Source organism: Zootoca vivipara, chromosome 4 (assembly GCF_963506605.1).
Source record: "Zootoca vivipara chromosome 4, rZooViv1.1, whole genome shotgun sequence".
NCBI lineage: Eukaryota > Metazoa > Chordata > Lepidosauria > Squamata > Lacertidae > Zootoca > Zootoca vivipara.
Window position 1 is genome coordinate 80,278,317 of NC_083279.1, and position 288,358 is coordinate 80,566,674.

The 288,358-nt window shown below is 42.8% G+C and overlaps 6 protein-coding genes and 1 long non-coding RNA gene across 11 annotated transcripts; 4 read left to right on the forward strand and 3 right to left on the reverse strand.

Moving 5' to 3' along the window:
* The first annotated feature begins 30,519 nt into the window (after positions 1-30,519).
* Positions 30,520-79,252, forward strand: LATS2 (large tumor suppressor kinase 2). Of its 3 annotated transcripts, none has more exons than XM_035115055.2 (8): positions 30,642-30,778; positions 40,564-41,223; positions 66,647-66,779; positions 67,817-69,321; positions 71,175-71,757; positions 73,078-73,260; positions 73,879-73,985; positions 76,218-79,252. In XM_035115055.2, exons 2-8 carry the CDS (start codon positions 40,882-40,884, stop codon positions 76,710-76,712), a joined length of 3,348 nt encoding a protein of 1,115 aa, XP_034970946.1. In that variant the 5' UTR covers positions 30,642-30,778; positions 40,564-40,881; the 3' UTR covers positions 76,713-79,252. The 3 variants fall into 3 exon arrangements, with proteins under 3 accessions (XP_034970948.1, XP_034970946.1, XP_034970947.1); XM_035115056.2 differs by lacking the exon at positions 30,642-30,778 and adding an exon at positions 30,820-31,721; XM_035115057.2 differs by lacking the exon at positions 40,564-41,223 and having other exon boundaries at positions 30,520-30,778.
* Positions 79,253-84,297: 5,045 nt separating this feature from the next.
* LOC118085222 (uncharacterized) lies at positions 84,298-92,744 on the reverse strand. Its single transcript, XR_004692611.2, has 3 exons — positions 92,467-92,744; positions 91,144-91,237; positions 84,298-84,440 (listed from the first exon to the last, which is right to left on the reverse strand). It is a non-coding gene; the product is annotated as an uncharacterized LOC118085222 (long non-coding RNA).
* Positions 92,745-92,967: 223 nt separating this feature from the next.
* XPO4 (exportin 4) lies at positions 92,968-163,968 on the forward strand. The gene is made up of 23 exons (XM_035115093.2): positions 92,968-93,063; positions 109,352-109,457; positions 110,694-110,835; positions 112,120-112,258; positions 126,060-126,176; positions 127,086-127,239; positions 129,413-129,525; positions 131,901-132,058; positions 132,241-132,415; positions 136,934-137,110; positions 138,556-138,698; positions 138,811-138,953; positions 141,987-142,164; positions 144,063-144,222; positions 145,454-145,623; positions 147,030-147,204; positions 148,367-148,660; positions 150,332-150,512; positions 152,618-152,736; positions 153,734-153,864; positions 154,330-154,447; positions 155,419-155,511; positions 157,449-163,968. Exons 1-23 carry the CDS (start codon positions 92,986-92,988, stop codon positions 157,644-157,646), a joined length of 3,462 nt encoding a protein of 1,153 aa, XP_034970984.1. The 5' UTR covers positions 92,968-92,985; the 3' UTR covers positions 157,647-163,968.
* A 6,276-nt stretch (positions 163,969-170,244) lies between these two features.
* On the forward strand, positions 170,245-177,380 carry EEF1AKMT1 (EEF1A lysine methyltransferase 1). Of its 2 annotated transcripts, none has more exons than XM_035116166.2 (5): positions 170,245-170,383; positions 173,277-173,429; positions 175,179-175,261; positions 176,144-176,424; positions 176,817-177,380. In XM_035116166.2, the coding sequence occupies exons 2-5, from the start codon at positions 173,280-173,282 to the stop codon at positions 176,957-176,959; spliced, it is 657 nt and encodes a 218-aa protein (XP_034972057.1). In that variant the 5' UTR covers positions 170,245-170,383; positions 173,277-173,279; the 3' UTR covers positions 176,960-177,380. The 2 variants fall into 2 exon arrangements, with proteins under 2 accessions (XP_034972057.1, XP_060129813.1); XM_060273830.1 differs by lacking the exon at positions 170,245-170,383 and adding an exon at positions 170,555-172,475.
* Positions 177,381-177,423: 43 nt separating this feature from the next.
* Positions 177,424-191,008, reverse strand: IL17D (interleukin 17D). The gene is made up of 3 exons (XM_035116165.2): positions 190,837-191,008; positions 188,838-189,133; positions 177,424-182,169 (listed from the first exon to the last, which is right to left on the reverse strand). The coding sequence occupies exons 1-3, from the start codon at positions 190,849-190,851 to the stop codon at positions 181,827-181,829; spliced, it is 654 nt and encodes a 217-aa protein (XP_034972056.1). The 5' UTR covers positions 190,852-191,008; the 3' UTR covers positions 177,424-181,826.
* Positions 191,009-195,038: 4,030 nt separating this feature from the next.
* On the reverse strand, positions 195,039-227,780 carry IFT88 (intraflagellar transport 88). 2 transcript variants are annotated; one of them, XM_035115677.2, is made up of 27 exons: positions 227,634-227,780; positions 227,336-227,402; positions 226,122-226,217; positions 225,626-225,688; positions 224,489-224,545; positions 223,862-223,915; positions 222,241-222,304; positions 222,077-222,146; positions 219,318-219,408; positions 218,489-218,593; positions 217,760-217,862; positions 216,815-216,929; positions 215,513-215,744; positions 215,009-215,079; positions 214,409-214,495; positions 213,447-213,546; positions 208,128-208,214; positions 206,246-206,432; positions 205,329-205,437; positions 204,964-205,114; positions 203,357-203,472; positions 202,195-202,247; positions 201,677-201,742; positions 200,725-200,831; positions 196,102-196,162; positions 195,449-195,550; positions 195,039-195,311 (listed from the first exon to the last, which is right to left on the reverse strand). In XM_035115677.2, the coding sequence occupies exons 3-27, from the start codon at positions 226,209-226,211 to the stop codon at positions 195,190-195,192; spliced, it is 2,463 nt and encodes an 820-aa protein (XP_034971568.1). In that variant the 5' UTR covers positions 226,212-226,217; positions 227,336-227,402; positions 227,634-227,780; the 3' UTR covers positions 195,039-195,189. The 2 variants fall into 2 exon arrangements, with proteins under 2 accessions (XP_034971568.1, XP_034971569.1); XM_035115678.2 differs by having other exon boundaries at positions 227,553-227,780.
* A 3,306-nt stretch (positions 227,781-231,086) lies between these two features.
* Positions 231,087-277,924, forward strand: CRYL1 (crystallin lambda 1). Its single transcript, XM_035115458.2, has 8 exons — positions 231,087-231,262; positions 240,880-240,987; positions 245,565-245,691; positions 260,616-260,777; positions 262,780-262,974; positions 270,291-270,396; positions 272,592-272,698; positions 274,493-277,924. The coding sequence occupies exons 1-8, from the start codon at positions 231,222-231,224 to the stop codon at positions 274,619-274,621; spliced, it is 975 nt and encodes a 324-aa protein (XP_034971349.1). The 5' UTR covers positions 231,087-231,221; the 3' UTR covers positions 274,622-277,924.
* The last annotated feature ends 10,434 nt before the right edge of the window (positions 277,925-288,358 follow it).

Genomic DNA, 288,358 nt, shown 5'->3' on the forward strand with positions numbered 1-288,358 from the left:
GCTATGGTCCATGGGGTCACGAAGAGTCGGACACGACTAAACGACTAAACAACAACAACATGAGCATATAAAGTTGCAAGCGTCAAAATACTAGCTTTGATCGTACTTCAATGCCCTCACAATATCTCCCTAACCCCTTCCATTTACAAGTATTTTTACTACAGGTAAAACTGTTCCAATAAAAAAATTCATATACATGTAGGAAGAAAGCAACTCCCAAGCAAAGCAAAACGATTCAGCAAGCAAAACGATCTCTGGGACTTGTTTTCTTTTTGCATAATAGAATCTCAATGAAATATTTACTAAAAGAAAAAATACAGGAGAATATGCGGGCTCGATAAATCTGCCTTGAGTTCCCAGCATGAGGAAAACACACTCTATATTGTACAGCATGGGTGGGATGACTTTAGTTTTGTGTGACATACTTTTCAACAATCAAACTTATAAAATACTTAATCTGGGTAGGCACGCACCTTTTGTTAATGGATAGTGGGCCTGTGCCTTTAAATGGCTAACTTGGCAGTCAGATATTCAGCTGTACATCTTTTATGAGCAATTCAATTTGATATGGTTAGCTAAGTTTCACAGGAGCTACAAGGTAACCTTGTATGTAAATCATTTTACAGAGAATTTTCTTTTACGTGATACTAGCAATTGTTGGCTCCTTCAGAGTGAAGGAGGAGAGCGCAAAATATGGTCTGAAACTCAACATCAAAAAAACTAAGATCATGGCCATGAGACCTTATTAATATTTTGCTTTCTTCTAATGACTGCTCTACATGGTCATACAGATTACAAACAGATCATGGCCACTGGTCCCATCACCTCCTGGCAAATAGAAGGGGAAGAAATGGAGGCAGTGAGAGATTTTGCTTTCTTGGGTTCCATGATCACTGCAGATGGTGACAGCAGTCATGAAATTAAAATACACCTGCTTCTTGGGAGAAAAACAATGACAAACCGAGACCATCTTAAAAAGCAAAGACATCACCTTGCCAACAAAGGTCCGTATAGTTAAAGCTATGGTTTTGCCAGTAGTGATGTATGGAAGTGAGAGCTGGACCATAAAGAAGGCTGATCGCCGAAGAATTGATGCTTTTGAATTATGGTGCTGGAGGAGACTCTTGAGAGTCCTATGGACTGCAAGAAGATCAAACTTATCCATTCTTAAGGAAATCAGCCCTGAGTGCTCACTGGAAGGACAGAACCTGAAGCTAAGGCTCCAATACTTTGGCCACCTCATGAGAAGAGAAGACTCTGCCTGGAAAAGACCCTGATGTTGGAAAGATTGAGGGCACAAGGAGAAGGGGATGACAAGAGGAGTCAGATACGACTAAACGACTAAACAACAACAACAATAACAGGAATTGTTGGTGATCTGGAGTTCTTTGTGGATAAACTAGAGGGCACTCAAGTATATTTCCATGCTTAGCTGCATAAGGAAGTTGCAGTCTCAGAAGGCACTGCATTAAACAACCTATTTTATTGCTGTTTCTTTCCTAATTGAAAAGTGTGTGTTTGCGTGTGAACATGTTTACACCTGAAAAGTGTTCTTCATATTCTTGAAAGGTAGTAGAAGTCTCCATATTGCTTTGGCAAAAGCTGTTGGGACTTCTATGTCTCTGCCTGCTGTTTCTCCCAATCCTTTCCTCTGAAGCTCTGTGGCACCTTAAAAGACTAAATAGGTTTGTTATGTAGGGCAGTTCTCTTTCCTCTGGCAGGTAACCCTCCCAGAGAAATTTAATCAAGAGACACCAGTTTGTTCTTTCACAACGTTCTTGTAATATACCATATACTGTACATTATATGCTCATTAATGCCGAGGCCTTTAGTGACAATATTTCTTTCCTCTAATAATAGCTCACCGGAAGTATTTTAGGAATCTGTTTGTCATGCAATTAAGGATGTGCTTTGTTCAAAATAAAAAAAGAGGGGGTTGATTGTTTATAGTAGTAAATGTGTGTTTTAAAAGAGGGGAGGGGAGTAGGGACACAGGAAATTGATTCCTCATACGGCATGAATCACTTACATTCTTGGCAGCCAAGCTCAAGTTTTCAAGAATGCTCAGTTTGATCAACTTCTTTCGAAATATTGTAAGCTGAGAGCACAAAAGCGGTTGGGCAGAACAGATCAGGAGAAAAAAATATACATGCATGGGTCTGTGTAGAAGGCTTAACTAATGACAAGGAAGCAGTTAATGTAGTAAATTAATGTTCTTTCTCAAAATATGTTGCAAATTTACTATTGAACTAGTGGTCAGGTGAGATAAGAGGGGGGGAAAGCTTTTTTTTGCATTGCAGAAATGGGAGAAGTAGTGAGAGCAAAAAGTGAGTTCACATTTTGAATGTTGATTCTGCTTAAATGCATTATTTTGCCCATTACTAAGAGGCAAAAGAGGGAACATGTGTGGCACTGTGGGTTAAACCACAGTGTGGGTTAAACCACAGAGCCTAGGGCTTGTCGATCAGGTCAGCAGCTTGTCAATCAGGTCAGCGGTAATCCCCACGATGGGGTGAGCTCCCCTTGCTCAGTCCCTGCTTCTGCCAACGTAGCAGTTCGAAAGCACATCAAAGTGCAAGTAGATAAATAGGTACTGCTCCAACGGGAAGATAAACCATTTTTCTGTGCACTGCTCTTGTTCGCCAGAAGCAGCTTAGTCATGCTGGCCACATGACCCGAAAGCTGTACGCCGGCTCCCTCGACCAATAACGCGAGATGAGCGTCGCAACCCCAGAGTCGTCCGCGACTGGACCTAATGGTCAGGGGTCCCTTTACCCTTTACCTTAAGAGGCAAAACAGGAGTCAGTTCCAGCTGAGCCAATTCCAGACGAGAGTACACACACACACACACACACACACACACATATTTTTTGTTGTTGTTTAGTCGTGTCCGACTCTTCGTGACCCCATGGACCAGAGCAGGCCAGGCACTCCTGTCTTCCGCTGCCTCCCACAGTTTGGTCATATATATATATATATATATATATATATATATATATATATATATGCGCACGCATCATTTTTAAGTATACACTTAGTGTGTTTTATGTATATATCTAAAAGGGTAAATTATGAAGCGGTTCTAAATTGTTTAGGCTACCTAGTCAAGACCAGCACAGGGACTGTAGCAGCCCCTGTCTTGGTGAACAGTCAGTAATGCAACAAGAAACTGGGTAAATGAGCAAGAAATAAAGCACAACGGAGCTAAAATACCTACTTCCCATAAACACTGGTGGGATCTGAAAACTGCACATGACTAACTCAGAAAGAGCTCATTGGGTTGCATTGTACAGCTCATTGAAAATACCAGCTCAGTGTGTGGTGACGGGGTGTGGGGAGGGGGAGCAAATTCCATACCACAGATGATTTTTAAAGGTTTTGAAAACAAAACCGCTAGTAATGCTCTGGTGGTGGGAACATCCCATGCCTGGAGTTCTGCTAATGAGACATTCCTGTTGAAAGAAAAAGCTATTGCACGGTGGTAGGAGATCTGCCTTGTGGGCAGGAGGTCCTAAATTCAATCTACAGGTAAAGCTGGAAGAGGCTGAAACTCTGGAGAGCTGCTGCCAGTCACTGCAAGCAGTGCTGAGCTTGAGGGACAAATAGGCTGATTCAGTAATAAGGCAGCTTACTATGTTACCACAACAACAAGGAAATCAGCCCTGAGTGCTCACTGGAAGGACAGATTGTGAAGCTGAGGCTCCAATACTTTGGCCACCTCATGAGAAGAGAAAACTCCCTGGAAAAGACCCTGATGTTGGGAAAGATGGAGGGCACTAGGAGAAGGGGACGACAGAGGACGAGATGGTTGGACAGTGTTCTCGAAGCTACGAGCACGAGTTTGACCAAACTGCAGGAGGCAGTGGAAGACAGGAGTGCCTGGCGTGCTATGGTCCATAGGGTCACGAAGAGTCGGACACGACTAAACGACTAAACAACAACAACTATGTTACTGTGTTTCTTGTTCCAGAACGGAGGGATTGCATGTTCTGGTTTCCCCCCAGCTCCTTTGCTCCTTGAAAATCTGCTCTGGAAGGTTTGGGGACCCTCCAGAGAAGCATGAGAGCCCCGGGGGGCGGGGGGAGATTGGCCACAAAAAATCAGTTTCCTCTGCTGGATCCAAATTCCATCCTTGAATGGCAGCACACAGAGGACTAGTTGGGATCCGAGGCATATTTTTATAGATTTGGTGTCACTCCATGTACTGTTCCATTTCCCACGTTTTTTTTTAAAAAGGATATAATAAAAAGCTCTGCATCTGCATCTCCTTTACATCTGCAGGTGTGGCAGTGGATGTGCTGGACCGTTTTCTTTCCCTGGTAATGGACTGGATGAGGGCCAACAAACTGAAGCTCAGACAGGATAAGACTGGAGCACTCTTTGTGGGTGGTCATGAACTAGAATGGATGGGAGGTGACCTGCTCTTGATGAGGTTACACTCCCGCAGCAAGGAGCAGGTATGTTAGCTTGGGGGTACTTCTGGATTCATTGCTGTCCTTTGATGCTCAAGTGGCCTCGGTGGCTGGAGTGCCTTGCCTAAGTGGCCCAGGGATAGCCTAACTTCTGTTGTCTATACTCTGGTCATCTCGAAGTTAGATCACTGAAATGTGTTCTATCTGGGGCTGCCTTGCGGAATTCAGCAGCATTGGATGTATTTAAATGAGGAATTATAAAAATTCTAGAATAGAATAACACAGTAATTCTTTTCCGTGTAACTAGGTTGGGAAGAGGTAGAGGATAAGAGCTTTGCCAGAGCTCTTTGTCCACCATGGAGACCCCCCACTATGCTTGTGTGAAATCCTTTGGGCATACCGGTAGATCTACTGCTGGCATTAGCTAGTGTTAAGCCCTGAAACTGGCCATTCCAGGGGTGGGACAGAATCAGTCCTAGATCTGTTTGATCCATGGAGGCTGGTTCATTAGGACAAATGGGGCACTGCCCCACCAGTGCCAAGCTTTTTATCTCTTGCTGTCTTGCTGCCATCAGAGTGAAGTCCTATGGCCATTCTGAGCTAACTGAGTGACCTGCTTTCTTTTAGACAGCCAAAATGGACTCGTAATCATCCAGAAGGGCTGCTGTTATGTGAGGTTAAAGCATTTACTGTTGTTTTAATGCTTGTCTTTCTGCCAGCAAATGCCTTAAGTCACTGATAGCAATGCTTTCTTATGTATGTTTACCCATCAACAAGACCCACTGTATTCAGTGAGGCATATGCCCAGGTAAATGTGCCGAGCATTGCAGCCTGAATGAAGCAACTCTCATCTTAAGCTTCCATATAAATCACTCCGAGCACAATTTATTGATACACACAAAAACATTTTAATATTTTTAACTGTTAATTTTAATTGTTCTCAATGTTTTTACTGATAATTTTAATATTTATTGTAAACCACTTTGGGGCTTTATTACAATCAACAGTATGTAAATTTTGATAATTAATTAAAAGGAGAACCAAGGTAGTAGTTCTGGCTCTTGTCAAGAGGGCCCCCCACAACTAACAAACCAAGCTAAACTCTGGCACCAGCCATAGCTTTGAGCTTAGAAATCTGTCTAATGCAGTAGTTTGCAAACTCCCACACATACGCCAGTCCTATTGAAAACTGCTGATGGTCTTGGTGGACCAATTAGGGCAGTGGTCCTCAACCGGTACCGGTCTGTGGATCAATTGGTACCGGGCCACCCAAGGAACATTAAATACAATTAAATTAAAATCATTAAATCAAAACAATATAAATAAAATATAAACAATAAACGTTCCCCCCCCTTAGCGGGCTGCAGTAAAATTATCAAATGTTGACTGGTCCACGGCGATAAAAAGGTTGGGGAGCACTGACAGGGTATTTCTGTGCATTGCAGTGATTGTGATACACTGTGCCATATGCTGTGTGACTTTAAAATCTATTTTTTGACTTTTATTTTTTTTCTATACTATATCTTGTAAAGAAATAGAATTCAAATACAGTATAAGAAATAAAAGAAGCCATACAGATACTATTAAAAAGGAGTAGAATGATGCTTGTGTCATCTCCTGTTTTCAACCACAAATCCACAAGTGTGCCCTGGACCACCTGAATGAACCTTGTGGACCACAATTTGGGAACCCCTGGTCTAATGCTTTCACGAACCTCTGCATGGCAGAATAAAGATGCACTCATTAAATCCTTCCACTGAAATTTATATATCGTCTTTCCACCGCTGTGGTTTTATTTGATCACAAGAGGCGCACGTGCATAGAACATAGAAGAACTGTGGGAGTTCCTTGCCTTATGGTGGCATTTCCGTGGGGAAAGGAAGAACACAATAATAAGATTCACTGACTATGTGTGCTGCATATATTAATTCCTGCAAAATAGCAATTGGAAGTCATGCTTCCATTTCTCCTGCAACTCAGGAGAAAAATAATAATTATTCTGTTGTAAATATTTGGCTAGAGGGTTTTTGTAACAAACATTAATGTGTTCATAGAAATCAGTGAGTGAGTGACTAATGCTTGGGAGCTGACTGAATTCATTCCAAGGCCAAGAGTTATGAAACTGTGCTTTGAGCTAGCTTCCTTTCACATTACCACTCTGTCAAGTAGAGTCCTGACCTTTCAGGACCACCCTCTTCAGGAATGGAGGTCATTCTGCCTGCATCCTGTCTCACGAAGGCACACCCCTCCCCCTCTCAAGTGCAGGAGAGTTTCTGCTGCGGACGGACGGTGACGTTTTGCTTCCCTGTACAGTTTCTGCTACGGATTCTTGTTTGCCAGTGAAAGACAACAGCGGTGAAGCGCCGAACATGAATAAAAACCACACACACCGCAAAAAGAAACACAGTAACAGCCTTTCACTTGGAAATGCATCATAAGCTACTGAAATAGGCGGCAGAGGAGCTGGAAGTGTACCATTAATAGACAAGCTGCATCTTCCTTACTTTAGATACTGTGTGGTACGATACTAAACTGAGCACTATTTCTGGGGTTCTCTTCATCTCTATCAGTATTTCTCTACTAACTTGTGATGCTTTTATTGGAGCCAGTTTCCTGTGTTATCCTCTGTTCGGAGGCTAGGCCAGTGGTGCAAAACCTCAGGCCCAAGGGGTTGAAATGTGACCTCTCAAAACCAAGTCGCACCTCTCACTGGCACTATTTTTCCAGCCTCCTTGAGTGTTTTTTTTTGCCCACCTGGATTGTGTTCTTGAACTCTCAATGATGCTTCTTGCCTGAATGGAGGATAGACAGAGGCACCTGAGTGTTTGCAAAACCAGCCTATTGTATAAAGATGAAATTTATATTAGTTGCGCCATCCATTTTGTTTCTGGCCCCACCCATGTGCCCCCCTCGACCCCCACAGAAGGTTGTCCAGAAGGGAAGGTCATCCACTGTCTCCAAACAGTTCCCCACCCCTGCTAGGTACATCTGTCAGGTTCCATTTTTAACTCTGTACAGTACTCCAGTTTAGGAGGCCTTCTGCCTGCCTTGTAAATGCTGTGTAACCAATGACCCTTCTCCAATTTGGTTTAAACTACCGTACTCAGAATCACTATCTGCTCTGAAAATGTCCCTTGCCAGCAGGAAGCCATCAAAGCATCTCAACTTGCGATGCTACCTTTGGCACTTCCTTGAACACGCTTATCTATCCCCCTGCAATTCAATTCCTTCTCAGACTTACTTCTACAGGAGTAACAAACAGGTTTGAACATGTTGCAGGTGGCAGATTTTGGTGGTACCGTTAAAAAACAGGAACAGCCATATTTATTATAATTATTAACTTCTTTTTACCTCTAGGAAAGGCGGCCACTTGGATTTCCCCCTTCAGGCACAATAATATCTTGTGCCATCTCGTCTTGCAACAACCACACTCACCAGGGTCAATCAGTAACCATGAGTCAGACAAAGGTAAAACAAGGCTTTGTTTTCTGTATGCAGATGTGCCTTGCTTGGGGTGCCTTTCTGTTACACAAGGGCTGCTGCCATGGCTAGAATGCCCTGCCTTGCCAGAGCATAGATAATAAACTGATGCGGCTCCTGTTTCCCAGAAGTACTGCCCCAAGCGTGTGATAGCTGGGTCTCAAGGGCACACAGCCATTTTAAAGGGAAAAGCGTTACCACAACTATGAGATAACTTTTTCCACCTAGTTTTTCAGGTCTTATGATTTTCATAGAATCATAGAGTTGGAAGAGACCACAAGGGCCATCCAGTCCAACCCCCTGCCAAGCAGGAAACACCATCAAAGCATTCCTGGGAGATGGCTGTCAAGCCTCCGCTTAAAGACCTCCAAAGAAGGAGACTCCACCACACTCCTTGGCAACAAATTCCACTGTCGAACAGCTCTTACTGTCAGGAAGTTCTTCCTAATGTTTAGGTGGAATCTTCTTTCTTCTAGCTTGAATCCATTGCTCCGTGTCCGCTTCTCTGGAGCAGCAGAAAACAACCTTTCACCCTCTTCTATATGACATCCTTTGATATATTTGAACATGGCTATCATATCACCCCTTAACCTTCTCTTCTCCAGGCTAAACATACCCAGCTCCCTAAGTCATTCCTCATAAGACATTGTTTCCAGGCCTTTGACCATTTTGGTTGCCCTCCTTTGGACACGTTCCAGCTTGTCAGTATCCTTCTTGAACTGTGGTGCCCAGAACTGGACACAGTATTCCGGGTGAGGCTAAAACCAGTAAATAAAAAATGATGTTACTGTGCTGAAAAATGTCTACATATCACCCACCTGCCCACTTACCAACCTGTAATCCCTGTTATTGCCTGATTTATCTTTCCTGGAATAGATTGCAAACCTCTGTAGCAAGGACTATGCCACTTCTGTACAGGATCTGGGACACAATGCTATAAAGCCAGTGATGTTTTCTAGAGGGTTGCATTTGCGTTGGATCTGAGCATGAATTCCCTTGCTCTGTTTATCTCACCTACTTCACATGGCTGCTACCAGGACAAACATCATCGCTCCCATGTAGCCTACCCTTCTTGGTGAAAAGCAGGCGAGCAAATGTTAGCATAGTAAATAGCTTCATGTTGCATGACAAGATCACACCCATACTTATTTTATCCTTCATTTTCAAACCTTTTTTCTTCTCCATTTGGTAATGAATGGGGAGGGAGTAAATTTTTCTTCAGTTCTCCCTTCCCTCCAAGCACTGGGCAACTGGGAACAGCAGAGAAATACTTGGCCTATAACTGAGAGACAGCTGTGTGCTTTGTCCTTCATTTTTACTAGGTGAGGGGTGTGAAAGGCCAGGCAGGGTTTGTTGTTGTTGTTGTTGTTGTTGTTGTTGTTGTTGTTGTTGTTGTTGTTGTTGTTGTTGTTGTTTTCCTTAAAAATTGGAGGGGGGGGCTGCCTTCCCTCATTGTCCTAGTTTATTCTGGCCTTTCACATCTCTACCTACAGCACTCTCTCTATATTTTTATAGTCTAGCAACAGATTTTCCATAAAATCTTTATTGAGCTGCTTTTAAGACAGGGATTCAAGACAGGGATGTTGTGGTGCTTCCCACCTTCTCCCTTTCACACTCTACAAGATGAAGCCATTCAAGAGTTTTAATTAGAGAGCAAACACAGGCTGTCGCTTTCCACTGTGTGACGCACATAAAAACCAATTTGCTTGTTCCAGCTACACGTGTGCAGAGCAGAACAGCTTTATGAGAGCTGTTACTGCCTTTCTTAAGGCACTTAGGATATAAATGGTCACAACAGCATCAATAAGCGTGTATGTTAAAATTGGGCCCTTCACCCAAATGAACAAGAGAGGGAGAAGCAAGCTCAATGCACTGGGGGGGAAATAGATATTGAAGGTTTAAGACAGGGATGGGGAACCTCAGGCCTGGAGGGGGGATGTCACCCCCAGACCTCTGTCTGGCCCTTGGCATTCTTCCCAGGCCATGCCCACTCACTGCCATGCCCACTGACCTTGCATCTCACCCATCTTGCGTGTTTTTGCTTGGCTGGAATATCCTTGAACACTGATAATGACTCTTGCTTCAAGGGAGGATAGAGGTGTGTGTAGAAATTTGCCCACAAGTTAAAGATAAAATGTGCATTCATTGTTCCACACACTTTTGTGTATGGCTCCATCCATTTTGTGTCCCCCCCCCATCGCCCCAAGGTTGAGGAATGAGGTGCTCCACCCCCTGGTTTAAGGGATGAATTTATCAGAGGAGGTAAAAAGAAATAGTTGTTCTTGTTTAACAGAAGTTCTCATTCTAAGGATAGGAACTAAACATTAAAAGAAAAACAGGGATGCTGTTGGAAAAGGGCAGTTTTCCTCCTCTGTAAAGTGTGGTTCAATTTACTTGATGCTCTGATGTCATTACTAAGTGTGTTTCTACCTGCCCTGCATCACTGATTGCCACTGGCAGAATGCTCAGTGTGATGAGGACACAAATTGTATTCCACCTTGCAGTAATACAGAAGGGAATTTGACACGGGCCTTCTGTTTTGTTTTGTTTTTTGCAAAGTATAGCTCTGCCCAAGGTTGCAGAAACAGCCCCTTTTCCATCACACCATTAAAGCATTCTAACGCCCTCTAAATGCTACACAACTGGCAAATATGTCTGTAGATTTGGGAGGCCCTCCCCTGTGTCCCTCTAAATATGCTGCTGTAATAAAACAGCTCCCCCCTGTTGATTGATACTTGTCATTTGGGCCACATCTACTTTTGGTGGTTTTGTTTTTGTAAAACTCTTGCCCACGCTAGTGGGCAGAGAAAATGGCAACTGGAAAACTCCAGGTCTGTGTTCTCCAACCTGGATTTCGTGAGTCATAAGATCCCACTCAGCATCAAATTATAGCTCACACAGCAGAGACTGAAAAAGGAAAGGGCTAAAAATGTAAAATAAAGCCAAGACTGCTGCAGAGCTTTTCAAAGCAAGTAAATATCCTTGAGAGAAGCTAAAAACTGACTGGTGTGGGAAGGAAGTTCCTTGAGCTTCAGAAGACTATAAGCAGCAAACAATAGTAAGATGACACAAAAAAATCCATACACATCGGAAGCACTTTAAAATGAAAGCATATGCTGCTAATTCTATATCTCTAAGGTAAAGGTAAAGGTACCCCTGACCATTAGGTCCAGTCGCGGACGACTCTGGGGTTGCGGCGCTCATCTGGCTTTACTGGCCGAGGGAGCCAGCATACAGCTTCCGGGTCATGTGGCCAGCATGACTCTGGCGAACCAGAGCAGCGCACGGAAACACCATTTACCTTCCCGCCCGAGCAGTACCTATTTATCTACTTGCACTGCATGCTTTCGAACTGCTAGGTTGGCAAGAGCAGGGACCGAGCAACGGGAGCTCACCCCGTCGCGGGGGTTCGAACCGCCGACCTTCTGATTGGCAAACCCTAGGCTCTGTGCCACCCGTGTCCCGTGTATAACTCTAGAAGCCACTTAATTAGTAGGTATTGTACAAGGGACCAGTCACACCTACACATACCATGTGCAGTGAATACCTTTACCACAGCCCCACATTTACTCCCCGGTGCAGTGTGGATAAGATTACAGTTCACACTCCTATACACACCTGGGAATCTATTAATCCTCACCTGAGAGTAGCACATAAAGCCGCCATCAGCACGAACAATGATCAGGGATGGAATAAACTGTAGTCCAGCAACACCAGGAGGGCTACAGGTTCTCCAGCTCTATTTAAGGGACCTCTCAAAGGAGAACTGAATGTGCAGGGTGTTGTGACGTGGGGTTTGTGATTTCAGCTCTCTTGACAAAACATGCTGGAGACAGTTCTCTAGTAACAGCTCTTTATTACAGTGAACAAGACTGAAGACTGAGGAGAGGAAAGCTACATTTATAGGGACAGGGGACTAGCTAGGAAGGGATACATTTTGGAGGGAACAATATCAAGCAATCACAGTGCTGCCTTTTGGAGGAAACCAATAAGACAGAGGATCCAAATACAGCAGCTTAAATGAACCAATAGTAGCTGTACCCTCTGGAACCAAAAGGCAGTTACTTTATCCTAATGCAATACAGACAATAATAATACAGATATAAAATCCTTTGACTCAATACACAACACCCCTCCCCCCCTAGTGAGCACAGCAGACGTAATCCCTCAGGTACTGTGGGGTCCTACAACTTCTACCTGATCTCCTGACAACAGGTGTTGCAGGTTCTGGATTGGGTGTTACCTGTGGTGGAGGGGCTGCTATAGGGGTTTCATCAGGAACAGATGGAGTCCCAGACATCTCAGGGTCCCCGACCTGTACCTCGTCATCATTAGGACTAGCAGACCCTGGTTCATTTGCTGAAGCCCCTGGTGACTGTACCTCTGGACCATTTTCACTCTGGTCTTGCAGCTGTGCGTCATTAGCCAGGGATGAATTATCTGACTCCTCCCTGCTGAGCGCCCGGCGCCTCAGCTGATCTATATGTCTCTTCCAAACTTGCCCATTTTCCAAGGTCACATAATAGGACACAGGTCCACTAGCCCGGGTGATCACACCGGCCACCCACCGCGGACCTCGTGAATAGTTCCTCACCCAGACCAGATCTTCAGGGGCGAGATACCTTGTTGTGTCAGTCTCAGCCTGGGGGGTTGCTCTTGAATTACGGTTTGGCATTTTATCTGGGTGGACATAATCCAGCACCGTTACCAGTCTTCTACCTAAGAGCAGCTCGGCTGGCGACTTGCCCGTCGCAGTACACGGCGTCGCATGCTGCAAAAATAACATTCGCGCAATGCGAGCCGACCAGTTACCCTCCATTAAGCGCGCAATGGATTCTTTGGCTGTTCTTACCATGCGCTCAGCCTGCCCATTGGAGGATGGGTGAAAGGGCGCGGATGTGACCCCTCTTATAAAGTTATCAGCCAAGAATGCCCTGAATTCTTGGGATACAAAAGCTGCCCCATTATCTGATACAATGGTCTCAGGTAACCCGTGGGTAGCAAACAGCTGCCTCAACACCTTGATTACGGCAGCTGATGCCATGCTAGGGACCATCGCCACTTCTAACCATTTGGAATATGCATCAACGATAACCAAAAAGACCTTCCCTTGGAATGGCCCAGCAAAATCTATGTGCAGCCGGCTCCAGGGAGTCCTGGACTGCTCCCACCAGTGGACTGGTGCTCTGGCCACTTCTGGCCGCACCTCTTGGCATGCCTTGCATGTTCGTACCCATTGTTCTATGTTCTGGTCCATTCCAGGCCACCACACATAACATCGGGCTAGCGACTTCATCCTGACCATTCCCGGGTGTCCCATGTGAAGCGTCTCAAGAACCCTGTTTCTCAGTGGTGCTGGGATTATCACCCTATCTCCCCATAGGAGACAACCCTTATGCATGGACAATTCGTGCTGCCTTGTCGCATAAGGCCTGAATTTTTCTTCATGCGGACCACCTGGCCACCCCCTCCCCACCCAAGTGAGCACACGGGAGAGAACAGCATCTTTCCTAGTTTTCTCAGCTATATCCGTAGCTGTTACAGGAGCCCCCGGAAGTGTTTCTAGCATCATAATGTGCTCCGCCGGAGCAGGATCCTCATTGCTCCCGCCAGGAAGGGGCAATCGACTCAGCGCATCAGCATGGCACAACTGTTTCCCCGGCACATGGGTCAAGGTGTACTGGAACCCATTCAGGAATATTGACCAACGCAACATTCTGGGGGAGAGAATTTGTGGCGTTTGTTTGTTTGGGTTGAACAACCCTAACAGTGGTTTGTGGTCCGTTTCAATGGAGAAATGGCGACCGTACAAATAATCATAGAACCTTTTGATTCCGGACACAATAGCCAGTGCCTCTTTATCAATTTGAGCATAGTTGCGCTCTGTGGGCGACAACGTACGGGAATAGAAAGAGATGGGCTTTTCCGACCCATCCGGTTCCCTATGACTCAGCACAGCCCCCAGACCGTATTGAGAGGCATCACATGCCAGGACCAGCGGCTTTGACTCATCATAATGAGCAAGGACGCTCCTGCTACTCAGCATTCCTCGCAAGGAGTCAAAAGCCTTCTGCTGCTCCCGCCCCCATCGCCACACATTCTTTTTCTGCAATAGTCTATGTAATGGTTCAGCTACCGAAGCTTTCTGGGGTAAGAACGAATGATAAAAGTTAATAAGTCCCAGGAATGACTGCAACTCCGTCTTGTTCTGTGGTCGTGGTGCCTCGATGATGGCCTTAATCTTAGCATCTGTGGGGTGGATGCCTGATGCATCAATTTTAAACCCCAAGAAATCCACAGTTGGCACCCCAAAACTGCATTTTTCTTTTTTCAGTTGCAACCCCACCTCCTTGAACTTGAGCAACACTGCACGGACACGCGCAACCAGTTCCTGTGGGTCTTTTCCAGCAATCAAAACATCATCAAAAAATGGCAAGACCCCCGGCAGACCTCTTAACAGGCGTTCCATGAGCCCTTGAAAAATCCCTGGGGCCACACAAACTCCGAACTGTAATCTGTTAACTCTGAACGCCCCTTTATGTGTGACAATAGTCTGTGCTTCCGCTGATTGTGGGGTTACTGGCAGCTGTTGGTAAGCTTGTGCCAGGTCAATTTTGGCGAACACCTTGCCCCCAGCCAGTTTAGCCAACAGATGTGATACGACTGGAATGGGGTATGAGTTTCCCCTGAGTGCCTTATTGATAGTACATTTGTAATCTGCACATATCCTGACTTCCCCATTTGCTTTAAGGGGTGTGACGATTGGAGTCTCCCACTTAGCAGAGTCCACGGGTGAGAGAACTCCCTGCTTGACCAATTTATCCAGCTCTGCCTCGATCTTGGGTTGCAGTGCAAATGGCACTCGCCTTGGTTTGAGTCGGATTGGAGCCACCCCGGGGTCCAACTCGAAGTCAACTGGGGGCCCTTTATAACAACCCAGTTTTCCATTAAAGAGACCAGCAAATTCCTTGCATAATACCTCACTCATCTCAGGGCAGGTTTGGATTGAATTAAGCCCTGAGATACTCAGTCCCAGGGCAGGGAACCAGTCAGTGCCCAGGAGACTGGGGCGACTGCCCTTCACAATCACCAGTTTGAGTACAGCCTGTTTGTCCCGGAACTGTACTCTCACGGCACACATTCCCATAACATGGATGCGGCCTGCTGAGTACGACTGCAAGGTTGCCGGAAAGGGCTCCAGAGGGGGCAACTTACCCCTGGGGAAGAATGTCTTCGCGGTCTGGTCCGACACGATGGTGAATGCGGATCCGGAGTCCACCTCCATGTCGCACTGCTGACCCTCAATCTTCACCTTGACGTGTGCCTTGCCTTGCGCTGGAAACTGCACGGCCCTCCCGTTGATCTCCGTTACGTAGTGGCAGTCCTTTAGAAAACGAGTTGCTGTGGGCGGTCTGTGATGCTCCAGTCTAGGTGCTCCTGTCGCTCCCGACGCCGCCGATCTACAGACCCTGGCGATGTGACCCGTCTTTCCGCACGTCCGGCAGATAGCATCCCTGAAACGACAACTCTTCCTTTCATGGTTTCCGCCACAACCTGGGCAACTGCCTCGGCGATCTCTGTGCACTGTGCAGGCCTGACGCACCGACTCAACCCCACGGACTGGGCTCTGGCTCGGAGTAGCCTCTAGCTCGTCCATGGCATGCGCAACTTCTATCTGTGGCTTAGTGGCCTTGCGACTGGCATCAAGCTCCTCTCTTTCATAATTCTCCGTGGCGGTGGCCTCTTTCAAGGCTGAAGCAAGGGTAACCTCTTCTTTAGCCACGATGCGTCTTCTGGCTTTCTTGCTGCTCAGACCACCAATAAACCGATCCAGGAGAGTCTCTTCCAGATTTTGGAAGCCGCAGTGCTGAGCGAGCTTCCGGAGTTCAGCCAGAAATGTGGATACAGACTCCCCAGCATGCTGCTGCCTCTTATGGAACTCCATCCGCCGGGCCATCTTGGTCTCAGTAGGCGCCAAGTGGCTTGTTAGGCAGGCAAGAATATCTTTGAGAGATGTCTCACTCAGCTTCGCTGGAGCAAGTAATGCCTTGGCCAGCTTGAAGGTCTCGGGCCCACAGTAGCTCAGGAATGTGGCCCTTCTTTTGCTGGCATCGGTGATCCCTTGAGCCACTGCAAAGAACTCGAAGCGTTCGACGTAGTCTTCCCAGGTGTGGGGCTCTGATGGCTGGAAGGGCTCCAATACCCTTGGACTCTCCATTGTCCTAGCGGGCAGGGTCGTCTTCTCAGCTGGCCAGTGAGTCTTGTTCTCAGCTGCAATCCGGACTCTGAGGCAGGGTTGTGTTTAACCGCTCCTCAGCATTCCGGATCCCATCCTCGTCGCCAGTTGTTGTGACGTGGGGTTTGTGATTTCAGCTCTCTTGACAAAACATGCTGGAGACAGTTCTCTAGTAACAGCTCTTTATTACAGTGAACAAGACTGAAGACTGAGGAGAGGAAAGCTACATTTATAGGGACAGGGGACTAGCTAGGAAGGGATACATTTTGGAGGGAACAATATCAAGCAATCACAGTGCTGCCTTTTGGAGGAAACCAATAAGACAGAGGATCCAAATACAGCAGCTTAAATGAACCAATAGTAGCTGTACCCTCTGGAACCAAAAGGCAGTTACTTTATCCTAATGCAATACAGACAATAATAATACAGATATAAAATCCTTTGACTCAATACACAACACAGGGGGACAGATTTTTTTAAAAATGATTTTTATTGCAATTTAAAATTAACAGGTAAACATCATCTTTTCCTTTTACATTTACATACATAATCTACTTATTCTTCCATACATATTCATCTACTCTATATTATAATTGACTTCCCCTCTTAACAGCTTCATCTTCTCTCTTAATTTCATTTTCTTTTGTACTGTGTTCTCATATAGTTCAACCTTTTCAGATATCTCCTCTGATTGTCCTTTATTTTGTGAAATCTATTCTAGGCACATCTGTTTGGATTTGGGAACCATGTTTAGACATATAACTTTTAAAACAATCCCATTCTTTTTTCACCTTTAAACTTGAGTGATTTCTTATTGCTTCTGTCATTTTGGCTAATTCAGCGTATTCACACTATTTCTTTTCCCATTCTTCCTTAGTTGGTATCACATCCCCTTTCCAATACTTGGCAATTAATACTCTAGCCGTAGTTGTTGCATAAAGAAGCACTCTTTTACTTACTCTAGGAATGTTTATTGGGGGGACAGATTAATTTGTTCCAACAAAGTCTGATCTCCAAGTGAAGCCTTCTTAGCTGAGGAGCTCATACTCAAGCACTGCCTCTTTCCTGGATAATGTTGAGCTTCAAGGGCTATTCTCCTGGTCTGGAACCTTACGATTTCCTCTTCTTCATTATGTCCCTCTTGTCTCATTACCTGTGCTGAAATGGGGCCCCAGGAAAGGAGGCAGTTGGCTGCTTGGGGACCCCATACTCAAGAGCAGAGGCCTCTCTAGATCCCTATTTGGGTCACTTGGTAGACGAGTTCTGGCTTTTGACTTGGGTCTAGCTTTTCTATGGCCCTCCTTGCTGCTCATTTTGAACAGGCCACAGTGGGGGTCATCATCACAACCACTTTGTGTGACTGAGTGGAGATCACCATCCTAACTACTTCCTGCAGGCTCATAGAGTTACAGCGTACACTCCATGGGGTCTCTGCTGGTGGAGGCCAAGTGGGCAGGATTTGCTCCCATTGCAACACTTTGCTGTCCTCTACCCCCTGGAATAGATGTCAGCCTCCTTGCAGCGCAGGGGGCTGGACTAGATCGACCTTCCAACTCTTCAATTCTAATATCTCAGCTATATGTGCTAAACTTAGAGACAGCACCTGAGTGGGGAGACTAATGCTGACCCCAGTCTCTGGTGGCGCGCTAGTCTTTGGAGCGAAAAGTCTGCCTTTCCCACTTGCATCCTCCTGCTTACTTTGCCCCACAGAATCCAGTTGCAGCCATCAGCTCCTATCTACATAGCACCACCCTGGGTCCAGAGCAGTAGTGGGGAACCTCAGGTCAAAGGCAGTCCTCCAGGCCTCTCTTCCTGCCCCTCTGCACTCTCCCAGGTCAGTCAACTCTGCAAGCCACAACCCTCACTGGTCCTCCTGCCCCACGCCTTGAGCGCTTTTGCTTTGCTGAAATGTGCCCTTGTGTTGTGCTAATGCCTTTTGCATGCCTGGATGGAGGACGACGAGCAGTGTGTGGCTGCAGAAACATCCCGTTTGCATGCCTGGGTTGTACAAAGGTAAGGACCACAACCACTGCTCCAGCCATTTTTGCCTCTGGCAATGGCCCATGGAAGGTTGCCTTTGAGGGAATGCAGGTTGAAAATAGTTTCCCCCACCCTTGACTGGAGCATGCATGCCAGGACGCCGGGAGCACAGCGAGGTAACATTTTTGCAGCCTTCCTCACGGTACATTTCCGAAGCGGCCTTTGCTAGTAAACAAATGCCAATCCTCGATCTATTCAGAGGTCATTCTGAAAATCTCACATTCTTTCCCCGAACAACAGGATTAGACAACAATGGCGAAATACCTGTGAGCTGATTTATAGTTAGCATTCCCAGAATTCTTGTTGTGCCTGGAGGAGTGCCTGTGCACCTTCTCATTCGTTTTATAGTTAGCATTTTTGGTCTCTCTCTCACACACAGCCCAGTCCTGGGCCTTTGTTTTCTGCAAAGGTTTTCATGATGGGTGAACCTTAGGGGCTGAAGTCCAGGACCTTGCAGCCCAAGGGACCCACCCCACCCCACAAAATGACCACCTGGAGAGCGGCATGTGTTGGAGGCAGCAGCAAACAAGCTTGATATCAGCGCCTAGAGGCTGAAATAATTTTAACCCCTCTGGTCATGATGGAGCTATGGTTCAAGTTAGCGTTCAAAACTGCACATATTCTGAGTTTTGTAGTATAGTGGTGCTGTCCTGTGCTGTTGGTGAATCTGATGAGCAAAGCAGCGATACCTCAGAGATGCACATGCAAGTACTAAAGGCACCACTGGTCTCTGGGGACAGCCTCCACAGGTGGGTATTTTGGCCTCTTTCATTATTTGCAGTGCAATCCTATCTACGCCTACCGTATTCAGAAGACACAATAAGTTCAATGGAGCTTACTCTCAGGTTAAGTGTGTATTGACTGCAGCCTTAATGAATGTGCTTGTCCCATGGCATTGCCACAGTTAGGAATTACTGCTCTCTAACCTCTTGCACTATAACATGTCTGCTGTTTTATTTTGGGGAAGGAGTGTCTGGAGTCTGAAAAACACTGGTGTAAATCAACTGGAGTACAAAATTAATCACTGTATGGTGTTAAAAATAAATTCTACATGATACTTAACTGCACTGTGTGGTGCACGTCTACTCAAATGTTAAGCTCCACTGTGTGCATCCTAACAGTATTTACTCAAAAGTAAGCCTCACTGAGTTTTATTTAACTCTTACAATAATCCTGTGTGGTAGGTTAGGTTAAGAGGAGGAACTCTGCATGGCAGATGGAGATCTGAACCCGAGTCTCCCTGGTCCTAGTCCAGGACAGTACAGCACACAAGCTTACATCAGAAATATATTTTGTTGGGCGAGGCAAGATGGCTGCGGGCACGCTGGCGCGGAGCTCCTAGGGACGACCAACGTGCCAGCGCCACCGGTGCAGCCCCCGGACAGCGAAGGGTCACCAGGACCGCAGCAGCTGCTGCACAGGAACCCGGCGGTCCCGGTGGACCGTCTGGAGGGCCGCCGACGCCCCCCCCCCCAGCGACCGCGCCGGATCGGCACCAAGGGCACCCGGCCGCTAGCGGAGCAAAGCTCCGTGGCTCGGGGGCTTAGAGAAAGCTACACCGCGGAGCGCCGACGCTCCGGCGGAAAAGGAGAGCCCCCAAGCGCGCTGAAGCCTACATCCCGGAGCGCCGACGCTCCGGAGAAGAAGGAAAACCCCTGAGCGCGCTGCCGCTACCGCCGCCACTCTCTCCCCCCCGGGACACAGGGAGGAGGGAGAGAAAGAACATACCGGAGGGGAAGGAGAGTCCCCACGTGCACCGCCGCGGCCGCGGCTGCGGCCGCCCTCTCCCCCACCGGGACGAAGGGAGAAGAAGGAGAAAGGACCCGCTGAGGCGAGGTGCCTCGGTCCTGCCGTTCACACCGTCGCAACCTGGACTAGCAGCCCTGCCAAAGAGCCACCGCCACTAACAAGGGAGAAGAGGCGAGGTAGGAGGACAAAGGCCGTGGGGGAGACACGAGGCAAAAACTAGGCCCAAGCCCAGCTCTCACCCCACCAACGAGGCCTGTCGGAAAAGACATCGCTTTTGCAACTTCTTGAATTTTTTTTTTCTCTACCCATTTTTTCATTTTTTCATTTTTTCCCTTTTCTTTCTTTCTTTTTTTTAAAAATATTTTTCTTCCAATTTTTTTACTATTATTACTATTATTTCCCCCTAGTTTTCTTTAAATAAATAAAAAAAAAATTCCTTTTTTTTTTAACCTTATTTTTGTTGTTGTAGCTGTTTCACATATATACATATATTAATTGCTGCTCTTAACGGGCGAGACCCAGAGAGAGGCAGCGTGAGATAGGACTCCTAAGGAGATCTCTGCTCATTGTTTGTCCTTGTTTTTGTTTTGTATTGCCTCTCCCATTCTTACCAACTACCTTTTTTATCTTTTCAATTTTTATATTACCCTCATTTCTCAATCTCTATTGTTATCATTAGCCCCCCCCCCAGCACTCTCCAGTCCTTCTAATTTGGGAAACAAAATAAAAACAGAAAAGGCCTCCCCCCATTTCCCCCCTTCCTTTTCTCTTCCTTCCCCCCCCTTTTTTTTTTTGAACATTCCCTTTTTAAGGGAGGCGCTGCCATTGCAGCCACCTCCTCCAAATAATTTTGCTTTTTATACCTCCTTTTTGGATCTGTCTTGTGTGTGTGTGTGTGTGTGTGTGTGTGTGTGTGTGTGTGTATATCACTTATATTTTTATCTCCATTTTACTTTTTAAACCCACCTTACTCTCCTCCCCCCCCACACCAGCATCTTTACACCACCTATAACATCCCACTCCCACCCTCTACATACAGAACCCCCCTTAGTTACTAATACCCAATCCCCCCTTTTTACGCATCTCCCTTTACGCATCTCCCCCTCATCACCCTACCCACCCCACTTCCTGCTCCCCCCACGCCTGCTTGACCACTTCATTTTATTTTATTTCTTAAATCCACCCCATACCTAACCCCAACACCTCTCAGTTTAGAAGGGGACCTCTGCTACTGCAGTCATCCCAACTTTGATTTATTGCTAATACCCCCATCCCTCACACTTTCAAATACACTGCTCTCCACCCCGGCCCCAGCCCCCACTTTATACCTCAATCTAAGTGTGCCTGTTCCCCGCTCCCTCCCCACTGATCCCCAACAACTACATACCTATACCCCCCACCCACTTTCACCAACAATCTCCCAGCAAACCCTTACCCCACACTGAACCTAAAAGCACCAATACAATATACCATCACTGCTACTACTTTCCTTCCTTCCTTCCTTCCTTCCTCCCCTTCTCCCCCTCTCTCTACCGTCCTTTCACTCCTTCCTTCCCCCCACTCCCCCACTTCCCTCCAACCCCCATTTACTTTCCAATCTCCTATCCCTCCCCCTCTCCCCCCTTCTTTTCCCCTCCTCCTAAACCCCCTCTCCATCCTCTTTCCCTCCCTCTGACACTATACAGTTCTGCCTAAATCTACCTGAAAACAACCCTGCCAAGCTCAAACCCTTTAATTACCTGTTGTGGCTCCACAACCCCACTTTCCACCCCCAACTGGACCCCAACACCCCCCCCCCCGAACACACGAGGGTGCACCACTGAGGAGAACGCGAGAACTCCAGAGAAGCCTGCAAAACACAACCCAGGTGACACACAAATGACCGCCTAATTCAAACGCTCTGAATAGCCACCAATCAACGCCTGATCAATCCAACAATCTAACACCACGACTCCCAATCACAACAAACCCTACTCCAAGAAGTCACCAAGCAGACCGCAAACCGAAAACCCCAGGGAAACCAGGATAACACCAGCCAGGAAAATGGCAAACAGAGCTGAGAACGCAACGCCTCTCCAAGAAGACGACCACCCGATGACAAAAAAAGATCAGAGGGATATGGAAACAAGACTAATAGAGAGAATAACGAAAGAATTAACAAAACAGTTCACAAAACAACTGGAGGACACAGTGGCCCCCCTACAGGCACAAATCAATGAACTAACATCCAAACTGGTAGCTCTGGAGAACGAGAACCAAACACAAAAAAGGACAATAGAGCAACACCAGGAGGAAAACACACATATAAAAAAGAAACTGAACGAACTGGAAACAGAAAACGAAGAACTGAAAATCAAACAAGCGGACCTTGAAGATCGGAATAGACGCTGCAACATCCGCTTTCGCAACTTTCCGGAAAAAGCGGAAGAGAAAAGCCCAGCGAACCTAATAGTAAACTGGCTAAAAGACACAGTGCCAAACCTGAAAATTGAGATAGATGACCTGGAGAGGGCACACAGAGCTCTAAGACCCATGCCAAAATCCGACGACCCCCCAAGGGACATCATCGTGTGCTTCGCACGCTACAAAAAGAAAGAAGAAATTTGGAACTACCTTAGAAATTCGACCAACCTTCAATACAAAAACAACCACATACTGGCCTTACAAGATCTGTCCCAAGATACCCTAAACCGGAGGAAAATCTTACGCCCATGCACCCGACGTCTCCAAGAAACAGGGATCAACTACCGATGGGGCTTCCCCTTCCGCCTCATTGCAACAAAAAACGCAAAACAATACACAGCTACCAACAAAACGGAAGCCAAGCAATTACTGAAGGACCTCGGACTCAGCATCCCACCGGAATGGCTTCAAGATGACCCACCAAGCGACAGCCAAGACCAAGACAACGAAACAACAGCAAATGGCTGGACGAAAGTCCAGAACAACAAGAAGAAAAAGGCAAAGAATCAAGAGAAACACAAAGCACGCCAATACAACCAGACAACACCCTCACACACGAAACCTTCCGGCCGACCATACGACACAAGAAGCCTGACCAAGACCGACGAAACCAACACAGCACAGAGGAACGACCTTACTGCAACAACAACCACAGCAAAATGAAGCAGCCGGAAAACATCGCAAGCTGAAGGACTGGTGACTCCCCCTCCCTCCCCCCTCCCCCCCTAGGCTATGAACAAAACTAACACCAGCAACATTCCCCCCCCGCCCCACATCCCCACAGAAACCGCCACTCCAACACCAGTCCAAACAACCACATCCCACATCCCCCTTAATCCGACAACTCACAACACACACCCTCAACACCCCCCCCCCGAATCCACTCTAAGGAAAAATAACAAATGCAACCCACACACCCCAACCTACGATCAGGCTAAAAGATATTACCTAATTAGCACAATGGTGGCACCAGAGAGCGCACCAACACTCACACCTACACCCCAACACAAAAATGATGTTGCTATTAATACTGGCAACATTGTTCCCAAACCTTAAACCCGACATCCATATCGCAAGGACGCTTTACATTGTCTCGCTGAACACCCCCCATTGTAAACGACAAGGGGGAAGGCCTGTCTCTGAACACGGCCCTCCACATCAGCTGAGACCCAGGGCCAACCGGCCAAGGGCCAGACGGCCCAAAATACCCCAAATGAACACCTATAAGACTACACATAGGAAACTCTATACAACTTACTCCCTACTCTCTAACCCAAATCTAACTCTAACCCCACTAGCCCCCTACCCACCACACCCTAGGTCAGCGGAACCCCAATGGTTCAGTAAACAACACATAGTGAGAGACACAGGACAACCTGGACGGGTTGGCAAGGAATCGCCTTACACAACAAATAGACGTGATGGCTAGCTTAAAAGCGATTACACTAAATGTGAGGGGGTTGGGAAACCCCATTAAAAGAAAACGCATTACCTCACACATAAACACCATGAAACCACACATCACCTTCCTACAAGAAGTACACAACCCCCCCAAAGGGAACAAACTTCTGAGCGACCCCCGCTTCAGTCAACAATGGGTGGCACAAGGCTCAGGAAAGGCCCGCGGAGTAGCTGTAATACTCAATAAAGACCTAAACTTCAAAGCCACAACAGTCCTGAAGGACAAAAAGGGCAGATTCATTTTCATCAAAGGAACACTAGATGGCAAAATTAAACTGACAATCGGATCTATATATGCCCCAAATTCAAAACAACTAGAATTCTTCCAGAAGACACTGAACAAACTTCTCTCCTTCATGGAAGGGGAAGCAATCCTAGGAGGCGACCTCAACCTAAATATGAAAGGCATATCCCTAAAAAACATCCAATCTACAACCCCATGGGCAACTTTCCTTCGTGGAAAACCCCCAATAACTAGGGACTCTTACAAGTTAATAAAACTGCTAAAAGACAGGGGTCTCTACGACATTTGGAGTGAACAAAACCCGGGAGACACTACCCACACATTCCAATCTGGACGGCATGGCACAACGTCCAGATTGGACAGCATTCTGCTCACACAGAGTCTAATCCCTTGGGTAGAATCATCAAACATAGGCAACATTAAAATCACAGATCATGCCCCAGTAGAAGTTACTATTAAAATAGGAGAGAGAACACTTAATACCCCATCATGGTCCTTTAACCCCATCCTAACCACAAACAAACAAATTAGAGAAAGTCTCACAAAAACCCTCCAAAATTACTTCAAAGAAAATGATGTAGACAACATAACAACCCCCCTCCTATGGGACGCAATGAAAGCAGTCACCAGAGGAGCTTGCATAAAAGAGAAAACACTCCTTAAAAAACAAACCACCACAAAGATTAGTAAACTGGAACAAGAAATTACAACCCTCTCATCACGCTACAAACAAACAGGATCCAAAAAACTTCTTAAACTTATAGAACAAAAGAGAAGAGAAATAGATTCCCTAGAAATTAATAAAACAATGATCAACATTCTATATTCTAAACAACGCTTCTATGAATATGGGGGGAAGAACTCCAGACTATTAGCGAATAGATGTAGGAAAAGAACACTCAAAACAAGAATACACTGCATCACCAAAAAAGACGGCAACACAACATTCTCCCCCAAAGAAATAACTTCAGAATTTGCAGAATTTTACTCTAGTCTATACACATCCCACAACCCACCTGAGAAGGGAATAAAAGAATTTATAGGAGGACTGACCATGCCTACCTTAACAGATGAAGAACAGGAATACATGGACAGGCCCATCACCCCAGAGGAAATAGACATGGTCCTAAAAAACCTGAAACCACACAAAGCCCCAGGCCCAGACGGCTTCACAGCAGAATTCTATAAGAAATTCAAAGAACCCCTAATGCCACACATGACTCGCCTATTTAACGACATCATGAAAGGGGGGCCCATCCCCCAAACCTGGACCCACTCCAAAATAGTCTCCATCCCAAAACCCCTGAAGGACAATCTCAAAGTCGAATCATATCGCCCAATCTCATTAATAAACCAAGACTACAAGATATTCACATCAATCCTGGCCAACCGCTTAAAAAACTTCTTATGCAATTTAGTAGCCCCAGATCAGACTGGCTTCGTCCCTGGTCGCAATATCACAGACCCCATCAGGAAACTGCTGAACCTAATCGAACACAGCAAGGCAACCAAAACCCCACTGACAATTATGTCTCTAGACATCCTCAAGGCCTTTGATTGCCTAGAATGGAAATACCTGTTAGCAGTATTAACTAGCATGAAATTTGGCCCAAACTTTCTACAAGTCCTCAAACAAATATACTCCCAAGCCTCAGCAAAATGCAGAATCAACAACATAGACTCCAACAGCATAAAAATCCAAAGGGGCACAAAACAAGGATGCCCACTATCCCCCTTCCTATTTATACTGGCCCTAGAACCGCTAGCAATCCGAATCCGTGCAACCACAGACATCAAAGGAGTTGAAATAAAAGGCAGAACATATAAAATAGGGCTCTTTGCAGATGACCTAATGGTCACAACATCAGACCCCTTAAACACAGCAATCTCCCTAACCAGAGAACTCAACACATTTGCAACGGTGTCAGGCCTGCGAGTAAACTTTGCAAAATCAGAAGCCATGTGCTTCAACACTCCTCCCCACACCCAGAAAGAACTCACTAATATCACCAAAATAAAACTCTGCCACACCAAGTTCAGATACCTAGGGGTACAAATAACCAAAAATCTCAACAAATTATACCTACACAACTATAAACCCTTGTGGCGACAAATAAACAAAGACCTGAAGAGATGGGACAACATGAATTTCACCCTCTCAGATAAAATGGCAATGATCAAAATGATCACTCTCCCAAAATTAACCTACTTATTCCAAACCCTCCCAGTCTGGATCCCCCCAATTCAACTCCGCAGATGGCAGAGAAAACTGCACTCCTTCATCTTCTCACATAAAAAACCAAGAATAAGCACCAAATACCTGCACCTCCCCACCTCACAAGGAGGATGGGGAATCCCTAACATAGAAACATATTACAGGGCCAATCAAATACGACATATAATCCCGTATATACTGGAAGATGAGACAAAACAATGGATACACTTAGAGAGAGACACAATTGAAAATATCAGCACCACAGCATACCCATTCCTCCCAAACAAACTAAGAAGGATCCCCACAACACTTAATAGGTACACACAAACCATGTTCAAAGCATGGAAAACAGAAACGGACAAACTAACCCCAACCACATCCCCACTACTCCCCCTGGTCTACCATCCATTATTCCACCAGGCAGCACAAAACATCCAAACTAAAACTTGGCAAACCAAAGGCCTATATCGCCTAACAGACTTCTATAAAAATAACATACCTCTGACAACACGAGAAATACAGGATAAACTAGAAGACACCCAAATACCCTGGCTAGCACAACACCAATTACATGCCCTCTTAAACAAGCCAGCAATAAAATTAGCAGCAACAAGACCCCTGACACCTTTTGAAAACCTCCTTCTAACGACAAAGGGTCACGGCAAAGGGATGGTATCTGCAATATATAAAATACTCCTCCAAAATTCCACAAACTCCCCAGACGCAATAAAAAAACAATGGGAAGAAGATATAGGCTATGAAATCAACCCCACTCAATGGACCAGGATGTGGTCTAAACCCCCATTTAAATCCATATCAGCAAAAAGGAAAGAACTCACTCTGAAAACCATCTACAGGTGGCACCTAACACCACGAAAACTAGCACTAATACGCCCAGGAACCTCATCAAAATGCTGGAGAGGATGCACATCAACAGGCACATATTTCCACATGTGGTGGGAATGCCCCAAAGCCCAACAATTCTGGAGAACAACCGTAAGAGAAATAGGTAAAATAACCCAACAAACATTAGAACTTACCCCAGAACTGGCCTTGCTAAACATCTTCCAGGACAACAATGCCCACCTACATCACAAAGAACTCATAACCCACTTACTCTCAGCTACCAGAAACACCATAACCAGACACTGGAAAGACCTGGCAGGAGTAAACATGGACCAATGGTACCAGACGGTATGGGAAACAGCCCTATTAGAAAAATTAACCAATAAGTTGAAATTGACACGGGGTCAAATAGAAGAAGACGGCTTCACCCCAGTATGGTTCCCCTTTATCACATACACAGCGCAACAAGACAACGACAGAAATCCACCAACAGCATACAAATCAATATGGCTAACCTGACCCGCCCACCCTACTCACATAAAACAGACCACCACAGCCAACCACAAAAGAAAACTATATCCTAGGCCAACCCCAACAACTCTCACCATCAAAGGAAAACAAATGCACAACAAAGAACCTGCACAACCGATGCTGACAACCCCCCCAACACACTTTAAGTAAACTAGAAACATTGTCACACTACCCCCACCCCCTCCCCTTATCTACCGCTCTCCCCCTTTTCCTCCCCAATGTCTCAACAATTGAAACTGATCTGTAAAAATGCTATGAGAGACACTGCCCATGTCTTTGTAAACTGAGAAAACCTTAAATAAAAATAAATTAAAAAAAAAAAAAAAGAAATATATTTTGTTATCAGAGATATTTTCAGTTCACGTATGTACTACTATTTTTAGGTGCCCTTTGTAAGCCAAAGAAAACACCACTGAGCAATATTCATATTTAAGCAAGCACATTGCCATGCTTCGTGGATTAATTGCTGCAATAATTTGAAAAATGAAGATGTGCAGCATTGCTTAAATTGCAGGTATTTGATCATTACAAAATGAACTGCTTCACCCCACTACATTCTTTCAGCCCTGGAATTTTCTGAGAACCTAATGGTTTTCTTGCTCTCTTCCTAGATGGGGTTTCCTTTCAACTCCTCAATAAATTATTTTCATTGACACCACTTGAAGTTTAAAATTAATACTTATGTAACTGGCAGCACAGTTGAAATACCAAACGTATTCTGTTTGTGGAGTCACTTTTTTATAGAACATGGCAGTTTGGAATATTTAGGCAGTTTGGAATATTTATCTTATAAATATTAGGGTTATAGGGTTGTATCCAACAATGTGAAACCCAGAATAGGCCCACTGAAATCAACAGACTTAAGCTCTACTCTGGGTATGACACAGAGAGGGACTATAATACAATCCGGCAGTCTATGGGCAAGCTCCACCTGATGTATGTCTTAGTTCAGTGATGGGGAATCTGTGTCCCTCCAGCTGTTGGATTCCAGCTCCCATCAGCTCCAGCCAGCAAAGCCAATGATAAAGGATGATGGCGGTTGTAGTCCAGCAACATCAGGAAAGTCACAAGTTTTCTACCTGTTCAAAGTAAATACAAATCAATCAATCATTTTATTTGCATGCCACCTTTCCAAAGTTAGAACCATGCCCAAGGTGGTTTACAACATGAAAAAAGTATGATGTAGCTGCAAACATAACAAAAGTAGTATTAAACAATAAACAAAATATCAAAGTAAACAACCATATTGAGCAATTTCCACATAAATCATAATTTTCCAAAATAAAAATACAAAAAATAACAGCAGCAGCAACAACAGCAACCCCGCCCCCAGTAATAACCCCCCCCCCAAAGCAGTAGTCCAAGAGTCTGTTCAGCAGCCTCAGTTTTTGTAGTTGGAGTAAGTCAGGGCCCCACCCTCCCAAACCAAGTGGTAAAAGGCCTGCAAGGCAAGAAACGGGTCCTTCCAGACTCAGCCAAGATGGTCATGAACAGGTGATTGGGCTGGAAACTCTGATGTTACTCCTGGCTTTGTACTGGGTTCAGCCACTGATCCATCTAGGCATGCCCACCAGCCAAGTCTACCAGCAGGATGCAAAAGTCCCCAGGCTCAACCAGAAGCTCCAAGTATTTCTTTATTGCATGTATATAACACTGTTCTCTCCAAGGAGCTCAATGTGACACACATGGTTCTCCACCTACTCATTTAATCCCAACAACACCGTGAGGTAGGGTAGGCTGGGAGGCAGTGACTGGCCCAAGGTCACCTAGTCAGCATCACTGAGTGAGGATTCAAACCCTGGTCTCCCAGGTGCTAGTGCAACACTCTTAACTACTATGCCACACTGGATCTCTTGGGGAAGAGCCCTTTCTGAACCCCTTGAAAGCCACTGCTAAAAATGATACTGAGCTGTACTATGACCTCCTTTCCTGTAATTCCAACCTTAATCATTTTACTGGTAAGCAAAATTACTGGTAATGTTTCTTAATATTTTTGATGATACCAGTGTAACTATATACTGTTCTGTCAAAAGACTGTACTGTCAAAAGAATCTTAAATATGAATAGTAATTGCAAGTCAATGGAAAACAGTCCCAAATCTTACACTGGATGCTTGGTACTGCTCACTCTCTGGAATATAGCTATAATGGAGAAAATAATTTGAGATTTTGGCAAGGACCAGAACCTCCAGCCACTTTTTATACGATTTGGCATTCCTTCGGGGATATATGCAGCGGAACAATTATTTTCAAGAAAACTCTCCACACAAGCCTGGCAAATCTGGAACAATAGTAGATGATCTGATAAGGTTGATGGCCTTTACTTGGACTTTGAAAGTTTAACTCATGTGCAACTACCGATTCTATGCACCTATTCTACAGTGTTGTTTTTATCTTTTAATTTTCATGTTGTTATAACTATCCTCTCTGTTTCTTTCCGTTGGGCAAACGAGTCCTGCATTGCAGCGGGATCGCGGTCCCTTCCAGCTCTACAATTCTATATTCATCATTATAAAATGGAGTAGGCTATTTTTTAAAAAAACAAAAAACTCTGCAAAATAATAACAGTTATCATTACCATTATTATCCCAGTAACAAACATGGCTTAATAACTACTCGTGGCCCAAGCAGAACTGCAACAGGTCCCAAGCCGCTTCTTTAACGCGCTATTTATCAGCGGAGCCGGCGTCGTGCGGACAAGAGCGCGGCAGCCGAAGCGCGGCACGTCCATCGGGGCCCCGCCCATCCCGCGCTTGACGAGCAGGGCTCCGCGGCTCTGCCCCGCCCCTTTTCTTTCCCCGCTGGAATGCTGAAGGGGAGGGAGGCGGAATGACGCTGGAGCCCGGGTCACGTGGCACGAGTGGAATGCTAACAATGTAGCGAATGTCCCAACTGTGCTCGGCCGCCGCCGCATTCGGAGCCCGAAAGGGGGAAAGGGAAGAATGGAGACGGAGCGGGGCGCTGGGGGCGGCGGCAGCAGTCGAGGCAGCGGCAGGAGGCAGCGAAGAGGAGTTACGGCGGCGGCCCCCTGATTCTCCCGCGGGCACCGAGAGAGGGAGGGGGCTGCGTGCGGGGAACCCCCTTCCCCGCTCGACCAAGACGGTAAGGGGGTTGTTGGAGGGGTGGGGCAAGGGGGCTTCCCCCTGGTGGAGCAGGCTGAGCCCTTCCACCTGCCCCTCCCTCCCCACTCGTCGTTACTTCGCAGCTTTCTGGCTCCTTTTCTTCTTTCTTTACAGGGGATTTTTGCAGAACAGTTGCGCAGGGATTTTAGAGGGGGCAACTTTCCCCGGGGAATCCTGAAGTTGCGCTTTAAAAGAAAGAAAAAAGACATACACGCGACGCGATTTCTTATTCCGGGAAGGGAAAGAGTCCGGGAGGGAGCTGGGCAATCGGCGGAGGAGAGCGGCTCTTCCTGGAAGGAGAGCGGGGGAGTTCCTCAGAGGGAGCGACGGAGGGCAGCTGCTTTTGCCAAGAAGCGGAAAGTGGCTGCCTACTCGACGGCGTGTGCTAAGGACACGGGCCGTGCGGGGGGGGGGGGGTTGGCAAGCCAGCAAAGGCAGGGCTGGGCGAAGATGCGGTTGTAGGGAGGGAGCCCTGTGGGTCCAGACCCCCGGGGACTTGAAGGAGAAAGGCGGCACGCGAAAGCATCTTCGCGTTCTCAAGACTGGTCGGGACCAAATCCCCGCCCTGGATGGTGGGTGCCGGCAGCCCCAGAGGCGGCTGGGGTGGAGAAAGTGGTATCTGTGGCAACAGGATTTGCTGGCAAGCCGAGGGAGGGTTGGGATTCTGGCCCGCCGCTTCCCTTTTGCTTTGCTAAGTGGAGCGCTAGTTGCTGACCAGGGGGCCTCGTCGGCTAAAACTTGCGTTTTTAGAGGGCGCTGCGCAGCATGCAGAAGAGGAAGAGCGAGCCTGTTCTGGATTATTTGACGTGCTGTTGGATCTGGATTTAGGGGCTGAACTGGCCATGGTGTCAACCGCTGGTGGCAGTTGCCCCGTAAGCGTTTCCACACGTCACGGGCCCCTTTGAGACCGTTTACACGCCCAGGTAAGCCCAGTCGCGTGTGTAGCGTTAGCTCGTCCAGGGAGAGGTAGCTCGGGCAGTGAGTTGAGCCGACGGCGGCGTGTTAATTTCTACACGCGAATGGGGCTTCTTCCGTGGTAAAGGGACGGTCGGGAGAGATGCGGAATAAGATGGGCAATATTTTAACCCGTGGCACGTCTTAAGGTCCAAGTCAGCCTGCCCCGCGGAGAGGGGCGTGTGCGCGTCCGCGCCTTAAAAAATCAAAATCAAATGTGGGATTTTGTTCTGTCCTTTCGGTGCAGAACAGGGCAATTTCTAATTCGCCCCGCGAGTCCGGGTTTCATTATAATTATTATTTCGGATTAAGCCATGCGGCGCGCAAGAGCGTGGTTATTTTATTTTTTTTGAGGATGTGGCATGGAAGGGACAAGAGACGGGGCTTTCCTGCCCGGTCCTGTGCGCGATTCCTGCGAAGTTTCGCGGCGCTTGGCGCTCTAGAACCAGATGGCGCGCTCGGGATTGCAACCTCTCCCGGCTTTTGGAGGCAGGAGCGGCCGAGCGACCTTCGCCTCTTCCTCTTGCCCAGCGCCACACCTCCCGTGGGCTGTGGAAGAGGGCGGGGGGGGAGAGAGATTGCGCTTCCACTGTCTTAAAGCCTTTCCAGAGAGGCCTTTGAACGGGAGTCTCCGTGCGCCCGGCCGCTGTCGCGCTCGCCCTCTGCCAAAGCGCGGCGCTCCCTCTCTTTTCGCTCGAGGCCTCTCGCGGCTCCCTGGCCGGAAGAATCGAGCAAACTTTCTTCCCAGCCCTTGGAAGTCGGACGGCGCTGCGCGGAGGGGAGTGGCGCCTTGGCCGCTTGCTCGAGCCCGCTTTGTGCAGCTCCGTTCTGGGCCGGGGGAAATCTTGGAGCGGTTGCCTCCGCCGCCCATCCCTTATGCCCGGGCTTCGCCTTCCCGGCTTCTCCTCACCCGCTTTGGAGTAGATAGTGGTGGCCGTGTGACAGCTGAGCCCAGCCGCAGGACCTTCTTTGCTTTCCCAACCCCGGCCCCTCTGTCTTGGAGAAGCGCCCTGCAACCTCCCCTCAGTGTGGGCTTGAGGGGTGAAGTTTGAAGCGGGAAAAGGTTGGGGCTTGCTTTCAGCGCCAAAGCAGATCTCCAGTGTTTTTATTCCTCCTGGGCCTTCACAGGAGAATCTTGTGCATGGTTTGGGGGAAAGTGGATAGAGAGGTTTTTCTTTGGGGCCGACCCACCAGGTGAGGCAGTTGCCTCAGGTGGCATGGTCTACAGGAGAAGCACATCACAATGTCACATCTATCCCCTCCTGTTGCTGATGTAGATCTTCCCTCACCCCTTCCTGGGTGGGGAGGGGGGGCCCTTTGTCATTTGTGGGGTCTGCCATGTGCCAAAGTATCTTCTTTTTTCTACCTCATAATATTAGAACTCCCCACCCCCGTCATCCAGTGAAGCTGAAGGGTGGGAGGGAAATTCAGAATAGCCCCAAAGGAAGCTGTTCCTCACACAGCATGTAACTGAGCCGTAGAAAATTCTGTAACCAGATGTATTGATGGCCACCAATTCGGATGAGGGGATGAGGCATATTCATGTTCTATAAGGGGATGAGGCATATTCATGTTCTATAAGGCTCTCGGTGGCTACTACCATAGTGACTGGATGCTTCCAAATACCAATCGCTAGAGGCCACAAGCAAGAGTGCTGGTGTGCTTATATCCTGATTGTGGGCTCCTATGGGCAACTGGGTTGAGTACTGGGAGAGCAAAATATGGGGCTAGATGGGCCTTTGAGTGCTCTTCTTGCATTCTTAAGACATTTTCACAAATCACATTTCATTGCTGCAATTTCTACCACAGTAATCTAGATGTGAATCCAATATTGCTGTGAGAAATTTGGCTTTAAAATTGAAAGCTTTTTACTTTCCATCCCACATTAATTAGCAGGGGAGAGGACCAGAGAAGAGGTTTCTTTGCAGATTTTTGAGAGCGAGGCATCAGTGTGTGCTGGAAGTTGAAGGGGGACTACGGTACCTAGCTTCATCAGGTCAGGTGACTAACCATGGAGACATGGGTGATAGGAAGCAGTTGATGGCTTGGGTCTATTTCCTTTTGGCAGATGCATTTTCAGACAATCATTTTCTTACCTTATATCTTTCACCACCACTTTTTCTCCCAAGTTATAATAATGTTAGTAGTTCAGAGGACTCTTATAATTATTATAGAGCACTCTGGGAGTTCTCACTTGAAACAGACAAGCAAAACGCTGCTGATAACATTTTCATCTCTTGTGAAGGCTCTCTAGGAAAGCTCAATCCATGATAACTATCAGAGGCAGAATGCATAAAGAAAGCTAATTTTTCTGCAGTTTCAGTTGTTCTTTATGCATATTTCTCTGTAACTTTAAAGTTACACAATTAGCAGTTTGTCCAGCAAAAATAATAATGCTGTTTTGCAGAATTGTAGCAATTGTTATTATGTGGGATATTAAACAGTGTTGAATTGTTCTTTTAAAAAGAGAGATTCATTATGCTCTGTGAAGTTCTGTAATAAATGAACTTTTGACAGCTGCAATTTGCATAGGCATTCCTATACTGCAGGTTTATTTGTGTGTTTGCAGTCTTGTGTTGCATAGCTTGGGGTGCATATATGGCTGATATTTCCAGGGTTTCCATGTTAAGAGCATATGCTGCATCTGTGGGCAGATTATCCTGGGCTAAATAGGATGTCTTGTGGGAATTGCTCTCAGCCCATGATTTTGCATTTGTTTGTACATATTGAGGGTCACGCTGGGACAACTGGGCTCTTGCTTTTCTCTTTTTCATCTGAGCTCTCACGAGAATTGTGTAATCTTCTTATTCCACATGTCTAGCATACTACTAGTGACTGTAGCGTAGGAGGCAATTGGTGTCATGCGTAACTTGTCTGGCAAAACATTGCCGTGTTGCACAATTGAACGGCATATTGATGGAGATGGGGATTGAGGGTGTTGAAAAAGGCCAACTATGTGGAAATGAAGTCACCGGGGTATGTACTGTATGTGCCTCACCTTTTTAAACCAGGGAAGTGGATCAGACAGGTAACAAAGACCAGAAGGCTCTTCCTATTCTGCGTAACCCGAACAATGGGATCTGTCTGTGCTGTGTCCTAGTCATCATCTGTACATTCACCACAGACAAGCAAATCTCCCTTTACACACAGCATGTTTCAGTTTTGCATTGGACTGGAAACTGTAGAATTCCCTGTCGAGAACCCTTTATCCTTTCTGGGGATGGGCTGCAATTGCTCACCAACCCATGCTTCATTCCCAAGCATGGTAGACTGAATTCCCCACCTATCACTGCCTATCTCCTCTATAGCAGTATTTGGTTGGCTTTCTGTTTGCTGTACACTGATAGTGTAATAATAATAGTAATAATAATAATACTGTAGCACCAGGCAGTACTTCTCTTGCCCCTTTTATCACCTCTGCTGTTCTTGGGCAGAAGATGCTAGTACAAAAAAAAGTGGTAGCACTTTTCTATGGTTCACCAGAGGACCATCGCTGTTGCGTGTGTGTGATAGAACCATATAGACAGAATTCTTTGATAAGTGCTTTTGATAACTCCACATCACAGAAATCTAGCGACAACTTTACAGTACGTCCACTGAGTTGTAAGAAGCAGAACAGTGCTAGTCTTTTTTATGGCCATTGTAAAACATTATCCACAGTGTTTAATTCCACACCCCAAGTGAGAAGGTCATGTGCCTGGATTTACCTCTTTGTTCCCCAATATTAATCTGCTGCAAATAAGTTATTAAAGCCTGGAGACAGCCAAATGATATTGGAGTCCAATTGTGTGTCAAGGACAGTGCATGCAATTTGATGTGCAATTTGAGGGAGAGTCACTGCCCTGAAGAGCTTAATGTCTAGAGTCTAGACTAATAAGATTAACAGCTCACCTATGCTCAAGTAAAAGTGCATAGAGCACCAGAATAATCTGTTCATATTCTCCGGTGCTTGAAATCCCTGCAGCTATTGGCAGAGGAAGGGGGACTTTCCCCTTTGTCTCATCTCACTGCTGGGGAATCTGGAATCATAGTTGGACAAAATATGCCTCCTCTCCCAAGCACAGCCATATTTTACTCCCACTCTCAGAGGTCTTGGAGGGAAGAAAAATTACTTAATCCTGTTTTGCACACTCCTTTTAGAAACTTGGGTTATGGTATTTCTGAGGTGCCTGAGAAATTTGGCTGCAGGAAAATCTGACTTTGGAAACTGCTATGACCTGATTTACGCAAGCAGCAAGGTGGCATCTCTTTGGAAATGCACATCCGTTTGCCATGCTGTTGCAACCCCACTTTCAGGCATTTTGTTGTGGGATGGCAGAAGTCTATAGAATTGCATGGTGAGCCTCCTTACACAGAACATGGAGCAGCCTCCACTCAGTTGCCGTTCAAGAAACAACCATGCTGTCGCTTGTGTCAGTTCTGAGAAGTGTTCCAGTGTTTTGCCAACTCTGCACATCTCCGCACATGCTTTTAAAAAAAGTGAGGGGCAGGTGAGCTGTATTCTGGACAAAGGCCTTGTTTTAAGGAATGTGACCCTTTTGTTGTTAGCCATAAAGTGCATGAGTGCAGTTAGTAGTGTTTCACTGATACTTGTTCATTGCCTCTTTGCACTGAAAATGTAGGAGATCATGGTGCCAACGTGTGCTGAAGGAAGCACAACAGATGCAGATGGAGTGTTGGTGTCTAGGTTTTGCTTTGTTCCCTTATTCCTAGTTATGTGAGAACTCAAGTTTATGATTCAGTTTTAATGCTGCGGTCTGAAGCACAAGTGTGGGAAACAGCCTGTGGAAATGCACATTGAAGCTAGGATGCAAGGAATATGTATGTGTTGTAGATAACTCTGCATGCTCTGCAACTTCAGGCTCTTCTCACTGTCAAACGCAACCGTTCTGCTCTTTAAACAGAAGCTAAAACAGTGGCTGCAGTGACAGATTAAAGTTTCATCCACATGCTGCAAGGTTCTTCCTTCTGTTTCTTCTTTAGATTATCTGCAGAGTTTACTGTTCCCTCACTTGCTCATCTCAACCTTTTGGGATCCTGGACCTAGCCCAAGTACAAACCTTTGTAGGAGAATTTCCCTGTTCCTTGAAGGTTATTGCACCCCTATCTGTTATGTTGTGGGCCAGGAAAAAGATAACAGGAGTGTGATAACGGCATTTTTCAGTAACTGCATCAGTATTCCTTTGTGAAGCCTGCACATTTCCTGGGTGTTCCATGCAGGGACAGGAGAAAGAACAGCCTATATCCCAACAAACCTGTGCCGATGAGCCTTAAAAGAAATATTAAAAAACAAACAAATAGGAGAAACAGTTTGAAAAATAAGAAATCAAATATTTGAGGGGCCCCAGGGGGATCAAAATCGCATGTTAATAACACCCACACTTTGATGTAAGCAGCGATACTTTTCTTGATTTGTTTTTTCAAAGGAAGAATGGATGAAGTTGCCACCTTCTTGTAAATGTAAAAAACTGATGGGGAGACACTTTGCCCTTGGGTGGTGGGCTTTACCTTTGGTCTATAGCAAAGCCCCAGTGGAATCTGGTTTGGATTTTGAATCTGGGTTAAGTTTCTAGTTGCTGCGCAGCTATTTTCATTCACCGCAGGTATTTGATTCATTTATTTCTGCACCACTTTCCATTCAGATGAATCCCAAAGCGGCTTAAAGTAATAAACAACAGCAACATAGTGAAATTGTAACACAACATCGCAAATGCAGCATATAAGTCATATGAAATAATTAACAAATCATCAGTAAAACCTGATATTTCAGTCTATTCAGGTTTATTCAGACCCTTTTAAAAATGATCTTGTTTTCCCTTTCACCTTGTTTCTTTTTCCATATCCTCCCCAAGTATTTTGAGAATTTTTTTGGGGGGGGGAGGGGGAATCCTAAGCTGTTCACGAAGTATAAATAAATAAATAAATAAATAAATAAATAAATAAATTCATTGAAGCTAAAATGCTAACAAAACGAAAATACATTGCTGCCGGTAAAAATCCTGATGCAAAATACCAAGCCATGGGGGAATAGACAATCGCCCTCTGTATAGAGGCACGTCCCTGCCTCTGTTGGCATCGTCTCGAAGACTGTCTGTTTGCATGTGGCTCTGGAGATTGAAGAAACCCATGAACAGTTTTATCACGCCTACCCTGCTGATCATGCCGTTTTGGGCTCTCCTCCAGAGGAATGTGGACTGTTTGCACCAGCTGTGTGTGCTATAGCCAGTTTTGCCTCTGTGTTGATGGAAGGCTTGTCCTCGGCACAAGTTTTCATGTACACTATATACTTCTGTTTCTCCCCCCTCTTCCCTGCTCCCCCACCTTTTCTGAAGATCGCTTTTTCTTATTTTATAAAGAAAGTAGTTCGGTAGTAAGGAATGTGATGAACATCTAAATCCTAAGCACAATTGCTCGAAAGCAGTAGAAATTCTATGCACATTTGTTTAGGATTTAGGGGAGAGGAACCTCAGGATCAAATGAGGCCACACTGTCTGGTCCTCAGAACTCTCCCCAGGACCTTGCAGAGCCTGCTGTGAGACACCAAGTTCTTCTTCTTCTTTTTTTAACTTATCCTCTGGCTCCACTTACCACTGGCATATGGCCCTTGGAAGGGTATCCAGAAGGGAATGAGACCCTCCAGTGGAAAAAAGGTTCCCCACTGTAAATAATGCACACGATATTTAGAAAATTCTCATATGTGCATGCTGTTGAAATGAATGGGAATTGTACGAGAGCTCAGAAACAGCAGAATCATAGAATTGCAGAGTTGGAAGGGACCCTGAGGGCCACCTGGCCCAAAGCCTTTGCAATGCAGGAATATTTTGCCCAGCGTGGGGCTCAAACCCACAACCATGAGATTAAGACCTACTGATTGAGCTAGAAATATATTGTTTGTAGCTAATTTGTCCCCAGAAGAGCAAAGACACTCGGGCTAGGTGCAAACCATACATTTAAAGCACATGCACATACCTGAATAATCCTGGTAACTGTAGTTTATTCCCTCACAGAGCTAGGAACTGCTTTTTAATGAGCTAATATATTTGTGTTGAAATGTGCACCAGTCTGTTATGTGTAAGAAGGGTCAAGGACAAAGCCCATAAGAACGCAGGAGCCTGCTGGATCAAGCCAATGTCCCATCTTGTTCAGCAGCCCTCTCAGTGGCCACCCAGATTATTATAAATTAATTTAGCATTGCCATTACCCCAGGCACATCTCTTCTGCCGTTTCCCCCTTGTGCCTTCCTTCACCTGCTTTTGACTCAAGCAGCAAGAGTTTGGCTGGTGCAGTTTGGCTGGCATAGTTGCGCCACCCCAAGTTACTGCATCAGTGAAAAATCTCTTGAATGTTTACTGGAATTCTTAATGGCAAGATTACAATTTAATAATATAGGCTGCCTTTTCCAGTTAAGACTCTGCCAGAGTGGCTTGCGATACCGTACCAACAAATCAATGTGAACATTAAGCCTGGCACAATAATGAAATGCTCATTGTTAAAACAATCCATGGTATGCTTTAAGATCCACACAAACACACCAGTAATGCATACACATTCCTGCAAAAGTAAATGAAGCTGCCTTTTCAGGTAAATATATCAGTTTCTATTTACCAATAAAAATTCTTGGCCATAATGGACAGAGACTGTTCCAAGTTTCCTCATAAACGGCACAAGTCATCATTCTTAGATTTATGTGCTTGTTATTTAGATATTTATAAACCTCACTTTCCTAAGAAATGTAACAAGGCACCGTACAACAGAAAATGACAGGGTCTCTATGGATTGTGGCTAATGTCGTTGGTACAGTATCTGGCTTCAGAAACTGGTCGTGGGAGGACACTGAATGTGGAATAACTGGTAATGTCTCCACAGCCTCAGTGGTTGAGGGTGGAGTGTAAGGAATCAGGGGGCCTGTGGGGTAATTGGGGGCCCAAGTTGTTCAGGGCGTCATAAATTGGATGCTACCAAGTGCACATGTGTTCCTGATAACACACTACAGACAACATGTAAATATGTGTCATCACAGAGGCACAGTTTTTCCAGTGCAGTTGTACAGCAGTCCTCTTGCTTTTTTTGTTGCTCTGCAGACCTTAGAGATGGGCTCTGAAGTTTCTCAGTAAAACTTGTAAATTGTGGCATATTCCCTCAGTTAATCCGTGTGTGTGTGTGTGTGTGTGTGTGTGTGTGCATGCGCATTTGTAAACTCCGTGATTCCATTCAGGAAGTTCTGTCATTGCCAAATGCTGACAATTATTATTTGTTACTCCAAAAAGCTCAGACCAGCATACATGAGATAAATCCAAATTTTATATTCCCACCCAGTCTGCTAAATTCTAATAAGAGTAACTTGCATGGCACAGCCTTGCATGGGTATTTTGACTCCTTGATTCAGAACTAGCAGTCTGTTCACTGAGTACTGTTGTGTGTTTTTTAACCTCATTTCTCTATTATTATTTTGTTATGTATTAAGTTTGTTAGTGGCTCTATCTTGCCCAGGGCAACCCAAAGTGACTCACAGTTGAATCTCTAGAACGAATCTCTAGTCGAATCCTCTCTGAAACTCCCAGACACCCAATGCTATTTAGGAAAAAGTTTAAGAGCTTCTGGGGAAAGCCTTTTGTTGGATTGACAGTTTTAACTGTGACATATTTCCATATTCTGCATGGTCTTAATCTTTTCTTTGTTCACCATTTTGGATTTTACAAACAAAGCAGCAATATGGAATATAATAACATACCAGACTGACTCTTGGGAAGAATTCTTTTGATAAAGAAGAAGAGAACTGCATGACTATATCTGTGTTCTGCTTTCTTCCAGATACTGAATAGCAGCGAGATGGAAGTTTTGGGGTTCCCCTCTGTGTACAGAAATTCTGAAAACTCTGAACTGAAGAAGCTTGAAAGTGGCACCTGCTCCTTGAGACTTATGTAGTGTCATAGACATACCAGGGGACTTTGGAGAATACAGAAGTGTGGCACAGTCTCCGCTCCAGAGTTTTACCATTTATGTTGGAACTACTATCAAGGGATTATGTTTTGCAGCAAACTGATACCTTCAGGAAGAACCGCGTTGAATGTCCCTTTGGTTTTATGCAAAAGAAGTTGGAATTTATGCTGAAACAAACCTGGATTAACCATGAGGCCAAAGACATTTCCTGCTACCACTTACTCTGGGAACAGCAGACAAAGATTGCAGGAGATCCGGGAAGGTTTGAAGCAACCTACCAAATCTTCCAGCCAGGGATTGCCCATTGGACCAGGAGGCGAAACTTCTCTGGACCCTAAAATTGCAGTAGGGAAAGATGCAGCCAGGCAGCAGCAAATGAGACCAGTTGCCAAGTTTGGGCCATACCAGAAAGCACTGCGAGAAATCAGATATTCTTTGCTGCCCTTTGCTAATGAGTTGGGCACCACTTCTGCAACAGTTGAAGTTAATAGGCAGATGCTCCAGGAACTGGTGAATGCAGGGTGTGATCAGGTAAGCATTATATTAGAGCAGGCTGGCTCTGCTACAAGGCTGTATTAATCTGATAGTGATATTGGTGGAAATACAGGCATACAAGAACCAAGCTAAAAGCTCCCCCTCATTATGGTCCATGGGGTTGAGCATTGTGGTTCTGTTTACCACATGCTGGTGTGCTTTGCTACAGCAATCACTCTGCCACGTTGAGTTGGGATTGAAAGAGAATGGTTGACAGAATGAGATGAAATACTTTGCATTCTTGTTCCATAGGCTGCCCATAATTTTGCTTTTAAAAAATGCAACGTGCTTAAGGGACAATGTGATTTATTTATTTTTATGTAACAGAAGAATCTCCAGTGGGGTTTGCCACTGTAGATACAAAACATTGCCCTGCTCTTGGAAGAGAAAATGAAGAAGTCCTCCTGTGTTTAGAGTGTCCGTGGTCACCACTGAGTCTCGCTCGTTGGCTTGATTGGCACTTCATGCTAAGCTAAAACATTGCTTAGTACAAACATGCACACTTCCAAAGAGGAGATTGCAGCCTCTTGATTCTCCCCTGTTGTAATACCGCTTGCACTGCATTGAGCTAAGCCTTAGTTTGACTTCACATGCCGTCCAAACCTGAGCTCCTGGTTTAGCTTTCCTGGTCAAACCATGAGCCTTTAACCAAAGGACAAACCATGCCTATAGCTTGTAGTTTGAAAAATAGTTGCTTATTGCCTTGACATCTGCCTGGAGGGCGTTCCACAGGGCAGGCACCACTACCGAGAAGGCCCTTTGCCTGGTTCCCTGTAACCTCACTTCTCACAGCGAGGGAACTGCCAGAAGGCCCTCAGTGCTGGACCTCAATGTCCGGGCTGGACGATGGGGGTGGAGACGCTCCTTCAGATATACAGGACCGAGGTCGTTTAGGGCTTTAAAGGTCCGCACCAACACTTTGAAGTGTGCTTGGAAACGCACTGGGAGCCAATGAACACAAGGTGTGCTCGCACATCTCTCTGCCCACATGCCCTGCTGGTACTTAATCGGCATAACAGAATCAACAAATTAGAAGGCGGGGCAAACACAAAAGGGAACTCCTACTCGTATGAATGGGGAAAGATCAAAGCGGCTCCTCATACACATCCAATTATGTGTGGGTGTGGACTGCTACGGTCTAATTTGAATGGGGGAGGCGAGTGGATTGACAGCTCAATAATACTCCAATATGGACAAGCCCCAGGACGTGGCCCCTGGGCATATTTTAATGGCACGTTTCCTCTGCGGAACATATAAAGTAAAAAGTATAGAGTGCCTTTCTCTTTCCTTAAGTAATGGTGTCCAACCCATATTCAGCTGGTACTAAGCGCCCTTTCTGTGCCAGGGGTGTAACTTCTAGAGAGTCCCAAGCCCTGACATCTCTGGTTTCGGAATTTAAGCATCGGTTAAAAGGAATTTCTTACTCTGTTTTTCTTCTGTTCTGAGCTGCACTGCCTGTAAGGCAAAAATGGTGCTGCTGAGTATCAAGACTGAAGAAAATATAGAGCGGCCTGTGGCTGGATGCCCCTGGCAGCTCATTCTATTTCTAGACATTCCCCTACTTCCTGCTTCTTGTGTCCAAGAAAGCCAAAGGCTGTAAGGCGTCACAGAGCGGCTGTGTAAATTGAACCCACGATTTTTCTAGAGCCATTGGAGCTAGAAATGAGCTTTAAAATAGAATAATGTTCACATCAAATGTGAAACATCATCAGCTTGGTTTTTAAATGGCGTTTTATATTCTGACGTTGTGCACCGCCCTGTTATTTTGTGATATGCTGGTATAGAAATAGTTTTAGAGATAAAAATCCAGTGAGGCATGGATTTGTCCTTTGGTACTAGACCAGCAGGGGGCACCGTCTATCACCAAGAGAGTCTAGGTCAGGGGTAAGCAACCTAAGGCCTGGGGGCTGGATGCGGCCCAATCACCTTCTCAATCCGGCCTGCGGATGGTCTGGGAATCAGCGTGTTTTTACATGAGTAGAATGCGTCCTTTTATTTAAAGTGCATCTCTGGGTTATTTGTGGGGCCTACCTGGTGTTTTTCCATGAGTAGAATGTGTTCTTTTATTTAAAATGCATCTCTGGGTTATTTGTGGGGCATAGGAATTTGTTCATCCCCCCCCCAAAAAAATTATAGTCCGGCCCGCCACATGGTCTGAGGGACGGTGGACCGGCCCACGGCTGAAAAAGGTTGCTGACCCCTGGTCTAGGTTCTGCTTTAAATGCTCCAAAGAAGCTGCGAACAGGCACAGGCACAGGCTTCCCATAAATGTGCCTATAAATGTGTTTATAAAGAGAACTAAATGTTCTCTGGCTTTAAAAGATGAAATAAAACTTTCTTAGCTTTGTCCTTTTTGCTGAAGACACATCTCTTTACTGTGACCTTTGACACATGAGATACATATTTTAAGTTCCACCGTAGTATTATATTGGCTGTAATTTGCTTTAACTGGCTTTAATAATTGTATTTTTAAATGGTTGTGATCTGCCCTTGGGACCTACGGTAATGGTGAAGGGCAAGTAAGAAAAGTAATAATATTAGTAGTTTTGTAAAGGACTGTTAACGTGGCTGCGTGCTGCATCTATAAGGAGGAAGTTTTCACATAACCTAACCTGTTGAGGGAGTTTGAACTGGGGGGAGGACTCTGATTTGTTTAAACTATGGCTAGGGCTTTAACGAACCTCAGTTTACGATTCTGGCTTGTTCACTGGCTAATCAACAACTAACACAACACACCACTTTTGGTTTAAAAGCAGAAGTGGGTGCTTTTGATATACATCTGCTGAGGGCATTTAGAGGTCTCAAATATTGCAAATCATTGGTGTCCAGAGGTGGCCTTAAGAACAACAGCAACAAAAATATGGGCTTTACCTTTCCCCAACAGCTGGATGTATAGCTTCTTATTCATTCAGCGATGACTAAACCAACTAGCATGTGATATTATGAATTTTTTTTAAAAAAAGCTCAGACAGTTTCAGGAGTTGTAGAACTAGACAGCAAAAAGACACAGCCTTACTCAGCATGAAAACATGAAGCCAGAAACGCTTCTACCGTAGTTGCCCATCGGCTGGTAAACAAAACTTGCAGGGCCTGAAAGTGCACCTTTCAAACTTCAAGAAATCCTGGTGGCAGGGCTGTAGCTGTCCTCCTTGCTGATCATTAATCCACTTGGAAGCACCCCAGGCAATTAGATGTGGAATGTTGCATGAAGTTGTAGATAGTAGCTTTTTAAATATTTTAATTGCCCTGAATGGATGCAATTGAGCATATGATTGGATTTGTTCATCAGCTTGGAGAAGTTTTGGGTTCCAGCTTGCTCTCTCTTTTTCATTCTTTCTCGGAGCGGAAATGTTGACAGGGTTGTTGCTTCTGCTACAAAATGATATGCTGATGTGAATTGTGGAACAGCTGCAGTGCGGGAAACTTATTTTTCAGCAATATGGATCGGATTGTGCCTTAATACATTTAGCAAAGTTTGGCGTGAAGCAGCAAAATATTTGTGATCAGACGTCTTTCAGCTCAGGGGCTTCCCAAATTTCCTCGGGGTGGGGGGGGGAGAGGAGGAGAAGAACCACGTGCACACACATTGCTATTTATACTAATACCAGGAACTGTGTGAGCTTAAAATCTGAATTTTCATAAGTTATGCAAATTAGGCAAAATATACTTGGCTAGTCATGGGGAGGGTTGTGTCATAGGACTGTCTAGATGCAGAGGAATGGTGGAATGAACCAGCTGGGGAACCTTCACCGGAAGAAGGCTCAGAGAATGAGTGGCTAGAGGGAGATGACTGGGAAGAGGTGTCGGAAGCTGAAGAGGTAACAGGACTTAGTTGAGCTAAGAGATCTCTGGTAGACAGCCCCATGAGGATTACGGGGTTGGGTGGTGTGCTGTGTCAGGTTCTATAAACTGAGATATGGTCAGTCTGAGCGTTGTTTTATGTTTTTGTTTTAAAACCTGTTTTAACTTACACTATTTCGCACCTAGCCCACCTAGGGACCGTTTATTCAAGGGGAGGGCGAAAGTAAAATTCATGCATGTCCCATCTGTGTCCATGAAGTTTGAGCCCAGATAAGGTCCCACTGGAAGGCAAGCCAGTTCCCCTCCACCTTAAATTGTTGCTATTTGCTTTTATCAGCCACACCATAACATTTTGGCAATGTGCAAATTAAAAACAAATACCCCTTCTCTAGCATCTAGGACTTTAACAGCTGCAGTTGTCCGACTGATGGATTCTGGACATGCTGCTAGATTCTGTGCTCAGGCCCAACTAAGGAGAGTAGCACCTCTGCTAATACCCGAGACTATTTATGATGCCTTTCCATGACCTGGGAAGTTAAGAGTTATTTGTGAATATTGTAATGTGCCAGAGAACATCTACCTGTCCCCTGTGTTGAAGTCAAAGGCTTGGAATCTTGTCTGTTGAGGCAGCAGTCTTGATTGCATTCCAACATCCTTTCATCTTGCTGGGATGGAAAACACATTGAGAAACTAAAGACCGATAGTGAGATGAAAAGAGCAAATACAACAAAAAGTGTATTGTGGTCTCTTAAAGAATAAACAAATGTATTGTGGCTTCAGCTTTCATGGGCCAAGGGCATCTGACAAATTCGACTCTAGTCCAAAAAATATGGTGCCACAATAAATTCCTTAGTCTTTAAGGGGCTGGGGTGTTGTTTGGGGTTATTGAGGGGTTGCTGATGGTTTTTTTGTATCTTTATTTTAGATTTAGTGGTCATCCATGTGGAATTGGTTCAGTTTGGTTTTGTATTTTTTTAAACTGTTGTTGCTATGTTGCAGTTGTGTCCCCCCCCCCTTGTTATAAGCCATGAGTGTGGTTTGACCTGTGGAAAGGCAGCATACAAATAAAATTGTGTGTGTGTGTGTGTGTGTGTGTGTGTGTGTGTGTGTGTGTGTACCGTATGGGCTGTAAGCCTGCTTTTACATCTGAAGCATCAGGCGAACATACCAGCAAATCACATTGTCGTTCAAGCTTGCCAGCCATACTTCTGTTTGCTTTCTTGCTTGCCTGTTTCCTTGGAATGGAATTGGGATTTTTGTGTCTCTGCAAAACAAACAACAACAAAAACCCACTTGACAATGGATTTTTGTCATCTGGTTTTGGCTGCATAAAGGGAGCAGTAAAAGTCACAAAGGAATGTGTAGTATTGTGAGAACAGAGTCTTGCTAGGGAAAGAGGAAACGATGGCTTCAGCAGGTCATTGAAAACGTTGAGCATTTGTTCATTCCTGTGCTCAAAGTCACTTCTGAGTCCGAAAGGGTTGAGAGAACTACTAATGCAGCAGGAAGTGGTATCACAATAGAATCAGGGTGTAATAGTTCCTCTTGGAAGGTTTTTATGCTTAGTCAAAACCACACTTCTTGATAGTTTAGACTTGACAGCCCCCCAAGTGGCTCGGGTTAGGGCAGAAAAGTCCCCCCCGCACCAGTGGATTGAGACTTCCTTTAAAAATATATCTTTATTACAGCCAGTTTCTGTATATAATAAATTTCCAGTGATCTTCCATCCAAGGGGCTTGACTAGATCCATTCCTGCTTAACTTATTAACTATTCACGTGCACCCAGTTTGACTGCTGGCCATGTGAGCTGAGATTTGTAACCAACATGGGATGATAGTGATCTCCTCTTCTTCCCATATCATCTCACTGACATGGAAATTTAACTTTATAATTCATTTCACCAGGGATGACAACTATCATTTTATAATAAAGACTACCCTCTATAAACGTTTCTCAGGAGGCTTCTCCCCCACCCCCAAATATATTTGGCACATGTTGCTGTTCATGTGTAAAACCGAAGTGCCGTATTAGAATCTTTGAGAGAGAGCCTTTGCCTGAATCCCTGTCCAGCGCTAGCGTCAAGGGTAGGCCCACCCCACCCCCCAGCAAAGGGTCCACTAATGGGGGGGGTCCCCTGGGCCTGCTGCAGTGGGGAGGCAGTTTTACTGGGCAACCACCTCTCTTGCAAGGAAAGCAAACTAGAACCACATTAAAAAATTCCTTCCAAGTATCTGAAGAAGTGTGCATGCACACGAAAGCTCATACCAATGACAAACTAGTTGGTCTCTAAGGTGCTACTGGAAGGAATTTTTTTATTTTGTTTTGACTACGTCAGACCAACACGGCTACCTACCTATAACTAGAACCACATACTTAAAGCTGCTAGTTGTGAAGGCGGTACCCTCCCTGAGCAATGGCCATGAGAGGAGAGGACACACCCCTCTCGCTCAACCGAAAGCTCACTGGCCTGCTTCAAACCCCAGCTCATTCGCCCCCCCGCCCCCCTTTCTCGCCCCTCTCTACCACCCCTCTTGTTTATACAAATTCCCATAATATTTCATAAAACATTTGTGTATATTTTCTCTCTTAACCCATTTTTTCCCATCCATTTTAATATTTGTGATTATTCTTTCATTCTGTTTCTTTTTTAATTGCCATGCCAGTAATTTGCCTACTTTCCCTCCCAATTCGAAAGTTCTTTGTTGACTCTGTCACTGCCAGCCCAGCTCACTCACCTGCTGCCCGGCTTGCTTGCCCTGCTGCCTGCCTGTCTCCAGTGGTTCCCTCACACTGGAGCCTATGCAGTCTTTTGACAGCTTGACGATGGACTAGTACAAATATTCTGTGTATGTGTGTGTGTAAAGAGTTGCACAGCGCAGGAAACAAATGCAGTCGCCGAAGAGATAAGCTAGCTTTAACCAATCTTTAAAAACTACTTTGTTTTCAGTGTTGCAAAAGACATTCTGCGCCAGAGGACTTCTAATGCCAGTAATTTTCGGCATGTTGTAGGTCAGAGAAGCATGACACGGTGCTCTGGAATGTGCAGGCTACGTGCCAGTTTGTAGTGGAGTATCGCTTCAAAGCAGCGTATGTAGGATGTTTCTTGCAGAAAGTTGTGCATGTTCCCATAGTTTTCTAGTTCATTGCCTAGCAGGCGGATAGTTATGAACCTAATCTTTGCTCTAGCTGCTTGAGGCTAAGCACAAAGGAATTTGGGCAGAGTCCGGGTGTCATGGGTAAGGTAGAGTAAATCCTCCTTCAAACAGACATTGGGTTTTATTTACATTCTGGAAGTTTCCCTTTAAAGGCCTTCCCTCACATTCTACTGGGAGTGGCCGAGACCACGTAACACTAGTCCTGAAAGACCTACATTGGCTCCCAGTACATTTCCGAGCACAGTTCAAAGTGTTGGTGCTGACCTTTAAAGCCCCAAACAGCCTTGGCCCAGTATACCTGAAGGAGCGTCTCCACCCCCAGCATTCAGCTCTGAGGGCCTTCTGGCAGTTCCCTCACTCCAAGAAGAGAGGTTACAGGGAACCAGGCAAAGGGCCTTCTCGGTAGTGACGCCCATCCTGCGGCATGCCCTCCCATCAGATGTCAAGGAAATAAACAACTATCAGACTTTTTAAGAAGACCTCTGAAGGCAGCCCTGTTCAGGGAAGTTTTTAATGTTTTCTGTTTTTAGTGTTCTGTTGGGAGCCGCCCAGAGTAGCTGCGGAAGCCCAGCCAGATGGGCGGGGTATAAATATATATTATTATTATTATTATTATAAATTACTGTGTATGTCCATGGACTCTGAAGGATACAGAGCTTCGATGTGGCAGTTCCGAATGTGGGTGCCTTGCCTCTCAATTTTGCGGCTGCTTTCAAAGTTTCTTATAGTTTAATTCTTCTGTCTGTATACTGGGGAAAATAATACTCAGTTAACTCAGTGTTGTGAAGCTCACAGGGTGACCTTGAGCACTATTCACCATCTCTCACACTAACCTTTACAGGGTAGTTGCAAGGAAGAAAAGGTGGGGTAGGTTATCATAGAATTGTGGAGTTGGAAGGAACCCTAAGGGCCACCCTGTCCAACTCCCCGCAATGCAGGAATCTCAACTATAACAGCCAAGACAGGTGGCCATCCAACCTCTGCTTAAAAATCTACAAGGAAGGAGAGTCCACAACCCCTAGGGCATGGGTTGGCAAACTAAGACCCACAGGCTGGATCAGGCCGAACTGCCTTCTAGATGCGGTCTGGGAATCGCCACGTGGATCGCCAACGTGCGCATTCTTTCCCTCTCCCTCACACAGTGGCACTTTTCTCCTCCTCAGGGATGGAGCAATCTTGTCCCACGCCAGACACCATCAATGGCAGGAGTAGGCTCTCCCACCTGCCCGCCTCAAACAGTGCGGCGCTGTGAAGGGGGCATGTGGCGCCGGCTGCTGCTGCATTTTCCTCCTGCTCCCTCTCCCTCAATTCGCCCTTTTTCCGTGCCGCTTCCTTGCGCGCTTTCTTCATCACTGCCTGCCTGCCTCCCTCCTTCATTCCTCCCATGGTGTTCAGGCGGTTGTTGCAGTGGCCATGGCCACCACTTGTGGTTTGGCGGGCGGCTCTGTCTTCTCCGCGATGCCTCTCAGGAAGCAGCAGCATCAGGTGGTGGGTAAAAGCTCTGGCGACGCCCCGGTTCTCCTACCTCCATCCGTGGGTCTTCCGCCAGGGCTGCTGCTTCTGTCTTCACCGGCCAACACAGCCTCCTACCCCGCCATGGCGCTTGGCTGGCTGGAGAAGCCCAACTGCGGCTATTGGGACGACAACTGGGACAGGTAAAGTGAAGCATCTTCATGCCTCTTTGCAGGCGAGTGAAAATCGTTCATTTTTTTTTCTTTCCAAAATATAGTCTGGCCCCACACAAGGTCTGAGAGACAATGGACCGGCCCCCTGCTGAAAAAGTTTGCTGACCCCTGCCCTAGGGAGTCCTTTCCACTGTCAAGCAGCTCTTCCTGTCAGACTATAGATACTTCCAAGCATGCCTTCAAGGAGGATAGGACATAACAGTACTTCTCATTTTCATTTATTTAATAGCAGCCCTAGAGACTTAAAGCAGTGTTCAACCAAATAATTACGCAAGTGGAAGGGCATCCATTTGACTCTTCTCTTCCTGCATACGGCTTGAGCCATCCCCAGATCTTCTCCAGAACTATGGGTTCTTTGGGGGTTAAAGTGTGACTAGGAAGGTCAATAAAGAAGGTGTTATCTCCTGAGGGAGAAGGACTTGACTGCTAGTGTTTTAATCATATAGCAGTGCTAGAACAGATCTCGGGGGACGGGTGGAAAGGGAGAAGCCCCATTGCACAAGGGCAAGTCATTCCCCTCGCACAAGGAGTGATTTAGTGCTTTGTTGAATGCCACCCTTCACGTTCACTACAAACATCTAGCACAAGAAATACCTAAATTAAGGTGGCTCGATTGGGCAAAAGGCTTGAGTTTAAGGATGCGACAAAGATTTTAATTAAAAAGTACAAAGTGCAATGGAATTCAAAAGCCGGAAAGTGCAGATGGCAGAGGAACATGCATGTTTTCATGGATAGCTTCCCTTCCTTCACACCATCTTTTCCTCCTCTTCCAGCTTGTACCAGTGAAATGCTTTCATTGTCCATCTTTAAAAGTGCAGGGGAAGAGTTTCGAGCTGGCAAAAAAAAAAAGTTTTATTTTCATTTTTTAGTTTAAGTGCAAGTTTTCTGTTTGGAACTGACCATTTGGAATGGTGTTTAAGAACCTCCTGTTCCCATGTGGAATATGTTTGGCGTGGAACACTGCTAAATATATATTTGTGGCATTTTGACAATGAGAAAGCCATTGTTGGTGGTTTAGGTTTTTACATCTTTTAACGTTTCCGCTGGTAATGTACTGTGCAAGACCTCGTTCCTGTCTGTTCTGCACCTTGAGGACGAGGAAGCAAATGTATGCTTCAGCCTCTGAAATCACGAGCAAACAGTGTCCTTGGATGGTCAAAGGTATAAAAGAAGAAAAGAAAAGACAAGGTATAGATAGGCACTGTGTTTTATATTTATGTGGTTGCATTCAACTAAACTTTACTCAGGAGTTGACCTGTTGAGACTAATGGGCCTAAGTTAGTCATGGTCATTAATTTCAGTTGGTCTACTCTGAGCAATGGTTAGCAGAATTTCACCCATGGTCTTTGCAGCCCAGGTACCTTGGGCAGCTCTCACTCTCAGCTCTCACTTCCATACTGAGAGTGAGAGCTGCCCAAGCTACCTGGCTGCAAAGACCATGGGTGAAATTCTGCTAACCATTGCTCAGAGTAAACCAACTGAAATTAATGACCATGACTTTAGGGTCCAGTGGGAGCTGGACCATAAAGAAGGCTGATCGCCGAAGAATTGATGCTTTTGAATTATGGTGCTGGAGGAGACTCTTGAGAGTCCCATGGACTGCAAGAAGATCAAACCTATCCATTCTTAAGGAAATCAGCCCTGAGTGCTCACTGGAAGGACAGAGCCTGAAGCTGAGGCTACAATACTTTGGCCATCTCATGAGAAGAGAAGACTCCCTGGAAAAGACCCTGATGCTGGGAAAGATTGAGGGCACTAGGAGAAGGGGACGACAGAGGGCGAGATAGTTGTTGAACAGTGTTCTCAAAGCTACCAACATGAGTCTGACCAAACTGCGGGAGGCAGTGGAAGACAAGAGTGCCTGGCGTGCTCTGGTCCATGGGGTCACGAAGAGTCGGACACGACTAAACGACTAAACAACAGCTTGGGCAGACTATTGGGAGCATCTAATGCAGGCACCCCCAAACTGCAGCCCTCCAGATGTTTTGGCCTACAACTCCCAGTGGTCAGGGATGATGGGAATCAGGGCCGGCTCTAAGGCAAGGCTGGGTGGCGCAATGCGGCAGGGCACTAGGAAATGGGGCGGGGGGGCACCAGAGGGATCTTTGCTCCGCGACGCCAGGGTGCCAGGTATGCTTAAGATGGCCCTGATGGGAATTGTAGGCCAAAACATCTGGAGGGCCGAAGTTTGGGGATGCCTGATCTAGTGGGTGCTCAAGAAGCCAGTTGTGGCTGGTGTTGTTTCTTTACAGCCATCACTTTTTCAGTTGTGGATCCCTGCATTGTTAAAACCAATAATTTTTAAAGGAGATTCCTTGATCTTTTCCTGGCAGACAGGATATCAAAGGATTGCTCAGCTTGTGCACCTACTTGAAGTCGCTTGCGTGTTCAGACAGAAGAGGGGAAATGGAGAAGTTCTGTTTAAAAAGAGAGATATCCCTGGCAGAACAAATCTGCGTCACGATTACTTTTTAGCTGTAATTTATATGCATGTTTCATCAGGTGCACGCCTTAAATCACCCACAGTAATTTTTAAACTTCACCATAAGGCAGACAGCTGTTCTATGTAGACCACAATGTTTTCTAGCATCACAACTACTGTACATGAGGCCCTTGAAACCCTTTAAAATTTAATGCTCTTATACAAGGTGTGTGCTGTCAGGTGAAGCAGATGCTACATGGAAGCCTTTGATTCAGTCTCTCTGGCAGCTGCGGCCTCCTAATCACTCATGTTTTGACTGACACGCATCTCATTTAAACCTAGCATTTTTATTTTTTAAATGCACTTTTTTAAAAAAGGAAAAAGTTTATATCCCTCTCCAACATGACAGCGCCCAAAGCAGTTTATATTGAAAACAAACAGCCAATTATCTGCAAAGGAGAGCGGTAAGAATTTGAAAACTAAACAAGGACTGAACTGAAAGGGAAAGCCTATGCAGCAGCCTCATTTCTCTTCATGCTAGTCATTTTTTTCTTTCACTATTTTCTTCTATTACGTTTGCTGTAGTCTTTCAGTCCTCCTGAAAGCATGCAGCATACCAGCAGAAGCCTACAGAGCTGAGCTATTAGTGCAGTGCTCTAAAAACCTCTCAAAGAGGGCAACAGGGACGCTGGATGTGTCAGTAGTTCTATTGCATAGTTTAGTCATTAGGTGGCGCTGGACTTAATTGTGTCTGGGTGAAATGCAGGGTTTCCCCTTCTTGCTCTGCTTGTTAGAAAGAGACAGTAAAGTTCTTCTCTAGCTTCTGGGCTGGTGTGTCCTCCAAGCCTTCCACATAATTTATGATGCAGTTTGTTTATGTACCACTTTGGGGCCCAAAGACCTGCCCCCCACCCCAAGCAGTGAACAGCATATTCATGCCAAAGAACAATAGCAACAGAAGTACAACCAGAACAGTATAAAATAGCAATGACACTTAACCACGATTACACACATAAACCACGTTGGGTTGACCTGCCTTCGTTCAGTCTTCCAGGAACAATTCGTGTAAAGGAGCATGTTAGACACCTGTGGAAGATGTTGATTGTCATTATGAGGCATACTTCTCAAGAGTCCTTGCAGGGATCAAGTTAGTGCCTGAGGGCAGGAAAATAAAAATACCCTGTTTTATAATAATAATAATAATAATAATAATAATAATAATAATAATAATAATAATAATAATAATAATATAGTTATACCCCGCCCATCTGGCTGGGTTTCCCCAGCCACTCTGGGCAGCTTCCAGAAGGATATTACAATACAATAATATATTAAACATTAAAAGCTTCCCTAAACAGGGCTGCCTTCAGATGTCTTCTAAAAGTCTGGTAGCTGTTACAAAATAAAAAAAATCCTTCAGTAGCACCTTAAAGACCAACTAAGTTTATATTTTGGTATGAGCTTTCGTGTGCATGCAAAAGCTCATACCAAAAGCTCATACCAAAAGCTCATACCAAAAGCTCATACCAAAATATAAACTTAGTTGGTCTTTAAGGTGCTACTGAAGGAATTTTTTTATTTTGCTTCGACTCAGACCAACACGGCTACCTACCTGTATCTGGTAGCTGTTGTTCTCTTTGGCATCTGGTGGGAGGGCGTTCCACAGGGCTGGCGCCACTACCGAGAAGGCTCTCTGCCTGGTTCCCTGTAACTTGACTTCTCGCAGCGAGGGAACTGCCAGAAGGCCCTCAGCACTGGACCTCAGTGTCCGGGCAGAACGATGGGGGTGGAGACGCTCCTTCAGGTATACTGGACCAAGGCCGTTTAGGGCCATAAAGGTCAGCACCAACACTTTGAATTGTGCTCAGAAACGTACTGGGAGCCAACAAATAATGCAATGCACTGGGAAGTTCTCCTACACATGATGGAAATTAATAGGTGCTGCCCAAACAGGAACTTCCTAGTAGATTGGGATGGTCTTTTCTATGTGATGTAGAAATCAAGCCTTGAGTATTGCAGCACCTACATTTGGGAAGTTCTTTCTGTTATGCATCCTGTTACTTTTCTGGTGCTGATTGAAGACCTTCCTTTTCCAACAAGCCTTTTAAGTGGAGACTTTTTTAATTTATTTTATCCCAGTCTGTTCTGGACTGGATTGGAAATTGTTGCTATTGCCATAAAATTACTTCAAAATGTTTCATAGGGAGCAAATTGTCAATTGAATGAAATACGGTAAACAGAACGTAAAATCTGCCACCCTTCAGACCCCAAATCCACAATCTGAGGCAAGACCTTGCCTTTTATAGCACATCGGACTCCATGCCCAGAAGAGTTGGATCACTTAATGGTGGTTTTCTGTTGCAAGGAAAACATACAAATATCAGCATTTATCTGGTCATGGAAAAGCCTTGTAGCTATCATCAGGCTGTTGGATCTATGAGGAGCGAGAAGTATTCATGGGTTTGTGCTAGTTCTGCCTGTGAAGAAAAAAGCATGGAATATAGAATGGAAACCACCTCAGAGAGTGGTTCCTGCTTAAAGAATACAGTGACTTAGAGCTGTGTTTTTGCATCCGCCAACCACACCTAGGCCAGGATTGGATGTTGTCATGCAGAGCAGTGTTTTCTCAGACTGGGGGCCAACACCAAACAGTGGTCTTGGGGGCCTCAGTGCCTCCTCACCTGCATGCCCTGCCATAGCTGTCTGGACCAGCACCATCAACTTACTGGGTAAGCTGAGTAAAGAGTGGCCAGGAGACAGAGAAGTTCATGAGAGGAGGAGTAGATGTTAGGGGAAATTAGCAAGTTAAAGCAGTAGTTTTTATCGCCATTGTTATCTATTATCAATACGTAAACTAGGAATAGAAAGGAAGGGGATGGGGAGAGGGAAGCTGCCGTGGAAGGTAGAAGAGAAGGTAAAGGGAGAGGAGGGATGAAAGAAACCATGATTTGTAGCATCTAGTTTGGTCACAGAAGAACAAAGTACAGTGGTACCTTGGGTTACAAACGCTTCAGGTTACAGATTCCGCTAACCCAGAAATAGTACCTCAGGTTAAGAACTTTGATTCAGGATGAGAACAGAAATCGTGCTCCGGTGGCCCGGCGGCAGCAGGAGGCCCCATTAGTGGTGCTTCAGGATAAGAACAGACCTCCGGAACGAATTAAGTTCTTAACCAGAGGTACCACTGTAGATCAAGCTTGAAAGTCATGCAATATGAATGTATTATTCCTCCCCCCCCACCCCGCTTTCTGAGATGAAGGACCTGCAGCTGTTCTCTTGAGGTGCTAGCCTTCTCGTGCAACCTTATTCTTGGTCAGCTGTAGACACACAAGAACTTCAGTAATATTGCTGCAGCTGCTTTATGCGAAAACGCCTGACCTCTTGGACATTTTATTCTGCTGATGGTTTTGCCTCCAGCAGTCGCCGGGCTATTCAAAAATTGTACCCTATGGTTTTGGAAAGCAGAGCAAATTGACAGTGTATTAATTAACAATCCTCCTTTGTAATGGACTTCCATGCTGATATGAGAGTCTGAATTCCAAGTGGAGCTTGCAGCTGTTCCGACTGCACGATGAGAACAAAATCAATAAAAGAATTAGCTCTTGCCACCCTTTTTTGTGCTAGAGTGCCCTCCATATTGCATCTTGCCTTCTGCAGTCTAGCCCCCCCCCCTTGCAACTCACTGTAGCATCTCATGGCGGTTTCATCAGAAGACTGATCAGGATCAAGTGTGATCTTTTGGAGGACAGAGTTTGTTTCTGAAGTGGCTGCAGAGTGGAGTTACTCGATTCAAACAAGGTTCCCACAGGCACATCGGCAAAATATATAATAGTATGTGTTTGTCTTGCACCAGTGTTTCATGTTGTCTGTTGGTTCCATTTCCATTTGTCTCTTGTTCTGGTTTCAAATTCCTTATCGCATTTGTAGCTCTCCTTGCTCCGAAGAAGGATTTGAACCCACACCTCCGCATCAAGTTCCACTTCTGAAAAAGCTACCTTTTTTCTTTTTGTGTTTCTTATACAGTGGTACCTCGCAAGACGAATGCCCTGCAAGACGAATTTTTCGCAAGATGAATGCATCTTGCGGTCTGATGGTGACTCGCAAGACGAATTCGTTTTGCGAAAAATTCGTCTTGTGAATTGCGGTTTCCCATAGGAATGCATTGAAATTTAATTAATGCGTTCCTATGGGGAAAAAAAAGAAACTTCATAGCATTCCTATGGGAAACTGCAATTCGCAAGACGAATTTTTCACGGAACGAATTAAATTCGTCTTGCAAGGCATCACTGTGTATTGTAATCTCACTGGCTCTTACACTTCATTTCTATTCAGCACTTGCTTTAGGTATGCACTGCTGCTTTTCAGCATTCCGGGCTTGCTCTCTTCCCTTTTTTTGCTCTCTTTCTATGTTTTGCATTTTGTGTTTTTATCTTGTATTTTTATGCTGTGAACAGCTCTGAGATCTTCGGATGAAGGGCGGTAGGCAGATTTAATAAATAAAATAAACCTTCAGGTGCTTTAAACCTGCTTTTTGATCTAAAAGAAAATGCCCAAAGTGCATAGCTGCCAAGTTATCCCTTTTTTACAGGGATTTTCCCTTATGCTGAATAGGCTTCCTCGCGAGAAAAGCGAAAACTTGGCAGCTATGAAAGTGGCATACCAAAATTAAAAACACAACACAGCAAATTAATTACCCAAAATTGTGAGTATTGACTGCAGTAACTGTGTTGAAAACAAATCTTTTTGATTGTGAAGCAAGCCCAGGTGGAGGAGATACAGATCCCTCCCCCAGTTCAAAAAAGATAAATGAAATAAATTTGCAAAGTAGCTGTGGTGAATGAGTCACTGCATGCAAAATTGGTTCAAAAACTCTTGAGAAACAACGAGAAAGGCAGGATAGAACAATATTGGGAAGGGGCACCACCGTGTGAGAAATGTGGGAGGAGATCACCAAACTACACATGAAGGTTTTAAAAAAGCTGAATCTGTTGTTTTGAAGAAAGAGAAGCCAGTGGGGCTCAGATTTCCTGCTGAAAACATTCACTCTGGCTGCTATTTGCCGCTAAGGTTGCTGAGATTAATGTAGATTGGTCCTTGTGTTTCCAATGACTGATCGTGCAAAATGACCTGGAGCAGACATAAAACGTGTGTATCGGGAAACACACCAAGAAGAGCAAATGGAGTTACCACTTGGGAATGTACTCAGCAAACCTATTCCTTAGTTGTTTTTTCAAAGTGTTTTTCATAGAATCGTAGAGTTGGAGGGGACCCCAAGGGTCTTCTTGTCCCACCCCCTGCAATGCAAGAATCTCTGCTAAAGCATCCATGGCAGGTGGCCTTCCAACCTCTGTTTAAAAACCTCCAAGGAAGGAGAGTCTACTACACGGGTTGGCAAACTATGGCCCGGGGGCCGGATGCAGCCAACCGGGCTTTTAAATCCGGCCCATGGATCCTGCCACCTGCTCAGACAGTCCCCGCGCTAAACCGGCACAGCAGCTGACTTCCGTGACACTGGCATGGCTTTGGATTGGCTGCAGGAAGCTCCTGCAGCCAATCTAAAGCTGCGGACGCCTCTGGGCGACGCCCCTTCCTAGCTGCTGAGGCAGCCGCGTATGGCCAAGAGCTGAGTGGGAGGAAGCAGCGCAGGGAGGCTGCCTCCGCTGCCCAGGCCAGTGACATGGGCTCTGTGCCCCACGGACTCCTGGCCGAGGCAGAGGATGACGACACTGCCAAAGATGAGGCTTTGGCGACTGCATGAGTGGCGGCGGGTGTGTGTGTCCTTTCGGGAGAGGGGGGTCCGCCCCCCCACACAAGGTCTGAGGGACAGTGGACCGGTCCCCTCCTGAAAGTTTGCTGCCCCCTGGTCTACTACCTCTCGTGAGAGTCTGTTCCACTGTTGAACATCTCTTACTGTCAGAAAGTTTTTCTGAATGTTTAGTCGGAATCTCCTTTCCTGTAACTTGAAGCCATTGGTTCAAGTCCTACCCTCCAGAGCAGGGGAAAACAAGCATGCTCCCTCCTCCATGTGACAGCCCTTAAGATATTTGAAGATGGCTATCATTATCTCCTCTCAGTCTTTTCCAGGCTAAACATATTCAGCTCCTTCAACCGTTCTTCATAAGGCTTGGCTTCCAGACCCCTGACCATCTTGGTTGCCCTTCTCTACACACGTTCCAGCTTGTCAACATCCATCTTAAATTGCAGCGCCCAGAACTGGACGCAGTGTTCCAGCTGTGGTCTGACCAAGGCAGGATAGAGTAGTACTATTATTTCCCTACTTCTGCTGATGCAGCCTAGAATAGTATTAGCTTTTTTTGCTGCTGCATCACACTGTTTGTGAAGCTTCTGGTCCACCAAGACCCCTAGATCCTTTTCACATGTACTGCTAGTAAGCCATCCTATATTTGTGCATCTGATTCTTCCTGCCTAAGTGCAGAACCTTACATTTGTCCCTATTGAAATTCCTTTTTTTAGCTTGCACCCAGTTGTCCAATCTGTTATGGTCATTTTGAATTCTGATTCAAAATGCAGCATTTTACATGTAGTAAGTGCAACTAGACTTGAGTAGCATGCAAATATAAATGGAATGTTAAGTTTTATAGTAAGCTGATCATGCCATTCCTGGCTATTATCATTTCTTTGGCATACTTCTTTCCTGGGTTAAAAATTGCAAAGAGAAATGCATAATATTGGGGTAAATATGAAGGCAGCCACTTTTTGTTGTTGCAGGGGTTGTGTTTCAAACAAGGGTACCATATGGTTCGTTGCAGGGGATTTGTTCAGGAGCCACTCGTTCTTGGGCACAGATAATTTGCTGTTGAAGATCTGCTTTTAGTTCTTCTGTATTGCTTAGCTTAAGGAATTACGGGCGAAGATTTGGTAGCAGTAATGGGCTGTCTTACTGACCCTGGCTCATATGAATTGAACTGTGACTCAACAAGTCGTCAATAGGTTTACCATACCCATTGAGGCAATCACCCATCTCCTACTACCCTGCTGAGAAAAACCCCACCTCACCCTTCCTCTATATATAAGGGTCTGGTGACTTCTGTTTCAGTGTATCTGAAGAAGTGTGCATGCAGACAAAAGCTTATACCCAGAACAAACTTAGTTCTCTAAGGTGCTACTGGACAATTTTTTATGTATTGTGACTGCATCAGACCAACATGGCTACCTACCTGAATCAACAACTCCGAGTTTGTGCAACAGGCTCCTAAGGATGTCTCCACGGAGATTTTTTCCATGTCTGCAGCCTATTTCCTTGGCTGCATGCTCCTGCCTAGATTCTGCTAATCGTCTTAGTCCTGTGTGCACTCTTCTCGTTATCTCCCCACTCCAGTCTCTTGCTCTTGCCTGGATATATCCTTTACATCACCTCCCACACTTTGCTGTTCCATCCACCATCTGCTGTCTTCATTTGCCCATGTACAGTTTCCGGAATTCATTTGTTGGCTGCAAACCTTTCATTCCCCTAGTCAATTTTGCTTTCAGTCTTTATCGAGGCAAGACTTGTTGACGATAACAGCTATGAAACATCCTCAGCCGCTGGTCCTCTTGCTCCCACTGATTTAAGAGATTATGTGGTTCAAGCGTGAGTAACCTTTGGCTCTCTGGATGTTGCTGAACTGCAACTCCCATCAGCCCTAGCAAGCATGGCCAATGACCAAGGATGATGGGACTTGTAGCTCAGCAACATCTGGAGGGACAAAAGCTGGCCACACCTGGTGTAGGGTAATGATTAAGGGTGTGAGCTGTGAGCAGCCTCAGCCACAAACTCACTAGGGACCTGGAGGCTAGAAACTGGAAGCACTCGCACGTAATCCTAACCCATGATTTAGGACTACGTAGGTGACCCTCCGTTAGTCCAAGCAACGCATTAGACTTGTATGGTCTCCCATCCCCTCTCATTTTCTTGCATGGCCAGGCAGAGGACTTCTGCTGAATTTGGTATTGAAGAAGTCTCAGCTTATCCTTGCATGCCAACTGGGCAATTTGGTTAACAATAAGCAATGGGTAATTGCTAAACAAGCCAACTTCAAACCATGAAACTAGCATTGTAAACGGCAATACTGTTTAGGTAGGGTGGCGCTGTGGTTAAACCACTGAGCCTAGGGCTTGCTGATCAGAAGGTCGGCGGTTCGAATCCCTGTGGCGGGGTGAGCTCCCGTTGCTTGGTCCCAGCTCCTGCCAACCTAGCAGTTCGAAAGCACGTCAAAATGCAAGTAGATAAATAGGAACCGCTACAGCGGGAAGGTAAACGGTGTTTCCATGTGCTGCTCTGGTTTGCCAGAAGCGGCTTTGTCATGCTGGCCACATGACCTGGAAGCTGTACGCCGGCTCCCTAGGCCAATAATGCGAGATGAGCGCGCAACCCCAGAGTTGGTCACGACTGGACCTAATGGTCAGGGGTCCCTTTACCGTTACCTTTAAACTGTGAGACCCTTGGTAAAGGTAAAGGGACCCCTGACCATTAGGTCCAGTCATGACCGACTGGGGTTGCGGCACTCATCTCACGTTATTGGCCGAGGGAGCCGGCATACAGCTTCCAGGTCATGTGGCCAGCATGACAAAGCCACTTCTGGCGAACCAGAGCAGCACACAGAAATGCTGTTTACCTTCCCATTTGGAGAGGTACCTATTTATCTACTTGCACTTTGACGTGCTTTCGAACTGCTAGGTTGGCAGGAGCTGGGACCGAGCAACGGGAGCTCACCCTGTCGCAGGGATTCGAACCGCCAACCTTCTGATCAGCAAGCCCTGGGCTCTGTGGTTTAACCCACAGCGCCACCTGCATCCCTTGGTAGGTGGAAGTAAATTCAACCTAAGTCCTGGCCACATGGGGAAAAGGAAGGAGGGAATGTGTGAACTCTGTTTTTCACTGTGGATTGTGGAGTCTTGTTCTCATAGGTTCCTGAACCATGGTTTAACATTCAATGGAAATGGGGCCTGTCTTACTTGTTTTCCTCTGCAAAGTGGCAATAATAATAGAGACCACGATTAGTATAAATATTACTGAGATAATGTATGTAGAACATTTTGGTGTGCTCATTATTACTAAGTATACATGTGTAAATATATGTATTAGTATATTCTACTACAGAATATTATTTGAACAATGAAAGGAACAGTTTCTGCTGGTTTTTAAAAATATGGGAATAGTTAGGCAGATATTCAAAAAAAAAATTACCCCCCCCCAAATTGCTCCCCTCTTTTTATCCTCTCAACAATTATGTGAGGTAGGATAGACTATTTATTATAGAAAATTATAAATAATTATCACTATGTGCAGGGTTTTCTTTTTGTTTTTATTATTATGGTTTTTATTTTTGTGTTTTCTATACAGTATTGTAAAGCACCCTGTGATCTTCGGATGAAGGGCATAATAATAATAATAATAATAATAATAATAATAATAATAATAGGACCGTGACTGGGCCAAGGTCACCCCAGTGTGCTTCATGGCTGAGCAGTGATTTGAACCCTTATCTCCCATGTCGTAGACCAGGCATCCCCAAACTTCGGCCCTCCAGATGTTTTGGACTACAATTCCCATCATCCCTGACCACTGGTCCTGTTAGCTAGGGATGATGGGAGTTGTAGGCCAAAACATCTGGAGGGCCGCAGTTTGGGGATGCCTGTCGTAGACTAACCACTACACCACACTGCCACTGTAGTACAAAATTACTTTCTAAAACCCAGAACTCCAAATGGTTGTATCTGTTACTTGCCCCATTGCAGTTCTGTCTTTAAAGCTAGCACACATTACTGTAATTACAATGTGACCTGGGTAAGCAGCTCACAGTGATAGGAATATCTTAAGCAGAACATGGATCAATTATAATGCATCCAGGTCAGCTATCCTAAAGGGTGTACAGCCCTGTTTAAAATATTCCTAGAGGAAATATTAAAGATAGAATTTTCCTATTTAAGGTGCTTATTATTGCTTTGCCCAAAGGTGCTATTATACACAATGGTGAGATGAACTGGAAAACTTCACTGCTTTGTAACTTGAAATCGTTTGAAGGTACCAGGTGCGTTTCCATTCCTTTTCTGAAGCAAAGCCCAATTTGGGCTTGGCCCAGACACGGATGGGAAACTTGCCTCAGAATCCCCATAAATTTCTCTGGCCGCCTTGGAAGGGTGGTTGGATGCAAGCATATATGAATCAGTAGAACACTGTTCCCTTTTGTGCGTAAAATGTAGCTGCATTATTAATATAAAGTATGTCACAAGTGTGGGGAGTTATTTGCCATACTATATTTGTATAAGGGCTGTAACTGACGCCAGAAGGCAGGCCTGCAATTCTTAAATGTGCTTGTTTTTCTGAGGGCAGTTAGTCCAGTGACTTGTAGCTTTTGATCTGTACTCACAGCTGAGGGATTTCTTTACACCCAGCTTGACAGAATTATTCTCCTTGAATCCTGGGAGGATTTGTAAACAGCACAGGGGTTTTTTGTTTTTGTGCTTTTTTCTGCACATACCCCAGATTTTTCTTGGAAGCAACAGGAAGGGAATGACTAGAACCTAGTCACTTCTAAATTAGTGCCTGCGGTACTGAAATAGTTGGCATATTGGGTGGTACTTTTTATAAATGTAATGTCAGCCAAATGAATGTTTGGCTAACGCGTGCATGTGGTAAAATTAGCAAAATGCATCACTGATGCTAATGAAGGGAATAACCTCATTGCTGCAGTTCATTGAAAGTGCCATCCGGACAGATTACTTGCCCTGAACACTGAGGTCAAGGAGTTGCTATTGAAAGCATGTGAGAGACTCTCTCTCTCTCTCTCTCTCTGTGTGTGTGTGTGTGTGTGAGAGAGAGAGAGAGAGAGAGAGAGAGAGAGAGAGAGACAGAGAGACAGAGAGACAGAGAGACAGAGACAGAGACGGGTCTGGCAGGGCCTTCCCATCAGCTCTACTTGAAAGGCCAGCAACATTTCCTTAAAATGTTGTGATTCTAGCTGATCATTATAAGGATTCTGTAGAATGGTGCCTTTTTCGTTCTCCTCCCTCCTAATCCCATTTCCTTTTGTGCTGTATCCTTGAAACCTTAGCGTATGACCGCCTCGTCACTGACATTTGTAAGCTACTCTGAGAATCTTTTTTTTAGTTGAAGAACGGGATAACAATGCTTTTAATTAATAAATGGCTTCTTTTGTGATACGGTACTATTACAGTCTTCACAGCTGAGAACAGATGAGAACAAGTAGGACATCGGTAAGACCTATATATAAAAAAGACTGCTTTTAATAGTATATCATTATATCTGAGACTTCAAAAAAAAAAAAAAAGTATCAGAAATTGCTGTTTTATTTCAAAAGCTCTCACACACAAAATACCTTAGGTGCTCCTTGCTTGAGCTTCATTTTATGCATATCTTCCTTAACTGGAAAAACTACCGTAAATCCGGCATTGTTGTCTTACATCCACTTATAGGACTTATCAACAAAACTTGCTTTTCAACTTGCGTGTAGTGAAATAGTCTTATGAAAATGTCTCCTTCCCTCCCCCACTCTGGTAAATTTGAAAATTTGCTCTGATGCCTACCTGGTTTTTTAAAAAAATATGTTTTGACCTGTGGTTACAAGATCGTTCACACTAAAACATTTAAACACCTCTCAGTAACTAGCAAGATTTTTATCGCCGCATTTCTCTATTGTGGCAAATATTTTCAATTACGTGCAAGTGGAAACATTTAGTATTTTCCCTGGAAAAGACGCTGATGCTGGGAAAGATTGAGGGCACAAGGAGAAGGGGACGACAGAGGACGAGATGGTTGGACAGTGTTCTCGAAGCTACGAACATGAGTTTGACCAAACTGCGGGAGGCAGTGGAAGACAGGAGTGCCTGGCGTGCTCTGGTCCATGGGGTCATGAGTCGGACACGGACTAAACGACTAAACAACAACAACAACAAAGGGCTTCTAACTTGAGGCAACTAGATTCCTTTGGCTCATAACTCCCTTACAGAATAAGCACTAATGTTGGACCAGTTCACAGCAAATAGCATTTTTTGTGCTAGTTCAGCTTTATTGCTGTGTCTGAATTCACCTTGTGTTTACACTAGAGCCATGAAGTTCAGAGTACGAAAGAAGGCTCTCCGTAATGGAGTGGAGGTTATTTTTAGGGTGGGGGAGTCATGTTTTGTGTGTTCGGCGGGTTGGTTAGCCAGGAAGCAAACTGCTGACACATATTCCCTCCATCCCAAGCTGCCACAGCCCAAATAGAAGAGGTCAACTGGCATCAAAGACGGCTGTTGGATTATGTAATGTTTGCTTTCCCATATGGAATGATCAAACATGTTTTTGAGGTGTACGTACTGCTTAGAACACTATGATAGAAAGGGAGGATAGGAATTAAATGTTGAGGGCAGAGTGGCACATTTGCAGTTTCTCATTTGCCTTCGTTTTGCAGCTCAACATAGTGAAGCAGATTCAGCCACAAGGTTGGGAGAGGGGAAAATTTGGGCATATGTAAGCCCGAACCTCCTGACTGCTGAATATACATTCAACACCAGGGGTCCCCAGACTACGGCCCGCGGGCCAGATGCGGCCAAATTGGCCTCCCAATCGGGCCCGCAACGACCCCCGCTGCGCGCCGCCGCCATTCCAGATCTGAAAAAATTCGCTGAAAATCGTTTCTGCATGCGTATGGGCCTCTCCCGACCCAGAAGAGGTCATTTCCGGTGCACTTCCGGGTCGGGGGAGGTGCACTTCTGGGTCGGGGAGGCCCATACGCATGCGCACAAACAATTTTCGGCGATTTTTTTCGGCCTGGAAGCGTGCCACCGCGCCAGTAAATGGGTGTGCGCATGCGCACTGGCGCACACTCCCCCACCCTCCAGCCCACTGCGCGCACACTCCCCCGCCCTCCGGCCCGCCGCGAGATTGGCACGGCGGGCACCGGCCCAAAGGCGGGTAAGTCTGGGGACCCCTGTTCAACACTGTCCATTCAATATGCATCTTCAAAACATGAGGGGATTACTAAAGACTAGGCCCAATTTATACTAGGCTTGCCACAAGGAATACTGGAAGGAACGGTTTCTCTGGCTGTGTTGGGACCAAGTCAATAATATAAAATATATATACTTTTGTTTAAACAGTTTTCCAGGCTCACGGGAACTTTCTAAGTGATTTTCATCCAGGGAACTACAGGACGAAGTTTCGTTTAATTATTTTGATTTATTTATAAGAGTATGAACCACCAACTCATTTTTAAAAAAAATGGCAGGGTCCATAAAGGAAACCATAATTTCACAGTGGTGAAAAACATTTCACACTAGTAGAACATCCAAGAACATAGGAAGAGCCTGTTGGATCAGGTCAATGGCCCATCTAGTCCAGCATCCTGTGTTTTCATGGTGGACGACCAGATGCCTCTGGGAAACCAGGGAGCAGGACATGAGGACAATATCACTCTTCCCCTCCTGTGGTTTTCAGCAACTAGTGTTCAGCGGCATTGCTGGCCTCCAACTGTGGCGGCAGAGCACAGCTTTCATGGCTAGCAGCCATTGATAGTCCTTCTCTCCTCCATGAATTTGTCTAATCCTATTCCCAAGCTTGTCCAAGTTGGTCACTGCCTCCTGGGGAGAAGCGAGCTCCATAGTTTGATCCTGTGCTGCATGAAGCAGTGCTTTCTTTTATCAGTCCTAAATCTCACAACATTCAGCTTCAATCGGATTTCCACAAGTGCTAGAGTTAGGAAAGAAGAACTTTTCTCTGTCCACCTGCTCCGTGCCGTGTATGTCATGTGCTGATCGTTTCTGGAGTGCTGAAACGTTTTATTCTTTCTAAGGTGCCTGATATTGCTAATCTAGAACTGTAGAGTTGGAAGGGACCCCGGGGTTCATTTAATCCAACCCCCCGATAGCAAAAACTTCATTGCTTTGGGGCCGAATACTCAGCCCAGTTTTGGTTAATGCACTTCAAACCTTTAGGTCAATTGTGGGTTATGCAGCAGGATTTTTAAAAAATGTTTGTTTTTCATGCAAGTACTTATAGAAAGGTGACGCCCTCTTAGAAAAGGTCACCCTGCAATGTCTGTTGCAACATGTTAATGCTTCTGAAACTGGGGAAAGCCCACAGCTTAGCAGTAGAGCATCAGATTTGCCAGCAGAAGCTCTAAGGTTTGGTCCCTGGTGTCTCTAGACCTATGAAAAACTCCTGCCTGAAACCCTGGAGACAATACTGACCTAAATGTTCCTAAAGTAGGGTGTTGGTTTTTTCCCAAACCCATAGTTCTGTAGTTACATCAATGATTTAATCAGTAAATTGACTGAAATTCATACGGCTGTTTAGCTTCAACGGTGTTATGCCATCAGATTGTTCATTTGTGTTTCTGTATATCTGTTTTGTCTAGGAGATGGCTGTGAGAGCCCTAAAACAAACTGGCAGTAGAAGCATTGAAGCAGCTTTGGAATACATTAGCAAGATGGGATACTTGGATCCCAGAAATGAACAAATAGTCCGGGTCATTAAACAGACATCTTCGGGTAAGTGTGGGTGCTCTTTCCATCTCATTCCTAAGCTTTCGCCTGGTTTGATGCTGTGTGGAATATGAAAGCAACTTGGTAGCTGTCTAGACGCTGCTAAGTGTGGTTTCTCAAGGGATAAAATATCATTGACCTGTGGACTGTGTGGCAATATATACTTCAAGTTTCATTCCTAATGTGCTAAAGTTCGATGCAACCAGATAGAAGCCTTGCAACAATTTGATTGCATTTTGCTGTTGAAGGGTTTGAAATGGGAGTTTGCAAGGAAATATTAAATGTGAAAATTTTGCCTTGTTGTCACTACAAAAAGAAAAGAAATTGTATTTCAAGTTACAGGGAACCAGGCAGAGGGCCTTCTCGGTAGTGGCACCTGCCCTGTGGAACGCCTTCCCACCAGATGTCAAAGAGAAAAACAACTACCAGACTTTTAGAAGACATCTGAAGGCAGCCCTGTTTAGGGAAGCTTTTAATGTTTAATAGATTATTGCATTTTAATGTTCTGTTCTGTTGGAAGCCACCCAGAGTGGCTGGGGAAACTCAGCCAGATGGGCAGGGTATAAATAAATAAATAAATAAATAAATAAATAAATAAATAAATAAATAAATAAATAAATAAATAAATATTCCTTAAGTGTGAATCCATGTGTATCCTCATCCTGAAGATTCATGTAGCATTTCACTCTTACTCCTCCTTCCATTTCCTTATTTCTGGTTCAGTGCAAATGCAAAGGTAAACTTAGCCAAGAAACACACTTGAATTTGCTAGGAAGAACAGTTCGAACCTTTTAGTTTCAAAACTGTTTTATCATTTGCATTGCAGTTTTGCACGGAGCCGATTTTAACAGTGTTGTTTTAACTGATGACAGTGGGGGTTTTTTTGTCCTTGCTCACAAATCTGAAACCTTTCTGTGAGAAGTAGTCTTAGAAATTCTATGAAATAATGAATTCAGTGTTACATGCATGCGCAGGAATAAGTCTATTCACATGAATGGTTTCCTAACACTACCTCACCCATTATCTTTCTCTCCCCACTACAGGAAAGGGTATTATGCCAAATAACATAAGCCGCAGGCCAAGTTTTGAAGGGTCCAGCGAATCTTTCCCACCCTACCACCAGGTTAGCAACCCGGGCTATGAAGGTGCAGGCTTTGGGGCAGAAGCTGCTAACATGCTGGGTGATGTTCCCAGGCCATATATGGACTACTTGCTCTCTGCTTCTCAGGCTGCAAACATGAACTCTCCAGTACAAAGGCCTGCCAGCTTAGGCTCCCACAACACGCCTGGCAGTCACCAGCAGAAAGCCTATTCTGCAAACATGGATGCCCCAGTGATCAACTATCCGGGCCACAGCAGCCCTCATTATGGCAGGCAACCCGTGATGGTGCAAGGGGAAGCTCAGGCTCTCGGCTATGGGATTCAGAGGAGCCATTCTTTCCAGAACAAGTTGCAGCAGGAGGGAGGGTATCCCAGCCTTCCGAACAAAGGAACGGTTGTTCAGAATAACTCCGGCCACGGGTTCCAGCAAGCGCCAGGCGGTCTGTATATGCCGCACTCCCATCACAAGCAACCGATCCCCTCCTCCCACCCAATGCACGTGATCACCAGAGGAGGCCCAGCATATACAAACGAATTTTCAGACAGCCCACCACAGGGCCTGCTGACGCCATCCAGAAACAGTCTGAACATGGACCTGTATGATATGAACAACCCTCAAGTTCAGCAGTGGCAGACGACCTCTTCATCGTCGTCCTCGTCACGCCGCGACTCGTTACAGAACCCAGCCCTGGAAGCGTCGGTCCGGCAGCATGTGCCCTTCAGGCCTGAGGGCTGCGTCCCAAGCAGAACCAATTCTTTCAACAGCCACCAGCAACAGATGCCGATATCCATGAGGCAGACTTCTCCAGGCAAAGCTGAGGCGTCCATTACTTCTCCAAACACCATCACGGCAGTCACATCTGCTCATATTCTACAGCCAGTGAAGAGCACAAGGGTGATGAGGCCTGAGCCTCAGACTGCAGTAGGCCCTGCTCATCCTGGCTGGCTGGCTGCACAGTCTTCGGCTGTGGATGGCTTAGGAATGGCCGAACAGCACCCCCTTCCTGTTGGAGGAGCTAATGCCTATCAGCTAGATGTGGACTATAGCAATCAGGAGCTGAGGTGCCCTCCGCCTCCTTATCCGAAGCATTTGCTGCTGCCCAGTAGTTCTGAGCAGTTTGATATGAACTGCTTACGCACAGGGATCGAGCAGACCCTTCGGCGAGTCCCCAGCTCATCAGGAAACAAAGCTGAGGAAAACGGGGAAAGGAACGACAAAATCAAGTCGGCCAAAGCGGAAAAGCCAGGCAAGGATAAGAAACAGATCCAGACGTCCCCAGTGCCGGTGCGGAAGAACGGCAAAGATGAAGAGAAAAGAGAGTCACGTATTAAAAGCTACTCGCCGTTTGCCTTTAAATTCTACATGGAGCAGCATGTGGAGAACGTCATAAAGACCTACCAGCAGAAAATTAATCGCCGGCTGCAGTTGGAGCAAGAAATGGCCAAGGTAATTTGTGTGTTTGTGCTTTTGTTTTTCTTGAAAGGTAATGAGACTGGGATAATGTAGCAGACCTCTGTATTCAATACAGCATAGATACGCAAGTCTCTCACACTTCCTGATACCACATCCCAACTTCATCCAACCCCCCACAGAAATAGAGATATTTTCTGACATCCAGGACCATTGCTGGGTGTCATTTGTGCTTCTTCCCCCCCCCCAGTCCCCCCCCCAATACAGAGGAAGGAACAGAAAGCCAAGCCACACTGCCCCTGATATAAAGGGGAATGGACAAACAACACATGGAAGATAAGGCTGTCAATGACTCATAGAATTGGTAGACTCCTCTTCATGTTGGCTCTATGGAAGCTGTGTTATCAAAGGCAGCAGACCTCTAAATTCCTGTGGTTGGAGTATAGCAGTGGGAGAGGGCTGCTGCAATATTCTGCTTGTAGGGTTCCCATGGGCATCTGGTTGGCCAGTGTTGAAACGAGGATGCTAGAATTCTTATGCCTTTGGCTTGATTCCTCTTATGGGCAGTGGTGGAGGAAGGGGGTATGGGGGATGTGGGTGTCATCACTGAAGGGGGGGTGACAAAATAAGTTTTTTTATAAAAAAAATTGGGCTCACAAAACTTTTTAGGAGTGACATGGTGGCTTAGGTGCTTGCAGGTTCCGTGCTGCCTGAAACGGCAGCGTGGGACTTGCGTCTGCCTACTGCCTCTCCCTCAGCTGCCCTACAGCTGAGGGGGAGGCAACGGAGAGTCTTCAAGCGTCAAAGAGGGTCACTCCGCCTCCATGGGCAGATCGCCCCGCTCCTGGTTGCAGAACACACACACACCCCGCACCAGGCACCTGAGCGGCTAGCTACACCACTGCTTATGGGTCCTCTTATGGTTTAATGACCAAGTGGGATCTCTTTGATTTATGAACTTTTATCAGGAATTTCCCTCAGATTTTTCAAGGTTACCTTCCTTGCCATGTGGGCTAGTGAAATGCAATGAGGAATTAAGATAGTTGCGGTGATGAGTTTTGAGCCAGATTTTATGCTTAGAAGCATGAAATGGAAATGGCTCTAACAAATTAAAGTAATAGAATGAATGCAACCTGCGTGTACTGCTTTTAAATACAGTGGAACCTCGGTTTATGAACACCTCGGTTTATGAATTTTCGGTTTATGAACGCCGCGGACCCATCTGGAACGGATTAATTCATTTTCCATTACTTTCAATGGGAAAGTTCGCTTCAGTTTATGAACGCTTCAGTTTATGAACAGACTTCCGGAACCAATTACACAGATGCTTCAGTTTATGAACGCTTCAGTTTAAGTACTCCGCGGACCCGTCTGGAACGGATTAATCCACTTTCCATTACTTTCAATGGGAAAGTTCGCTTCAGTTTATGAACGCTTCAGTTTATGAACAGACTTCCGGAACCAATTACACAGATGCTTCAGTTTATGAACGCTTCAGTTTAAGTACTCCGCGGACCCGTCTGGAACGGATTAATCCACTTTCCATTACTTTCAATGGGAAAGTTCGCTTCAGTTTATGAACGCTTCAGTTTAAGTACTCCGCGGACTGTCTGGAACAGATTAATCCACTTTCCATTACTTTCAATGGGAAAGTTCGCTTCAGTTTATGAACGCTTCAGTTTATGAACAGACTTCCGGAACCAATTGTGTTCATAAACCGAGGTACCACTGTATTTAGAGGGTGAGATGGAACAAAAACAGACTGAGCTTTTGTTGCACGTTCTTCGTAACTGATGTGATTGTGCATCTTTTCCGGCAATTTTTGTGTCTGTATGTGATTATCCTGACTCCCTTGCTTTTTCTCTCCCCACCTCATAATCCCCACCCAGGCTGGCCTTTGTGAAACAGAACAAGAGCAGATGAGGAAAATTCTCTACCAGAAGGAGTCAAACTACAACAGGCTCAAGAGAGCCAAAATGGACAAATCCATGTTTGTAAAAATCAAGACTCTGGGTATCGGTGCTTTTGGGGAAGTCTGCCTTGCATGCAAAGTGGACACCCACGCCCTGTACGCCATGAAAACCCTGAGGAAGAAGGACGTGCTCAACCGTAACCAAGTTGCCCATGTCAAGGCCGAAAGGGACATCCTTGCAGAGGCAGACAATGAATGGGTGGTTAAGCTCTACTACTCCTTCCAGGACAAGGAGAACCTGTATTTTGTGATGGACTACATCCCCGGCGGAGACATGATGAGCCTGCTCATCCGGATGGAAGTCTTTCCAGAAAAGCTAGCTCGGTTTTACATTGCTGAACTCACACTGGCCATAGAGAGCGTGCACAAAATGGGGTTTATCCATAGAGACATCAAGCCTGATAACATTCTGATTGATCTTGATGGACACATCAAACTGACCGACTTTGGCCTCTGCACTGGATTCAGGTGGACGCACAACTCGAAATATTACCAGAAAGGTAATGGGCTTGGGGGCAAGGAGGTAGCTTCGAAATGTGCCATAGTTGTTGTTACTATGACTTCAGCATATGTATATATCCTCCCCTTCAGAAAAAATTCCCAGAGTGGCTTATAGCACAAACTCAAAAATACAATAAATACATTAAAAAAAAAACATGAGAAAGGTGGGGGTTGAGGAGGTGTTTGAAGAACGTGAGAGAGGTGATCTCACCCATTTGTCCTAAGAGGCAGCTCCAAAGATAAGGGGCAATAAGGGAGATGGAGCAAAGGCTGGAGGAGTGACAGTCATGGGGATATAAGAGCAGAGATAAAGGCAGGCAAGGCTAAGGAAAGCTTTAAAGGGGAGGACAAGGAATTTGTACTGGACCAGGAGCAGAAAGAGAAAAAAGTGAATGACTTTGGTGGCAGATCTTTGGATAGAGATGAGGGGGCCAAAGTGTGACTGTGTAAAATCAGAGAGATGGTAGCAGTAGCCAACACCAGCCTATCTATAGACATATGATCCACATAACATATAGGGCTCCTCCAGCCAACCTGGGCATTCATCTTAGAATACAGGTGGCATTCAGCTAAGTATTCCTATCCGTGCAAATATTACTGCTAGCACAATGGGATTTTCCTACCCGCCTCCTCCTTCCCTCGCACTTGCCCTACCCTGCAAAACCTGCTCTGAAAAGTTGAGCCAGCAGAACAGAATTGTGGGGCACATGGGGGGAGGAGAGGAGCGGAAAGGTTCCGTTGCACAAGGAGAAAATCCTGCACTGCACTGACAGAACCAGTGACTTAGTGCTACATGGAATGCAACACTGTTCAGTCTCTATGGAGCATACATTCCAGTTTGTTTGTGAGGATGTTAAACAACAATGAGTATTCACCCTGATTTACTTGGATAGCAGTTATATGTCTTCCTGTTTTTCAGATGTTCATCCCACACTTTTCACTACATTTCCATTTTACTTTTTAAATTGCAAAGAGTCTAGTTTGTTGTATTTCATGGGATTTGTTGCGTCAGGGCAACAGAGCACTTATAGTCTGCTTTAATTGAAGAAAAATCCTGACAATCCAGAGGTGAATGTAGTCACCGTTTGTGGCTGCTTCTGAGTTTTGTCTCCTGAACCTTTTTTAAACACTCTTATTCATTTTTAAGATGTTACATGTTAGGGGAAGGGGTGAAATGCAAACAAAAAACGCAGTCAAAATTAAATTGCAAAGCTTGCAGTTCAGAGGAAAACAGTGAATCATGCTTATTTTGTTTCTAGGGAGAGCTTTTTTTGATCTTTCCATGTAATTTCCTATTTTCTTTTCCCATCTTTTGAAAGGGAGCCACATCAGGCAGGACAGCATGGAGCCAAGCGACCTTTGGGATGATGTGTCTAACTGTAGATGTGGAGACAGGTTGAAGACCTTGGAGCAGAGAGCTAAAAGGCAACATCAGAGATGTTTAGCCCATTCATTAGTTGGAACACCCAATTATATTGCACCTGAAGTTCTCCTTCGTAAAGGTAGGTGGTTTATTTGTTTAAAATGTTTCTAGCTCACCCTTCATCACAAGCGCTCAGTATTCTATACTGCAGTACAGTCAACCCTCGTTTCCCGAACGCCTCTGTTTTGGAACATTTTGGCTCCCGAACAACGAAAACCCAGAAGTAAATGCTCCAGTTTTCAAACGTTCTTCGGAAGCTGAATGTCCGACACGGCTTCCGCTTGAGTGCACGAGTTCCTGCAGCCAGTTGGAAGCCATGCCTTGGTTGTTGAACGGATTACGTTCGACAACCAAGGTTTGACTGTGTATACGTTTTACTGGTATACAAAAAATTTGGGCATCTCATTAAAGAATTCAATATTCTCTAAGGCTTGCTATAGTCTTCATAGTGCAGTGAATAAAATACTCTGAGCGCTTTTGAATATCAACTTTGCTTTCAGAGGCAGGATCAAGGTCAGCCATCACAAGGCACGTAAAGCAGATTTTTCAATAATTTAGGTTTTTGGCCATAGTTCATTCTTCTGAGATGAAGTTATGAAGCTATAAGGGGCAAGGTTATTGAACAAAATTAAAATAAAATCTGACTTGCGTCTTTGAAAACACAGCAGGTAACACTTTTTTCCTGATTGTCTTTCAGGATACACTCAGCTTTGTGACTGGTGGAGTGTTGGTGTGATTCTCTTTGAGATGTTGGTTGGGCAGCCTCCGTTTCTGGCTGCCTCTCCCACAGAAACCCAGCTGAAGGTAAATTCACTCCCAATTAATATTGTTAAAAATTAATGGTGCAGCTCTATGGGGTTTCCTCCCTCTTTTTTTCCAATTTTCTTCAAATAATAAATCAATCCTGGATTTTTTTTGTTAGGCAACAATCCAATTTGGGTAAGGCATGGTTGTTATTATTTATTTATTTATTTGTGAATATTCTACATATATATATATATATATATATATATATATATATATATATATACACATACACATTTAAGGCAGTTTACACACGTATCCTCAAAATCACCTAAAACTAATTATAAAAATAATATAACAACCAAGAATAGGTTTAAAAACAACACGGAATGAACACCTAAGGCAGGCAACCCCAAACTCGGCCCTCCAGATGTTTTGGGACTACAACTCCCATAATCCCTAGCTAACAGGACCAGGGGTCAGGACCAGGGATGATGAGAACTGTAGTCCCAAAACACCTGGAGGGCAGAGTTTGGGGATGCCTGACCTAATCAAAGGCCTTTATATAGAATAATAGAATCTCCCACTCAGGTATAGCTTTACTGACTTACTCTATACCGGTTCAGTTTGGTATTAAGCAGTCTTGAAACACACAAAAGCACAGTGTCAGTAGCCACCCAATAATAGATCACTTACTTTACCCAAATAAATTCCCACTCGTGGATTTCCCATCACCAGCTGCTTGCTGCACTTAAGCCAGTCTCTTACCGTACCTAATCCGTGGGTTGGGAGACAAGTGTATTACCCAAGTATGCTTCCACTCTCCTCTTCCTCTGGAATTAGGAAACATGTCCTGGCTAGCAGGGCAACCAGGAACAGGGTGGGCAGATAGGTGGAGGAAGTTATACAAAGAGCTTACATGGCAATGAACATTCAACCTGAGTTACTTGCATAGCAGTTATCTCGTCCACTCATTTCACCACCCTTTCCTAATTGCAAAAAGTCTGGGGTGTGGTGTTTTTTTTAGTGGATTTGTTGTGCCAGGCAACAGGGCACTTTAACCCACTTTAATTACACAAAACTAAACTTCTAGTATGCTCTAGAATGCCGCCTGCAAAATACTGACAGTCTGAAGAGGCAAGAGGCCCTTTATCTGTCATACAATCAAATCTATAGGACAATAGTAATACTATAATAAAAAAGGCCAGAGATTTACAAAATTCCTAACAGAGCGAGTACTAAAAATCATTATTAGAAGGAAGTCAGACTTTGTATTTTTAATATAGAGTTCATTTTAGGGTTCTCTGTAAATAACATTGATCACATATCCTTCTAAATTAAATGAATTTGTTAACTAATTTCATACTTCATATTGCCACTCCTTAGCATCTAACCAAGTGATATCCATATGTAGATACAGTGGTGCCTCGACTTATGAAGGCGATCTGTTCCGCGGCGCTCTCCGTAAGTCGAAGTCTTCAGTTGTCAAAGCGCCTGTTCTGCGCATGTGTGAAGAGCGATTTTGTGCTTCTGCGCATGCCGCTTCTGCGCAAGCGCAGAACGCACGCACGGCGAAAATACTTCTGGGGTTGTCAACTTCGTAAGTCGAAACCTTCGGAAGTCGAGGCATTCGTATGTCGAGGTACCATTGTAATAATAATAATAATAATAATTTATTATTTATAACCCGCCCATCTGGCTGGGTTTCCCCAGCCACTCTGGGTGGCTTCCAACAGAAATATTAAAATACAATAATTTATTAAACATTAAAAGCTTCCCTAAACAGGGCTGCCTTCAGATGTTCTCTAAAAGTCTGGTAGTTGTTTTTCTCTTTGACATCTGGTGGGAGGGTGTTCCACAGGGCGGGTGCCACTACCGAGAAGGCCCTCTGCCTGGTTCCCTGTAACTTGACTTCTCGCAGTGAGGGAACCGCCAGAAGGCCCTCGGCACTGGACCTCAGTGTCCGGGCAGAACGATGGAGGTGGAGACGCTCCTTCAGGTATACTGAACCGATATCAGTGATTTAAGAGTTCTTGAGGGGGTGGGTGGAATCTTTGGGGAAAAAGTATTTTTTTTACCTCAGAACACGTTTTGTAGCTTGAGGATACTTCTGGATTGAGGCTCAGGTGCCTCAGTGGCATGGAGTGCCTTCCATCAGCTTCAACTGGTGGCCCAGTTGCGCCTCTATCTGGCCCAGGATAGCCTAACCTCTGTCCTGTTTTAAGTCTAGAAGGCTTGCCTTTCAGGAGGAATGCTACTGGATGCTAACCATATATATTAACTACTCTTCAGGTGATAAATTGGGAGAACACACTGCACATCCCCTCCCAGATCAAGCTGAGCCCCGAAGCAAGTGACCTTATCACAAAACTGTGCTGTGCTGCCGAAGAGAGGCTTGGAAGAAATGGAGCAGATGACCTCAAGGTCCACCCTTTCTTTGACTCCATGGACTTCTCCACCGATATCCGCAGGCAGGCAGCTCCCTACGTCCCAAAGATCAGCCATCCAATGGACACCTCGAATTTTGATCCCGTTGAGGAAGAAGGCCCTTGGGATGACGCTAGTGAGGACAGCACCAGGGCATGGGACCCGCAAACCTCCTCCAGCGGCAAACACACGGAACATGCCTTCTATGAGTTCACTTTCCGAAGGTTCTTTGATGACAATGGATACCCGTTCAGATACCCAAAGCCTTCTGGAATAGAAGTGAGCCAGTCGGAGAATTCTGATGCAGAAAGCAAAGATGGGCTGGATCAGGCAGGAGCCTGTCAACCCGTATATGTGTAAATTATTGTACAGAGTTCTACAAAATTAACCCATTTATCCGTATCTTCCACCTGAGCCTGCAGATAGAAGGACTTGCAGACCAGGTCCTAAATGCAAGCTGGTTTTGAGTTTAGGCTGTTTAGGACTGTAAATAGCTATGTTTACGAGTGCACTTGAAATCCAGATTTTCAGCATCGATTTCCAAGGACAGGCGTGTTCTTAAGCCAAGTTTTCCTTCTGGGTCAGCGTTGCCCACTCTGAGCATTTACAAGCTTCCACAGTGTTGTGCTGTTTTATTTTATTTTCAAGTGAGCAGAGAGCACTTATTTTTGTTTATAGCAGGGTTCTGTTTATCCTACTAAATTATAGGGATTAATTCAGACAAATCATGCTGCTGTTCTTCTTTTCTACATTTTTTAAAAAATGTCCATCGCACTTATGTCACATTTTTAGGAAAAATAAGTAAGACTGAAGAACGTGTGATTAAAGGTCTCTGTGCAATAATGTTTTAATAAGAGAAGAAAAAGTCTGCTGTCGTCCTAAATTTACCAGTGCCATTTTTATTCACACCATAATAATCTATATGTACTTTCAATATCCTGACATCATTTTTGAAGCTGCTTTATTTCCCTTTTCTGATTTTTTTATTTTAATTTAGTGTAATCAACGTGTGAGCAAGTGGCAATCGAAGAGTGGTTTCAGTGACTGGATTTGTGTAGAATGTTGCATGGAGCTGTGATTATGTTGTTTTCTTCTGTTTTGAAATGACCTATTTCTTGCCATTCACAGGCAGGTCCTGTGCTTGTACTTGTACTGAGGATCTCAGCGACCCTCAGGACTTGTGTGCTGATAATGTATTGTGTGGATGGTTTTGACTCTTTATTATGGCTGTGTGTTCTGTAAAAACAAATTACAAAGCTCTAATTCAGGTTAGGGGTTGGTGGTGTGTACAGGGGAAGAGAGAGGTTCGTAGAAGTTGATTATCTTGTTTCTTAAAATTTATCCCAAAGATGGGTAACTAGCAAAACAATTGCTTTGGAAATAAATTTGTGGCCAAAATCTAACTGTTTGATGCCCCACTCACCTACCACATGGTATGCAGTGTTCATTTGTTTGGAACTTGCCATATAGTATTCATTAATCTTATCATTTAGTGTCTATATGGGGGAAAATATATAGAAGATAATTCTTTGTGCCTTAAATTTGATTTGTGGGCCTTACTTCCTTATCCTTAAAACTGATAGGACTCTTCAGAGCAGTAATGTTAAAGGTAATTCAGTGACAACGCCTTTCTTTCTGGGATGTGTTGAATCTATGGAGCTGCCTTTATACCAAGTTGTTTCCTCGACACCCTAGCCAGTATTGTCTCCTCTGGCAGACAGTCTCTCAGGCCGAATTCTTCCAAGCCCAGTTAACCTGAGACAGTTTCACTGGGAGGCGCTGGGGATTTAACGTAGAGCTATATACATGCAAAACATTTTGCCATTGAGATGTAGACCCTCCCCAGGTGCATCTTTTCTTTGTTGCGGCTATATCTTACAGTGGAAAACCAATCTACAGTATATATAGCAATCCCCGAAACCATAGATACACATTGGCCTCTCTAGCTGATTCTCTGTGATCACTTGGGAGGACCAGAAATGGCTTACATGATGAAAGCGTGCAGTTCTTTATCAACATCGCATTGAGGCAACAATGGCTGGCACTTCCAGAGCTGCCAGGAATTGTGAACTCTTCTTTCCTATTTAAATAGGCCTATTCTAACCATGTATACACAGAAATGAATATATTTGGGGTAGCAGCCTTAGCTGTCTTAAGTGACGTTCCCAAATGCTGGCCCCGATTATACCTGGTCTGTTATATTGTTATATATCTATGATGGACTATACTAATCCTGCATCTCTATCAAAATGCAAGCGTACATTAAAATATTTTCTAAAAATTGTTTAAAATAATGCATTTTATTAGTTATGTTAACATAAGGATTATTCAGAATAATGGAATACTAAAAATAATTAAGCCATAAATATCTTCATTTATATTATATATATACCTAAATCAGATTAGTTTAACAGTCCTATTTTAAAATAATTCATTGCAATAACTTTTGAGGGCAATATTCCACTGTGTTCTTGCTTTTTATGTTAAGCTTTTGAATCTGAAGCTGCATCCCCCCCAATGTTATTCCAAATATTCTTCCTTAACATTTTAGCCTATCATATCCTACCCATTGTCTAGACATCTAAAGCAACAGCACCTGTAAATCCATCAGGCTAAACTAAACAAAATGATTGTGTATTTGTTTACATTTGTATGAAAGGAGTGTTCTGAGGTATGCAGTGCTTGTGTTGTGGCAGTTTATGAAAGATTTCAGTATTACTACTTTTTATATAATAATGCCATGTTTTTTTATATATATTTACAACTATCTGACATTCTTTCATGTGGTAGGTTCTTCCTCAGGAACTCAGTTTAACTGTTATTTATTTATCATTTGCCTTTCGAAAGCTTCCGCTGGCACAATTTATTATTATTATTATTAAAAAAATACCGAATCAAAATCCCAGGATGTAACTTGTGTGTGTTCTTATGGCTTATTGTAGTGGTTCTTAATGGGTGAAGTACTGCAAACACCCTTTTTCTGAAAGCCAAACCATGGACCCACTACTTTTGCAACACGGTAATTCAGTTTTACTAGCAAACCAGAGGTAAACTAACTGTTTCCAGCCCCGGGAGGAGCTCAGACAGTGTTCATGCAACACACCTACACACTGCAGCCGACACACTAATGTGTTACAACACAGAGTTTGGAAAGCTCTGCCATACATGTCGATTAGCTCGCAACAATTTTGCTTCACTACATATCGCTACGCCTGTCCCTTGTAGGCCCTAGAGATTATTCTTCACACAGAAACTCAAGTAAGTGGGTGTTTGCAAACCTAGCATGAGAATTGCATAAAACACAACAACACATCACCTAAAGTGAAGTTCAAAGCTGAGTTTGGTAGTTTCTTCTCAGGTAAATGGCCTTTAAGGAATTTCATAGGAAGTCAAAAGTGTTTTGAACAGATTCATGAATTTTGAATAAGATAGGGGATCTGTATACTCCCTTGTGGTCACCATATATGGACTCATAGAACTGCAGAGTTGGAAGGGATCCTGGGGGTCATCTAGTCCAACCCCCTGCAATGCAGGAATATTTAATTGCCTAAAATATAAATATGAAGCAAATATGGAGGTTCCTCTTCAGGTGAAGCAACTGACAAAAATGTGAAGGAAGTCAGCAGGACTTTCAATAAGACTATTGTAGTTGTTGTGGGAGCGGGGAAGGGTGTTTTACTGGATTTTGCAAAAACCCAATCTGGTGTTGAAGTCTATAACTAAATAATAATAATATAATAATAATTTATTATTTATACCCCGCCCATCTGGCTCGGTTTCCCCAGCCACTCTGGGCGGCTTCCAACAAAATATTAAAATACAATGGTCTGTTAAACATTAAAAGCTTCCCTAAACAGGGCTGCCTTCAGGTGTCTTCTAAAAGTTTGGTAGATGCTTTCCTCTTTGACATCTGGTGGGAGGGCGTTCCACAGGGCAGGTGCCACTTCCGAGAAGACTCTCTGCTTGGTCCCCTGTAACTTGGCTTCTTGCAGAGAGGGAACCGCCAGAAGGCCCTCAGCGCTGGACCTCTGTCCGGGCAGAATGATGGGGGTGGAGACGCTCCTTCAGGTATACTGGACCGAGGCCGTTTAGGGCTTTAAAGGTCAGCACCATCACTTTGAATTGTGCTTGGAAACGTACCAGGAGCCAATGTAGATCTTTCAAGACCGACCAATTGAATTTAACAAGTAGTAATTGCAGTATCACAGCACTTGCCAAAGTGGAAGGAGTTCTGAAAACAGCTCTGAAAGACGATACTGGAACACTACTAATCATTTCCCAATTACGTGCACAGAAAACAGCAGAACTCACCGATAGGCAACACATGAAGATTGTTGCAAAGCACCCCAAATTATTACTATTGTATAATTATAAGGTTATTGTATAATCTTAGAAGGGGCACGGCTGTCAATGCACTACTACCTGTGAGCCATTTTAGGTCCATCCCCAGATGTTCAGGAAGGCTCCCTAAACATCTGGAGAGCCTTTTGTGGGTGGTGGAGTTAGGGGCTGGGTGGCTGCAGGAGAGAGGAAGGAACAGAAAGTTTTCCTTCCACAAATCTGCTTATCCACACAGTGCTATACATGTCTCCTCAGAAGCAAGTCCCATTGAGTTCTACGAGTCTGGCTCCCAGCTCGATTGCAGCCTTACGGTGCAATTTTAACCCTGTCTACTCAGCAGCAAGTCCTATCAAATTTACTTGGGGCTTACTTCCAGGTAAGTGGCACTAGGGTTGTGGCCTAAGTTAATTCATCTTGCGATCCAAGCCATTGTTTTCGTACAAAGCAAAAAACAGACCTGTAAGCTTAAAATAGAAAAATGCAATGTTATTGACAGATCATCAAACATGTAATTCCAAACATACTTTTACTGAATTTCTCCTTGCAGGCAGTAATAGATTTAGACTTAAAGGTAAAGGGAGCCCTGACCATTGGGTCCAGTTGCGGACGACTCGGGTTGTGGTGCTCATTTTGCTTTACTGACCGAGGGAGCCGGTGTACAGCTTCCAGGTCATGTGGCCAGCATGACTAAGCCGCTTCTGGCGAACCAGAGCAGCACACAGAAATGCCATTTACTTTCCCGCCAGAGCGCTACCTATTTATCTACTTGCACTTCGTGCTTTCAAACTGCTAGGTTGGCAGGAGCAGGGACCGAGCAATGGGAGCTCACCCTGTCGCAGGGATTCGAACCGCTGACCTTTTGATCGGCAAGCCCTAGGTTCTGTGGTTTAACCCGCAGCGCATATGACATAAATAGCAAATGCTAAATTTTATTGGGGGGGGGGAGGGGACAGACAGACTTGGAATGTTTTTTCTGGCAGAGAAATGTGTGAAAGCAGTGAATGGTGGCATGTGGCGGAAAGGATTCTGGGTTTGTTCCCTGGTAAGACTTCCGCCATCTGCCTTATACACCCTTTCCTAATTAAGAGTGAGCAGAAGAAAATGTTACATACTCGGAATTAGCCTGTTAAAATATATTCAGAGTTTGAGGGTTTGCAAATGAGGCAAACAAAAGTATTATTTTAACAATACGTGTGCTGCTTCTTTAACATATGCATAAACTCAAAAAAGCAGCCTATGAAGCTGCTTTCTACTGAGTCAGACCACTGGTCTGCCTAGCACTGTCAACACTGGCCAACAGCAGCTCTCTAGATCACTCGCTCCCTTACCGAGAGATACTGGGGATTGGAGCTGGGGTCACCTGCATGCAACATCCCTGGCATCTCCAGATAAGCACTAGGAAAGATGCTTTCTGAAACCACTACCCGTCACTGTTGACAGTACACAGCCTGGTGAACCAATGGTCTGACCGTACAATGCAGCTCAAAGTAGCTTACTTCCATCAGGCACAGGCAAACTCGGCCCTCCAGATGTTTTGGGACTACAACTCCCATAATCCCTATCTAACAGGACCAGTGGTCAGGGATGATGGGAGTTGTAGTCCCAAAACATCTGGAGGGCCGAGTTTGCCTATGCCTGGTTTACATCATAAAAAAGCAGCAAAATATCATACAATGAATGAAAAGCACATTGTCTAAAAATACTGGAGAAAGCTTTTCACAAAAGTGAAGGGAAGGTAAGCCTACAAAGTGGCTATCAGTCATGACAAAATGTTGCATTATGATGTGCAGGGCCTAGGGCGCCAAAATGGAGGGGGCGCTGGCACGACAGGGAGCACTGCTGGCTTCGCAGGACTCGCTATGCCGCGCGGCCGCTGCACCCCAACGCCACCTACCCGCAACCAGGGCGGGCAGCAGCAGTGGCGCCGGGGCAGCCCAGGCGTGCCCTGAACACCGAGGGTAGCAGCGTGTGGAGGACACATGGGGCAAGAGCAGCCCCTTCTCGCGGCGCACGCACGCCAGAGCCAGGCCTTCGGCTCTAGGTGCTGTCGCCGCGCTCTACTTCTCAGGCAGGTGGGAGCAGCTGCTGTTGCGCCCAGGGGTCCGTGGCTGAAGCCCGAGGGTGGCCAGAGCAACCCAGCCGTCGACATCGCAGGTAAGCAGGAGTGGCGCTGGGAAGGGAAGGGGGTGAAGGCTGGGCCAGGCCAAAACCGTCAAAGCACATTCATGCACGCTCTCTGGTACCTGCTTGTAAATTCTGTTTTCCAAGACTTGAAATAGCATGGCAATTCCCTTCATGCCACCCTTGCCCCACCCCCTGAACAGACTGGATGCTGCTGGCAATTATTCTATCTCTGGTTGGCACAGATCAGACTCTTTAATTAAAAAAACTGAGAAGACACTGTTCTTCAGAACAGCAGCAGAATTGACACATCCGACACTCCTGCTGCGGTACTGAGCATTTGCAGTGCATTTTGTGGGTGCCAAATAATGGATTGATTTTCTATAGCAGGGAATTCTGTCGTTGCCACGTAATCTGTGCTAATCCTCTATTATTATTCCATTTTTCTCTTTTACCATACTTAGTCTTAAATATCACACAGTCTGAACTTACGGTCAAGCTAAAATGCCTGCCACGAGAGCTCCTGCTGGCTCATGCAAAACACACAAAAGCCTCTCAAGAATCATACTAAATAATTCCCGTAGCAATCACAAAACTAAAGCAACAATCAGGATGCCAGAATATGACTCCCACTTTGTGGGCAACCTTTAATCTAGGCTCGTGACTCATTGAGCAAAATGAAGTTCACCAGCTAGCTTGTCGAACCTAGTGCACAAATTGTGGGGAATGGGGAGGTAATAAAGCTTATTGTGAAACCTACAAGCCTCATCCCCTGACACATCGACTGTCAAAGGATAAGGGGATGGGTCCCCTTTGACTTCTACCTCCCTGTTCTTTGATCACAGTAATAGGGTTTTCATTTATCTTCTATGGAGTTCCTAGTGGCTCTTTGAGTTTGTCCTCCTAGCTAACTCTCTTCGTCATTCACTTGCTGGAGTTCTTGCCTTGAGGCCTTGATCCTTTTGGAGGTGCTTTAAATACATAGTTAGGATGTGTCATAATTCTAATAGGAAGCACAATGCCTTCTTTTACCAATAGATGGAATGCATGACCAAACCAAGATAAAGGCAGGGAGGCTACCGGTACAGAGGGCCGCAAACGCAGGTAGCAAGCCAAATCATGTTCTTCAGGGGCCATCACAAAAGCAAGTACGACTGCCTTGTGATTCAAACAAAGGTCAAGCCTTGGGCGTGCTTGATAATCCCCGTTTTTGTGGAATTGGAAAATAGATCTGACCCAGAGAATTAGCTGAGCACCTAGATTTAAAACATGGGGCTTAGCACACTCTCCAAATGGAGAGAGCCCAGCAGAGTTGAAAACACTTTCAGAGTTAACCTGCAGCATAGCCTGGAATATAGGTTGTTCAACCTTTTTTGCATACCCTGTTTACTCTGTCTTAAAGCACTTGCCCCACCCTCTCCCTCTCTAGCAATGAACAGACCACACACTGTTAAGTAAGTTTAAAATATTTACTCACTAAATTCAAAGGTGTGATTCATGTGTTGTCCCACGCAGCAGCAAGAAGCCAGGTAGATTACTCTTGGGTGCAAAATTCACAATATAGTTTCAAACATGCAGTCTGAACTTTGAGCAAGTTCAGACCCGTCTGTTCTGGTCAGTTACATGCTGAGAAGACAGACAAAAGAAAATAAACAGCTTCACATCCTCCCTCACAGAGGTAAGAGGGCATGATCACCTGAGTCTAGGAACAAACCTCTCTGGTCTTAACCCCTTCATGCACTTACGCTTAGTTATGTTCGACTGCAATTTCCCAGTGTTCTTAAAATCCCAGGCAGACCACAAAAACAGAACACTGAGTGGACCAGCTTATATATGGCCGATGAACTGCATTCTGCTTTATGGCAAACAAGCTTTGTAGACCTTACATAAGCCATTACTAGCTTCCTCCAGCCCCTAGGCTCTGAAGGTTAAAACTCCATGGTGCTATTGGCTGTTGTACAAAATCCTGCAGAATGAATAAGGTGTTCTAGGTGGATAATTGTCAGTATTTGGAATGATTAATGAAGCCGTGTTGATTGTGTGAGGTGCGGTACTATGGGCTGAGTACCATGAATTATATGTGTATAATGATGAATATAAATGTATTTCAATATACAATTTAAAGTTATGGTTGGAAAGCGCCATCTAGTGGTACAGGAAGGGCATGTGCTACATGTACGTAGCATGAAGCCCTATGGTACCACTTCAGCAATCATGGCTTCCCCTTAATAATTCTGGGAACTATAGCTTGTCCACAATTGATTTTAACAATCAATTCTTCATCCCAATAACTGTAGCTCTGTGAGGGAGAACAGGGAGCTCCTAACAACTTCCCAAGACCTTATATAATCATCACATTTATTTTTTGGCCACTAACTAGTAAATATTTTTAAATGAAAAATTGGATTTGTAAAACTTATAATAATGTTTCCTGCTTTAAAAATAAAAGCAAAGTCCATTAAATTAATACTGCATGTGTTTCCTGAAGGCTGGTTTTATTAGCTATCAGAATGAACAGGACGGCTTGTTGGGCACTGATAGGATGAAGTGAGACTGTTTGACTGCAAAATAATAATAATAATAATAATAATAATAATAATAATAATAATAATAATAATAATATGTAACTAGTTACATCAGACCGTTATCTTTCTATGCTCCAACACTGGGGTTGGTAACTTCCTGTTTTTCTAGGGCTGCATTCATGCCCTCCAACATCTTGAGCCCCCAAACCAGGAAGTGTTTCTTCCTGCCAGTGCTCCCTCACGAGTCACACGTCCTGCATGAGACAGACCACGGAGCCCAAAAGATGCCTTTTTCATAGCCTTGTTCACACAGCAACCGAAAATGCCCTTTTGGGGTGCCACCCAGAAAAAAATGTGCTGGGGGGGGGAAGTGTTGTTCCCCCCCCCGGACGAGATCTTGGTGTGAGATCATGTGAGATCTCATGGCACACAAAATGGCTGCCGTGCTCTCCCACGAGAAAACGAGATGCCTATTTTTTTTCCTGTGACACTTACAGAGTATGTGCATTTCCTGGCAGGGCAGGGGGAGATACGTTGGGAGTCGTGTGCAGATAGTAGGCAGGGTCAGAGCCAAAAAGTGTGTAGGGTCACACACTTTATGGCACTCCCGTCCAGGGGCGTACCCAGGATCAAATTTAGGGGGGGGCAAGGGGAGGGGCCACAGTGGGAATGTGGGCGGGGCTACGTGGCCTGCACCTTTAAGCTGTTCAGAGGAAGCTGCCCCAGGCAAAGCTCCGGAGGCGCACAGGGAGCGTAAGCCTGGGGCCCCCACGCTGCGCCCCTCAGCCTTTTGCTTCTAGGGGGGGCAACTGCCCCCGCCCATGCTCCCGTCTATCTGTATCTTTTTCTTTTTTCCACCCCCTGCAAGCTATATGGAGAGGGACAGATTGCTCTTGTCAAAGATCTGAATGAGGGCCACGTAAAATTCCACCACCAAGGTCTCCACATTAACTTATAGGGCCACAGGTTGCCCACTCCATTCATAAGACAACAGACGTTAGCTCTGACCTTTCTGTTAGTTCACCTTGGGCTACTCCTCCTCATAGGCTAAAAATTAATCTTGCTATGCATCCTTTACAGCAATCAGAAGATTATCTGTGCATCAACACGGATAATATTCTGGTTGCTCTAGTATGCATGGCCGGATTAATTGTTCGTCTATTAGGAGTATGAACATAAATTCAATTTTGGATTGAAAACACATGGAATATAAATCATATGGCCATGCAGCAAATGATTAATACGGATTTTCATTTGCAACCATGCAAATTTTGAGAAATGGCTTGGTATGTTGCTCTGCAACCAGCCTGAAAACTGCTACATAGATTTCTTTCTTTGTTTAAAATATTTATATTTCACCCTTCATTAAAATTTGTTCCAGAGTGGTTAACATAATGAAAAGAGTATGCTGTAGCCTAGTCAGCAAATAGATTTTAGTGATAAGCTCCCATAGCAGGCACCATTCAGGTCGCTGTGTTATGATAGTTCTATATCATAAGCCCATTATAAAGCTAAATAATACTATGCAGATTGTGCATCCCTTTACATATTTATTTATTTATAAACTGCATTTTCATCTAGAATATAATGAGGTGGTATACAGACTGAAAACACACTATTACAGTAAAAAACATCAAGCACACCAATAGGAGCTGTTTGGCAAAGAATTCCAGATATGAAAGGCTTGTCTGAATTAGTTTTTTAGAAGGCATCTGAAAACAAGCAGGGATGACTCCTGCTGAAGTACTATTTGCAAAGAGTTCCACAGGGCAGGGCCAGCAACCTTAAGGGCTCAGACCCTGGTAAAGTTCAGCTGAATCTCAGGGGCAAGTGCTAACATCAACAGTGTCCCATGAGAAGACCTCAGCAATTGAATCCTGACACACATACAGTACTAGATATTATTGTTCTTCGGTTGTTTCCAATTCCCTCCTGTGCAGAATGTCAGTTTAGTTGAGAAACATCATAGTAATGTGTACTTTTTGCCCATCCCTTTGTTGTTATTGCATATATGTGTAAGGGATAGAAATTATTATTTAATTTGAATGAAGAATTCAAATGCTATATGACTGTGAAGATAGGGACGCAGGTGGTGCTGTGGGTTAAACCACAGAGTCTAGGGCTTGCTGATCATAAGGTTGGCGGTTCAAATCCCTGCAACAGGGTGAGCTCCCGTTGCTCGGTCCCAGCTCCTGCCAACCTAGCAGTTCAAAAGCACGTCAAAGTGCAAGTAGATAAATATGTACCGCTCCAAGCGGGAAGGTAAACGTTTCCGTGTGCTGCTCTGGTTCACCAGAAGCGGCTTTGTCAAGCTGGCCACATGACCTGGGAGCAGTACGCCGGCTCCCTCGGCCAATAACGTGAAAGTTATTGGACCTAATGGTCAGGGGTCCCTTTACCTTTACCTTATGACTGTGAAGGAAAGTTCTTACTTATGATTTTAGAAGTGTCTGTCAGTTTGCATTTTTTTGGTGAAGAAAGTATTGATCTGATGTTTAGAGAGATCTTTCCTATTCTAATTAATTCAAGAGGGTTCTGGAAGCTTCTCTGTGTGAACAAGCTAGTGCAAGATGGAGGTTTATAACTGACGAGGAATTCTCTATTTTGCCTAAAAAAAACAGGCACATGGTTCCTGATGTTTGGGTTATGCCTTCGGAGAAGCTGAACAGCTGGTTTGGACTGCTTCTATTATATCTTTCACTCAAGGTCATGCTGACTATAATAATAGGCCAGAAGGGGCCTGAGTTTCTGTGTTCTTCTGTACATAGTACACTTAGTGTTAAGGTTTTAGTTTTATTGTTAAGTTATTGTAAGTTTAGGTTAATTCTGCTGCAAATTGTTTTCTTATGTACAGTGCCAATCCTGAATGTATTGGATTTGTGACCATTATGCTCATTTACCTTCAGTAGCAATAGTAAATTCTGGTGGAAGAAATATAGTTGCCTCTGATCTATTTTGGGGAGGGGGGGATCTTGCAACATGTTTCAGGTTTTTACTCTGCTAACTATACATTGGAGTTCTGCCCTGGATCAATGAGTGGAATTTATAACATCATCATTCCCACCGAGTCCAGTGGGACTTACTCCCAGGTAAGTGTTATAGGATTAGAATCTAAAAGGATCATTTTTAACGATCTTCTAGCAATTAAAGTACCACTGAGCTGTAGTATTTTATCTAGTGCTTGAGATGGAAGAAAATAATCCTGCCTATGCGCAACTAAATGGATATTAGTGACTCAATCATATCCATATACAGTAATAAATTTAAAGCACTTCAACAGTCCTGACTTCTCCTAAAGAATTATGGGAACTGTAGTTTATTATAACTGTGCTGGGAACTGTAGCTCTGTGAGGGGGGACGGGGTCCTCCTAATAACTTCCAGCGCCCTTACCAAACCATAGTTCCCATAATTCTTTGGTGAAAGCCATGACTGTTAAGCAATACAGGAGTGGTTTTACCGTAATATATGGTGTGGCAGGCTGGTTTTCTCTGAAGTGTTAGGACCTGATCTGTCAGGAAGATTAAATTAATGATGTACATTCAACATGAACACTTTGTCCAATACTATTAAAAAGATCCTTAAAAGGACTGTCTCAAAAGAACATAAACACACACTGTGTTCCTGAGGAACAAAGTGAAGACAGTATGTGAAATATACAAATGCATCCAACTCATCTTTTAAAGCAGTATCGATAATCATGCCACTTTAAACAGTGTGGGCTTCCTCCAAGGAATTGTGGGAGTTGTAGTTTGTTGGTGCTGAGAGTTGTCAGGAGACCCTATTCCCCTCCCAGAACTATAACAACCAGGACAAGACGGTTTGAACATATTACACCGATCCTGACACAACTGCACTGGCTTCCAGGTAGTTTCCGGGCCCAATTCAAAGTGCTGGTTTTGACCTTTAAAGGCTTAAATGGCTCAGGACCTCAATACCTCAAAGGTCCACTTCTCTCCCTACCCGGACCTTGAGCTCATTGAGATCCTTCTTCATGAGCCTCCACCATGAGAGATATGGAAAGTGTTAATGTTGTGAGCCTCCCCATCTTAGGTTCACATTGTATAGATGTGTAAATAAACCATATATCATCAAGACAACACAGTCTCCACTGTCTCCTTCATTCCAAGGAAACTGAACTCTGGGTAAGAGATTGGGGTGGCGTGCAGCAATATACACTTCTGCCTGAGTCTTAGCATGATTGTAAACATCCATCCTGGAATGACTGACTGAATGAATAAACAACAGTTATGGTGTGGGGATAAATGGTTATGCAGGAGTTGGGGCACTATGGCTGGGTGTTATTGGACCACAACTTGCATAATTCCTGACCTTTGGCCATGCTTGATGAGGCTGATGAGAGTTGGAGTTGAGCAGCATTCTTCATATCTGAAGAAGTGTGCATGCTTAGTTGGCAAACTTAGTTGGTCTCTAAGGTGCTGCTGGAAGGATTTTTTTTATTTTGTTTCAGCATTTGGAAGGTCACAGGAATCCCACACCAGGGTTAAAAAGCTATTGCCTTGTAGCATGGCCCTGATCCTGGGTTTTGTTGTTGTTGTTGGGGGATTTATACAGAGATAGTTCTACAAAGATAAAATTAATGTTATGTTGCTGCAGCCAGTAAAATAACATATTGACTCGTTTTAATAAGCACATTTCGTGAACAATGACTTTGTTAGAACTGAAGGAAGCCCCGAAACCATGCATCCATACAAGCAGTCATTAATTAACTAAGGGTTTGTCTGCTAGCAAAGACAAGGGTGCCCTTTATATATATTATAACACTGTTTTTCAGAGAGCCTCTCTGCTGCAGCTGGCATTCAGCCAACTGCAAAGCATGAAGGACACTTCTCATTTGAGAATAAAGGATGCAGTATGCGGGTGACATTCTACATTATTTGGCATATCCATACAATTAATCATCGCACAATTAAAAGATTTCATTCTAGCCGTTGGCCAATGGTTTGTAGAGCAAGTGTTTTATTTAATAATAGCCTCTACTCCAATACTAGTATGTTTTACATGCAGAAAGCCCCAGGTTAAAAGTCCTGCCATCTCCAGGTAGGGCTGGGAAAGGTGATGCTCAGAAGCTGGAACTGGAACTCTACACATGCCCCAAGACTGTGTTTAGATTGGCTTTTCTTTAGCAATGAGTGTTGTGTCCCTACAATGGAACTGGAGAAAACTTGGTAGTTCAAGCTAAGTTTTGTTCCATCAGGGAAGCTCCAGGACTTCCTATCCAATCTCCAGGTATGGTCTGACCAAGGCAAAACAGAGTGGTACTATTACTTCCATTGATCGGGACACTATACTTGTTGCTGCAGGCTGAAACAGCATTACCTTATTTGCTGCTGCATCACACTGTTGACTCATGTTAAGCTTGCAATCAGTAGACCCCTAGATTCTTTTCACATCCTTTTCACGGCAAGGCAGGTATCCCCCGTAATATATTGGTGCAGCTGGTTCTTCTTGCCTAAGTGTAGAACCTTACATTTATCCTTAATGAATTTCATTCTGTTTCACTTTGGGCCCAGTTCTCCAATCCAATAAGGTCATTTTGAATCTCGATTCTGTCTTCTGTCGCATTGGCTACCCCTTCCAATTTGGTGTCATCTGAAAATTTGATGAGCATCCCTTCAATACCTAAATCCTAGTGTATTTGTAAAGATGCTGAACAGGCCCAGGACACCTCACTTGTCACTTTTTTCCAGGACGACAAGGAATCATTAACAAGCACTCTTTGGGTTCGGTCAGTCAACCAGCTACAAATCCAACTTTCAGTTACCTCATCCAGCCCACATCTTACCAGTTTCCTTGCATGTGGGGTTTTGTCAAAAGCCTTACTGAAATCAAGATACACCAGGTCCGCAGTATTCCGCTGATCCACCAGGCTTGTAGCTCTATCAAAAAATAATAATGAGATTCGTCTTGTTTTTGAAAAATTCATACTGGGTCTTAGTAATCACTGCATTCTTTTCTAACTGTCCACAGACTGACTGTTTACAGTAATTATCTGTTCTAGGACCTTTCCTGGTATCCACACCTGTCCTATATCATTCCTATGGTGGAACAACTGATATAATAAAGGTCAAAGTATTATTCCCTATGAGTGCAATGAATCTATAAGATTTAAGTATATGTTGCAAATTCAACAGATGCATAGCTGCCAAGTTATCCCTTTTTTTAAGGGAAATTCCCTTATGCTGAATAGGCTTCCTCGCGAGAAAAGGGAAAACTTGGCAGCTATGCAGATGGGTGGGGTATTATTTATTATTATTATTATTATTATTATTATTATTCTTCAGTTTTTGGTATGGACCTATGTGAAATTTGCAGCATCCATTTAAAAAACACACCATGGGTGAACATTTTTTGGCTAGGTGGGCCAGATCTTTATTCCCACTTGCAGCTCTGGCTCTGCTCAGCACTGGCATATAGTCCCTGATTGTTCTATTGTTCAGGTTGAAAACAAGTGTAGTGCATACAAGCACACATTTGGGAAGCTGCATGTTTTGTATCAGCAATTTTTTTAGGTGTAGCATGGGGTCTCATTTCTGTATGAGTGGCCATGTATGCATGGGAAGATTAGCCTATTATTGTGTGAAGTACAAGAGAGACAGCTGCATTTGGTACAGACATAAGAGGCCAGTTCGAACTATTTGTCCATCTGTATTGTCTTGTATGATAGGCAGTGGGTTCGCATGGTCTCAAGCATACGTTTCCCACATTATCAGATTATTTTTAAAACTGTAATTCTACGGGACTGAACCTGGGGCAAAGCACCAGCTCTATCGCTACAGTCCTTCCCCCCCCCCTTTTTAAATGAACTTTGCACGGAAGAACAGGGTATCTCCAATTCTGTCAGGGCCACAGTGCCTTTGATAGTGAATGACATGTACAAGTTCAGCAAGCCCACCTACTGAATTGCTGTCTGTTACAAAAGCAAGGAAAAACAGTTCAAAATCTGGGCTCAATGAAACTGCTTTACTAATCAATAAATAATTGCTCCCGGGGCTAAATAAGAGCTGCTATTATACTAGCCCAACTTTATTCTCCATGCGCGCTTGCAAGGACGCCCATTCCTTATTTTACTTTTCCTGTTAAGCCCTGAGGCGCGATATTAAAATACCAAAATAGTCCAGGATTGTCTCCGCCGCTTTTGAGCCTACTTGGAAACCGCGTGCACTACCCTTTGACGTAGAAGCCCTTCGCCAGGTACCTCCCGGGCTGCGCTTACTCCGCGCGGAGAGTGACGAACACTCTGCACGTGTTCAAATGCGCTTCCCCCGTGTTCACACACAAGCACACGTTTCGTCCGCATGCATGCTTTTGCTGAGCTCCCGCGGGGCAAACTCGAGCCAGTGCCGGAGCCTCGTTTTCGGGGTCTGCGGTCCTGTTTTACCTCATGGCCGTTTTGGCGCGGGAGACTCCCCCTTTCCCCCTCCCCACGCGCGCGCGCGCGCGCCTCCGCAACCCGCCCGGCCGGGGCGGGAAGCGCCGCCCGACTGAGGCGCTGCTTCGCGAGGCTCTCCCGGCACTGCCCGCTCGCCCCTCCCTCCCATCTCTCCTTCCGCGTCCGCGCCGGGGATTGGCTGGGCGGCCGCCTCGTCCCAGAATGCAGTGCATGGCGCGTCATTGAAGAGAGACCATGATGGCGGCGGCCGCGGCGGCGGGGGGAGCCCCCGAGGTGATCGCCCAGCTGGAGAACGCGGCCAAAGTGCTGATGGTGAGGGCGGCGGCGGCAGCAAGCGGCGCGGGCAGGCTGGGCGGCCGGGGGCGCGGCGGGGAGCCTCAAGTTTATCCGTCTGGGCGGCGAGTGGGAGAGACGCCGCGAGTACCCCTTCTTCTTCTTCTTCCCTGGGGGAAGGCTCCCTTGCAGGCTGCTTCCTCGGGGAGGGACTCCGCGGGGCTGCGCCTCCTTCCGCACGGTGCCGCGGAAATCTCGTCGCTGCCCTCTTTTCCCCTCCGAAGCTGCAGCCCCGTGCGCTCTGGCTATGGGAGCAAGTCCCATGGACCCCACTCCCCGAGGGGGGACTAGCTTCCGAGCAAACGGGCGTAGGATGGGGCTGCTAGTGCCTCTCGGCTTTGGGGCCCCTTCTCCCTCCACAACCCTTTCGCTTCCTTTATGATTGCTTCGGGTTCCTGCTCCTTTCTGCACCATCATAGCCTCTGCTTCCCAAATCCTCTCCATTTCACTCCTGTACCCACGTGCTCAGATCCTTAATCTCGGCTGCTCCACCACTCTTTGCTCTGCTCCTTTTTCATTTTAGAAACATTTTTTCCCCGCTGCGCATCTGCTACAATCAGTATAAAATGACATTTCCCTTCCTTTTTTTTTGCCAACTAGTGAATGTTCCCATTCCCCCCCCCCCCCCCGCGCGCCTCTGTCTCTGCAAGCCCAACCTTCATGTGTCTGGGTTACATAAATCTTAAGATGCTTGTTTCATTTGCTTGTTCTCAACAGTCAAGGCACCTGGAAAATCTGGGCTTGAATAGCAAAACCTTTCCACCTATTAGTATTGTCGATGCAAAGAGAAAACTGTTATTTCAATCAGTGTTTAAAAGCTTTGTGTGAAACAAGGCAGTCAAAGTCACTTTGTCAGTCGGTTCTTAGCATTGAAGCTATCAATGCCCCCATCTCCACCCAAGTACACTTGTTTACTCCTGTAGAATTTTGATGGTTTGGCCTTTGTGGGATTGTGACCATTAATTTTTTTAAAAAATAAATTGTGTGGAAAGTGCTTTGCAGTGTAACTTGTTGCATTTCTGCACATACACGCAAAACACTTGCAACCAGCTTGTATTTCATAGGTTCCTGGTAGCCATAGGTGTCCAGGAATGCCATAGGTGCGTGTGAGTTGACTGAATAACCCACTTGGTTTCTGTGTCTGACTCTGAAGAAGCCAGAGCTGCATAGAAATGCAAAGGGCTAGCAGAAAAGTGCCGGTTCTCTCCTTCCAGGAGCATAGTTAGATCCTTAAAAGGACTTATACCCATGACACATTGGTGTATGCTAATTTATTTGTTTAGATGAAATCTTAGGCAAACTTTGAGGGGGGGGGGAGAGAAACTACTTTGTCAGAATTTTCTTAAAGTTGATGTTTAAAAACAGGAGGAAGGAACAGGAGGTATGGGGTCCAATGCAAATGGTCCACACAACCTGTGCTTTAACATCTCCGCCACGTCTGTGCCAGTCTGCTTTATATAAGTTTTTTTAAAAAACCCCAACAACAACAACAGTCAGGCCTTTAAGTAGGTTTCCATGTAGGCCTTTAAGGATGAGGCTTGTCCTCATGAGCAGCCATGAAAATGCAGGCCTTATAGCAGGCTGCTAAAATTTGTTTTGCGGGCTAGTAACTTTTCTGTGGTTTTTGACAGAGCAATAAAATACTAGAGCAGGGGTGTCAAACTCAAATTCATCGGGGGCCGCATCAGCAGTTTGGTCACCCTCAAAGGGCCGGTTGTGACTGTAGGACTATGTGTCCACTCTTTATTATCATAAATTATTGTCACTGCATTCTATTATTACTGTTTTTTGTAATAATGTAAGCTCATTCCCGCCCCCACGCGGATCACATTCCTGCGTCATGGCGCGTGTGTGGGAGGGGATGTAAACGAGGGAAATTTGAACAAAAGGTGGGGATCCACGGCTTCCGGGGGGGGGGGCTCAACTAAACCTTCGGCAGGAAGGAGAAAGCCACTGCTGGGATTAAAAACCTGCAGATGGAAAGAGGGCTTCCCTCTCCCGCCCTGCGCACACCCAAACCCCGCTAGGCAGGATGCCACACGCTGCAACCCACCCCATGCTTTGGAGAGGGGCAGGAACATGCGGTGCAACGCCAACTCCCTGCTTTGCTTTTGCATCCTCCTTCCTCAGTGCCAGAGTCCCTTCCCCTCGCGCTGAAGGAGGGCAGCGGATTTCCTGAGGAGGAAGGCGGCGGCAGCCCCAACGGACGTGCATCTTCGCCTCAGAGCTGCTCTCCCCCCCCCACGCTGTTGTCATCTTCGCCGCCGCCTCTCCCTACCGGGACTGCAGGCAGAGAAGGCTTGAAAACCTCCCCCCCCAAAAAAAAATTCCCCTCCAGCCTACTCAAACCGCGAGGCAACTCCATCTGGAGCCCTACATCACGAGGGGCTGAGAGGAGGCAGCGGCAGAGCGGGAAGAGCAGGAACCCGTGCCGTCGTCGCCACCTCCCTCCCGGCTGCCCCCCGGGGAGCAGCTCCGCCGGAACTGAGAAGCCAAAGGGCGGCTCGGGGGTGGGGGGCAGAGCAAAAGCCAGGCACCCTCCCGAGTGTCTATGAGGAGAAAACGGGGGAAGAGGGAAGAGAAACCCGGCTCCATCAAGAGAGCGGCTGTTGCGTTTCACCTACTTCCCCCTCAGGCTCACTCCGCGTCCCTTTCGCCCGCTCGCTCGCCCACCTCCCGGATGCAGCCGAGGAGAGGAAGGGAAGCGGCAGGCGGCGGCTCCCCAGTGCCGCCTCACTCGCTCTCGGAGACAACAGCAAAGCCCACCCAAAAAAAATCCAGCGCTGCTCCGTCCCGGCACCAACTTTGCCGGCGGCGCCAGTAGGGCTTTCCTACCTCCTCGGTGGGCTTCCTCCTCCTCCTCCTGCATCTCACTTCCCCGTCTGGCCGCTGTGCCACCGCCTCCCTCAGCCTCATTCGAAATTGAAATTCCCTGGCCAAGGCCGTCAGCGCGGCTCCAGCGCCCCGGCCTCCGCCTGCAGCCCCGCCCCCAGTTTTGACCCTCGGCCAATCGCAGGCTCCAGAACTACTGTCAGCGGCTAATGGCGGCGTCTACGCGGGCCACATGACGAGGTCTGGCGGGCCGGATTAGGCCCCCGGGCCTTGTGTTTGACACCCGTGTACTAGAGAAATAGATAAATCTGTCAGCTAAAAGTATCCTCCAACCAAAGAACTATACCATAAATAATATTGCCAAAATGTCAAAAAGTTATTGCTTATTGTCCCAAAATACAAGAAGGTGAGTCATTGGTATTCCACTATACAAGTGGGAAACTGATGCTCTGAATTGCCAATTAATATTTGCTCATACTCTTCTACATGATGTAAGCATAAGTTTAACATGCAAGCATCACACAATCTGCCGTAGCAAGCAGTAGATATGGATATACATTAATGTGGCGCTGTGGTTAAACCACTGAGCCTAGGGCTTGCTGATCAGAAGGTTGGCGGTTCGAATCCCTGTGACGGGGTGAGCTCCCGTTGCTTGGTCCCAGCTCCTGCCAACCTAGCAGTTCGAAAGCACGTACAAGTGCAAGTAGATAAATAGGAACCGCTACAGCGGGAAGGTAAACGGCGTTTCCATGTGCTGCTCTGGTTCCAGAAGCGGCTTTGTCATGCTGGCCACATGACCTGGAAGCTATACGCCGGCTCCCTCGGCCAATAATGCGAGATGAGCGCGCAACCCCAGAGTCGGTCACGACTGGACCTAATGGTCAGGGGTCCCTTTACCTTTACCTTTATAGCATGGATGAAAACCTTACCTAGTACAAAATAAGACACCGTCTTATATTTATTTTTCCTCAAAATAACACACTATGGCTTATTTTCAGGGGATGTCTTATTTTTTCCCCCTCCTCCTCCTCCTGCCGCGGCCGGCATTACTGCTGCGCCTATCACTATGTCTTATTTTTGGGGTATGGCTTATATTCCTTGAATGCTTAAAAATCCTGCTATGGCTTATTTTATGACTACGTCTTAAAATAGGGGAAACAGGGTGTGTGTGTGTTTTGTGTCCTGTTCTTTCTTTAAACAGGCTGGTATGTCTGTGGTTATCTTTCCTGCTCCTCATTACAACCCTTTGAGGTAGATTAGCTTCCCATTGGATCTAAGGCAGGCATCCCCAAACTGCAGCCCTCCAGATGTTTTGGCCTACAACTCCCATGATCCTTAGCTAACAAGACCAGTGGTCGGGGAAGATGGGAATTGTAGTCCAAAACATCTGGAGGGCCGGAGTTTGGGGGTGCCTGGTCTAAGGTGTAGAATGTGGATATATGCTTTAATTTGATTTTAGTTTATAGTTGACTTTATATTTTGAACGATTTAAAGAGTTTTATGGTTTTTACTGATAGTTTTATTGTTTTATTCTTTTTGTTAAAAAACCTCAAAGCAGTTTGCAAACAAGCAGCATGTAAATTTTATGAAATGTTTTAAAGCAAAAAAATAAGATCACCTAGCAAGCTTGTTGTACAAGAGGAAATTTCAACCCAGGTGTCTCTGGTTTAACCCACTGCACTGGTGAACATGTGGTGATATGTAGAAAATCTGTGCTTGAAGAAAGTATTGGATTGCTTTATTGTTAATATTTCAGCTTCATTTGTTGTAGACTTGCTAATGGTAATTTTTTTCTTTGAACTATTTAAATATCTGATAGTACCCGTGATTTTTAATGGGTGGGTTAGCAATTATTGGAAGAGAGAAGGCAGCTTGTGGAGGGCGACTTCTGTATAGTTGGAAACAATGAAGCACTAGAGGCAAACTGGGTTTCACTTCCAATTGAGGCATGTCTCAAATGTAAACACAATTCTCTTGGTGCATATCTTTCACTTAAAAGGTCGGTAGTTTGTGTACTTTCTTGTCATAGAGAACAGTCTTTATGGCTAGGCTGTTTCTACTCTGCAGGTTTAAAATCTGTGGATACCTTTCCTGGGATTTACTATAGATAAGGAAATCTGAGTGAAAAGTCTGGGTTATTATCTTTTGCCAAGAGTTAATAGTACACAGGATAAATTATTTAGCACAGACTTTGGTTTAGGAGTGATTTATGCCTGCTTATATGGGAATGCACTCTATATTTCACTACTGAGCACACATTTATTTCTCTGTGCAAGACATGCATTTGAACAATATACTGTATTGGTTCATTTTTTTTTCTTCCAGCAGCACATTAGAGAGCAACTAAGTTTGTCATTGGTATGAGCAACTTAGTTGGTCTCTAAGGTGCTGCTGGAAGAAATTCTTTTATTTTGTTTCGACTATGTCAGACCAACACGGCTACCTACCTGTATTGGTTCATGTTTTACTGGAAATGTGCATAGATATTAAAAGCATTATGATATTGTAAAGACTTCCCAAACTCTAAACTGAAATAGAACATCAGATTTGAATGTCTTGAACAAAGCAGGAAAATGGAGGAACTTTTGCACTAAATAAGCTACGCTCTGAATCCCTCTGAGGAGCTGTGGAAGAAATCTGCTTAATAATTGAGACTCAGAGATATCTGCAGAGGACTGTAGATTCTGTGTTGGGTGAATGAGTATAAAGTGAGCTATGAATTAATTTGTACCCCTTTGCCAGTGCCATTAAGAGTGTGACCCAACAAGCCCAGAGTACTTCAAGAGGAGGCAAGACAGAAATTTTCATTGTGTGCATCTATTCATATCAGCAGAACACACCAGGTGTGCTCTGTTTATGCACATGCTCCCAATCTCTTACAAATGCAGATCACAACAAAGTTGTACAGACAAAAGCCTTGCCTGATGGGAAAGTACTATTTTTAAAGCAAACAGTCTCCTTGATTGTGGGATGTGTATGTGGGAGGTTACTTTTATGATAGCTATGCCTAGTTTTCTAATTCAGACTACAACATTACAGAATTGAAGGCTAAAATAATTTACAAAACTTTGGTAGCAAAACATTAGAAAAGGAGTGTTTTAATATATACCTTGGCATTCTTCCCATGCCTTTTATTTGAGTTAATAGTAACTTTCTTTGATGCCAAAGTGCATCCCTTGCTTGCAGTTCAGAAGTTCACGAGTTTCCCATTGCTTGCTCTTGATGAGCAAATTTCCCTGATTTTGTGGTACCTTCTCCATAGCTGACAAAAGGAAAGTTGTACATATGGGTCCATTCTTCTTTATGCTTCATTTCTACATTTGTTAACAAGGGAACAGGTTTTTAATGAAACAACAAAGTACAGTTTTGCATTTCGGGGGGTTGGACTAGGTGACACTTAGAGTCCTGCAAACATTACAATTCTATTATTTTAAAAGTGTTCTTTCTTTCTTTCTTTCTTTCTTTCTTTCTTTCTTTCTTTCTTTCTTTCTTTCTTTCTTTCTTTTTATGGTAATATCATTCCAGAAAGTCTGCGTGATTTATTGTATTTTTAATATTTTGGTGGAAGCAGCCCAGAGTGGCTGGGGAAACCCAGCCAGATGGGCGGGGTATAAATATATTATTTATTGATTTATTGATTTAATATGATTGAAAATGACTACAGTATTTTACATGTATCAAAAAATTTCCATAATTGCTTCTGTAAAAGTATTTGTTGTTAAGGGTTGGATATGTGTCTTACACTTCAGTTATTTGCAAGTCAGTTTGGAAGCAAAGCTAACCAATAATGGTGGAATTTACTTGCAATTAACCCCTTCTTCGGGACACGGGTGGCGCTGTGGGTTAAACCACAGAGCCTAGGGCTTGCCAATCAGAAGGTTGGCGGTTCGAATCCCCGCGACGGGGTAAGCTCCCGTTGCTCGGTTCTAGCTCCTGCCAACCTAGCTGTTCGAAAGCACGTCAAAGTGCAAGCCGATAAATAGGTACCGCTACAGCGGGAAGGTAAACAGCGTTTCCGTGTGCTGCTCTGGTTTGCCAGAAGCAGCTTTGTCATGCTGGCCACATGACCTGGAAGCTATACGCCGGCTCCCTCGGCCAATAACGCGAGATGAGCGCCGCAACCCCAGAGTCGGTCACGACTGGACCTAATGGTCAGGGGTCCCTTTACCTTTACCTAACCTTCTTCCCCATATAGACATTTTATGTGGTCAAATATGGGAAGGAGCTTAATCTCGCAGGACCAGTGAGAGCACATGAGATTTTCCAGTTCAGTTGTTTGCTTTTTCCTGCTGTGATAGTGTTGAAAGAGATGGGAGGGGCACAATAGCCTGAGGCCCATTCTTGATTTCTCTGTGGACACAATTCTTAGGGGGCATATTGCCCAACCTGGGGAATAAATGTCTTTAGAATTTCAACCTTTGCCAGTAGTTCCTTGAGGTTGTGAAAATCACACACCAGAGATTTTTTTTTTTTGAGTTTTGAAAAATCTCCCTCTCTTTCAATATGCAGAAACACAGCATTCAGAGTACAACAGTAAAAGTGCGCTGCAAAAGCTGCTGAAAGCTTCTTAACGAAACATGTCTGTCTCTTGAAGGCCTCAAAACAAATAATAATAATAATAATAATAATAATAAATTCCTTCCAGTAGCACCTTAGAGACCAACTAAGTTTGTCATTGGTATGAGCTTTCGTGTGCTTGCACACTTCTTCAGATACATTGAAACAGACATCACCAGACTCTAAGCTCATACCAATGACAAACTTAGTTGGTCTCTAAGGTGCTACTGGAAGGAATTTATTATTATTATTATTTGTTTCGACTACATCAGACCAACACGACTACCTACCTGTAACTCTTAAAGACCTAACAGTTTAACTACTAAAGTTTCCTAGTATTTGCTTGGGCAGATTTTTTTTGCCAAGTTATTAGGCCCTCCCTGCTATGGTGAATGAAGGCTTTTAAGTTTTTCTGTTGTCTATGATGATCAGCTCAAATTGAAAAGGTGTGAAGATAGAGGAAGCCAGGCACTCTGTAGACAGGAGAATTCTTGTTCAGTTACCTATGCTAATTGATGCCCGATATTTCAGCTTAAAAACAAGGCTAGGAGAGTATAGGGTGGAGCTTGTACCTTTTCTCTTTGATGAGGTTTATATAAGCAGAATGGTAAAAGTTCTGTATAAGGTTATCTGCATTTCTATGAAATCTAAATTTCATCTGGCTGAAGAAGAGCCTTTGTTAAACAAATGCCCATTATGTTTCTCAAAGTTGAACCTATGCATGTTTACGCAGAAGCAGGCACCACTGAGTTCTGCGGATCTTATTCCCAGGTAAATTTACAAAGGATTGCGCTCTTAGAATCACAGTATTGTGTTAACAGCAACAGTTGGACGACAGGTAGTATTTTGTACCTGGAATATAGCAGATTTCTCACATCTGTCTACACAGACACCCCTTTTGAATGGAGACCTTAATTCAGTGTTTGAACTTTCGGTAAGTAAGCTTCATATGCCATTAGGTACCATGATACCATGATACCATCATTGGTCAGATCATTTAACATAGATAGAGGGTAATGAAGGAGGAAACGCATTGCAATTTTGAACCAATCTTTATAATTTATAATTTATAATTTATTGGTGTAATCATGGTGGGACTGGGCTTTGCAGCAAAAAATTCAAAACCTAGCCCAGCCATTCATTATAGGCAGAACCCTGCTTCCAATATGAAATGATGCTGGATATTTGAAGGTGTTGGAAGTCCCTGACAGTGGTTTTGTATGTAATCATCATGCAAAATAAAAGCAAGCATGATTTGAGAAAGGTCTGCTGTCCTCAGCTACAACATTCTTTCTTGGATACGTGTCTTTAAAGTGGAGCCTTGGATGCCAATTTACACACTAAAATCAAATTTGCTCACATGCAGTGAGCATACACTGGCTATCTGAAATATTCCTTTAACAGGCATTATTGTTATCTGGCTATCATTCGCCGCTGACATGTTTAGACAGAGGATCTTTAACTTACAGTGCTGGCTTCCTGTTTTCGCCCAGATCCAGCACAAGCCTGCCCTTGCCTTCAAATATCTCCATGGCCTTGCTCTCCTCCTTTGGCTCTCTGTTTTTGTATCTCTATTCATCCCTGTCTGTGACCTTCACTTCCCTCCTTCTCGGGTCGGCTGTTCCAAAGGTATCCTCGTCCCTCAAAAGGCATTACTTCTTCTCCTTTGCCACCCTGTGTGTTTGGAACCACCTCGCAGACCTTCTGCATGATGACTCCATCTCTCTTCAAATCTCTTTGGCTTGGCACAACTCCCTAGTTCTCATGCTAGCTACTGTAGTCCAGCTAAACTTAAATGCACCTGACTGAAGCAACTGCATTCTGCTTCCTTGTTTAGCATGTCTCCATTTGCCTATCCTTCCCTTTTTGTTTCCCTGTTTCAATTTTTTAAAATAAGTTTTTTATTAGTTTTCATGGTACAGAAGATAACTTTTGAGAAAACAATTGTTACAACAGTAAGCAAGACATAACTTGTCCTGAAAAATTGCAGGTTTTATTTTGAATCAAGCCGTGTGTTAAACTTTCAGTGAATGTATTACACTTTACTGTGGTAAAATAAAATATGTGCTTGTAGTGTCTTTCCAAAAGTTTAATACTTAGCATGTATTTTTATTATGATCCCAGGTGGATCAGTTGAATTCAAAACAAATTTCAAACATCAGGAATAAAACTGGCTTTTCGGTGCTGGCAAAGGGGGAAAGCAAGATTGATTAAAACTAGTTTTGCATTTTATAATTGGCATATTGTATGGTTATTATTATAGTTGATTAAAACACTGGTTTGCCACTAAATGGGGCTTGTATGCAACTTAGGAGCATAATCAGGACATTTCCTTTTGTATGATACATGCCCCTTGCACTGGCTAGAGGCAAGTGGAAGGGAGGCTGATAGATTTGTCTATCTCTCCTGTACGTATGCAAGAATACCAAACAAAATTATTTACTTTAAGATTAAGGCCAGGGTCAAAAGAACCATGAAATTCTTTCAGGTTATTTTTTTATTGAACAGCAGCCTCCATGCCACATGTCAAACTGAGGAAAGTTTCAAAAGTACTTGGGTATGATATCCATGTGTTTTGTGTATGTGTGATCTGTTTGATGAAAATATTCAGCTGGGGTAGTAAAAGCCTCTTGTCTGAGCCTGTTACTCTTTAGATTCTTGCCTCTGTGCCCAAACTTTCCACAATTTGCCAGTAGAGTAGACCTTTTTTGACATTTGTGATGCTGGACCTAAAGGGTGTATTTTACCCAGTAACATTTAAAAAACAATATTTTTTTATCAATTTCTATAAATATAAAGAAAAACATAAGAACCAAAACAACTTTCGTTGAGTAAAAGCATCAAATTACTTAGGTATTACTTAACACAGCTACTTCAAGGAAAAACATCCGCCATAAAGTTGCATGTATGATAAGCATCTCTATACCTGTTTACATAACTAATAGATGGAAACCAAGTTACATCAAAGTGATCCCGTTTAGACATGCCTCTTATTAACTTGATATTTTGCATAGAGAGACATACTTTAACTCAGTTGGCTTGACTAGAGGGTAATGGACGAAGTTTTAACACATAATTGACACAGACTTTTATCATGTGTTGGATTTAATTGTTGTCTTCTCTGGCTTCTCCTTTCCCACTGGTGGCTGCTATCTTCTGCCTTGCATGTGACTTAGGTCCTTGTTGATATCTTCGTTGTTAAGTGGATATATTTGTTCTTGTGTATTGGCTGTTGTTATTAGTTGTATTAAGCTAAGTCATGGCTCATGGCTCAGTCAGTAGAGCATGAGACTCTTAAGAGTCATGGGTCCAAGCCCCACACTGGACAAAAGATTCCTGCATTGCAGGGGGTTGGACTAGATGGCTCTTGTGGTCCCTTCCTACTCTACAATTCTGATTCTTTGACTCATAAGTCATACTCAGAGTAGACCAGCTGATATCAGTGGACTTAGTCAAACCCATTGATTTTAGCTGGAGTATGACTTAGTTCATTTACATTAAGTTCATTGTTAAATTTAAACTTACAATTAGGAACACTACTAAAAATCGTCACTTGCCAAATAAGCGCTCAAAGAGTGGGGAACCTGTGACCTTCCAGATGTTGTAGGACTGAAACTCCCATCAACCCTAGCCAACAAAAACCTGCAGGATCACAGGCTTCTCATTCCTGATGCATGAGAACCAAATAACTTACAGCTTCTTCTGAACCATTTAACATGTGTATAGAGGGGTTTACACATTTAACATGTGTACAGAGGATGAGATGGTTGGACAGTGTTCTCGAAGCTATGAACATGAGTCTGACCAAACTGCGGGAGGCAGTGCAAGACAGGAGTGCCTGGTGTGCTCTGGTCCATGGGGTCACGAAGAGTCGGACACGACTAAATGACTCAACAACAATAGAGCAAGTTCACACCTGTGTTTGCAGAACAGGGATGGTATGCCGTTTCAGTCCTTGTAATTTGTGGTCCAGTCTTTCTATCTGTTGAAAACCTCTTATCCCAAATAGAAGTGATGAAGTATAATTTGGTGATGAAGTGAAGAAGTGATGCAAACCAGCTATGACCCCTCCTGGACCCAGAGAGCCTTGCCAAAGTGATGCATTCTCCCATGTCCACAAGAGATAAGACTACTGCATTGCATTATGCATGGGGCTGCCCTTCAAGATTCCTTGGAAACTTAATATGTGAGTGTATGTTTAGTGGCCTGTTGCAGAAGGGCACTGCAGAAAATTCATTTGGTGGCTCTTGCCTGGGACTGTTGCTGATCTTGAGCCACATAGATTCCTTAGGAGGGTTCCTGCATGTGATTATTTTACAAGATTATTTAAACCTGTTCCTCTGATCAGTTTGTGTGGTCGGACAGGGACTCTGACCTTTCAGATGCTACACTGACCATTGACCAGAATCAGAAGAATTTTTATTTGCAGCAGCCATAGCAATAAAATAAAATACAATATACTGAAGATAGAGGCAAAAACTTAACTATACAAAATGTATTCTGGTGGTTCACATCAATAATCAAATAATAGATCTTATTCTAATTGCCCCTGCTAATTTTTTTTGCAGTTTTTGCTGTCACCTGGTTATTTTGATTGGCTAGAAGAGCATTGGTTGAGCGACCTGGCATGGATAGCAGTAGAGGGGTAATAACCTCAAATCTTTTTAAAGAGTGCAAGCCAGAAGCACATGAGGTTCTGATTCATAGAATCATAGAGTTGGAAGAGACCACAAGGGGCATCCAGTCCAACCCCCTGCCAAGCAGGAAACACCATCAAAGCATTCCTGACAGATGGCTGTCAAGCCTACGCTTAAAGACCTCCAAAGAAGGAGACTCCACCACACTCCTTGGCAGCAAATTCCACTATCGAACAGCTCTTACTGTCAGGAAGTTCTTCCTAATGTTTAAGTGGAATCTTCTTTCTTGTAGCTTGAATCCATTGCTCCGTGTCCGCTTCTCTGGAGCAGCAGAAAACAACGTTTCACCCTCTTCTATATGACATCCTTTTATATATTTGAACATGGCTATCATATCACCCCTTAACCTTCTCTTCTCCAGGCTAAACATATCCAGCTCCCTAAGCCGTTCCTCATAAGGCATCATTTCCAGGCCTTTGACCATTTTGGTTGCGCTCCTGGACACATTCCAGCTTGTCAATATCCTTCTTGAACGGTGGTGCCCAGAACTGGACACAGTATTCTTTATCAGTGACTTGGATGATGGGCTTGAGGGCATCCTGAGCAAGTTTGCAGACGACACCAAATAATTAATATCATTATTACAGTATAATAATAAGCGTTTTTCCAACAATTTTTTTTTAAATCGACCCTCAAGTACAGCTGAAGGCAGTATATTTAATCTTGCATAAGGAAAGCGTGCCTGTATTTTGGAAAAGTTAAATTTTGCAAATAGGGTGCTAACATATCAAAATTGTGGCCAAATTATTCTGTCGCTCAATATCATATAGGTAAAGGGACCCCTGACCATTAGGTCCAGTCGTGACCGACTCTGGGGTTGCGGCACTCACCTCGCATTATTGGCCGAGGGAGCCGGCGTATAGCTTCCAGGTCATGTGGCCAGCATGACAAAGCCGTTTCTGGCGAACTAGAGCAGCACAAGGAAACACCGTTTACCTTCCCGCCGGAGCGGTACCTATTTATCTACAGTGGTGCCTCGCTAGACGAATTTAATTCGTTCCACGGGTCTTTTCTTATAACGAAAAATTCGTCTAGCGAATCCCATAGGAATGCATTGAAAAAAAGTTGAAATTTTTTTGCCCATAGGAACGCATTAATTGAATTTCAATGCATTCCTATGGGAAACCGCGATTCGCTAGACGAATTTTTCGTAAAACAAATTCATCTAGCGAGGCAACCTCCACTAGAAACAACCTTTCGTTAAGCGGAAATTTAGTTAAGCAGGGCATTCGTTAAGCGGGGCACCACTGTACTTTCACTTTGACGTGCTTTTGAACTGCTAGGTTGGCATGAGCTGGGACCGAGCAACAGGAGCTCACCCCATTGTGGGGATTTGAACCGCATACCTTCTGATCAGGTTTAACCCACAGCGCCACCCGCATCCCATCAATATCATATAGGTGCTGTTTAATTAAATTGTTCGCTTTACTGAAGCCCAGTGTTAACTGTTGTGGTGATAAACCAGAAAAGTCAAGCTTTTGGTTGACCATTTTAGTCCAAGCATTCTTATGACAATCTTGCGATACTAAGGGTAGTAGACCGGTGGGGTTTAAATTTAGCCGAAGCAAATAATTAAATGTCCTACCTACACCAAATATGTAATTCAGCAGAGGGGAGATTTGCCTCCAAGTGCAATGAGGCTTTTGGAACACAGGATGGAACAGAAAAAAATTGCTTTAGGTACTTAGACTGAACAGCTTCTGTAAATCCAACGTGAGTACCTGTCTATATCTGAGCCCCATTAATAACTCTGCTAGGGGTTGACCATTGACCATGCTGGCTTGGATTTATGGGAGTAGTCAGGGCTTTTTCAGATTGAACTCGCTGGAACTCAGTTCTGCCATCTCTCAGGTGGGCACCATTGCCATGATAAGACTCCTCATATTAGCCAAACAGCCAAGAAGCAATCTCTGGAGGCATGCAGGCTTCCCCATCCCTGTTGTAGAAGATGCCCTTTGGGTTGCATCATCATTATTCTTTAATTGTATGTTGTTTGTAATCCTTCTCATTAATCCTTGCAACATCACAGTCGTGTGTGTCTCTATTGGCAATAGTCTGGCTGTGTAGAGATCTAGGTAAAGTTTTCCTAAGTTCAAAGTGGACTTGTTTTTAAAAAAAATATTGTTCTTATGTCCTGTTATGGCTTCTTTGCCTATTCTTTTCTATATATTGTTTGCTTTCAAATATCCTCCTTTCTGCTTATTGCAGAGTGTTTGTATAAGCCAGGCATCCCCAAACTTCGGCCCTCCAGATGTTTTGGACTACAATTCCCATCATCCCTGACCACTGGTCCTGTTAGCTAGGGATCATGGGAGTTGTAGGCCAAAACATCTGGAGGGCCGCAGTTTGGGGGTGCCTGGTATAGGCTCTCTCCTCATTGACCTGTTTTTTAAGTAAAATTACAGAGCACTTGTTATATTTTGCACCAATAAAAATATACTTGCCTGCTTTTTTTGCCAATGGAGGCATTCTTATTTCCTCATTCAGTCTGCACTCCTAAGAAATATATTCTTTATAATCATGAGCAACCTGGAACTCGGGTAAAAGAATTATTTCTCTGTAGCCAGCGACTCATAACAGTACAATAGCAAAGAATATTTTGTTTGCAAGCAATCAGTGTGGTTTGCAAGCAGTCAGAAGCTCCTGCACCCAATCAGAAGCCATGCTTTGGTTTTCGAATGTTTTGGAAGTCGAATGGACTTCCGGAACAGATTCTGTTCAACTTCCAAGGTACGACTGTATTTAATTTCAGGATCCTCACCCCCCCCCACACACAATTTTTGCCACAGTTTTAAACTGTGTTTTTAAATCGCTGTAAGCAAACGGGGGTCCTTTTGGTGAAGAAATGGAATTATTATTATGAATAAAAAACAACGATTGTTATCAGAATGATTTGTAGAACATCAAAACCTTAAGCTGACCAGACTTTGTTGGGAAGTTGCATTGTGTTGTGTGTTTTCACATGGCATGTGCTGACTTTACAGTAGAGCAGGAGTTTTCCAAAACCCTGGAATGGAAGCTTCAGTCAGGTGACCTGTTATGTACATAGAATTATAAAGTTGGAAGGGACCACAAGGATCATATAGTCCAACCCTCTGCAACGTGGGGATCTTTCACTCAATGTGTCTCATGCTCTACTGTCTGAGCTATCCCTCTACAGTGTGTCTGTGAAGAACACACAAAATTTTAATTCTATCAAATTCAAATTGCACTGCAATAAAATGCAAGAAAGAAAGAAAAGAAGCGATACAAATACAATTAAAAACAATACGGCATTCAATGCAGCACATTACAGTTGCAGCTGCGGGCAGGAAAACAACAACCATCAAGTGGTCCTCCAATTTTCAAGTGGTCTGTTTGGGAGCCACTGCACTAGAGGGCAATATTTTACTACTAAATGCCTTGTTGTTGGCTTCTTGAAAGTTCAGATCTAACGAATCTTCAGTTTGCAACATTGCTGTTCTCCCCCCCCCTTTAAAACGAACGTGCTCTAGGAAATATGATACAGTACTACCATATTCAGGTTCTCCAAGTCGAGGACCAAATATGTCTTCAGTGCAAGAAAAGGTAATAATGGCTGATCAACAAGAATCAGTTTGTAGGTAGCAAGGATACTACCTGGAGCCCTAGCTGGAACCCAGAAGTCTTAGCTGACTCCTTTTAACACCAGTATTTTTGATACTAAATTCTTTTACCAGTATTTGAAGTTCTCTTGGCCATTCAGCTGAGTAAGCTATTTGCTGTGCTCTTGGCAAGAATGAATGAACTGAAGAAGCCGTGTGTTGGCTTTTACTGGGAGTTGTTCTGTTGTGAGCTCATAAAGACTGCTGCTGCTGTATTTCTTGGGATGGATCTGAATCACAGGCTGTCTGTGAATCCGTTTTAGGGAATTTCCGTAATTATATTTGAATGCTGATTAATGTTTTTGCTTGTTGTTTTATAGCCTATCCTGGGATCATGAATGTGAAAAGGTGCTATAAATATATATTTTAAAAATCTGATCATCATAATCTTTTATATTATTATTTTAAAGAAAAACACACTAAAATTGCCTTCAGTTAAGTGTAGTCATCTTTCTGCCCATGAAAATAGGGACTTGTGGTTATTCTTAACATGGGTTTTCACTGGAAACAGAAGGTCCCCCCCCCCCAATATATTAACGCAAACTATTTTCTCTTTAGGCACCACCTTCCATGGTCAATAATGAACAACGTCAGCATGCTGAACACATATTCTTATCATTTAGAAAATCAAAATCGCCATTTGCTGTTTGCAAGCATATTTTAGGTAAGTCCTTAGGTAATGTGTGTACTCAGCTGAATATTCAAAGTGTATCACTAAGACAGATTGATTGGCCCATTACATCACTTGCTTCCTGATGGGTTTTGTGTGTTGGTGTGTTTGAGAAATGCTGCTGTCTGCATGCCAGATTGGACCTGGGGTTTTCACACTGTAGTCCTTTGCACACTTAACCAAGGAGTGAGTTGCCCCAGATATCAGTGGGGCTCCTCAGCCCCTGATTGAAAGGTCAGTATTCACAGAAACGGGGGGAATTGAGTTAGGAACCAGCAAGTCCACTCTTTTTCCAGCTGAAACAAGCAGGACACCAATTTATGTAATTCTCTGTAAATCATTGTCACTACCCTGGCACCCTGTGGTGTCATTTTGTTATGAATTAGTTGCTTCTGGTGGTGATGGTTTTGAGTTTTTAAATATGTTTGTCTTGCTTTTTCCCACCAATGGTGCTCAAAGTAGCCTACAGTAATTGGCAGATATTAAAACAAAATGAAACAAAAATTACATTTTAAAAAATTGCTGTTTAATTAAAAGAGCAGCTTACAAACATAAAAGAGCCAAATTGAACAAAAAACTGAGTTACATGGCACCTAAATTACAGTGATGTACGCACCAAGGAGTTTTCTCTCGGGAAGGTATTTCAAAGACATGGTGCCAGTACAGAAAAGGCTCTGGACAGTGTCCAGCAGAGCCATACACAGAGTTGTTGTTGTTGTTTAATAGTTTAGTCGTGTCCGACTCTTTGTGACCCGATGGACCAGAGCACGCCAGGGTCTACAGAGTAGACCCTGCCTTTTGTCTCTAGTTGGCATCCACCTGGCTTGAAAAAGCAAGGGCACCCAAAAATGATGCTCTAAATCAGGCTTCCTCAACCTCGGCCCTCCAGATGTTTTTGATCCCTAGCTAGCAGGACCAGTGGTCAGGGATGATGGGAATTGTAGTCTCAAAACATCTGGAGGGCTGAGGTTGAGGAAGCCTGCTCTAAATCACCTTTCTCTAACCTGGCACCCTCCACGCAGTGCTGGCTGTGTCTGATGGGAGCATCTAGAGGGCATCAGGTGGGGAAGCAAATGAAAAAACAGTATGACCTGCCAGTTGCCACTTAATTCTGATTGGGAAACCCTTTTAACATGCTCGGTTTGTGCTAACTGGCGGGTTTGTGTAACCAGTGCCTTCTAGGTTAGTTCCTGTGGATTGCAAACTTACCATTTTGGATCTCTCCGGCAGAAACTAGTAAAGTGGACTATGTACTTTTTCAAGCTGCCACGGCGATAATGGAAGCAGTTGTGCGAGAATGGATTCTGTTGGAAAAAAGTAGCATCGAGTCCCTACGAACATTCCTTTTAACATACGTCTTACAAAGACCTAAGTAAGTACAATGTATGTTACTGCTAAAAATAAAAACTTTTGTAAGGGTGCCACTTCTAAAAAAATATTGTAAGTGTTCCTGTTCAAAAATATGGAGCCCAGTCAATGAGAAAATGCCTCCTGTTTTCATGGGGAGGAGCATAGTTTAGTGATAAGATCATGTGGTTTGCATGCAGAAAGCTGCGGGTTTCAGGTAGCAGGTGACAGGGAAATCTCCCTGCCAGAGAGCTGTAGAGAGCTGCTCCCAACCATAGTAGACAAGATTTGACTAGATGGACCAATGACTTGAGTCCTGATCTGCATATATGTATAAAACAGTAGCATGCCACTTTCAACAGTCACAGCTTCCCCCAAAGAATCCTGGGAACTGTAGTATTTTAAGCCTCCTGAGAGTTGTTAGGAGACCCCTATTCCCCTCACAAAACTACAGTTCCCAGAGTTCCCTGGGAAGAGGAATTGGCTGTCAAACCACGTCTATTATCTGCAGGGTTTTCTGCTTTGCCAGCGCATTCCCCACAGGAAGCACGCTGCCAAAACGGAGCACAGCAGGTTTGAACTCCGCGCTGCTTCCAATCAGCTGACATTGCCCAGCCGTTTAGAGCATGACGCTGATAATTCCAGGCTTGCAGGTTCGATCCCTGTACGGGACAGCTGCATATTCCTGCTATTTCAAGGGTTGGACTAGATGGTCCTCAGGTTCCCTTCCAGCTTTACAATTCTATGAGATTGTAAAATCACTGGAATTCTATTCAGTCAGATGGATGCTGTCTGTGCTACTTGTATTAACCACGGGGAATTATATACCATAGGGGCTAAAGAAGTTTGCATTAACTTAAAAGAAACATCTCTCAGAGATTGCAGCTAATGTTCTAGATAACGTGCAACAATTAATGCACAAGAGAACCAGGCGCAAAGCAGCAGCAGGCCAAACAATTCAGTTCCAGGGGTGGGGGTGGGAGAACCTTTGGTCCACTTGATGTTACTGAACAATGGCCAAGGATGATGTTCAGCAACATCTAGAGCAGTGTTTCCCAACCTTGTGCCTCCAGCTGTTTTCGGACTACAATTCCCATCATTCCTGACCACTGGTCTTGCTAGCTAGGGATGATGGGAATTGTAGTCTCAAAACATCTGGAGGCACAAGGTTGGGAAACACTGATCTAGAGGACCAAAGGTTCCTATTCCTGCTCTATTCCAAAAGCAGTACAGCTAAGGATTTTACTTAAAAGTCTTAGAATGGTTGCCTTGATTTTGAATATTAATTTTTTGAAAATTTTATTTGCAGCCTCCAGAAGTATGTGCGGGAGCAGATATTGTTAGCCGTAGCGGTAATAGTGAAACGAGGGTCCTTAGACAAATCAATTGAATGCAAGAGTATTTTTCATGAAGTCAGCCAGTTGATAAGCAGCGGCAACCCCACAGTGGTAAGTTCCTGCGTTTTAAAATGTATTTCAACCCATCTTCACAAACCTTTCCTCACAAACTCAAGACACTTAAAAACTGAATCCGGTGAGTTGCACTGAGGCCTGGTCTACCCATGCAGCAGACTGTGGTTGCAGAAGTACACTAGGTCTCTTCAGTCTGCATCTGAGAAATCATATACTTATGATTTTCCTGCAAGTAGAAAGTTAGCACAGCAGAGAGTGGAGTGGGATGGAATATCATTTTTTTCTGATATTCTGGAGCTTTACTTGGTAAGGATTGCTAAAACCTGTAGTTTGCAGACTTACAGCCCACTTGACCACTTCATCCTGCTGCATCTGTAGGCCATGCCGAAGTGTTGCTTGAGTAGAAGTTTGTCATTAAGTGGGAAAAATGAACTAGCAATTGTGAAATTGTATGGTAATAAGTTAAATCCCAGTACTCTACCACGAAGTGAGATCATTATGCTTTGATTTAAATTTGACACTTAAATACAACACAAGTGATATGTTATTCTCCCAGTGATTTATTGTAGAGCTCTCATTCAAATTATTAATGTGACAACTTCATTTGAATGTTAACACTGAAGCACTGAACTTGTTTGAAGGGCCACAACAGTTTGATATCAAAGTGGATTTTCCATTGGCAAGCATTGCTTCCCTTGCACTCAGTTCAATTTGCATCTGTCCCTTGCTGTGTCCTGTCTATGATTCAGCTGTTGGAATTGTCTGAGGAAAGACCTTTTCCATTCCCCAGGGAAGTGGTGTGGTTGGGCCGAAGGGGTGTGTGTGTGCCGGCACAGAACTGAAAATGGCAATACAAAATTTACTCGTGTTACATTCTTAGAATCCAATGAGGAAATACCCTCCACACTCTCTGAAGCTCTAAATAGATTTCCAGTACCTTATTTCCACTTGTGTGCCTTTAGAGTTCAATTCCACACACTAAGCCAGAAGATAAGGTTTAAAAAGTTCCGTTGTGGAAATAAGCCATCTAGATTTCAAACTGAAACCTTTCATAGTTAAAGCCAAATAAGTTGAAATGCTTATCTGCTACTAATGCTTGTCCAAAGATAAGATTTGTATGTTTGTTTTCCCCAGATGAAATCTGTGCTACAGGTTCTGCGAGCCGACTAACAAAAAATACTGAAGGGGGTGTAGTGAGAATAATGCAGCTCCTATTGCAGTGCTGCAAAAAAGCCCAAATATGTATAAAACCCAAATCATTGCCTGAAGAGGTGTGTGTGTGTGTGTGTGTATGTGTATGTGTACACATGTACAGTCATGCTTTGGATCCCGAATAGCTTCCGTTGCTTCCGATTGGCTTCCTGCAGCCAATCGGAAGCCGAGCTTTGGTTTCCGAACGTTTTGGAAGTCGAACGGACTTCCGAAACGGATTCCGTTCGACTATATAGGAACTGCTGGCTTTTGCATAGTTGGAATGTAGCCCACTATACAAAGGGACTCTGGCTCTCCCCACTTTCCCTCTGGCCCTGACCACTGCTGGCATGTGGCCCTTAGAATGTTGTACACAGTAGAATAAGGCCCTTGGACTGAGAAGGGTTTCCCATCCTTGTTTTCGGGAGAGAAGCTATGCGGGAAGCCATTAGACCAGCGTGGGAGCAATTGGGGTAACAACTGAAGAGGCCCCAGATTTGCATCACGCAATAACAGCCAGATCAAAGAGCACTCTTGAGTTTTTCCAAAGAACCCAACAAAGTCCTGCGTGTGATATAGAGCAGTGCTGGATCAGCTCTTTTTTTTCAGGAGCAATTCTTGGGGACAGATCTTCTCCGGATCATTGCTCAGGGGTTGGAAGTGTGTATCTTGCCACACAAATTGAACCACTTGTGAATTAGTCTCCACAATTACTTGAGTTTTATCAAACACAAAATGTTTCTCACTTTTACAGAGTGAGTGCACGGTACTTAAGTGTACCATTCTATGCAAACACGTGCATTTTTAATTACACGGATCTTGCGTACCAAATTGGAAAGAGGTGCAATATTGCATGTGTTGATTATTTCTGCTTTATAGCTGGAAAACATTTTTCTATTCCTTACAAGTAAAATTGGGCAATTTTTTTTCCGAGCCCTTAAAAGGCACCACATAGAATTGATTCAGGGGCCTAATCCTACTCATTGACCATCATTGATGAAGAGGTTTACACATTTCTGGTTATTCAAAAAAACCCTTGACGAACTGCAAAATACATCTTATACAAAGGTGTCTAAAACACCATTCACTTGTTCTCTGAGTTGAGGAGGGTGGACCAAACTGCTTATATAACTAGAAACACCCATCATGGAAGTTTCTACCTCTTGTAATCTGTTGCACTATAGCCTGCTTCAGTCTCTGATGGACAGAGCTTCTGCTAAAAAGCCAGTGACTAATTTTAGTCAGCTTAATTCATGCTTTCCATCACTGATTCCAAGATGCTGAGGAAATGTATGTGGGAGAGACTCCTCTTAACCACAGATGCCTGCAGTTCCTTGGCCTTGGCCCTTGGTACTCTTTCTGCTTTTGCTATTTGAAGGATTCCCCTTTCTGAGACCTAAAGTGCAAATGCATCATACTCTCGTGTGTGTGTGTGCGTGTGTGTGTGCGTGCGTGCGCTTGCTTCTAGCTGCCTGGGGAGCTGCCTCATATTAATACATAAAAATAGTCTGTTCAATATGTCAAACACTGCTTCTAATGTGTTGAGTGAGCTGTGTACTCCTGGAAAGTTTCAAAGCAGAGGAGGAGGGTAAAGGTGTTCATGATGGGCTGTGGAAAACTTTGGAACTGGTTGAAATCAGCATTTCAGTAAAGGATTGCTATAAACTGGAACTAAAAATTTATTCCCCTACTGCATAAAATGTGTTCTAAGGAAGCAATTAAAAAAAAACAATTTGTAATTGAACAAAATCTCATCCCAGTTTTGTTTTTTTAAAAAATTGAATTTATTTTAAGTACAATCATGAAGCAAAAATTTCAGTGAAAATTTGTGAGCCAGCTGTTACATTTTGTGTCCTATGGGGTGCCTTATTAATAGCATGAGAGATATCAGCTTCATTCAGCTATAGCACCAACCTGTGGTTTGCTGCTACACGAACCAGCCTAATGTTCCTTCCCCCCCCCTTGCACTTTGCAGATCAAGTTGCTACTTTTATTGTTGCATTTTGAACATTAAACTATGGTTTGTTCCTGCCCTCCAAACCAGGATCGCACCCCACTGTTTGAAGCTGGTTAGTGTTCTGCTTTGGAACGGTAGCACTACCATAGTACCAGTATGTCCATTTGGACGCAATGTTTTGTGGAAATGTGCAAAGGAAGTTACTTGTGGGATCTGAACTTGCATAGAGCAAGTTCAGATTTTGGAAATTTAAAAGCTTAAAAACCCTAACCTACTAGCAAATGTATAGAGGGGTAACTCTTTGAAGTGGAACAAGAGGATCTGAGAACATGCAAGCAAGCTGCTTCTTTATGTACAGTGGTACCTCGGTTTATGAACACAATTGGTTCCGGAAGTCTGTTCATAAACTGAAGCGTTCATAAACTGAAGTGAACTTTCCCATTGAAAATAATGGAAAGTGGATTAATCTGTTCCAGACGGGTCCGCGGAGTACTCAACCTGAAGCGTACTTAATCCGAAGCATGGGTGTAATTGGTTCCGGAAGTCTGTTCATAAACTGAAGCGTTCATAAACTGAAGTGAACTTTCCCATTGAAAATAATGGAAAGTGGATTAATCTGTTCCAGACGGGTCCGCGGAGTACTCAACCTGAAGCGTACTTAATCCGAAGCATGGGTGTAATTGGTTCCGGAAGTCTGCTCATAAACTGAAGCGAACTTTCCCATTGAAAGTAATGGAAAGTGAATTAATCCGTTCCAGATGGGTCCACGGCGTTCGTAAACCGAAAATTCGTAAACTGAGGTGTTCATAAACCGAGGTTCCACTGTATTGAGAACCAGACCAAACAGTTTCAGAGGAAAATTGCAGCAGCATCACCACGCAAAACTATCTCATTTGTTATAGACAGAATAAAGTGGAATGGATGACAGTTAGAAATCGTGCCATTAGGAATATATTGTTCCCGTCACTGAAGCAGGCAAGAAGGCAGGCTCTCACTCGGGGCAATTTTGTCCATGACGTGCCTTGTAAATTTGTAAAACAGGCTGCACAGTGAATGCTGGCAAACACTTCTCGATTCCAGCGCTGCTAACTTTAACAGAGGTTGACATCAAAACGTGGTAGCAGCCACTGATAGAAAGGGCATCACATTGTAGTCTTGAATATAGTTCAGTACACATAGGACAGTTCGGCCATATTGGAACTGATAAGCCCCCCCTCCCCCCCCCGATAAAAGTTCTGCTATGAAGCAATGGAACCCCTAAGGCTTTGTACCGAAAAAAAGCAGAAGTGGATTCTTGAAACATTTTATTTATTGTGTTTATACATGACCTTGTTGCCAAGTCACCCAAGATGGTTTACAATCTTAAAATATCAAAGCACATGATACAGAACGGTAGAGCAGAGTCCTTCCAGGCTGACTGATGGTCCTTTGGGGACCAGTCTCCCTGGTCTGGGCCTTCCTCACATCTGCCTTCCTTTGGGGCACACAGATCTGAAGTAGCAAGAGGGTGAAGGGGCTCAAGTGACCTGATAGTTGCTTAAGGAGCAGTGGTATGCGGCCCATAGCAGCCTGGGCTGCTTCTCTTCTTCCTTCCCTCAGGGCACACAGATCTTAAGTTTTATGATCTAGAAAGGTCCTGTCCCTTCACTCCAGTTGTAAAAGATGCCAGGGAAAAACATTCCTCTTCAACCAGGCCTTTGCTGTTTTATGTCCTTTTAAACGTACGTGGGGTGTGAGTGTGTTATTTTTAAATCATCGTATTTTTCGCTCCATAGGGCGCACCTGACCATAAGGCGCACCTAGTTTTTAGAGGAGGAAAACGAATTTTTTTTTTTGCTTTCTTGAATTGTCCTAGGCATAGCAGCCAACTCTTAGAGGCCTAGGTGCCTTTGCCCGCCCCCACCCCAATATTTGAGGAAGCTTATTTTGCAAAGGGGGAAAGCTCCATTTTTTAAAGGATCAGCTCAAAGTTGTGCATCTTTTTTTGCAAATGGGAAAAGCCCCGTTTTTTGTGGGGGGGGGTCAGCTCAGAGTTGTGCATCTTTTTTGCAACGGGGGAAAGCTCCATTTTTTAGGATCAGCTCAAAGTTGCTGAGTTTCCTTGCAAAGGAAAAAAATCCTGTTTTTACGGGGTTCAACTCACAGTTCTGCAGCTGTTCTAGGAAAGGGACCAATTTCTACAGTTTCCAGACAGATAATCTAATCAGCCAGTCACATGTCTCCCTCTGACAACAATTGAAGCCTAGGCAAGGGGCTGGGAGGGGCCGTGAAGGGAGCTAGCTCTCTTATCTCCCTCTCCGATCTCTTGCAATCAGCTGCTGAGCGGGTTCCTTTCTCTTTCCCTCTTGTTAGCCTTTAGCTCTTTCTTTAAAAAAGAAAAAAGAGCAGGATCTGCCTTTAACCCCTGGGCAATTCGGCTCCGGGGACCATGCATTCACTCCATAAGACGCACAGACATTCCCTCTTACTTTTTAGGAGGAAAAAAGTGCGTCTTATGGAACAAAAAATACGGTATTATTATGCTACACATTTTTGTGAGGGGTCTTTTGGGTGCATGTTTTTATGTTGTAAACCACCCTGTAATCTTCAGACAATGGGCGGTATATAAATTTAGTAAATGAAAACGTAAAATAAAATAACCTGTGTTTTATAAATCGGAGCTGGAAATAGTGCAACAGCAAACGAGAGCCCAAGGGGCTGCTTCTCTATGGCCCAGATTAGTAATGTTGGTGCTTTCCACCCACAACTTGCAAGGGGAAAGCAAGGGGAAGCAAAATTGCATACCCCACAGACGGATGGCGCAAGGAAACCTCATGTGTTAAAGCAGGTAATTTAGTAGAAAGATAAATAAACAAGGCATGGTTCAGTAAGAAACCTATATAAATACAAATACGTGTAAACTGTATAAAAATATATAACCCAATGCAATTTCAAGAAGTGTTGCCAAATTTAGCCGTCTTCAGGCATCTGTGCTCCTGTTACTATTGTAATAGTGTTTTGAAGAAAAATGAAAATACATCAATAATAAATAAATAAAATAAATAAAATAAATAAATAATTTATTTATACCCCACCTATCTGGCTGGGTTTCCCCAGCCACTCTGGGCGGCTTCCAACAGAAAAATAAAATACAGTAATCTATTAAACATTAAAAGCCTCCCTAAACAGGGCTGCCTTCATATGTCATCTAAAAGTCTGGTAGTTGCTTTTCTCTTTGACATCTGATGGGAGGGCGTTCCACTCTGCCTGGTTCCCTGCAACTTGGCTTCTCGCAACGAGGGAATCACCAGAAGGCCCTCGGTGCTGGACCTCAGTGTCCGGGCAGAATGATGGGGTGGAAACACTCCTTCAGGTATACTGGACCGAGGCCATTTAGGACTTTAAACGTCAGCACCAACACTTTGAATTGTGCTCAGAAACGTACTGGGAGCCAATGTAGATCTTTCAAGACCAGTGTTATGTAGTCTCGGCGGCCGCTCCCAGTCACCAGTCTAGCTGCTGCATTCTGTATTAGTTGTAGTTTCCGGGTCACCTTCAAAGGTAGACCCACTTAGAGCCCATTGCAGTAGTCCAAGCGAGAGACAAGTAAAGCATGCACCACTCTGGCAAGACAGTCCACAGGCAGGTAGCAGGTAGCCTGCGTACCAGATAGAGCTGATAAACAGCTGCCCTGGACACAGAATTGACCTGCGCCTCCATGGACAGCTGTGAGTCCAAAATAACTCCCAGGCTGTGCACCTGGTCCTTCAGGCGCACACCCCATTCAGGACCAGGGAGTCTTCCACACCTGCCCGCCTCCTCTCCCCCACAAACAGTACTTCTGTCTTGTCAGGATTCAACCTCAATCTGTTAGCCACCATCCATCCTCCAACCGCCTCCAGGCACTCACACAGGACCTTCACCGCCTTCACTGGTTCTGATTTGAAGGAGAGGTAGAGCTGGGTATCATCCGCATACTGATGACCCCCAAACCCCCTGATGATCTCTCCCAGCGGCTGCTTATCAAGACAAGATAAATGCAGAAATCTGTCAATGGACCAGTTTTGTGTAATTAGGTCCTTAGGCGAGGGAAGCTGGTGAGCTGGTGGGTGCTGATTGATAGGCCAGTGTACTGTAGCAACTAGAGTACTGTACTGGGCTAGGGCCTAGGAGACGAGATTGAAATCCCCACTCAGCCATGAAGCTAAGTGGATGACCCTGGGCCAGCCAGCACTTCTTAGCTCCTCCTCGAACGGAAAGTGAGATATCAATGTAGTAATAAATACTAGAAAAAGAAAATAAAGGTGAATGCTTTGTTGCTATGTTACACTAACCTATATAAAGCCACAAATGTTTATAGTGGGGTTTTTTTCTTTGCTAGCCTGATTAACTGTCTATGGCAGGCACCCCCAAACTGCGGCCCTCCAGATGTTTTGGCCTACAACTCCCATGATCCCTAGCTAACAGGACCAGTGGTCAGGGATGATGGGAATTGTAGTCCCAAACTGGAGGGCCGAAGTTTGGGGGTGCCTGGTCTATGGTTACCACTTTTATTCATTTCCATTCACGACTAGTGTAATATAGTGGAAATAAATAAAAAGCTATGGCCTTAAAATAAGAACATCAGCAGTAAAAACAGTTTCATATGTAAGAATCATTCTAAATTCAGTAAGGATGCGGACTGGAATTATTTGGGCAATGATATCTGAGCACCCTAAACTGAGAAATGGTTGTCTAGACATGATGCCCGTTACTGAAAGGGGAGAAGCATCTTCGGTTAGCCAGTTACCTCTTGTTTTCAACATACACCCTAGTTTATGAACCTGATTTTGTGTGTTGATTCTTTGTTTGGTCTATTGTTAACTACTTGTTGACACACTAACTCAAACTCTTAACTAATGTTTTTTTTAAAAAAAATTATCACTGAATGCATAATTCAGCTGTAATGAAATGCAATTTGAGTCACATTTACACAGTGTGCAGGATTTCTTGGGGAGATGCTTCTTTTCTGAAAAGCACCCATGCAACACCCAGCTAGTAAAGAGAGCGTTGGCTCCAGCTTCGTCAAAGTGTGTGAGGGTTCTCACTGACTTGAGTAGCAGCTGGATTTAACCCCAGAACATCTAAACAGTACATATGATTCAGGATTGACTGAAAAAGGGAATCTATATTTACCACTTTTTCATCTGAAGAAGGTTGCATAAGGACAAGGACTTAAAGCAAAAAGCTACTTGTTGAAGTTGCTGTTCTAGGAAACGGTTTGCTTCCAGAACGCCCATGTTACTTCCAGAGCTTCCTTGTTTCACCGTGTCTGCTTCCTCCCGTTGTATTAGTTGCAAGTAATTCTTGAGTGGCATTATCAAATACTTCCTGCGTTCTTAGACATCACTTAACAATGACAATATGGATTTCACAGAAGCATTTCAGAAGAACAGCCACCCTATAAATCATCTCGGCGGTGTCTGAAAATGATTTAAGACGGCAGGATTAGCTTCAGATGCTGCGATAACACAACTGTGAAGCCTCTTGGCCCTCTCTTTGCTTTAGATATAAAGAGGAAAACACACATATACACAGGCATTCTCCAAAGGGATTTTACTGTTTTCTGTTTTGAGAAGCACTAGCAAAAGCAACTGGTCAAAGCAAAGTGATCCTTCTTCGCCTGCTGCTGACTAGGATGCACATGTCTGATGGAGACACAACAGTTTTAGCTGCCGAAATTAATTCTCCGATCAGATTCTGTGTTTTGGACAGGTGTGCTCTCTCCCCTCTATTTTCCTAAACAGTCTTTGAACTCTTATCCCTTTCATCCTCTGTAACCTAACCAGTCTCAAATAAAACGGTGCGCGTATGCCATTGACAGTCCCAGACACAAGTGTGAAATCCCTTCAAACATTCATTCTGGCTTTATCATTCAGTTTAAGTGACATTCTTTTTTGAAGGCACGAGTCACACTTTTGGTAAGAGCACGGCAGCATGCTGAAATAATTCATACTATTTCTCCTATAATAAAAGTGTGTGTGTGTGTATTGCAAAGTAGCATTGCTGAGTTCATTAGATCCTAAATTTAAACAACAATAATAATTGTCTGGGACCACTTTTCTTCCACTGGGTGTCTGATTGCCCAGTTAATCTCTCTTAGCACATTCTCATTGATCTTCTGTTAGAGCAGCTGAAAGTCTCTTTTAAGCATGGCAAACTTTTATAAAGTATATTCCTGGTAGTAAAGCCCAACTGGGGTAAGTGCCAGGCTATTCTAAGAGACAATTCACTCTGCAAACAAGAGAACTATTTTATTTTGTCAGATGGGGTTATTGTTTGGGTATGTAGTTTGTTCATGTGGTGGAACTAATGAAATTTCTGGTGGGTGAGACAAACTAGTTTCATGAGGTGCAATCTTTACTGGTATGAAGCTAATGTACTGTCTCCAGTTACACACTTTAGATCTTTCTTCTTAACCAGGGTTCGAGGTGGATTTGCAAACTTTGGTTAGCAGGCAACTCTAGCCAGTTTTAACCATTGTTTGAGCCAGTGCTGACCAAGCTACACAACATGGTTAAAACAAATCATAGAAGGAAGAGAGAATTTGGGGAGGGAAAGGAGAGAACATGTAAGTTCACAGCACACTGATCTGCTAACCATGGTTAGTAGGTCAGGAATATTACCTCTGCATCGGTCTGTTATAGTCAGGGGTCCCCAGACTTACCGGGCTTCAGGCCGGTGCCCGCCGCGCCGACCGCGCGGCAGGCTGGAGAGCAGGGGAGTGCGCGCGCAGGGGGCCGGAGGGCGGGGGAGTGCACGCCCGTGCACATGCACACACGCACACGGTCGGGAAAAAATCGCCGAAAATCGCTTGTGTGCATGCGTATGGGCCTCCCCCGACCCGGAAGTGCATCGGAAATGACCTCTTCTGGGTTGGGAGAGGCCCATACGCATGCGCACAAAGGATTTTCGGCGATTTTTTGCCGATTTTGAAGATCGCCGCCGCGCCGCGCGCCGGAAGAGCGGGCGGCAGCAGCGGGCGGCGGGGGTCGTCGCGGGCCGGATTGGGAGGCTAATTGGGCCGCATCCGGCCCAGGGGCCGTAGTCTGGGGACCCCTGGTTATAGTGATGTAAAATACTGCTATGGAGACTTAACAAAAATTAAAGGACTGAAATCATCAGGTGTTGTTTGAAGTACAGTATATGAAGATATAAGGAAAGGATAGAGACCTGCTGTCCAGCAGTTAAATTTGTTGAAATTTGTTTTTGTAATGGACTATCAGGAAGCAAGCACACCAGAATTCAGAACAATGTATGAATGGGCCAAAGCCATAACCTGCACGTACTGCAGTAGTAGACAATAAAAAGGATTTTCAGAAAATAACAAAGCTTTTGGCTTGTTTGTTTTGGCTGTGGAGTCCAAACTCAGTATTGTAGCTTTCCACTGAAATGCATATTTTATCTAAAAGTATATTTTCCTCTCTTTTTCTTCTTGGATTGTCTGGGATTTTATATAGCTAAGAAGAATGTTAATTTTGTGTATACTAGCTGAGATAACTAGCTCTCTGTGGGGTCAAGGTACTGACATCAGAGGCATTTCTGAACAAAGATGTCGCAGTTGGTGGGTGGATGGCACTACTGTCAGCTGTTGTGTGACCTCGCATAAATAGTATCATCACGACTTTAATCTTTCGGGTGTTCAGAGGTAGTGTGCATATTTCCGTTTAACCCCTGGACACTTGCCGGCATGCATGACCCTTTAACAATTCCTGTTCCTCTGTCCATCCTTGGCACCTTGGCTCCAAATAGTCTAGGAATAAAGCCAGTAGTTGTAGATATCTATTGTGCACACAACCATTGTGAAGAGCGAAACAATAGAATACGGGACATTTCATGTATGATATAGAGGACCTATAAATCGCTCTCCCTTGCAGAAATAGGTATTGTGACACTTATCGCCAAAAGGCACCATTTGGTATTTGATAGTTCGCCTTAAACGTAAAGCTTGACCCATTTGGAACAAGAGTATACACCTTTAATGGAGTCTGGAAGATCTATGAACTTCAGTGCATCTGGAAATTTTGGTGGTGAACTGAACAAAGTTCACTACTACAGATTTTAGAGGAATTCATTGACACAGGTAGGGTTTTCCTATCCGGGTGCTGGCCTGGTCAAGACCTGTTCAGCTACCAAGATAAAACAGCAACAGACCTTTGTCTGGAAAATGGAAATACTACTAATATGAGCATGCAATATTTAAAGCTTCTAGCTTTTAGAGGGGCTTTGGAACCTTGCAATAAGAACATAAGAAGAGCTCTTCTGGGTGAGACCAAAGGCTCATCCAGTCAAGCATGTGTTTTTTTCACTGTGGCTAACCAGATTCCTGGATGAAGCCCACTATCAGGGCATGAGTGAAGCAGCCCTCCTGTTGCTGCCCCTAGTCTTGGAGTACACACCCACCATGTCTAGTGATAACCTTATGATCTATGAGTTTGTCTAATTCCCTTTTAAAGGTGTCTATATGGGTAACCCCTATATGGGTAGCTCTACGCATTGTGATCGTTCCATCGTGTGCTGTGTGAAAAGGTCTTGTGTTTCCTGAATTTTCCGCCACTCCGCTTCATTAAAGTTCTAGCCTTTTGAGAGAGAGAAACTTCTCTCTATCCACATTCTCATGTGTAATTTATATGTCCAACTTGTAACTCCCCCCCCCCCCGCAAAAAAAACCTTTTAAACCCCAGGTGTTGTAACCTGGCAAGATTATGACTGATCCACGACAGTATGTAGCTCTTTTGAGTATAGAAGTATCTGAAATGTTCTATAAAGCCAGATTCTGCATATTTACAGTGGTGCCTCGCTAGACGAATTTAATTCATTCCATGGGTCAATTCTTATAATGAAAAATTCGTCTAGCGAATCCCATAGGAATGCATTGAAATTTTTTTTTTAAAAAAAATGCCCATAGGAACGCATTAATTGAATTTCAATGCATTCCTATGGGAAACCGCGATTCGCTAGACGAATTTTTCGTAAAACGAATTCGTCTAGCGAGGCAACCTCCGCTCGAAAAATCCTTTCGTTAAGCGAAAAATTTGTCTTACAGGGCGTTCGTCTAGCGAGGCACCACTGTATTGATTTAGGAATCTCAGCTGTTGGACTTGTTTTCTTTTTGTGCATCCCCACCCCACCCCCAATTTTCAAATAGAGGGTGGTATACAACTATGTTCTGCCTCCATGGTCAGAGGCAATGTGCTTCTGAATACCAGTCGCTAGAAGCGAGAGTTCTGGCGTGCTCAGGTCCTGCTTCCGGGTTTCCCACAGGCATCTGGATGGCCCCTGTGTGAGAACAGGATGCTGGACTAGATGGGCCATTAGCCTGATCCAGCAGGCTCTTCTCACATCATGTTCCTAAACTGTATGCAGAATAAACCCTTAAGGCTGGATTCAATTAAAGGTTGTATTACTGCAATGTCCTGTATGTGGGTCTACTGTTGAAGTCGGTCTGGAGGCTGCAGCTCGGGGTCCCTTCCAGCTCTACAGTTCTATGATTCTATGAAACTACTGCCAGAATATAACACCTTGTTTGGAGGATTTGCACTGGCTGCCAATCTGCTGCCAGGGCAAGTTCAAGCTAATAACATAGAAGGCCTTTTATAACTCAGGACCAGGTTGCTTGAGAGATCACCTTATCCCTTATATACCCACCAGGTCAATGTATTCTGCAAGACAGTTTCTCCTTAAAACCCCAAAAATGGCAGAAGCCCGCTCTATAGTAACTTGTAGCAGGACTTTCTGTGTAGCTGCCGCAGTTCTGTGGAACTGCACCCCTGTTGAGATATGGCACCCACTACCTGTCCTTTCCAGAACTAAAAGAAGACATTTTTGTTTTGACAAGCTTTCCCAGCTGCCTTCAGTGTTCATTTTTAATTGTTTTTAGACCTTTAAAACTATTTGGATCTTTTAAAACTATTCTAGCTGCTTTATGGTGGGTAGGTAAGTGTGGTATGTTCATCTTTTAAAAATACTGAATTTTTTTCACTAGTGTCCTGGGTGCCACATTGGTGGCCCCCTGTAAGTGACTTGGACCATATAACTATGTATTTATTGCCTGACTTTCCAATGTTTTCAGTAGGGCTGGGATATATATGATTGATATATCACAATGTATGGAATGTATCTCAGCTGCTGCTTCCTCCTCACCTTAGGGGATGAAGAAGCAACCGAGATACATCACCCAGCCCTACTGAGCAAGCCCCCATACCACTCTGGCTCGCATGAACTGGAAGGGCAACCGGGGCTTCCTTAAACTGCTCACCTGGAGGGTGGGAAGCCTGAGCAGAAGCAGTCACCATTACAAAAAAGAGTAGGAATAGGCAAATATATATGTGTGGACTGTCCCTGGATCAAGTGACTTTTCTTCTTTTAAGTTCTCAGAGCTCTTAACCTAGCCCAAGGTTGTCACCTGAACTGAGAATCAATCACAATCAGTCCATCATTTGGAAAATAAGACTTTAGAGCCGTGTTGCCTCAAAGTGGCAACTAGACATTCCATTTCGGCGACTGTAACCTTGGTTTAAGGAGCCTTTTGGCCCCTAGCTTATATATCTGAGTTTCTAACGCTGGTTTTCTTAAAATAAGTAATATAACAGATGTGTTAAGATATTGTTGAGGTTTACTTCATCATACACTTAATTTAGTAATAATAATAATTCTTCTGTATCCTTGCAGCAAACACTGGCCTGCTCCATTTTAACGGCGCTGCTGAGCGAGTTCTCAAGTTCAAGTAAAACCAGCAACATTGGGCTAAGCATGGAGTTCCACGGCAACTGCAAGCGAATATTTCAGGTAAACAAAGGATGCATGATTCATATTTCTTCTTAGAGATTTCCTTCATTCCAATTTTCTATATTTCTATTTCACTTACACAAAAGTAAACAGAGTACAGTGGAACCTCGGTTTATGAATTTTCGGTTTACGAACGCCGCGGACCCATCTGGAACAGATTAATTCGCTTTCCACTACTTTCAATGGGAAAGTTCGCGTCAGTTTATGAATGCTTCAGTTTATGAACAGACTTCCGAAACCAATTACACCCATGCTTCGGGTTAAGTACGCTTCAGGTTGAGTACTCCACGGACCCGTCTGAAACGGATTAATCCACTTTCCATTACTTTCAATGGGAAAGTTCGCTTCAGTTTATGAACGCTTCAGTTTATGAACAGACTTCTGGAACCAATTGTGTTCATAAACCGAGGTACCACTGTACAATATGTATAAGCGCAGTAGATGAGCTTGTAGGTAATAGATAAGACTTATCTCCATGAGCCTCTTCACACACACCCATTGCATTAGATCACCTGTCATCTGAAAAGAGCTGTCTGTTAACTTGGACCATAGCTGAGTGCTTTGCATGCACTTCAGTTCTTGGCATCAGTGGTGGGCTTGGGGAAGGTGGCGGGAAGGTTCTTGCACTCCATCGGAGGGGTATAGCCTAGTTCCCCTAGTCTACTGATTGCACGCCACTGCTTAGCATTTCCAGGTAAGGTTGGTTAAAGGTCTTCTCACTGGCAGCCAATCTAGAATCCAGTTAGCACCCCTGCCCTAGATATACCAGTGATCTGACTTGGTACAAGGCAATCTTCAGATTGCATAGAACACACACTAAGGAGCAGGTCTTTTTATTTATTTTAAAAATCCCGATAGCTTATTATTTTAACCAAAGAAATTAAAACGTTTTTGCTTGTCCCTGCACAGGAAGACGACCTCCGACAGATATTCATGCTCACAGTAGAGGTACTACAGGAATTCAGCCGGCGTGAAAACCTTAATGCTCAGATGTCTTCAGTCTTTCAGCGATACCTTGCACTAGCCAATCAGGTCTTAAGCTGGAATTTTCTCCCTCCAAATTATATCCTTTTGAAGATCATTTATTACATGTGGGAAATAATCACCTGATCTTGACAAACAGTCTTGAGGAAATGTAAGCTTCAGAATTCTAATTTTATTCCCAACGGGCTGCTACGTTTGCTATGTTGCTGCATTCTTTGCTAATCACTCCTAGTTCGCTGTTGCAAAGGCATCAAAATATTTGACTAAGGATCTGCAGAAAGACAACAATTAGCAGCACAACAAAACTGGAGCTAGATAGGAGCTGGAATTAGATTCCCGGGTCAAGAGGATACCGAATCGAGGGTTTATTAATATATGTGTTTATACAGTTAGAGATATACTTATGCTGAAGCCGCTATTTATATTTTTGTATTTATCTGGTTGTTTTTATTTATTTACATGGGCGTTGCTAGGTTCTTAAAAGACTTTGGGGCACAGGCCTATGACAGAAATCTGCCTCTGGGCAAATTAAGATGGCAGGAGGCTGGGGTCCTACTGACATTGCACTTTGCAGCACGCCCCACCTCCGCCGCTAAGCAAAGTTAAAAATAAGAGGTTAAAAAAGGAGGGGGGAGGTGCTGGAGGCCAAAGGGCCCATACAGAAGACAAGACCCGCTGTTCTGATCATAGCAACTGCTGCATTTACACTTTGTAATAATAATAATACATACTTAATATGTTGTGAAAAATCTTTCATATATTTATCTTTAAAAACAAGTGTGCACCCTCTTGAATTACATTAAGGCTTACCCTTATTGCAAATGGTTTTTATTTGAATCAAATAATTGTCGAGAGGCATTGCATTCTGACAGCACTGAAATGGTTCCTTTGGAGTTGCTTTTTTCCAATTTTCAGCACACACCCCTTCCAAAAAAGCCTACCAGTTGTTTGATAGGGTGGTGAATGATGTGCAATGTAATTTACCACTCCAGTTTTGAAATTAACCAACTATGCATCTTTTTTGGGGGGGGGGGCTCCAAAAGCTGGGCAATGCATCTTTAGGAAGAAATATGTGTTAAGCGGTTTAGCCCTTCAGACCAATGCTTTATGTGTGGAACTTTAAAATGAATGGAATATTTTTCTGTTCTTGACAAAATACGATAAATTGAACCACACAATAAATCGGATAACGTGGCAGATATCTTAAACATTCATAGTTTGTTATAACTTTGGCTTAACATTGAGTGAAAATGTTCACATCTTTATTACATGTATATTTTTATTGCCAAAATAAATCTCATAATATTTTGTAATAGTTCTCTGTGATAGGGTTGTTCAGCTGTGTTTATTTTAGAGGACTGTCCCCCATTTTGATGCTCTAGCCCAGGCGTCCCCAAACTGCGGCCCTCCAGATGTTTTGGCCTACAACACCCATGATCCCTAGCCAACAGGATCAGTTGTCAGGGATGATGGGAACTGTAGTCCAAAACATCTGGAGGGCCGAAGTTTGGGGATGCCTGCTCTAGCCCCATAGAACTCATTGGATGTCCCTTGATTCAGAAATCCATAGCTCATTTACTTGGGAATAAGACCCACTGAAATTAGTGGTAGTTCTTTCTTTCTTTCTTTCTTTCTTTCTTTCTTTCTTTCTTTCTTTCTTTCTTTCTTTCTTTCTTTCTTTCTTCCTACCTACCTACCTACCTACCTACCTACCTACCTGGCTCTGCCCCAGTCCTGTATATGTTAGAATTTTCATTTGTTCTTCTGCATAGCTTGAAGATGAACTCCCGTTTAATTCTGTGAAGCCTGTTAGACTGTTATAAAGATCAGGATCAACACATTTCAAAGGGCTAGTTTTAGGTTTGTGATAAAGCCAGCTAATAACATCTCAGAATGGTTTAAGAAAAATATTTTGCTCGACTTTGCATACCTGCCAAGTGTGGGTATCATTTTTGTTTCCCTTTCTCCTGTCACAACGGGATGATTATTAAAGTGATTGTGCCGCTATGGAATGTCTCGTCATTGTGATCAAACTGTTATCTGGCATTCCTAGGGCATTCTTTTTCCCCAGTCCTTAATACCTTTTATTCCTTGCCCTCATGCATGAATTATGCTGTGTATGTGAAGGGGCTTAAAGCTTGTTTCCATTGCATTCTTTCTGAATGGGACCTGTTGTATCTGGGATTCTTTTTCTCTCTCTCTTTCTTTAAAGCCAAGTCGGAATGTTGTTGTTGACCTTGACACCCGATAACTAGGCAGACATTATATAGCTATGTTTGAATCCTCACAAAATGTGATGCTAAAGCCAACAGAGTCCTGGCGTGAGACCCTCCTGGATAGCAGAGTTATGGAGCTTTTCTTTACGGTAAGTCCCATTCTGCTGTTGCTAGCTTAATAGGAAAGACGCTGGTGTTCCCTTCTCTGAATTCAGGTGAGGGTTGCATAGATGAAATTCTCTTACTTCCCAAACAGTTATATTTCTAAAGGTCACACTGTTTTTGTTGGTTTGTTTGTTAGTGGTTAACGAAAATTCTGCCTATGTGCGCCTAGTTGCACGCTGATATTGTTGCTTTAAGATCTTGCTTGGTGAACAGAAACGAAGGCACTTTATTTAAGTTTTCAATGAATTTTAATAGTGTTTAATCTGGGTGTCATTCAGACCTAAGAAGTGGTATTGCAGTGTGAAGTTAGTCAATTCCCTAATAATGACACTTAATTAAAAATTCCCAGTCGATTATAAAAAGCAGACAAATCCTTGCCTGCTGTCTCGGAAGGCCCTATTCTCATTTGGTATAGCAGAACTTAATGCAGCTTAAAGGCTGTTTTCCCATGTAGGCAACTTCCTACTTTGATGGTGTTCCCGTGCAGGAAAGATGGTGCGTCGCTGTCATAAGCAACCAGGGACACATGCGTCTATTTTGTCTTGCATGTTTGCCGCATGTGAACAGTGCACATGTACGTCTTCTATATAGATCTTACTACCATATAAGAAATCATGGCATTGCATGTGAGGCAGTCTTTGGTGCCTTGAGCACTCTGTTCAGGAAATCTGCAGCCATCTAGACATGTTCATTGGTGCTTTTCCTCCCAAATGGATAGCTGTAGGATTGCAGCATTGGTTACCTAAAGGCTCCAAATCATTGTACATTAATGGAGAAAAGGACAACGCTTTAAGAATATAGATTACCATCCTGAAAAAAAATACATGGAAGAAACCAGTTTAGGTCTATCTCCAGGAATAAAATTGTGTACTGCTGGAATGTGCGGGTATTGGTTTCAAAGCTAAGAAATATTTAAAACTCTTGTCTAGATGTCAAATAGCGTTTAGTAAATATTTTATATAGTGTATTAATTTGCTTGACAATTTTAGCTGTTGTGTGTACATAGTTACTTGTGAGTTTTTTTATCTTGCTCAAGCATTTTCAAAAAGGTGAAAAACTTGCTGGCAGACCATTTAACAGCTGCACACAATGCGAACAGCTGTCTAGACAACCCAGACAGTTGCTACTGTCAGCTGGGAACCTCCACAAGCAAATAGTTTTTGAGTTTACAGGTTAACCCTTTCTAATGTAATTCTCTATTATGAGGTCTCTGGCTCAAAGGCTCACTTTTATTGGTAAAAGAACTTCTTTTCAAATTATATCACTCTTTCTACCAGACACACTTAGATTTGTTTTAGATATCAAATTCATACAAATGAAATGGTAACTAACACATTTATTAGCTTTTTTATGGCTTACTAAGTATCTAAAAAGCAGAATCTCTGCTGCGCTGGTTAATTCCTGATTTGCAGTGTTTATTTGCCACGCTTGTGTTTCAGTAGGAGCTTTGATTAAACTAGAAAACATAGCACTACAGTGAATCTCATTATATTAAAAATTCAGTGTCTTCCTTTGATCGAAGAGAACTCTAATTTTTCATCGCTTCTAAACTTTTTTAGTACTTTGAGGTGGGCATTCATTTAATTTATATCCATAGATTTCAATTACTAGTATTATATTTCTTAATGGATGACTATTTCTTGACGTCGGATTCTGGCTGCTCTAATTTGCATCCAAGAATTTATGTAAAGTTAGTTCCCTTGACATCCTTATTTTGTCATAAAAATTCAGTCAATAAATGGATGCTCACTTTGTTGAGATGATTTCTTCTCACTGAAGACCTCCTGAGGAAGAGTGGCATGATCCTGCTCGCAGAAACGAGGGGATCAAAACGGAATCAAAACATTTTGCTGCAAGCAAAATATATTTGGTTTCTTGCGGGTTCTGTGTTTACCTCTGCTAAAGAAGCATCTATATAATCTTGATTGAACTTGTCGACTAACTTTAGCAAGACACTGTAGCCCAGGCATAGTTAGCATAATACAGATGGCTGTCATTATTGCTGTTTTTAGAAGTAGCAGCATGTCTGACTGGCTGGCATCTGTTTCTCTCTAAGTCTCAACATGCATAGACAGTTCAACATGTAGGTAGGTCCCAGCGAAACATTGCCTTGGACTAATTAAATATGGCTTATGAAGTTGGCATATTGAGGAGGGCAGCTTGGAAGGTTTAAGTGCCTAGAAATAATAAGACTCTTGATTTCAAATTCAGTAGAGAAAGCTAGCTCTGAGCGTGGGTTGGGTGTGCATGGACTTGCAATGTGCTCTTTAGGATTGCGAGCCATGTGACTATGGTAGAAGAATGTCTAATTTCCTACCCCCGCCTCTCATGTGGTGTTAACCCTCTTGCTTCCAAAAAGGTGCATCGAAAAATTAGAGAAGACACAGATATGGCACAAGACTCGCTGCAGTGCCTAGCTCAGCTAGCCTCTCTCCACGGGCCAGTGTTTCCAGACGAAAGTTCTCAAGTTGATTACTTAGCTCACTTCATTGAGGGATTGCTCAACACTATCAATGGGTATGTAATAGGTTTGCTTCCTAGAATTGAGGAGGGAGGGACTTGCTTCCTGTAGTTATTTGCAGCTTGAACAGTGGCGTGGAATACTTAAAAGATTCTTGACAGTGGGTCTTGATTTGACTTTGCCGGTAGAGTTAGTTACTCTTTTCTCTTAAAAAAATAATAATGTTTTGTCTTAACAGAATCGAGATAGAGGACTCTGAAGCAGTGGGAATATCAAGTATAATTAGCAACTTGATCACTGTATTTCCTCGCAATATATTAACAGCCATTCCAAATGAACTTTTTTCTTCGTTCGTTAACTGCCTCACACACCTCACTTGCTCTTTTGGGAGAAGTGCTGCCTTGGAAGAAGTGGTGAGTACAGATTTTTGAATTCCTAAAGGCTTGCTCTGGTTTTTAGTTTCATGTTAATGCTGAGCTTGCCATGCATCCTCCACTCCCACCCTAATATTTGTAATAGTTCTAATGAGTTGCGTTAGTGTACTTTTTGTGTTTTGTGTGCAAACGGGGTAATTGGAGAGCATTTTTTGAGACAGTATTAGGCGAGAAGTTAGTACTAGTTCAAAACTTGGCACTTTAGCAGTGAATTCACATTTTCAAATCGTTTGTTAGGTACCTGCCTCAGTATAGCAGCTTTTGAATTTTGCTTGAGAGTTGTTGTTTTTTAAATTAAAAAAAATACTTTTAACGTGGGGAAATGGGAACCACAGAGTGAACAAACGAGGCTGCTTTGGGTTGTTTTTCTTGCCATGACACCATACCAAATCTAGTTCTTGTTAAATTATCCCTTTAATGCCCATCCATGAGATCATTACCTTTTATTGGGAACAGCAGGATTGAATTGGACACTTTTGTTACATGAACAGCTTTGTTCACTGCTGTGCCTTTTACGAACCGGTAGTTGAAAAGGAAGCTCAGTAAAGCCTAAGCAGATAAACGTCTCCCTCCCATACGCTTCATGTTTTTGTGTGTAGTTTGACACACCTACAGGAAAGTACAGCTTGAGCACCAATACTGTGCCTGAAGCATGGAAATGAATAACTGTCGTGACTCTTTTTTAACTATCCTTGTGAAGGATACCCAACTGATATGACAGGACCTCTTTTCACATCCCATGAACTTCACACCATTCTTCCCTCCTGGGTTCTTCTTGCAACTGCCCCACCATTTTACTATTTTCACTGCAAAATTCACACTTGGCATAACCTAGAAAAGACACACCGCTTCCGCAGCTGATTCCAGTTAGTTTATAATCAAGTAAGATGCACACATTATGCATAGCCCTTGCCATTCATGGAAGAGTTGACTTCAGGGGCTGCAGAATTTGTCAGGGCAGAATGTGGTGCTTCATAGCTATGGAAAGACATATTGCCAGGCAAAAATAATGTTTGTATTAGTAAAACAAAACAAAACAGATATGCAGAGGAGATATGGTGAGAAACCCAAGGGGTAGTGACTCGGGAGAGGACATGCTCCCTGGGAGTGCCTAACTTGTAGAACAGCTTTTGGTGAATACTGAAGAAACATCTCTTTACCATGGCTTTTGACATTTGAGAGGTATATATTTAGGGCACACTTTGATTGTAATTTGCTTTAAACTGTTTTTGACATGGTGTTTTAATTGCTGTTAGCTGCTCTTGGCCTGTAGGGTGAATGACGGCTAATAATAATATCGAAGACTGACAGACCAACTCTTCATAAATTGGCTTAAGACTCTGTTCTGGGTCTTACTCAGTGCAAACTCGCCCTTTATAGCCTTTATTCTGCTTCATATGAAATCCCTTTTCATCTTGTAATAAAGTTTTCTTGTAATGTCCAGTGAATTAGGCCTTACCACTCCTGATTGCAGTCTAGTGCATTTTGTCCTAGCTTGAAAGAAGTAACGGAAGATCATTGAAACTGATTACAGTTCATTTGTGCTGAATGGATCTTCTGCCTTACACAAACCACCCCTTGCATTCTTCCAGTTTTTATAATGCATCCTCCCCGAAGGCTCTGAAGCCATCTTGTCACCACAATCCTGAATGCAACTAGTGGAATAATTTATTCGCTTTTGCTTAATTTTGGATGCAATGTCATCGTGGCATTTAGCTTTCTTGATTGTGGTTTTTCTTTTGGCACAGATGGCTATATTTCAAACACCAGATGGGTATTAGATTTCCTGCAGAGGATTCTGCACTGACAGTTCTTAATACCTTGTAGGTTCGTACTGGTACAGCATGTCCTTGTGCCCAAAGAGTCTTTAAACGTGCGGTCTAATTAAATGACCAGGGAGGGACACAACACTGTTATCAAACAAGCTAATACTGTATCCTTCAGAACTTTTCTAAAGGCAGTTGATTGACTGGAAACAAATTACAAGGGACACTTTCCCATGAACTGCTCTGTTTGTTGATGTTTGCCTTTTCATGGGTTGGCCAAAATTTCAGGAAGACCAGCCTATGGGCTGTCAGGGCGTTAGGCTCAAGTGGCTCCGGTTTCCTCATTCTGTAAAGATATTTTAAATAGTGGGATTACTAGAACAGCCTGGTTTTTGCATGTGTTCTGGTTTCACTTAACAAAACATGTATTTTTGGCTCACAAAGCTAATTTTTGCTTTGTATTTACAACATTCCAGTATGTAGAATGGAATGATAGATCTCCATATGGGTTGAAAAAAGTGTGAGTTGTGCTGTTAGGTTTCCTTCGTAATCTTGTACAGGCTTCCTCCAAGCTGCTTGCTTAAGAAGTATCCCTGACCCACTTGGCAGGCCAGATGCTCATGTGTCCCTCCCAATGTTCTCCACACACAGTAGGGAGGGGGGTTCTTGCACAGAACCAGGAGTGTAAAAGCTCAGTCCAACATGAGAGCTCCCATTCTCTTGTTCTTAGAGGGGGATTTGGGGGGCAGTTATGCTATGCTGAAGTTTGGCGCAGGCAGAAGCTGCCCATGAGTGTTTGCTCCAAGAAGCAAGTGCAATACAGTCGTACTTCAGATCCCAAACGCCTTGCGACTCAAACGTTTTGGCTCCCAAACGCCGCAAACCCGGAAGTGAGTGTTTCGGTTTGCGAAAGTTCTTTGGAACCTGAACGTCCGACGCGGCTTCCACAGCTTCCAATTGGCTGCAGGAGCTTCCTACAGCCGATTGGAAGCCGTGCCTTGGTTTCCGAATGTTTTAGAAGTTGAATGGACTTCCGGGACGTATTCTGTTCGACTTCCGAGGTACCACTGTGCAAGGTACTCCTGAAGTCCCTCCTGATATGTGCAGAGAAGAGCAAGGATCAGCAACAAGCCAAAAGTTGTGGCGCCATATGAACTGAAGTCGATAACATTGATCAGCACCTAGCACAAAGCACATTTGAAATAATTCAGTTAGGAAAAGCGTTACATCTCTCGAAAATCGCTATGTGCTTTGGTTGGGGGTGGGGTACATAAGTAAACAAGTTCTTTTCATTGGGCTTTTCTCATCTGTGTGGTTGTGAGGAAGGGGAAGGAGTAGCTGGGTGTAAAAAAGAATTTTGAGATTGGGAAAAGGAAACAAGGCCTTCCAGTTTCATTTAGGGGAGGGGGTATTCAATTTAATAGGCGGCTTCGGTCGTCATATTTTATTGTAGTACAACAGTGATTTAATCTGGAGAAGACTTTAAAGGATATGAAGCATAGCCTAAAAATGAGTTCATTCATTATTTTAACTTAACAATATACCAAAAGACTAAAGCAGCAACTGGATAATAGAAATATGTTTTGCTGCACATGTTGACTCCATGCATTGGATGCAGAGTGTTCTGGTTCCCTTTGGGTGTGAAATCCCCTGTATGTAAGCTCAATAACCTGTGAGGACATCTTTTCTCAGCAAGGCATAAATGCACTGGGACTCCATGATATGTATGTGAGGCCAGCCCAGTGAGTATACTTGGCATAAGAACTGAACTGGGACAATCTCACTGCATGTTGATTATATCTAGTTTTACCAATACAGTATGTGAAAAGGGCTATGAGTCTATTCTAATTCCATTGTCCATGCAGTGAAGAAGCTGGTTGAATTTTCTAATCATCTTTAAAGAAATTCAGAAGGAGGAATATTATTATTATTATTATTATTATTATTATTATTATTATTAGGCAGCTTTTTGGTAAGCTTATCTCTGAGCTGCTGCTGGGTGTTTTTTAGTTTTTGTTAGGTAGCTAAAACGCTTCCTTGAGTTTTGAGACCTTATAATTTGCAAAAAGAGAGAGAGAGCCCGCAAGAGAGAGCACTTATTACTATGGAAGACTGACTGACTGACTGACATTGTGTTCAATGATTCCTTATTCTCAGAATGTTAAAGATGTTTTTCAGAGGCAAAATATATTGGTGTTTTTTTTAAAAGGTAAACAAATTAACAAAAAGATGTTATATTCATCAAAACACATCTACCCACTTTGTTACAGTCGAAATGGGTTAGACGCTAAGAACTGCAAGTTGAGTTCTGCTCCCCAAATAGGTTTTCGCAGCCTCCTTTGTGCTGCAAACCGCCCCCCCCCCCGCATCCCTGAAAAGCCAACTCTGAGACTTGAGGGACCCTCTGTAACGGCATTTGAGGTGGCACAGGTGGGCTACATCTGGTGGTGGTGTGTCTTAGTTGATTTTGCAACCAGCTGTTTGGATCCAGCCTGTGCTGCAGTTCTGGATGCTTGGATCCACTAAAAAGTATCTTTCTCCTGAAAGTGCCAACTATGAACTGTTTTCGGAATAAGTATGAGTGGTTCATGCGTTGATAATCTGCGAGTGTGTGTGTTATTGAAAACACTTTGTCCTTGTGTTCTTAATAGGCACAGTAGTGTAACTTGAAAAAGCTTGGACGACTTTTTTTGGGGGGGGGTTAACAGGTCTTTTCCTTCTTTTTCCTTAGCTTGACAAAGACGACATGGTATACATGGAGGCATATGACAAGCTCTTGGAATCCTGGCTTACTTTGGTACAAGATGACAAACATTTCCATAAAGGCTTCTTTACCCAACATGCTGTTCAGGTTTTTAATTCTTACATCCAGTGCCACTTAGCTGCTCCTGATGGTACAAGGAATTTGGTAAGTTCTTGAGCTGGCAGTGAAGGTCTGGGATTGCAGAGTAATTAAAAAAGCTTTGGTTTGCCTACAATAAAATAAATATTAAAATTAACAGAGGAGGCTGAAATCATATTTACAAGAAAGGAAAGGCACTTGACTGAGCTTTTTCTTCCTGCTGTTTAGCTCCAGTGGTCTCCTGCCCATGACAAACCACACACTAGATAGCAGAAGTAATTTTACCTATTGACTATGGGTTGGATCCAGAATGGTAACTCCACAAACAAAAGGGATCTTTCCTTGATGCTGACTGGCGCTTACGGGATCATAGTCCAAAATATCAAGAGGGCACCTGATTGGGGAAGGCTGCTGCAATGTGAGCTGAGCCCTAAATTTATATACCACTGTAACTGTTTCCAAGGCATCTTACAACAAAAATGGATTTTTAAAATTCCCAATTTAAACAAGTCTAAACCTGTCAGAAGCAAAAAGCCTAACCAATAGCAACAACAACAGGGCAGTCCTTTCCTTGTCAGTATGACCTAAGCCTCCTCCAGCTTTCTTAGTCTACCATTTAAAGTTATGAAGAGTCAGAGTCTAGTTGTTTTTTTTTTCATATCTCAAATATAATCTACTGCAGAATTATTAAGGTTTTATGTTTTGACAATTCAAGGTGCAGGGTGTTATCAAGCCAGGAAGAGAGAGCAAGCTTCTGCGGTGCTTTAAAGGACAAAATGGATATAATTTTTGCTTAGTTTCCAGTTTTTGATGTAGATTGCTTGAGACCGAGTACCTATCAGAAGCTGTATTCCTTTTGTTTTAGGGAATGCCCATTGTTGCCCTTTTAAAGTATATTGAAGTGCCTCAGTGTTTCTGCACGTGTTGTACAAAGCATGGTTAATGCTCACTGTAGCACTATTAGAAGCTTTATAAGTGCCAGTACAAGAAATGTTTAGTAAACGAGGCCATTGAATTTATAATTTGGCAATTTTAGCGTAATTTGTTTATACAGGTTAATAATTCATAGATTTCTGCATGATGAGGCACTCATCCCACGAGTAACCATTTAAAAGCCGCAGCTGGCATGCTCGATATCAAAGTAGCAGCTAGGATTTTCAAGTAGAGAGGCACTCTTCAGGAAACAGCTGAGGCTTTGAAGTTTTAAGAGCATTATTTGGTGGGTTGCATAAATGAATGAGGGCCGAAAGAGGCCCTCAGAAAGAAGTCACGCCTTGCATCCTTACTGTGATGTCTTCAGCAATTTTAAATGGTGTTTCTAGTTCCTCTACCTGTGGGGAGAGAAAGTGGAGAAATCAGCCAGACTTTCTTGAATCTGTGTTTTGTTTTGTGGTGGTGGTGGTGTGAGTTGGGGAAAATAACAGTTAACAAGCAGCCAGGGAGTTGCATCTTTCCGTGTACCAGTGAAGGAGCTTCCTTTTCAACGTCTGCTTCCCTCATTTCAATGTCAGACTGCCAATGGTGTTGCCTCCAGAGAAGAGGAAGAAATAAGTGAGCTGCAGGAGGATGACAGAGAGCAGTTCTGTGACCAGCTGGCCAGCGTAGGCATGTTAGGAAGAATTGCTGCCGAACACTGTATACCTCTTCTTATAAGGTATGGCCTTCAATCATTTCTGGACTGTGGCAAGCCTTTGTAAATGTGCTTACAGGGTTTCCCCCCAGGGTGAATGCAATTACGATCAAGTTTTCTCAATTCTTTCCCTCAGCTTATTAGAAGACAGAGTGACGAGGCTTCACGGCCAGTTGCAAAGGCATCAGCAGTTAATTGGCTCAGCCGGGTCAGCCTCTATTGACAATAAAGCGCTTGATGACCTATACGAGGACATTCATTGGCTCATCCTAGTGACAGGTGAGTAGAAAATCTTTGAACACGAAGCCACTGATGTTGCACAGTTGGAAGCGGGTGCTGCTTTGACCGACGTTTTGGTAGCTTTTGCTCAACAGTGGAAGTTGTGTGTACGCTGTTCACACACAAGGATGCGCCCTCAAGGGAGCAGGAAGAGGCCATGTTGGGCTTTCTGTAAGTGTGACAGAAGCTCATCATAGCCCGCCCCCCAGCCATAAAATAAAATAATGATCAAAGATGAATAACTCCCTTTGCAAAAGTTTCTTAGTGCCTCTGGTGTGCCTCAGGTTGTAGAAGAGGTTTGAGTAAAGGATAGTACCATTAAACAACACATGAATTGTCTGTCGCTGAGGGAGAACAGTTTGCATTGGGATGAAGCTACTCTAGGAAGCAGGAAGTGGAGTGGCAGTTTCTCTTCTTCTCTCTGCCCAATGGTGCTGCATAGCCACAATGGCCTGAGCTTTTCCAGTAGAAACTCAGCTCAACAGGCTATCAACCCCTCAACCTTAAGTTTCTCCCCCCGCTTCTTTAGATGACCCTAAAACATTCAGGGAATCTTAAAAGGAGTCTGACCTTCGGAGTTCAGAAAGCCTCACTACTTAGTCCCACTAGCACGGAGACAATGAAACTTAAGCACAGAAAGCTTAACAAAATAACCCTAGTGGAGGCGATAGCTGCCACTGCCAAGGCCAGTTTGCATCTGTTTTGTATGCAGAAAGGCCCAGGTTTAATCCCTAGCATCTGCAGGTAGAATTGGGAGAGAATCCTGCCTGATATCCTGGGGAGCTGCTGCCAGTCAGCGCAGACATTACTGAGGTAAAGGGACCCCTGACCATTAGGTCCAGTCGTGACTGACTCTGGGGTTGTGGCGCTCATCTCACTTTACTGGCCGAGGGAGCCAGCAAACAGCTTCCAGGTCATGTGGCCAGCATGACAAAGCCGCTTATGGCGAAACAGAGCAGCACACGGAAACGGCGTTTACCTTCCTGCCGGAGCGGTACCTATTTATCTACTTAATAATAATAGTAATAATTAATAATTTATTATTTATACCCCACCCATCTGGCTGGGTTTCCCCAGCCACTCTGGGTGGCTTCCAACAGAAAAATAAAACAGTGATCTATTAAACATTAAAAGCCTTCCTAAACAGGGCTGCCTTTAGATGTCTTCTGGTAGTTGTTTTTCTCTTTGACATCTGATGGGAGGGCGTTCCACAGGGCGGGCGCCACTACCGACAAGGCCCTCTGTCTAGTTCCCTGCAACTTGGCTCGTCGCAATGAGGGAACCGCCAGAAGGCCCTCGTTGCTGGACCGAGGCCATTTAGGGCTTTAAAGGTCAGCACCAACACTTTGAACTGTGCTCGGAAACGTACTGGGAGCCAATGTAGATCTTTCAAGACCAGTGTTATGTGGTCTTGGCGGCCACCCCCAGTCACCAGTCTACTTGCACTTTGACGTGCTTTTGAACTGCTAGCTTGGCAGGAGCTGGGACCAAGCAACGGGAGCTCACCCCGTCGCAGGGATTCGAACCGCCGACCTTTTGATCAGCAAGCCCTAGGCTCTGTGGTTTAACCCACAGCACCACCCGTGTCCCAGATGGGCCAGTTGTCTGACTCCGTAGCATAGCTGCTTCCCATGTTCCACCATCACCAACCGAGGTGGAGGTTCATTCCACCCAGATTTAGCTTTCTTGTGTTACTTAAAGCAAGTGGGTCCAGAGGCCAGAGCCAGCTTGAAAAGAGGAAGGGAATGCAAAGGTGGCAAACAAAAGCGCTGCTACTGAAGGAGCCAGAATTTATGTTGCAGCAGCAGCATCTTTTACACATTCTCCCTCAGCAAATAAGCCTCGTTGGCCCACTTTTCACTAGCAGCTCCCCTTAATGTCAATCCCAGACCCTCGCCCATTAACCAAGGTAGGGGCAGCAGAGGAAAGAACTTCCAGAGACGAGAGCTTCATCACAGTGCAAACTACTTTCCCCTTAATAAGCATGCACTGAACATCACATTTACCTCCAGTGTATTGCCATTCCCTTCCCCCCCCCCCCAAGCGATAAGTTCAGGCTGATGCTTGTAGAATTAATAGTCCTGTTTTAGAGAAACAGTATTGGTACGTAACACACGAATGGATAATGACTTCCCATCAGGGTATTTGTAGAACGGAATGTCTCCCTACAGCGAAATTTCGCTAATGTGCCATTTGTCGAACCTACCTTCCTTGAAAGGCTAAAACTTTTCACCAGATGACAAAGCAAGGTTTGTTGAACAAGGACTTAATTGTAGGGCCTCCCAAGTTTTGAGATTGGACCACACCAGACAATCGGGCACTTTCCTACCCCCTCAAATCTGCCAGACGGCCACATGCTGGGTATCACATTCAAATGGAGTTTAACGCTGCAGGAGGCGTAGACTTCCAGTCATTCATCAGGTTCAAGGGCAGGTGGAATGGCGTGATTCACATGCTATATATTCCTCATAATATATAGGTTCTTCCTCCATAGGGCTACAGTTGTTTCTATCACATCTTCCTAATGAAATACTCCTAGCCTTTTTGTATTCCCTCTGAAATTAAAGTCAGTTTCTTTGGACTACCAATATTGTAGAACTTCTGAAATGTTTCAGGTTTGCTGCAGGCACAGTGAATGTGAAAAAGGGTTGTTGTTATAAGAGTTAAAAGGATTTTAACAGGGTCGAATTGGCATTTGTGAAGGTTATTTGCATTGTGCACTTACTTAAAAAGTTAGTTTACATTTGCTGTGGTAGTTTACAGTGATAAGTATTTTTTTTTAATTGCCTGCTGCTTTCCACCCCAGTGATTATATTTCATTGTACTCTTCAGAATGTGTCCCCACATGCAGAAAACTGAAATATGGTAACGTAAATGCAAGTTACAGCTTAAGCATCTGATAGAATATAGTCAAATGTTGATGCCAGTGCTCTCAACATCTCTTCTGATGGCCCTTAAAGCAGTACTTAATTTAGGTCAGGTAACCTGAGGTCACTACTTTCTTTTTTTTGTTTGTTTGCTTTTAATTTTAAGGCTACCTCTTAGCTAATGATACTCAGGGAGAGACTCCGCTAATACCTCCAGAAATAATGGAGTATTCCATTAAGCATTCAACTGAGGTTGACATCAATACAACGCTTCAAATTCTTGGATCTCCAGGAGAAAAGGCCTCTTCCATTCCAGGGTACAACAGAACCGATTCTGTTATTAGGTAACTTATTTAGTATTTTAATGCCAAATATTGAAAACAAATCAGAGGTAGATAGGGCTAACACCATAGATTATTTAATCCACGTGAGCATTGTGAATGTCACTAATGGTGAAAAAGTGTTAAATAGGCTTTGTGGCAAGTTGCCGTAGTGACCTAGAGTTGACGATCAGGGAGGAAGTAAATCTGTAAAGGTTGCTCTGCTTTGAGGAGAGATTAGTGCTGCATTGCAATTTAAAATCAGTTTTCACTGCAAGAGCAGCTATGACTGGACACAAGAGCAGCTATGACTGTAGGGGGCTAAGTGACTGAACAGACAAGTAAGTAGTTTATAATGGAAAATGAAGTGAGTTGTGGGCATGTGTAGAAATGCCACCTGCAGTATATATATGAAGTATATATATATCATAACAAGGCAAAAACATTAATAAAAATTCTATCTAGCAGGGGCCCAAACGTACACCGTCTAAGTCAGCATGAGGTTTTCAAAATGCATTCAAGTCATTGAAAGGGGTAGATTTTTCCAACTGCAAGCTATTGGCTGTTAGGGATTGTGTGCTTCCAAAACGGATTTTAGATGTGGAGTTCAATTGACTTTTAAGGGGAATACTTGAAGGGTTTCCTCTCTTTTACAAGAGCAGTGCCAATTTCCCAAATCTCATCTTGAGGAAGTGATAGTGTATTCTACTGAATTTACAGCATCCCTTTTACAGTTCAAATTAATGTTAAACTTGTGGTCTTTTTGACAGCTAATGTTCTTCAAGAAACTATATAAAATGTTTTAATTGCTGCGCATGTTGACCCTTAAGTTGACAATATTTATACATGCTGGGGGGGAAATATTGTGCCGTGAGACTGAATGTGATTTGCAGGATTGTGATGTTGCAGTGGCTGAGTATTTTCTTAGAAGCGCTGCAAGTCTTGGGATCACGGCACTGGTCAATAAATGTAAGGGAAGATGGGTATAGACGTGGCAACAGAAATAATATTAACCATGTTCCAGTATTTTGGAAGACAAAATTGAGAATAAATTGATAATGGCTTTCCAGAGCCCTAAATAATAATAATAATAATAATATAAGCATACTTAAGAACCACTTCACATAATACATGGTACACACATTTGGGTTTGTAGTTACTTCCTAGGTGTTTGTTCAGTACATATCCATGAGCACAGTTTTCCCCTTTAAATAGTACAGTTGCCACTGCAGAGACACCTTGTGGACAAAAATAGAGTTCTGAAGAGTTGCCTTACACTCATCTAGACCATTAGCCCAGCCCTGTCTTCTGCCTGGCAGAAGCAGCTTTCTAAGATCACAAATCTGTCCCAGTTTTACTACACAAGAACCTGTATTCTGGGTGTTGGGAGCTGAACTTGGGACATTATGCAGTAAAATATGTGCTGTACCATTGAGCAATAACTATTATTATTAGTCTTAGCTCACCGGCTTGCATACTTTACCACTGAAGTAATTACAAAATTACAGCCCTGTGTGGCTTTGGACCAAATTGAGACATTAAAATTGGCATGTCTTTCAACAGACGCTTCCAAGAACTTTAGACAGTGTTCCCAGCACTATCAGGGTCTTGGGGAAATAATTCTTCTCTAGTAACCTGAGGCCCAGGTCAAATGTAGATGACTCTTCAGCACATACTAGTCTCCAAGGCAGGCAGCATAGCTGTCATTTAGAGCATGAAGGAGCCTAGAGAATCCTTTGAGAACATACTCTTCCAAACAGGAACAATTACACCCAGCCCTTAAGAAATCCCAGTACTGATCATGTCACTCAGTCTGCCCCACCCCTCATTTTGAAGATTTCAAGCCTGTGTGTGTGGAGAGGAAATAGATGAACAGGAGGAGAACACTGGGGGAGAATCATGGTGTCTTTAATTTTCCTCAGGTTATTGTCTTCTATTCTAAGAGTGTCAGAAGTGGAATCTCGAGCAATAAGAGCAGATTTAACGCACCTCCTGAGCCCGCAAATGGGAAAAGACATTGTATGGTTCCTTAAGCGGTGGGCAAAAACCTATCTCCTAGTAGATGAAAAACTGTATGACCAGGTAAAACTATTTTACTCTAAAAGCACCCCCCCTCCATTTAGATGTACCAGGTGAATCAGGTGATGAATTTGCTAGGGAGGGCCTAAGTTTCTACCTTGCATTACTAGTCCTGCTCACTACTTCTTTCTAAATAGAGTAAATACAGCAGCATGACTGTGCTAGAACTCTGAGGTGATCCAATTAGACAGGACCACCAGCAGGCAAGGGATTGAATTCTATCTAAAATAAAAAACCTGCCTGTAAGTAGAAAGCTAGTACAGTCATACCTTGGTTCTTGAACGGCATCCATTCCGGAAGTCCGGTCGACTTCCAAAAACGTTCGACAACCAAGGTGCGACTTCCGATTGGCTCCAGGAGCTACCTGCACTCAGTTAGAAGCCATGCCAGTCGTTTGGCTTCCAAAGAACGTTCTCAAACCAGAACACTTCCGGGTTTACGGCGTTTGGGAGCCAAAACCTTTGAGTCGCAAGGCGTTTGAGATTCAAGATACGACTGTATAGCAGTGAGGTTTATAGAATCTTTCTGTCTGATGTGCTAACATTTTACTCACAGGGAGTTTTGTATATGGGGGGATATTCCCAAAATGGCGTGCCCCACCTTTGGCCTGAAATGCTGCAGTTTCCTTTACCACCTCATTCTGTTGCAGGTGTGGACTAGGGCTCAAATCAGACCATAGACCTTTGTTTCTAACTTGAAAACATCACCGCCAGAGATCATGTGCCTCTAGTTATAATTACAGCATCCTTAAACTGTGGCTAGCCCATTCTTACAGAGAAATCCAGTGTTTTGTTTTATATTTTTGAAAACCACCGAGAGGTTTTCTTACAGTCAAGGGATATAGAAAACTTGTTAAATAAATTATTAGGCAAGACAGAAAACGTAAGTGTTTGGAACACGTTCTGCTGTGGCGTGTGAACATGGCAGCATTAGGGAATGAACTTGAGAATTTTCTTATCAAAGTACTGTATAATTTACACATCTCAAAAAGATTTGCCATTGCCCAGGGAAAGGGAATCTCTGGTTCTCGAGATGTTGTTGGACTCTTATCGGGTCCAGCTAGCATGGCCAGTGGTTATGGGAATAATATTTGGGCAAAATATGGAGGAGCACAGGCTACCCAACCCTTCCTTAGCCTATTCAAAATTGTCAGCCTATTTTCATGGGAGAGTGCTTTCTGTGCTGCTCATCAAGGTACAGTTCGGATTACCTTTCTCCCCCTTTTTTTCTCTAGATAAGTCTGCCATTCAATACAGCATTTGGTGCTGACACAGAGGGCGCTCAATGGATTGTGGGTTACCTCTTAGAAAAAGTGATCAGCAACCTTGCTGTGTGGAGTTCTGAGCAGGACCTTGCAAATGACACCGTGCAGTTGCTCGTAACGTTGGTAGAAAGGAGAGAGAGGTAAGCCTAAATGTTACAAGCGGAAAGGAAAAGATTTGCCTTTCCCCAGCATTCTTGGATGAGATTCTGGTGTTAGCTAGTCGCATGAATGCAGCTGATGTTTTTCGTTTATATAAATAGCAGCTGCAAGGTGCCTGAGAAAGGTTAGGTTCATTGTAGATAAGGAGGGAAAGTTTATGCCCCATCCCACACTCTTGCAAATTGCTATTTGTCAAGCTTTCTTTACACTGACCTCTCTTCTGGCTTGGTCCCGTCAAAACTGATGGTACTAATGATAACCAGTGTTTGCTAGCAATATTCAGCCACTCGTTTAATTACACTGTTCATTCTGAGAACAAAATCCAAGGTGAGTTCAGAGCACGCAGGTTTATGTGTGTTCAGGGCTTTCAGGGTGCACTGTTACCAAGTGATGAACGTGCAAGTATGTATAAAGCAGCCCAAAGGAGTCCTAACAGCAAGACAACAGTTGAAGACATTTTCGTTTCAACAAGCTTTCCCAGCTAGATGAAAATATCTGTGCCCTAGATGTTAGTTTTTTTATGTTCTGGTACAGCTTTAACAATTATTTTAGTTGTTTTTTAGGCCTTGGGGCATATATGTCGAAGGGAGTTCACAAATTAATAGATAATAAATAACATCATAAAATGCAACTCGATATCGTTAAAAAGCCCAAGGAAACAGGATAGACATCACCTTGTGCTTAAGGCTGCAATCCTGTACATACTGGACATAAGTAGGATTACAGTGTAAGATGTAGTTAGGAAGATGTCAGGCAAATAGGCCTATTGAGGGAGTTCCACAGTTTGTTTCATCAGCATTTTTAGACCTCAATTAGGGAGCACAAGAGGAACAAGAATGACCACAGAAATAGATGTGCCCCCTGCAAAAAAAAAATCTCACTGCTGGCTCTGCATTCGCTTTTGCACATCTACTGCTGGAAATGGTTGTCATTTTTCTAAAGACTCCCCAGTGCATCGATCAGTCTTCATTCACCTGGTGCCCTCCAGATGTTATGAATATCAGCTTGGCTGGGCCTAATGGGAGTTGTAGTCCTAAACATCTGGATGGCACCAGTATGGTGAGGGCTGATTTAGATTATTGTGGTGTTTTTTTAATCCTTACCATAATTTTAGGGGTGGTTTTTTTAAGGACATAAAGCTATTGTATTTTATCTTTCCGTAACAACCTAATCCAGGTGGGAAATACCTCTCTGGTTACTCTCCTAATCTAGGAAGGCTGGGGCACGTGGAGGAGGCCACCATTGAAACCTGCTTAGAAATTACAAACGCAGAATGGATGGAAACTGGTCCTCCATATACCTTGCTCATTTAGGGCTTTTAAATCTTTATTTGTGTCACTGCTGTGCGGTTTTGAGCTACATTGTCTAAATCTCCTTCTGTTCTTAGGGCAAATTTAGTGATTCAGTGTGAGAACTGGTGGAACTTAGCAAAGCAGTTTGCCCGGCGGAACCCACCTCTTCACTTTTTGTCTAGCTCTGTGCAACGAACGTTAATGAAAGCCTTAGTTCTTGGAGGTTTTGCTCACATGGACACAGATACCAAACAGCAGTACTGGACGGAGGTAAGAGTGGGGGGTCTGGTCCCAACACCACCTGGAAGACCACAGGCTTCCCATCTCCTTTTGCATGTGACAAAATTCAAGCAAACCTTTAAATGCCAGCTTATTTTAACATTCATCTTAGTGTATCATGTAGTTGACGTTAGAACTGCAGAAATAATTACCTCTTAGCCGCATAGAACCAAGTGTTAGTATTATATGATGTCATTGGGACAAAAAACTATCAGAAGTAAGTTGTGAGGGACAAACGTTCGTATGATAGTGTAAGTGAAAGAATCAGATTGTAAACTTGTGGGCAGGAACTGCCTTGTTTTTATTGATCTTCCGTAAGCTGCTCTGGAAGCCTTTTCTACTGCAGAGCAGTAATGAGTACAAAACCATCAGCAAAAATAAGTAGGAACAGAAGAGCACTAGCTCCTAAAGGTAGGATATAATGGTCTTTGCAGATTCGCAGAACGGCAGTAAAATGGGAAATACAGTGGTCTCCTTGGTTATTGAATGGCTTAGCTGTCGAACAAATTGGCTCCCGAATGCCACAAACCCAGAAGTGAGTGTTCTGGTTTGCAAATGTTTTTTGGAAGCCAAACGTCTGGTGCGGTTTCCGCAGCTTCTGATTGAGTGCAGGAAGCTCCTGCAGCCAATCGGAAGCCATGCCTTGGTTTTCAAACCATTCTGGGAGTCGAACGGACTCCCAGGACAGATTAAGTTCAACCACCAAGGTACCACTGTAAGCCTGACAAAGGGCATTCCTGAGCTACAGTCAAAAGACCCCTAATTCTCCCTAGAGGCCAGACTGGCTTCCAAATAAGTTGGAGTGGGAACTAATCTTTCAGTGGCTAGTCTTCAGATTGTCTCCTGTGGAAGGGCATGGCTCTCGTAAGGACACAAGACAAGTCCTGCTGGAACAGGTTAGTGGCCCATCTAATCCAGCATCCTGTTCTCACAGTGGCCAACCAGAGGCCTATAGGAAGCACACCAGCAGGATCTGAGCACAGCAGCCCTCTCCTTACTTGTGATTCCCATCCATTGGCATTCAGAGACGTACTGCCTTTCTAACATAAGAGCTGCTCTCGCTAAGTCAGAGATTCCACCTCCACAATTGAGGTTGTTGTTACTGCTTTAACATGAAACTGCAACGCATTCTGTTTTGCCTTTTCCTCCGTAGGTCCTTCAACCACTTCAGCAGCGGTTCTTGAATGTGATAAACCAAGAAAACTTCCAGCAGATTTGTCAAGAGGAGGAGGTGAAACAGGAAATCACTGCCACCTTAGAGGCACTTTGTGGCATCGCTGAGGCTACGCAGATAGACAATGTAGCAATTCTCTTTAATTTCCTAATGGACTTCCTCACCAATTGCATTGGACTCATGGAGGTGTACAAGAATACACCAGAGACTGTTAACCTCATTATAGAAGTTTTTGTTGAAGTTGCACATAAACAAATATGCTATCTTGGAGAGGTAAATAACGACGCAAATACACAATTTGGGTGTGGGTGTGGGGTGCAAGTTTGTGAAGACTGGAACACTTGGGCAATGCTCAGCCCTTGTAATTTCCCTTAGTACTTGAGGTGTATGTTTCAGGCTATTCCAGGCCCTACCTGCCCACTGCCTTTCAAACTTAAGAACTGCCTTGTATACTTTTCCCAGTAAATCTATTCCTGGACAGCTGGCCATACAGCAGCAGAAAAATTCCACAGGGAAGCACAGACAATGAAACTGTTGAGATGGAGTTCACATACAGATTTGATGTTAGCAGATGGGCTAGTTGGGAAGTTGCTGGCTTACTCGCAGAAGTTGTTGCGCATTTTTAGGTGTTTTTCTACGCTGTTCCATTGCCCATTTGGAATGGGTTTGGCTTGAACTCGTGAGCATTTGTCCTCTACAGAGCAGCAGAACAGCCCTATCTCTTGCACTGCTAGTCTGTGTGCACATGTGTGTGCATATAACACATAAACATACAATATCTGTCATGCATCTGGGTTTCATGCATTTGATGAAGTGGTCTCTAGCCCATGAAGGGGTGTGGCACAATTAATTTGTTATGCCTTCAAGGTACCAGGGTTAGGTTTGTGGTTTTTGCTGCGACAAACTTAATATATTTACCGCTCTGGAAATGGTTCAGTCAATCAAAAATCCTGCGGGATGGGCTGTTTTGGACCTAGCACTAACACAGTTTAACATTACAAGAACAAGACTAGCCTTCCTTCCTCCCAGGCTCACATGCTTCCCTCTCCTTCGTGTTGTTGTTGGCATCTGTCAGTCTCAAGAAACAGTGGAGTGTGCCTCCAGGGGTGAAGAGTGGCCATCACAAATAAGTACCCTACTTCTGCATCCATTTGTGACTTGCTGCAGTTTGCCATATTGTCCAGCCTCAAACAAAATTTGGTTAACCTTAACTATGATTAGTGGATGCAAGCTCGCTTTAAGCCATAGTTTACGAAGCTGGTTTTTTTTTATATTAGGGATTCATGCAAGACACTAAACTGCAGATAATCTAAAATGGTAGAAGATTCTGACGTTTCAGCTGAACTTGAGAGGAAGAGAGGAGGTTGAAAGAGCATAAACTAGACTCATTCTCATAATGCTAAATCCTTACATGAGTAGAAGAGTAGGCATTTGGTTCTTGACAACGCATACAGTATTTATGAATACTTTATTAATAAGTGGCAGATAGTTAAACCCATAGGAACTTGAAAATGGCTCTTGAAGAATGAGAAATTGTTTGTGGAATGCTCTCCCTGGGGAAACACACCTTGTGCCATCAGTCAGTTTTTAGGCACCAGGCTAAGTTGTTTTCTTTTATCTAGGCTTTCGGTGGTTAAGTTTTGGGGTTATATTTGGGTGTGATTTCAAACTTTTCCTGTGGTGCTCATCTTCGAATGGGATTGGCTAGGATTTGACTTCCTTATTGTATTGTTGGATGCGCACTTGCAGGAAATTTGTTTTCTTCTTCTTCTATAAAGTGACGAATGCAATAAATAATAATAGATAATAAAAAAAGATGGTATCCCAGAGGCTGTTAGAACAATGTAAGTAGTGCAGTAATGGAAACTGTTTCTTAAGCTTGCGGCTGTCCTTGCTGAAACAAACGTACGTTTCCCACTAAGCCCCTTCTTCTTTTCTTTGTAGTCTAAAGCCATGAATTTATACGAAGCTTGTCTGACCCTACTTCAAGTGTATTCCAAAAATAATTTAGGTAGGCAGCGGATAGATGTTACAGCAGAAGAGGACCAATACCAGGATCTTCTTCTCATCATGGAACTCCTTACCAATTTACTTTCAAAAGAATTTATAGATTTCAGTGATACAGGTAAGAAATAATTCAGAGTGGGGGTGGGAAGCATTGGGCCTCTTCCCACCTAAAAGGCACTTTACCTCTTGGCGTCTGAGTATCTAAAGCAGGCATAGGCAAACTCGGCCCTCCAGATGTTTTGAGACTACAATTCCCATCATCTCTGACCACTGGTCCTGTTAGCTAGGGATGATGGGAGTTGTAGTCCCAAAACATCTGGAGGGCCGAGTTTGCCTATGCCTCATCTAAAGCTCAGGTGGGGATCCTGTGGCCCTTAGATGATGTTGAACTCTCAACATAAATGGCAGCTCCCGGAGGCCAGTGTGTTCCCTATTCCTTCTTCAATATGAACCACCCGCTTTGATATGAACAAACTTGACCACTGAGATCTCCCCCCCCCCCCTCAGATCTCGGTGTCCCTCTAAATATTGGGCATGTGGCAACCAAGTTAACAGGGTCTTTTTTCCTGTTTTCCAGTGCTATTCCCCCCCTTTCATTTTCAAGCTGCCCTCTTGCTTTTTTCTTCTTCTTTTTTACATTCCTTGCTCCTTTTGTATTTTTAAATTTCATGCTTTAATATTGTGTAATTTTGGAAGTGAGCTGGGAATTCTGATAAACTGGAAGGCAGGGCATGAATCTCTTAAATGGAAGTGTTATGTGTAAGTAGTGATGTTAAATTCTCGAGAATAATCTTTTCGAGAATATTCTCGATTAATGAGAATATTAGAGAATTTTCATTTTAAACAAGAGACTATTCATTTTAATGCATTGGAAATGATATAATTAGTTACTATGCATGTTTATTCATGGATAAACTTGTTCAGATGGCAACGGAAAACTGTACAGATACTTTTATTCAATGGGGCAATGCAGTGAATTCACATTCTTTGTTTTCTGTAGCTCGCATTTCAGAACTGCCAATGGTGAATGACACAATGCCCAGTAATGTAACTGGATCTCTCATATATATATATATATATATATATATATATATATATATATATATCATTATTCATTACTTACACTGGCAGTATCACAGCTTGACTTATTATTTACTAGATTTTTAAATGTGGGTTGTAAAACTGGTTCTTACATTAGAATTTACAGTTTGTGAAGAATATTCTCCAGAGAATTTTCTAGCAGAAAATATTCTCGAGAATATTCTAATTCTCGATAATTTTATCCAGAGAGTATTCTCACCTAACATCACTATATGTAAGCACAGGTGCTGAAAACATGTGTATCATAAGGTTCTACATATCAGAGTCAGGATTGTCTCTGACTCCCTTTGGCCCCTACACATGTGTAAATCCTGGTTTATATCTGTGTAAGGTTTGAAAGTCTTTCCGAATAGATAATTAAAGGTTATATAAGATGCTGCATTGAGCTTTCCTAGAGATAGATTTTAACTTCATAATGCTGAACTTTACAGAAAACCTGTTATAGCTAATTTATGTAATGCCTAGATTTTGTACTTCCTGTACTTTGAACGAAAGAGATTCGTTGTACCACAAGGTAGATTTATAGCCAAATTATTAGGAGGCATTTGCTCTGAAATATATTTCAAGCATCTATTTCTAGACAACTTTAAATTGAAGAGTAAATACAATTTTTTTGAAACTCACAAACTTAAGTCTGTGATGCAGTGGATTGCTCAATATCCCCTAGCTAGAATTGATGGCAGTTCTCTATTTTAGAGTTGCCTTCCTTCCTTCCTTCCTTCCTTTCCTAGTTGGGTTTCAGATTCCTTTTGTCCATTGTGGAGTCCAAAGAAGAATCTGATCCACCATCTGTAACTTTACACAATTTATTCTTTGCATCATTGCGTAATAGTGAGTCTTTAAAAATACATCTGTACCAAGTTGTGGACACAGTACATGCAGAACTGGTATGTGTGCAACATTCTGCTTCTTAGTGCCTCTGAAAAGAAAATTAAGACCAGCTACAGTGCCCAGAGTCAAGTTCAAGATGGACTTAACTAGAATGCCTGTTCTGAACTCCAGTTGCTTCTGCATAATAATTTTAAAGCAGAGTGTGTGCTCATTATATATCAGACTTGTCAGGAAGGGAATATGTACTTGTCTTAATGAGCAATGTGCTGTTGTATCCCCCTCTCCTTTCAGATGAAGTATTTAGGGGACATGAGCCTGGGCAAGCAACAAGTAGATCTGTGTCAGCGGCCGACGTTGTCTTATACGGGGTGAATCTAATTCTGCCTTTAATGTCCCAAGACTTGCTAAAAGTAAGTACAGTTGAATGCAACATTGCAGAGAGGGGGGTGGTTTACAAGGCAACCGAAAACACTTAGCCTGCAAGTCTAGATACACCAAGCCATTAAATACAACAGTACATTTCCCACTGTTGCCTGTGCTTGTGTTCCTGGGTGGGAATACCCACCCAGTCCTGGAAACTTTCTCCTTTTTCTGAGCTTTGTGCAGCATATGTACGTGTGTATGTTAGCCTGAGGATTTCAGAACAATCAATTTTTTTCTAGGCAGCCTGGAACTGGCACAGCAATCAGGCTTTGATTTGGACCAATGCCACTGGGACAGGCTCAATTTTCAGCTGCCTCAGCCTCTTACCACCCCACCAGAACACCCCATTTGGGGCCTTACTACAGACTGAAGCTGCTGGGAAGCCCACCAGTGGTAGTTCGGTCCACCCAGAGTTTCAGTGGACTGGCTTGGTGAAGCCAGTTGTAATTTTTCAGAAATGCCTTTAAATTAAAATTGGGGGGGGGGCTGTACACCACCTTGACTTCATTGGAGGAAATGTTGGCTATACAGTCATACCTTGGTTCTCGAACAAAATGCTGCTCGACTCCCGGAACCATTTGAAAACCAAATGGATGTTTGGCTTCCAAAAATGGTTCGAAAACCAGAACACTCACTTCTGGGTTTCAATCAGTTGGGAGCCGATTTGTTCAGGAGCCAAGGCGTTCGGCTTCTAAGGTACCACTGTAAATGCAAATGAATATTTTTACATCAAATTCACTTCTACCTGCCATTCGGCAATTTTTATTCTTAAACCATAGCTTTTAAAATTAATTTTCTTAGCATCATCTGTGTGTTTTGAATTAACAATTTGGAACTAGCCTGCAGGATTTGGACTATGTATAAACTGAAGACATCGATAGTATTTTGTTTTTTACTAATCTGGTGTTTATAATCTGGTGTTAGAATACAGGTTTGTATTTTAAGAAGCCTAAATAACAAAGATTTCTCTATTCCTTCCTATAGTTTCCGTCGCTGTGTAATCAGTACTACAAACTGATTACTTTTATTTGTGAAATATTCCCTGAGAAAATTCCACAGCTTCCAGAAGACTTGTTTAAAAGCCTTATGTATTCCTTAGAATTAGGGATGACGTCGTATCCTTTTTGGTGAACTTGTGTGCCTCCCTTTGCCTTTAGCCGATGTCTCTCTCTCTACTGATCCCCTTACATGTACATGTTTGAGCGCTAAACTCTCTCTTCCCTTTCTTTAATTCCATTTGAGTTGAGCCATGAGAAAAATTGATTAAGAAACCTTTTCTGGAAACATTTTGTAGGGTTGAACCAATATACAGTATAATCATTCTTAGAGTGCACCTGTTGAAATCAAGCTGACTTAAATTAGTTGTGGCAACTTGTCCCTTTGATTTCAGGGACTTTAAGTCAGGACTTGTGCCTGTAGGAGAATGGTGACAATTTTTTAAAACAAATTTCTCTATGATGGTCTTGTGTTCTTTAAAGCTAGTTGGCAAGTTACAAGGTCTGATTGTTAATATTTTCCTGATGCTACATTCCTGTTTTCGGTAGCAAATGTTTTTTGATTCCTTGACTTTGATTAATCAGAATGAGTTCGGACGTTTGCCAGCTCTGCTTGGAAGCTCTGACACCATTAGCAGAACAGTGTGCAAAAGCACAGGAGACAGATTCATCCCTCTTTTTAGCAACAAGGCACTTTCTTAAGGTAAGAGGAGTGTTCCGTATCTTAACTGTCTTGTGAGTTGCAGGCGTGGACCTATTCATTTTATTTCCCTAGGAAGCAAAGTCAGTACAGTACCCATGTTCTGAATCAGAAGTGAACTGAAACTTGAATCCAAAGAAACATGAGTGGAAGGAGAAAGTGTGTTAGTGCCATTCCTCAAACTATTGCCACCCTGGCACATGCTTCGCAGTGCAGTATCTCAATGTATCAAAGGTTGTACTGTACTGCAGTAGAAGAAATGGCAAATAAGGAGAATACAAGGTGTGGGCTATAAACTAGGGTGAACCATGCTAGGTTCTTAAAATGAGCTTGTGCAAAGGTTTTAATGAGAGCCTGTGCAAAAACTGGATTGGGAGTTGCCTTGCACAACACTTCTGCTAAGGCATTGTTTCTCAAAGTTGGGTTTCCAGCTGCCGTTGGACTACAGCCTTGTTTAGGGAAGTTTTTAATCTGTGATATTTGATGTATTTTAATGTTTGTTGGAAGCCGCCCAGAGTGACAGGGGAAGCCCAGCCAGATGGGCGTGGTATAAATAATAAATTGTTGTTGTTGTTGTTGTTGTTGTTGTTGTTGTTACAGCTCCCATCATCCCTGACCACTGGTCCTGCTAGCTAGGATACACACTATGTAATATTCATTCTTCTGATATTTAATGTAGAACAAGAAAGTGGTCATATCTATTCAAGGAGCCAATTTTATTGTAAAACTCTGGGATAGCTATATGAAGGGCAGAATAAAAATAAATAAAGGAGTAGTTACTCAATCTCAATGAGCATGCATTGAGTCACTCACAGAAGCTGATTTCAACAATTTTAAAGTTTATTTATTGCGGCTGTCTTGAATAGCTATGACGTCTCGTGACTTCTATAGCACAGGTTCTGATTTTCAGCTGTCAACATGTATACAAAACTGATTTCAAGGTTATTAACTTTCTTCATTGTATTACAATTTAGATGGTTTTTGATATGCTGGTACTGCAAAAGCACAATACAGAAATGACAGCTGCAGCGGGTGAAGCATTTTACACGTTAGTATGTTTGCATCAGGTATGAACTTCTGTGTTTTTGTTACTCTTTTCACTTCCCATGATCACAGCTGTGATAGTTCTCAACATGTCAAGCAGCTTACGCCAGAGTCGAGAATAAACTACCTCTAGGAAGTTAACAATAAGTAACTTTGGATCCTACATTTATTTTCACCAGTAATGTTCAGCACCTAATTTCCATGTAGAATAATTCTAATAATGGATAGGAATCTTGAGAGGCCTGTGCATGTATGAAGAAGTAAAAGGTGCTCTGGGAGGTTGAAGCTCCCCCTTGCATGCGTGGAAGTCAGTCACACCTTACTCTCAACCTTAAATTCACCTGGTAGACTGAGACATGATCCTCTTCCTAAGCCTTTGCATGCACACACACGCACATGCACACACACTCCCAGATCTTCAATAATTAAATATTGACCTACCTCAAATGGCTGTTATTAATACTACTGGGATCTATGTGAAATCCTTGGAATTGCACGATATAAGTGCTGATACTTCATCAATTACAATGGCTTTTTCCAGTTTTTCAAATTTTATTTGTACTTTTCAAGTTTATACATTTCGCTAATTTTACAATCATTTTAACATTTCAAAACTTGACTTCCTTCCCCCTCTTTCTGCGGTTCCTTAAACTTGTTTTTAGTATCCTCTGCATATCCAAATTAACTTAATTTGCTCATTTATTCATCTTCTTTAAATATATACTCTTATAAAACTGCAGGTTATTACAATAATCCTGCCAATGATCTTATCTGTTTACAATTTATCTGTAAATATTCAAGAAACCACTTCCATTATTTTATAAAAAGTTTGTTATCTTGATTTCTTATTCTTCTGGCAAGTTTTGCCATTTCTGCATCCTATATAATAATGTCCAAGTTGTCCCTGCGTCCAGTTGTCCCGTGTGTCCCCGGGGTACTGCGCAACCGCCATTCCGAAGCCCAGTCTCTTGCTGGAGGTGCGCGGCGAGGCGGCGGGGGAAAGAAGCGCTCCCCCCGGCAGCCTTGCCGCGCACCTCCGGCATGGGACGGCGCTTCCTCGGCCGAAGCGGCAGCGGGCGCCGAGGGAAGCCGGCTTTGGCTTGGCGGCGGCGGGAAGAAGAGGAGGAATTCCTCCTCTTTTTCCCACCGCCGCCAAGCCAGTCCCCAAGCCGAAGTGCGGCGCGGTGGGGGCTTTTCGCTGTTTGACTTCCTGGAGTGAAGGGGGAGGCAAACGGCGAAAAGCCCCCCCCCGCGCCGCAATTCGGCTCTGTCCCCCGCGCGCTTTAGTTTGGGGAAGCAGGCAGGGATACGCAACAGCCCGGGAAGCTGCGGGCTGTTGCGTCTCCCTGCCTGCTTCCCCGAGCCGTAGCGCATCGGGGGACAGCCGAAGATCGGCGGGCGCTGTTTGCCGGGGTTGACAAACCCCGGCAAGCGGCGCCTGCCGATCTTCGTGTGACAGGCAGTGGGGAATGCAGGCAGGCAATAGAGCAAGCGCCTGCCTGCCTTCCCCGCCGCCAGTCCCCCGGTGCTTCGTGCAGCGCTGCTGGGTGCCGACCCGGCAGGCCGCTTCCTTGATCTGGCGGCCTGCCGGGCCGGCGCTGATCAGCGCTGCGCGGAGCACCGGATCGAGGAGCCGGCATGCATTCTAGCGCCCGTTTATTTAACGGGCTGAAGACACTAGTATTCCATAACTTTTTGTATCCATTCTTCCTTTGCTGGGACTTCTGCTTCTTTCCATTTTGGGGCGAGAAACATTCTAGCTGCTGTAGTAGCATACATGAATAAGTTTCTGTAAATTGTAGGTAGTTCTGTCCCTAAAATTCCCAAAAGAAAAAGACGGTTCCTTTTATCATATGTGGTGGTCTTGTTGTAAGGTTAAAGCTTACTGGGAAATGATATGAAATGAAAAGGACATAAATTACAGTGTTCTATTGTGTAACGAAGACTCTCTTCTTCACAGGCGGAATATTCTGAATTAGTTGAAACGTTATTAACAAGTCAACAAGATCCTATAATTTACCAACGATTAGCAGATGCCTTTAACAAGCTTACTGCAAGCAGCACTCCACCAACTTTGGACCGTAAGCAGAAGATGGCCTTCCTCAAAAGTTTAGAAGACTTTATGTCAAATGTCGGTGGTCTCCTCTGTGTAAAATAAACACCAGAACTGTATGCCCTAACCTTGACCCTTTCTGCAAAATGCACTGAAAAATGCTGAAAGCTGACTTAATTTTAACGCCTGTTTCTGGGTTTTATGCAGCCATCCAAGATTTTAGAGAGCCTGGAAGTTTTTATATAGTGCAGTGGAATAGGAGATGTCAACTCTAAAATCAGCTTCTGCTAATGTCTGTTAGCCACAGTCTGTCATACCTTTTTATGTTTTACAGAATAAACAGAAAAACTGAAATCTTCAAAGAGAGAGAGAGAGAGAGAGAAAAAAGAATTCCACAAGTGCATACAGATGTGGGCACAGTCAAAATAAGAACCAGTGCCTTGTCCCAAATGGCCTCAAATAGTGACGATTCAGATTCCTAATTTTGTTGCTGTTACTATAAACCCTTTTAGTGTGTGATTTAGACACATACAGAACTGTAAAACAATTTTAAGCTTTATTTCCCCCCCTCTGAAAACTGTGTGTGTAATTAAGTGAAGAAGAAGAAGAAGAAGAAGAAGAAGAAGAAGAAGAAGAAGAAGAAGAAGAAGAAGAAGAAACACCAAATGTTATTTTTTAACGTGGATTTAGGGTTTTTTGGGGGGTTCTTGTTTGGGGGGGGTTGGGTGTTTTTTTTTTTGTTTTTTTTACATCAACCTGGCGTTGCATGTTTGTGTAATACAAGTTTCTACATTATATGCTGCTGCCCTAAAGTTCAGAAAGAAGAAAGGTGTATATTTTTGTTTCCCCTGAAATGAACTTTAGGAACTGTAGCCATCTCATTGCCTTAATTTAAAAGAAATAATAATAATAATAAAAATAAAAAATAGCTGATGTAAGTTAGGTGAGAAAACTAAGGCAAGTTTGGGTCTTCAGAACTGTTTTAGAATGTTGGCATTAAGCTGCCATTGTACCTGTTTGCAGCCCTCCTGTGTTTGAGAGTATTATGTCCGTGTGAGTGTAAAGAGAGAAGTTCATGTGTAATTTTACTTTCAATATCTATTGATTCATGCCCAGGTTGTACACAACTGCAGTGTATTTTTAGACTGAACTAGACTGAATTTGTGAAGCAATAATGTTTCAAATGGTGTAAATTATTAATCTCTACAAACTATTTTTTATGTTGGGGCATTAGATTCGATGGCTAGACTCCGCGGGTGTCAAACTCGTCTAGCCATAAGCCGTGAAAGTTTGATCTTCAAGATTCAGAATACTGAACTGTGGTCTGATGTCTTGCCACCACTGTCAGATTCCGCGGTGCTTGTCTTCTGCTGCTCTGATCCCACTCATTTAATGTGTTGGCACTTTAAAAAAAATATATGTAAGATTATCTTTATGGTTTCATCCTGCACCCACCAAATAGGAGGTTGCCATGGGAATGAAGTGGCAGGAACTCAAGAATATGGAAGCAGGGAATTTTTGAATAGCCAAACTAAACCAATGCTAATGCATATGCTGCTGGTTAAAACGAACTGTTTTGATGAAGGAAGGGGATAATTTGTCTCCAAGGCCTTGTGCTTCATCCTCTGCAAGATTCCCCCCCCCCCAGAAAAAATTGGATATTTCCAAGTAGTAATTTTTTACATTTTACATGGGGATGTATAAAACACTCGCCTCTGTATAAGCATCATGTTTTCAATTCTTTGCCACCCTTGAGCTGTTCATCTCAAAATTGAATCACACTACCTGATGCGTGAGTATAGACACGCACACACACGTTGTGGAATTTTCTAAGGGTCCAAAACATAACTTCTTTAATTCCTTCTTGGTAAGCCATGAACCCAGAAATCAAGAGAGGGATTTGTCACTGTTTCTGCAAAACCTTTTCATAGAATGAAGACAGGCAGGAGCAAGTTGTTTTCCTTGAATAAGATAAGTTCTGAAATACTTACTAGGGTAGGGCTCAGTTGAGATACCGCTACTAAACCATGGCTTTGGCTTCAAGAACACACCCTGGGCTCAGGCATTCCCTTCTCCCCTCGCAGGCTCATGCATTCCCCCCATGTTCCAATGTGCCGAATTTTGCAGTGATGGCGGAACGGTGCAAATGATGGTTTCTACTAGCCATAATTTTTATCCAAACTAAAAACCACTCATTTGAGGACCATGGTTTGGCTGTGACATCTGAACTGAGCCCAAGTCTCTTCTCGGTTAATATTGTTTCACCTGTTTCTAAGCTAGTGTTAGTGTTGTTTTGTAGAATGAGGAAATTTCTTTGGTGCCTGTTTGTTTGAAAATTTAGTTCCTGTGGCTCCACCAAAGCCATTCTCACTCTAATTATGACAAATTCTGAGTGTGTCCTTCTAAATTATTTGATAATTCGGGGGGTTCTAAAACAACAGCTTTCAAAACATGGCCGGTTGTGTTGAAGGCCGTTAGTGGTTAGCAAAATAGGCAAATGTGTAGCCTAGGTTTCACAGATGGCAACTACATAGCAAATTGGGGTGTAACTCAATTGCATTTTTCAGTTATTGTGTATAACTACTCTAGTTTATATAACTAGTGATTAAAATTGGTGCCATGTGAACCTCTAATTTCTGGAAATATGAGATAAGAGGGTTATCTCTAGAAGCTTTGAGAGTAAGTGGGTCTGCAAGATTCCTTTTAAAGTGTAAAAGACTTGCAAGGCAATAGTGAAACTTGCCCAGGAATTCTACCTTCCTGGCTGGCTTGGGGAAAGATCTACCAAACACTGCTGCTTTGCAGCCTCCATTTTTTTCCAGGGCATGTGCTACGGGCTTCTGTACATGCCAGTGCAAAATGAATGGAACTTGTGAACAACAATGCTTGGCAGACTGGTTCTAAAATTAAGAGTTGTCATGGATTATTTGTTATCTTAAACTTTTCTTCCTCATTTTAAATGTATGTTATATTAAAGGGACATTGTCCAGTACATTTTTACCTGAATTTTTTGTAACTGTTAGTAATATCTAAGAAGGCTGACTATCTTTTCTGTTTTTTTGTATTTTTTAAAAGTATAAATGACATTCAATCTTGTCTTTCCCCATCCGACATGTTTCCAGATGTCACAGTATGTATCTCCAGCTTCTGAATGTTAGCATTTTAACAATTTCAGAGATTTATAGTAGCTCTGGAAACCTGACTTGGTGCATATGCACCTTAACCACACTGGAGAGCTCTTTTATTACTTGACTATGTCCATGTCTTTAAAAGAAAGCAACCTTTAATGAGATAATATGTACATCTATTAGTGGGGGCACAAACAAAGCTCATGGAAGTCAATAAAAAATAATAATGCATTTCAGTTGGCTGTTAATTTAAGTCATGTGACTTTTTTACAAAAAGAAACTGGTTCATTAACATAAGAGCACTTTGTTTTGGCACACAGAAATTATAGGAAATGCTTTAAAATTTGATTTATGCAAGAATCTGTTATGCAAGCCACAGTTGTATAATTCTAACATATAAAAATGTCAAATGTGGTACTTGGACGCTTCCATGGGATGTCTGTTCTCATGATAAGCGCACCAATCCTGCTCCCCCCAAGGTTAAATTCAGCCTTTCCAAAACATTCATTACTCTTGGGAATAGCTTTTTAAAATTCCACCCTGCTAATTGCTAGATTGTTCAAAGCATAAGAATCTGACTGACACAGTTTAATGCATCTAGATCAGGCATCCCCAAACTTCGGCCCGCCAGATGTTTTGGCCTACAACTCCCATTATCCCTAGCTAAGAGGACCAGTGGTCGGGGAAGATGGGAATTGTAGTCCAAAACAACTGGAGGGCCGAAGTTTGGGGATGCCTGATCTAGAGTAAATTAGAGAATTGAGCATGGGGAAGTTAACTTTGAAATCATCATGGGAGTCAATAAAAGTGTTAGCATAGTTATAGCCAAAAGAACTGAACAGGAATTCTAATTTGTTCTTCCGTCTGGTTCTTGAAGAGGTTTTTTTGTACATAAAACAAATATATTAAAAGTGTGGATAGATATTTAATGGTCTCAACTTACAACAGAGCTAAAAATCTGAAAACTATTGTAATCAAAGTTCATAACTTGTAAAGGCATACCTCCTAGCAAAATGTATTATCACAAATTATTGTAGAAATGAAATATAGCGGGGGCGGCGGTAAGTGAGTTTACATTTCAGTGAAAAAGAATCCTAAATTCTAATAGCAGCTCTGTCCTCCATGACCTTTAGCGAAGAAAAAGTTATCCTTCCTGTATTCACAAATACTGGGTATAATGCTTGTCAAGCAATTAAACAATTGTAAAGTATATTATTGTGAAGTGCTTAGAATCTAGCTCCATATGCTAACTATGGTATAACAACTACTATTTGACAGTTAATTGACTACAGTGTAAACTGAAAGAAAGTCCTGTGATCACAGAAACACAGCAAAGCAATGTTTCACACTAATAGTCCACATTTGTATAATAATTCTAAAATTGGCTGTAGTAGTGTGGTAGGTTTTTCCACTCTTGCAATAGGGCAGAATCAAGGATGATGTTTAATTTGGGAATACGTTGGGTTATGTGAACTACCTCTATGCCAGAAATTGGTTATGTGTGCAAAAGCACCTCACAGGCAAACAAAAACCACCTGAAATTATTGGTAACTCATAGAAATTTCCTTTTCCTGACTGAGCTGACTGGAAGGGTATGCATTTTGTTGAGTGGGCCAGCTGATGTTTGTGGAGTCATCTCTGTAACTCGAGTTTCTTCACTATTTTGAGAAGTCCTCTAAGTAGAACATGTTCTTTTTGGACTTTCATGCTATGCAAAATTGGGTAAATATACAAAATCTATTTTTTTCCCCACGAAGCAGAAGACAATTTAGTGCCACAATGCTAAAGGTCCTTAGTTTCTGTAAGATGTAGGTCATGAAGGTTGCAATCCTACACACCCCAGGAGTGAGCCTCATTTAATTCAATGGGACTTATTTCTGAGTAGATATGTGGAGTCTTGCACTGTAAAATGTACATTTAAACATAATTCGCCATAAGACTGAAGAAGAACTTGTAACATTTTCAGTTCTCAGCCTGGTCTCGACTAAACAAAAAATGGAATGACAGTGCTGAAATTGCATAAGAGTTCCTGAATCCCACTGCATATCAGAGTAAATTGAATATCCCATGATAAAGAGGAAGATGACATTAAAAAGCCATAGGTTATATTCACCTAAGAAGCCAGAATACTGGTGGCGAAGGGTTCCTTATGAAGCTTTATTTTTGTGGTGTTCCTGTTCTTGCTGTTCCCACTACAATCTCCCTTTGCTCTGAATTCTGAAATACGGTTTTCCAATTGTTTCTACTAAAGATAAGTTTATAGAAGCACATTTTCAACCCAGTTTGGGAGTTATTCAGCTTTCTACCTCTGTGTGCCACCAAAATCTGAGTAGAATCTCTTGCTCTTGGTAATGCAGTGAAATGAGCATTCAGTATTGGGAAGAGGCAACCAGGGTGCAATTAACATTGCAAAATCACGATTGCCTTCCCAACACCTTGGCTGCTGTTTTGTTTTCGCGTTTTAGGAGCTGGAAAAACATGTTAATCTTGGGCAACTAACAGTTTATCTTCAAATTACGGTATTGAGGCTTGCTGTTGACTGAATAATGCTAGCCTGTTTCAGAAATGATTGTTTCTTTTCACTGATCAGCATCATCAACTTGGAAACCCTTAGATTTACCCGTCACTGCCCTTTCTCCTGCTCACACTATATTTTTCAGCTTCATGCTTTGATCGTATATCTCATTAATGAAGAACTATTGCTGTAGGATTTTTACCGACCTGCCTTGTTCAGCAAATGAATTCTCTCTAGAACAGCATTTGAGTGGAAGGAGAAACATTCTTTTAATCCTGGCTGGATGATACTGAAACATCAGAGCTTTCGTTTAATTGACAATGGGTTGTGTTTTTTTTTTTAAAGAAAAACGCCCATAAATGTAGCACCACAATCTTGGTGCTTCAATGTGTGTCGTTCAGTATTTGGGTTTGGTATTCTTTGCTGGGTGACTAGAAAAATGTTTTATTGCAGAAGTCTTGGAAGTATAGATTGCAACTTTTTCTTTATTACACCTAATAATGGTTGCTTCTACATGAATGTTTGACTATCTGAGCTTTTGTTTTCAACTCTAAAAATCATTGTATTGTCTTTTACCAAAAAGTGGGATTATGTAACAGGCTTACATGTCTTCTATCTGTACTGAAGCAGGAGGTGGCTGCTGCAAGCAAGCCCACAGTACAAATCTTTTTGTCTGGTTTATTCTTTCGGTAAACTTAGTAAGTCAATGTCAACGCTGCAAAATAGCTGGGGCAGAGGGGCGGGGGAACCATCTCCAATGTTCGTCATACCTGCTCTTAACTGTTGTGTCTATGGTTAATTTTTGTTGATCTGCTCCAATGCTATTAAAACAGCATTTTGCTACTTTTGAACTATTGCTGTATTTACCAGAGAATCTTAGGAAGATCTCTTCTTACAAGATCAACACTTAACTGCGGTGAATGCTTATACATCCTAATGAAAGACTGTTCTCTCGGACTGCCTTCAGGCTTTTATGCACTTTTGTGACTTTACGGCCGTTGAAATGAATTGTCTTGCAACTATTTTGATAAATGCATATGTATTAAAAACAAACAAAAACAAATTGCCTCAGGAAAGCAAGTTACAATAGGTACCCGTCTCTTTTATTTTAACAGAATATATATCCACATCTACAGTCTTTAAAATAGTTGCATCATGTTTAGAGACGAGAACTGTAACTTGGATTTAAAAAACCCATCAACACTGATTATTAGTTTAACCTGGTAAAGCAAAACCTTGTTCACGTTTAAACATTCCCCCCCTCTCCCCATAATGTTGATTTCTATATTTGGTTCCTTTCATACATTTAGAACAGAGCATAAGAATGAGGAATGAACAAATCATACTGTAGGTGTGAATAGTTTATTCATTTCCCTTGGGAAAATCTGTCACTGTACATATTGGTTTGCTATTGAATTCATTTTTGTTCTAATTATACTGGTTTTGCTAAAATACATCTTATTTTTCTTCCTGCTTTTTCTTATAGCAGCCTGACTGCTGCAAAGGTATGGGAAGGGAAGCTGTTCTGCCAGCTTTACAGATAGGTCAGAATGGTATTTGTCAGTGGAAGTGGGGCTAATTTAGTGGAGGACAAGCCTCTCGAACTTTTCTTGGAACAGTTATAATGTTCAATATATGGGAATGTTTTTATTGCCTAGTATTTCATATTCAGCAGTCGCTTTAGCCAATCCCAGACATTAGTTTTCTCAGGGAATTCTGCTGCTCATATGGATGACCAGTACATTCAACAAGCTAGGTGCTTACAAACCAGAAAGCTGTAAAAATTGGCATGAGAGAGCAGCAGCTGTTGTTCGAAACTAGTGAAGTTATCTCCCAAACCCTGGATTTTCAAGAAAAAATTACTCTTTAATTTCTGGACTAGGTGGTATTGTTGCTGGAGAACTGCCTGAAATTATTCATTAGTTACCCATCCACCCACTTTGAAATGTATGTTCTTATATTGATTACCTATTAGAATAGGTATTGAGGCAAAGCCACATATGCTCTGGGGTGGGGAATTATGCTGACGCTGTTGGATCCTAAACTGAGTGCCCTTGTAATAAAAAGGATAGACATGAGTACTATGGACTAGAGAGAAGTTGCATAGAATTAAAACCTACTGATCAGCAGAATGTACTGTAGTTGAGTATAGATTCATAAAATTGTAGAGTTGGAAGGGACCCTGAGAGTCATTCATTCCAACCTCCCGCAATGCCGGAATCTCAACTAGCTCATACTTGACAGAAGGCCATCCAACCTCTGCTTAAAAACTGCCAAGGAAGGCGCTTCCACAACCTCCCAAGGGAGTCTGTTCTGTTGTTCAACTGCTCATACTGTCAGAAAGTTCTTCCTGGTGTTACGTTGGAATCTCTTTTCTTATAACTTGAAACCATTGGTCTGAGTCCTAGCTTCTAGAGCAGGAGAAAACCCTGCATATATGCTCCACCCTGCATATGATAGCCCTTTAGATATTTGAAGATGACTATGATATCTCCTCAGTCTCCTCTTTACCAGGCTTAACCAATTCTGTCAACTGTTCCTCATAAGGCTTAGTTTCCAGACTCTTGATCATCGATGGTTGCCCTCCTTTGCACACGTTCCAGCTTGCCAAAAGCCTTACTGAAATCAAGATACACGATTTCCACAACATTCCCCTGGTCCACCAAGCCTGTAACTATCAAAAAGAGAAAGAAACGAGTTTTGTCTGTTATGACTTGTTTATTGAGAAACTCCTGTTGGGTCTTTGTAATCACAGCATCCTTTTCTAAGTGCTCATAGACCGACTGTTTAATTATCTGAGCCAAGACCTTTCCTGAGATTGATGTCAAGCTGGTGGTCTTTCCCTCCCTTTTTGAAGATTGGGACAACATTTGCACCTCTCCAATCTGTAGGGACCACACCTATTCTTCAAGAATTCTAAAAAATTATAGACAGAGACTGGGATTACATCCACAAGATCCTTTAGTACTGTCAGGTGCTACTCATTAGGCCCTGGAGAACTGAATTCATTTAAAGTAGCTAGGTGTTCCCTTACTGCAGTGATGGCGAACCTATGACACATGTGTCAGACATGACACGCAGAGCCCTCACTGCTGGCACACGCCCCATCGGCCCATTCGCGCTGTTGTTGTTGTCCCCCCCCCCTCCTATTTGTTCTCCCGCTCCTCCTCACGCTACAGCTTGTCTCCGCTGTTAAAACCTGGATCCTTTTTTTTGTTGTTGTTGCTGGTAGCCAGAGATTGGTTTTTAACCCTATCTGTGCTGTTTTTCTGGCGCTTTGGCAGATGATGATTGGGTGTAACAGCATTCGTTTTTTAACCCGTTCTGTGCTGGGTTTTTTTGGCGCTTTGGCAGACTGTTGGTGCTGCATGTTAGTTCCAGAGAAGGTATTATTCGTCATTTATTTCTGTTCTCTCCCCCCCCCAAAAAAAAAGCGCAGCAGCTTTGGGGCACCCCCCCAAAAGCAAAGCAACTCCCCCCCCCCAAAAAACCTCCAAAACTTTGGTCAGCAGCTCCCCCAGAAAAGCTCAACCACTCTGGGCACTTTGTGATAAATAAGGGTTTTTTGGTTTGGTTTGGTTAAATAATTAGTTTTTGGTTTATTAAATACAGTTATAATTTGCAATTATACATTTTTGTTATTTAAACTATAAATATTGCGAAAATATGGTTTTTTCCTCGAAGTGACACACCACCTGAGTTATGCTCGGTTTTTTGGCAAATTTTGACACACCAAGCTCAAAAGGTTACCCATCACTGCCTTACTGCCTTTTTTCCTCTGTTGGGCTGCAGCTCCCTCCCTCTATTGTTTGTTCTGTTATCACTAGGTTGGACACTGCTTTCCTTTGGAGTGAAGACAAAGTAGGCTTTGAGCAGTTCATTAATTCTATTTTATTGCAGTGGTGTACTTTGGAGCAGATATTTAAATATTAATATTTCCTTGTCTCTTACTCATTGTGCAAGTTTTTGTTGCCACATCCCTATGGTTTGAAAATGCGAGGGGTATGTTTGGTGAAGAAGTAGTTACTAAAATTTCTATGCAGTCTAGACCAAACAAAAATTGTACTGCATCAAAGTATCACCCAAGGAGTTAGGGGTGGGCTGAAATACTGGCTTGAACACAGGCTGTACTCTTAAGCACTTGTTAATAACATAGAGCCCTTGGGCTTATGTATCTCCTTTGCCCATAGCAAAGCAGACTAAGAGGATTTGTAATACAGCCAGCCGGTTTGCTGTTTGTAGGTGGTGGGGAGACTCCTGTACAGTGTGCACCAGCTTGCTTTAAAACTCTGGGACTCAAAACTGAAAAACATGTTCGTGCATATTATATATGCATTGCGTCATCTATTCGGCATTTTTGTATGATATTTTCACCCACATTTGTGGATGTATTCCAGTCTTGGCCCCAAACACAGTGGGTAAGCTATAGCAGCTGGTGGTGGCATGAAAAAGAAAATAATTTGGAGGGGCGCAGAAAGGGAAGAGTGCATTTGGGAGGGAGGTGAACTTTGTTCCACAGGTTAGATTTCTGAAAGAGGAATAAGAGAGTGTTTCATATTAACACACTCACCCCTAGACATAATTTCTCTGATGCATGTCCTGTTGATTTTGATTAACCTTCAAGGAATGGGGCTCTCTCCCAGAGAAGCATGCTTAGGACTGCATCCAGGATCATGATGATGTGCCTTGTTTAGGTGCTATACAAAGACATATATGCTATACACATATGATCAGATGGGTTGCTCTTCCCATTTGTTCTACTAGTAGACAAGGGGGATGCAATTCATAGAGTCTTGTCTCTCTCTGCAAGGAAGAGAGCCCCTCTCCATATTCCAGGGCATAACAGTACCAAGAGGGAAAAAGCAATGTATTAACACGCCTGAGTGATGTCCAGCTGTCAACAGCCATAGGCTCTTCACCACAACAAACTACTGGTAGTTCCAATTAACATTAGAAGAAGAACAAGGGCCATGGCAGCAGGAGCAGTAGAACAACTCTCACCCAAACCAAAGAAACATACTACTACAATCAGGATTACGGTGTCCCACCTTCCACCCTGCAGTGAGAAAGGAAGGGAGAAACAGTGAGTGGGGAAGATTATTTCCATCTCCAGACTCAATAAGAACCAATATTTAATTTTTCTGCAGTTGCAGAAAGGATCCTGAGATGGGATATTCAACAGCTCTCCCCATATGGGTCAGGAACTTGCTTGAGCAACCATCTATAGTCAGACGTAAGGTGAACGGCATTTCCATGCACTCTGGTTTCTGTCACGGTGCCCTGTTGCACCAGAAGTGGTTTAGTCATGAAGGACGCATGACCCCGGAAAGCTAGCTGGGGACAAACGCTGGCTCCCTCAGCCTGAAAGTGAGATGAGTGCTGCACCCCATACTTGCCTTTGGCTGGACTTAACCGCCCAGAGGTCCTCCACTACTTTGAGACTTTCTTCTGGAGCACCCTCCTGCTGAACAAAGCTTTGACCAAGGAAAATGTATCCGATCCATAGTTCCTGATAAAGGAAAAAACAGAGGACCAGGTGGCTACCCTACAGATATGCAGACAAGGTAGCAGCACGCCTGGTGGGGTGAGCAATAAAGTACATGCTTTGATCCAGCATGCCAAAGTTGCTGTCAGTACTACCATTGAGGTAAAAGGAGACACAAGATAAAACATTCTTAGCAAGCATAATATTAGATGGCCCATTAACATCTAGTTTAATTCTTGTTCCATGGGAGCCATCAGGAAACAAAATGATGGTCATATGGCCTCTTGAGCCCTGTGCAACATGGAATTAATATTAGTGGGGGGAATTGTTATGGCAAAAGAGGTAGGCCTTAATGTTTCTAGATACCTTGCATGACACTGCCCTAGAACAGCTGGCCAATGAATCAACCAGAGGGGCAGCAACCCTGGATTTTATATTAAGTGGCGCCCAGGACTTGGGGCAGTGTGGAAGTGTTGTTGAACCAAGCAATAGCTGTGACCATCAGGCTAACCAATTTAATATATAAACATTTCCTTCCAGTAGCACCTTAGAGACCAACTAAGTTATTGGTATGAGCTTTTGGTATTATTAAGTTATTGGTATGAGCTTCTTCAGATACCAATTTTATATACTGTATTCAGTGACCATTTTGGAACAGCACTACTTAACAGTACTAACTGATTTGTTACACCACTGTACAAACTGGAGGGAGAGAGATAAAGCTCTCTCAAGGCTCAATTCCTAAACTTGGGAGCAAGCCCCATTCAACTCAATGGGTCTTACTTCCCGGTAGGCTGCAAATCCTAAAAAAAATTGGTAGTCCGAGTCACTGAAGCCCCCTCAGGTCTTTTGGAATAACTGGTAGGGTCATGTAGCTGAACATAATTACCGTATAGTACAGAACTAATGAATGTTGTTCTCTCTAACAGCATTTTTGAACCCTTCCCTTCGTTTCCCATTTCCCCCCCCCCCCGAGTTCTGTTTAGTCCCTTCAAATACAGTAACTCCCTTCTCCTCTTATTTAAACGCCTCCCTCCCCTCTTTATTTTTATTCTCATGCCTCCAAGTCGGTTTTCCTTAACTGGTTTATAGGTAAGCTTTGCATGTTTATTAACTGGCCCGTTCCACACAAACACACACACTCTGTTAATATAAAATAAAATAATAAAGATGAGGTGTGCCATAAGCGTCGGTGGCAAGCATAGCTGTCAAGTTCTCCCTTTTTTCATAATAATAATAATAAGTTTTTATTTATACCCCGACCCCCCCAGTCAAAACCGGGCTCAGGGCGGCTCACACCAATAAAATTACAATAAAACATAAAAAGCAATTGATTAAAATACAGATTAAAATACAGTATTAAAATTTAAGTTTAAAATGCAGCCTGATTTTAAGTAGTCCATAAATCCAAGCCATGAGGGAGGAGAACACAGGGGTCAGACTAAATCCAACTCAAAGGCCAGGGAAATTCCCTTATGCTGAATAGGCTTCCTCGCGAGAAAAGGGAAAACTTGACAGCTATGGTGGCAAGATTAAAGAAAATACTGTAGTAAAAAAACCTGGCTCGCTCTGAGGGATAAAAACAGAGCGAGCAAAGGAGCCGCTTTCCCTGCGCTAGAGGGCGCAAGAGAGAAGCTTCCCAGCCGGGCGGCTCGCGAGGGGAGGCGGGCGGAGCCTGGCGAAGGGAGGCCGCGGGCGGAGAGGCCGCGCTGCGGTGAGTGGAGGGGAAGGGGAAATGGCTGCCGGCGCGGGAGGGAAGGCGCGGAATCCCGAGAGAAGAGATGGGGAGGCCCGGCTGCTCTCAATGTTGTGCCTGCCTATGGGGGGGAATAGGTTGGACGAAGAGGACGTGCCGTGGGACGGGGGTGGGGGGTGGGGAGAGAAGGTTTGCATTGGGCTGGGCTCGCAGCATCATGAAAAACGTTAGCGACTGGGGCAAAGTTGGTGCAGCATGTTCCCGCAAACAGCGCTCAGCTTCTGGGTTTATTTATTTTGCGTTTATTTCCTCGTGTATGCGTGTGTTTGCAGAGTTCCTCGACGCCGCAGTTCCCAACGCACTTCCTTTAAAAACTGGGGGGGGGGCAGTCAGTGTGGCAAACTTGTTCTATTTCCCTGAGGTTTCCTCACGCCGCCTTCCAGGGATGCATGCGCCCTCGAAGTCGCTAGCTAGCCAAATGCCTCCTTTTTCTTTTTGAAAGGACAGGAAGAGGGAACGTATAAAAGGTTGCACAAGTGGGTGGTATAAAAGGGAACGTTTAAACGTATAAAAGGTTGCACAAATGGGTGGTATTGAGAAGAGGCAGCGAGCCCAAAATGTTTCAGGAATAGTGTAAAACTCTCCCTGCTCCATAGCTGTCAAGTTTTCCCTTTTTTAAAGGGAAATACCCTTATGCTGAATAGGCTCCCTCGCGAGAAAAGGGAAAAGTTGACAGCTATGCCCTGCTCCCTATGCTGGAGTCAAAGTTCCCTGCTGAGCAGAAGTCAAGGAAGGCCTTGGTAATGCTTTACTTCACTCCAGTGCCTGCAAATATGAATTGGGCTAACAGGGTCTTAAGGTGTGGTGGCTTCCTTGAACTACTTGGGTTGGGGATGGAGAAGCTGTGGCAATCTCAGCACAGTCCATAGTTGGGGATGGTAGGAGTTGTAATCCAACAACGTCTGGCGTCCCGGGACGCAGGCTCCTCATCTCTGCTTAGATAAAAATCAAAACCAATAACACAATGTAGGTCAAGCGGCAAAGCGACTTCCGACGCATTGTGAGCTTTATGACGGAGTGGGGCTTGAGTCTGACTTTCCAAACCTCATCCTACATGCCAACCGCTATACAAAGTTATATGAAGAAATTGTGTCCCGATCGGTTATATGTTTCTGATATAAATTGGTCACGTAAGCCCCAGAGTGATGGTGAACTAGGCAATAAATTTTTAAGAAGCATTTCTGTAATACACTAGAGAGATGTTTTTAAACATCTATATGGAGCTGCTGGGAGAGATCATGGGGGGGGGGGGTTAGGCTGGGTGTTCATCAGTATGCGGATGATATCCAGCTTTACCTCTCTTTTAAATCGGAACCAGTGAAGGCGGTGAATGACCTGTGTGAGTGTCTGGAAGCGGTTGGAAGATAGATGGCAGCTAACAGATTGAGGTTGAATCCTGACAAGACAGAAGTACTGTTCTTGGGGGACAGGGTGGACAGGTGTGGGGGACTCCCTGGTCCTGAATGGGGTACGTACCAGGTGCGCAGCTTGGGAGTCATTTTGGACTCACAGCTGTCCATGGAGGCGCAGGTCAGTTCTGTGTCCAGGGCAGCTGTCTACCAGCTCCATCTGGTACACAGGCTAAGACCCTACCTGCCTGTGAACTGTCTTGCCAGGGTGGTGCATGCTCTAGTTATCTCCCTCTTGGACTACTGCAATGCACTCTACGTGGGGCTACATTTGAAGGTGACTTGGAAATGACAATCCAGAATGTGGCAGCTAGATTGCTGACTGGGAGTGGCTGCTGAGACCATATAATACCGGTCCTGAAATACCTACATTGGCTCCCAGTATGTTTCCGAGCACAATTCAAAGTGTTGGTGCTCACCTTTAAAGCCCTAAACAGCCTTGGCCCAGTATACCTGAAGGAGCGTCTCCACCCCCATGGTTCAGCCCGGACACTGAGGTCCAGCTCCAAGGGCCTCCTGCGAGAAGTGAGGTTACAGGGAACAAGGCTGAGGGCCTTCTCAGTAGTGGTGCCTGCCCTGTGGAACTCCCATCAGATGTCAAGGAAATAAACAACTGTTAGACTTTTAGAAGACATCTGAAGGTATCTGTATTGGGAAAAATTAAATGTCTTATGTTTTACAATATTTTTATATGTACTGTAAGCTGCCCAGAGTGGCTGGGGAAACCCAGCCAGATGGGTGGGGTATAAAAATTATTATTATTATTATGGCTGGGGAATCCCAGCCAGATGGGTGTGGTATAAAAATTACTACTACTACTACTACTACTACTACTACTACTACTAAATTGCTTTAGACATACATTTGTCAAATACAATCTTAATACATACAAGACTTTCATTATGAACCATGTTTAACATACTGCAAATATACACAGCTGGAAGTTTGTAGACATGAAAACATGTTTCTTTTGAAGTTGACAGCTGTGCTGATATTGGCTCAGTAGAGAATAATAAAATATACTGTTTAAACATAACATTTTTGCTTGACACCTTAAAAGTAAAACTAAAGAGTGTTTCTAGTTTCCTTGCTCCTCACCTCCCCACCAATTAAAATGTACCGTAACTTCAACATGAAAATAACATAGGAAGGGAATTAATCCGGAATAATATCAGCTGCAAACATTCACAGTATTTGAGAACTCCTTTCCTATAAGGATTCCTAGAGATGCTCTCCATGATGTATGGGCAGTCACAATGTATGAAATTTAAAATATTTCTGAAATATTGCCTTGATTCCTATTTTTGTTGTTTCCAGAAATGAGAAAACGCTTTCATTTCTGCCTCTTATGGCAAATAGATACAATTTTACAGCTAGTCCCTGTATCTTTTGAAGATTTTTTGTTAACAAAAGGGCTTTATTTTGCTTTGCTTTGCTTCTAGAAAATGAGTGACAGTGACGATGATGTCCCTCAGCTTTCATCTGAAGCCTTATCTGCTCTGCAGGAGTTCTATATTGAGCAACAGCAGAGAGAAGACATTAAGGCAACAGAAAGATTTGATAACAATTCTCTTGGCTCAATAGAAGAGAACTGGGTAAGCTGGTGCATTTTGACTAAAATACAGTTTGTGGTAGCACTTCTATAGAATGGTACAGGATCACAGATATGCAGGACAAAAGAGAGAGAGGCACCCAACGAGACTATCAATAGTTGGAATGCTAAATGACATTCACCATTATTGTTACAGCTCAGATGAAATTTTTTACTTGGTTTTGGCTTTTAAGTCCGCTTGCTGTACAGTGGTACCTCGGTTTATGAACACAATTGGTTCCGGAAGTCTGTTCATAAACTGAAGCGAACTTTCCCATTGAAAGTAATGGAAAGTGAATTAATCCGTTCCAGATGGGTCCGTGGCATTCGTAAACCGAAAATTCGTAAACCGAGGTGTTCATAAACCAAGGTTCCACTGTACTGTATTGAGAAACATTTCAGAGAATGTAAACTCTGGGCAAGCAAATTGTCTATAGTGGTGTGTGTTCCTGTTTGTTAGACAATGACTGCATTACTGTAGTATAATTGTACTATTTCCACTCATTAGCTTGCTTCTCATGGGAAACGTGCAGTTTGGGAAAGTGGAAGAGACATTATCTTTTCCTTCAGTGAAAAATTAAGCGGAACGAAAGATCCAATTTAATACTAAGAAACAAAGTTATCATTGGCTCAGTTTTTTCTACCTAACCTGGACTTTCCCATTTTTCTCATGACAAAGAAATGGGTATGGACTGGATATTTGGAGGGTGCAGGGAACCAAGACTGGAGCCCTGGAAAATCTTACTTGTATTCTTGATCCCAGTTTGGGACACAAACTCTCATCATTATTTCTTCCAAGCCTCAATCATGTGGTCCTCCCCCACCCTGCTTGTTTCCCATTCTAGTCTCCCTGTCCACTTCTCTTAGCAGCTAGTTCCTGCTGTTTCTCATAAGCCTGGGCCACACACATATACATATTTTAAATACTGTAACAAATTATGAATTGTTAACATGAATGTGATTCTGGAGTGTATGTCCACTGTCTGCACCCAACAGCCAATCCTTAACTCCCTCCCCAATGCAGGCCCCACACTCAGCATTTTCTGCTCAGTTCATTGTATCTTATCATCTTGATCAGGGGTCCCCAGACTACAGTCCGGGGGCCACATACGGCCCCCAAGGCTCTTTTATGCAGCCCCCAGGGACCCCCGTCACCCGCTGTCGCCGCCCGCTCTTACCGGCACGGTGCGGCGTGGCTGCCGACTTCCGACCCGGAAAAGCAATGGAAATAGTTTGCGCGCATGCGCAAGCGCCATTTCCGGTGTACTTCCGGGTCGGAAGAGGCTTCTGCACATGCGCACAAGCTATTTCCGGCGCTTTCCAGGTCGGGAGTGTGCCAGAAATTGCGCATGGGCGTGCACAGCCGCACGCTCCCACACGTGCCCCCCCCACCCTCCGGCCCACCACGCAATTGGCGCGACGGGCATCCGGCCGAAAGCCGGGTAAGTTTGGGGACCCCTGATTTTGATCCTTCCAGCTTGACCTTTCAGATCTCTACCACGATCATTGACATGTTGTGTCTCCTTTTTCTTCTGTTTGCCCTTTTTACCTCGGGGAGAATGAAATGGAAAGTGAAAAGGACACAACTGCTGGATATCTGTAGTGGAGGCCATATACAACCCTGAGCCCCATTCTGCTTAGTGGGATGTCTGTGTCCCCCCCCCCCCCATTCTGTTGACTCAGCAGAAGCAAAGTAGACATTTATTGTACAAGAAAAGTGTATTACTGATATTTGTGCTTTATTTCCCCCCAGCAACTGAGCCAGTTTTGGTATGATGCTGAAACTGCGCTCCATTTAGCTAACGAGGCTGCAAGAGCAGTTGGAAGCGGTGGCAGGTGAGTTCTATAAATCTAGCAATGTGTTTTTGTCTTTTTGAAAATATTGTAATACTGTTTTCTGGGGTTTTTTTGTAGTATGTTAATGTGTCAACCTTTCTGTAGTACATCGCTACAGCTTTGATAGTGAGACAACATTGATCATTAAAGCACAGGACTGTGAAATGGTGTTTGTAATTTCTACATTGCATATAACATGCAAAGCTTTCCTTATCACCTACCTGTGACGAAGGAACCAACATTTCCATTTTACAGATGAATTGAGGCGGAGACTTGAGGCCATCTATTAATTTGTGCAATGATTTCAAGCCTCACTTCTGAGGTCCAAGGGATGCTAATAACTCCTGTCCATCTCTAAGACCTCTTTTATATTTATTGTGAATTTGACTAATATGGCATTCCAGAACTGTTTGGAGGAACCATGTTTTCTGGTTCCTGTGACATGTCAGTCCTAATTGTGCACATTACCTCTGTATGATCAACTGTTTTTGTAGTGCAGAAGCTCAGCCCTTGGCTCCTGCAAGTGGTGGGGACTGCATTTCTTGGAGCATGAAAACTGTAATTGTTGAATATACACAATGCAGTCAGTAGAGATATCATTGGAAATATGCGGGTAATAAAAATGCATTGTTTAACCTTGTCATATCTGAAGGAGCAGAAGGGTCTTCTCCTTTCTTAATAAGGAAGACTTAGTGTGTGAGGGTTTTGTTTGCAGTTGCTTGTAAAGTTTCCTAAGTAAGCATATCCACTCGAAAAAAGAAATCCCTTTCTTTGGGGTAATTGCTATGCCGATGCAAACTTCAAGTTGCCACGCACACGCTGTTTAGCACAAGTTCTGGATTAAATATCTGAACCTTTTTCTTCATCTCTTTATCTTTTCAGTATAGCATGTGTTAGTGCACCCAGTGTTTATCAAAAATTGAAAGAACGGGACAACAAAGATTTTTCAACATGTTTATTGGAATATGACCAAAGATTTTCTGTGTATGGAGCTGAATATGTTTTCTATGATTACAACAATCCCTTGAACCTTCCGACCAACCTCACACCACACAGTTTTGACATTGTCGTAGCAGATCCACCCTACCTGTCTGAAGAGTGTCTCAGAAAAACTGCAGAAACCATGAAATACTTAACTAAAGGAAAGGTTCTGCTTTGTACAGGTATAAGCACTGCAACACCTAACATCTTATTATCTGTCATTATAGTGTCTGCATTCATTTAAAAGGATAGTGCTCATGACTTTGTACAGCATCTTGATTTGGGGAAAAGTCAACTCTCACAGAAAGCCGTTGTAAAGGGATATAGGATAGTGGGGGGAAACAGTAGTAGTTAAAAAGATAATTTAAATATGCCATTGCTTTGCTATGATAGCAAACTGTTGACTTAGGACATTGGCTGCTCGGGGCAACCATAGAGAAAGTCTGTTTGCCTTCATGCCCTGCTTCTGAGAAGTCTGAGGTTGGCCACAGTTTGAAATGGGATGGGCCAACAAGAAAGTTCTTACTCTCTTTGTTCCATTAAGACATGATCTTTTGTTCATTTTCCGCTGCAGGTGCTGTTATGGAGGAATATGCTGCTAAGTATCTTGGTGTGAAGATGAGCAAGTTTATTCCAAAACATACTCGAAACCTAGCCAATGAATTTAGATGTTACGTGAACTATGATTCTGGACTAGATTCTGATTCTGTTTCTTGACACTGCTCATAAAGATTTAACCAAATATTTCAGTCTGGGGCTTTTTTCCTTCTCTGAAGGTGTGAACATTTGTAATTTGTTTTTAACATTCAGCAGTATTTGTGCTAAAAGGAGGGAGGTGGTGATGATGAGAGGCAAGGGTGGACATGGGACAGGTGCAGTAACATTGCATAACCTTTCTCCCACCAAAACAATTCTTATACTGTACTCTGCCAACCCAACTGACAGGTCTTGCTCCCTTTCCTATTGCTCTGTGGGCAACTGAAGCTGAGAACAAGTCCAGCAAATGATTAACGCAGTTACTGGGAGGAAAGATGCAGCCATTCATTTTAGTTACACCCTGCTCAGCAGTGCAGGATACTACTGTATTTTTCAGTGTATAACACGCGCCGGTGTGTAAGATGAACCCTATTTTTTTGGGACTCTAAATTAAGGGAAAGGGGGGCATCAGTAGCAGGCCTTGCCGCAGCCACCAAATCACCCATGACCATCTCCTGCTCGCAGATGCCACCAATCGCCCGTCCCCCCCTGCACTATCCATGTATAAGATGACCCCCAATTTTTACTATATTTTTATTTTTAAAAAATTGTCTTATACGTGGAAAAATACAGTACTTACTTCCCTTTTAAGTCAGTCTTCCCATTTTTACAAGTCTCCCATTTCTCCAGTTTGCTTTGAAGAGCTTGCTGACGTCCATGTTAAGTGTGATGTTAACATTTCCCATGAGGTTTCCAGCTTTCCATGCACTGGTCCTTGTGTTTACACATCTGCTCCTTCTTTCCCCCTAATATTTTGGGTAGAGGAAAGCTTCCCATAGACACCCGGTTGGCCACAGTGGGAACAGCCTACCTGGACTAGATGGGCCATTGACCTGATCCAGCATGGGTTCTTTTATGTTCTTATGAAGTTGAGTGCCCTGGCATCTTCATACAACCCTGCATTTCAGCAGTTCCCACAGCCATAGCACATCTCACTTGCCCAGCATCCCTACATCCCTGCAGGGTGCATTCTACAGGTGACAGCCATCTGTGCTTTAACTTAGCCACCAAAGGTTTTAAATTTTTGTTTTAATATGAACTAAATTCTGAAATGAGAGCAAAAGAGAACATTGGATACATATGCCTTGGCACAAAACCTTCAATAGTTCGAGTCTGGTTTGTATTCATTATCTCAGAACTCCAGACTAAGCCTGTATATTGCCTGTACTTTGAAATCTTGCCCTTACTTAAGCCGCCAAGTACTCTGCTCTTTGACTGGAACAGTTTCCTCTACAATAATAGTTGCATTCCCCACGCAAATTCTTATTCCTTCCCATTATGAATAATCGCCTCCAACCAAAATGTGCAGAGGTCATTAACTAGTTTGCCAATGTGAAAAAGATTCTCCGGGGGCATTTGAAAACCACAACTTTAGCGTTAGACACTTGCAGATACACATAAGTCACCCAGTTTTAGCATATGAACTGTGGTCAAATGGGTGCATTAAAATTAGCTGTTCTCTGATAGTGCACGCCCAGTGAGTTGCCATATAGTAGTCACAGATGCCTGAATAGTTTGATGCTGGAAATTATGGTGGGATGCTGCTGGTTGTATTGTAAAATACAAGGCAGATGCAAGGAAAATCCTCTGTGGCGGTTGATTTCGATACTAAAGTGAATGACTACCACAATTTGCACCTCTGAATTCCCAATAAAAGTTGCAGGGAGGGGTTCCTGCCATAAAAGTTATATCAAATTATGTATAGCTGCCAGTGTTTCCTTTGAATTGTGCTCACAAATTATGTCTGGACTGCATTCAACTAGCATTTCTTTCCTTTTAAATCTGCCTTCCTTACCCATCCCCTCCCCACCACCCCAGTATACTATAGAATGCAGAGATTCTGTTAGGGGTCCATGGACTCAGCGCTGTGAAGTAATCTCAAAGGAATGTTTGGCTGGAAGAGCCACAGCATAGTGCAGTGTAGCGCAGCAATGGAGAGAGAAATAAAATTCATCATTGGGGAAGTTTTCTAGAAGAAGGACATGTTATTGGATGCAAAGGTTAGCCAGGCTCCATTAGGCACATTTCAGAAGTTTCTACCTGGATTTTGGGAAATCTGAATTAGCTGATCTCGTTTCCAATTGGATTAGAAATTCACAATTGTTCTGTATTTGAGTTCTTTTCTTCTTTTCCATTTTTACGGAGGAACATAGGAAGCTGCCTTACAGCAGATCAGTTTTTGCCCAGCACTGCCTATTTTGATTAGCAGTGGCTTTCCATGGTGTCTGTCACTCCTCCCCACGTGTTGATAAAACAGTTGGGGGGGGGGGCAGGGACCAGGACGGACAAACTTGATCAAGATTGCACTGCAACCCTTTTCTACCATTTTACCAGTGTGTTTGTGAACATGTGTGTGGTAATATTGTAAAAAAGCAATATGTGATTCTACACAATTGTGTGATGATTCTTTTTGGGAGGTATTTACGAGCGTGCCAAAACAAGTGTGCACATTAGTAAAACCGTCCAAAAATAGGTTCACATTATTATGGATCAACCTGCACTGTTTTATCAGTAATGGTAAAGGGACCCCTGACCGTTAAGTCCAGTCATGGATGACTGTGGGGTTGCAGCGCTCATCTCGCTTTACTGGCTAAGGGAACCGCCATTTGTCCGCAGATGGTTTTTCTGGGTCATGTGGCCAGCATGACAAAGCCGCTTCTGGTGCAAAGGTTCATTAATAAAGCAGTGGGGAGGGACATGCCTCAGCTTTCAGCTCATTTGCAAACTGTTCTAGATTTACCCTTGGGAGCAACAGAACACAAAATTCTTCCATTTGCTACATGAAAGCCCTTCAGATATTTGAAGACGGCTGGAATGTCTCTCCTTAATCTTTTCCAGGCTAGATGCACCCAGGTATTCTTTAATTGTTCCTTATAGGATTTGGTTTACAGATTCTTCCTCCTAGTCACCCTTCTCAGATCATCATCCTAGTTGCTATGCTCAATTTGTGTCTTCCTTAAATTGAGGGGAAATCTTCATCCCAAAAATTTGCCACCCCTTCTACACAACTACTGAATGCCCAGTGGTGTCATTCTGGTCACCCTAAACAAAGGCCGAATGGCAACTGTTGTGCCATGTGTGCAATTTGGAGATAGATTAGCAGCCATCTACCTGATAGTTAGAAAGATACATGAATAAAGCCAAAGCAATTTGATAACCTATTGATGTCTGCTAACATTACACATTAGAAAACCATGGCTCACTCTCACCAAGTGGAATGGGTGGCTTGGGAAATGAGGAAGGTCACAGAATATCCATAAAGGATGGTGCTTGCAGTGTAGGAAGTTGCGGAGAAAGGGGTTATAGACAGAATTAACCCTGTAAATTGAGTCAACAGCTTTGTCTATTGTTGAGTGTTCAAAGAGGCAGCTGCCTCCAGCTTACACAGTTTGCTGAACCTTTGCTGTTTAGAGCTTTTGGCTCATACATTCATTAAATTTGGCAGAAGCTCTGCTCTCTCACCGATGGAAGCCAAGGCACATTTACTCCCCCTTGGCCAAGCAGTTTGGTTTCATTTATCTGATCTCTCATCATCCTTGTTATTCCCAAAGGCTCCTGCAGCCTGAAAAATCTATAACTGATAACTAGCTTGTAAGAAAGCTAAGAACAGCTTAAAAGGGCAACTGGCATGTTTCCACACTTCTGAAAGGGGTCATAAGCCAGACTATTTTTCAAGCCAAGACCTCTTTCCATGATGTTATGTGAGCAAGAGTACCATATATTGTATAGGGTTGGTGTGCATTTGCAGCATATATAATACTGCCCTGATCAACATCTGAGCTGTAAACTGGGAAAAACACCAGTACTTTACTGCTTGTTAACGCCAGCAGTAAAGTTCTTCACTTCTCTACATTTCGCGCTGCCCTTTGAGTAAACTATTCATAGACTGAGACTCCTTTGTATTGTGAGGATGCTACCTTTCCAGCAAGTCTGCTGATGCTGCTTTTGAAATGATATTTTGTGAAATGTTTTCTTCTTTCGAACACAGAAGTAATAATTAAAGCTGAAGCAAAAATAATCCGGAGTCCAGGACATTGCACTGTTAGAATCCTAACATCAGAATCCCAACATCAGGGTCACATCTTAAAGACACACCCCTTTCAGCAACCACTACAATAAGGATTTGGGAGATTTGACAAAAGGGGGTCCACTATCGTTTGACGTCCGGAACAGATAAAAAATGAGTTGCTTGCACCCTTTAAGGTTCAGTATGACATGACAGACCCAAAGGGATCAGCATTTGTGAGTCTCAGAAGAGGATCAGTGATGACGACACATAATGGCTCTGCTTCAGAGCAAAGCCAACATTTGTGGACCTCTGCCTTTATCTATAGCAGCTATTAGGTGGTACAAGCCTCATTTTTCCTGGACCCCTACTGTATCCCCAGCACTACTTTCCAGGCGTGATTTCTTAATTTGTGCAACTCATTCCCATTATGATTCTTCAAATCTCATTATGGCTCTGTGTCACTGGGCTGTGTCCCACTGCACCTCCAGCTTCTGTCTTTGCAACGTTTGCAATGCTATTTTCAAAGCACGCTGCTTCTATGGGTGGGCCCTATATATGCACAAGCATCACCTGGCCTCTCAAAAACAAGGGCCTCACAGCCAGGTACATTGATCTGACTGCACTGAAGGGGACTGTATTTGAGCTGGCACAAACTTCCTGTGCATATGAACTGTTCTCCGATGGCTCATTCATGGATGCAGGCTGCAGCCCTCATCATCATGCAGGGGTGTGTGTGTGTGTGTGTTTATGAATGGGCTCTAGAACTCCCAGAACCGGGGAATGGCAAAACTAAAAGGACATGCAAAGCAACCTTTGCCATCAGTTTTCTTTGGGGGCTTTCATTCTGATGGTGGCTTGCTGTTGCGATTCAACGAGCAACTTTACCCCTTGCTTGTCTATGCTGGAATTTACACCCTCGACTTCTTTTTCATGTACCTGTGGTACACAGGTGCAGCCCACTGGGATAGTGACATAATCCTCTGTGTAGACATAGCGTCCTCCGGTGCACGTCGTGGTTCGGCGCAAGATGACTGCTGGCATTAGCACTGGGACACTCCGGAAGTGGAAGTTCTCCTCCCCGTAAACACCAGTCAGGCAGCCCTTGCATAGGCAATAGGCTTCGGGGATGTACTTTGGATACCTTGCCGGGTCATAGGAGATTCTGTGCCAAAGGAAAAGAAAAGGGACTCAGTTCATGTGTCCTCGACCGTCTCCCAACTCCTTGTTTTATCCCAGCTGGAAAAGATTACGGCAAAATGTTGACAGTTGCTTTGCACTGCATTAAATAATGTTTTCGTTATTATGCCAAGGAGAGGGAAGGAGGGGAACAGCTGCAGCTCTTAGACACGGCCTGCTTATTTGAAAACTTGGAGAGAGAAACCCTTTGGACAGCTCCCTAAACGGATCAGCATCTGAAACAACGGCATGCTCAATTTCCTCGTTCATGCAATGGTACAGTGGATTCATTCGGCTCAACTCTCTCATAGCCGATGCACATCAATTGTTTCCTTAGGGGGATTCTTAGCTGTAGAGGGTATGTCATCTCTATTCTTCCACACACCCTTAGCACTAATCCACTGCCTTTGTTGTGGACAGACCTGGACCCCTTTTTCCTGGCCCTGCTCCTCCTTGTTTTTAACAGCAGGCCTAAAGTTCTTCCCTTATCACTCTTTGCCAAAATAATAATAATAATAATAATAATAATAATAATAATAATAATAATAAGCAGCTTGGGGAGGTGGGTTTCCAATGAAACAGTCCTGATAACGCAATGAGTTTTAGATGCGCAATGTTTTAGCTGTGATCCACTAACCTCTGCACCCTTTGTGTGCCCCCTAAAACTCTTCCAGGTCCCGTCCCCCCACCTCTGGAGCAGATTTACACAGGGGGCACATGGCAGGAGCGGGGGAGAGGAGGGAAAAAGTGTCATGTAACAGCCAAAACTCGTTGAGCTCCCTTCCTTGACTTAGCAAGACCCAGTTACACTTTTGAAGGACTCACAGAGCTGCAATAAATGTGTAGTTCTGGCCTTTGTCATAATAGGGATATTTGTCTACTCGCAGGCAGGCGATAAGTAACTTTGTAAAAGCAAGGAAGGCAAAAGCATTTTTAAATAAGAGGTGGGGAAATCAAACAACCTTTCCTTTTCAGAATCTGTTGCTGCTTGGAAGCTCACTAACAAATGCGGAATGGAAGAAATTAGGCGCAATTCAAAGCCATGCTTGGGGACATGTTTGGCACAGAGCTCTAGCATCACATAGATCGATGCTCTGGAAAGAGGATGAAGATGACCTCTGGCTTCAAACAGAACACAAAACTAGATCCAAGTTTCTGCAACTCATGTCCATATGTGAAACAGAAGCAATTTTCCTGAGAAAGCTCACTTTTTGCGCAACCAAGCCTCATTGCCTTGGTGCAGAAACGCCCCCTTTTAAAAAGAAAGGCTTTGGTGCCTTGAGCTATCTGTCCACGTAGGGAATCCCTGCCCCTGTCTACAAGTTTGTAATACATGTGATACAATTATATTAATATTTATACAGCATTCTATAAATAGTAAGCCCCGAGAAAGAGGCTCACATGCCAACACCAATGAGGAACAAGGAAAAAATGTGAAGCAGGGTTTTCTCGGTCCAGTTTTTTCTTCTTCTGGTAAGTGCCATGGTGCCTAAAGACTGCCTGACAGTCAGTAAATCAACTGATGCAGCTTTCTACACACAAATGGCTACATAAAAAAAAAACCCATTAAGGATAAGCAGGGTCTTCACGGTATGACTGTGCTTATTGTAAAGCAGGCTTTTCCATTTGTGACACTGACTTTCACTTAAAGAATGAATAGGAAAAAAAGATGGAGGTGTTTTTTAAAAAATTAGTGGCAGCACCCTATTAGTGCTTCAAAACCCTATTAGTGCTTCAAACTCCATGCCCCAGACTTACTTAAATACATCCACCCCCTATAAATATGACCAAATTAACCTGCTATAGGAGAATGGTCAAAACAAATTTCTTGAACGATACTCACTATTTACCAAGGTTTACATTTTCTAAAACATTCATGAGCTGTGCAAACTAGCACTATGGGTAGGCCAAGTCGCTCACTGACCAGTTCTTATCCGACTCTGATGCTGATCTAACCAGAAGATATATTTGTGCACCTGGAATTTGTATTTGGAGTGCCTGAATGTACCAAAAAAAAAGTCTAGAGAGTAAAAGAGAAATGACTACCTTTTAGATTTTTGAAATACATGTACAGATCAGTTAAAGGCAAACAGGACTGAGTCCCGAGAGGTTATCCAATTACATTTGCTATTGCTGTTAACCAAATTATATTTGCTTCAAACCTTAAATGTTTTGTTGCTCAGTGTCAGGAGTGAATTAATAGTGATTCAAGATGACTGTAGTCTGCATAAGCTTCCTACAAGTTGGACTCTGTTCAGGATGTCTGGAATTAGTCATTAAAAATACAGAAGAAGAATGTGAAAGCAGTAGTGCCAGATTGGGCCCTATAGAATGGAGGCTGCAAAAATAAGTGTTACCAAAATGCCTGTGTGCCTCCCTTGAGAGACACGCAATAATAATATATGTCTTAAGCTCAGTCTCCTAAATCCTTTAACACTTCTAAAACTTTGAGTGGCAACTGAAGCCTATTTGGAATTAGGTCTTTGAAATGAACATAGGAAGCAGGCTTACAGCGAGACACACCATTGGCCTATCTAACTCAGTATTGTCCACACTGACTGGCAGTTGTCTAGGGTTTCAGGCAAGCAACATTCCCAGCCGTACCTTCTGCATGCAAAACATGAGCACTACTACTGAGATATGCCCTTAAAGTTTAATTGATTTGGGATAAAGAAGATCTCTTCCTGAAGATTAGAATCCTGATAATTATGTTTTCTTTTGTACTTTGCTCACTTACTCGAGCCATTTGGACTACTGTAGTTTAAGTAGTTTCCTTACACGCAGGCACCTCTAGCATTTTGACCATTTTCTGTAGTCAAATTAACATCCAGTGAACTAGAAAAAAGAAGGCAGTGGCTACAGTCTTAAGCATGCTTACCAGAAGCATCTTCCACTGGAGCTATTGGTACATCCTACTGAACAGCAAGGGACCCAGGTGGCGCTGTGGTTAAACCACTGAGCCTAGGGCTTGCTGATCAGAAGGTCGGCGGTTCGAATCCCTGTGACGGGGTGAGCTCCCGTTGCTTGGTCCCAGCTCCTGCCAACCTAGCAGTTTGAAAGCACATCAAAATGCAAGTAGATAAATAGGAACCGCTACAGCGGGAAGGTAAACGGCGTTTCCATGTGCTGCTCTGGTTTGCCCGAAGCGGCTTTGTCATGCTGGCCACATGACCTGGAAGCTATACGCCGGCTCCCTCGGCCAATAATGCGAGATGAGCGCGCAACCCCAGAGTCGGTCACGACTGGACCTAATGGTCAGGGGTCCCTTTACCTTTACTGAACAGCAAAGGGGACGCAGGTGGCGTTGTGGGTTAAACCACAGAGCCTAGGGGTTGCCGATCAGAAGGTCAGCAGTTCGAATCCCTGTGATGGGGGGAGCTCCCGTTGCTCGGTCCCAGCTCCTGCCAACCTAGCAGTTCGAAAGCACATCAAAGTGCAAGTAGATAAATAGGTACCGCTCCTGCAGGAAGTTAAACAGCGTTTCCGTGTGCTGCTCTGGTTTGCCAGAAGCGGCTTTGTCATGCTGGCCACATGACCTGGAAGCTATACGCCGGCTCCCTTGGCCAATAATGCGAGATGAGCGCGCAACCCCAGAGTCAGTCATGACTGGACCTAACGGTCAGGGGTCCCTTTACCTTTACCTTTACCGAACAGCAAGGTTTAGGTTCAACATATTAAGTTAGATCCCTGAGTGTGTTATAAAGAGCGCAAATGCTGTTGCCCATCCAATTTGAGGAGGTGGAATTTTCAGCACAGAGCATGAGAGTTACGGTGGCAGTGCCATTTTTGACATGCAATTTGTTCCAATGTATACCTACAGGTCTTTCCAAATGCTTCCACATCTCTACATTGCTCCACATGATCATTTCTGCAAGCGAATGGCACTAAGTGACCTGGTTCGTCTACAGTAACACTGGGGAGCTTCCACTTGTGTTGTGTTAGCTTTCCCCTTGCAAGGCTGCAATTTCAACTGAACAATCCCTTAGGTGTGTTCTTTGATGAAACACATTTGTGGTACTCTGCACCTGTGTGGTGGCTCTGCATCTTCTAAGGATGCTGAAGCTGAACTGCTGCCGAATCAACCTGCTGACGTAGTCCTAAGGACTATGAACTGAGATTAATTGAATCGTATTACACCTAGGGAAAGGCAGCGCCAGACCATTTCCTCCAAGTCAAGCCCACAAGTCTTAGACCCAGTGTCAGATATGGGACCTGGTGCAGCTGATAGGGGTGCTCAGGCACTGCTGAACAGACGACCGGCATTGCCTGCAAAGTCCTGTGCAAAAAAAAGGGCCACCTGATGTCACTGTGATGTTAGGTGATTGGCAGATGAGTAGCCCCACCCACCTGTCATAGTTGGCTTGCATGAGTGGGTGGAAGAATGATCTGGCCCAGTGGCCAAATCCTGTTCCCCACCTCTGCACTACAGATCCAAAAAGGCTTATCGCAGATCTGTCTGGCATGGGTATGTTTAGCCTGGAAAAGATAAGGTTAAAGGGGTGATATGATAGCCATGTTCAAATATATAAAAGGATGTCATATAGAGGAGGGAGAAAGGTTGTTTTCTGCTGCTCCAGAGAAACGGACACGGAGCAATGGATTCAAACTACAAGAAAGAAGATTCCACCTAAACATTAGGAAGAACTTCCTGACAGTAAGAGCCATTCGGCAGTGGAATTTGCTACCAAGAGTGTGGTGGAGTCTCCTTCTTTGGAGGTCTTTAAGCAGAGGCTTGACAGGCATATGTCAAGAATGCTTTGATGGTGTTTCCTGCTTGGCAGGGGGTTGGACTGGATGGCCCTTGTGGTCTCTTCCAACTCTATGATTCTATGATTCCTACATGCGGATTTCAGCAATGCCTTCTATCTCTTTTGTGAAATAACCCAGTTGCCTGAGCTAGGAATGCAGCCACACAGACTGGAAGGAGTAGTGATAAATGCCAGTGTATCAAACTGGGGTTAGGTGTCTAGGGAAGAGTTGCAGGAAAAGACTTTAGGCCTGGATTTATTTACCATCACTATCATTAATAATAATCTGGACTCTAAACCGGTCAGGCCAATGACATCTGGAGATGACATCACAAGTGGGAGCTGGTGAACAAGTCAGCGAGGAGATGAAAAGTATCAGGAGGGGCCATGCGGAAGGGAAACAAAGGCAGACGAATTTGAGAGCGGGACATCTCAGCATCTGTGCAACTGGATGGGGGAGAGAGTGCGTGCAGGGGAGCACAGGACAGCTCTCTCAAGGGCGGACAGCATCAGTGCTATTTTTTCAGGGGGTACTCAAGTGTACGCAGTACTGGCACCTCTTTTTTTAGTTGCTAAAAAGTGCGGCACTTACAGTAACAACTTTATGGTGAGTACCAGCACCTATTTTCTAGGGGGGAAACCCCTGGACAGCATGATGGCATTCGAACTGGCCTCTCAGGTTCCAACTTGTTTATGGGAGGCATTACCCATGAAAGAAAACGTATGAACACTTTTGAACTCTCCTCTCTGGTACTTGGCCGGAGAAAAAGAAGAGCCACTAAACAGAAGCCAGGGTCAAAACAGCTTAATTCTATTTCTGGTTTTGTTGACTGCCCCGATTAATCAGAACTGGAAGCTGGAAGCCGTTACTTAGACTAGGCATAGTTGGGACCAGGACTGTGGACTCGACTTTTGCTTTCTAATAGAGTCCTGTAAATTCAGGAACAGAATACAACTGAACATGTACTCAGTATCAGAGCGGAACTCACAGTATTTTTGCACACAAATCAACTTTGTCTTCTTCCAAGCTTTCTTCACTTAAGCAGCCTGATATTTGGGGGGGGGGGGGGAGGATGGGGTGAGAAAGCTTTCCCCTTCTTGCTATTGTTACACAATGGGAAAAATAGAAGCCCTTGTAGATCTAGTGCAAATCACCCAGCTGATCTACTAGTGGATCAACCTTATGTGACCTTCAGTGTTAATAGTATAATAACAGTTTTAAACTACTCAGGCAAAGTATAAGGACTATTTTGGATATTTCAGTATATACAGAGCTTCTGTTTAGAGGGCTGGCATTCAGTTTGTATTCTTTGTAAACATTGTTTCTGAATACATAAAGTTAGTTTTAAAATACCGTATTAAGAAAACAACTGTTTTTAAAGCTAAATCAGGCAGAATACAAACCACATAAGCCAATGTTTATTAGTGGCCATTAAAAAGACAATATTTGCACTTCCCACGAAGGTACAAATGCAAATGCTGCTATTTGTTCAGACTATTATAATAATAACACACGTTTTTAAAATTAGAAACTGCCCCACTTTGGATGCATTTGCTTTGAAATCTACTCTTCCTGTTGTGACACATGTATGCACATTTAAAACAGCAGCTCCCCAGATGTTGCGGTTGGGCTAAAAATGTGACAGCCTAATTACTAGAGAGCAGAACAGGACACCCATGTGTGGCATCTCCCTTCAAGCCACAGAGGTGGGGATGGGGAACCTGTGGCCTCCAGATGTTATAGGGACTATGACCTCCATCACCCCTAACCATTGGCCATGCTGGCTGGGGCTGATGGGAACTGAAGTTCAGCGACACATAGCCGTAGTTGGAGAGATAAGAAGACCACACAACCCTCCTTCACATTTTAAGCTAAGGAGTGGCAGATGAATTGTGTTCACATTACCTGTAGGACCAAGGAGAGACGCTGTTGAGGTTGATAGGGAGCCTGTATACCTTGTCCGCAGCTGATCTGCCCCCTGCTGGACAACTGGTATTGTGATCTTTTTCCAGAGGCTCCAGCTGCAAAGTGTGATGGAAGGCGCTGAGCATCCCTGCAGTGAGTCGCCCATACAGCTGCTCCAGAAGCTCTTCCGGCCTGTCGGCGCAGGTTCGAGCACGCAGTGGGCGCTTGCTTACCTTGAAAGTCTCTAATCCAGGGAAAGGGAGTCCACACAAGAGAAGGCAGGCAAGCACCCACACCTATAATGCAGGGGGAAGGAAAACATATAAAGGATGCTTTTCTAGGTGATTGCTTCCCCAACACTTCCACATTTGAAGGAGGATAACAGGTATACCAGTTTTAGTTCGCAAGAGAGATTTGCAATGGAATCCTACACATGTCTACTTAAAAGTAAGCCCTATGAAGTTAAATTGGACATAATCCAAGCATAGGCATAGCCAGGATTTAAGTTGCTGGGGGGGGGGAGACACCCACCTGCCACCATCCTCTGTCTGGCTCTGTCTTCGGAATGAAATGTCTAAACAACTGTTGTTTTAAATTACTTTAAATTTACAAGTGCTCAGAAAAATCTGTCAAGATCTTTCTACAATTTCTACTTTTAGTTAAGTATTTTAATTTACTTACTTGATATGGGGGGCAGTCGTCCCCCCCCCCCGCAGGTAAGCATATAAAGATTAACTTTAATAAGCTAATCTATGATTGGTAAGTCATTGCTAAATCATTTTTGAAAGGAATTTAAAAGGTAAAGGTAAAGGGACCCCTGACCATTAGGTCCAGTCGTGACCGACTCTGGGGTTGCGCGCTCATCTCGCATTATTGGCCGAGGGAGCCGGCGTATAGCTTCCAGGTCATGTGGCCAGCATGACAAAGCCGCTTCGGGCAAACCAGAGCAGCACATGGAAACGCCGTTTACCTTCCCGCTGTAGCAGTTCCTATTTATCTACTTGCATTTTGACGTGCTTTCGAACTGCTAGGTTGGCAGGAGCTGGGACCAAGCAACGGGAGCTCACCCCGTCACAGGGATTCGAACCGCTGACCTTCCGATCAGCAAGCCCTAGGCTCAGTGGTTTAACCACAGCGCCACCTGGGTCCCACGCCACCTGGGAATTTAGATCTGTGCATATAAACTCATCAAACAGATAAGTCAGCATTCAGAATTAAGTTTTGAGAGTAACAATAGGAATCCACTTCCCAAGCAAGGAAGGCGTCATTCTGTCAGCTAAGTAGGTGCCATTGGCAGAGGATGCCCAAGTAGTGAAATCCATGCCCCCCCCCCCAGTAAACCTGTACACAATATCACACCTCGCCCGCTCTTCTAATCCTTGCGTCTGTTAAACAATTACAGGTCGGGAGCCTCACTCCTCGCAGTCGCAACGCTTGGTCATAGAACTTGGAGAGCTGGAAAGGATCCTCCAAGGGCCATCTAGTCCAACCCGCCGACTACAGCACCCGCCAACCCAACAGCGTCCTCAGCTCTGGTTTGCCGGGGGTGGGGCAGTGCGAACTATTCTCCCGCTGCGCCACCGCGCACCCCAGCCGCGCTGTCTTTGGCGAGCATCTCAGCTGGCACGATGTAATCCTCTGCTGCTTCCCATTCGGACCGAATTTAAAAGCTGCTTCGAATCTATTCATTATTATTATTATTATTATTATTATTATTATTATTATTATTATTATTATTATTACTACTACTACTACTACTACTACTACTACGCCCACCGGCTCCCAAGGACCTCGGAGGGAAAGCACCCCGCGCGCCGCCTGGGAAGAGTTCCGCCGCCCCAGCGCGCGCGTTTCAACAAAATCCGCGCTAAGCCTTCCTGCCCCACCGGCAGGAGCAGCTGCGGCCGCGGCCGCCGCCTTAACAAGGGAATTGGAGCGACGGCAAGCAGGCGGGAAGCTTGCGCCGAGGGTCCGCGGCGTCTCCCCGCGCCCTCCTTACCTTAGCCGTCTGCATCGTGGGCGCCACCGGGACCCGCAGCCCGGCCAGGCGCGCGAGGAGCCTCTGGGAAGCGTCGGCACGTGAAGCGCTTGATGATGGCCTTGGCTCTCGCGGTTGGGGGGGTGGGGGGTGCGGCGAGAGGAGAAGTTGGAAGAGTGCCCCGCTTCGCACTGCGTAGCCCCGGCGTGCCGGTGCCAAAATCATTTTCAGCCCCGGCGGAGGGGGGCTGCCTGCTTCGCGAATGTTTTTTTTTCCTTAGCTGGGGTGTGACTTGAGCTGGCGGGAGGCAGGGGGAGGTTCTCCTGGCCGTCGAAGAGTTTTGCCGCGCTTGCTGAGGAGGAAAGAAGGGCAACCAGGCGCGCGCAGCATGCCTCGGGGTCCGCTCACCTGGGCCAGAGGCCTAACAATCCTGCAAAAGTCAATGATCTCATCTCCCCACTGTAGATCCTCCAACAATGCACTTGCAAATCAGCTGTCGTGCGAAACTATGGTGGGTTTTTTTTTTGTGTTGTGTCCCCATCAGCAGAGAATGCAATGGGAAAATCGTAAGGTGCAGCAGCACGCAGTGCAAAAAGAATGTCAACCCCACGATTCCCAAGCAAGGGATCCTCCTAGGCTTTCATGGCATACCCTTCTCAAAGCCTCCATCAAAATACAGGCTACTACTACGGTAACATCTTTCTCTGTGAGCGGTTTACAAAAAGTAAGGTCCTGAATGTGAATTCTGGAAGATGTTTTGATTCTGCTAGATCCAGCATGCTAGAGCCATCTGTTTTAATTTTACAAAATCCCACTGATTACTTGCTGTTGAGCCTAAGCAACACTTGAATTATGAGGGTGTGGGGGCATAATGAAACCCACTCCCAACACCTCCCAGTTTTAGCCAAATTGCAGGTCTGGTGAAAATGAAAATGGGGCCCAGGTGGGTCTCCCCTCCTATAACTCAAATACTATGTACGGGTAGTGATGTATGGAAGTGAGAGCTGGACCATAAAGAAGGCTGATCGGCGAAGAATTGATGCTTTTGAATTAAGGACAGATCCTGAAGCTGAGGTTCCAATATTTTGGCCACTTCATGGGAAGAGAAGACTCCCTGGAAAAGACCATAATGTTGGGAAAGATTGAGGGCACAAGGGACAATGTTCTCGAAGTTACCAACATGAGTCTGACTAAACTGCGGGAGGCAGTGGAAGACAGGAATGCCTGGCGGGTTCTGGTCCATGGGCTCACGAAGAGTCGGACACGACTAAACGACTTAACAACAACATGTATGGGCAGAGCCCTACAAATACAGTATCCTTGAGATGCATGCCAAAGATGTTCTCTTGAGATGCATCAATAAGCATTTCTTACTAGAGCATGATTGCAATAACTTCTCAGAATTGAACACATAAAGCTGACTTCTACCAAGTTGGTCTATCTTGTCTGGCAGCGTCAATTATATTGTCATGGTCTTTCAAGAGGTGACTGGCATTTTGAACTAGAGCCGTTGAAACATGAATATTCTATCATTGAACTATTATTCTTCTGATTCACTTAATTAAGGGAAATGAAGCCAGTTTTGATAAATAAGCATTAGTAAGCATTCTACCTTTCTGTCTCTAAATAATGTAAATATTGTTTTTATATGCAAATTTCCGGTCGTGGCATCCTCCCTGTAGAACACCCTTCGAATGTCAAGGAGATAAAGAACTATACAACTTTTAGAAGACATCTGAAGGTAGCCCTGTTTTGGGAAGATTTTAATATTTGATGTTTTACTGTATTATGTTTTTATATATGCTGTAAGCCACCCAGAGTGGCTGGGGAAACCCAGCCAGATTGGTGGGATATAAATAATAAAATCATTATCATTTTCAAAATGGAACCAGTGCTGTCACTGAAAAAATCACCTAGAGAGACTGTGTTTATGTTATCGGCACTTATTAGATTTATTTAACCTTAAGTTTCCGGGGTAGGTTACAACAATAAGAGTTGCTTTGGGGTATGCTTCATTCCCTGTCTATAAAATATAATTAATTTATGAATTGAGTGAGATAGTCTGGAGAACAGCAGTTTAATTTATTCTAATTTTGCTTCTTTCTTGTTCTAAACAATATATGTGAGTTATCCCTCGCTAACAGAAAAAAACCCCTCAGATTATTTAAACAAAAGCATTTGGGGGGTTTCCACTATAGTGTATCTTTCTACCTTTATGCCTTTTACAAATAAGTATGACAGAAATGCAGAAAGGAAAACAAGGGGCCTCTGCAAGCTGAAAGGGTTTTTGTTAGCTTACAGGAGAAGCAAACGCATAATTTATGATTCCCCAGAGATTTCTTGAGCTGGATCTGACTCTAGCACATTTTTCTGCTACGGCTAAAGGACTGCTCTACTATGCACAGGGAAAAATGTGCAGGAGTTTTTACATCATGGTATGTAACTGTTACAGTTAACTGGGAAAAAGCAAAGAGCTGAGAAACACTGCCTTTGGAGTCAATAACAACATGCTTTTAAAATCTATTCTTATTGAAATTTGTGAAATTACTTCAATTTCTTTAAAACTAGAGTAATTCCCATTATCTCATTGCCAGTGAGTGACATATCAACAGGGGAGATGCAGTATTCTGTAGTACTCTCAAAGGTATGGAGAGAACTATGAAACAAAGTCTACTTGACGGATATGGGAAAGTATATGGAAAAATCAATCCAGCAGCTATCAGGAGAAGCCCGCTACGTCTAAGGGAAATATTTGGTTGTAGTTAGTATGGCACAAATAAATACACCCAATAACACAGGAGATTGGCAAATGAGCAGATAAGAACTTACAGACCCTCTGTGTGTCAGGATTCACCAATCAACTGACCCATAAAATATTGTCAAATAAAGTATTGTTAGGGGAACAAAAATGTTACGTATAAAAGCTGTCTCAAAAACAATTGAGATAGCTCTTATTGTGAAATGATTGTGTTTTGAAAAATGGATTGAATTGCTTATTACCGGTATGTTTTCCCCCACCCTTTCTCCTAATGAAGCAAGAGTAGTAGACATTGTCCCCCTTCCATTTTATCTTTCCAATAAACCTGTGAGGTAGTTTAGCTGAGAGTCTTTGACAGGCCCAGCATCGCCTAGCAACTTTCAGAGCCAGGCAAGGATTTGAACCTTGGAATATTTGATAATACTGTACTGGACTTTAGTCAATTGACTAATGTCCCAACAGCAGGTGATGCCAGCATGGAAACATCTGGCACATTCACTTTCCTTCTGCTTCAAGAACAGATTGGAATTGCAACATAGAATTCCAATCTAAGATCCTAATACACTGTGCCATAAAGTCCAGACATGAACAATGCGATTAAGTACCTTTAAGGTAAATTGGATCTTCGGAGGCGATGATAAATCGTTGAAAACTTCTCACAATGAAGTGGAAGAGGGGAAGCCAACACACTGCCCTCCAGAAGTTACTGGACTACAACTTCCACTATCACCGACAGTTGGCTGAGGCTGATGGGAGTTGTAGTCCAACATTTTCTGGAGGGCACCACATTGTCTACCCTTGTAGTGGATCCTCAGAGCTGCAAGCCTGGCAAGTGGTGGCAGCTTCCATCACATTGACAACAGAGGAAATTAACTTGGTTTCCTGCAGTCACTACAAAATTCCCCAAGGCAAGGAAGATATTAGAGGCAAAAAGTTTTCCTTCAAAATAAAAATGACTTGGGTGTATAGAATTGCACATCATGTAGACAATGGATAATTTTTTTTGCTCCCTTTCTCATAATACTAGAGCCCGGGTTAGCCAATAAAGCTGAGTGTGTTGGAAACTTGAGAGCAGATAAAGCAAGTACTTCTTCACAGAGAGTATAGTTAAACTATGGAATTTGCTCCCATAAAATGAATCATCAAATTAGGGGATTAGGAGATTTCATGTGGATACTAGTTAGATGCCTCTATACTCTTTTCTGGGTCAGAGAGAGCAAGATGGGGAACATGCAATGTAGGAGAAGATTACTACATTCAGGTCTTGCATGTAGGCGTCCCAAAGGTAGCTGGTTGGCTTGGCTAGATAGTCCTTTGTTCTAACCTAGAAGTGTCCTTCTGTTCTTATTTCCATAATGCTCACTATATGTTGTCCTGCCAGATCTTTACCTAATCTTCCCAAATACTCAGAATTATCCTCCCTCATGGGATAATCTGCATGAGTAACAAAAGAACATTCAGATCGTGCTCTATAAAAACAATTTACTCAAAATTCACAGTTCATATACACATTGCTTAAATAAACATAAGAACTTCACAACCTTATCAAAACCTGTAAGAAATATTTCTCTCTTTTTCCTTTCAAAGCTTTTAAGATTACTATACTGGGCTACAGGTTATTCTGGAAGCAAATCATCTCCCAGTTCTTCATCAGCAAATTCATCTTCATCTATTTTTTTCCTCAGTGCAGTTTTTGGTCTCTCAGCCTGTGGTCCAAGTGGGTCAATATAGGAAGCATCTAAATTTTAAAAAAAGAAACATACATTTTTTACTAAGAAAAGCAATACAGTCTCTAACTTTTAATAATTGTATGAGAAAAAGGGTGCCTTCTGACAGTATTTTGTTTCAAAGGAAGCTATTAGAAACATCAGTTACCTATTTCTTTATTACCACTGCTTTCATAGGGCTCATATGTTCCTGGCAAAGCTTTCAATTTAGCACTCAGACGCTCCCCTTTATGAGTGATGCTACCAGGATCTGACAGAAGAGAGAGAATATTAGACAAAATATCACACCATAAAGGCACGTATGAGAGATCAAAGATTATGTGTTTCTGTTTGATAGAAAACAAAATAAAAACAGTATTTAAAGCATTCCACATATGGTTCAGATGTAACAATCTTGGGCTGCTAAATTAGTTTCCGACTTATTGGTTTAATCCTTGCTTACGAACCAGGATATGAAACCATAAGCAAATACCAATTGTTAAGTGTGAACTCAGAAATCCTTACAGCCACCACCGTGAGTAGGTCTTGGTACTGATCATGTCTTGAGTTAGATCACGGTTTCCCTGACTCTCAGTCTTAGTTCCAGTACACTGGCTCTAAATTAAAGTACATCAGGATTCTTAGTAGAGTTATTTAGGTATCACCTCCTTTCACATGTGCTACCCCTGCAATTCTCCAATGCTCCTTTGATCCACATCTCCCTCTCCACAGAGAGAATGCAGACAGCAGGATTAATAAATGGAACCACATTTTCTTTGCTTTCAGAAACCTTAAATATGGCAGCATATGAGGAGCACTTACCACCACCACCGCTGCCTTCTCTGCGTGCCCGGGCACTGCCATCTCTGCCAGACTTGACACGCTAGGGAGCAGAGGAAGAAAGAGACAGAAGTGCTCTTTAATATTATCACCAATCATTTCTGTTACTTTTAATGTACAAGGTATACCTCACACTTCTGCTGGATAGCGAGGCCATTTGGTGAGCATCATGACTGAGTGGGGATTTGTTGCAGGTTCAACACACTATGTTTGTGTCTTAAAAAATGTAGCATAAACACTGACAACTAGGAAACATTGGCCTGCGAACGCTCCAATTGGAGAACAGCCATTACCAAAGGTGTCATGGGCTTTGAAGATGCTCGAACTCAGGACAAAAGGGAGAAATGTACAGTGGTACCTCGACTTACGAATAACTCAACTAACAAATGTTTCGAGTTATGGATGGAGTTCTGTCTGCCATTTTGGATGCGGTTTAAATAGGATTTTTTCAACTTACGGATTTTTTTAAAAAAAATTCCCCATTGGCTTCGACTTACAAATTTTTCGACTTATGAAGGTCTGTTCGGAATGGATTAAATTCGTAAGTCGAGGTACCACTGTACTAAGAGGAAGGTATTTGGCAAACCCTCACTGTGATCAACTCCCACCTGGAAACCTATGTCCCCGCTGTGGAAGGACGTGTGGATCCAGCATTGGCTTCCAGAGTCACTTATAGACTCACTGTTAAAACCGTCTTTATGGAAGACAATCTTACTTGGCTACAAGTGATCACTGAAGAAGATTCGTGTGTAACGCGAATGCCAGTTTTTACTCTGTGTGCTGGAACAAATTCTAAACTTCTCAGACCATCTTGGACCAAGACAGCTAAATATGCAAATAAACAAACCAAACACTCAGTCAGTTGTACTTCCCTGGCTTCCTACTCAGGGTCTGGTGGGCTCCACATGCTGGAAAGCTTTCCAGTCCAACACTTTGGTGAAATGAATGATAATCGTACAAGAGCACTATCATCGTCTTGTGGTATCCCAATTGTTTCTGTGAAGCATGTTGAAAAGAACTTCCCAGTGGAAAGCTTACCCTAAAGCCGAAACCCTAATCATATCTCAAGAAGTGCTACTGTGCTCATTTGGCCTGCAAGGCTATTCCATCCCAAGGTGGCATTGGGGAGGGCCACAGCTCAGTGGTAGGGCATGTGCTCTGCATGCAGAAGGTTCCAAGTCCCCAGCATCTCTGGGTAGGACTGGGAGAGACTCCTGCCTGAAACCCTGGAGAGTCACTGCCAGTCAGTGTAGACAATACTGAGTTGGATGGACCAATGGTCTGACCCAGTATAAGGCAGCTTCCTATATTCAAATTAATTTTGTCTCTTTGTCATCCATCTTTGTCTCCTTATGCCTTTGTCACTAGATTTCTCCATTCTTGACTGCTGTATACTTAATGACTGGCAGCTATTAGATTTCTGATTACCTATTACTCATTTATGTCACTTATATCAACCCCCACCGACATAAATTGTGATCCCAGGATGGCTGCCAGAGTAGTAAGAAATAATAACAGCTTTTTTAAAACGAGAAAAAAAGAAAGCATGAAAATCAACATGACAAACTAAAACAGCATCAGTGAAATTGTTGGAATAGTTCAGGGAGAAAAGAAGCAAGCATTGACCTCAGGCAAGGCAAGCATATCCTGGATAAGGGCCGCTTTGACAGGACTGAGGGCCACTTGGACAGGCAGGTAGGGCTGCCCACCTGTGGAGGATCTGACTTCATATGGTCATTGAAAGTTCAAAATGGGACTGTAAAGGAACAATCAGAAGTGCACTTAAGTGTGTGCTCCCAATACATCAGTGATTACTTGAACTTTTCCATGCCTGATGTCCTCTACAGCAGTGTTTCCCAACCTTTTCCCAACCATGTCCCTCTTCCGACCTTGTTTCCTTCCTGTGACCCCCCCCCCCAGATGTAGCCTGGGTGGCAGCTGCCCCCCAAATAAGTAAAAAGCAATACAAATCAGAGGTTCTGCTCCCCTAACAAAAGTCCTGGCTACGCCTATGCCTCCCCCGCCCTACCAGTAGATAGCTATTTAAATGTTTTGACTGCAAATAGAACATGTTTTACAGTATTTATAATTTTTATAATTTATACAAAATACAATTACATAAAATGATAGGGCCTTAATGAAATATTGTTGAAGCAGAAAAGCAGAATCATAGAGCTGGAAGAGACCCCAAGGGTCATCTTTCTAGTGCAACCCCTGCAATGTAACTCACCTAAAGCATCAATGACAGAGTTGATGTTTCAGGTCCTAACACTCTACTATTTACGTATGCAGGATCTATTCACTGAACACAGTCATCACCGAACACAGCAGTCACCAAGTGATAAACATACACATGTGAGTCAACTTTATTTCTAAGCAAATCCAAGAAATCAGTAAGATTGCACTTCTAGTTGCCAAGCACATTTACTTCTAGATATAATAAAAATTGCAGTGAAGTGAACTTGGCATGTTGTCACTGAATGCCATAATTAAAACATGGTGTTAAAAGTTGCACGTAATAAAAATCTTGAACCTAACAATGCTTGCATAGACTTGGAAGGTTCAGCTAAGGGATTTCAATAAAATCTATGCTATTTTAGATCAGGTTCATATAAAACAGATGATGAAAAATGCCTTATATTACAGTTGGACGGTTCAGCTGAAAAAATAGTGAAGATATTCTTCAATAGCACTTCAAGAAAACGTCTGCATATTAAAATCTTGTAAATCCAAAATTATTTTATTATTGCAAACTTGTAGGGAACACATTAAAAAAATTGCCACCCTCCAGGTTTTATGTTTCTAATATACTTGGCACTGCATTTAAAAACATTAATTTATTTGTTGGAAAGTGTAAATTCTTAAATGAAAACCGTTAAATATTTATTGGGAAAGTGCACCTTCTTGGAAAGAGGAAGGTGGTAAGATTTTTTCCAGCTGCATAAATTTTATAATCGCTAATTTTGCTCAAGAAGCACTTTTGAATGTCACGAATGATTGGGATTTTAATTATAAATCCCACTTTTCATAATATGGATTTTGTCAATTGTGCAAAAATCTACATTTGAATTTGTAATCAACAGGTGCGTGGATCCAAGGTTAACCTTTAATTGCTAGCTTGAAAAACAAATCTCACCCCACCGCCAGTGCATATTTTGCAAACCTCTTTTTTTTAAAAAAGAGATGTGTGGGTATGCATTCATCTAAAATCACAGAATATGTGGTGTTTAAAAAGCTGTTCCCCAGCAACTTCTTGTAAAGAAACTGCTAGGTCAGCTTGATGTAGGAGGCATAAAAACAGGCAGGAAAATTTTCTTTGGCTGTAAGGTCTCTTAGGTCATGAACTTGTAGACAGATGGAAATACCTTTGACTAAATACATGAACAAGTCTACAAAATCTGTGCAGGTGCACAGACTATTAAGTTAATGTTTTCAGCTGAAACAATCAAACTAAAGCAACAGTTCTGAATGTATGATCCACGCTATCGTAGAATGGCATTAGCAGTATTCAAAGATGGAATAGAAGCTCTTCCTTAATCCTTCCAAGTACCAGTAGTTGCTAGGGCCAAAAGACTTTACAGCCAAAGCCTACACCGAGTGGGCAAGATCCTTTCGTTGTTTATCAATAACCTGTGTATGGCTTATTATTTTCAGGGCTGCACCTCCCTCCCCTTTAACAAGTAGCACTTAAGACTGAAAATACAGATACAAAAGAAAACGTGGAATCTGCGGGAACATAACAGCTAGTAAAATGAAACACACAGAAAAAAATAGCTACAAATTTTCTGGAAGGCCTAGGCAAATAAAAAGTAAAGGCATCAAACTTTTCGTCAGGTGAGGTGCTCTGGGGAGGGCATTCCATTATGAAAACCTGCAGTGATGCATTTCCCCTGAAGATTTGTCAAACAGCCACTCAGAAAAATGAAACAAAAAGTCAGTTTAACTAGTTTTGCACGTGAATTGATCTGCGTTTCCAATGGTTGAGAGAGAGGGGCTGGCCCAAGTGAGTTTAATGGCAAGTGGGGATTTGAACCCTGGTTTCCCAGGTCCTGGTCTGACACTCTAAGCACTGCACCACACCGGCTCTCACATTAAGTATTGCCATTCCTGGCACACTGTATACTGGCTGGTCCTTTTTGTATGACAGATCAGTTTGCGTCACAGCATAGATGCTGGTGGGTTTATTTTTAATTCCAATGTATGTTTCTACTGAGCAAAGATAGCTCGCTGATCACAGCCTCAGATTGTCCAGCAAGCTCAGTAAGATGTAGAACTCTGTTCTAAATATTATATTAAGAATTCTTTGTAGTGAAATTTTGGTTTGACGGTCCTAGAAAATTACAGTCACAAATCTCTAAAACTTGATACTTTACCAGCTGCTTCTAAATTTGCATTGAGGACAGAAAACAGCTGCTTGTTCAGAAGCATAAAAAGTATCTTTAAAAAGCAAGATACCAAGATTTCCACAGGTCTTGTGAGCATCATTTGTAATAAAGCAAGAATCAGCCTCATCTCAGCTCCTTATACAAATTGCAATTTAAGAGAACAATCTTTACAGATCTTTAAGAAACAGTGAAATTTAGTTGTTTAAGTGACCCAACATACCTGTTCCCTTATTTCTTTCAGTTTTTCCACTCTCTTAAGCTTTGTTGCATACTCTTGGATTTCTTTCAAGCCCATGTCTGTGCAGAGTCGGACCAAAAAGCGTAAACCTAGTGGTATAAAAGTCATACCATTAGTTGCCATTACTGGACTTAAAAGCAGCTGTAAAAATAAGCAGAGCACACAGCCTAGCAACAATGACCGCAATCCAACTGCAATTAAGCCCAGTGATTTCAATGGATTAAGTAGTTTTGCTGTGTTGAATTGTGACCACTGTATTTATTGAGTGGCAATATGATTTAGCAAACATGACAGCAGTGTAGTAAAAAAGAGCTATTTTCCTGCTCCAGTGTCTAGTAATGAAGCTGTGAAAAGAAATACATTTAAAGAAAAACTAGCTGGGATTTTGTACAAATACTTTCCTATATGCAGAATGGTCCATAGTTAGATATGGAGGTGGGCAGAAGCCCATGGTGGCAGTTGTAACCCAAAGAAAACAACAGCACAAGACAGTCTAATATGTTAAAAAGTAATTTATTAGATCAGTTTTTTTAAAAAAAATTAATGGGATAACCATGTTAGTTTGTGGTAGCAAAAGCGACAACAAGCCTTGTGACACCTTAGAATTGAACATATTTATTCTAGCATAAACTTTGGTGTTTCAAACATATTCCGCCCACCATCCGAAGATTCCTGGGTACTGTAGTTTGTTAAGGGTGCTGGGAATTGTAGCTATCTTAGGAGTAAACTACCATTCCCAAGATCCTTCTTTTGGAGAGGGAGGCAGTGCTTTAAATGTATGCTGTGTACACAAGTCTTCAGCTCCCCAGTCAGGGATGATGGGAGTTGAAATCCACAGCATCTGGAGGCCATGCTATTGGCTCCCATTGCCTTAAGACTATCCAACATGAAAAGTGTGCTTAGAATAAAAGGTGCATAATATAAAACCACTTACATTCCGCGTTATCAGGAAACTTTCTGTGAATCGCCTTGTAGGTATCAAGAGCTTTTTGGTAGTTACCTGTTAGTAATATAAAACACACAGAGACACTACCATGAGACAGGGCCAAAACTAGGTTTTCTGTCACCTGGGTCAAAGACAAAGACAAAATTATCATTAGAAAATTATAATTTTGTAGTCATTTAGGTTCCATGTAAGGTGAAGAAATGCTTTTTGCAAGTCTAAAGTAGAAAGTGCCCTTCCATTACAAATAGTCCAAACATTATAGCACGCTCTTTAAGCATTCAAATGCAAAATAAAAACACGTAATGATACCAGTTAAATATTAAGGCTGCAATCGTATACATATTTATCAGGGAGTGAGTCCCATTGAATTGATCTTTGAGTAAACGTGTGTAAGATCAGGATGAAAAAAAGACCCTCCCAATCTTAGATTGCCTGCAATGGTTAAACACTGTGAAACAGTGAGATATGATTATCAAAGTCAGCATGAGATACGAAAGGAGACTTACCACTTCTTCTGAAGCAGCTTGCAACCATCAATTGCCACTTCACCTGAGTTGGTCTGCAGATAAATATGCCAAAGTGTGACTCATAAAATGTTTTCAGTGTTTTTAAGATGTAATTATTATTCTACAAGGTTTGTTTTTGGTACTGTTTTGCTATTTAGTTATTTAGTTTGCTGCCTTGAGCTTCCTTGGGAAGAGTGGCAAGATATTACTAAACTTCAAGGGTATAAAGGAAATTCTTCACCAAGTGAATTTTACCCAAATGAATCCTTGCATGGATTCCAGAATGAGGGTGAAATATGGTATTCATTGGGATTACGTTACCATGCCAGTTTTTAATCTGGCAAGGACGTTGTTGAAGATTGTGCAGTATGCTTAGTAGATGGAGCCCAACTGTTTTTCTTTTTACATATAAGATATTGTCCCAGCCAACGTTAAGCACACTGAAGTTCCAACTATTTCAGCTGGTGAGAATTAAACACATTTACGGGAATTTTAAAAAATAAAATAAGGAGGGTGCTGCAGGCTAGGTTAGAACATTGAATCAATGTAGCTCAATATTGATTTATGCATGAGCTGCAGTAAATCCCAGGCCAAATAGCTTTTTTTATATCTAGTATATTGTCCTCACTAAACATTTGTTGATTTAAAATTATCAAAGCAATTAATTTGTCGGGGGGGGGGGGTATGAGAGATGCTGGGGATGGGACATGATCGTTGAAGCATCTCCGTAGCTCTGTGATTCCTGTTGCTGTTCTTCTGTGGCTTGCAGCAAACAGTGGAAATAAATCTGAACTTTCTCATATAGCAAACATCTCTGGGTACCCTAGGATTGTTAAAGGATGTTGCCTCCTGTTTCTTATGAATGCAGCCCTAGGAAAACAGTCATCCAGAGTAATCAAACCTTCTGGTCCCATGAAGACCACCTAAGTAGATGCAGTTGCTCAGTGCTGCATTTCTGCTTAAGATGAAGTCTTAGAATTCCTTCCTTAAAAACTCCAAACAAATCATTCCATAATTTACATGTAGCATAATACAAAAATATATATCAATGTGCTTCCCCTGTGTCCAATATAAGTGTACTGCAGAAAGTCCCCTTACAAATGATACTGGTATAAATACTCAACAACAACAAAAACAACAACATCATGAATGGTTGGCTTACTGAATAAGTGCTGCTCTTTCAAAGTAGTGAATGGCTTTTTCACAAAATTGTGTGTCAATGTAATACGCTCCAAGCCATTCAATGACCTCAATGTTTGAAGGGAAATACCGATAGGACTGACAAAATAAAGAAGGTGGAAGAAATACAACATTAGTGATAAACAACATATTTATTCTGCTTTTGGAATATCTTACTCATTTATGTGTTTAATCCTCCAGATGCTGAAAACGTGTAATTTATGAATGAGAGCAGTGTGCTAATACACTAACTAATCCCTAAAGAAAATGTGGCAGGTTTTACAAATAGCAAAAAACATTTTAGAAAACTTTGCTGAGGTAAGTTTCTGCATGTCCTATTTTCAAACATTTTTATTTTGTGAAACTAAAGGTACACTCCACAAAGTACCTTCATTTTCTTAGATAATTTATTTTTTCATCTACATGGCAATTTTGAAAAAAGCTGTACTCAGGATAGGTTTCCTGACAATCTGTTGGAGGAGTGTATTTTATATTTTGAAAGGTAAAATTGGCAATTGAAAAATATTTTTAGTTGTCTTGACTTAAAACAACAACAATTAAGCTACATCTACAGTGCAATCCTATGCACATCTACATGGAAAAAAACATTCCAGTATGCTCTAAGGAGCTTACTCCCCTAGTGTGTTTAGGACTGCTGCCCTAAAAGCTAAAATATCAGATCAAATCCATTCTTGTTATGATTTTTTTTTATAAAAAAAATACAGAACATGCCACTCCCTGTGCAAGCAAAAAAACAACAACATAGGCAGCTGCCAGGAGCAAGAACAGAATGAGAATGGTGATTCTAAGGGCCAGTGTGTGGTTAAAAGAAAGAAGGAAATTTTTAGGAAAATAGGAGTTTTAGTTGATGCTGCAACTAAAATCAAGGAATGAAAAAGAGAGCCATTATTTGAATATTGCAGCTCATAGGAAACTATATCTAATTCCCTTTCATTCATATATATTTATATGTATCAAAAAAAAAATACAGTCAAACCTCGGTTCTTCAACAGCTCATTTCAGCTCCCAGACACTGAAAACCCAGAAGTAAATACTCCAGATTTTCAGAACCCGTACATCTGACACAGCTTCTGCTTGAGTGCATGAAACTCCTGCAACCAATCGGAAGCTGTGCCTCGGTTGTTAAACGTTTCGGAAGTCGAACAGTCTTCCGAAACGAATTACGTTCAACAACCGAGGTTTGACTGTATTGTGCAAACAGATACTATCTCCTTCTGAAATTCATCCCCGAAAAAAAATCTCTGATTTCCCCATACCACTGCAGCCCCCTGTACCCCACCCTAGACATTTACAGAGGGGACTGTAGCATATTGGGAGAGGGAAGCTGCAAGAGCTCTGCTATTTATTGTTCTCTGAATCCAACCCAGAGGCAATGGGTTGGATTAGTCGTATTGGGACCTATGCCGTATGTATACTTGAATCTGACCATCAAACTAGATTCAACACTTACATAGCTACTACTTTATATAAAAATGTCTGCTATATACAGCTTCCTTTTCAACGCATCAGTTTAAGCTAGCATGCTTTCCCTTGCATTGCATGCCTATTGTAGAAGGTAAAAGCACATACCTCGTAGTAATATTGAAAAGCCTGAGACTTATCTCCTTCACTGTCATAGAGTTCTCCAAGCTTTGCTAATGCATGTGAGTCCGTTGGAACAACACTGATGAGTTGCATAAGCCACTCAATGGCCTGATTAGGATCCTCCATTAATTCATATCTGAAGCATCACCAGTTAAGGAATTTCTTGCTGTGAGTCTTATGCATGGGAATTTAACTGCAATTTTCACGTAATCATACACTTTACTATTATTTTTTTATTTATTCTGTATCCCGCCCTTCCTTCAAAAAGATCTTTATTACATTATAAAGACAAAGACACACAGAGGATTTAGTGTGCAATATGTTTGATTCTATAATTGTTGAAAAGATACATGCTTGCTATTTGGAAGAGAACCTGGGCACTGTTTCGAAGGATAGCGTGAAGCTTCAGAAAAGAATCCAATGACTCATCTAACCTGTTCAGCTTTTTATACGTTAAACCTAAAAAACAAAAGGTCATCTAAATGGGAAGATTGAAATCTCACTGATTTATAAAGTTGAAGAAGCAGAAATTTAAGAACATGTTTATTATGGGAAATGAAATAAGGGAGCCACCCTATGTACAAGAAGCTGGCGTAAAGGCACAGTAGTTAAGTTAAACTGGCATAAAGTTACCCCAGATCCAAAATCTTGTTCAAAAGGGGAGAAGGCCTTAAAAAGAGTATTCTATGCTAGGTTGCCAGCTCATGTGACCCCTCTCCGGTCGTACACCCACCCCACCCCAGCAACACCCCCTTTTTTGGACTTACACTGGCCTTGGTTCAACCAGCTTCACTTAAGTTGGCTGAGCCATGGATGAAAAAGTTACGCTTATGTATCTTTGGCTAAACCAGGGTGGGGGACTTAATGTCAGCTGAGCCAGAGATTCGCTGCATCCAAAGCTGCTCATCCTGCTAGATCTTGCCATAGGATTGCTCCCTTAGTCTGCTAATGGCAATAACAATACAGAAACATTAAAAAGGAGGGGCACTTCTGGTGTCCCCCCCCAAAAAAATAACTGTATAAAAGCCCAACAGTATGAAAGTGCCCAGAGAGATCCTGTGTCTCAGCACTGGTGTGGACAGCAGACTCTAAAGAGAGACAATTACAATTATATAACACACTACTATTTCGTTAGTTAAAAACAGCTTTAATAAGAATGAAGCTCAAAAGTAGCACCTCAATCCCTTCTAAAAAGGATACATATAATAACCAGAATGTCAACCACAAACTTTACCATAAATGATAAATCCAAGTATATTAGACTTACCAATGTTATAAAGCGCTTCAGTGCATGAAGAATCATTTCTTAGAGATTCCTTATAGAACTCTGCTGCCTTCTCATAGTCTCCATTTGCAAAGATCGTATTTCCTTTATTTGTGAGAGCAGATGGGTTGTATCTATCAGAATTTACTGCTAAATCTGCATAGTGGCTTGCCTGTGTAAATTCATTTTCCTGAATTAAACACAGAATACAAATAGAATGTATTAAGCAGCTGCCATTTTGCATCTTAAATACTTTGCTGGCACAAGCAGCACATCCTTGATTTGATGATCAAATCAAAGATGGGAGAGATTCTCTGTTTCCGAAATTTCATTAAAATATATGTCATTAAAAAGGTAAAGGTATAGGTCCAGTCGTGACTGACTTTGGGGTTGCAGCGCTCATTTAGTGTTATTGGCTGAGGGAGCTGGCGTACAGCTTCCAGGTCATGTGGTCAGCATGACAAAGCCGCTTCTGGCGAACCAGAGCAGCGCACGGAAATGCCGTTTACCTTCCTGCTTGGAGAGATACCTATTTATCTACTTGCACTTTGACGTGCTTTCAAACTGCTAGGTTGGCAGGAGCTGGGACCGAGCAACGGGAGCTCACCCCGTCGCAGGGATTCGAACCGCCGGCCTTCTGATCAGCAAGCATTCAGCTCTGTGGTTTAACCAACAGCACCACCTGTGTCCCTTCATATATCATTAAATTCCATTTAATATTCAACCTGTGAAACAAGCTTAACATCAGCATTCCAAATATCCTATCCTATAGCAAGTTTTGGGAAAGGGACTTTAGTGGTTTTTCTCTTACTTTATGTCTCAAGGCTCTTGATGCCAATAACCAAATCTAGGAAGTCCAGACTAATAGCTATTGTTCGGGTATGTGCTCCAAATCCAGCATCCATGACTCCTTGGACAACGTCCTAAACTACACAAGCCACCCAAGATGTGATGTGTTATCTGCATTATCATTTCTTAAGGTGGGATGTGGAAGTGACAGAGCTAGGGGCTTTGGCACCTGGAGTGGAGGGGCGTGGCATGGCGCCCATGTGAGAGCGTCCAAATGGAGAAGCCGCCCACGTGCAAGCGTCACAATGGGGGTGCCTCCCGTGGCAATGTCACCCCCTCAGGGATGGAACCTGGGGTGGACCACCCCCCTTCCTATGCCACTGGATGTGGGAGAGGGAGAGAGCAGGCACTGGCTCGTGCCTTCGCTTGTCCTCTACTGCTCTTATAACACACAATTAGTCTGATGAGTTTCAACAATGCATTGATCACATCTTAGGCAGGCAGGCGATATTAAAATAAGCAGCGTGGGAACTCACTTTTGTGGTGCTAGAAATTGTGTCTGTGCATCTGCGCAGAAGCAGACGCCAGAAATCGCATCTGCACAGATGCAGATGCAGAAATCCAGCCCATGGAAGGATCTCCGCTGGACTGAACTGGCCCAGGCAAGGTAAACCTTGCCAACCCGTATTAGAACATTAAGGGTTGTATCAAATGAATGTATTCCATCAACACAACAACTTCCACCTGCACAATGGAACTTCTTCTTCCTCTCCTCTCTTGCAGTAAATATGTTCTGGGGTTTTCCCCAAATTTCCAGAACAAAAGGGGTTTTCTTCAGTGAGGGAATGGAGGAAAGAAAGTCCTATTGCCCAAGCAGAAGCAGGATGACTTTGTTTGATACAACCATACGAAACAATTAAAATGACGCTGAGCTGGCAGTTTTAACAGTCTAATTCAAATAAATGTGATCAACAATCTTCTTCGAAACCACTACTAATTGAATTTAAGACAAAATATATTAAATCCAAAGGGGTCACATGCTCTCAGACTTGGATTAAGTAAATTAACTGAAATACACCACCACGCTTTCACTCACCAAGAAATAAAGAAACGAAAGGTTCGTTGCAGCTGCACTTTTAACTCTGCTATCTTTTTTTTCAAACATCTTTAAAGTCTCTACAGCCTAGAAGCAAGTAATAATAAAGTGACTCATGTTGTTAAACCATTCAAACAAACCAGGGTTGATGCACTTTTTCTGTAAAATAAACGCTTAGGATAGGATAGTGTCTGTCAGTGTAACATCATAAAGCATGATAGTATGTGTCATGTTTAAGATCACAGAATAAAATACATTTGACTGCAATCAGAAACTCATTAATATCCCTGATGCACCAATAAAATCAAAAGCGACATTTCTCCCAAGTAAATGCATTTAGATGCCTATATACTACAGTCATGCCCTCTTCCCTGAAGTTCAGTGGGAGAAGGAGCAAGGTACAGATTTCTGAGTAAACTATGCAATGGAAATTTTAAGTCCCAGAATGATTTGAGGAAAGCCATGTAAGTTCAGCAGCTATAAAACAGATCTAACATAAATATGTCTCAGGATAAGGAGCACTGATATCTTTATCAATGAATAGCTTTAGGAATTATTGTATTTTTATTGTATGTTCTTTTAACCAAATTAAATCAAATCTTTATTATTATGGTCAATGACCAGTCTTAAGAAACCAGGATGAGTACATTTTTATTCTGGATTCACACTGTATTTTTCCATCCTGAATTATATTTTTAATAAATAAATTTGTAGACATCATTGAATCATTAATTTAAAGCAAATTAATTTGTTGTATGCGTTTTGTATTACAAATGCAAGGTTCTTGAAGTGATTTGTTTTCAAAATAATTATTGGATTTTGACAACACCAGCTCACAGCTGCATTTCTGGCACCCTGATCCTAAACATTTCCAATGGGGGATTTGTGGGCGGCAGCAGCAGCAGCAGCAGCAGAGAATGTCACTACAGTGTGGATGTAACTAGGGATGTCTGATGGAAATGTGAGTGAAAATTGTTGATGTTTGCTTATTCATATCTGAAAAAGAAATCAATCTAGCACATATGATCAGTATTTGCTGCTGTTGTTTTTTAGTCCACAAACAATATGTAATTGATCACTTCTTTTCCAATTGCATTGTGCTGCCTTTGCACTGAAATGAATGGCGTGGAATAACATAATTGTTAGGTAATTAATTATGTAAAATTCTGCAACAGCAGACAGACATATAATGCTGTTCTTGCAGGTGCTTAATTTTGCCAAATTTAACAAGAACCGAGAGGTGCGCATACCACCTTTCCCGTGCTTTAGAGCACATCTCTCCTTTAAAAACAAAAACAAAAAAACAAGCTGCCCAACAATAACTCTTTTCCTTCCTCTTCAGCAAAGTTTCCTCTACTTTCTACTATGTGGAGAAAGAATATAGTACTATTGGATCTGGACCTACACTACACACAAGTATGTTTCTTAACAAAGTGCTTTGTTTTTAAACATTTAGAACTTAATTACGTTGGTGCATGGAGCAGGAATTAAAATAAATGCAATTCCTTGCTTTTAAAAAGAAAGTTCCAAATTTTCCTGAAAAATGTAGATCATAATCATATCAGCTGCCACCGCATTTCTGCTTTGGAAAGTTATACTTCTTTCAGTTTCAGGTTGACTCATTTCCCCCCCTCCCCTACAATATTAAAATACTTGTTACAATTCACCAGGCTCTGTTTTCTCCTACACAGAAGTTTATGGAGCACAGAAATTCAGTTACTTAGTATAAAGTGAATGTACCTTAAAGCAGCAAGCCAATAATTTAAGTATATTTTAGGTTTACAGTTTCCAGCACAAAGTGCATTACTGTCTTAATTTATGAGGTGCAAAAGAGGGCATATTCAAAACACATGGGGCTAGCGCAAGTTTATTGCTCCCCAGCAAACCACTTAGGAAGCCAATACTTCTACTATAGCAGAACATTTTTCTCATTACAATGAATTATCTAAAGAAACCATTAATTTCAGAGGTGCGGGGGGAAAGCATTTCAGATGTGCGTGACTTATGCTTAGGTTTTATGCAAGCTCTCAACCATGGGTTTTTGTTTATCGCTATGAATACCTGCCTATAATCCTAAACACACCTATCCAAATCAATTCTTTTAGTCTCAAGACTTGTGTCCAAATAATGGGAATAAGGACTTGAGGATAAAACCGTTGTTAAAATATTTTAGGTACTGTAATCATAACAAGTCAGTATAGTAAGTATACTGTAGTGCAATAGTTAGCATACTAAGTAAAGTCCAATAATCAGTAAGCCACTCTATCCAAATTTCTCAATAAGATGCAAGAACATGGGAAATTGAGCAAAACAGCCATATACTGAGACAGACCATTGGTCCATTTAGCTCAGTACAGGTGAAACTCGGAAAATTGGAATATCGTTGAAAAGTGCATTTATTTCAGTAATGCAACTTATTATTTTTTCTTTTTCTTTTAATTTTTACAAATGCTTTCCTTTGGAAATTCCAGAGTAATAAAACAAATAGTTACAATAATACAAAAATAAACAAAAATAAACATCGCTATTACATTTCATTAATTATATTTCATTTATAATTGACCCGCCTAACGACAAATAATTACAATTACAACAAATAAAGGCTTGACATATCTTGCTTTGCATGTCATGCATCTATCTCATATATTGGTTTCACCTTTTAAGTTGCATTACTGAAATAAATGCACTTTTCGACAATATTCTAATTTTCCTAGTTTCACCTGTATTATCTACCCAAGTCAGCAGCAGCTCTCCAGGGGTTGAGACAGAAACTTTACCCAGTCCTACCTGGAAATGCCAGTGATTTCAACCAGTTCCACCACTTAGCTACAGACCTTCCCTTCTAAATAACAGATTATCTTGCAAAGTGAATGCTGCTTGCTAGAAATACTATCCAATTATTAGATTTTGTTTCAAACTGGTTGATACCAGGGCTTACCCCTGATCAGTAATCATCATTTTCCTTCCATTGCCCTCATCTGGACGTACTTCTTAGCTAGAGTGTAGCACTGAGCCATAATTATGTCAGAATACAGCCAGTAGTGTCATGAAAGTATTTTCCTACAGATGTTCTTGATTTATAGGAAAAACTGTGTGTACATGTAGCAAAATAAAAAATGTGTTATAATTTGCTGTACTTGTCATTTTTCTATACAGAGGTGTTAAAATTATTGATAAGTATTGTGTTAAACAACCCTGGCGCTAAGTGGAGGTTGCTTTTTATTCTACACCTCCCTCACTTTTATTGACAATAATTAAACAATCATGTCAGAAATAATTTGAAAGGCAACCCTGGGCAGTGAAGCCAAAAGCCATCAAAGGACTGTTTTTTGCATGGTTTCTTCACCTCTGGTGCTCAAGTGGCTTTCTGAAAACCTCTATACAGTAATTTCTTTCAGGATAAGAAAATGGGAAAACATCAATAATGAGCAAATGCACTACAGTGTGAGTTGTAGAAGATACACACCTAGATTGCTACCAATAAAGCGACAGAACTAAAACAATGCAGCTACAGTAAAACTATGGCAATGTGTATGGATCCTTACCTAACCAAGGACCTGAATTTAATAAGAATTAGTAGCGGAAGGTGGATGCGTACAGAGTCTGCAGCAGAAGCACATTCAGAGTGCTTTGTTTTAGATTTATGTTTTAGAAGTGCAGCACAGCCTTTCTTGCAGGTGGAGCCCAGAGGAAACCACTTCTGTGTGTGCACAGCACAAGATGGCTGTGCTGACTGCTGATTGGTTGGAAGCCAGTGACATCAGTAGTCCACCTTCCTTCCCCTACCTGAAGCAGTTTTTCAAATTTAAAAACAGATTCAGCTCTTTCTATGAGTATGGCTGTACATTTAATTATTATAAAGTAAATAAATAATAAATGTACAATGGTACCTCGGGTTATGTACCTGATTCATTCCGGGGTGCGGTTCGTAACCTGAAAAGTACATAACCTGGACGAGCGCGGAAGTGCACTTCTGCGCATGCGTGAACTGCGCAGAATGCTTTTGCGCATGCGCAGACCGTGCGCACAGCAAAAAATACTTCCAGGTTTGCGGAGTATGCAACCCAAAAGTACGTAACCCGAAGCAAACGTAACCCAAGGTATGACTATACATGCAACACCTTTTTTAAAAAAGAAGAAGTTTTGAGCTATTTTCAAGGACATTCGCCAGAATCTGCACTTCCAGCATGAGTTGCCATACGTCCAGGTTTTCTCAGACATTTAACCACTTTCCGCCCAGACACTGTTTCCAACAGCCGAATCCTGGAAATTCCGGATGTATGGCAACCCTAATAAACATGACTGCTGAATCAATATTCAGTTCCCTGGACAGTAAATGCCAGATTTAGGTGGGGAAAGCTGGGCTTGAGCTGCAGGAGAAGAAAATGCAAGGGACAATTCATCTTTACCCAGTCATTAAGTGCTGCCGATTCTTTGAAAGACTGACAATCTACACTAAACCTATGCAAATTTCATCTTGTAATAGGTATTGGTATTGTACCTACCTCTTCATACTTACAGTACCAAACAAAATGGGAGAGATAGTATGAAAGAAGGAAAGGAATAATTAAAAGGAAAGGAAAAGTAACATTTTCATAAACATAGAGATAAACACCAATAAATTAAATGTATGAGTGGAAGAGAAACATTTAGGACAGACACATTACACAAACCAATCCTATCAAGAGTTAGCACTTTGCTCAAAGGACCAGTCAAATATAGCCAGTTGATTTTCCCACTACTGTATCTCATTGTCAACCACAGTATTCCTATAATATCAGTGTGTAGATGGCACACTTTTTATTTCATTCTGGTATCATTTGTTAACAAGGGCAAGAGTGAGTGCAGCTTGCCCTGGACCTTGCAGTAGTTAGAGGCAAGCTTAGGAGCACAGCAAAAAAATTCCCACTGGCTAACTGGAATAACTGCAAGGATCCGAGTTACAAGAAAGGAGATTCTGACTAAACATCAGGAAGAACCTTCTGACAGTAAGAGCTGTTCGACCATGGAACAGACTCCCATAAGAAGTGGTGGATTCTTCTTCCTTGGAGGTTGTTAAGCAGAGGTTGGACGGCCACCTGTCATGCATGAGATTCCTGCATTGCAGGAAGCTGGACTAGATGACCCTAGGGATCCCTTCTAACTACAATTCTATGATTCTATGATCTCCAAGAAAACAAGTAGTGATTGGTGACAAATGCCACTGCTTAGAACACAGATTGTCAAGGTGGCTGGGGTAGACAGACATTTGCAGCCTAATCTGCATTACAGGGTGGCTGTAAGGATAAAATAAAGGAAAAGCTATGTACACCATCATACCTGATTAAAGTCCTTTTGCCTCAAATATGTAATTGCTTTATTGATTTCCAGGTCATTGGCTAACTCCACATACTGAGAAGCTTTTACCATTTCTACACACCTGGAACAGAATAAAAAACACGAGAAATTCTTGGTTGCAGTGAGCCTCTCTAAGTCAAGAAAGGACTGTACAGTTTTTTTGCCAAGCATCAGTTACAGGTGAATCCAATATATTGGTTTTAGGATCCAAACAAACTATGTGCTTGTTTACAGTTGCAAACAGGCAACAGGGGCTTATTATATACTTGGTGGTCTATAAACAGGCTAATGCCCTGAGTCTATCTTGGCAAGTGAAAAATTCCACAGGCCTGACTTATAGCAGCCCTGTATGGTGGCTCAGTATTATTACTATCGCAATACTACTGTACTTCAGACTGAGACTGAGAGACAGCTGCTTGCCAAAGGCCAATGAGGACGTTTATGGCTGTGGTGCGATTTGAACCAGGGATTTCCTAGCTCACAACTCTCATTCTGAGCCACTACCTATAGTACCACTTCTCATATTAGGATTTACACTCTGGAGGTCTGACAGGCAAGTATACTATGAATGAACTGTGATTTGTTTCATTGTAACCCTAGGGAGAAAATCATGTGGTTGCTGAATTAAACAACAGCAAACACAGAAAATAAAGAGTTCACTTGTAACACAACGTATTACAAGTAAACCCTTTATTTACTGTGTTTGCTGTTGTTTAAGATAAAACTGATTTGGGAAAGAAACTACTTTTGCCATTTTTCTGGACATTTATTGTTTGTTTATAGATAGTTTCCTTGGTGAAATGTAATACAAGCAGAATATGGTATACATAGCTTGGGCCAAACTACTTACAGGCTATAATTGGTGAACCACTGACTTAAATGTGAGTTTTCTGAGATAAGTGATCTGAGAAAGGCAACCCAACTGAAAAAAAAATGCCACCTACCAATCATAGCCTACAGCAAATGATGTTTCAATCGCTGGAGCAATTAGTTTAGCAGCCGTCATGATATACTTTTCTGCTGTAGCTTTCCTTTAAAGAACAAAAAATTATTTCAGGGGGGAAACCCAAAACAAATATCACAAACAATAGAAGCAGAACACAACACTAAGAGTCTTGTGGCACCTTAAAAACTAATGGATATATTATAGCATAAGCTTTTGTGAACTATATAGAGCACTTCATCAGATGCATCAACAGTAGGAGTGTCTACATCCTATATAGTAATAGTGAACCCATTCTTTGAGTCTGGATCCTTATGTAGCCAAAGGAGTACCATCCACACACAAGAGGGACTTGGGGGAAACCATATGTTTGCAGAAGTGTAAAAAATAAAAATAGAAAAGCAAAGCTAAACAAAAAGCTCAAATAGGACTGAATATGGGTACTTGAAGCTACACAGAAAAACAGGGGTGGCAAAGAAAAAAATGGTGGGAGTTCAACATTTGCTTAATCAGTAATCTAGACCAGACCTCTGTTCAGCTGTTCCACACATTCGTAGAACACACTAAGATGGTGCAACTTTGAAAGGACTTCAAACTTTACCTTTCACGCTCCATTTGCCGCAAGCTGTCATTTTTAATAGCTTCAATCAGTAGGTTTGTATGTGGATCATCCTAAATAAGGCAAATAAATGTCTATTCACTACAATTACATCAACAGTAGATGAGGATGTATACAAACCCACATACAGAATGCCGAAAGAACTACAATAGACTGCATTCCAACTATGCAAAAGTTGGAGTTTCTAAACACGTTATCCCTTCCACAGACAAGCAAGAGGCATCATCACAGTTCAGAACTGCAATCCATTCACCCAAAAGCATCCAAACAAGGGCAGTGAGGGTTGTGGCCTGGGGAGGAGAAAGTCCCAAAGGGAAGAGATGTGGCCCCTCCTCCAGCTCAAGGGCCTCCATCCCTGCCCTAGCATAGCACACGTGGGATTTGAACTACCACTACCACTGGAATATGCCAACAAAGAACCAGTGTAATCAACATTTCAAGCTTATTTGCTCTATGAATTGTAGATATAACTTTGCTCCTACTTACTCCTTGTGAAATGTATTTGTCATCATCATCAATTCCCAGTGGCACCGCTATTAATTTTTGGAAAGCCTTTTTCATTTGTTCTCTGTCTCCAGTAGCAAAATAGCAAAGGATCAAGTTGAAGCCTGCTTTTAGGTTTGGTGATGTGCTCATAATGTGCTCAAATGAGCTTATGGCGTCTGTATATTGGCCAGTTTTAATAAATGCAACTCCAATGTTCTGCATAATTTTAATCCTGAATAAGTAAATAATCATTAGAACCTTATCGTACAAGAGTAGATTTAAAAATACTAGTAGTAGTTCTGCTTACACTTCAGTTCAAATGCAATGAGTGCAATTTAAACAATGTAATCAATATTATAAACAATAAAACAGCAACCAGTCAAGGGTCAAACTAGGCCAAAAACAGCCACGTGTCAGCCCCATTTAACCATAAATAGGGGTGTAGGGTAGGGAGATGATGATTATAATGACAATGATTTATATTAAAAGGGGCAGCCTGTGAGTGGAGATGAAACCTTCCCCACTTTACCTCCCCATACTCTTTCCCCTTGAAGAACTTTATTTCCCAGCCTGGCTCACTGCTAGCAGAGTGGAAGAAAAATGCCCAGAGTAATGGAACATAGGGAAGTAAGATGGAGATGCAACAAGAGTGCAACCTGGCTCTCATCCATGTGCACATGTTGATGTTATTTATTTTATTTGTGTAATAATAAATACTAAATTTGTATACTGTTAATGTTAGACACTCCTCATCTCAACTTTATACATGAACAGGGCAGATAGGTGAATGTACAGGCATGCCTGCCTCCATCATGTAAACCATGGGTAGGCATTTTTCAGCCTGGGGGCTGGTTCTGGCCCAATCGCCTTCTAAATCCGACCTGCGGATGGTCCGGGAATCAGCGTGTTTTTACATGAGTAGAATGTGTCCTTTTATTTAAAATGCATCTCTGGGTTATTTGTGGGGCATAGGAATTCGTTCATTTTTCTTTATTTCAAAATATAGTCCAGCCCCCCACAAGGTCTGAGGGGCAGTGGACTGGCCCCCCCTGCTGAAAAAGTTTGCTGACCCCTGATGCAAACTTTGGCCCCAAGATAAAACAAAGACAGAAGTTAAATCAATTGAAAACCCGTCTACATAGAAACGTCTGAACTAGCCTCCAAAAAAATAGCATGAAACCAAGCCTGGTGGACCTCCTTAAGCAATGTTTGTTTTTATAACTTATTATAAAGTTTTTTCTAACTGTTTTTATCACATTATTATAAGCAAATAATGACAAAGTTATTCTCGTTGGAACTCACCTCATTTCTTTATGGACACTTGCAATCTGATCTAGAGCCATTCGGTAAAATTTGACAGCTTTTGAATAGTTTCTCTGCTTCAAATAAATATTTGCCATGTTCACCTTCAGCATGCCTATTAAACAATACACAGAAGGAGACACAGATGTATCCCATGACTCTCACAGGATTTTACTTGGGTTACACACAGAAAATCTATACCTTGGATACAGATGAATCTGCAGCCTTTAAATTATTGGGCAAGGATGAGCAATCTGCTGGCGAAATGATTATGTGATTGTTTGAACTGGGAAACTATTATTGGTGGCAACAAGCAATGGCATAAAAAAGCCTGGTTCATTTTCTGCCAGGTTAAGGAGTGTAGTATCAGGCCTTAGGATAGCATAAACTCTCCCCTTGCCCATTCTCCTCGAGTAAAAAGCAACTTCTTACCCAGCACAAAACTAGCTTAAATCTACTCTCTTAATCTGGCTTTGACCAAGGGAAAGTGGGGAGCAGTGGCAGTGGAGGGGGGAGCATGCAGGCTGGGGTAGGGTTGGACTTGTTCCAAATACCTTTTTCTGCATGCTTTAACCTAGTAGGAAACATCTGAATTAACTCCAAAGTGCATTCGTGTTTAGAATAAATGTGACTTTGAAAAGGGGGGAGGTTGTGAATTTATCAAATTATTTTTGCAGGAAACAAACTATAGGAGCATAAAGTCATCTTAGCTGAAAGCAACCAGTATTTGACATCTGTATTTGTAAGTTTACAAATATGTATGACTTCAGATTTCAAACTAATCACAACAACACAATCAGAATTCAGAGTTGGATCAGGAGATGCTGCTGATTCTCACTTCTCACTCATTTTAATGCAAATTAAAGACACTGACCAAGAGTCCCCATCTCCTAGGATGTACCCAATAACTGATTTGAATGTTTGGGTTTTGTGGATGTAACCTACCTCCATTGACAAACATCTTGTTTTTCACTATGACCTGATAGGTATTTAATGCTTCTGCATACATTTCATTAGCAGAGTACTGGCTGGCCAAATTAAAGAGCACCTGAAAGAAAATAAGTGAGAACATTTATATCATATGATAATCATATGATAAAAACAACCAACTTTGAATTTCATAATCACAAAAGATGCATCAGCCAGCACAGCAGCAAGAGTAGCTGCCTCCTGGAGGAGCCGGAAGCAGCAGCAGCAGCATAATGGAGTGACAAGACCAGCAACTGGCTTCACTATGGAGAAGACATATTAATTATGTCGTATCTGAAGAAGTGTGCATGCACACGAAAGCTCATACCAAAATAAAAACTTAGTTGGTCTTTAAGGTGCTACTGAAGGAATTTTTTTATTTTATGGAGAAGACAGTATTTCAGGGATGCATTGCCTCCCTCCCTCCCTTCACTAAATCCCCCTAGATCCCACTGGATTCAAGGTGGCCGGATTAACATCGTAGAGGAAGTCCAATGTATAGTTCTAATTTTAGGCATTTACAAAATTCATCCGAGTGTCAGCATTCACATGTGACTATGACCATTCTTCATATTTTAGACATGCACTCTATTTGATAAACTGGAATACTGCTCTTCTTGTATATCCCCCCCCCCCGAACTGTCATTACAAGTCCTTGAGAAAGGGTAGGACAGAAACTGATCTGCTAAATAGACAAGTACTTACTGTGTAAGTAAGATCTAGGTTGATGTTGGCAGGAGACATAGTTTGTTCACGTTGTCTTACTAAAGCTCGTTCCTTTCTTCCAGCATCTTTCGCCTTTTCAAGAGCCTTAAAGAAACAAATCACATTTCAGTAGCACCTTCTGCCCTTCTTTAGAAAATATTGTATGAAATGATTTATTTTCACTTATACACATTTTTATAGCATACATGAAGACAATAAGTGGAAGAACAATAAAAGAACAAGAAACAGCACATTCACATAGAAAGAATGATCAAATTGGAGATATAGTAGAAATCGCAGCTCTTATTGTACTTTCTGGCTAAATTCAATAGTGTTTCTTTAGGGACAAATGCACACACACACACACACACACCAGAGGGCTAGTAAACAATCAACATCTGTCTCTATATAGTTTACAAACACTAAATAGGAAAGTTTCCATGGCTTGGTTTCTAAGAATTGCATTTGGAGAACAGAAACACGCTGCATTTCTTCCAGGAGGAAATTTACTGTGTCTGAAATAGATGGGCCAGTGGCCAGTGGTGAAGTGTTAGTTAATTTAGGTGTTTCATGTACAATCCATCACATATAAATATACATGCATATAAGTAAGTATCTTAACGCAAGGGAGTCACAAGTGCACCACCACTGCGTTACCTCTAACAAATAAATGGGCCAATTTGTGTGGCAAATGACTTCCTATGTTATGGGATGTTCACAGAATGCTTCCACAGTCAAGCTTTCTATGTGGCAGCCATCTCATATGCTTCAGCTATCAGTATGCCAACTAAGCTGAAAGCAGCAGCTCAAATGAAAGGCTATGACTTACCAACTTTAAGTCTCCACAACTGTGAGCAATGCAGCTTTCTTCAACTAACTCGTTCACTTTTTTTTCCAACTGCTTAATCTTTCCCTCTGGACTAAAGTTAGGGAACACAATGGAATCAAATTAACATGAAGATTCACAAATACCAAGACAAAAATTAAACAACATTGGTAATGTGTGCTTTTAAAAAAACTGACTTAGCTGGTGATGGGAGTCCTCTCTGGTGGTACATTTATAGAATACCCACTTCAGATGTAGGAGTTTGCCTGCTACCATCAAGGGGTTGAATTCAAATGTGCTTTGCATGAGCAGAAAGGCACTTCCACCCATGAAAGGTGCCGCTCCTCCAATTCCAGTGATTCTTCCTTCACACTGCAGGACCCTACTCTCCACCCCAAGCCATTCTGGAGGGTCCCCCAATCCTCAAAAGCATATTTCAGTGAAAACACCCTGTTGCATGAGCAGAAATCAGCTTGCACTTCCCTAGTTCCAACCCACAGATTGGGGGGGGGATCACCTGGCACCTGAAAGATTTCTGGTATTGGAATAATTGTTTTATTCTCATCTCTGTTCTGACTTGTTTTAATCTTCCAACTTTTGATGATGCCATTTCTTTTTAAGTTGCTTTTATTCTTGCAATTGCATACATCATATTATTGTACGTTTTTTATAATCTTATAAGCCTCAGGAATACAAAAAGGAATAAATAAAATATAAAGACTGATGTGACCCTTAGCAGTGAGCTTTTCCAATTGCTACAAACTGCTTTGTTCCTTACATTAAAAAAGATTTTTTACTTTTACCATGTCACTCCGATTTTGAACCCTTGAGGATAATCATTCAGTTCCCTTCTACAATTAGCTCGGTGCTTAGCCTTTTAACTAAGCCTCGGCCAACGGATTACTTTGTATCTGTTTGCCATGGGAAATATTTTATAAACGTTGATTTAGATCTTTATTTTTTCACTGCAGTCATTGTTTAATTCTGTATCATCAGCCTCACAAGGAACATTGTTATGGAATGCTATCAAAATTTAATAAATATTGATGATAAATCACAACATATTTGATAGTTAAAAGGCATGCTTTACTTGGCGGTCTAGGACAGTGGTTCCCAACAAGTGGTCCGCGGACCCCCAGGGGTCCGCGAGCTATGCCAGAGGGGTCCGCAAGATCACCTCCCCAAGATGCGCGTATTGAGCGGCGCGCGCGCAGCGGGAGCGACACGCACTGCTGCCACGGCGTGGCACCCCTAGCAATCCGCTCCGCCGACTCGGGAGTCTCCTTGGGTCTCCTCAGAGGAGGAGGCGCCACGCCGAAAGCCCCAGAGCTCGCTTGCCTCCTTCCCGCCCTCTCCCTGCCTGTGGCCAGCAGCTCCAGACAATGTTCTGTGGAGTTTTTGGCGTGGCTCCGCCTCCTCCGAGGAGACCCAATGAGACTCCCGAGTCGGCGGATTGGACACTACTATAAAAATACAGGATGGACGTATAGACACCACCTTATACAGAAAACCAACTGACCGACAAACATATCTACATGCTTCTAGCTACCATCCCAAACATACCAAACAATCCATCGTATACAGCCAGGCCCTACGTTACAACCGTATCTGTTCCAACTCTACAGACAGAGAATCTAACCTAAGAGATCTACAGCAAACCTTTTTAGAAATAAAATATCCACCTGATGAAGTTAAACAACAGATCAACAGAGCCAGACTGATACCTAGGGAGAACCTGCTGCAAGACAGACCCAAAAAAGAAAATAACAGAACACCACTAGTCATCACATACAGCTCCCAAGTTAAAACAGTACAACACATCATCAGAGATCTACAGCCTCTCCTGGACAATGACAGCTCCCTTTCCTCAAGCTCTGGGAGGAAGACCTTTCATTGCCTACAGACAGCCACCCAATCTTAAACAACTCCTCACCCACAATAATACAACCACCAGACTTAACATGCACACTGGTACCAGAGCCTGCAATAAACCCAGATGCCAACTTTGCTGCCACATACACCCGGACAACATCATTACTGGCCCCAACAACATCCAACATACCATCTCAGGACTATTTAATTGCTCATCTTCTAACATTGTGTATGCCATCAAATGCCAACGGTGCCCTTCAGCTCTCTATATTGGACAAACAGGCCAAACCCTACGCCAAAGGATAAATGGACATAAATCTGACATCAGGAACCATAAGACTGAAAAACCAGTAGGAGAACACTTCAATCTCCCAGGACATTCTATACAAGATCTCAAAGCAGCTGTTTTATTACAGAGAAATTTCAGGAACAGACTGGAAAGGGAAGTTGCTGAATTGGAAATCATTACCAAGCTTAAAACCATGGAAGCACCTGGGATGAATAGAGATATCGGATTCTTATCTCATTATGCATGATCAAGCTTTCTTTAGCACCTCAGCCCAGGACTAATTGCAGCCATCAGCAGCCATTAACACCCATCTACAGGTTTACCACTCCCATCAGCCCATCTCCCATTCCCACCCACCCCCACCACCCTCTGTATATATATAGGGTCTGACACTTCTGTTTCTAGTGTATCTGAAGAAGTGTGCATGCACACGAAAGCTCATACCAAAATATAAACTTAGTTGGTCTTTAAGGTGCTACTGAAGGAATTTCTTCAGAATCCAGATACACAAATAGTGGAATCTTAATGAAAAATTACTGAACAACAATAACAAAACAGATGTGAAGTATTTAACTGCAAAAGTCAAACATTGTCTACATACCTATCTTCATTCTTTGTTTCTAGGGGAGGAGCTGGTCCCCTTGCTTGACCAAGAGGATCAAATGCAGAACCTGCAGATTAGTAAACAATGTGAACTGTGAGAAAGTGCCTTCTCAAGGCTTTAAAAAAAACCTATTATTCCCAAGGATTCTTCTAAAACTGTACCTCTGGAAACTGCTTTGGTGTAACCTGCTGCCTGAACTGCTGTCATCGGTCGAGCAACACCATCCTTTAAAAACAAAAGCTTATTTATATGGATAAGTGAGGAACATAAATTATATCACACTGAATTATATGACCTTTTAGGTACTCTATAATAAATACACTAGTTGAACACCTGTCACGACTGCAATACTCTACAACAGAGATGGAGAATGGCGTCTGGCCATGACTACATCCAAGAATTATTATTTATTGTTATTGTTCATGAATTTTATATACCACCCTTCATTAAAAGATCTCACACCACTTCACAGAATAAACAAATTGGCCCACCCTTCACAGGCCATTTTGACAAATGGGCAGAGCCACCCACCCACCAAGCACCTGATGTCATATGGCATCAGGCGATTCAAACTTGAAGTTAGAGAGCAGGGAGATACCCTTTCTTTGATAGAAAAAAGGCAGCAGCAGAGGCTTATCTCAGAATTTAGTACTGTAGCTCCACCATGCTAAGATCACAGGTGATAAATTCTGCCTGTTCTTTTATAGTACTCTGCTGCTGCTCTACACACTTACTTTGGAGCAAACCCCAGTGAACACAGTGAGCCTTACTTCTCAGTAAATGTACTTTACTAAAATGCATCAGTGTTAGAGGTATTCAGAATAATCTTATACTATTCTCTTTAAACAATCTAATTTTACCATTTCTAAAACACTGTCCAAGTTTAGACATAATAAAAGGCAGCACAATATATGTTGACGTTGCATGAGGTCCAGAGACTCATTAACGCCAGATTCAAGGGACAGACTCCTGGAGTACATGGTAACTAGCTGCAAGAGCTTTGCAAGACACTTTGAGGGCAAAGTCATCTGATTTCAAAGTGACTTGGATGCTACCAAACCAAATCCAGTTGAAGTCTCCAATCTGGCCCACTGTTACGGGATCATTTCCAGTTGATGCAGCCTGATGATGTAGACAGGATAGTGACAGAGATACAGCTGATCACATGCCCTCTGGACCCCTGCTTTTACTGGCTGATTAAACACTTGGATTAATCTAAGTGATGATAGCACAGCTTCTGCATTTGACCGTATTACAAGACAAGAAGCACATTTAGGACTTGATGCCAGAAAGGTACTTTCAAATGCTGCAGAGTACAGAACATCTTTGGGAATTTGACCAAGCTTACCCCTCCTGCAACATGGTGGCAACACAACACAACCTGCAACTTTTCTAGCTTCTTACCTACTTCAGATTCCTCCATCTTCTGCAGCATGTGAAAGAAACTGGTCTATGTTTGGAAATACACCAAATCAAGCAATAAGCTGATATGTGAAAAGGTGTAAGCTTGTTTTAATCTAGACACACCTTCAGCTTTTAGAAGCCCATGATAAATACAATGACAAATACGAAGAAACAAACAGATAATGATTACTTAGAAAAAGAGACAGATTAAATTTGATGTTGTGCTCATTGAGTTTTGTTCTCCCTCCCCTCTTTTCCTCAGCTCTTTTTCTGTCTGCTTGAAGTTCAACTCTTCACCATAATGACCTGTCTCTTGACTTGCTCTATACATAACACTGATGTTTGTCTACAAACTATAAATAATTGTAGCAATATTACCTGTACAGCTGCTGTCATTGGTCTGCCCATTGATGAAGATAGTGTTGTCTTTGACTAGCACAATGTAAGAAAATATTTAAAGTCAATAATCACTGCATGCTCTGCTTCTAAGGGAAGAACAGGGCTGGATCTCAGAGGACACTGTTCTAACACTGTAAAGGGAACACTGCTCTATTATTACAGAATTTACAGAACTAAGGATGGGAACTCTCACTGCAGATACCAAATTTCTAAACTGCAGCAGAGAAAGATACAACTCCAATTGTCTTTTCCACCCTGCACAAGCAACACTAGCTTCACACTGATGTTCTCTGAAGTGGGAAAGTAATCTCATTCAAAGAATGGCAGGTGAAACAAACCATGAAAAAGACAAATGCCAACAAGTACCAGGACCAGTTCCTGGGTTTGTACTATGTGACCTGAGATTCTTCAGCTACAGAACTTCACTTGTCGCTGTCTGGCATCAATCCCTGTTACATCTATGCATAATGTGAGACCCATCACAATGCAACTGTATAGGCTTATTGGAATCAGAAATTAAACAGCAATGTGTATAGGTTCATTGGAGAAAGTGCTGAATCAAAGAAAGAAAAGCTGAGTAAATTTCAGTACAAAATAAAAACCTACCCCATATCCAGTAGCTAAGGTTCGTGAACCTGAAGTACCTGGAACTTTGGCTGTAAGCTTATTAGAAAAGATTAAAGGTTAAACAAGAATGATGTATTCATTCGAAGAAACTAGCATATTAAAAAATATAATTACTAGAGAAAATTACAGTAAAGCTATATACCAGTTTCTAAAAATGTTTCCCCCCCTTTATTAGTGAGAAAATACTGTACAAAATTGTTTTAAAGTCACCATGTCATGTTTTTGGAGCAACCTCTTGACAAGAGACTAAGAAGTGGTGAATCTCTCTCAGAATTCAGACAAGATTGTCTCCTACTGGCCAAAAAGAAGGGCATTCATCACATGTCAGATCTATTTAAGGAATAGGCTACCAACCTACTGTATTACTAAATGGTTGATCAGAAAGTACCAGTAAGCACGGATAGAAAATCGTCTATTGCTCAACAAGAAAGTATGTGCCTTGTGGGTATGATGCCCCAGAATCTCCATTTAAGGAATCTCATGTAGCTAGTCTCAGGAAAAAAACCTCTGCTCTGGACTTTGAAGAGCTGGGTTTGAGAAGTGCTGCTAGTCAGTATGAACTATGAACAGTACTTGACTAGAATGATGAAACATACATAGATGAATACTCAAGTGGTTACTTATGTGCAATTATCAAGGAAAACTTTCATTGCCCTTTTGCACATTTCTGTTCAATTCCAATTATTTGCTAATTACTACGTATGTTCAGTGCTTGATCATAATATGTTGTCCTTGTTGCATCTCTGGAACCTTAGCATGATTTTCTGAGCAAAACATTCCAAGGGGCACAACTGAGAGTCACATATTTGGAGTCTGATTACAGAAGAAAACTACTTGGGAAGTCCCATGGGCACAAATGTAAGAAAAGTGCAAACTTCACAATGAAAGGTACAGGAGAATAGTTGAGGAAAGTTATGGCACTGCACATGCTACTTCTGCTGGACATGAAAATAGCAAAGGCTGCGCTATCTTAAGCATACTCAGCAGAAAGAAAGCCTTGATGAACTAGTGGGACTAATAAGCATATAGGGTGAACTTGTTACAGCAGAAATGCAGCTTCTAGAAGTGCTTACACATGCTTACTTTGATATGTTTTAATTCTTAATATTTACTTACAGGAGGTCTTCTACCATGACTAGTTTTCACAGCTTGTTGAAAAGCTGGATCATTCTCTAAATCCTAAAATAACATAAAAACAGATAAACATTAGAATAATTAACTTTGCAATTCATTTTGTTTGCTGGTGTAGCTGTACAGACATGCATTTCATTTGATTTACATTAACTTGTTCTTATAGGGTGATTGAGAATGAAATCATGCTCAGACTAAATACACTTAAATTAATGGACTTAAGTTACAGCAGGTTGACTTTGAGTATGGCTTACATTGGATATCACCCATGGCCTTTGCTACATTTGTATGCAGACTCACATTAGTACATTATTTCACTAGCTCAAGCTTTTTAATATCAATTATGCTGATCCAAACTGTTCTGCACATTTTCATTTCAGCTTCTATGCAAAGTAGCAGATGGACATGGAAACAGGGAATGTGCTTCCTTATCACACCTGTAAAATATCCAAATATAAACTTGGTATCACCATATTTTTACCTCTGTATCAAAAGTAGGATTATAGTCATTGTAACCAGAATAAATATCATCTTCATCTGCTTCGGTTGCCAGGTGGACATTTTTCATCATTTTAACCTATAAAACATTGGCTACATTAAAATATTTACCTTTATCTTCAGCGTTCAGTAAGCATTCAGTTAGTCCAATTACATAAATTGTTAGAACATATAAATTATGCATTAAACTAGATTACTTTTGAGGTATCTTCCAATTATGAGTGTCTGCTCAAGTCTTATTGTATTCACTGGTTGTTACAAATGTGTGTGCAACTTAAGTCTTTTTCTTCCAGGATCAGTTTATGCTCACAGAATATTTTATGGATAAATTATTTAACAGCCCAACAAATTCTAGTCTTTGTGTTTGTGGATCAGGCCAGATCAAAAACATTGTGTGCTATATTCTATGTTGTCCTTTATGCAATCTACCTATGGAAAGGTCCCTCTATTCATTTCAAAATTTACTAAGCAGCTTTTCAAAATTAGATGACTGCTGTGCTGGCCAATGTAGACAAGCTGGTTACCTATGAAGTAGCTTTACAGGCGCTAGCTGTTGAGGAAGTTACATTTTTATTATACGACCCACAACAGTGGCAACTGCCAGGGAGATTGTTAAATCAAATGATTTTGGGAACTTTATAACATTAAGTTTTGATAACCTGCAGTCCTAAAAGTTGTTACATTTTTAACTTGCTCTTGGAATGCCTTGCTTGTTTTTTTGTGGTTCACAATAATGACCATCAGTTGCAAACAATAAAACCAGACTGATAAGAATCAAGGATACACTTCTAATGGAATAAATCAGATAAGTTATAATCATGGGCATAGTCAAGGGGGAGGGGGCGAAGGGCAGCTGCCCCCCCCCACAATCCATAAAAATCAATACAAATCTGAGATTCTGCCCCCAACAAAAGCTTGCCACCCTTAACAAAAATCCTGTCTACTTTGCCCACGGTTATAATTCCTAACAGCGTTTGAACAGATAGTAATCGCTCAGCTCCATCGGCACACACTTTTGTGTAACAGTTAACGTGCATCACTGCTGCTCTTGCACCAGCAAAATCAGTTTCTTACTGATATTTGTATTTGCATTACAAATCATCACAGGAAAAACCCCATACAAACTATCACAGCACACACAAAAAACAACCTAAGTGTTTTTTTTTAAAGAAAAACTTATTAAAATTTTATGCTTACCTCAATGGACGTTAAAGTCTTCTAGAGTCGGGAGCTGCGATTAGCTACTCCAGTTGTGTCGGTTTTCCTATAAAAGCAAACACCAAGAACGGGTGTATCTGAAGAAGTGTGCATGCACACGAAAGCTCATACCAAAATATAAACTTAGTTGGTCTTTAAGGTGCTACTGAAGGAATTTTTTTATTTTGCTTCGACTCAGACCAACACGGCTACCTACCTGTAACCAAGAACGAGAGTTACACTGCTGAAAATATTTTTCAAAACAGTAAAATAATAATAATCAAATTAAAAAAACAACCTATAACGTAATGATAAGATTGCAACCAATATTCAGGGAACTTGTCAGACGTCCAGCAAGTCCGCGCTGCCTTCCCTCCCTCTACTCGGGCGACCGACACGGCCCCGCGTCGTTGTCAACATTAGGGCCTATACCTCTCCCTCGCAAGCCCACAATGCACCCCTTCAGGTTGCTTAGCGACGAGAACGCTCTGCTCGGGAAGGGGAAAGCGTTGGAGCATGCGCAGTAGCACAAGTGGAAGCTATTGCATCCTTAGCGCGCCCACAGTTTTGGTCACGTCCTACTTCCTAGCGCGCGCATAAGAGAAAGGATGGGGTTTGGAGCATAAAGCGAAGCGGGCAGTACAGGGAAATAAAAGGGAGAGCAGAAAAATAGTGCAATTTGTTGTATAAAAGGGGAACGATTTAAGGGCATAAATGAGCTTAAGCTATGTAAGATTTCACACTCATACGCAATTATCCTGATTAGAATAAATCATTTTTCTTATTATTTTAAATAAGAATCAGGCTCTTTTATTCCATTGTGCTCCTCATCAGTTAGACACTTCTAACATTTTCCCACTATTCAAGTTAGTAAGGTTGCCCTGAAGTGGTTTAAACTTTAAACAATGGGAACATGCAGCTTGATGGCACAATATTTTGTTGGAATATTTGTCTCTTAATTAGTTCACACACTTCCTGTTCTGGATGGATTGGTGCAGTTCCACTTTGATGTTTAGGTTCTGTTTAATGACGAGAAACAAGTTGTAGCAGGTTAGTTAATTTGGAAACCCGAGTACAACAACGATTGATGTGGTAAAGGAACAGGAAGGAGTACTGTAATGAAGGAATCACAAATCCATGTTAACTGATTTAAGTAGTTTCTAGTAATTTTATTTTCTGCTCTCTCAGACCCCTCACTTTGTTAGCTAAGCTGACAAGCTGCTTGATATCCAAATATTTGTGCTGTGCATACTATGTACAAAAGCCCAATGCCTATTTTCAGAAGATTGGGGACTACTTGATCCTACTGCTGCTGTAGTGCAGTGTTTCTCAACCACTGTTCCACGGCACACTAGTGTGCCGCGAGACGCTGGCTGGTGTGCCGCGACGTGCGGTGACGAGAAGGGTGATTTGCATTGTCACGTGCCTGGCGGCCGCCAATAGTCAACACTGACCCGCCGGAAAGCAATATTTCTCCTCTTTCCCAAAGCTCAGTGCAAACGAGCCTGGCGGCCGCACTTACCCACCAGAAAGCAATATTTGGCAAGTGTTTCTTACAGTCATAATTATAATATAGGGCGGCACAGAGTTAATTTTTTTAACTTTTTAAATGGTGGTGTGCCTCGTGATTTTTTTCATGGAACAAGTGTGCCGTGGCCCAAAAAAGGTTGAGAAACACTGCTGTAGTGCATATAACAATTTTGTAAATACAGTACATGTCTTTGTGCATGCATGACAGCTACCTCAAAAGTACCTCAGATTGTAAAGTGAATGTAGCTTACATTTTCAAATTAGACGGAAGCTGGTTTTAAGGGGGGAATACATCAAACAGCAGTGTTTCCCAAGAAAACTACATTGTAGATATGCATTGTGGTTAACTTCATGTCACAGCTTCAGACACCACCAGTGGGAGTGTACTAAAGTAAACAATAATGTGTATGCAGGTTTATTTTATGGGGCCAGCTTCTGTTGGTGTAGGAACATAGAAGCTTGTTAGTTATACATAGTTCTACCTGAGTAACTGAAAAGCTTCTATATGTCTACATATAGGAAATGTCCTTCAAAAACATTTACTCCCTCCCCCCCTTTCTAATACTAATTGGAAGGAGGCAGGTCCAGAGCAATGAATCACACAGAGATGCAAGAGGTAGTCTTCTCTGTGCTAGAGTAATCCTTTTGCATCTCTGCATAGAGAACGGCTGAGTGCTATAATCATACCAGCCTGACAGAGATGGCAGATTTGCCTACCCTCAACAGTGACCAGAAGGAAATAAAGTTAGAGTGAATCACTTTTGTAGGGATGTAGGCATCCTTCTTTGTGGTGGGGTACTTCTGGGCTCACAAAAGCCTTTAATTAATACAATGCGTTTCTCATGGCACACTAATAGTTCTCATGTGGAACAGTTTGGGAATGACTGGTGTACGATAATAGTACATGGGACATGACAGAGCAAGGAATTATTTTCACAGCATTTAACAGAACTGCTTATATAGACTAGGATACACACACACGGAAAGTAAAAGTGGGTTTATGTTTTTCTTTTAAACATTTATACTTCAAAAAACAACTTGGGTCAGTTTACAGTAACTAATTAAATATAAAAGTACCCCAAAATGCACAATACAATTTTTGGGGACAATGGGACAATTTATGTGGACAATGAGAAAATTGAAATGGAAGGAAAGGAACACTGCTTCCATTTCATAGTATATGGCAAAAGTCCATAGAAGCCCTGTTGACGGGTGCCTATCTCTGGTCTCTCAGAGTAAATATTGACTATTTAGTAGCATATCACTTTCTCCTTCCTCTGTCTCAGCAGAGGAATAAGGGGATTTGTTTGTGTATCCTCCTTTCCCTGAGTAATCAGTGGAATTAAAGTCTTTTCGGTGTCCCTCCCACTTGCAGCAGTATCTGCAACCTTAGGCATGTCTACTCAAAATCCCATTGAACTAAATGGATCTTACTGTCAAGAAAACATGTATGGATCACAGCCAAAATACAATATTGGAATTGTTACCAATATTACTTTCCCCTATGGCAGCACACCTTGGCTTCCACCACCTGAGGCGGCACCTGCCTCAGTCTGCCTTATGGATGGGCCAACCCTGAATTTGTCTAATCCTCTTTTAAAACCTTTCAACTTGGTGGCCACCACTGCCACGGGGGGGGGGGGGAGAAAAAGGTGGTGGTGAGTTCTCCCCCCTCCCCCAAGCCTTTCAAATGCTGCAGCCAAGGAGGCCACCACATCCCTTGGGATGGAGTCCCTACAAAGTGGCTCTTCTGGACCCCTGGTGTGCAATCCTTCCCAAAAAGACAGAGAGAGAGGTGAGTAAAGCAGCAGCACCTCCTGCCGCCTTTTCTGGCTTGCGCATGCGCTCTCTCTTTGGGGGCACCCTCACAGGGCCCGATCCTCCGAGCTGCGCAGCACCACCCAGAGAGTAGCGGGAGAGGAAACCATATATATGGATGCATGGCCATGAGGGGAAAGCAAAGTCGCTGTGGAATCTCTCTTGCGGAACTGCCTGCCCGCCCCGCCGACTTCCTTCCATACCGAAGCCAGGAAGAAGCAAACGAACCCTTCCCTCGCCTCCCTGCGCCGAAGAACCCCAGGCGCCCGCCCGCCTCTCTTTCCCCTTGACCCGGGTAACCTCCATCCGGAGACGTTCCCTCGAGCCGCCGCTTGGGGCACCCGGGGAGCCAATGGGAAGTGTTCTTATCTGGGAGCCAATGGGAGTGACCGTGACATCCCTTGGAATTGGGGTGGGGGTGGGGTGGCGAGGAAGCGCCGCCTTGAAAAGGGAGCCACTGGCCCACGTTCCCTCCGAGTGGCTTTTCCCGGGTTCTCCTCCTCCTGCCGTGTGAGTGCTGCAACCTGAGCTTGGCACGATGGATCCCGTGCAAGAGGGACGTGTTGTGATTGTTGGCAGGTAAATCCCTTGACGAGTGGCTCTCCTGTTGGCTCGCTCGGAGAGAGGAGGGAGAAGGGTGTTTCACTCCGGGAAAGGGGATCCTGTGCCCCCCCTTCCCCCCCAGGAAAGCGCGAAGGGCGTGGAACCTGCGTTTTAGGCGTGGGATCTTCAAAGCCACCAAACCACGACTTTTACATCGGCATTTGCTGTTGATGCAGCAAGGTGTTAAAAAAGACAAAACAAATGAGTAACTTTCCTGCGTGTGAATAGAACACTTATCTAAGCTATTTAATCTGTTTGCGTTTAGTCTGTGCAGATTACCTTGAAACACATGGAGCTAAAGGACATTCTAGGTGAATGGCAGCACGGGAAAAACTCCATTGCCAACATGGAAATTCAAAGTGTAGTGTGTGTTGGAAAGCTTTTATAAACAGCAAAATGTAGATTTTTGCCAGGATAATTTTATAGAGTAGTAACTTGACTGGAATCTGGATAGCCTTCATGTATTTATGTTCAGGTTGTATGTGTTGTTCTTTTTTTCTCCCTCTAAATTAACTGCATTCTGATTAAAATAACAGGAAATTTATACCCAAAATTAGTGCTACGGTGTGCGTGCTTATAATTAAGAAAAAAAGAGCCCTTCTGGATCAAATGGAAGGCCTATGTAGTCCAGCATTCTGTTCACTTTGTGGCTGATCAAATGTCTATTGGAAGCTCACAAATGGCTTTAAAATATATATGCCTGTTTTCCCCATTTGATAAGGCCTAAAACTCTGGCTTGCTTATTTTTATAATTGAATGTTTTCGCCCCAACCTTAACTCTTCAAACAAAGGGACCTCAAGGCTTGCTCCATACACAGTCTTGCTGCCCAACTGCAGAACGTAAGAGGTGTGAATTGTGTTCGGAGCATGTGCCTTTTACGTTGTCGCATGCTGTTAGACTAAGGCTGCACTCAGTTATGCATCGGTCACCAGTGGTATGTAGAGGGTAAGGTCAAACGCTGCCCAATGGTAGCACCAACTGGGAAACTGCTTAAATGTCGGAAATTGGAACACTACAGCTAGCACAGAACAAAGGTCAACCAGCAATTCTTACTGTGCTAGAGGTTTGTTGGTAGTCTGTTGAGGCTACTGCACTGTGGACTATGAATTGCTGTCAGATATGTGATTTAAGAGACTCTCTTGTAAACTAAGTGAATGAAAGTACATGTTTGTTCTGAATATTGAGTGTATGTCTGAATAAAACTATGAAGTAGACGATCTCTGTACCATTAGTAACCTTCATGTAGAATTGCACCAGTACTGTTCCTGTATCCTGTTAACTGATTAAGAGAACAAGTGATAAACAAATCATGTTTATTGCCAATTATTAACATGACTATTAACTGTATGAAAACCAAGCACCATTGAAATCAGTAAAACTACAAGGAAAGTATGTGGTCATCCATGCCTTTATATGTGGAAAGCATCAATTTCCTATGGTGAATATGGCAAAAAGTGTATTGTATATAATGGTACATTTGCTTTTATAAGGAAAATACTGACAATATACTGATTCAGAGGTTCAAGTCAGCCTTTTCTGAAGTCTAAAAGCATTTTATGGAAATACTAATACATTGAATTATAACCCATACTTCCACATTTTTTGTTCCGATTATTTCCATTGCTGCCTTTTACTTGCAGATGTTGAGATCTTCAAGATTCCTGGCCATGCCTCATTGTCCCCAGTTACAAAAAGAGATGAATACCATACTTCCTTATTTTGCTTAGTTATTGGGCAATTCAGTTCCATTCACAATAATGTCAGTGTCCACCCAATAAATTTTATTGTCTGAAGTGGAGCATGTGCTTAATTTCTAGTGAAAATGTATGGCAATTAATAGTGCAATCATATATGCATGCCAATTCAGATTAAGTCCTACTGAACTAAATGGGACTTTACTGTGGGCACAATCCAGGCCAATTTAAGCATATTTAGCTTGCAATTCTATACATGCTTACCTAGGAGGATAATATTATGCAAGGATTATATAACTTTCTATTTTTGTGGCAAGAGCTGTGAGCCTCTAATGAAGGGTGGTATAGAAATTTAATTTTAAAAAAAGAACTTGCAAAAGTCAGGCTGCTTTATTTACAGTCTTTTCTAAATAAGAAACACTTAAGAATATATAAGACTTTTGAAAAGCTCAAAGATTTTCCCACTGTGACTTAAGAATAATAAAAACATGTTAATTAAGAGAGTGTTTGCACCTCACGAGACATTATTGCATTTAAAATCAGTAGAGATGTTTGCACAGACTACCTGGCTGCAGAATAGAATAATATTGTGGGACTATTCTGTTCTGATGTCTGGTCGTCAGTGACTTTGATATGACATGACTACAGCTACAACCTTTAATAACTTGTGACTTCATGTGGCCTTATCTTGCCTCTTTGAGAGTTTTCCCACTGCACTGGGAAACCATGTCAGATGGGTGGGGTATAAATTAAAAAATATTATTACAGTATTTTATTATAGCTGTGTAGGACCAGAAAATTTGCATCTAGATATCCAAATTAGTTCCCAATATTTAGCAAGAACTATGCCCATGGGCAGGCAGATACTAAACAGGACTGTTTGTTGGCTCTGTGCAATTTAGCTGATCTTTGAAATGAGTATTATCATTACCAAGCATTATCTAAGATAGAATTGCATAGAATATCACTTTCTGTTAAAAAAAAGTATTGACTCAATATGCAATACAGTACATTATTATATATAAAAAAAAAAATTCCTTCAGTAGCACCTTAAAGACCAACTAAGTTTTTATTTTGGTATGAGCTTTCGTGTGCATGCACACTTCTTCAGATACAGTGAAATGGAAGTTTCCAGGCACTTATGTAGAGAAGGGGTGGGGAGGGGTGGGGATGGGGAGGGGGGATCACTCAGAAGGGTGGTGGAAATGGGTGATTGACTGACTGATAGCTGTTGATGACCGCAAACGACTGCAAATGGTTTTGCATGAAAAAGCAAGGGTTGAGATGGCTGAAGATCGCTTATCATGTATAATGAGATAAGAACCCGATATCTCTGTTCAAACCAGGTCCCTCCATGGTTTTGAGCTTGGTGATAAGTTGCAATTCAGCAACTTCTCTTTCCAGTCTATTTCTGAAATTCTTTTGTAGTAAGACAGCTACTTTGAGATCTTGTATAGAATGTCCTGGGAGATTGAAGTGTTCTCCTACTGGTTTTTCTGTCTTCTGGTTCCTGATGTCAGATTTATGTCCATTTATCCTTTGGCGTAGGGTTTGGCCTGTTTGTCCAATATAGAGAGCTGAAGGGCACTGTTGGCATTTGATGGCATACACAATGTTAGAGGATGAGCAATTAAATAGTCCTGAGATGGTATGTTGGATGTTGTTGGGGCCAGTAATGGTGTTGTCTGGGTGTATGTGGCAGCAAAGTTGGCATCTGGGTTTATTGCAGGCTCTGGTACCAGTGTCCATGTTAAGTCTGGTGGTTGTATTATTGTGGGTGAGGAGTTGTTTAAGATTGGGTGGCTGTCTGTAGGCAATGAAAGGTCTTCCTCCCAGAGCTTGAGAAAGGGAGCGGTCATTGTCCAGGAGAGGCTGTAGATCTCTGATGATGCGTTGTACTGTTTTAGCTTGGGAGCTGTATGTGATGACTAGTGGTGTTCTGTTATTTTCTTTTTTGGGTCTGTCTTGCAGCAGGTTCTCTCTAGGTATCTGTCTGGCTCTGTTGATCTGTTGTTTAACTTCATCAGGTGGATATTTTAGTTCTAAAAAGGTTTGCTGTAGATCTCTTAGGTGAGATTCTCTGTCTGTAGAGTTGGAACAGATGCGGTTGTAACGTAAGGCCTGGCTGTATACGATGGATTGTTTGGTATGTTTGGGATGGTAGCTAGAAGCATGTAGATATGTTTGTCGGTCAGTTGGTTTTCTGTATAAGGTGGTGTCTATACGTCCATCCTGTATTTTTATAGTAGTGTCCAAAAAATGTATTTCTTGCATAGATTGGTTCATTGTTAGGTTGATGGTGGGGTGAAAGTCATTGAATGTCTGGTGGAAGGTTTCCAGGGTCTGTTGTCCATGTGTCCAGATAATAAAAATATCGTCAATGTATCGCAGGTACAGGAGAGGTTTGAGTGGGTAGGAGTTAAGGAAACGTTGTTCTAAATCTGCCATGAAGATGTTGGCATACTGTGGGGCCATGCGGGTGCCCATGGCTGTGCCGCTGATCTGGAGGAACAGGTCATCACCAAATTTGAAGTGGTTGTGGGTAAGGACAAAGTGGCAGAGTTTGGTAGCAAAGTCCGCTGTGGTTTTATCTGAAATGGTGTTCCTTATGGCTTGTAAACCATCATTGTGTGGGATGTTGGTATATAGAGATTCCACATCCATAGTGGCTAGTATAGTATTGTTAGGAAGATTGTTCAAATATTGTATTTTCCTCAGAAAATCTGTGGTGTCACGTACATAGCTGGGAGCACTGATAGCATATGGTTTCAGAACAGAGTCCACATAGCCGGAAACACCCACTGTAATGGTGCCAATACCTGAGATGATGGGGCGTCCTGGGTTTCCTGGTTTGTGTATTTTGGGTAGAAGATAGAAAGTTCCTGGCCGAGGTTCCGCTGGTGTGTTTGTGAGGATCTGTTCTTGGATGTGTAGGGGTAGCTCCTTAATAATCTTGTTCAGTTCTTTTTTGTATGCTTGTGTGGGGTCTGAGTCCAATTTCATGTAAAAGGCAGTATTGGAAAGTTGTCTGTGGGCCTCTTGGATGTAATCAGTTTTGTGGAGCTGTCGTCATCATGAACAAAACTGATTACATCCAAGAGGCCCACAGACAACTTTCCAATACTGCCTTTTACATGAAATTGGACTCAGACCCCACACAAGCATACAAAAAAGAACTGAACAAGATTATTAAGGAGCTACCCCTACACATCCAAGAACAGATCCTCACAAACACACCAGCGGAACCTCGGCCAGGAACTTTCTATCTTCTACCCAAAATACACAAACCAGGAAACCCAGGACGCCCCATCATCTCAGGTATTGGCACCATTACAGTGGGTGTTTCCGGCTATGTGGACTCTGTTCTGAAACCATATGCTATCAGTGCTCCCAGCTATGTACGTGACACCACAGATTTTCTGAGGAAAATACAATATTTGAACAATCTTCCTAACAATACTATACTAGCCACTATGGATGTGGAATCTCTATATACCAACATCCCACACAATGATGGTTTACAAGCCATAAGGAACACCATTTCAGATAAAACCACAGCGGACTTTGCTACCAAACTCTGCCACTTTGTCCTTACCCACAACCACTTCAAATTTGGTGATGACCTGTTCCTCCAGATCAGCGGCACAGCCATGGGCACCCGCATGGCCCCACAGTATGCCAACATCTTCATGGCAGATTTAGAACAACGTTTCCTTAACTCCTACCCACTCAAACCTCTCCTGTACCTGCGATACATTGACGATATTTTTATTATCTGGACACATGGACAACAGACCCTGGAAACCTTCCACCAGACATTCAATGACTTTCACCCCACCATCAACCTAACAATGAACCAATCTATGCAAGAAATACATTTTTTGGACACTACTATAAAAATACAGGATGGACGTATAGACACCACCTTATACAGAAAACCAACTGACCGACAAACATATCTACATGCTTCTAGCTACCATCCCAAACATACCAAACAATCCATCGTATACAGCCAGGCCTTACGTTACAACCGCATCTGTTCCAACTCTACAGACAGAGAATCTCACCTAAGAGATCTACAGCAAACCTTTTTAGAACTAAAATATCCACCTGATGAAGTTAAACAACAGATCAACAGAGCCAGACAGATACCTAGAGAGAACCTGCTGCAAGACAGACCCAAAAAAGAAAATAACAGAACACCACTAGTCATCACATACAGCTCCCAAGCTAAAACAGTACAACGCATCATCAGAGATCTACAGCCTCTCCTGGACAATGACCGCTCCCTTTCTCAAGCTCTGGGAGGAAGACCTTTCATTGCCTACAGACAGCCACCCAATCTTAAACAACTCCTCACCCACAATAATACAACCACCAGACTTAACATGGACACTGGTACCAGAGCCTGCAATAAACCCAGATGCCAACTTTGCTGCCACATACACCCAGACAACACCATTACTGGCCCCAACAACATCCAACATACCATCTCAGGACTATTTAATTGCTCATCCTCTAACATTGTGTATGCCATCAAATGCCAACAGTGCCCTTCAGCTCTCTATATTGGACAAACAGGCCAAACCCTACGCCAAAGGATAAATGGACATAAATCTGACATCAGGAACCAGAAGACAGAAAAACCAGTAGGAGAACACTTCAATCTCCCAGGACATTCTATACAAGATCTCAAAGTAGCTGTCTTACTACAAAAGAATTTCAGAAATAGACTGGAAAGAGAAGTTGCTGAATTGCAACTTATCACCAAGCTCAAAACCATGGAGGGACCTGGTTTGAACAGAGATATCGGGTTCTTATCTCATTATACATGATAAGCGATCTTCAGCCATCTCAACCCTTGCTTTTTCATGCAAAACCATTTGCAGTCGTTTGCGGTCATCAACAGCTATCAGTCAGTCAATCACCCATTTCCACCACCCTTCTGAGTGATCCCCCCTCCCCATCCCCACCCCTCCCCACCCCTTCTCTACATAAGTGCCTGGAAACTTCCATTTCACTGTATCTGAAGAAGTGTGCATGCACACGAAAGCTCATACCAAAATAAAAACTTAGTTGGTCTTTAAGGTGCTACTGAAGGAATTTTTTTATTTTACTTCGATCCAGACCAACACGGCTACCTACCTGTAACCATATATAAAAAAAGAATTGCCAAGAGGGGCTGAACCCTGGTAGAACACATGCATAATATCCCAGATTCAATCCTGAAACCTTTAGTCTCAGGTTTTTTCAGGTAATAGGGCAGGGAAGAATCCTGACAGCCAAGAGAGCCATGATCAGAGTATATATAGTGGGCAAGATAGATGAATAGCCTAACTTGGGGTAAGGCAACTTCATATGACTATATATGTTCACCTGAATGTTTCTGCATTCCATATGTACTTAGGGAGATGCTCTGCGTGCATAATTTCAGGCCTGTAGCATGCAGAATAACCTACAGAATAGTGAAACAAGACTATTTTCTTTTTTTTTTTTTTAATTATATTTTTTATTAAACATTTTATCAACACACATACAAAACACAAATACAAAAAGTACACATCAAAATACAGAAATACAAAAATACAAAAATACAACAAAAAAAAATATATCATCTCTAATCCATTTTAATATTCATTGTCCTCTGGCTTCCCCAATTCCCTACTATCTGATTTTCTTTTTTATAAACTTCTGTAGCAGTTTCTAAATCATCCTTCTTACCCATCATATATTCTCTTTAACACTTCAAAAATTTCATCTTTATATCATCTATCATATTTTCTCCCTTTCAATCTTCTATTATTTCCCTATTGCCTTAACTTCTTTATTTTCCTGGATGTTCAAAATCTAGTTTTCAAATTCATACCCTATGTATATTTTAAATTTCTTCCAATCTTTTAAAACTTTGTCATTTGTTTGGTCCCGGAGTCTTCCTGTCAATTCTGCCAATTCCATATAATCCATCATTTTCATTTGCCATTCCTGCCTCGAAGGCAGTTCCTCTTTTTTCCAATATTGTGCTATTAAGATCCTAGCGGCTGTGGTGGCATACATAAACAAATTAACATCGTCCTTGGGGATTTCTTCCCCAATTATTCCAAGCAAAAAGGCTTCCGGTTTTTTCAAAAATGTGTTTTTAAACATCTTTTTCAACTCATTATAAATCATTTCCCAGAAGCCTTTTATCTTAGGGCATGTCCACCACATATGGTAGAATGAGCCAACATCCTGCTTACATTTCCAACATTTATTGTCGCTTTTGTGATACATTTTAGCCAGCTTGACCGGCGTCAAATACCATCTATACATCATTTTCATCAAATTTTCCTTCAACACAGTACAAGCCGTAAATTTCATACCCTTCTTCCACAATTTTTCCCACTCCGACATCATCACATTATGACCCAAGTCCTTGGCCCATTCAGTCATCACTGATTTTGTTTGCTCATCTTTCAAATGCCATTCTAGCAACAAATTATACATTCTAGACAAATTCTTGTAGTCTGTCTCTAATAACTCCGTTTCTAATTTCGACTTTTCTGTCTGGAATCCTATTTTTTTATCTAGCTTGAATGCTTCATTTATCTGCACATACTGAAACCAGTCACTCAACCTATCTTTCAGTTGTTCATATGGCCTTAACTTAAAGTGGTTTCCCACCTCCATCAGGATATCTTTGTATTTCAACCTATTCTCATCCATATTTGTCCTTTTAGGTTTCTTTGCCTCAAGTGGTGAGATCCACCTAGGAGTTTTTCTTTCCAATAGATCTTTGTATCTAATCCAAACATTAAACAATGATTTCCTAATTATATGGCTTTTAAAACCTTTGTGTAATTTTACTTTATCATACCATAAATATGCATGCCAACCAAACGCATTATCATGGCCCTCTAAATCCAACAAGTCATCATTGTCTAACAAAAACCATTCCTTCAACCAACAAAAAGCTGCGGCTTCAAAATAAATCTTTAAGTCTGGCAAGGAGAATCCTCCTCTTTCTTTTACATCAGTCAAAAGTTTGTATTTAATCCTGGGTTTCTTCCCCTGCCAGACAAATTTAGACAGTGTCTTCTGCCACTCTTGAAAACATTTCATTTTGTCAACTATCGGTAGGGCCTGAAATAAAAACAACATTCTCGGCAATACATTCATTTTAACAGTTGCAATTCTTCCCATTAAGGACAATTTCAACCTTGACCATACTTCCAAATCTCTTTGGATTTCTTTCCAAAGTTGAAACAAGACTATTTTCAACCCAAGTCCATTTTGTTCAACATTCGCTCTCTGCTTAATAAACTTAGATGTTCCAAAGGTAAGGTGTGAGCCAATTTGCTTTGTAATATTCTGATTCGTCTGTTGCATCCTTCATTGCCCTTTCAAAACATACCTTGAACTTCTGTTGCTGAATCTGTGGGTTGGTTAACTATATCCATATCCAGGTTGCTTCCTTCAGCAAGTGCTGAAACAGGAAAACCTTGTTTTGCTTCTATGTTGTGGCAGGAATAGGTCTGTGAGGTGGTTGAGCATAAGAGGTAGGGCCTCTTTTGTGGTGGCTCCACATCTTTGGAATTCCTTCCCAGAATTCCTGCAATGGGCAGCTACACTTCAGACTTTTCAGAAGACCTTAAAAACTCATTTGTCTCAGTTGACTCTCCCCTGAGTAATTTATGTCCTGCTTGCCGGAAAGAGACTGGAATTCCAAACACTCTTTGTGGAATTTCTGTGGAATAGATCAATAATTATTATTGATTTTTAGTAAAAAGCATTTCTATATATGGTACTTGTGGCTTTTATTGCTCTAAGCTGCTTTGGACAGGCTTTGCCTGGAAAAGTGGCATGTAAGTATTTTAAAATAATAAAAGATTTGTGCTAACCGTTTTCTCTTTTCTTCTTAGTGGACTCATTGGATGTAGCTGGGCCATGTTATTTGCTTCTGGTGGATTTCAAGTAAAGCTTTATGATATTGTACAAGAACAGGTAACAAAAGCCCTGGAAAAAATTGGGTAAGTCGTTTGAGTTCCTTTAGCACAGATTAGTCAGGATTATAATTGTTTGAATACTGTGGTTAGCTCTTAGTTCTATACAAGATGAACAAGGGACCAATGGGATTTCATGATGCATTCAGATTATCTGTTCAAGGTAGTGCTCAGATTGTGGGATAAAAGGTAGAAGATATTCAGTGAGACCAACAAGCCCCATTACCAACTCCCCAGTTTTTGATCAGTTGTCCAATGTGTCCTCTATTGCCTTCTAAAAGCAATAGCAGGCAGACAGAAAAACAGAGGCATAAATCCTTTTACTGTCACACGGCAGGCAGAGGCTTATCTCTGATTTTAGCACTTAGAAGGGAGATAGGATGTCCTTTATCTCTGATCTTAGTGCTTAGAGGCTGACATTTCCATCTGGCTGGTCCCTCCAGCTTTCTTAAAGCAGGTACACAGAAGAGTTTATTTATTGCATTTATATCCCACCGTTTTCTCCAAGCAGTACACAGTGGATCCCTCTCCTCAGGTAATCCTTACACAACGACCCTGTGAGGTAGGTTAAGAGGTTGGGACTAGCCCAAGGTCACCTAGTAGGCCTGGGCCATATATCCATATATCGCCCAGGACTGGTATTAGGGGTAGATGGTGATGACGCCTTCACTCAGCGGCATATTGCTAGTGAAACCTCCTGTCTCCTGAGTCCCACTGCTACCAGCGTGCTGAGGGAAAAACAAGCTGCATCCGGACTCTGGCGGCAGAGGGACTCGGGAGCAGTGGCGGTTTCACCAGTGATATACTGCTGAGTGAAACCGCCATCGCGGTCTGCCCTCATACCGCTGCAGAGAGAAAAACAACCCACATCACAGAGCCACAATACGGCTTGCTCTTCCCTCTGCTTCAACAAGCCCCATGTCCCTCCGGCTTGTGCATACTGGAAGGATATAGGGCTTGCTCAGCTGGGGGGCAGGCGGCAAGATTCAAAGAAGCCCTCCCGCCCCCCAGCTAAGCCTCGCCAGTCCCCCTTGCCTGTCTCAAGGCAGCAGCGGAAGCTGCCTCCACCTTTCTGTAGCTTGCTTGGCTTGTCACATACCTTCACCTTTCAGGTGCTCCATGTCTTTGTTATTTTGTTCGTGTTATAAAAATATCAGTAACGCTTAAAAAAGCTTGTTTAAGATGCCCAGTCCCTCCCAATACTAGTAAGTGGAGACTTAAGTTTCCAGAATGCTTATTGAGAGTTAGGAGTTTCCGTATTCAAATCACTGCGTAGGTGTCTTTAGATAAGAGGCTGTTCTCTTGGCGACAGCCCCACCCTTTGTTATATGCGATGGTGGCAATAGTGACCTATTTACAATGCTGTTGTAAGAATTATTGAGAAAATGCACATGAAGCACTTTGGGCACTTCAACTGTGCTAAATTGTAAGAATTGAGTTGGTGCTGGCTTAAATTCCCATGTCCAACTTCCTGAGAGCTCGCATGATGTACCACTGAAATGTCACAGAGAAGTGGTGTTTCTAACATTGCCTCATCATATATCCATGTCGTTGCAAACTTCAGATGATGATCACAAAAGTTATCCATACAGACCAGAGTTTCCTTTCTTGAGGGTAGAAATGTGATATTATTTGCACTACCAAAATGGCATTGCCTAGGTGACAGCAGAATGAACAAGCAAACAAAACACTTGCAGAGAGAGGGTTCAGCAAAGCAGTTTCATGTTTCTGAGTGTTTGGTGGTAAGGGATACTTAAAAGTGTGAAGAGGAATGCATGTTTTTGTTTCTCCTTCAGAATTGATTTGACTGGACCCAGGTGGCGCTGTGGGTTAAACCACTGAGCCTGGGGCTTGCTGATCAGAAGGTCAGTGGTTCAAATCCCTGTGACGGGGTGAGCTCCCGTTGCTTGGTCCCAGCTCCTGCCAACCTAGCAGTTCGAAAGCACGTCAAAATGCAAGTAGATAAATAGGAAGCGCCATAGCGGGAAGGTAAACAGCGTTTCCATGTGCTGCTCTGGTTTGCCAGAAGCGGCTTTGTCATGCTGGTCACATGACCTGGAAGCTGTACGCTGGCTCCCTTGACCAATAATGCGAGATGAGCGCGCAACCCCAGAGTCGGTCACGACTGGACCTAATGGTCAGGGGTCCCTTTACCTTTTACCTTTAAGGGCCAAGCACAGCCCCTTATCAGATTAGTGTTTCACTCCCAATTCCTTTGTTAAGTTGTTTACCCTGATTTCTCTGTCTGTAATATGAGGAAGCATCTAATTGCCTATGGGTGATGGGACTGCTGTTGTACAATATGAAAACTTTACTGCTCTAACAATAATCAACACAAAGCTTTGCCAGAATCACAGACTTGCGAGAAGGAGCGCCAAGTTGTTTTCAAGGTTTTGTTTCAAGGTTTTCCCCAGACCCGGTATTTATTTATTGCACACTACTTGCTTTTAAGTTGTGACCACTCTGCACATAACTTTAAACACCTCCTGGGGGATGAGAGAGTCGCAGGTCCCACTTGCAATAAACTCTGCATGAGAATGGTGGAGACACGAGGTGGTTGAGGAAACTGGCAGGTTGATGATTGGGTGCTTCTGTATGTTAACATTGTCTGGGACAGCACATCACGCTGCGCCTCCACCGAAGAAGAGTCTGCCTATTCCTGTATAATCTTTGTTCAGTCATCAACAGACATGCAAAAGGTTTTCATGTGCCGGAGAGGCTGGAAAAGTTCACATGTTTTGCGGTACGGTGGTATATAAATATTTCTATGAATAAATGAGTACGATAGAAAAAGGGCAACCAAAATCATCAAGGGGATGGAGCAATGGGGAAAGGTTGCGGCATTTGGGGATTTGTAGTTTTGTGAAGATCAAACCTGTCCATTCTTAAGGAAATCAGCCCTGAGTGCTCATTGGAAGGACAGATCCTGAAGCTGAGGCTCCAATACTTTGGCCACCTCATGAGAAGAGAAGAATCCTTGGAAAAGACCCTGATGTTGGGAAAGATGGAGGGCACTAGGAGAAGGGGACGACAGAGGACGAGATGGTTGGACAGTGTTCTCGAAGCTACGAACATGAGTTTGACCAAATTGCGGGAGGCAGTGGAAGACAGGAGTGCCTGGCGTGCTATGGTCCATGGGGTCACGAAGAGTCGGACATGACTAAACAACTAAACAACAGCAACAACAGTTTTGTGAAAATGCAAGTAAGAGGCAACATGATAGAATTATACATGGCACATAGAAAGTGGATAGAGAAAAGTTTCTTCTCTCCTAACGGTAGAACTCATGGACATCAGTGATGGCTCCCTGGAGGCAGTGGTGGCCAGCAACTTGGATGGCTTTAAAAGAGGATTAGATAAATTAACGGAGGCAAAGGCTACTAGCCGTCATGGTTGTTCTCTGCCTCTATAGTCTGAGGAACTAGGCTTCTGAATACCAGTTGCTGGAAATTGCAGGAGGAGAGAGTGTACTTGGGTCCTGCTTGTGGGTTTCTCATAGGCTCTGGTTGTGAAAACAAGATGCTGGACTAGATGGACAATTGGCCTGAATCGGATCTGCCACCAGGAAAAGCTCAAGGTCTTGGTACTAACATATAAGGCCCTATGCAGCTCAGGACCAGGTTACTTGAGAGACCACCCTATCCCTTGTATGCCCAGGAGGTCACTGCGGTCTGTGGAAGAGCTCCTTCTGCATATGCCAATGTTATCAGGAGTCTGCATCACAGTAACTTGGAGCAGGACTTTCCATATGTCTGTCCCTGTTCTTTGGAATAGCATTTCGGGATACAAGAAGAGCCCACCATTTGCACTTTCCGGGAACAAATGAAGACATTTTTGTTCTGACGGGCTTTCCCCGCTGGATTTCTGCCAAGGGTGTGTGTATTGTATTGCTTCTGCCTTTCTGGTTTTTATAAAAGAAAGTATTTGCTATTTTGTGCTGTGTTTAGCCATTTTTAGCTATTTTTATTGCACACCACCTTGAGATGTTGGCATGGGAGGCAATTAATAAATGAATAACCATGTTTGCATTGCGCTTTGAAGCATGAATCTAGAGAATGCCATAAAAAGGTAAAGGACCCCTGACAGTTAAGTCCAGCCGCAGATGACTCTGGGGTTGTGGCACTCATCTCGCTTTACAGGCCGAGGGAGCCGGCGTTTGTCCACAGTTTTTCCAGGTCATGTGGCCAGCACAAGCCGCTTCTGGTACAACTGAACATCGAAACCAGAGCAGCGCACGGAAATGCCGTTTACCTTCCCGCCGGAGCGGTACCTATTTATCTACTTGCACTTTTTGGCGTGCTTTTGAACTGCTAGGTGGCAGGAGCTGGGATCGAGCAACGGGAGCTCACCCCGTCGTGGGGGTTCGAACCATCAACCTTCTGATCAGCAAGCCCAAAGAGGCTCAGTGGTTTAGACCACAGTGCCACCCGCGTTCTTGAGAATGCCATACACTGCACCATATTTCATCAGGGTTCCGTTTAATAAGTGTGCATGGAAAAAGTTAAGAGCCATAGGGAAGAACAGGTTGCCAGAATCTTTCCTGTGGTATATTTTTATTAGTACGAGTGATAAATAAAACTCATAATTCTTCTGTTTTCAAACAGCAAAGAATTGAAAGAACTAGGAAAGACAGGAATGCTGAAAGGCTCTCTGAAAGCTGACCAGCAGCTGTCTCTCATTACCGGTTGCACAGATTTAAAAGCGGCAGTAGAGGGGGCCATTTACCTTCAGGTGAGTACAGTACATGCTTGTTTGCTTGAAATGGCCAAAAGGAGGGAATTTTGTGGGGAATTCACTGGCTTATTTATGCTCTAATCATTTGTTCATTCACCAGCTTTATCTCATATGCAGTTGGATGAAACTAAAAGCACCAGCCTCTAAATACAGCGTTGACTATACAGCAGCTGGTCATTACCATTCCAGCAATATTTTTATATCAATTAGAGCTTAATTCACCAAAAATTATAAGTGGAACTCCTACCTTTTTTCATTGGCAATTTGTGGATCAAGTAAACGATAAGTTTAAATCCGGTTTAAATCAGCCACACTTAATATGTAAAGTTTTCAGAAGTCTGGTTAAAGGAGGTACTTTTGTATAGAATATTTTGTGCTTAGGTTGTGCATAAATAATATACCAGATTTTAATAAATAGGTGATCTAGCTAAGTGCAGAAATGGAAATTCTGTTGGTTCAGTCAATTCAATTCTATTCTATTGCTTCAATTAACTGGAGTACCCCAGAAAAATAAACTTAAAAGTGAAGGTAGTGAAAAGGGTATTGTCATACATTTTGCTACCCTAGTTGTACACATATTTCTTAAGGGTTGTTCGTACATATCATGATCTGGATTGACGCCCTGCACTAGCAACTTGCCGGGGGAGGGGCATACTCTGAAAGGCAGAACTATGCAGTTAAGGTTCCATGTAGTTTTGTGATATAATACTATAAATCAGGGGTCAGCAACCTTTTTCGGCCGTGGGCCGGTCCACTGTCCCTCAGACCATGTGGTGGGCCGGACTATATTTTGAAGGGGAAAAATGAACGAATTCCTATGCCCCACAAATAACCCAGAGATGCATCTATATATATAAAAATGTAGAAGGTCCGTGTTTGTTAGGCCGTGACGTTCTCTGAAACCGCTTGCCCGATCGCGTTCAAATTTGGCCACAGTGTCACATGGAGATATCCGAGTGTTTCCATGTGCTTAGATTGCCCACATCTCACCCCTGTGGCAGGAAAATCAGGTAAAACCCACTGGTTTGAAACCCTGAACTCAGAGGGCCGGGGAAGCTGGGAAATAGAAGGCAGAAGAGGTTGCAACACAGTGCCCTCTAGCGGCGGCTACACTGGTACTACAGCTAGAAAACCTTGGCCCTCTATTGGAGACTACACTGGTACTGCAGCTACTAGGCCGAATGGAGGCTCTCCTTTACAGACTAGGCCAAATGGAGGTGGGGACTCGCCTGCGTGTGGGTTGGGGGCAAGAGGGGACGGGATAGGTCATGGATCGGGACAGGGTGGGGGGAATCACAGGGATGAGCCACAGCAACGCGTGGCCTGGCCAGCTAGTTTTAAATAAAAGGACACATTCTACTCATGTAAAAACACCAGGCAGGCCCCACAAATAGCCCAGAGATGCATTTTAAATAAAAGGACACATTCTGCTCATGTAAAACACACTGATTCCCGGACCATCTGCGGACCAGATTGAGAAGGTGATTGGGCCGCATCTGGACCCCGGGCCTTAGGTTGCCTACCCCTGCTATAAATAGACAGAATTGCAATATGGGTAGATCTCATCTTAGACTGATTTTACAAATGTGACCACAGAAAATAAAATAAATAAAATGGGCGGGAGAACAGGAAACACCTTCCGCCCCAGAAGAGATCTCACAGGAACCCACATGCAACCTTCCCAAAGCCTGGAAAGCAAGCGGGGTGGGGTGGGGTCTTAAAAAGCTATTTCCGCAGTGGGAAAACACAGTGTGGAAAGAGCTTTTTAAGGCTCCCCCCACTTACTTTCCAGGTTTCTGGGACAATCTCACCACAACTTTGCAGAGCCTTCCAAAGGCCTCGCACGACCTGCTCGGTAAGCAAGCTTGAGGGGCTTAGAAACTCTCCATCTTGGGGGGGGGGGGCAAGGCCCGCTCATCACTGGTGTCAGAGAGATAGGAATGGATGTGCAGGACTATTTGGGGCCGGGGGTTTGGCTTTGCATAATTTTGCTTATACAGTCCCCCGCTTAAGACAACTTCTACCTGTATATTCCCGCTTCTTCTTCCAGAAGAGGGAGCCGGTGCATTGAAGCTACTGCTAAAGCAAGCATATGATGACTTAAACGCATCTGACACTAACCTCTGACCAGCTTTCCAATGAGTTATTTATCTCACAAGCTTTGTGTATGGCCAGTGGATCCAGAGCTTTGGCTAAGCTTTCTGTTCCTCCATTTACATTCTGTTGCCACCCTACAATGGCCAAACTAGTACCATGTCAGAGAGGCTGTGAAATACCAAACATAGGTGACTGCCTTGCACTCACTCAGACCATTAGTCTACACCAGGCATCCCCAAACTGCGGCCCTCCAGATGTTTTGGCCTACAACTCCCATGATCCCTAGCTAACAGGACCAGTGGTCGGGGAAGATGGGAATTGTAGTCCAAAACATCTGGAGGGCCGAAGTTGGGGATGCCTGGTCTACACAGTTCAGCAGTGGCTGCCCAAGATTTCAGATGCAACATTCACAGCTCTGCCCGGAAATGCCCAGGATTGACCCTGGAATCTGTTTATTTATTTATTTCATTTAATACATATGTCAAGGGAAATATAAGTCGAACACTTATCTGGAGCCCAGCCCTTCCCATTCTTCCTGCTGATCTCAACTAAAGCATCCATGGCAAAAAAAGCCGTCCGACCTCTGCTTAAAAATATCTAATGAAGGAGAGTCCATGACCTTCCAAGAAAGTCCATTCCACTGTCAAACAGCTCTCACTGTCAGAAAGGTCTTCCTGATGTTTGGTCGGAAATTTCATGTCTTGTAACTTTAATTCATTGGTTCATGTCCTGTCCTTTGTAGCAGGAGAAAACAAGCTTGCTCCATATGACAACCTTTTAGATATTTGAAGATGGGTATCATACTTCCTCTCAGTCTCCTCTTTAGCAAGCTAGACATACCCAACTCTCTCAACTGTTGCAAACCCTTGATCATCCTTGTCGCCCTCCTCTACACATGTTGCAGCTTGTCAATATCCTTCTTAAACTGTGGTGCCCAGAACTGGACACAGTATTCCAGGTGTGGTCTGACCAAGATGTAATAGAGTGGGACCATTACTTCCCTTGGTGCAGCCTAGAGTAGCATTAGCTTTTTTTTGCTGCTGCCTGTTAAGTCGTGCTATGCTTGTGGTCTACTAGGACCCCTGGATCCCTGCTCTTTAGATGATAATGTTTATTAGCTCAATCTCATAAAAAATGAGGGTCCCTACTGGGTTTGTGGACCCTCCTGCTCATTTTTCTGAATGAAGGCATTTGACGTCTGCCCCAATTTCCTGTCCTGGTGGCTCCAGAGGTTACTTCTGCTGTGGATTTGCTACCCTAGCCCTGTCTGTGATCCTGTTTGTAGTATCCTGGGTTGGGAGTAGGATTAAGATGCAGGAATATTGTCCTAAACCGGGGAAATTCTTAAAAAAGAAAACCTGTTAAGAGAATGTTAATGCTTAAAACGTCCTAAACTACATTAAACAGATAAAATCTAGAGAGTTCTTTTTCGTTCTCCTTTGTTTCTTATTTAAAACTTTCTCTTTCCTTCACTAGATACAGTGGGTAAACTTACTTCATAGCCATAAAACATTAGTTGTCTAGCATAGTGCAAATGTTCTTCATATTAGTTGATTTAGGTATTTAGTTACAGTTCTTCCATCCCAGCTTTTCAATTTACTTGGTCTATAGCAGGCATAGGCAACCTTGGCTCTCCAGATGTTTTGGAACTACAACTCCCATGATCCCTGACCACTGGCCCTGTTAGCTAGGGATCATGGGAGTTCCATGTACAGTGGTACCTCGGTTTATGAACACAATTGGTTCCGGAAGTCTGTTCATAAACTGAAGCGTTCATAAACTGAAGCGAACTTTTCCATTGAAAGTAATGGAAAGTGGATTAATCCGTTCCAGAGTACTTAAACTGAAGCATTCATAAACTGAAGCGAACTTTCCCATTGAAAGTAATGGAAAGTGGATTAATCCGTTCCAGGCGGGTCCGCGGAGTACTTAAACTGAAGCGTTCATAAACTGAAGCATGGGTGTAATTGGTTCCGGAAGTCTGTTCATAAACTGAAGCGTTCATAAACCGAAGCGAACTTTCCCATTGAAAGTAATGGAAAATGAATTAATCCGTTCCAGATGGGTCCACGGTGTTCATAAACCGAAAATTCATAAACCGAGGTGTTCATAAACCGAGGTTCCACTGTAGTTCCAAAACATCTGGAGAGCCAAGGTTGCCTATGCCTGGTCTAGAGTCACTTATTAACTAAGCAAAATTATTGGGAAAAGTGTAATCATGGTCTTAAATGTTTCCCACAGAAATAAATGGGGCTTTAAACTAAAGTTGCTTCCAGGGACCTTTGCTATTTTAGGGTGGGATTCAATCACATACCAGCAAATCCAGGTTAAACAATGATAGTTGACTGGAACGTCTTATGCCGCAGTCCAGGTTCTCTAAAGCACTGGACTTTTTCTGCCAAAGTTGGACAATTCAGTGGAAAGTTCAGGATAACACTCACTTTGACATAATGTCGTTTAGTCTTCCTGCAATCAGATTGAGGTCAATGCTCAAAACAAGGTGCCTGGAAGTGCCCTCATTTTCTTTTTAAAGACCATTGGTCTCGGTTGTTAAAGAATGGGCTACATGATGTCATAATTCTGTTAATTTTATACAATGGTCATAACAATGTTGCCTTGGGGAAATGGGAAATGGGATATTCTTCTTGACAGCCATCTTTGCAGAAACCTATAAATACACTCTTCAAATATCGTTGGCTTCTATCCCATAAGTCCTACAATTGAACAGGAGAAGAGCAGATAGGTGTAATATTTGGTTATCTGCAGCGTCTCAATTTTACAAAGTGATATGAATGTCCACTCACTCACTCTCATTCCTCCAATGTGAGGTTGTGATTCTTGAAAGTCCTATTTTGTATTTTTGTTGTTTTTGGACTTTGTCTTTTGTTAGAAGATAATTCACCACAATTAGTAAAGGTTCCAAGTTATTCAGTAAGTAAAGCATAGCTACATAGTTACTGGAGTGAATATTCTCTGTATTCATGGTTGACTTTATTAACACCAATAGAAATCTGATAAAAATTGGGCAACGGAAGTAGATAGTCTCAATCAGGCATGACCAATCTCATTGTTGTAAGAAATGTTGTTACACATAAAATTCATTTGTAACTTTTTCAAGGGTTTTGTGGTTAGTACGGATCAAATTTGAAAGTAAATCTGCATAGCTCGGCTGTATCCCATGCGACAAAGCTTGGCTACAGCGTGCAATTAGGCTGGAATCTGAACGACATGCCAAGTCACGACTTAGTTCAGCAGAGTGCACAATGGCACGGCGACTGGTAAAGGAGCAAAGCACCGTGACCTCTCTTGGAAGTGGCACGATCGCATGTTTGTGCCAAGCCATGTTCAATCCAGGCCAGTTAAAGTAGTAACAGACCTGGGTGAGGAATAATCTATTGCCACCCTCTCCATAAGACACTTTTGACATACTATAAGGAGTGGCTCTCTCTCTTTCTTCTCCCTGCTTTTAATAATCTGAGCAACCTGAATGAAGTGTGGCTAGTAGCATAAGAACTGACAAGCTGGAACGTGTCCAGAAGAGGGCAACCAAAATGGTCAAAGGCCTGGAAACGATGCCTTATGAGAAACAGCTTAGGGAGCTGGGTATGTTTAGCCTGGAGAAGAGAAGGTTAAGGGGTGATATGATGAAGAAGAAGAGTTTGGATTTGATATCCCGCTTTATCACTACCCGAAGGAGTCTCAAAGCGGCTAACAATCTCCTTTCCCTTCCTCCCCCACAACAAATACTCTGTGAGGTGAGTGGGGCTGAGAGACTTCAGAGAAGCGTGACTAGCCCAAGGTCACCCAGCAGCTGCATGTGGAGGAGTGGAGACGCTAACCCGGTTCCCCAGATTACGAGTCCACCGCTCTTAACCACTATACCACACTTGCTCTCCATGTTCAAATATATAAAAGGATGTCAGAGGAGGGAGAAAGGTTGTTTTCTGCTGCTCCAGAGAAGCGGACACGGAGCAATGGATTCAAACTACAAGAAATAAGATTCCACCTAAACATTAGGAAGAACTTCCTGACAGTAAGAGCTGTTTGGCAGTGGAATTTGCTACCAAGGAGTGTGGTGGAGTCTCCTTCTTTGGAGGTTTTTAAGCAGAGGCTTGGCAGGCATATGTCAAGAATGCTTTGATGGTGTTTCCTGCTCGGCAGGGCGTTGGACTGGATGGCCCTTGTGGTCTCTTCCAACTCTATGATTCTAAGAAGGGAGTGAACATTTCCCTCTACTTCCTTAAAAATCCTTCATCCAATTATGCAAGGCAGCAGTTGAGTTAACAGGGCTGGGTAATTGCGTGGACAGGCAGAGTTCCCCAACCCCAGGCGACCCCTGAGTGGAATAATGTCTGAAGACAACTTGCTATGGGATTAAAATTGGCCACAACTTTATTAAGATTCAGATGTATGGAGACCTTGACTCAAGCATTGGGCGTTTATCCCTCCCAGTCCCCATCCAGGGATCTGGGAGACTTCAGGGTTATCCAGAATGTGTGGGGATTGGGCTGGCTCTGGAGAACAGAGCCCACCCCCCGCCCCACCGCTAGAGGGGAGAGCAATGACAACCTTTTGGCTTATGGCCAATGCCTCCCCTCAAGACCCCTTTATTGGGGATCCCTGGTATCACCACTCCAAAGGGGGCATGGGACACAGCTCCACGCCCCCCCCCTTTTAGGAAGATAGACTAGGATTCCGCCCAAGGCCTGAAACTGCCAAAGTTGTGACATATTGCAACGGGAAAGGCGAAACCTACCAATACAGGAAAATTCCTTTCCGGCCGTTCAACAGCGGCCCTGACGTAGCAGTGCCCGTGTACCTGTGGAGAAGAGGTTAACCTGCAAAAGAAGACTTAAATGAGGGTGTGGAGGGTGGGAGAAGCTCTGGAGCCGACTGCCGATTCCCAGGTAAGATTCACTTCTGTTGTGTGGGCTGTATGGTCCCTCCCCTTACCTGGCTGACCCCCTGGCAACACCTCCCCAGGTGGGATTGGACGATTGGCTGGGGTAGGCAGAGACCCTAGGTATCCAGCCTGGGGAGGATGCAGCCAGTATGAACTACCAGGTAGCCACTCTGGGATCCAGGGGGCTGCGCGCGACCACACAAAAGTCGCCCCCCCATTTAATGTGGGGCACGGTCATTGTGGTTCTCGTTTCTTGTCTGTCCTGTTCACACTGATAGGAGCATGGTATACACACTGTCTTAACTTATAACTGCAAGTGTTCCCATGGGATGAGGGAGGCTGTCATGGGGGGTGGGCTTTTTCAGTCATATGGCTACCTTCTCATGTATAGAATATGAGAATGAGAATATAAGATAAGTTATCTTTCCATCCAGGAAAGCTGATGTTATTTTAGTTCAGGGACACATTCCAACCATACAAAATACACAGAGAGTGTGGAGTAGAGCTGGGGAGGAGGTATAACCCAGGGAGAGTCCCAAGGGCCGGGCAGGAAGGCCTAGAAGGCCACATTCGAACCCTGCGCCTCACCCCTACTCTAGGGCCTTCCCTTGTTACTTCTCATAAGATGAATTGTTTGAAGGAGAACTCCTGCACTTCATGTTCTCCTTAACACTAGTTAAATCAGAGAATTAGTACATCTGTACTTGCCAGCACTTGCCTGCCGTACTGCAGAAATGGTGCACTCTGATGCTGAGCAAACTGAAATTTGCTTATGCAAGCTTTGTTTCATCATTTCTTAATAAACGGTTAGTCCCTCCAGGCAGCTCCAATTCTTTTTGCTTTCATACTTGCACTGTGAAGAACACTCTTTCAGCGGGGATTTGGCAGGAATATTTGCTTTTGACTTTCAGGCATCTCTTGGAAGACACTTTTTAGGCCGGTAGGCCTATGCAGCTGTTTAAAACGTTTTAATGATTATTATTACTTTTTTAACGGCATTTTATGTTGTACAGGCTGCCCTAATATCTTACAAGATGGCAGTATGAAAATACTTCATAAATAAATAAGCTTCAGGGGTTCTAAAGAACCCTTACGGTATGCAATCCATCTGCTATCTGCTCTGAGTGCAACTACCTACTTCTAACATTTTCCTTATATTACTCTTCATAGCTGCTCATGTGCAGTACAAACAAAAATGCCCTGAAATGGATCTGAGCACAGGTCAGCACCTGCCTGCTATGCCAAATATATAATTGTCATTCGCTCTGCGAGTGTGGTATGTTTCTGAATGACGTTTTTACAAACAAAATACCTACCGTAGCATAACACACAAATCTTAATGTTGGGATGTAAAGCAGTTCAGTGTCAACATACCAAATAGATATTGTCCTGTTGGCTGCAGGCATTCCCACTTAATTCTTACTGCTTGCTAGCCCCATCTGCCCCTTCATGGATCAATGCCTTGTCGTGGCGAAGGGGCTCGAATAACTCGGAGAAGCTATGAGCTATGCCATGCAGGGCCACCCAAGATGGACAGGTCATAGTGGAGAGTTTTGACTAAACGTGATCCACCTGGAGAAGGAACTGGCAAGCCACTCCAGTATCCCTGCCAAGAAAACTCCATGGACAAAGACAACAGGCATATAAAAGTTATGACGCTGGAAGATGAGCCCCTCAGGTCGGAAGGCGTCCAACATGCTACTGAGGAAGAGCGGAGGACAAGTACAAGTAGATTCAGAGCTGATGAAGCGACTGGGCCAAAGCCGAAAGGATGCTCAGTTGCGGATATGCCTGGAAGCGAAAGGAAAGTCCGATGCTGTAAAGAAAAATATTGCATAGGAACCTGGAATGTAAGAACCATGAGTGGAGGTAAGCTGGATGTGGTCAAAAATGAGATGACAAGAATAAATATCGACATCCTGGGCATCAGTGAACTAAAATGGAAGGGAATGGGCGAATTCAGTTCGGGTGACTATCATATCTACTACTGTGGGCAAGAATCCTGTAGCAGAAATGGAGTGGCCCTCATAGTCAACAAAAGAGTGGCAAAAGCTGTAATGGGATGCAATCTCAAAAATGACAGAATGATCTCGATACGAATCCAAGGCAGACCTTTTAACATCACAGTAATCCAAGTTTATGCACCAACTACCGGTGCTGAAGAAAGTGAAATTGACCAATTCTATGAAGACCTACAACAACTTCTAGAAATGACACCAAAGAAGGATGTTCTTCTCATTACAGGGGATTGGAATGCTAAAGTAGGGAATCAAGAGATAAAAGGAACAACTGGCAAGTTTGGCCTTGGAGTTCAAAATGAAGCAGGGCAAAGGCTAATAGAGTTCTGTCAAGAGAACAAGCTGGTCATCACAAACACTCTCTTCCAACAACACAAGAGACGACTCTACACATGGATATCACCAAATGGGCAGCATCGAAATCAGATTGATTATATTCTCTGCAGCCAAAGATGGAGAAGCTCTATACAGTCAGCAAAAACAAGACCTGGAGCTGACTGTAACTCAGATCATCAGCTTCTTATAGCAAAATTCCAGCTTAAACTGAAGAAAGTAGGAAAAAGCACTGGGCCAGTAAGATACAATCTGAATCAAATCCCTTATGAATACACAGTGGAAGTGAGGAACAGGTTTAAGGATTTAGATTTGGTGGACAGAGTGCCTGAAGAACTATGGATGGAGGCTCGTAACATTATACAGGAGGCAGCAACGAAAACCATCCCAAGGAAAAGGAAATGCAAGAAAGCAAAATGGCTATCCAACGAGGCCTTACAAATAGCGGAGGAGAGGAGGCAAGCAAAATGCAAGGGAGATAGGGAAAGATACAGGAAACTGAATGCAGATTTCCAAAAAACAGCAAGGAGAGACAAGAGGGTCTTCTTAAATGAGCAATGCAAAGAAATAGAGGAAAACAATAGAATGGGGAAAACCAGAGATCTGTTCAAGAAAATTGGAGATATGAAAGGAACATTTCGTACAAAGATTACCATAATCAAGGACAAAAGTGGTAAGGACCTAACAGAAGCAGAAGACATCAAGAAGAGGTGGCAGGAATACACAGAGGAATTATACCAGAAAGATATGGAGGTCTCGTACACCCCAGGTAGTGTGGTTGCTGACCTTGAGCCAGACATCTTGGAGAGTGAAGTCAAATGGGCCTTAGAAAGCACTGCTAATAACAAGGCCAGTGGAAGTGATGATATTCCAGCTGAACTATTTAAAATTTTAAAAGATGATGCTGTTAAGGTGCTACACCCAATATGCCAGCAAGTTTGGAAAACTCAGCAATGGCCAGAGGATTGGAGAAGATCAGTCTACATCCCAATTCCAAAGAAGGGCAGTGCCAAAGAATGCTCCAACTACCGCACAATTGCGCTCATTTCACACGCTAGCAAGGTTATGCTTAAAATTCTACAAGGCAGGCTTAGGCAGTATGTGGACCGAGAACTCCCAGAAGTGCAAGCTGGATTTCGAAAGGGCAGAGGAACCAGAGACCAAATAGCAAACATGCGCTGGATTATGGAGAAAGCTAGAGAGTTCCAGAAAAACGTCTACTTCTGCTTCATTGACTATGCAAAAGCCTTCGACTGTGTCGACCACAGCAAACTATGGCAAGTTCTTAAAGAAATGGGAGTGCCTGATCACCTCATCTGTCTCCTGAGAAATCTCTATGTGGGACAAGAAGCTACAGTTAGAACTGGATATGGAACAACTGATTGGTTCAAAATTGGGAAAGGAGTACGACAAGGTTGTATATTGTCTCCCTGCTTATTTAATTTATATGCAGAATTCATCATGCGAAAGGCTGGACTAGATGAATCCCAAGCCGGAATTAAGATTGCCGGAAGAAATATCAACAACCTCAGATATGCAGATGACACAACCTTGATGGCAGAAAGCGAGGAGGAATTAAAGAACCTTTTAATGAGGGTGAAAGAGGAGAGCGCAAAATATGGTCTGAAGCTCAACATCAAAAAAACCAAGATCATGGCCACTGGTCCCATCACCTCCTGGCAAATAGAAGGGGAAGAAATGGAGGCAGTGAGAGATTTTACTTTCTTGGGCTCCTTGATCACTGCAGATGGTGACAGCAGTCACGAAATTAAAAGACGCCTGCTTCTTGGGAGAAAAGCAATGACAAACCTAGACAGCATCTTAAAAAGCAGAGACATCACTTTGCCGACAAAGGTCCGTATAGTTAAAGCTATGGTTTTCCCAGTAGTGATGTATGGAAGTGAGAGCTGGACCATAAAGAAGGCTGATCGTCGAAGAATTGATGCTTTTGAATTATGGTGCTGGAGGAGACTCTTGAGAGTCCCATGGACTGCTAGAAGATCAAACCTATCCATTCTTAAGGAAATCAGCCCTGAGTGCTCCCTGGAAGGACAGATCGTGAAGCTGAGGCTCCAATACTTTGGCCACCTCATGAGAAGAGAAGAATCCTTGGAAAAGACCCTGATGTTGGGAAAGATGGAGGGCACTAGGAGAAGGGGACGACAGAGGACGAGATGGTTGGACAGTGTTCTCGAAGCTACGAACATGAGTTTGACCAAACTGCGGGAGGCAGTGCAAGACAGGAGTGCCTGGCGTGCTATGGTCCATGGGGTCACGAAGAGTCGGACACGACTAAACGACTAAACAACAACAACAACAGCCCCATCTGCATGATACATGTAAAGTGGTATCATATCACTTTAAACAGTTATGGCTTCCCCCAAAGAATCCTGGGAAGTCTAGTTTGTTAAGGTGCTGAGAGTTGTTAGGAGACCACTAGTCCTTTCACTTAGCAATCAATCCCTCTCTCCTGGCAACTGGAAATTGTAGCTCTCTGAGAGGACTAGCGGTCTCCTAACAACTCTCAGCACCCTTCACAAACTAGACTTCCCAGGATTCTTTGGGGGAAGGCATAACTGTTTAAAGTTATATGATACCTGCTTTTACATGTATAGTGCAGATGGGGTGTTACTCATTGCAAATTGGGTCTTTGAAGTACCAAAAGGTGGCTCTGTAATTGCTCCCTCGCAGAACTTTCTGAAAATCCAGGGCATGACTTCAACCTAAGAGTCTTAGTATTACAAACATAGGCTCTTCAGTATTAGATATTTCTAGCCTTTACCCTCCTAGGGCTGAGTATTCAGAGAGGGGGAATGCTTCTTGCTAGGAAGGGATTGTTGGGATTGTAGAAGCTGGCCACATTTACAAGTCTTTCTGTCTTGAGAATGGGGCCAATTCATACCATAAAGGTAAAGGGACCCCTGCCCATTCAGTCCAGTCATGACCGACTCTGGGGTTGCGGCGCTCATCTCACGTTATTGGCCGAGGGAGCCAGCGTACAGCTTCCAGGTCATGTGGCCAGCATGACAAAGCCGCTTCTGGTGAACCAGAGCAGTACACAGAAATGCCGTTTACCTTCCCGCTGTATTTTCTTGCACTTTGACATGCTTTCGAACTGCTAGGTTGGCAGGAGCTGGGACCGAGCAACTCACCCCATCACGGGGATTCGAACCACCGACCTACATGATCGGCAAGCCCTAGGCTCTGTGGTTTAACCCACAGCGCCACCCACGTCCTAATTCATACCATAGACATACCTTATAGTATACAGTGTCCTAGCTTGGGGGGGGGTAGCTGCTTTTTTTTTTTTTTTGCCAGGGTGAAACCTCCAGAGGGATGCCATTGAGGTTCCCAGACACTGTGTGTGTGTGTGTGCACGCGGAAATGCACATAGGGGTGTCAAACTAGGTCTTTGACATGGGTTAAATCAGGCATCCCCAAACTGCGGCCCTCCAGATGTTTTGGCCTACAACTCCCATGATCCCTAGCTAAGAGGATCAGTGGTCAGGGATGATGGGAATTGTAGTCCAAAACATCTGGAGGGCCAAAGTTTGGGGATGCCTGGGTTAAATAAAGCCTAGTTTCACCCCTTATATAAATGTGAGTAGCTACCTCTGATTTTGAACTGGTGAGTTCCTTCTCCCGAATCTCAGCCTTTTCTCCCATTTAAGAAGATACTAAATAAATAGATTCAGCTCATGTGTAGCTCATGTACTTCAAAATTACATAATGTAAAATTGCTCCATTTAGGTACAGTACAAAACATACTTGAGGACTGGAACAAGTTGACTTTTTCTTGGTGTTGGGCACGGAATATCAGAGTAATTCACAACAGTTCAAGTGTTCATTGAGTTAACTGGGAATTGTCGCATGATGCTGTTCTGGTACTTTCCGGGACAGTGTGCGCCTATGGCGCTGGCATGTGTTTTACCCTGAATTATCTGCATTTACATTGTAAACCTGGGGCATGCATTTTTAAAAAACACCTAAGGGGGAAGTCTCAACAGTGAATTGTTGTTAAAGCCAACAAATTGGCATGTCCTAATCGGGCTTTTACAAGGGTCAATTAAGTTGAAATTCAGGTTACAGCAGTAGCCTTTTTTCCCAAGTGTTAAAGTTTTCAAATAAGGCTCTACTGTTTTGGTGCATATGAGCTGTGTGATCCTCAGCAAAACAGAAATGGGCACAGGAATATACAATGTCCTTTTAAAATTCACTCAGGTGGACTTGTACTGAGGTGAGCTGGCTTTTCAGTACTAGGCCTATCCATTTCATGTTTGATCTTTTTCTCAGGGTGATCTGAATAGTTTGAGAAGCTCTGTAGTGGGTCACAAGCGATGAAGCCCTGGATTAATAGCTGGTTTAGAGCTAAATTTTCCTTCTATTCTTCAGGGAGTCAGTCTCCCTAGCTAAGAAAACAAATCCATGCTTGACAAGGACAGAAACTTTTATTGCACCAGTCCAACAAATTGAATACAATTGTGCCACTATCAAAGAAGCCCTCAGCAAATGGTCTATTCAGAAGCCTTGCATAATCATTGTAGGTTTGAGTTTCCAAGAGTGTTGAGCTTCACCTCTGTGACTATCATCTGATCTGAAAGAAAGGTTTGGGTTTCAGGTGGAGAATCTCACAATAAAACTATTCACTGCTGCTCTTTTATTAGTTTGAACAAGTATCTACAGAGTTCTAGCCTTGTGACTTTGCTAAAGGAAAATATTTAAAGGTAACCCACCTTGCAGACTGAACCGATCCAGGAATTACGAGCAAAGCCTTGTTTTGCACCAATAAAGGGATGCATTATAGTTGGTTCTGATGTTCGAAAATGGCCCTGTTCTATCACTCAGAACTGCAGTGGTTGTTGACTGTAAAAGGTCAGTAAAATTCCATCCTGTGCAAACTTCTTCCCCAAGCCCCAAAATTTGGAGCATATAACATCTGCCACAAGTGCAGTGATTACTCAGTTAACTGGTATACTTTATAAAATTGGCATTGTAAACTTTGAGGAATTATTGGCCTCATGGGAAATGTGTTTTACTCCAGACGGAAGTTTGCACATTGGTTTTTACATTATATAGTCAGGAACACTGAACAAGATAAAATAAAATGTTACAAATTATAAGAGATTAACTACTTTCTACTTATTCGTATTAAATAAATATTACATCATCATTGGGGCATTTAAATGCACAGACATGGCTATTATTTTCAACCTAGATAGTACTTGCATGAGATGAAAAACCTGTTTTGCTGATAGGCAAGTTATCAAAGACTTGTTTTTACAAAGCTAATAAAAGGATACCACTTTGTAAAAATATTGTGATTTTACTAGCTCTTTTATCTGGTGCAGTCACTTTTCCTTAAGCAACAGCATCTGAAAATGTTCATCCTAAAGATCCATAAGTGTTAGCTTGACAGTGGAAAGTTGTAAGTTGTTTCGATTTATAAAGAAGTAAGCAGATGTTTGTTTGCCACTTTTCAAAACGACTTCTTAGTTTATTTCTAAAGAGTTTGTGAAATGAATGTAATGGGTGTTTTTATTAAATGATTTCAACATTTTTTTGTGTTCTAGGAGTGTACGCCTGAGAACCTAGAACTGAAAAAGAAGATTTTTGGCCAGTTAGACCTTATTGTCAGTAATGATGTAATACTAGGCAGCTCAACCTCTTGTCTTATGCCTACAAAGTTGTTCACCGGGCTAAAGCACGTTAAGCAGTGTATAGTGGCACATCCTGTAAGTACACCAAGATACTCCAGTAATTTATTGTGTTGAAGCCTAAATTTGTGGTGTTCGGCTTGTATGTCGTAAGTACAGTTCTTACTCATTCATATGCAAGTTTTTCAAAAGAATGCCACTTTGATATGTTGTATTAAATCTATGATGGTACAGTTTTGCAAGCCACCCTGGGAAGAGAGGTATAAATACAGTAATCAGTAGAGCTGGGCAATATCTGGTTTTCAACATCATGATCTATCACCAGCTAAACATGGTGATATACCAGTATATCACAATTAACATTTACATTAGAAAAGCCAGTCCGGATCAGAACAAAGTCCTATCTAGCTCAGCATTATGCTGCTTGAAGTGGCCAGGTAGATGCCAGAGGGAAACCCACAAGCACGGCAAGAGCTCAGTGGTCCTCTTCTGCCTTTGATGGCCATCAGAAGCTTTAAGAACATAAGAAGAGTCTGCTGGATCATCTAGTCCAGCATCCAGTAATGTATGGTCTAGCTGAGATTCCTGCAATGCAGCACTAGATGATCCTTGGTGTCCCTTCTATGATTCAACCAGATGTTTGTGGGAAACCCACAAGCAGAACCAGAGCACAAGAGCACTCTCCTCCCTCTTCTGTGGTTTCCAGGAACTGATATTCAGAAGCATTGCTACTTCTGGTTATGGAGGCAGATCATATTCTTCATGGGGTTGGTAGGCTTAGTAGCAGAACACCTACTTTGCATTTGGATGCTCCCAGGTTCAGTCAGTGCCTTTCCAAGTTTAAAAGACCTTGGTTCATTTTTGTCAGGGTCCGTTGTCAAGACATGCAGCCAAACTGGGTTTGGGAAAGACAGGAAACAACTTGGTCTTCCCTCTGTGAATTCAATACTCAGACTCCACAATTCCCTGAAACTTGTGGGACAAACCCTTAGTTCCCCTGTCCCACTTTAAGCTGGACCATAACTAACCCAGACATGTGCAACTGAACCAACCACATACTACTCTCCTGTTAAACCCCTCCGTCTCCCCCGCCCAAACTATTTTGCATGTGTTAAATTTTAGGTTGTACAGTGGTACCTCGGGTTGTGGACCCAATCTGTTCCGGGGTGCCATTCGCACCCCGAAAAGTCTGCAACCCGAGTGGCGGTTTCACGCATGCGTGAAAGCGCGCAGAACGCTTCTGCACATGCACGAACTACGCATAATGCTTCTGCACTTGCACGCGCAACACTTCCGGGTACGCCGCGTTTGCAACCTGGAAAAACGCAACCTGCAGTGGACGCAACCTGAGGTATGACTGTAAGCTTGTCAGGGAAGGTGCCTGTCCTCTTGTACTCTGTCAAGTGCCATCCACACTTATATGTTACAGGTGACTCCCCACTTGCGCAAGGATTACGTTCCAGGCCCGCACACACATAAGTGAAATCATGTAAAGTGGGTAGCATCCTCTAAACACCCTTTAAACTGCCCCTCTGCTGCTCTCTCGTCAATCCATACCCAAAAAATACCATATCCAAAAATATCCACAACTAGAATTGAAGCCCTGGGGCTGCCAGGAGACCGGCGCATGTGCAGGAAAGTGGCTGTTGCGCTAGGCGGGGAGGCTGAGCAGCATAAACAAAGGCCCTCTGCACCTCCAGTCTCTTCAGGGCTTCTTCCACCCTCACTGGTGCCTCTTCGGGCTCTGGGAAGGGTCTCCCTTGCAAGCCACAAGGACTCTCCAGCTCTCCCTCGCCATTTCCAGGTTTGAATTGAATGATTTAATTATTTTCCAGTGCCATGCATATATGCTTCCGCCCGTGAGTAGAATGCTCGTAAGTGGGTGGGTGTGCCCGTATTATCATCTAATACTACTATCGAAGGGCTTGTCAATAATACTGGTTTTCGTAGAATTGGAAGGGAACCTCAAGGGTTATCTTGTCCACCCCCTGAAATGCAAGGGTCACAAATTATATTAACTGGCCATAATAGTATGTTCATAAATATGTTTCTTTTCTTTCTAAATATGTTTTGTGTAAAGGTAAACCCACCATATTATGTTCCTCTGGTTGAATTGGTTCCCCACCCAGAAACTGAACCTTCTACAGTCGAGAAAACCTATGCTCTGATGAAGAAGATTGGGCAATCTCCGGTTCGGTTGACAAAAGAGATCGATGGTTTCGCTCTGAACCGACTCCAGTATGCAATCATTAGTGAAGCATGGAGACTTGTTGGTGTATGTATGATTTTTATTCTTTAACTGACTTGAATGTGCTTCCAGTAACTACATTGTACTACCTAATCTAGAGATCAGTCTCGTTGAGCTCAGTGGAGCTTACTTTTGATAAATAGGATCAGAAACTTATTATTATTTTAAATTATTTAATATTCCAAAATATTTTAATTATTTTCTTAATGACCCCTGTGCAATAACATTAACTGATAACTTAGTCAATGCTAAAAGAAAGAGAGACGCAAGCTAAGTTGCACAGTAATATGAGGAACACTCCAAAACAATGTCATTTTCATTCAAGCCCAGAAGAACAAGGTGAAAAGGTCAGCGAAAGAAATACTGATTTTCATGTTGTTTCCCTTCGTTTCCTGTTGCTTTCAGAAGGCTTTGGGTATACTTTATAACATTTGTGCTCAATGAAACAACTATGAAAGTAATCCTTTAAGCAGCAGTAGGCTCAGCTTTCAAGAATCGCATCTCTCAACTTTTGATAATCATTTGATACAAGGGAATAAAAGACAAATTTCTCCTGCTGCTGCTTTTTTGGAGTGTAGCTCATTATGACTTGTAGTGACATTGCTTGTTGCATTTCCCGTAGTTGCATATTCTCTGATACTAGTTATGACCTCCTTGCGCAAAAAGGCAATTTCTCAGTCTCCTCTCTTTGTCTTGAGTTTCAATGGTGGAGGCCATTATTGTTTTTCCTTTGTGTGTAACTGTAAGCAGTGTGTGATGGCAAGGAAGCATTGTTATGCATGGTTTCCTATATCTTTCTCTTGATATCATAGCTCAGGTTTGGCCCTGACAATGGTGTTGGACTCCAACTCTTATCATCGCCAGTGGTCAGGGAAGATGGGAGTTGGAGGAGCCCAACAACATATGGATGACCCTCATTCTTGTATGTGAGTTGCTTCACATGGGGTCTTGGGGCTAAACTGCCTATGGTATGTGTTTTCAAGAGTGTGCCTCTGAGGATGAAGTCAAACTGCTGCATTTGCAGCACTGAAGTGACTTCCCTGGGGCGCAAGCCTGGGAACTGGGTATGGAAGTCCTGGACAGCACCAGAGGACAAGACTCCCACCCCCAGCCTCACTGATGTGGTCCAAAGGAAAGCAAAGCAATACATTTGGCACCAGCTTGGCTGCAGGAGTTGCCAGAAGGAGACGTACAAGGCGCCATCCAACCATCTTAGGGGCTCCACTCCAAATTTGTGCAGGGTTTACTCCTTAGCCTTTTCTTATCCTGAAGATGTCCCCCAGGATTTTTCCTCGGTGTTTCCTCCTGAAGCCTTTCTCATGGATGAGTATAGCCAGAAGTTCTAGTTACAGGTAGGTAGCCGTGTTGGTCTGAGTCGAAGCAAAATAAAAAAATTCTTTCAGTAGCACCTTAAAGACCAACTAAGTTTTTATTTTGGTATGAGCTTTCGTGTGCATGCACACTTCTTCAGATACCAAAGAAGAAGAAGTGTGCATATCTGAAGAAGTGTGCATGCACACGAAAGCTCATACCAAAATAAAAACTTAGTTGGTCTTTAAGGTGCTACTGAAAGAATTTTTTTATATAGCCAGAAGGAAACAGAGGTGTAGGAGCAGAGTTTTCCTTCTCCTAGATGGGCAGCCTTCCCAGGTTGATGAGCCCCATCTGCCCCTCACTTCCTTCCACCACATGTGCAGAAACTGCCTTCTTGACTGTTGGACCCACTAATGGTCTCATCCGCTTACTCTGCCAGAGACTGTCTTAATAACTTTGCTAACATTTTAGATGGCTTGTTACCAAATTCAAAATGTTTTTGTCTAAGAAACATTAAAGATCTCCCCCACTTCTGAACTTGCATTGATTCAAACTGTTGCCCTTTGCCCTTCAATTGTTCACCTCCTTGCACATTTGTTTCCTTTGTACAGTTATTATTAAGTGCTCATCTTAGTTTTTAGTTGGGTTTCTTGTGAAATATTCATTTTCTTTATTTCTGACACCTTTTTAAAATACAATTATACCTCTTATATATGCCTTATCTGAATCCTATATAGTAGGCTAAGAGACCTCTGTTTCCTTTGGGAAATATATTTTAACTCTTTACTAATACTATTAACCAATTCAGGATTATTAAAATATGTTGCATCTAATCTCCATTGCGCAATCATTATTTCATTCCCACTTAACATAATATGAATACAACACACTGACAGCATAATCCATTCATGGAGTTTTACCATACAGTGGTACCTCGCTAGACAAACGCCTCGCAGCACAGAAAAATCGCAAAATGAAAATGTTTTGCACATTTTTTTGCACGCGCAAGACAAAGTTTTTATGGCTGTGCAAAGAAAACTTCGCAAGACAAAGCAGGGCGCTGCGAGGAGGAGAAAGTCAGACCGAGAACCCGCCCGCCTCGCGCTTCCGCAGTCGCCATTGCCCAGAGCCCGTCCGCCTCACACTTCCGCCGCCACCATCCCAGATCCCCCCCTCACTCACCTTAAGCCTGCCTGCCTGCGCGTGAACGGGCTGTCTGTCTGGTTGGGCGCAAGGGTCTGGCTGCTGGGGAAGGAAGGAGGGAGCCTCTCCCTGGCCCACCTCCTGCTTCCCCCTGAAAAACTTCTGGCCATGGCGGGTGAGTCGGCGCCTTTTTTTTGTGCTTCCCCCCCCCCTATAGGAACGCATGAATTAAATTTCAATGCATTCCTGTGGGAAACCGCGCTTCGCAAGACGAAATTATTGCAACACGAAATGACACGTGGAACGAATTAATTTCATCTTGCGTGGTACCACTGTATTAGTTCTAGGGAAGGAAACCAAAGAAGCCCATAAAGCAATTGCTTTTACAGGTTCAGCTTCTGTTTGAGTTTTTAAACTCATTTTGAAAACAGATTGTGCTATAAGGTGGGAGATGCTTTTGACACTTCAAAGAAAAATCAAGCCAAGTCTGCTTTTGCTGTAATGTGGGACGTGCAACTCGTCACCACAGCATGACCTGTGACCCCAGTGATCTTGCAGGGGAGGAGACCCATAACTCCCACTTGCCGCATTGCAGCAGCAATGGCGAAAGGAGAAGCAGAAGTTGCTCATGCTTCCTGGTTCACTGGTGCTTTTGTAATGTGTGAAACTGAGTAGCTTATTTTTCTTCCTTTATTTTGTTGCCCCCAGAGAGACCTTTGGAAGGCACCATTAGGACAGCAGCTACTTTCTTCACTGCTGCTTACCCAGCTTAAATGTGAGCAGGATTGCTTCCTAAGGGAATTAGTCACAGGATTTGTAATTGTATGTTGTAAGACTGTAAAGAACTCCTAAAAGCACAAAGAACAACGGGTAGTCTTTAAAAGACACTATTTTGGCAGCAGGGGCAAAATTATTTGTGTGTCAATTCAACATCTGATCTGATTTACTAAGGGAATGCGAAATTTGAACTTTTCGATGGCCTTCTAGCTATAGACATGCCAGCTATTTACAGATTTCTAAGCACTTTTTAAATAAAGGCCTTATTCTGTTGTAGGGGGGAGACATTTTGAAGCATAATAACACCGTGCAGCAAAATTTAATATATTGACATCATGTTTTGTCATTATTTTATTTTACCCAGAAATAAAGGAGTGACTTGTATATACTTTGTGGATTCCCTAGGTACACAGAAGTACACAATTATGTTAATTTGAAAAACAACATCCAGGCAAGAGCCTGAGAGCTTACAAAAATATTATGGCATCTGAACCGTGGGTGTGGGTGGGTGTTAGGGATGAGGAGTAGAGTCTAAGGAAACATTAAGTCAAGTGTGGGTCTAACAGCTGAATCTATAGTTGAGACATCCATTGTTTTTGTGTGTCAGTCAAAGGAGGAAATAAAAGGAAATGGAGGACAGAGAAATAGATTAAATTGGTCTGCTCAAGTCTCTGACAACTTATATAGTAAGTATCCTGGAGAAGGGGAAAAAGGTTTTGTGCTTTCAGATTATTATTTTTTAAATCCCCCTATACTACAGGAATGTTTCAGAATGTGAAAATCTCCATATCTCCATATGGAAGATTGCCCTGTCGTGGGAAGATAGACATGTTGCTGTTTGTAACTCCTTTAAGAAGGTGGCTAGCTACTGCAAGCCTAGCAGAGCGAGGAATACATTTCTATTTATTTGATGAAAATGTTAAGAACTTTAGTTACTCACATCAAGTCTTGAACACTATATAATAGATGTTCTTCACTCTTACAAAACCCCATTCTATGTAGCATAGCAGTAGATATGCTAACTAGGAGGAGGAAAATTGTATTTTCTCAATGATAAAAAACTGTAGAGGAACTGTAGAGTTCCTGATATCTGCAAGCTACAAAGAAACTGAGAAAATTGCCAATGAATGGAATTCACCAAACTCCTGTTAAGGACTTCTTTCAACACTGCTTTTGCTATTTAAGATGCATTTTAATGGAATGATCTGGAAAGTATATATGTATGGCGGTGTGTCAGATTGGCCATTGGCATCATTTTTTTTCTGGGCGGTATTTCTGCAGGGACCTACTGTATATTGCTGTGTATCTTTTTTATATAACTTCTAGAAAAATGTCCACCAGAGCCCTGTTTCTTCAGAATCACATAATGGCTCCAAACAGTACAATTCACTGAACGTGCAATTATGTGCCAGTTCAACTGGTGATGCAGGATTGTGGTTTCTGCTGTGAGTGTTACAGTTCTGCATTGCCAACTAAACAGGGACAGAGCTGTGTATCCGTAGCCCTCTGGAAATGAGGTCTGCCTTTCTGTAATTTTCTTAGTTAGGCTACAGAAACTGTTCAGTATGCCACGATGGAATGTGACTTTCTTAGCTAAGAATATATATTCTAATCTAAGCTTTATTAAAAAATGGGGGGAAACCCCAGCTTTGTAAATATGTTAGGGATAGCCTTATAGAAATTTTCAGTAACTTGTGGAACAGACAAGAGGATGCACTTGTCCTAACCTGTTTTTAGGGTGCGCTGCTATTTCTTGGAAATGTACCCTGTAGATGTAACTGAGTTTTGAACAGCAGTTCATGACGGATGCTACATAGGAGATTTGGGAGTTTCCTGAAAGCGTTGGCATGTTGAAGCCATGAAATTGCCTACATGATGCAAGCAGCTTCTCATAGCAGTTGTGTGGCACCTGCATTGTCTGTATTCAATCATCTTGTTCCAACATGAAGATGCATACCTGGGAGAATTCTATTTTAAGAGACACTGGATGAAATGCTTCTAAAGCAGGCATCCCCCAAACTTCGGCCCTCCAGATGTTTTGGACTACAATTCCCATCACCCCTGACCACTGGTCCTGTTAGCTAGGGATCATGGGAGTTGTAGGCCAAAACATCTGGAGGTCCACAGTTTGGGGATGCCTGTTCTAAAGCAAAAACAAAAGTTGTACTGTATGGAAACCATAATTGTTCATAAGAAGTGAAAGTGCGACAAGAATGCTTAACATTTCTTCTGAAATTCTGCTCTCTTCTACTCATAATCTCTGCCCTGTTCCCACCCTGCAGGATTGCACTAATGTGCCTTGCATAAACTGGAAAGTCATTACTTACATACAATGTACAGAGCAGCTTAATAATGGTTTATGCTGCTAAGTCTTTTGAAAAGAATTGTTCTTTTTGGTTGTAGCTGCTAGCATCAAATTTAAATACTCATTTATTCTAAAAAGTCAAATATTCTAATAATCAAAAGTATACAGTTTGATATCCAAAGCTGTTCACTCTGGTCTCTTCCCCCTCCCTACTGTCTATGTCATCATCATCACCATCATCATAAAATATTTGTACCCTGCCCAATTGACTGGGTTCCCTCAGCCATCTGGGTAACTTCCAACATACATAAAAACATAATAAACATTTTAAAAACTTTCTGCCTTTCCTCTCTCCCCCCCCCAAGATCTCAGTTGATAAGTTAACTACCCTAGTTTCTTCTTGCCCCTTCATATGTCCCCTGTGATCCCATCCTCCCTTGCTTTCTTGTTAGAATCTCTCCTGTTGTTATCCTTCCTCTCTTCCACATAATCAGCCCCTCTCCCGCTTCTTCGAACATGCCAATGTCCCACTGTTCTAAAAACAAACAATCAAACAAATAAATAGAAGATAAGAATGTATTTTTAAAATCATCTCCAGTTTTTCCTCAGTTTTCCTCTCTGCGTTGGTACATATGGACCCCATGTTTCCTAATTAAATCCCATGGCTTTTGGTACCACCTATGTGCAGATGACAGCTCTATCTCTCCCTCTCCCTCTAATCCCACATCTCCTGCTGCTTTACTCATATATTTCTGCGCAGATGCTTTGATACCGTGTCAAGTTTAAATTAAACTGTTTACTGTATCTAAGTCTGAACTTCTTCCATCCCAAGCCTTCCTCTTTCTCTGTACACTTTGCTTATCCTTTAATAGTGTTAACATTAAGCCTGTTGAACAGGCATATAGCCTTGAATTCATTTTTTACTCATTTCCTTGGTTCCCTATGTTCAGCCTATGCCCAAGTCATGTTGCTTCACAACATTGTAAAAATATGGCTCTTCCTTTTCATCCTCTTAGCAAAAAACTGCTCCATGTCCTGGTTATCTCTCACCTAAACTAGAGGAGTTTTGTCCTGTGGTTTTCCATTGTCTCACCTTAGTCTCTGGTACTCTTCCACCCAAATCATCAAACTTTCTCATTAGACTGATCATGGGTTAAAAAGGTAAAGGACCCCTGACAGTTAAGACCAGTCACAAATGACTCTGGGGTTGTGGCACTCATCTCACTTAACTGGCCAAGGGAGCCAATATCTGTCCGCAGACAGTTTTTCCGGGTCATGTGGCCAGCATGACTAAGCAGCTTCTGGCGAAACCGGAGCAGCACACGGAAATGGCGTTTACCTTCCCTCTGGAAGGTACTTGCACTTTGATGTGCTTTTGAACTGCTAGGTTGGCAGGAGCTGGGACCAAGCAATGGGAGCTCACCCCATCACAGGGATTCGAAACGCCGACCTTCCGATCAGCAAGCCCTAGGCTCAATGGTTAAGACCACAGTGCCACCTGCGTCCCAATCATGAGTTGCCTACCCTTAAATCCACAAACTGACTTTTCCCCCATTCCTTGCCCTTACTTTCAAAGCCTTCCATAACCTTGTTCTTCTATCCCAATACATGACCTTTACTTCTCCAGCTCAGCCCACATACATGTATATAATATATATGGTTCATTTAAGAATAGTAACAGATTTGATTACTTTAAAAAAACAACTTCTGTTTTCAATATATTCTCCATCTCTGGGATTAGAGATTAAGCAAATAAGTAGAATTTGTGAAGATCTTCAACATTCATAATGTTCTCACCATGCAGGACGGAGTAATATCTACTGATGATCTGGACCTTGTAATGTCCGATGGCTTGGGAATGCGGTACGCTTTTATTGGACCTCTGGAAACCATGCATCTGAATGCGGAAGGTATGCCATTTGTTCCACTAAGATTTAAACATGGGAGTTTCCAAGGCAAATGTTTCATGAATATTCTCGTGAATATCAGTTTAACAGGTCAGATCCAAGACCTAAATCCTGTTCTTCTTTACACCGTAATCTTCAGCATCAGGATGTTCCAGGCCATTTGTAAGAGCTGTTCCAAACATCACCATGATGAATGATAAGAATTGGCAGCATGTGGTACTTCATTAAAGAGGAGCATCGGATTTAGATAAAGGATTACTGCTTTGGCTTGTAGCTTTATCCCCAATTCAGGCCTGGTAAAAATGGTTTTTTACATGCAGCTTGTGGGTGACTAATGTTCCAATTCAGAGTGTCATCACATAGAAGCACCATAAGGCCTACACAATATCTGATCCACCAAAACAATAATAAACTTCCAACTCTGTATTGTGATGTGCAAGGAGCTTTACTCACATGTGCTCTCTCTCACTCACTCACTCACACACACACACACATTTCTAGGTAGAAAGCAAAAACAATTGAGCCTGTGGTGAGCTGTGTCTGGTCTGGTCTGATCTATCAAAAATTGTGCCAGACTGTTCTAGTCCATTTGGTACATTTCATGTGCTAAACATCTCCAGCTGCAGATCCAGGAACAAAAAGACAAGAGTTCCTTCACTGACTTGACTGAGAAAAGAAAATAATTCCAATCCCTTAGACTTGTGAAAGCTTTCTGGGTCCAACTTATTCTCAACCTTTGGAGATACTACACAAATGGAACTTGTTGGGTTGTTCCATTTGTTCTGGAAAGGAGAACATGATTTATTTTTGAAGGATCAGAATTTATCTAAACATGCCTTTTATAAAGCAGGCATTACTACTTTTTTTGTCTCCTAGAACTGCATAGATGAATGAAAAAAAAAACCCATAAACCTCTAGGCTGCCCAATGGACTTCACTATTTGGGAAATGAATGCCTTTAGGTGCTCCTCCCAAAGATGTTGCCTATGGATGCAGTCCTGCCTGCACTACTGGGGCTTACTTCTGAGTAGGGTCTTAAGAGCCTTAGCTCTGCAATGACAATCCTTCATAGATGGGAAGGGAACTGACTGTAGGGCACTGTGCCAGTAGCCTTGTGATTAGAGAACAAATGCCAACAGCAAGTCAGTGAGAACACAGAGAGAGGGAGAAACATGAGAACTGAATGCTGACAGACAGAAAGGAAGCCCTTAACATTTTTTAACAAGAGAAGTACTATAAGGATATCTAATTGACTTAATATGATAATGGTGAATGCTGATTTTGGGTCCAGTGAGTTCTTATACCAGAGCTGGGCATTTTAAAATTTTGGCATAGCAGCACTTAAAAAGAGAAAGAAACGCTATCAGATCCTTTTAGTGAAAAAATCTGCCAGCAATACAGTGCTTCTAGAGACATTTTCTCATTTACCTATCACAGTATTATCTTAACACAAAGTACCTCCTGTGTGTGTGCCTAATCTTTTGAGGTTCCACATTATGTGGTAACATTATATGCTTGTTTTCAAGCTTTCTGAATTACTTTAAGCTTATAAAAAAATCAAATCACCTGCAAAGCAAGTAGAGGAAACTGTATTGGATACTATGCTTCAGGCAGCTCCCCCATCATAATCTCTGTATATTTCTGTAGTATTCATGACAGGATTATTTCATAACTAATGCTTCCAAGTTTGAATCGCTCCAGAGATGGAGTAAATATCAATGGGTGATATCCATTAATATAATCAGAGCAGATCAATGGTTTCAATAGATCTATGTGAAGTAACAACCACCAGCTACTTCAGACATCTTGTAAATATTTTCTTTTTGTATACCCTGTTTCTCATATTTTAAGACATACCCATAAAATAAGCCATAGCAGGATTTTTAAGCATTCAAGGAATATAAGCCATACCCCGAAAATAAGACATAGTGATAGGCGCAGCAGCAATGCTGGCTGCGGCAGGAGGAGGAGGAAAAAAATAAGACATCCCTTGAAAATAAGCCATAGTGTGTTTTTTTGAGGAAAAAATAAATATAAGACATGTCTTATAATATGAGAAACACGGTACTCTACATGATTTGTACTTCTCAAGTTTAAAATTCTTCTCAAGTCTGAAATTCTGTTGGTTTTATGGTTCTTTGTATATGTAGAATTCTCTATTTAGGAAAGACCAACAAGATATCTCCAATTGTATTTCAGGAATGCTGAACTATTGTGACAGATACCGTGAAGGTATGATACGTGTCTTGAAAACCTTTGGGCCAATACCGGATTTTGCAGGGAAAACAGAACAGAAAATCAATCAGGTACATGTGCAATTTGGAGTAACATGACATCCATCCAACTTATAGCCTGCATTTAATATCTTAGTTGTTTTTAGGAGACAGTTCTTGCCCATTTTTGGTAAAATTTACACATCAGTTGGCTTTTGTTTGGAAGTTTAATGAGCAATGAATTCTGATACTGTATAAATTAATACCGTAGATGTTGAGATCAGCAGAGTCAACCTGGGCCCAGTTTGCATGAACTGCAGGCATATGACCCAATGAGCGATTGCTCATGGCCTGCTACCACTTTGGGTGGCACTTCTGCAGTGTAGCATACGGAATGAATTGCTCATACAGACTACTTTTACCTGTTGACTACATCATTACATTAACCACATGCAAAATAAGAAGGCAATATGGCTGTCACCAAAGGCAATGACAGTTTCATCTAAAAAAAGGGGGTGGAGGAACCACTATACATACCCAAAGGACCCAACACTGTATTTTCATCAGAGGTAAGTTGAAATGCTCAACTTTGGAATATTTGGGTCACCTCATTAATTCAACAAACTGGTTGCCATTATCTGGAGCACTCTTACACACTGGGCAAAAAAAAATATACTTCCATGATACGTACAAAGCTGAACCTCTTCTTGCTAGTCATTTCATTCTTTCCACTCTAGGACGATTTAACATTCTCCATTCAGTTCCTTTAATGTATAATCTTCCCAGAACAGCCTGTCTCATTTTTCTTATCTTACTGGCACCAGTGTCTCTTAACTTTCAAGGCCCATTCTTGTCTTTATGCCTCACAAAAGCAGAGGCTTAAGTATTTCACCTTACGTAAGCTACCTCTCTAAGGATACACTCAAAATGACATCTAAACAGACAAATTGCTTTACAATGTCTATGAGGAGACAAAAAGGAGGTCAAATGCCCAGTATGTACTTAAGCCTAAAGGACCAAGGACCAGGAATCTTTTATGTTGCTTAAAAACACAGTGGCATGACAAACAAATTGTAAACAGATAAGGACATTGGCAGGATTATTGTAATAACCTGCAGTTTCATGTTGTTGTTGTTTAGTCGTTTAGTCGTGTCCGACTCTTCGTGACCCCATGGACCATAGCACGCCAGGCACTCCTGTCTTCCACTGCCTCCCGCAGTTTGGTCAAACTCATGTTGGTAGCTTCAAGAACACATAAGAGTATACAATTAAAGCAGATGAATAAAAGAATAATTTAAAATATGCAGGAAATGATAAAAATAAATTTAAGGAATTGCAGAAAGAGGAGGAAGGAAGTCAAGTTTTGAAATGTTTAAACGACTGCAAATATATATAACTGAAAACTAAATAAAAAACAAAAATAAAAAACCACAATGGCATTGTTCAGGACCAGATGAGAATAAACGGGATAAACCATGGCTGCATCCTACTTTGAAACAGATAGGCCCTCGTCATTGCAGACCTAGCAACCCTGTAAGAAGAGCACATGGTTGCTTATTACACTGTCAGATTTTTTTAAAAAAACAAAACAAAACAAACAACACTTTATAATTAGTCTACACATTATGATTCCTGTACAAACGTATTTCTCTAGGACTAACGTTAATGTGATATCTCCAAAACTGTAGCCCTAACTAGATGGATGGGAGATACCTGGATTCACCAATTGTTGTGCTATAAACTGGTTGAATGGAAAGGACCTTTCAACAAATTGAAATTGCTTTGCACTTCTTTTAGGTGGAAGGATACAATGCAACATTTTGTTACAGGTCCTACTTGTAGTTCTCCTATTTGTGACTTGTATTTTTTTTAACCTTTTCTTACCAGGCAATGTGCGAAAAGACCCCAGCTGACCCTGAACACCTAAATGCCAGAAGACACTGGCGAGATGAATGTCTTGCACGCCTGGCTAAACTGAAAAAGGAAATTAAATCCGACGATATGCATAATCTTTAAACCAAGGGGCAGTTATCATTGGATTGGTATTTGAATGGGCACATGCATCTCTTCCACAAGCAGATGTTAAAAGCATGGAAGACTCAGTTGCAAATGCCAGAGTTGGTCAATCCACATAACTAGTCAAGTTAATTAAGGCTGGAATATTTTTTTATCTAAAGCTACAATCCTAAACCCTTGGGGCAGATGCATGGATTTCAGTGGGACTGCATATTTGATTATAAATTGCGCCTTTAATGCAATTGTATACTCAATGCAAGACTTCCTTCATTTTAAGTAACATCCTGTATTACAGAAATTACTAATTATTATGTATTTTTAGTAATTTTACTCAGGGGTGGCTTCTTATCAGCACTCCCTTAAATATTAATAGTACAGAACACTGATGGTATTCATTTAAAATGATGCTTGTTATAATCATACTTTGTGGTTAATTTAGCCCAAGATGTGTTTGAGCTTGCATTTTGGGGAATATAAGATTAGGCTGAGACAAAAATAATGACTGGTTGTTCCTTTGGGCTGCATTCTGCTCTGTTGAGTACTAGCCATCACACCCTGATTTATGATCAATTTAGATTATCAGCAAATTCATTTGTAGACAAGTCTGTTTCATTAATGTTAAAGGGCCTTTAACATTATGAACTTTGCATCATAGACTTTGGTATGGTATCTATGATGGCAATAAATCTACACAGGAACATATAATACAGTGGTACCTCTACTTACGAATTTAATGCGTTCCGAACACACATTCGTAAGTCGAAAAAAATTGTAAGTCGAATCCCATAGGGAGAAAAAATTCGTAAGTAACCCTATCTAAAAATTCATAAGTAGAAAAAAACCTAAACTGCATCCAAGATGGCGGACGGAGCTCCATTCGTAAGTAGAAACATTCATAAGTAGAGTTATTTGTAAGTAGAGGTACCACTGTATTGTCTGGAATATGATGTTGTTTTTAACCTGGTTCTGTTGACTGTTCTTCCAATTACAATGTGACCTTAGGGATTAAGGAAACACCATCAAAGCATTCTTGACGTATGCCTGTCAAGCCTCTGCTTGAAGACCTCCAAAGAAGGAGACTCCACCACACTCCTTGGGAGCAAATTCCACTGCCGAACAGCTCTTACTGTCAGGAAGTTCTTCCTAATGTTTAGGTAGAATCTTCTTTCTTGTAGTTTGAATCCATTGCTCCGTGTCTGCTTCTCTGGAGCAGCAGAAAACAATATTTCTCCCTCCTCTATATGACATCCTTTTATATATTTGAACATGGCTATCATATCACCCCTTAACCTTCTCCAGGCTAAACATACCCAGCTCCCTTCTATCAGTTCCTTCTATTTAGTTCAGTTCTCTACAGTGATTCCAGTTTCAAATACCATTGCAGGCACATTTCTTGTACTAGTCTGTGTAGAAGCTATGCAACTATGTGTTGGTTGTTGAACCAATCAAGAAAGCTTCCTCATGTCAAATCAGATCATTGGTCCATCTAGTATTGTCCACACTGAGTGGCACTGGCTTTCTAGGAATTCAAACAGGAGTCTTAGCTACCTGGAGATACCAAGGGCTGGATCTGGAGTCATTAGGATGCAAAGCATGTCTCTCCACTATGAAGGCTGAACCAACCAATGCCTCAGCCACAGATTACTATACCATATTCAGTATACAAAAATATATATGAGAAAAGCATTTTTTAAATCCGTTTTTCCCTTTTTAGTCTTATGAAGTAGAAGAATTCTTATTGGCAACAATTTATATCAGATTTAAAATATTTCTGTAGATAAACAGATAAATGTTTTCATCATTGCTAACCAACTAACTGCCTTTTTGTGAGACTGAAAGCCTTAGGCCATGGGACAAATATCAATATTTTATATACCACACGGAATGAACCAGTAACCTTGGCAGATGCCTTCACAGGTGGGGAGTGTACAGTGGTACCTCAGTTTAAGTACACAATTGGTTCCGGAAGTCTGTACTTAACCTGAAGTGTACTTAACCTGAAGCGAACTTTCCCATTGAAAATAATGGAAAGTTGATTAATCCGTTCCGGACGGTCCGCGAGTACTTAACGTGAAGCGTACTTAACCTGAAGCGAACTTTCCCATTGAAAGTATTGGAAAGTGGATTAATCCGTTCCAGACGGGTCCGCAGAGTACTTAAACTATCAAACCAAAGCATACTTAAACCGAGGTATGACTGTAGTTGATACCTCCTAGGGTCCTCCTGGAGCATAACTTATACACAACATGGGGCAGTTTTCTTCCATGTCTTAACTAGGGCTGGGTGATATACCAGTATATCATCCAAAACCAGTTTGAAGTCCATATTGTGATACTGGCTTTGTAATTTTTGACCGGGCAATATATAGTGAATCATGATGTGTGTGTACATGCGCACACCATGATTCATTATATATTGCCTGGTCAAAAATTATTTGTTGGTTTTTCCTGCACCATGCTTTTTGCATAGTATGTGTGTGTGTACATGCGCACACATACTATGCAAAAAGCATGGTGCAGGAAAAACCGTGAAGCCAACAGATGCCCCTACATAGCTCCATCCTTATTTCAGACATTGTGATATATCATTATATCACAATGTTTAGCTGGTGATATATTACAGTGATGAAAATCAGATATCGCCTAGTCCTAGTTTTAATGTGAAGTTTTAAGAGGATTATAGATACAAAAGAAACTTAAGCAGGAGAGACTCCGCTCAGAGGAGTTCCTAGTCCTCTGTTTTGATGGCAGGTGCTGGGCACAGGGTTTTCTCAGCTGGATTTCCCTCCTTTGGGAGACTGACTACTGTAGCTTAGAGTAGACCTGTAAAGACCATCTTGTTGAGTTTTAGCTTGGATTAATTATCACAGCCCTGTATAATCATTTTATATTTGGTTACTGGTGATGTTGTTTTTGTGCTGCCATTTTATGATGATGACTTTTCAATTGCTTCTGTTAATGATTGCATGGTGTTCAGGGCTATTTTGTTGACGGGGATGAGCTATACTGACTGATTGGTTCCATTATGCTAATAGCTACATGATGTTCAGAACCTCATTAGCAAATTTAACAGAAAGAGAACTTATTTTCTTTCTTTAAACCACATCATGGTGGAATTATAATACTACTTCTAAATAATTGCCATAACATTAATTTCATTTTATTAAATATGAGTGTGGCCTTTTAAAAGTAATTTTAAAAGTAATTTAAAAGTAACTTGCTTCTGTTCTGAAATATTGACGCTCTCTTAACACTGGTAAATATCTTCACTTTGCTTGTCAATAAACATATGTAATGAAATCTCTGTTATGTTTGTGGGCTCTTTTTATGCCAATATTAAATTTGAGCTTGAGATAAGCTAGGTTAGATTCAGATAATGCATCATCACACTGTGAAGTTTACTTTTGAAGTTACCACATGCTGTTATCTGTACAGGTCTGAACAGGAATTCATTGAATGATAGCTTACTGACACCAATGTAGCTAGCTTGGACGGGAAAGTTTTTGCTGCTAGCGGTAAATGTATTTTAGTCTATAACACTGTGGAACCCTGCAGAGAATTCATCTTGTGCTTATCATAAAAAGGCAAAAGTGGCTGTCTAATTCAAACAACACAACACCACACTATGGTTTTAATACAGTTTGAGGATCTTGCTATTAATGTTCATTTTCATTTTGTGTAAATAATTTTGAAATTATGCTAATAATAATAATAATTTGTTATTTATACCCCGCCCATATTGCTGGGCTTCTCCAGCCGCTCTGAGCAGCTTCCAACAAATTTTAAAAATACAATAAAGCATCAAACATTAAAAACTTCCCTAAACAGGGCTGCCTTCAGCTGTTTCCTCAATGTCATCTCTTTGATATCTGATGGGAGGGCGTTCCACAGGGCAGGCACCACTACTACTACAACAACAACAACAACAACAACAACAACAACAACAACAACAACAACAATTTATTACCGAGAAGGTCCTCTGCCTAGTTCCCTGTAGCCTCACTTCTCGCAGTGAGGGAACCGCCAGAAGGCCCTCGGAGCTGGACCTCAGTGTCCGGGTTGAACGATGGGGGTGGAGACGCTCCTTCAGGTATACTGGGCCGAGGCCGTTTATGGCTTTAAAGGTCAGCACCAACACTTGGAATTGTGCTCGGAAACGTACTGGGAGCCAATGTAGGTCTTTCAGAACTGGTGTTATGTGGTCTCAGCAGCCGCTCTCAGTTACCAGTCTAGCTGCCGCCTTCTGGATTAGTTGTAGTTTCAGGGTCACCTTCAAAGGTAGCCCAAGTAGAGCGCTTGAGAAAAAATAGTATGGACAATTTGTTTTAACCAGTACATGAATTATTATTTACATATTAAAATTTATATTCTACCTGTCCCTAAGATTAAGCTTGGACAAGATTCTCTTTAACTGAGTGGTAGAACCCCTATGTTAAGAAGTTACCATAATTAGAAGTTAAATGGTGGTTGCCAGGGCCATTAAAAGTAAGTTTATGGCTGTCCTGGAATTCTTTAAAAAAAAAATTAGTAAAGATTTCTTGAATTACAAAGGTGGGTGCAGTGTCTCTCATATTTTAACATGTATCATTTTTGCAAATCAGTTTCATTTGTTAAGACACTCTGTCCTGGAACTCTGAGGAATATTTTAATTTTAGCTGTAGTGGCTTTGATTTATGCTGCTAAAAATTGCTATTCTCAGCAGTAAATGTGTATTCGTTGAGATTGTTGAGAATGTAGCCACAGTCCTCCGCTAATGTGGCAGACCCACTTAAAATGTTCTACTAAATCATGTTGCAAATTACCATGAGTGGAACTAAATTGTATCAGAGAAGGAGTAAAGCAATTGAAGAGCAATTCAATTATTATTTGGACATTAATTACACGAAGTATCCCTATAAGTAGATGAATGTTAGTGCTTTGTATTGGAGCTAGGCAGATTAACTGAAAACCTGTTATATGACATCCAACAGACGAGCCTGGCTTCTGGTGGGCTTTCATGTAATCCCTTGTGGGTGCAGCATCTGATAGTGGGTGATAAGTGCTGCATTCATAGGTGATTTCCATTACTGCTTCATCCTTCTTCATTGGGCAGAGCCCTGGGAGGAGAAGCCTGGTTTACTGCTGCTCCATCTCTTTGAGAAGAAGGTGAAGTTGTGCCTTGAGACCTCCTCCCTGGGGCCGAGGTGCATGAGAAAATATCATCTATGAGGTAGGACTTCACTGCTCAGAAAGTAAATCGGTATATATAGCTTTTCTTCAAGGGAGACTTCTAAACCTTTATACTATTGACTTAGAATTGTGGAGTTGGAAGAGGAGCCACAAGGGTCTTAAATTGCTGAGTCAAATTGGGCTGATGTGCTTTATGCAAAAGTGCCAATTTTTAAAGTCATCATGTGGAATGTGATGCATTGTGGTGCACGGTATAAGGAAGCTACAACAAATGTTTCACTTTTGAAACCTAGCAGTATCCATATGGATTTCTATGTATGTGGAGAATTTACATATTTAGTCCTACAGGATTTTGGTTTGAACCTCACAATGTTTCCAGCTGAAGTACTTGACGGTACATCTGTTGAGGCACTGGGGTTGGGAAAATCTGCTATGGAACTATCACTGGTGATGTGTTTTCACCATACCAGTTCTACTAGTCCAAGTAGCTTGCAGGCACACGTTGACTTTCGCCAGGAATTTGTCGAAACAAAATTTAAAAATTCCTTCCAGTAGCACCTTAGAGACCAACTAAGTTTTTCATTGGCATGAGCTTTCGTGTGCATGCACCTTCTTTAGATACCTTTAGATACCTAAGGAATTTAGATACCTACTTGTAAATGAATGATGCTCTTCTCAGAGGTTTATATAAGCAGTCATCTAAGATTACAGCAACACAGACTATCCTGGTTGTCATGATTAATTTTTTTCTATGTATCTGAAAGGGTCTATAATTATAATCTCCTTTGATGATTAGGGTTGTTTTGCATCACAAATTTGCAACACGTTCCAGAGGGATTGTTCTTGTTTAGTCGTTTAGTCGTGTCCGACTCTTCGTTACCCCATGGACCATAGCACGCCAGGCACTCCTGTCTTGCACTGCCTCCCGTAGTTTGGTCAAACTCATGTTTGTAGCTTCGAGAACACTGTCCAACCATCTTGTCCTCTGTCGTCCCCTTCTCCTAGTGCCCTCAATCTTTCCCAACATCAGGGTCTTTTCCAAGGATTCTTCTCTTCTCATGAGGTGGCCAAAGTATTGGAGCCTCAGCTTCACGATCTGTCCTTCCAGGGAGCACTCAGGGCTGATTTCCTTAAGAATGGATAGGTTTGATCTTCTAGCAGTCCATGGGACTCTCAAGAGTCTCCTCCAGCACCATAATTCAAAAGCATCAATTCTTCGGCGATCAGCCTTCTTTATGGTCCAGCTTCCAATTTCTGCACAGCCACACTAGAGGAGCAGAAGGGAGTAGAAGGGAGCAGAAGGGAGGAGCAGAGGGATAGCTATGTTAATATCCTTGCATAAAAAAACCACCACCACTACAGCTTTGGGGCAGTTTAAGACAAGTTTGCAAAGAGATTTTCTTGAAAGAATGTATTTTTCAAGTGACTTTAGGGATTGTATAAAATTTCTATGGTATTCTACGAGCCGTTCTTGAAACTTTATCAATAACTATTTCATAATGCTTTTGTATATAAATTGCTTTATATATTACTAACTTGATTCAGCTAGATGGGAGCAGGAGTGGGGGGTGCCGGAACCTGGTCAGTATCTCCAAAGCAGGCTTTCTGGCTGCTATTGAATGTGGTGATGAACTTTATTGTTCCAGGAATGAGGCTCATGTGATTTCACTCCCTTCTGCTCCTCTAGTGTGGCTGTGCAGAAATTGGAAGCTTTTCTTTCCATTTTGATTAACCACAGTTTAGGGTTACATCTGAACGCTGAACTGTTTAATTCTAACTATGGTTAATTGAAACAAGCAGCTTTATAAACCAAGGTTCGAAGTTGCCTTGTTTCAATAAACCATAGATGGTTTGAGTTTGGGCAAATAGACAAACTATTTGCTCCCCAATGCCCTTTGGATATGGCATCTTGTCTTATGAGTATTGCCAACGATGGTTAAGTGGACTACTTTGACCATCTGGTATGTGAAACCTGCATGTAGGGATTTATTTGTTAGTTGTCTGTCTTCTCTAAAGGTGCTAATTAATTCTTTTGCTAGGTGTTTTTATAGCTAGGTTATAATCCTTGGTTCTTTAATAATTTGTTACGTGTTTTTAAAGGATACTGTTATTTTGTGCATATTACCTATTTACCTGTATGGCTATTTACCTGTATGGCTTGTGCAAAAGGTGGTACTGTATATAAATGAATAAATCTAAATAAATGAATAAACTTTCCCATTGAAATCAGTAGGACTGTGGCCAATAGTGCAATCCTAATCATGTCTACTAAGCATTTTCCCATGTAAATGCAATGTTTCACATTGATTTCAGTGAAACCCAAGTTCAAATAACATGGTGTGGATCTAACCCAGTGGTTTTACCTTATACCAGGCATCCCCAGACTGCGGCCCTCTAGATGTTTTGGCCTACAACTCCCATGATCCCTAGCTAACAGGACCAGTGGTCAGGGAAGGTGGGAATTGTAGTCCAAAACACCTGGAGGGCCGAAGTTTGGGGATGCCTGCCTTATACCATCACCAGTTAATGATGTACAGAATATAGAGGCCTGCTTCTAAATAAATCGGCCTATTGTTCAGAGAGGCTGATATTCTACAAAACGATGCACCTTTGCACATATTACACCAGCTAGTGTCCCCCCCCTACAATTCCCATGTAGGGGTTTTCAAACATGGAACTGTGGAAAAGTACCATTATGCAACTATACACTCTGGAAAAGATTCAGGTTTAATGCTCGGAATGCAGTTCATGGGACTGTGTCAACACAATTGTATAATTAGTTAAACTACCCCCACAGTCTTTTTTCCTTTGGATTTTTTCCTTTTAAAATGATAACAGATGTACCTAGCTTTTCCATTTATTCCTAATACAAAATTTAAAATAATATATCCATCAAAGAAATCCCAAAATATCCATCAGCCCAAATGCAAGAAAAACAATGAAGCACCTTAAAGGCTAACAATGGTTTTAATGCATAGAGTCTGCTTAATCAATGCATGAAGTCTATAATAGTGGAATGGAGAGGTCAAAGAGAAGAGAAATGCAAAAAGAACAGGAAGTGATAATTACATAACAGCAAAATGGCTAGACTGAGAATTCCTAAGGCAGTGTTGGTGATAACCAGGAGTGGATGTTGAGATGGGTGCTGCTGTGGAGCTGCACTTCTGACAGTTCTGTCATTGCCACTCACCTGGATATGAAAGGGGCGCAGGTGGCGCTGTGGTCTAAACCACTGAGCCCCTTGTGCTTGCTGATCGGAAGGTTGGCGGTTCGAATCCCCATGACGGTGTGAGCTCCTGTTGCTCTGTCCTAGCTCCTGCCAACCTAGCAGTTTCGAAAGCATGCCATCTACAAAAGTAGATAAATAGGTACCGCTGCGGCGGGAAGGTAAGCGGTGTTTCCGTGCGCTCTGGTTTCCATCAGGGTGTTCCGTTGTGCCAGAAGCAGTTTAGTCATGCTGGCTGCAAGACTCGGAAAGCTGTCTGTGAACAAACGCCGGCTCCCTTGACCTGAAAGCGAGATGAGTGCCACAACCCCACAGTCACCTTTGACTGGACTTAACCGTCCAGGGGTACTTTACCTTCTACCTTTTTACTCACCTGGATGATGCAGAGATTAGGTAGGGTAGCAGCAGTTGGCTCAACTTTTGCACCCACGGAGCCCTGCCCTTGCCAACACCCAGCCGCATTCCCACATCATCCAGGTAAGCAGCAGCAATGCCATTGTCAGAATGGCAGCCAAGAGACACCCACTCCACTATGCCAACCATGCCTCATAGTAGCACAAATATCCTGGTATTGGTACATGGGATTAGACATCTGTAATCCCTCCCCACCCTGTGATAAACAGGTCTCTGGTCTCTCAGGAAGACAGAAGAGGAAGAAAAGCCTGCTCCTGGACAAAGACTCCTCTGTAGTAATTCAGTGGTTGCACACTGGAGTCTCTCTTGGTAATTCCTTTGACAGTTATATCCTTGCATGTTGACATGTTCTCATAATGGTTCCAGGTCCTGTAACAGTGTTGCTTGAGTAGGTATCTGGATATGTTGCAGGGTTTGGTTCCTGTGCTGGTTTCTTTGGTTTCACTGCAGTTACTGGTGAGTATCATTTTTAGGTTGGTGGGCTGTCTACTCTCCTACTAGCTTGTTGTCAAGCAAGGTGAATAATAATCTGGAAGCAGCAGCTGTAGAAAAGGCGGTAATAAAACCAACAGCTCAGTCCTCTACCTGTCTAGTCAGATGTTAAGTCCCAATGAGTTCAGTAGGTCTTACTCCTGTGTCAGTGTACGGTTGCAACCCAGGACTTCTTTTTGTGTCTCAAATTTTGCTCGGCATGCCCTTTTTGTAAGGACCAAGTTACAAGACTAGTTTCTAAGGAAGTTCAGTGGGGTGAACGAGGGCACACTTGGATTGCAATGCTGCCTCTTTTGAGGAGAGGCAGAGAGAGGTATTTCATTCATTCATTCCTCCAATGAAAGCCACGCAATATGCTGAGCCAGCAACATGAAACACTGAGAAGAGATAGTGGACTCAGCTAGACAGCTGCAAATTAAACATTTTAAATGTGTTATAAAGTGCAGTATACAAGTGTGAAACTAGATGGAGGCAGTGAGCTATGCAAAATTCAATGTATTTTTCAAAACTATTTTTTAAAAAAGCATTTTTTCATATGTGTGTAGATTCCACTGGTGACTCACTGTTACACTCTCTCCTCATAGGTCCTATACATTTGGCATTATGAAAACAGTACACAGCACTGACATTTTGCAACATCATCTGTAGATCAAGAGTCTTTACCGGAAATCAAGTAACAAAATTAAGTAATGAAAACAAACAGCAGAATAGTAACAAGGGAAACATTCCATTAGTCATGTTAGTCTGTTGCAGCAAAACTATCAGGAGGATCTTGTGGCAATTTAAAGTGCAAAGTATTACAGCTAGTCTTGGATGGATTTCACTACAATAACTGCTTGGGAGTGCTCCTGGACACCCTGCTAATTGGGAGGCTCAGCTGTGACTGTGGCCAGGATTGCCTTGTGTCAGCAGAGGCTGATGCACCAGCTGCAACCCTACCTTGAGATGGTGGATCTCACCAGTTATCCATGCATTAGTGACACCCAAACTGTGGGATGGTTTTTAATGGGTAGGAGAGGGTACATTAATTGCAATTTATGCCTCCAGGTGCCCACATGTGTGGGTTGAATAGTTTCAAAATAGGCTAATTTTGCTGCAGAATTTCATTAGTATGAGCAGTTTCTGAGCTCTGGGCGCAGTACTGCGCCTAAGATTGCAGATTAAAACTGCCGAGTGGTAGGACAGGGGGACCTTTTTCTGCCGCCCCCCCAACTTCCAGCTACTCTCTGAAGACTGGAGAAGAGACCCCTCTTAAGAATATTAAGGGATGGGCAGGGGAAGGACTAGACCAGTAGACCATGTGAAAAATGAACATAATATTTTAGCTGCAGTTCATTCATTTTCAGGTTTGTATTCTTATTTAAAAAGCGCGCCTAGACATTGTGTTATTGCGCCCATAACCTAGGTTTAAGGTGCCATTTAGCTCCTAGCTATCATATCTGTTTCTAACACTGATTTCCAGTATTACCAGTTTTAGGCAACAAGCAATTTAAAAATATAATTTCTCTTCTTAAGATAATACAAGTAGAGCTATATACTGTTCATAAAGCAGAAAGCTTAAGGATTTGAAACAGCAAGTTCTTTACAGTATTGTATTTTGTACCAAGTTACAAAATTAGTTATAAGGAAGTTCAGTGGGGTGAACGAGGGCACACTTGGGTTGCAATGCTGTCTCTTTTGAGGATAGGCAGAGAGAGGTATATACATTCCTCCAATGACAGCCATGCAATATGCTGAGCCAGCAAGATGAAATACTGAGAACAGACAGTGGACTCAGCTATACAGCTGCAAATAAAATGTTTTAAATGTGTTGTAAAGTGCAATATACAAATGTGAAACTAGATGGTGACAGTGAGCTATGTAAAATTAAATGTATTTTTCAAAACAGTTTTTTAAAAAGCATTTTCACAGTGTTTTTTCATGTGTATGTAGATTTCACTGGTGACTCACTGTTACACTTGCCTCTTGAAGCAGTGCACACATTATTTGCCTTCTGCTGTCCTAGGATTGCAGAGTAGCCCTATAATGCACCTAACCTTTGCTCAACAAACTCTCCTTATCTTTATGCTAGGATTGTGGTAATTATTGTCAGGAAAATTCTCAAAGAGAACTATAATATTCCCACACTCTCCTCATAAATAGTATTGTTTATGCTGACAGTCCTAAACCTGGGAGTAAGCCTCATTGAATTAAATAGGACTTGTTTCTGAGTAAACATGGTCAGGCTTGCACCTGGTCTTTGTGGTCTGGTGTACCAACACATATAATTAATTAAAGTAAACTATGTGGATTTAAATGGTTATGGCTCACTGACTTTATTATGACAAATTTCTTATTAATAACAGAGATCTTTTGATGTGTGAAAACAGTTTTATTATCTTTCTCTTGATTACTTCTGAGAAAAAGGCCACTATTATTCCCATTTTACAGATGGAGAAATAACAATTTGTCCAAGACTTACTGCTGAGTCCATAACTAAGAAGAGATTTTGCGTGTGTGACCTTGAATAGCTTCAGATGTATGACATGCAGAGGTGGTGACAGGAAATACAAGTGACTCATGTTTCATATTCCTCATTCTTTGAAACACCTGATATGAAAAACAAAACATCTGAGATGGAGAATTTCTCTCTCCCTCTCTCTCCAGATTTAGATAATCTGACTACAGATTTAGACATTGTGAAGAAAAACATGGATCAGAAACAAAATAAAAAAATTGGTAGTTGGTACTTCTTCAGATATCTGAAGAAGTATGCATGCACACGAAAGCTCATACCAAAATAAAAACTTAGTTGGTATTTAAGGTGCTACTGAAGGAATTTTTTTATTTTGCTTCGACTCAGACCAACACGGCTACCTATCTGTAAATGGACAGAAAGTAAGAGAATGGAACTAGTGCTTCCTGTCTCTTAGAACAGAATCATAGAATTGTAGATTCCTAGAAATGCAGAAATCTTTTGCCCAACGTAGGCTTAAACCCACAACCCTGAGATTAAGAGTCTCATGCTCTTAGCAACTGAGCTATTCCAGCTGCCATATGTTCTCAACCTTTACAGCCAATCTATCGCTTCCAGAGCAAATAATGGAATTCTGTTCACTGAACAATACCTTTAATTTAACTTAACTGACAAGCAAGCTCCGTGTGTCTTAGTGGATATATGACACAAAATCAAAATTGTGCTGATATGGTAACTCCTATCCAGTGCTATTTTTCTAGAAAAAAGGTGCCATGAACAACTCCCTAAATACATCACATCTGGGATTTGGCAAGAAACAAACACCTTTCTTCCTCCTTTGACATAGTGATGTCCAGCTTCTCCCAGCTTACTCCCTGAGAGTTCTGCTCTAATATTTTAAGCCCAATGACAATGACTACGCAACAAGCCAGAACAGAACTTCAGTAATTTAACCAAAATAAGCATTTATTAGTAAATGTAAAGGGACCCCTGACCATTAGGTCCAGTCGCAGACGACTCTGGGGTTGCACACTCATCTCGCTCTATAGGCCGAGGAAGCTGGAGTTTGTCCGAAGACAGCTTTTGAGTCATGTGGCTAGCATGACTAAGCCGCTTCTGGCGAAACCAGAGCAGCGCACGGAAAAGCCGTTTATTACAGGAACATAATTGCAAGGACATTAAAAACCAGATAAAGAAGCATATAATTTACAGTATATCTAGCTAACTATTATTATACACAGTATGTTAATATAAAGACAGGATTATAAATCCTATTAATTTTTACCAGTTCTGGGTATTTTCCAAATGTAATATTTAAGTTCAAAAGACAGTAAGTTAAATTTCATATTCTAGAATAGGCAAGCATGACTGAATGGGATATAATTTTTATTTATTTCTATTTTGTGAATCACTTCCTATGAACAATCTTAAAGCAACTTAATAAAATAGCAACAGTAAAATGCATGTAAATAGATTTCATTTTTATAAAAGCAATTAAAACTACTTTCAATCCAATGCAGACGCAGACTAGGAAAAAATCCCCACAAAATAACTGTGTGAAATAACTTATTTGATTTCATTAATAAAACAACTAGATTTCAGATTCCACTACTTTATTTGTGCAATAATTATTCAGAAGAACTATAATATTTTAAAGGTTTGCCTTAACTTGATAAGAAAAAATATGGTACATTGAAATGATGCCCAGTATTTCCAGGTAAACAGTGTTTCCATGCGCTGCTCTGGTGTCGGTGTTCCATTGCGCCAGAAGCAGCTTAGTCATGCTAGCCACATGACCCGGAAAAACCGTCTGCTGAGCGGACAAAAGCCGGCTCTCTCAGCCTGTAAAGCGAGATGAGCACCGCAACCCCAGAGTTGTTCGCGACTGGACTTAACTGCCACATTATTTCCAGTCAATGATTTGATGTCTGAGTTTGTGGGGCTATACATACATAACTGGTCCTTTCTTGGTCTGTTTTGTT

Bases quoted from the DNA above. Each gene is read 5' to 3' on its own strand.
- IL17D (XM_035116165.2), bottom strand. The intron at 182,170-188,837 runs GTAATGTGAACA...CCTTTGGCACAG, and splicing joins GTCTCTCCTTGGTCCTACAG to AATCTCCTATGACCCGGCAA.
- EEF1AKMT1 (XM_035116166.2), top strand. From the start codon at position 173,280: ATGAGTGACAGTGACGATGATGTCCCTCAGCTTTCATCTGAAGCCTTA. The intron at 175,262-176,143 runs GTGAGTTCTATA...TTATCTTTTCAG, and splicing joins GCAGTTGGAAGCGGTGGCAG to TATAGCATGTGTTAGTGCAC. The intron at 176,425-176,816 runs GTATAAGCACTG...TTTCCGCTGCAG, and splicing joins AAAGGTTCTGCTTTGTACAG to GTGCTGTTATGGAGGAATAT.
- IFT88 (XM_035115677.2), bottom strand. From the start codon at position 226,211: ATGATGAAAAATGTCCACCTGGCAACCGAAGCAGATGAAGATGATATT. The intron at 219,409-222,076 runs GTATGTAGACAA...CCCTAACTTTAG, and splicing joins GAAACAAAGAATGAAGATAG to TCCAGAGGGAAAGATTAAGC. The intron at 206,433-208,127 runs GTGAGTGAAAGC...TGTTTAATTCAG, and splicing joins TTTCGTTTCTTTATTTCTTG to GAAAATGAATTTACACAGGC.
- CRYL1 (XM_035115458.2), top strand. From the start codon at position 231,222: ATGGATCCCGTGCAAGAGGGACGTGTTGTGATTGTTGGCAG. The intron at 231,263-240,879 runs GTAAATCCCTTG...TTTTCTTCTTAG, and splicing joins CGTGTTGTGATTGTTGGCAG to TGGACTCATTGGATGTAGCT. The intron at 245,692-260,615 runs GTGAGTACAGTA...TTTGTGTTCTAG, and splicing joins AGGGGGCCATTTACCTTCAG to GAGTGTACGCCTGAGAACCT.
- LATS2 (XM_035115055.2), top strand. From the start codon at position 40,882: ATGAGGCCAAAGACATTTCCTGCTACCACTTACTCTGGGAACAGCAGA. The intron at 66,780-67,816 runs GTAAGTGTGGGT...TCCCCACTACAG, and splicing joins CATTAAACAGACATCTTCGG to GAAAGGGTATTATGCCAAAT. The intron at 69,322-71,174 runs GTAATTTGTGTG...ATCCCCACCCAG, and splicing joins TGGAGCAAGAAATGGCCAAG to GCTGGCCTTTGTGAAACAGA.
- XPO4 (XM_035115093.2), top strand. From the start codon at position 92,986: ATGATGGCGGCGGCCGCGGCGGCGGGGGGAGCCCCCGAGGTGATCGCC. The intron at 93,064-109,351 runs GTGAGGGCGGCG...TTTTCTCTTTAG, and splicing joins ACGCGGCCAAAGTGCTGATG to GCACCACCTTCCATGGTCAA. The intron at 137,111-138,555 runs GTAAGTTCTTGA...TTTCAATGTCAG, and splicing joins CTGATGGTACAAGGAATTTG to ACTGCCAATGGTGTTGCCTC.